General features: G+C 41.2%; 6 protein-coding genes and 1 long non-coding RNA gene across 17 annotated transcripts in view; 3 read left to right on the top strand and 4 right to left on the bottom strand.

Annotated features, from left to right (window-relative positions):
* Positions 1 to 3,689, top strand: part of KLF3 (Kruppel like factor 3) — a 32,124-nt gene extending 28,435 nt beyond the window's left edge. For both annotated transcript variants that reach the window (XM_032853456.1, XM_032853467.1), the window contains exons 5-6: positions 899 to 1,059; positions 3,085 to 3,689. In XM_032853456.1, the coding sequence (XP_032709347.1) occupies positions 899 to 1,059; positions 3,085 to 3,266 (343 nt within the window). In that variant the 3' untranslated portion in view covers positions 3,267 to 3,689. The remainder of the gene's footprint in view (positions 1 to 898; positions 1,060 to 3,084) is intronic.
* A 55,085-nt stretch (positions 3,690 to 58,774) lies between these two features.
* On the bottom strand, positions 58,775 to 69,282 carry TLR10 (toll like receptor 10). Its single transcript, XM_032853444.1, is given in 5 exon segments — positions 58,775 to 60,768; positions 60,995 to 62,205; positions 63,516 to 63,615; positions 68,645 to 68,732; positions 68,950 to 69,282. Coding segments are annotated over 2 exon segments (2,391 nt in total). The 5' UTR covers positions 62,145 to 62,205; positions 63,516 to 63,615; positions 68,645 to 68,732; positions 68,950 to 69,282; the 3' UTR covers positions 58,775 to 59,527.
* A 17,397-nt stretch (positions 69,283 to 86,679) lies between these two features.
* TLR1 (toll like receptor 1) lies at positions 86,680 to 120,514 on the bottom strand. Of its 5 annotated transcripts, none has more exons than XM_032853370.1 (4): positions 120,445 to 120,514; positions 91,752 to 91,849; positions 91,549 to 91,652; positions 86,680 to 89,312 (listed from the first exon to the last, which is right to left on the bottom strand). In XM_032853370.1, the coding sequence occupies exon 4, from the start codon at positions 89,243 to 89,245 to the stop codon at positions 86,873 to 86,875; it is 2,373 nt and encodes a 790-aa protein (XP_032709261.1). In that variant the 5' UTR covers positions 89,246 to 89,312; positions 91,549 to 91,652; positions 91,752 to 91,849; positions 120,445 to 120,514; the 3' UTR covers positions 86,680 to 86,872. The 5 variants fall into 5 exon arrangements, with proteins under 5 accessions (XP_032709261.1, XP_032709253.1, XP_032709280.1 ...); XM_032853362.1 differs by lacking the exon at positions 120,445 to 120,514 and adding an exon at positions 95,344 to 95,522; XM_032853389.1 differs by lacking the exons at positions 91,549 to 91,652; positions 120,445 to 120,514 and adding an exon at positions 95,344 to 95,522 and having other exon boundaries at positions 91,723 to 91,849.
* Positions 100,098 to 120,538, bottom strand: TLR6 (toll like receptor 6). 3 transcript variants are annotated; one of them, XR_004382156.1, is made up of 3 exons: positions 120,445 to 120,532; positions 110,467 to 110,527; positions 103,221 to 103,351 (listed from the first exon to the last, which is right to left on the bottom strand). XR_004382156.1 is itself a non-coding variant. In XM_032853345.1 (2 exons), exon 2 carries the CDS (start codon positions 102,942 to 102,944, stop codon positions 100,563 to 100,565), a length of 2,382 nt encoding a protein of 793 aa, XP_032709236.1. In that variant the 5' UTR covers positions 102,945 to 103,013; positions 120,445 to 120,538; the 3' UTR covers positions 100,098 to 100,562. The 3 variants fall into 3 exon arrangements, 2 of the variants coding, with proteins under 2 accessions (XP_032709236.1, XP_032709226.1); XM_032853345.1 differs by lacking the exons at positions 103,221 to 103,351; positions 110,467 to 110,527 and adding an exon at positions 100,098 to 103,013 and having other exon boundaries at positions 120,445 to 120,538; XM_032853335.1 differs by lacking the exons at positions 103,221 to 103,351; positions 110,467 to 110,527; positions 120,445 to 120,532 and adding exons at positions 100,098 to 103,013; positions 103,195 to 103,210.
* Positions 120,539 to 131,899: 11,361 nt separating this feature from the next.
* FAM114A1 (family with sequence similarity 114 member A1) lies at positions 131,900 to 204,732 on the top strand. 3 transcript variants are annotated; one of them, XM_032853412.1, is made up of 15 exons: positions 131,900 to 131,987; positions 141,124 to 141,177; positions 141,668 to 142,026; positions 153,653 to 153,740; positions 163,912 to 164,025; positions 164,156 to 164,256; positions 166,253 to 166,387; positions 172,015 to 172,167; positions 186,493 to 186,616; positions 192,055 to 192,146; positions 193,887 to 194,048; positions 195,460 to 195,599; positions 198,694 to 198,766; positions 202,636 to 202,689; positions 204,392 to 204,732. In XM_032853412.1, exons 3-15 carry the CDS (start codon positions 141,676 to 141,678, stop codon positions 204,515 to 204,517), a joined length of 1,713 nt encoding a protein of 570 aa, XP_032709303.1. In that variant the 5' UTR covers positions 131,900 to 131,987; positions 141,124 to 141,177; positions 141,668 to 141,675; the 3' UTR covers positions 204,518 to 204,732. The 3 variants fall into 3 exon arrangements, with proteins under 3 accessions (XP_032709303.1, XP_032709322.1, XP_032709312.1); XM_032853421.1 differs by lacking the exon at positions 131,900 to 131,987 and adding an exon at positions 132,987 to 133,400; XM_032853431.1 differs by lacking the exon at positions 141,124 to 141,177 and having other exon boundaries at positions 131,927 to 131,987.
* Positions 204,733 to 224,097: 19,365 nt separating this feature from the next.
* On the top strand, positions 224,098 to 232,547 carry LOC116865145. The gene is made up of 2 exons (XR_004382155.1): positions 224,098 to 224,669; positions 232,128 to 232,547. It is a non-coding gene; the product is annotated as an uncharacterized LOC116865145 (long non-coding RNA).
* TMEM156 (transmembrane protein 156) lies at positions 229,102 to 276,645 on the bottom strand. 2 transcript variants are annotated; one of them, XM_032853306.1, is made up of 7 exons: positions 276,417 to 276,645; positions 253,263 to 253,529; positions 251,116 to 251,376; positions 248,044 to 248,163; positions 246,095 to 246,178; positions 232,442 to 232,544; positions 229,102 to 229,670 (listed from the first exon to the last, which is right to left on the bottom strand). In XM_032853306.1, exons 1-7 carry the CDS (start codon positions 276,502 to 276,504, stop codon positions 229,658 to 229,660), a joined length of 936 nt encoding a protein of 311 aa, XP_032709197.1. In that variant the 5' UTR covers positions 276,505 to 276,645; the 3' UTR covers positions 229,102 to 229,657. The 2 variants fall into 2 exon arrangements, with proteins under 2 accessions (XP_032709197.1, XP_032709204.1); XM_032853313.1 differs by lacking the exons at positions 229,102 to 229,670; positions 232,442 to 232,544 and adding an exon at positions 238,810 to 239,141.
* Between the last annotated feature and the right edge of the window lie 11,713 nt (positions 276,646 to 288,358).

Below are 288,358 nucleotides of genomic sequence, written 5' to 3'. Positions count from 1 at the left end.
TATAGACGTTTCCCCAGATCTTTCCCCATCTGCCTCTTCTCTCCTTCTGAAAAAGAGAAAGTTTAGAGCAGTGGTGGTTGACCTGATTGGTTTTCAGAGCCCCCCAGGAAAGGTGTGCGGATGCAGGAAGGGGTGTGGGCAAGCAGGCAGAAGGCAGGAAGACGTCAGGTGCCCCTGAGAACTGGCACTGCACCAGAATCCTCCCTCACGCAGGAATGACAGCAACAGGAAAGGTCTGAGGTTTTGAAAACAGCAGTGCCTTTCTTTATTCATTTTGGAAGAGCCAGAATTTGAAACTCAGACGTGGATTGGTGATCTTTAAGAGAAAATCATTGCCAGTTTCGGAAAGGATAAAATGTAGATAACGAGCAAGATTGCCCGAGCTTTAGGAATTTGACCTGTATTCTTCCCTACACTAAATAACCATTAGGGCAAGCCATGGAAGGACGCTGGAACCCTACTCAGCTTCGCTCTCGTACCACGAGATTGTGTAAATAGGCGAATCTGTACTGAGGGAAAGCCTCTCCTAGCGCCTGCGTCTCCCTCTAGCGTAGCACCTAACCCTTCTTACTGTCATTACTTATCTACATGTCTGTCTCCCCCTAGAGTGTGAGCTCCTCGAGGGCAGGAACCCTGTTTTTATTCATCTTTGTGTCCCGGTGCCAAGCACAGTGCCTGGCTCATGGTAGGTGCTCACTCCATGTTTGTTGAATGACTATAGAAGTGCTTCTTGGGTTGATCAGCTAATTTCTTTTTGTTGTTGTTGTCGTTGGGTTTTTTTTTCGTTTTGTTTGTTTGGTTGGTTTTGCCTAGTGGTGTTAATGCCTTTGGTAGTAGACTGAAGGAAAGGAGAGAGGCTTTCCCCCGGATATTTCACACTGCACGTTGGCTTTCCTAGGAATCACCCGTCGGTCATAGTGCAACCGGGAAAGAGACCGTTACCTGTGGAATCTCCGGACACCCAGAGGAAGCGGAGGATACACAGATGTGACTACGACGGGTGCAACAAGGTGTACACTAAAAGCTCTCACTTGAAAGCGCACAGAAGAACACACACAGGTATCAGAAACGCTACGCGCCCTCCATCTTTTCCTCATGAGAGAGAGTGAAATGGAATGTTAGGAATGTTCTAGCTTTCAGAGGTGATGATAATTGTGAAAAATGCACTTTTTCGGTCAAGATGTATTTTCGTAATGAGTTAGAATGGATGCAAGGTTATCACCATGACAGGGTTGCTCCCAGTCCCGTGGAGTTGTGTGCTCTGTGTTCCAGGGAGCTGGGGGGTGGGAAGGGGGGTGGGACTGTTCTTAGCCCTGGGCCTATTTCATCAAGGATGTGGCCTTTGTAGGCACCATCCTTTAATAAATGTGGTACATCACCAGATTCACAACGGCAGCAAACAAGCAAACCAAAACCACCACAGTTCTTTATGCAGAACAAATACAGAAAAGGAAAGATATTTGGGTGACCTTTGTCTTCTAAAACTGAGGGAACTTCTGTGCTCTCGCCTGCCCTGTTTGTTCTGGGGTATTACTACTTCTGCCCAGGATCGAACACAGAGCATGCCACCAGATCTTCCAGAAGTGATTACACGGGTGAAGAAACACACAGCTGTTCTATTCCCTCTTGAACGTTTCATGAGCAGAGCCGCTTGAGGAACCCCTACAGGAATGGTGTCCACAGCCCACTTGGCAGTCAGTGTGAGAGAGCCATGCTGACAGCAGGCCTCGTCTGCTCTAACCTCAGGACCCTGGATGTGAAATTCTAGTATAACAGCCATTGTCCCCTGGGCACATTTTCCTTCACTCAGGATGTCCGTTGTTTGTTTGCTGTTTGTTTGTTGTTGAGCCTTGGGAGTCACTCCTATTAGGTATGTTCACAACAAGGAAAATCTGGGATTTGAAAGAGAAAGGGGAAGGAGAGTGGCAGTATGGAGTGAAGTTACTCAGTGATTCCCAGGGAGAGGGAAAGGCAGCTTGCAGACAGCTGAGTTCTTGGGTTTGGTCACAAGGTTCTTAAAGGGAACTTGGGGTGGGGGGTGCACCTTGCGTTTAGAGAAGCATCAGGTCTCAGATGCCAGGGAAACCAGTAAAAAAGCATTCCCAGGGCATTAATGGGACCTGAGAGGTGGATGTTAACCAACTTCAGCTTAAGATGAAAAAAGACATTGGTTATTTGAATAACAATTTAGATGTAGGAAAAACACCTCAGCGTTTACATTCTCTGAAGCAAAGCAGGTAAGACAATTCTGAAGGGCTCCTCGAAATACCAAGGCATGTCAATCCTTAAAATTTTTAGACAACAAGGGGGATAGTAAGTGGGAATTGATTTGTGAGGCCCATTTGCCCTTAGTGACTCATATTAAACATGTACGATGGCCACTAACAGCCTTTTTATTTGTAAGGGCCTTCATGCTGGCTCTCCCTGTGATTTCCCGCCAAGGGTCTTCTGTTCCTCACCTGTCCACTACCGTTATCCCGAGGGAGGGGGTCGGAGAGACCTCGCTGTTGACAGGCCGAGGAGGAACTACCGTATTTTTAGGATGTCTCAGAGCATTATACCTCAGCATAATTGCAGTTGACTCAAACAAAAGATGCTGAAATTCCTGTCGGTGTCTATCACGCTTCTTATTTTTAGGAAACTGTTAAAATAAGAAGGAAATCCCATAAACTTTGTTTGGACTTCTCATTAAGTGGAAAGCACTGTGTGTAACTAAGCATCACGGTAGCTTAAGACTTGAAGATAAATACAGATCACAAGTTGTTTCTTAAGTGACTCCTCCCTGCTATTTAGGGCAAAACCAAAATTACTTGCAAGCTCCTCCGAATGGATTTCAGTGGCTTTATGCTGTGAAAACTTTTAAAATCTTTTCTTTGTGGCGGGGAGGGGTGCAGAGTGCTAGTTAAATAGTAAGAGAATTAAGCCACTTGTTTTCTTGTTCGGTGAGGGGATGGAGGGACATACCTTGGAAATAATATTTGCCCAGAGTTGTAGCTCAAAAGATCTTTACTGTTTTTACTAATGAATAGCCTTTCACCCTCAAAAAAAAAAAAAAATAAGCTTTTCCGTTTTTCCTTTTTGCAGGAGAAAAACCCTACAAATGTACATGGGAAGGATGCACATGGAAGTTTGCTCGGTCTGATGAACTAACAAGACATTTCCGAAAACATACTGGAATCAAACCTTTCCAGTGTCCAGACTGTGACCGCAGCTTCTCCCGCTCTGACCACCTTGCCCTCCATAGGAAACGCCACATGCTAGTTTGAATGGCTCCGTCCCCTGCCTCAGCGTGGCTCCCCACTCTCCTGGCTCTCTCTCTGTCCTCCTTCCCATGATCTAACTCATTTTTTACATGTACATTTTAATTTGGATTCAGCTGGCCTGAATCTCAGAATTTATATCATTCAAACTTCCATATGGTCAGTAGTAGATGTTCTCTAATCCTCTTCCTTACCACGGGTCAGACCTAAAGAATGTGAACTCTTTTTTTCTTTTTTTTTTTTTTTTTTTTTTCCGGGGATGCTAAGCAAACCCTTCTTACAGATACGTTTAATGTAATGAGAACAAGGGAACATGTAAACTTAAAATAGCCAATTGTCGATTTCTCCATGTATTTCTCAAAAGAATGTCAAAGTAAATGTATTAGAAATACAGTATCCAGCCTTCAAGTCCTTGCCAGGGGACCTTGATACCTCTGTGCCCTGTGATCGTATTTTGTGCTTGCCAGCAAGAAGGAGGGCGGCCCCTCTCCCAGGTTAGGCAAACGTGCAGCCAAATTTCAGATAGGACTGTCCGTCCACCCTTCTTCCCTTCCGTTGCCCTTCACAAACCCTGATTGTCAACTCGGATTTACCACGTCCTCTAAATTAAGTCCTTGACTCACTTCTATGCCTGCAGCTAACAAAGTCTTTGCCACCCCCGGGGTTGAGCTGCAGTGCTGAGTAAGGCAGGTGATCTCTGTCAGTGAGCGGCCCAGCCTCGCAGGGAGTCAGAACGAAGAAGGGGCGTGGTGCAGGGAGAGGCAGCAGCATGGTCGAGGGAGGCCCCTTCCTCCTGGGCTCGGGCTCTCCCGATGAGCTTTCATCACTGGGTTAGCTGCACAGGGCATCCCCAGAGCCTCAGTCTCTCTGCTCGACTGTGCAGAAGCATCCAGCAGAGCCGAAAAACTGATGGAGTGAGTCCTACTTATCCCTGTCACCATTCCTCCGATGTCCTTAATGTGGGTCATCGAGCCTTGATTGTTGGGACACCATGAAAATATTTTGCCCAGTAATGGTAGGGAGGGAAAAAAGTCTTTTGAGGAAGAATATGGATGGCCTTTCTTTCACTCAACCTACTTGCAGCTTTTTTTTTTCTTTGCAAACAGGGAAACGTTGAGTGTATTTGTATTCCCATATCAAATTAATCATATAGCTTTTATACGGAAAGTCTGCTGTGTGGACCATAGGGTGCCAAGTGGGCTGTCACTTGTGTTTGTGACGCATACCGTAAGTCAGCGTCAGCTGATCCTCTAGTGGACGCGTTCATTTTAAGACCCGAGTGACCCGATTTGTAAATACAGCTGGTTGGGAAGCGCACATACCTTCAGTCGGGGGACAGATTTCTGAAAAATACAGAAAATCCCAGTTCAGGAATTCATATCTTGAGAGCTCCAAAATTCCCCAACATTTACTATTAAAGAGCTGGAAATCGATCACTCAAGTATCCCCTTAGAAGAAGCTGAAAATGACTCGTGTTTATGTCAAAGAGAAGTAGCACGCCATTCTTTGGGGGGAAGTTTTATGTTTTGTGGGGTGGGGGGGTTTCCTTTTTTTTTTTTTTTTTTTTTTTTTTAATTTTTTCAAAAGCTGGCTTTTGAGCACCATAGTCTGAATGCCAATAAAAATAATTCATGCATAGAAAAGTCATTGGTCCTAAATTTGAAGAAAGTGGGCAACAGTGGGTGTGTGTCACCAAACCGCCTTCATCCCTCCGATAAAGGACGGAAGAAAAGGGAGAAGAATCCTGAAGAGCCATCCCGGCCACAACTCAGGATCCAACACAACCTTAACTGGGAGGAATCCATTGTTCATCTGTTTCTAAGACATCAGTGAATGAGTGATTCTGGAGGCCCGCAAATCATGTGGGGAGCTTACTCTGATGGCTTTGTGTTAATAAAAAGTTAGTTGTAGGGACTGTGCACCTAAGAGATCCCACTTACCAGCCCTCTGAACCAGCTGAAAGGAAATACAGTTGAGAAATGCAGAGTTACTTGTTACCTTCTTGGCACTTGGTTCTGATTTTTTTTTTCTTTTTCTTTTTTTTTTTTTTGTAAGCACTGCGAAATTTGTTTAGAATATTAAAACCTCCTAATTGGGCTTTCTTTGTGTTTTTGCAACTATGGCATGAATTGAGGGATAAAAACGGCTCTTGGGAAAGTAGGCATTGTCTGTACTGTAAATGCTGTCACTTTCATACCAAAGTTTGTATTTCTAGGAGGGGTTCTTCTGCAACACACTGAAGATCAAGTTGGAATGTGAGGAACTTTTTTGTTTTCATGGAGATGACCCGCGCGCGCGCGTGTGTGTGTGTGTGTGTGTGTGCGCGCGCGTTCTAACTTAGAGAGAAGGTAGGGGGAAAAGCAAGAAAGGGTAGAATTGATCATCTTGGAATAATTAGCTTTTGAGTGTGGGTCTGGTTGATAGCTTCGTAGGTTCTCATGAAATTTGGTGTGTTTGTTACGGCATATTTAAATTTTGTCAAAAGAGCAAGCAAGACCCTGCAAAGACTTTCCATTACTGTTCAGCTTACTTAGATTATGTTAACAAGTTCATTAACAAAGATCCATTTGAAGTCTGAAAGAAAGACAAGCCCCACTGTTCCCGTTGCTGGTCTATATACTTCAGTTAACAATTGGCTCTTGACCAAATTTTCTTTTATATATATTTGTATTTTACTATGATAGTTGAGAAATTTAGTCTCTTAGACGTTTTTAGCTGTTATGGTGGAAGACCTCAAATACAAGATAGGATGCCCTTGAATGTGTGGATTTAATGATGTTCCAGGTCACCATCAATGGTTTTAATTGCAATATTTTACATTGATGAGAATGAATTGTATACATGAAGTTAGCGTGGTACAAATCTTATTAGGGAGTTTCTTTTGATTATTGTCCAAGGGTCATCTTGGGGAAATCAGAACAATTAAGGCTGAATGCATCATATTGTAGAGTTCCAAAATGGGAATCTACATCATAAATGGGCATTAACATTCTAAATCGTCCGGTAGGGAAAATGTGTTAGCAGCGTAACTAGGTCCAACCAAGGAAATGCTACATACACGGGAGTTTCAGGAGCCTTGGAACAGATTTCTAGGGGAACCATAGATGTAAATGTATATTTTATTAAAACACCCATCTGCACTATCAGTGTTGCACTAATGTGGGATTTGAAAGACTTTATTGCTGATACTGTATATCTGCACGTCATTCCTCATTAGATTGTTTTAAAGACAATCTCAAAGATCTAAGGTTTTAAAATAATTTGGTTTGCAAATACACCATCATCTTGAAGGACTCACTGTTTTACATGAAGTTGCTCAGAGTTGTCTTTATTCTCTTCTGGGTCGAGGTTAACAATTTCTAAATGATCGCAAATTCACTTAATACATTTACAAAGCCATTTTACATGCATTAAACGAGGGCTACAACAATATTACGTTTTACAGATACTAGCACTTTTTTTTTTTTGCTGTTATGTACTTAGTGTTAGAGGGTCAAAATAATCTTTCTGCTTAGCATCTCTTAAACCATACCTGCAAGTGTAGCAGGATTAGTACATTTACAGTACTTTAATACTTGTATAAACTATGCAGAAATTTTTAATAAAGTGTAATATATTTTATAAGCTAATAAGACTGAATGGGTAAAGGTTTTTAGCATGCATTAGTATACTTGCAAATACTGAAACATTTTGGTAATCTTTCTTACTAAAGATGTGAATGTTTAATGTACCTTCGCTGTTTCTACTCTGTAGTCCAATGGGAATTCAGTAATGACATTTTGTCATGTCAAACTGTGAACATAAATTTGTACTGTACAGTCCTCATATACTATATACAGTATGCAATATATGTATTATATACTTGTTAATAAAACCATCAGAATATTAAGTGTGATTGTGATTTCTATCTGTGCAGTGATCACTAGGAGCAGAGCTTGGCCATGGAACATGAAAGGGTTCTTAGAAATTGCAAAGCGAGTCACCCTTTGATAGGCAAATTCGATGGAGGGAAAGAATAAATTTAGGGGCGCCTGGGTGGCTCAGTGGGTTAAAGCCTCTGCCTTAGGCTTGGGTCATGATCTCAGGATATTGGGATTGAGCTCCACATTGGGCTCTCTGCTCAGCAGGGCTCCTGCTTACAACCCCCCCCCCCCGCCCCTGCCCCGGCCTCTCTGCCTACTTGTGATCTCTGTCAAATAAATCTTCAAAAAAAGAAGAAATCTAACTGGCATCTGCAAGAAGTAAGTTAACTTAGCCTTGAAGTCATGTCCCTGGGTTCTGGATAACAGCAGCAGGAAGTCTTCTAAGCCACAAACCATAACCTTGTAGACAACCCCCCCTCCCCCACCAAATCCACAACCTTACTTAGTGCATTCTTGGAATATTTTTTATGATACCCACCTCTTTCCCAAAAAGGATTTTTAGTGCCTTGAATTAAAAGAAATACAATGTCTAATACATATATATTTAAGTTTTTAAATAAGAGATTAGTATTCATAGCTTGGGGAGTGGGGAATCAAACAGGACAGTAACTGCATCAACTAATTCTGGATCAACTTTAAAGCCCTCAGTACACCATGTCCATGGACACTGCTATGTCCTTAGTAGCCTAGGAACAACAAATGGTTTCTGATGGGGACTTAAGAGTTCTTGTATAAAGCAAAATGTAATCACCTCTTTACCCTCCCCCTAAATGTAATTGAAAGTAATGGGGCGCCTGGGTGGCTCAGTGGGTTAAAGCCTCTGCCTTGGACTCAGGTCATGATCCCAGGGTCCTGGGATCGAGCCCCGGATCAGGCTCTCTGCTCAGCAGGGAGCCTGCTTCCCTTTCTCTCTCTCTCTCTGCCTGCCTCTCTGCCTACTTGTGATCTCTCTGTGTGTCAAATAAATAAATTAAAAAAAAAAAAGAAAGAAAGTAAGATAGTGGCTTGTTAGGTCTCACCACAGCTACCTTCAGCCTGGACTTCGATTGTAGCATAACATAAAATACCATGGCTGGCCCTTGCTACATGATACCTGCACAGCTTGGAGAGGGGAAGAAGGTATGGGAGGAGGCTGAACTCAAACCTTGAAGCACTCTCCAGGTTTCCCTGCTTTTACACTGAGATAGTTGACTGTAAACTCAAAAGATACACATGACTGTTACATCGCAGTGGAACACTGGCTTGGATTGGTCCAGGTGATTGGGTATAATCTTCCAACCATATTTTGTGTATGAGTGACATGACATTTGCTGAGTTCAAAAACAGACCCATCTTTCCAAGGAAGTACTATATGAGAGCTGGATTCTGCCCGGGTGAATGATCAGAATGGTGACAGATGCAAATTTTACAAGAAACCAAATTCTTGGAGAAATGGTTGAAGGAAGGATGTTAAGTGTGTGGGCGTGCACACACACGCGCGCGTGTGCACGTGTGGATGCACAAATCCATAATTGTCCAATATTTTAAGAGCTGTCAGGTTGAAGAAAGATTAGGAGCCTTACTGGGGGCAAGTTAAATCAATTCTAGTGTGCCTAAAAGGAAAAAAGTGGCTCTGTTCAGGAAAGGACAAGTTGAGATGGTAGTAAAAACACATAGAGAGGCAGAAGTTAAACTGTTAGAGACCAAAGTGACCTGTGTGTGCACAAAACAATTGTTCTTCAAGGGTACATTCATTTTAAGATGTGTAAACTGAACCTGTTACCTTTTCCTATTTCTGACCCAATCATAATTATGGTGGTTGGTAATTGTTCTGTATCCACAGTGACCCGTAAATGAGAGTGATACATGCTACCAATTAGAATTCTTATTAAATGTATGACTTCGGCAGATGGCAGTTCTCACTAAATGTAGACACGTTTATTGCTTTGAGTACTTCTGCTCATTACTTCCCTCGTTTTGCATTCCCTATGGGCATCCTGAGTGGTCTGGGTTAAGGATAGAAGACAGAAGCTGGATCTTCAGGTTCCTAGACCATATCTCTGACATTCTAGATCCATTATATTAGTCAGGGTTCTCCAAAGAGAAAGAGAACCAGTAGAATATTATATACACAAGAAGACATTTGCTATGAGGAAATGGCTGACATGACTACGGAGGCTGGGAAGCCCCATGATCTGCCATTTGCAAGCCAGAGACATGGAGAAACCCGTGGTGTAATTCGAATCCAAAAACTTGAAAACCAGAGAAGTCAATGGTATGGACCCTAGTTCGAGGGCAGCAGATCAATGTCCCAGTTTAAGCACACAGCAGGAAGGAAAACAAGCCAATTCTGTCTTCTTCCACCTTTTTGTTCAATTCAGGCCCTCAATAATGACCACCCACATGGGGAGGCAATCTACTTGACTGAGTCCATAGGTTCAAAAATGTTAGTGTCATCCAGAAACACCATCCCAGACACACTCAGAAATCACGTTTAGTCTGCGCACTCTGTAGCCCAGTCAAGTTGACATATAAGGAACCATTACTCTCGGGAACTCCATCAGGCTCAGAACTCAGCCTCTAAAGAACTCAAAGAAGAGGCTTTTGATGACCTTCAAGGCTTGCCCGTCTACTCCAGATCACATATCCTGCAGAAAAGTCCAAGCTTTTGTCAGTTACGTGCCTCTAAGGCTGGGCTCACGCAATCCCTCAAACAGACTAAAATCCCACCACACATTCAAACCAGCTTCTCCCACACCATCCTCAAGCCTCTCCCTTCCTGAAACTCATGCAACATTGTGTGCCAACTATACTGAAATTATTATTATTTTTTTTTTTTAAGACGACTCCATGCTGGGCGTGGGGGAATCCAACGCAGGGTTTGAACTCACAACCCTGGGATCTAGAGTCAAACACTCAACTGAGTCGCCCAGGAAACACCTTAAATTAATTTAAAAAAGAAAAAAAACAACAACAACAAAGCAAAGCAAAACAAAGCAAAAAAAAAAAAAAAAAACCAATTCCACCCTCCCTAATAGTCTCCTGTGCCCTTTTGCAGTCAATCCTTACGTAATCCCAAGCCTATTTTGCCTCCCTGTATACACTTTTGCCTTTTTCAGAATGGACTGCAGCCTTTTGAGTTTGACTTCTTTTGCTTAGCAGCATTCATTTGAGATTCGTCCGTGCTTTTACATGTATCAGTAGTTTGCTCCTCTTCATTATTTAATATGGATGTACCACAATAGCTCATACAACCTCCAGTGGAAGGATATTTGGATTATTACCAGTTTGAGGCCATTATAAATAAAAATGCTACAAATATTCACATAAAGATTTTTGTGTTAACGTAAGTTTTCACTTCTTTTGGGCAAATGCTTAAGAGTGGGATTGCTAAATTGTGTGGTAGCTAATGTTTAGTTCTTAAAAAAAAAATTATTTCTTTTAGAGAGCACAAGCAGCAGGAGGAGCAGAAAGGAGAGAGAGAGGGAGAGAAGCAGACTCCCCACTGAGCGCAGAGCCCAACTCAGGGCTCAATCTCAAGACCCTGAGATCACAACCTGAGCCAAAATCAAGAGTCCAATGCTTAACCGACTGAGCCACCTGGGCACCCCAGTGATGTTTAGTTCTCTAACAAACTGTTCAGCTCTTTTCCAGAGTCACTGTACCACTTTGCATTTCAACCAGCAACATGTACTCCACAACCTTACCAGCTCTTGGCATGGTCAAGTGTTTTGTTTTGTTTTATCCATCCTAATGGTGGAACGTATCTCATTGTTCTTTTAATTTGTATTTCCCTCGTGACTTATGATAAGCATCTTCTCATGGGCTTGCTTATTTGACAACTGCATATCTTACCTGATGGAGAGTCTATTCAAGTCTTTTACTCATTTTTTTTAAAGATTTGATTTATTTAATTGTCAGAGATTTAGAGAGAGAGAGCAAAAGAAGGGGGAGCAGCATGCAGAGAGAAAAGCAGGCTCCCCAGTGAGCAAAAAGCACGACGCGGGACTCAATCCCAAAACCCTTTCCTCATTTTTCATTAGGTTGTTTTTTCCTTATGGCTGCATTTTGAGAAGTCTCTATTTAAGTGTTATTTTGCTAGTATTTTCTCCCACTCTGTGACTTGTCTTTTCATTTTCTCAATAGTTTGTCTTTGAAAAGCAGATGTTCTTAATTTTGATGAATTTAACTTATCAATTTTTTTCTTTTATGGATCATATATTTTATGTTCTAACTAAGAAACTTTTGCCTAGCCCAAAGTCACACACACACACAAATTTTTTTTATTTTGTTGCTTTAGGTTTTACATTTGACCCACTGGGGGTTAATTTTTGTATATAATATATGAGGTATGAGTCCAGGTCCAGTATTTTAAATATGAATGTCCAATGTTCCAGCACCACTTGTTTTTTTTTTTTTTTTTTTTTTTTGAGAAGGGGGAGGTGGTAGAGGGGCAGAGGGAGAGTGAGAGAGAATCTTAAGCATGCTCTACATCCAGCATGGAACCTGACACGGGGCTTGATCTCACAACCCTGAGATCATAACCTGAGCCAAAATCAAGAGTCAGATGCTTAACCGACTGAGCCACCCAGGCTCCCCTCCAGCACCACTTTATTTTTAAAGATAGATTTATTTCTTTACTTACTTACTTATTTGAGAGGGAGAGAGAGAGAGACTACATGAGCAGGGGGAGGGGCAGAGGGAGAGGGAAAGAGAGAGGATCTCAACCAGACTCCCCACTGATCAAGGAGGCCATCTCAGGGCTTGATCTCAAGACCCCAAGATCATGACTTGAGCCTAAACCAAGTCAAGAGTCAGACACTTAACAGACTGAGATTACCCAGGTGCCCCATCCAACACCACTCTTGAGAAGACTACTCTTCTTCAAATTGACTGTGTAGTTTTGTCCAAAAAATCGTCTAGCCATATACATATAGGTCAGTTTCTGAACTTGGTGTTTCACTATTTCTGTGTGTCCTTCCTTTCACCAATACCACATGATTTTGATTATAGTAAGCTGAAACTGAGACTTCCTATCTAAATCCCTGGATATGAGCAAATACCAAACACTTCTGGAAGAACATATTCTTAACCCATGACGCAGAGAAAGACTTACTTGGATTTACAAAACCAAACTAACAAAACACATGAGGAAACGTATCCTGGATGCGGGAGTTAGCTGTCCCTGCAAATGGCACAACACAAGGGATTCACGTGGTGGAACTGTCAGGAACAAACTATAAAATAAGTACGTTTAAAGACATAATAGAATTAATGAAACCCCTAAGAAAAGGGTCTCTCATTCCGGTTAAGGTATGAATGAGTGCCTTCCCCTCTATTCCTCCCACTAATTACAGCAGAAGACTCTAAAACAGGACTATAACGAAGCAACTCTCGGTAGACTTCGAAGGGTGAAGAGAAGATGGTAGACTAGCTAGAGAAGTTAGGACTTGAGGACAACGCAGCAGCAAATTCCTCAGAGGAGTTTTCTGTTTGTTTACCTGCCATAGAGACTGGTCTGGGAGCTAGAACACCACACAACCTGGAACCACTACCAGGAAGAGACAGGAAACAACAACAACAAAAAGACCCAAGGAAAACCCACTCTCTTTCAACAAAGAACCAGGAAGAGGATGGAGCCTTTATGACCATGACTATCTGAGTGGAGGCAAATACCATAAAAGATGAAACACTCCCCCACTGCCACCATGCTGTGGAGTCTACAGGACAGAGCCCAGTCGCCATCCTTTACTAGGCACTAAGTGGCTCCCCTTTCCCCAGGTACTGATGTAGTAGCAGTGGAGACAGTGGGGAGGAGCCCTGTTCCTAGTGCTCACCCAGCACTAAGCAGCAAAGAAGTAGCAACCCTCCCCTTTCCAAGGAGAGAGTTGGGAGCCCATTATGGAGAGAAGAGAGCAGGTAAAAGAGACCCATCTCTGAGTGAGACCAGCATTTCACTGACCATAATCAACACAGCAAAAGCCTTGAGCATTAACTGCCAAGGCAGACTGGCCTCTCACCAGTGCGCAGTGGGGCAGAACCAGAAAGAAGAGCATTGCAAAGGTCCAAAAGTTAAATTAACGTTTAAACCGCAGCCCACAAAAGTGGGCCAGGATGTGTGTCCTAAATCTAGAAGTGTTGACTGCCTGCTAAAATAGAAGACTTAAAGAGAAACCAGAGTCTCAAAACGTAACACACAGAATTTCTAAAATACAATCCAAAATTACTTGGCATGGCAAGAATCAGGAAAAATCTCATCTTGCATGAGAGGGGGAAAAAAATCAACAGATATTTAAACCCAAAGAGTGTTGGGATTATCTGACAAAGATTTTAAAGGAACGATCATGAAAGTTCTCCAAAAGTAATTATGAATAGTCTCGAAACAAATGGAAAACTAGAAAAAAATCTCAGCAAAGAAACAGAGAGTATTAAAAAAAGAGAGTCAAATGAAAATTTAAAAATGAAAAATAGGGCGCCTCGGTGGCTCAGTGGGTTAAAGCCTCTGCCTTCGGTTCAGGTCATGATCTCAGGGTCCTGGGATCGAGCCCCTCATCGGGCTCTCTGCTCAGCAGAGAGTCTGCCTCCTCCTCTCTGTCTGCCTGCCTCTCTGCCTACTTGTGATCTCTGTCTGTCAAATAAATAAATAAAATCTTTTTATAAAAATGAAAAATACAACAAAATAAAAATTAAAATATTCACTGGGTGGGGCACCTGGGTGGCTTAGTCAAACGTCTGACTCTTGATCTCAGCTCAGGTGTTGATCTTAGTTAGGGTCGCGAGTTCAAGCTCTGCATTGGGCTCTACACTGGGAGTGGCAACTACTTAAAAAAAATTACTTTTCACTGAATGAGCTCAATAGCAGAGAACACAGAAGAGAGAGTCAGTAGACTTCAAGATCTATCAATACAAATTATCCGAACAACATAGAAAAAATAAATTGAAAAAAAAAATGAACACAACCTCTGGGACCTGTGAGAATTACAAAAGATTTAACATTCATATCCCTGGAGTGCTGCTGGAGAGAAGAAAGTCAGGGCTGAAGAAATATTTGAGAAAATAAGGTCTGAACCCTTCCCTCTCCCCAGTTTGTTGAAAGACAAAACAAACAAATAAACAATAAACCACCACAGCAAAAACCCATCAGATTCAAGTAGCTGACTCAATTCCAAAACAAGGTCTTGGGATAAACCCAAAGAAATCCCCCGTCCCCAAGACCCATCATGATCAAACTGCTGAAAATGAAAGACAAAGCAAACCAGTGTCAGGTTAGACAAAACATGTGTGAAACGCAATATTAAATTTTTACACGGGCCACTAGATGGGTATGAAATACTGGAAAGGTAATGGTCTTATTTTTATAAAGACATTTAATACTATTTCACGAACTTTTCCAAAAATAAAATAACATGTCTCAGCCTCTCCCTCTGCCTCATCCTGGTTTCCCCAGTCTCATGCAAGACATACTCTATATCATAGGATTCCTCATTAATCCACCTGCAAGCAAATCTCTGTCTGGGAATGTCATTCCAGGGATCCTGGCCTGGCCAACTAGCCTGGTGGCAGAAAGAAGTGGCTCCTCTTTCACGTGGTGGTGTGGTGAGACAAGCAAATGGTGAGCTTGCTGATGGATATTGTTAAATGCACTCCCATATTACAGCTTAACTTAAATAGCTTCGACTTTTTAATCTTTGATATTAAATGTATGATGTGGTCTTCGTTTGTATGAAGGTACCACAGATGTTTGGAGTGAGCCCACTCATTCTTCTTTATTTCTGTCCTATTTTCTAGGTTCTGTTATAAAGGAACACTATTGGTTTTATAAGATGATCTTGTGTCTGGCAAATAGGCTCGACTATCTTATTAGCTCTATTACTTAGCCTGCTGATCCTATTGACTCATTTTTTTAAATGAGGATAATTAAAATACCCACAGTAGTAACTATCTACTTTTCCTCTTCAATCCTCATACCTCTTAGGCTTTCCTCCTGTCTTATGGCATTGGATTATTTCTGCAACATTGTGTTAAGTGCGAGTAACCTCCTTGTCTTAGTGTGCTTTTTATGGAAATGCATCCAAAAATGTCTCCAATAAGCATGATTTCTGTTACAGGAATTTTTTTTTTTTAATCTGGGCAAAAGTTTAACAAGTGTTCTTTCTTCATCTATTTATATTCTCGTGGTTTTTCTCCTTAGATAATTAAGTGGCAAGTTACAGCAATAGATTGTGAAACCAATCTTGCATTTCTTGTATAAAGCCTGCTTGTACATGGGATATATAAATACACATACTTTAATAAAATGTAGAATTTGTGTAGCTCATGTTTTATTTAGGATTATGTATCTGCAACAATAAGTGAAACGAGCTTACAGTTGCCTGATCATAGTTGCGCTAGCTTCCTAAACCATGTGGAAATAAATGAAGACTAACTAGATTGGAACAAGCAAAGGCTACTATTTAGAGCTTAATATAGCAAGAGCATGAGCCACCATCACTTGGATTTTGACAGAGACACAAAGGCAGGCAGAAAAGTGGGAAAGTTTTATGGTGGATTTAAAAAAGAATGGCTTCACGTATGCCTTGATTGGAGGCTGTTGACATAGGAAACCTGTGGGATGACCAGGTATAAGCAGGATATTCTGTGTGATTGGTTAGGGCTACACATTTGTCTTTCTCTGGTTGGCTCTAAGTTGAACATGGGGGCAAAAAAAATAGGGGAAGCTGTCAATTATTAATCAAGTCCTAGCTATTTGGGACCAATGGTTATGGGATTTATTGTTTGGTTTCCTGGACTGTTTACTAGTGATAGTAGTCTGACTTTCTACAAATCTGACTTGCAGCTAGTAAGCTGGCTTCCTTGCCTGGTTATGATAAGTAATGGATTCGTTTCCTGGGCTGCTCATTGCATATATGGGCCAGAGTACTATTTTTACCAATGATCTGGCCATTATTTGTTTGTATATTCAATCTCTCAGTGGAGTTGAACACCCTTTCCTCCTTTTTCAATTTTCTGGAATAACTAATAAAAGAAATTCTTGAAAGCATGGTAAAATTCCTATGAATAACTGCTTGGGCCAAATCCTGGACAGGTAGGTCTTTGTTTTTAATAACTAATAAATAAGCAGGTTTTAAAATAATCATTACTCTATTTAAATTTTCTATTCTTTCTTCCACCAATTTTTCCCGTTCACATTTTTCCAGAAATGTATCTGGTTTTCCTAAGTCAAAATTTATTTGAAAACAGTTAGTCATAATAGCATTTCAAAATTCCTTTAATCTCTGTGTCTACAGCTATTTTCCTTTTTATTCTACCTTTTACATATTTCTGTCTTCTCTTTCCTTTTCTCGATCAGTCTTGCCAGAAGTCTATCATCTCAGTTTTTTTCAAACTGCTGAATATATTTTGATAGGGGCACCTGGGTGGCTCAGTCGGTTAAGCGTCGGCTTTTGGCTCAGGTCATGATCCCAGGTCTTGTGAGCCCTGCATCAGGCTGCCTGCTCAGTGGGGAGTCTGCTTCTTCCTCTGCCCCTCATCCCACTTGTTCTCTCTCTCTCTCTCTCTCTCTCAAATAAATACATAAAATCTTTTTTAAAAATAAATATGTTTTGATAATTAATCTTCTGGACTTCGTTGTGTTAGTTTTGTTAGTTTCTGATTCCATTATCCCTTTATCTTTATTATTTCCTCCCTTCGTGCTGTGTTTACATTGTTGCTATTTTTTAACTGCTTTAGAAAATTGCCTAACTCATTTGTTTTCAATATCCCTTGTTTGCTTCTTCTAAAAATTTGTTTAAAGTTACAAGTCTCTTTCTAAGTTCTGCTTTAATTGGGTCCCCTGAATTTTGGCATCCAGGCAGAGCAGCCCCATAGTGTGATGCTTTTTGCTCAGTGCACCATCAGGCCTGGAAGGGGTGAGTGGAGACCCTGCACAAAGGAAGGAATGTTGTTTCTTTGCCCAAAGGGACCTTTAGCTCACTTCTCACAGCCCCTCAGGGTTGGGGCCGCGCAAAACACGTGCCTGTTTCTGATTCAAACAGAAGAGGCCAATAGGGTAGTGGGAGTCCTGAGATGGGACCGTTGCCTGCTCATCCCTAAGTGTTTGGTTATTTGTTTTTTTATTTTTTCCTGAATGTCACTTTTTAATTCATTGATAAATTATTTATGGGGAAGATTTGAAAAAGACAAGGATTTACAATTATTTATGGAAAAAGTAGAGGATCTTAAAAATGCTTCCAAGAGAATTAGTTGAAATTCACTAGTGATCTTGGGAAGGGCTCAATGAATAATATTGTATGAATGAACTAAGGAAGAACTAAACATGCAGGATTATAAATCCCTAAAAATTCAACCCTTGTTTTATATATATATATATATATATATATATATATATATATATATATCAATCAATCCACACGTATTCCAAAGCCCTACTTTTTCCGCTACATTCTGCCACTCAGTAATTTTAATTTTCAAGAGTGGAAGAAGTATTACTGATGATGATATCCTCCTTTAAGAACTGTAGAAAATTTGGAAGGGCACTTGGGACTCGTAGGTGTAAACACAAAGAATCTGGAGATCTGTGCTTACCATTCTTTGCAGGGGCTTATGTTTTCCATGGTAGAAAGTCTCCTTTAAAGGGAAGACAAAGCGAATCTTGCTGAAGGATTCCTGGAGTCCGCTTGTAGTAAAGGCTGCTTTGGGTTCCCGTGAGACTTCGCCTTTGGGTCCACGCACCTGCACGCCCAGCAAATCCATATTATTTTTATCTTTTTTAACTGAAAAGTTATGTAGTGGAGTTTTATTCAGTTTCTAGGTATCTGTGATTTTGTTTTAGCAATACACTAGAGAAGAAAGGGGAAAACAGACCAATGAAACCAAAGAGATAAGTCGGAACCACATCCTGGCACCTACGGGCTCGTGATATGTAAGAACGGCAGCGATACCACCCATGAGTGGATAAAAAGCCACTTAGGAAATGGCTTGAAAAGAACAGAATCACTACCTTATATCATATACAAAGACAGATATCTGGTGTAAAGAAAAAAACTAAAAGCTAACTGAAGGAAATGCAGGAGACCGTCACTGTGAACTCCCAGGAAGGAAAGATTTCTTTCATCAAGACTGAAAATATTTAAACTCCCTGACAAGGTTTTGATGGATTGGTTTGTACCAAAAAAATTTTTTCCGTGAAGTTAGCAGTAGTTAATGGAATGGAAGAAGATATTTTCAATATCTTTACAAGGACTATACAAAGAACACATGTAAATCAATATGGATATCTCTCAAAATTAGTGTGGAGTGAGAAAAGTAGGAAAAGTAGGAAACAGTATCACATGCCATTCCTATAAAGTAGGTGCAAAATAAACGGCACATTTCATAGGAGTACGTGCATATTTAGGGCACCTGGGTGGCTCAGTCAGTTAAGCACCCACTCTTGATTTTGGGTCAGGTCATGATCTCAGGGTCTGAGAAGGAGTCCCATCTTGAGCTCTGCACTCAGCTGGGAGTTTGCCTGAGATTCTCTCTCCCTCTGCCCCTCCGCCTTCTAAATATGTAAGCAACTAAAATCTTTTTTATTAAGAATACATGCATATTTAAAGTCACAATTTAAAGTGTATTTCCCTGGAGGTAGGAAAATAAGGAAGGAACTAAGGATGAAGGGAAAAGAAAGGGAGGAAGAAAGAAAAACATCAGCTCAGAGCCCAAGGGCACCGTGAGTCTATACACGAGTAACTCAACTGTATGCAGAAACCAAGAAAACTAGTCGCTTGAATACTAGCTGTGTAGTTGTTAGCTGCCTTCCGCCAATACGACCTTAAAAACTCATGTAAGACTATGCACCCCAGCCTAAGTTTGTTTTTTTAATAAGCAGAAGCTTTCAACTTTACTAATCAGAACTTTCTTTTTACTAAAAGTAAAACATGAGAAAATGGCTGACCTGAAGGTTTGAAATGAAAAGAGTCATCTGGCTAATTTCCTTTAAAGGCCTCTCTTCCCTCATGAAGAATGGAGTGAAACAAACGTTTCATTTGAGCTTTTAATTAGACCAAATTTAATATGCCTGCAAGTATTTCGCCTGCCAGGCATTGCAAAAATCTCTGCTGCTGATTTTACAAGAATTTAATACAGAGGCAGACAAGTTGGCTGCGATTAAATGGGAGATTATCTTGGTAACAGAGAATGACAAAAGAAATCAAGGAGAAATGAGATCTTATTGGAAGGGGAGGTAGGACAAGAAGGGTGGGCTGGCAGGGATGGGCAGACATCCATGTGGGATGTGAGTCTCAGAAATGTACTGACGGGGTTTTGGGGGGACTCAGTTGGTTAAGACTCTAACTCTTGATTTTGACTCTGGTCGTGATCTCAGGGTTGTGAGATTGAGACTTGTGGCAGGCTCCACGATGGGTGTGAAGCCTGCTTAAGGTTCTCTCTCTCCGCATTCCCTCTGCCCAAAGCTGCCCCACCATCCACCTGCTGGTGCTCACTCTCTCTCTCCCTTTCTACCCCCCCCCAAAAGCGGTATAATTCAGTTAGCAGTAAATCCAGGTTTTGTGAGACCTGAAGCTTACCAATTTGGGGAAGGGAGGGACTCTTAAAAAAGAATATAACAAATACAAATACAAAATCAGCTATGATTATGTGAATATGTGAATATTTATTTCAAATGAGAAAAGAAATCCAAATAAACTATAACAATAGCCAATAGATTTGTTAAACATTACAAAATCTCTAAAAATATCATAGTATCTCTTAGCAAGCTGCCTGGCCATCTTTACAATACTTATTTTCTGCACTTTTTAGATGCAAGGTCTTTAATAGCCTCTTTCTATGGCAACAATTTCATAATTTTTTATTGAGAGAATAAAAAGACAAGCCATTTTTCCCTCTCGTGTGGTTGATTAAGATTAGTCTTTTAATAACTGGATGTATAAAAACACATGACTTCACACACCAATGCTCACCTTTGTAGAAATGTTAAAGGTTTGTGTCCTATAAATACAGAAATTCTGAAAAAAAAAATCTGTTTCATGTGATTCCTTCAAAAAGGAAAGACATATATATGCTTCATTTATAATTCGCCACATTGTTGAGTAGATTCCTTTTTTGATTGAAATATAATTAACATATAGCACGATATTGGTTTCAGGTATACAATATAATGATCCAACAATTCTATACATTACTCAGTGCTCATTATGATAACCGTATTCTTCATCCCTTTTATCTATTTCACTCATCGCCAACCTACCTCTCCCCTGGCTACCACCGGTACTCTGTATTAAACAGTCTGGTTTTGTTTGTCTATACCATATTAATTTCCTTATATGTGAAAAAATTCTAAAAGATTTTATTTATCTATTTGAGAGACAGCAAGCATGAACAGGGGAAGGGGCAGAGGGGGGAGGGGCACCAAGGGGAGGGAGAAGCAGACTCTCCGCTGAGCAGGGAGCCCAACAAGGGACTAATCCCAGGCCCTGATCCCAGAACCCTGAGATCCCGAGCCGAAGGCAGACGCTTAACCAACTGAGCCACCCAGTGCCCTTTATACGTGGAATTTAAGAAACAAAACAAAGAAAAAAAGAGTAGATTCTTGATAGGAAAGAACTTCTGTTTGGAGCAGGTATTGATGAGAACAAGTCCCCTGCTTATGATTTTATGCACCTTGGCAACTGGAAGCATTTTCTATGGATTTGCTTCTGACCCTCTTGTTCCTCCATGGGCACATCTGGGCCAGATGCCACAGGACGCGTTCCTATTGCGATAGCCCTTGGAAAAGCTTCAGGTGTCCATGCTAACCCCGAGCGTGATGAAAGTATTCCTGGATATTATTCCCACCCTGGCAGGAGCTGACAGTAACTAAGCATGGAAGCAATGTGAACACATGAATAACTTCTGTTAACCCCAAAGAAAATGCAATTCCTGAGATCATATCCCTTTCCTGCAGCTGCTTTGGCCCCATGGACATGAGCGGAAGTCAGACAGGAATCTTGGACAAGTGCAGTTAAAACCTGTACTCTTGCAAGTTTCACAAAAACACATGGCAGGAGAGCATGACCCTGGTGCCCTCCCAGAACTTAGAAGGACTCATGCACATGAATTCCTTGAAGCTTTATTAGCTTCCTAGTCAATCCACGTCTGACACTACTGGGCTCAAACCAGGCTGATAAACTCATCTGCTGACCACGTCAGAAAATGCACACCCTTCAGGTCTCCCACTCTAGGGACTCAGACTCTAAAGCGGAGTGGGGTGGGGCAAGGTGGGTGTGGAGGTGGGAGGGAACAGACGACAGAGGGGACCTACGGAGACTTCCTTATCTTATCTTGAATGAACGAAGAAATCATTATCTCCAGGGCTCATCCTGCAAACCTCTGACCTACACGTCAGCTTTTAAAGTCTCCCGGTGTTCCGATGGAGTGATGGCCAAGGTCAGCTTCTCCAAATGGCTAGTGCTACCCTCCCCACACAAACACACACATCCTCCTTCTCCCCGCCCACTCCCATTCCACCCCTTTTTAAATAAGGCATGCACGCACATGTACACACACACACACACACACACACCCCTACACCTGCAGCTTCCTCTAAGTTACCACCACAGGGCAAACATGAAGTCAGGGGCTGAATCTATTGATTGGAATCTTAGAGTGGCCACTTGCAAACTGGAAAGCTTTGGTCTCCTTTCTGTGTTCTAAAATGGAGGCCATGGTACTTGCGCTGTCTCCCACAAAGACTGTCCATGTGAACAATGAAATCAACACGTTCCCCCCCACCCCAAAGAGTTTGTAGAAAGCCAAAAGCCGCTTACATCCTAAGGATGATCTTTGTTCTACAAAATAAGATTTTATGTCTGCACTGCTGGAGGCAGACAGAGCTCTGACCTTGAGAGACCATTTGAATAATCAAATACCAACCAAATACTATTATAAAAATGGTAAGAGCCCTTGCCATTAAGTCTGTCTGTCTGTCTGTCTCTCTCTCTTTTTTTTTTTTTTTTTTTGGCTGCTTCTTTTCCTAAGCCCATAGGCTTCAGAGGAGATCATCCTTGTTCACGTGTCTGCCATGTCCCTGGCCATTCTGAATGCCCAGCAAGCTCTTTAACCTCTTGGGACTTCCCTTGCCTGGTCTGTAACACAGCAGCGGTTCATCAATGTGATGGGGTGGTCAGAATGCGATGAAACCATGTTTGTAAAAGTCCTTACTGCATGCAATGTAGAGTTTTGCCCCATAAGCCATAGCTACTGTCCTCACTACATTACTATTTGTGCTCTCGGAATGAATAAGGAGCCCATGCCAAGTAAAAGAGGAAAGAGACCCCGGGGCTGCTAAGGTGACAGGAAAAGGACATTCTCAACAACCGCTGTTAATGGGAGGATTGGTTACCGATTTCTTTAAAAAGTAACTTGATAGTGTTTATCAAAATTTAGTATTTTCTAGGATTGTGTTGCAAACTGATCCAAACTAATTCGGCTGGGCAACATCCATCAGGTGTGATTGGTAAAATCAGCTGACTCCAGGGGCACCTGGGTGGCTCAGTCCTTAAGCATCTGCTTTCCACTCAGGTCATGATACCGGGGTCCTGGGATGGAGCCCTGCGTTCGGTTCCCTGCTCTGTGGGAAGCCTGCTTCTCCCTCTCCCACTCCCCGTGCTTGTGTTCCCTCTCCCGCTGTCTCTCTCTCTGTCAAATAAATAAATAAAATCTTAAAAAAAAATTAGCTGACTCCAATGATGATACAGTTTTAATAACTGAACCACAGACGTGACCCCGGGGCACCGGATTAAGGCTCTTCCAAGACTAACCAGCCTCCCAGTACAGATGTTAGATACACTATGACACACATCTCTCACAGGCTTGACAGGTAAGGTGAATTGGTCTTCTGCATTCATGCAACCTTTTCCTAACACATCTTCTGGGACTACAGAGCCTGGAAAACTAAAAATACCATTTCCTGCACTGTCTTGCAGCTGAGATTGGGGATGAAAATTAGGTCCCACCAAAGGCATGTCGGACATGGTTCAAAATACTCCCTTTTATCTTTTTTTTAATGGAAAAAGGGTTTTATGTGGGGTTCAGATGGCCTGTTAATTGAAGCCAGGACCAGGCCGCCGTACCTGCTTATTTGGGACTGGTGGTGGCTTCCCACCCTGGGGGGACAGAAGGTGTCCATGATGACCAGAAACACTGGACAGAAGAGAATTTGGCTTTCTTCCCTACAGTTCCCTCCCAAGAGGAAGAGAGGCAAAACCAGAGCTGAGCCTATCCGGTATCCTTCCCAAACTCACCAGCTAAGCACGACCACCTCCTTCCTCCCTTATGAATGCCAGAAAGTGAGAGAAGAGAGGACAAAAGTGTCCCAACTTTATATGGACCGGAAACACCGAGAAGGGTAAGAAGTGTTCATCCTTACCCATTACCTGTGGTCAGAAAGTCTCGGAAAGGGGCGAAGAGGACTGCCAACAATTTACTGTCATATTGTTCATTATTTTAAATTAATGTGTAAAGGGATATTGCATTTGTGTACCACTTGTGTAGTTAAAAAAGAAGGAAACGTGTGAAAGTAAGTGCTATGAATTCCACTTCTATGTGGGATAAAATAGCCTACCGCACATCAAAGCTTCTGCCAGAAAAAAACTGGAAAATCTAGATGCACCAGGAAAAAAATATTTCAAAAGCCATCAGAGGGTTGCCTGAAGCCATGAGGATTAGGCAGTACTGGTTCTGGAGGAGGGAGAAGTGGTGGGGGGGGGAGGGGTACGCAGGCGAGCCGCTGACTGGCAACCACTCTTGGGGGGCAGTAGGGCGGGCTCCTCGTCCTGCTAATTGAAGAGGAAAAGTCACTTCCTTGGACGACCCCCTCCCTCTAAAGCAGTTCACCTCCTCTATCCTCTGTGCGGGTGTCTTGGTCTCGTGGCTCGCACTGCAGGTTGTAATCTAATGTTGATTTCATTGTGCTTTGATCTGTGTCAACCTTTAGACTATAAACCTCTTGCAGGCGGAAGAAGAGTTGGTCTTGTTCACTGTTGGATTCCTAGCTTGCCGCCAGCACACCATAAATAGCTGAATTCGATGAATTCAGGGAGTTGAGTTGGCTTGAACTGAAAGGGGAAAAGCTTTATGGCTCTTCTGGATTTCCTGGGTTCCATCACTTCTCGACCTCTCGAAAGATCAAGTGCGGATTTCCCCGAGTTCCAGAGGCACCTTTTTCCACTGGAGGCCCTCCTTTCTGGAAGCTTTGTCCGTGGGGCCCAACCCAAGCCCTTCCTGAGGTCCTGCTGGAATGCGTCTAGGGCTTGGAAGTGGGTGGGGTTGGGAGCCTTACCATCCCCCGCCACACCCACCCCCACCCCCGCCACACCCACGCCACACCCCTCAGCCCCGGGCCCCGCCTTCTCCTAACCACAGAAAGTCCTGAGGCTCCAACAGAAGAGGCCGAAGAACTTCCACTCTCGGAGCCTAGCAAGCCTCCAGTTTCGGTTTAAGTCACCGCATTTCACAACCTTTCCCAAACCCTGTGAGTTCCTCAAGTCTACCTGCTCTCAAACGCTTACCTAGAGATTCTGAAACCGGGCTTGCCCCTCCTTCCAGTTCTGGGCCCCACCTCCCCTAGTCTCACCTCCTCCAGGGGTTCCCCAAATTTCCCCCCTTTAGGGAGCCCCTGCCCTAGGAGCAAAGACGGCGGATAGAAAGCACAGTCCATGTGGGATAACTTTTTATCCTTCTTAGGTGTGTTTCTAAGTGCGGTTCCACGTCCTCAGAACTTCATTCCTGTCTTCGGTCCTTCCTTTCTCTTCCCAGGTATAAAGTACCACGACGGAAGCCAAAGCCCCCGGGCTTCTGGTCCTGATGCTCCTGCTGGGAGATCTTGTACCCTCTGTTGTGATAGAGCTCTGATGCATTCGCTTTGGGGTTCAATCCTCTCCTGTTCCTAGTGGGGGGTTTGATTGTCTTCTGAGCACCCTGAGGCGGTTAGGCTCAGGGAAACTGAGGCACGGGGCCCACATTTACAGGAGACTGAGGTACAAGCCTGATGCCCTCTTATGAAATTGCCACGAGAGGCATATCTGTATTGTGTCCTAGCCACTCACCGTCAAGTAACCAAGGACCCTAAGCCGTTGCTAGAATTCCAGCCCCAGTGCCCGATTGTCATTTCTTGTCCTCTACCGAGCTGCGTGAGACACCGGGAGTAAATCACTGCACCTCTGGATCCAGGCAGGCCTCGCATTTCAGAAGGATGCAGTGCATGAACCCCACAGGTTTATTGTGAGGATTAAATGGACCATTGGGTGTCACATGCTTAGAATGGCCCCAGGCCAAGAGGAAGCCTCCATAAGTACGAAAGGGACAAATTTACCCACGTATGGAGACCTGGAGAAAGCTTTCTCTGGCCTCAGCTACTAGTTCACACCTCTCCTGATTGGAACTTGGGCCCTCCTGGGGGCTGGATAAACATGAAGGGAGTGGACTCCAAGGCCCCCTTTCTAGGACTCGATGTTGGCCACACACTTTATTTCACATCAAGGCTATAAACACTCAGATTCATTCAACTGATTGGATTACACTTTTCTTTGTTGACATTTAGTTGCAGATTCTACTCTCAGGCACCTGGTGGCAGGGACTAGGGTTAACTTCCTGTGAAATCCTCCTGGTTTTGCCTAGTGCCCGTAGCGAATTCTGTCCATGTCTGTTTCATAAATGCGTAGATTTGATTTTGGTGTTTCAAGTCTCCTAGGCAGCCATATACAATGCACCTTGGGGGTGAGTTACCCCTGCAGAGAGCAAATCTCATCTACTGCTTTCTCCCTAGTTTCCCAGTGGTAACGTTCACCTGACCTCTCTTCCGGAATCTGGTTGTAATTTTCCAAAGCGACTACTTAGAGGAGGTCTGTGCCCGCCCCCACCTCCGCCCCGGGGTGGTGGGGAATCTTTCCTTTTCTCCAACGTTTACCAGATCTTTCTGGTCTTTCAAGGATTAATTGATAACTGATAAATGGATGGTCAATATCTCCTCCAGTTTATGTCTTTCTTTCATCTTATGTAATGGTATACAGTTTTTTTTTTAAGAGAATTTTTTTTAAATTTAAAGATGTATTTATTTATTTGAGAGAGGGAGAGAGAAAGCACGGCGGTGGGGGGGGGGGATTGCAAAGGGAGAGAGAGAATCTTAAGCAGACTGCTTGCCCAGCACAGAGCCCAATGTAGGGCTCCACCCCCACGACCCTGAGATCATGACCAGAACTGAAATCAAGAATTGGATGCTTAACCAACTGAGCCACCCAGGCACCCCATGTGACAGTCTACTTTAAGCCCCCATCTAGGGGTGGAAATTTCAAGCAAAACAGGTTAGGGGTTTTTAGTTAAGGCTCTCAAAAGAGGTAAGGACATTCAAGTAGTTGTCCAAATGGAATTGCAAGTGGAGAGAATCTGTAGACTGGACAAGATGTTTGATCACAACACAGAGGCTTTTCTGTTTATAGACTGGCCAGTGGGCTCCTTGGGGGCAAGACCAACATCTCACTGGTGTAGATGGATCCAGGACCCAGCTCGGTGCCCAGTGAGAAGAGCTCTGTTAAGTGCTTATAAATTGAAAACATTGAAATGTTTCCACCGATTAAATAAAGTCACAACAGCTTGGATCCTAGCGAGGCACTCCATCAAGGTTTTTTGGGTTGAAGTTGGTCAATGAAAAGCAGTAAGACATAGTGATTCTGGTTCCAGAGTTTGACGTGCAGAATCAGATAATCCTGGGAGCAAATCCCAGCTTTGCTTGCTTCTTTCAGGGCATCCTAAGCTTCTGCTCCGTAGAGGACTTGTTTCAGGATAGTTAAGTGTCCAGCATGAAGTCGTGCGTGTGAAATTCACATTAGCAACTGTGAATACTTACCCAACATTACCTTGGGCCAGAAACTGTTCTAGGACTATCTCACTTAATTCTCTGACAACCCAAGGAGGAAGGTGCTTTTTCTTCTTCCTCTTCCCCTTCTCCTCCTCCTCCTTCTTTTACAACTTACACACACTTTATTTCCTTGACTGAAAGCCCTCTTCCGGTACGTATAATGTTTTAAGTAATTGACCTGAGCTTTGTTCACACTGACTTCAGAGAGTTCTGTTCTGGCTTTCTGGGCTCAACACTACTCAATTACTCCTGTTGCTGGGTGGTCTGTTTTCTCTAAGGATCAAGGTGGGTATTTGCATATAAAATCTGATTGTTAATTCCTTCTCTGAAAGTTCTTTCCTGGATGCTTAGCTTTGCCTGCTTATACCTACATGGACCCGGCCCCTGAAATTCACCAAGATAAATTACCCTGCCTCAACCTCACCGGGTCTAACTCTGCCTCCCCGTTCCTGGGCTCCGGCATGGTCACGGCCATGGGGTCCGCTGGGTGCCTCCAGCCCTGCGCTCTGCAAAGGTGTTTTAACCACCCCGCTTTACAGAGGAATATGTCGAGTACTCAAGAGGCTAGTCAAGCCCCTCAAATCACGCAGCTAGTGAATGGAGGTTCCAGGTGGTTCCAGGACACACGCATAGCCCCTGGTCCTAAGAATGAGGGGAGCACTTGAAGTGCTATTCGAGGTTCATAAGGACTCAGGAAGGGTAACGCTGTTTGCGTTCTTATTGTTGTGTGCGAGGAACAGAAAAGCCCGCTGCTCCCCAACAGAGCGGGACCCACGGGGGCCTCAGCCTTTAAGACCTGGGCCCTTGGGGCTGGTGGCTGGGCTCCCTGCTCCAAGGCCAGTCCTGGGCAGCCCCACCCAGTGTTCTCGCCACACCCTGGTGCTCTTGCCACCCCACGAGTTCTGGCCACACCCTGCCCGCTCCCGGAAGGTAAACAGGGCTATGCGAGAACAGACGCATTGTTGGGCCTGCGCTCTTGGCCCCGGAGGCCAGTGCACTTTGGCTTAGAAACGCCACAAATCAATAACAGTAAAAGTCAGAATGTTGGCCCTCTTGAACTTCAACTGACCCCGACCCTGAGCCAGTTTAGTCACAAGGATAAATGCCCTGGGGACCTGATTCCAGGAGAGAAAACTTCCGGCATGGCATCTAGTCAATGACCTTGAAGGAGGGAGTTTGCTGTTTGGGGGCGGTGAGGAGGACTTTGCGTTCCTTGGGAGGGGGGCACAGGAAGCGTGCCTGTGGGGCCCGGAGCAGAAAGACTTGCCCTCGAAGAAGATTGCTGGGGTGGCAGAGTGCTAGATTCCTTCTGTGGGGAGTGCTGGCTGCAGGAATAGTTTGATCTTGACCGCAAAGATTGGCAGAGTGCTTCCTTCCCAAACACGGGGCTTGTTCTCAACATGCCTTAAAACACTGGATGTGCTCAGCGACCCTACAAGATGCATTTTATCATCTTCCTTGTGCAAAGGAGAAAGCTCCGGTGCCGAAAGGGCAAATCAAGTTCTGGGGGGGTGGAGGCGGCTACCCAGCCCCTGGGAGGCCAAACCAGAATCTGAACCCCGGGTGATCTCTAGCCCCTCCATCTCAGGCGACATGGGGTTATTTCTCTCTGTTTTCCCTCTCATTTCATTTGAATCAGATTTGTTATACCAGAAGATATTCAGAAAAGGGGTCACTTGGAAGGGTTGGGGAGGGTCCCCTGTGGGCTGCTGGGGAGCCTCAGGGCAGCTGAGAACATCTAGTGAGCTCGGTTCCTGCTCCTAGCCTGAGAGACCCCCCCCCCCCTTAAAAGTTAGCCCATCCTTCCCCCAGCCTTCGCTGCAGAGTATTACAGGGATGGAGGCGGTGCCTGAAGAGGGGGTTCAGACCCCTCCCCGAGCTCTTCTCCTCTCACCCTTAAGGTACAAATCCTGTCAAAGCCCGACTCCTGTCTCTCCCGACCAGGTTGAAGTCCAGCCTTCTCCGTCGCTCCCCGGGGTCTAGAGCCTGCGAAGCATATAACAAGGGTCACTAGAGAGCAAACACCTCAACGCCAAGTTCCAAAGGGCAGCCCAGTGCATCCAGCGTGGGCTCCGCGCCCGACCTTATAGACCAGGCCAGAAGGGCTGTCATGTCCGAGGCCACCCCGAGAGCTAGGGCTCGTTCGAATCACGTGCTTTCTGAGTGTGGTGAGAAAAAGCCCTGCCTCTCACGTCTCTGTGGTTTATCTGGAGCCGGGAGATGCTGCCGTGAGCTTTGGGGCTTAAGCTCATTGGGCTTGTGGTTATCCAAGCCCACTGCAGGTCCTCCAAGAAATGTAGGGTATTATTTCCTTGATTCTTTTCACACACTGGAGTATTCCTTTTGAATACTTCTAGAATGATAGAATGGGGGCTCTTCCTGATAAGGGTCAGGAGTTCTGGTTCTCAACAGCTGAGGCTTCGGTCCTGAAGGGGGCACCCAGAAAATGTGGACGGTGGGCGCCCCCTGCTGGAAGGGGGTGGAGGGGGACCAGAAGTTCCCCGTCCTGAGTTCAGAGTCGGCGGTCTTCTGAGGTATTTGGAATACCTCCTGCTCCCCTCAGATGCCTGGCTCTTCTCCTTCATGTCCTTCCAGGACTAAAATGCATACAAGTAGTGAAAAAGCAACATGGCTTAGGTGTGAGGAGGGTGGACCCTAGAGCTAGACTAGCTAGACTGCCTGGGTTCCAATTCTATCTCAGCCACTGCTGTGTGACTCTGGGCAGATCACTAAACCTCTCTGCGCCTTACCTTCCTCATCTGTACAATCAGGATTCTAATACTAGAACCCACCTCACAGAGCAGTTCTGAGACCTGAATGAAGTTGCTTGTGAAACTGAGACATAAATGAGATACTAGGTGTACATGACTATAACTTAATTATATATGCATTGATTATTGCTATTAGAAATGCTATCATCCTTATTCTCACGAGTATTATTAATACAACCTAAGAGAAAGCTTCTTTCCTCTCTCTGTACCCTAAGGGACACTGTCACGACCATTAAATATCCCAATAATCTGGGAGTCCCCTAACAGGGAGACAGCTCAAAGAGGGAATACGGCAGAGATAATGATGTATATAAAAAAAAAATACATCTCGGGTCCCACCCCTCAGTAAATATGCAATTCCCGACAGCTGCTAGTCATCTAAACCTTGGCATGCATCGTAGCACACATTATTCTAGACACCAAAGGAAGGGAAGAAATCGTTAACACTGCTCCAACAATAAAGCTTTCTCAAAGGAAGAAGGTGAAATCATTTGCATCAGCCAAGCACTTCCAGCCAGCCAGCCACATTTGTTGGGTTTGTGGGCTTTTTTCTTTTTTAATAGAAAAATAAGGTATAGACTACCTTTGATGATTGCTTTTGGAGAAATTTAATAAAGTTTGGTGTCTGAGGTCACAACAGTAACCCCGACTGAACAATTAGTGTTCTTGGAAATTTGGAGAATATACATATGTATATTGGAGCACATATATATGTATATGTGTAAGAAAAAATATATATATACACATATATATGCATTGTGTGTATGTAAATGTATGTAAACCGTATACTTATATTTTACATTTTTTCCCTAAGATTTTATTTATTTATCTGACAGAGATCACAAGTAGGCAGAGAGGCAGGCAGAGAGACAGGCGGTGGTGGGGGGGGAAGCAGGCTTCCTGCTGAGCAGAGAGCCCAACGCAGAGCTCAATTCCAGGACCCTGAGATCATGATCTGAGCTGAAGGCAGAGGCTTAACCCACTGAGCCACCCAGGCACCCCTGTATTTTACATTTTAAAGCATTTGCATATTTGCATATGTAACCAACACCTTAAAGACTGTTCATATGTGCATATACATACCTACAATACCTCAGAATGCCTTAAAGATACTTAATGCCCCTTTGAGTGGAATGTGCATGGTTGTGGGGAGGGAATGAGGCACGAAAGCATTTTTGATAGCTACGGGACTCTACAGGGCACTGTATTCTTTGCTTTCTTTTTCTTTTTTTTTTTTAAGATTTCTTTATTTTAGAGAGAGCGCATGAGTGGGGGCGGGGAGGGGGGAAAGGGAGAGAGAACCCCAGGCAGACTCCATGCTGAGAGTGAGCCACTGCGGGTTTGGTCTCACAACCCTGAGCCAAAACCAAGAGTCGGGAGTTCAACTCACTGAGCCAGCCAGGCGCACCCCCAGGGCACTGTATTCTTAAAAAGCTTGGGAGTTGGGCAGGGCGGGGTTTGGAAAGGGAGGTGGTGGTGATTGATGGGGATGATGTGTGTAAATGATACAGCTGGCAAGCGGAAGATGCCCCAGTTGCTTGATCTCAGGAGTAGCTAGTAATTGTGGTAGAAAGAGCTTTGCCATCCTTTTGCTTGGAACAGTTTGTGCTATGCATCACTCCTTGTGGATTCTCCTGAATTTTCTGCCCCCAGTGCCTAGACTGTGTGCTTCCTCTGGGTCTCCATGGCCCCCTGCACCAGCCGAGGCACTTACCACCCTCTTCTCTGACTTCTTGTTCAAATGGGAGCATCATGGGGATGAGGCTGTGCCTTTTCTTTTCCTTGGATCTGCCACACAGAGTTGGCATGCGATAAATATTTGTTCTGGGTTTGAGTGGGTAAGAAGACAGATGGACACGTGTGTGAATGGACAAACGAATGAATGAAGACATGGAAAAGAGAAGCAGAGGGCTGCGAGCCTGGAACGGAGAGGTATTCCTATGGGACACATTCCAGAGATGTAGAACAAGAGTCTGGGATTTAATGTGGGCTGGAATCTGCCTCCTGGTAGAAAGAGGATTCATGGCAACAGCAGTTAACCATAGCCCAGGGACATAATTTAGTGTTCTAAGTCAGAAGGCTTTTTTCTGAGACTGAGGAATCTCCTTACGGAGAATATAGTATCCAACACAGCCAGAACCAGGTGGGAAGTCATTTGGGAAGAAGTCACCCTGTGGCAGTTAAAAATATACGTACTAGGGGTGCCTGGGTGGCTCAGTTGGTTGAGCATCTGACTCGTGATTGTGGTTCAGGTCATGATCTCAGGGTCATGAGATCAAGTCCTACATCAGCTCCAAACTCAGCGGGGGCGTCTGCTTGAAGATTCTCTCCCTTAGCCCCTCCTGCCCTCTCTCTTTCACACAAATAAATAAAATAAATTGTTAAATATATACACACACACACACACACACACACACACACACACACACACACACTGTCAACACCTAGAGTCCACAACTGGACTATTTTCATATACTCTCTCTAGATCAAGTTTCACGCCCGTCCTGTGAAGGAGGCATGATTATTCTACAGGTCAGAAAACCACACATCATGGAGACTGGGGGACCCACCTGAAGTCACAACGTGGCTCTGTGGGTCCACGATTCCCCTCCAGCTGTTGGGGAATCCACGGGTGATGAAGCCAACGGTGAAGAGAAGGAAGAAATTCCGTCGTTGGTACAGCAGCCCCCACGGCTGTAAAAAGCTCTGAAATTTGTAATTGCTCCAACAATGGAAGTTTGCTTCTCGCTCAAAGAAGCCTCAGATGGGGCTCCTCTCCAGCTGGAGCCTTCCAAGGTGGCTTCCTTCCTTCTGGGTGATGTTCATTCCACCAACTTCAATATAGGACTTCAGGCTGCCCTACCCATCGGCCTCAAACTGGCAGCAGGGGAAGAAGCTTGGAGGAGGGGAGGTTTTCTGGGTCAGACTTGGGAGAACCACACATCACTTCCAGCCTCATTCCTTTGGCTAGAACTCAGTGACTTGGCCAGTGCTTCGCAGCAGTGAAACTGCAAGGCCAGCTGGGAAAGAGAGTGCAGCTCTGTGTCCAGGAAAAGAAGGAAATGAATGATCTTTGTGGAGCCGGCAGTGCCCCTGCCCCAGCCTCATCCAACAACCAGGAACGTGGGCTCCCATGACAGAGTGAAAGCACAGATCAGGTCTTCACTGGGGACAGTAGCCCCCAGGCAAGCGTGCAGGGAGCCAAACTTCTAGCTGCACCTCAAGTTACAAATGTGCCCAGAGTGCATCTAGGATGTGCCTTGATGGTTTGGTCCTCCTCTTTGGGCAACTCCTCCTCCCCAGTTTCAACCTTGCCCATCCTAGTTGCCCCGGATCCATGACTGGAGGTGGCCATGTTTTCCAGGTGGACCCAGTCCTATTTCCTGGTCCCCTCAGGATCAGGGGTTGGTTTCAGGAAGGTCATGTGATCCAAGGAGAGCCTACTGGCATCCTTCCCTCACCGAAGAAGAAAGTTCTTAATTCTCTGGTTATGAGGCAGGATGGCTGGAGTGTGGTATGGCCGAGCACCACGTCTGCTGCCTCATGGAGACAGCCAGAAGAGTGAAGGTGGCATTCAGAGAAAGGGCAGAGGGTAGGAAAGAGATTTGCCAACCTTCAAGTCCCTGGATCCTTAAGGCTCTTCCCTTCCTGCCATTTTCCTGTAGTTTGATTATATAAACCAATACATTCCCTCTTTGCTTATCTCCTTCAAACTGAGTCTCTGTCACATGCAACCCACTTGTAACACACCTAATGTGCCAGTAGATGGTCTTCAATGATTCTTACCTCTCCCCAATTTTTTTGTTTTGTTTTGTTTTTGTCCAGTTCTAGCCTTGCTCACCTGTATTCTCTTATATACACACACACTTCTACACACTGTTAATGGTTGAACTGTAACCCTTGCCCAAAAGATAGAGCGAAGTCCTAACCCCCCAGGACCTCAGAATGTGACCTCACCTGGAAAGAGGGTCCTTAACAGAGGCAATCCAGTGAAAATGAAGTCATTAGGGTGGGCCCTCATCCATGATGACTGGTCTCCTCATAAAAGGGGGAAGTTTGGACACCAAGATGTACGGGCACAGAGGGAAGACTGTGTGACGAGACAGAGACAGAGTGAGACACCATGTGAAGAAGAAGACAGGGATCAGGGTGACACGTGTGAGGCCAAAGAATACCGAAGATTGCAGCAAACTACCAGAAGTGACGAGAGAGGCAGGGAACAGATTGTCCCTCACAGCCAGCAGAAGGAAACTCGCAGACTGCAAAGCAAGAAATGTCTGTTGTTTGAGTCACCCATACTGTGTCTCTTTGTTCCAGCAGCCCCAGGAAACAAATACACACAGCTTATTGGCAGATAACTTGGTGACTTTGCCAGAATTATCTTTTTTTTTTTTTAAAAGATTTTATTTATTTATTTGACAGAGAGAGAGAGAGAGAGAGAGCACGAGCACAAGCAGGGAGAGCAACAGGCAGAGGGAGGGGGAGAAACAGGTTTCCCACAGAGCAAGAGTCCCAGTGCAGTGCTCCATCCCAGGACCCTGGGGTCGTGACCTGAGCTAAAGGCAGATGCTTAACTGACTGAGCCACCCAGGCGCCCCTGGAGTTATCTATTCCTAGGAAGAAAAGCAATGGGTATTTCTCTGTGTTACTGTAAGCTCTCTGAAAAAGTTCTTAAGGAGTTCCATTTCTCCTTTCATGTTATTTATCTATATACCACAAGTGATAACATGAATAAGGAAGAAGGTTAAGGCAATGTGGCATACAGATTCTTTGTAATTGTGTCACACGCTGTTCTTGGTTAAAAAAACAAACAACAACAACAACAACAACAAAAAAAAACCCCAAGCATTATCTCATTTAGTTCTAGGAAGGAAGAGTGAAGTCAGTTCAAACCTGAGTCTGAATCCCAGTTCTGCTGCTTATTAGTTATTTGAGCTTGGTTATGTTGCTTAACTTCCATGAGGCTTTTTTCTCAATGGAACAGTAATTTCTACATCATGGACTATATGTAAGATTAATCCAATTACATATATAAATTGACTGATCTATAGTAAACCCTTTAACAAGTGGTAAATATTAATATTCATCTCCAGAATCACTCTATATGGCAAGCATTTGTAATTCCCATGTTATGCATAAGGAAACTGAGTCCCACACAACTCATAAGTCAAAAAAAATAGATTAGACCTAGATCTGTCTGGTGGCTTCAAAGCCAAAGTCTTTCTGCTATAACCTCCTCAAAAGGAAACCCCCCCCGCAAGCAAGAATTTGTCAGTACCACGGTTACATTTTAAGTGAATTTGAGTTACACGTAACTGTGTGATACAAAACATTCACAAGGTTTCATTTTGTGCTCAAAATGAGAAATCATGCCAATCCCCCAAATTAAAAAAGAAACAAAGAATCACTCGATTTCAATCCTGCTGGGACAAGTGAGTTGTCAACGGGAACACATTGGTTTTAAAACAGAAATCCTCTCTTCCTTTTGTTAGTATCTTTTAAACAATGCTACTATTCACATGGCTTGGAACTTCAAGTGATTTTGCTGACAATTGTGAGGTTATTATAATTAAAATTTTTTTTATATCCTATGACCATGTCATCAGAGCATCTGTAATGTGGTGGCACAAAAAAACCACCGAAAGTGATGCATTTATCACAGACTTTTGATATCATAAAAAGCCTCTGAAGAAGACCTAACAGCCATTATGATGTGCTGTGCTTACAATTTAGCAGACTAATTTCTGCAAAATACCAGAGATCACGCTGAAGAGATGAAAGGCACCATTAAAAACAAGTTACACGCCAATGGGTGTAGATTTATGTGCTCTATGAACACACTCCTCCATACTTTAAATTTATTAAAATTGGAGCATTTGCTTTGAATTACATGAGTTTTGAATAATGCAAAGTCTTCAGAAATTCATCCATGGCATAAAATGAACCCACACTAAAGACAGCATCTACGTACTCCCAGGAACTCAAAGAACCAATGCATTCAGTCTCTGTATTTCTCACTGTGATGTATAAATTGAAACTTTGATGTATACATTAGTCTCTAATGACTTGGATTATCATGAGTCACCTCTGGAAATACTGAGGAAAAATCTTTTCCTGGTTTGTAAGCTAAGGCCAGGGCAGTCCAGTCCCTGGGATGCAGTCCATCCAGCATACCTAAGGGGACTCCAGTTTCATTTTCCCCATTTGTACTATGGAGTAGACTGACAAGCAGGGCTTTCAGAGAAGCAAATGGTAGATGTATAGTATAGAACTCATAATAGCTTACATTTATTAGTTGCTTTTTGTATGCCAGGAACAATATTAAGACCTTTGCAAACATTATTTCATTCTCCATGTGTGCAGACAAATGAGGAAACTGAGTCATGGAAACATTGAATGCTTTGTCCAGGTCATTAATTAGGATGTGGCAGGGGTGGTTTTTTCCATGTCTATAGCTTACTTGTAAATACATGTATGTCTGCGGTGTGATGTATGTATTCCTTTGGTTGACAACAGCTCAGGTGGTCTATTCAAAGGAACAGTAGTCAGTGAACATTCGAATCGGGACCTGGGCTCCAGAGACAGCTACGACACATGCTTCAGTTTCCATGTGTTTCAGTCCCCATCTAATGTGTTGCTGATCAGCATGGTGAATGTCAAAAATGGGTTTTCATTTGTGATCATCATGGCTGGTTAAATCATGATAGATTTCAGAAATGGGTTTGTGTGGTGCAATTAAAGGTATTGAACATATGTGGCTTGGCCAAACTATTTTCGAGACACTCCCCACGATGGCACAGATGAAATGCACAGACCCCGGACTCTTGCAGCTTTCACCCTCAAGGGTAAAGCTCAACGCTAAGCCCCAAGCGGATTCTGTGTACAGCCGTGAATTCCAAAGGTACTGGCTCACTCTCCGGCCAGCACCAGCTCTAAAGCAAAGAGAGCCCCATATCTGGGTATTTGGTGAGCCTGTTTTGAAAGACCTTATCACGCCAGGCAGCTGACTGAGCATCTGAAGGGACAGAAAGCTGGGCCTTCCTTCATTCAGCCTAACAAATAGTTTATAGCGATGCCTCAGTATTTGCTTGTCGATAAACATTTGCTTAATAAATATCTATGTGGCAGAATGATACCCTTCTAGCGAGGTAGTGAGGTAGGGAGTCACTCATGCTTGCTTCCTTCAAACCTGCTGTGACAATAGAAGGAACAAGAGTTGTGTCTGATTAAATGGACTCAGATTTGTTTCATCGAATCTGATGAAGCAGAAGCAGTGCTCTGAACCACTAGGAGAGAGTAACACCTCTGATGGTTAAAAAAAAGAGGAAAAAGAGAAAAAATGAATAGGTAAAACAATAAAAGGATAACCCAAGATTCTCAGACATAGTTGTGGATGGCTGGTCGTATCACAAGAGGTTGATCTCTCTGAAAAGACGGGTGTGACGGAAGGAAGGAAAGACTGGTCAGTTCTCCATGCTTTCTTTCCTGCAAGCCCCTCCCACACTCCCCTCTTTGGGTCAGTGTGCCAGACACAGTCACCTCCTGCTACTCTGGAACAAATGGAACCTGGCTAGCCCAGCTGAGATATTATCAGAAGGAAGTTGGACTGGGTACAGTTTACTAATATTCTATTCTGGGTTTTTTTCATGTTTGTGTAGAATTGACCTCCAGTTTTATTTTCTTATAATGTCTTTCACAGATTTTGATGTCAAGGGTGTGCTGCCCTCCTAAAACAGCTTGCAGATCATTCCACTTTTTCTGTCCTCTGGCAGTTTGTGTAAAATCTTATTTCTTAAAGCTCTGGTCAAATTCTCCACTGAAGCTATTATTTTTTTAATTTTTTAAGATTTTATTTATTTATTTGACAGAGAGAGACACAGCGAGAGAGGGAACACAAGCAGGGAGAGTGGGAAAGGGAGAAGCGGGCTTCCCACTGAGCAGGGAACCCAATGCCAGGCTGGATCCCAGGACCCAGGGATCATGACATGAGCTGAAGGCAGATGCCTAATGACTCAGCCACCCAGGTGTCCCTGAAGCCATTTTAGCCTGCTGAGTTTTATTTTGGTTTGGTTTGTTTTTTTATGGGAAGGATTAAATTACAGATGCAATTTTTTAAGAATTTAAAGAACTATTCAGATGCCTAATGTCTATTTTGCAGGTTATTTTTTCTAAGAATTTGTCCAACTTATATAAAACTCTTAAATATGTAATGGTTCATAATATGATGTATTTAGTCTCTAAGGTGAAGTCCTTTTTTTCCATTTCTGATGTTGGTAATTTAGGTCTTTCTTTCTTGTTCATGATCAGTCTCCCCAGGGTTTACTTTTGACCTTGCTGAATTTCTCTATTGCACATTGTTTCCTGTTCATTTTGATTTTTTTTTTTCTACGAACCCAACACAGGGCTTGAATTCACGACACTGAGGTCAAGACCTGAGCTGAAACTAAAAGTCAGATACATAACTGACTGAGCCACCTAGGCGTCCCAATTTTTTTTTAAGATTTTATTTATTTATTTGACAGGCAGAGATCACAAATAGGCAGAGAGGCAGGCAGAGAGAGAGAGAAAGAGGAGGAAGCAGGCTCCCTGCTGAGCAGAGAGCCCGATGCAGGGCTTGATCCCAGGACCCTGGGATCATGACCTGAGCCAAAGGCAGAGGCTTTAGCCTGCTGAGCCACCCAGGCACCCCCTCGTTTTTATTTTATCTTTGCATTTTCCTTCCATCTGTTTCTTTGAGTATAATTTTCTATTCTTTTTCTAATGCTCAAGATGATTTATTGATTTCCAGTGCTTCCCCCCCCCCCCAATCTAAACATGCAACACAAATAGGACACCATCCTATGGAAATTAAAACCCTATAAAAACAACCAACTCTACCACCCTCAGGAAATTTTAAAAGTCAACACATCTGATAGGAATTAAATTAATGCAGCTTGGTGTATTTTACCATTACATTGTTTGAATTCTATCACTCAAAAATCCTGCTAATTGTGGCAAACAGAAAATATCATTTACTATTTTGTGTCTCCCCTAACCCACGCCTTCTGCCACCAGTTCCACCAAAATGACAGCGAATGGCTTAAAAAAAAATTATTTATTTTAGTTTAGAAAGAGAGAGCATAGGGGGAGGGGTAGAAGGAAAGGGAGAGAAAGAGAATCTCAAGCAGACTCCCCACTGAACACAGAGCCTGACGTAGGGCTCGATCTCACGACCCTGAAATCATGACCTGAGCTGAAATCAAGAGTCAGATGCTTAACTGACTGAACCACCCAGGGACCCCACCTGCATAATAGATTTTAAAAGTCCCACACCAAGACACATAATTATAAGATTTTGGAATTCCAAGGATGAAGAGAAGATTGTAAACACATCCAGGGATGAAATAACAAGCCTCATTCAAAAAGATAAAAGAGACTTCTCAAGAGCTTCTCGAGAGCTGCCCCAGAAGGTAGGGAAAAAACAACATCCTCACACCTCTAAGGGAAAAATATCTTCAACTTACAATTCTATACCTTGCCCAGCTATCAATCGGGTATGAAGGTGAGGTAATTTTTTAGATATTCATAACCTAGAAGCTACTGAAGGTGCGCTCACTCAAAAGGAAAATGGAAAGCGAGAAAACAGATCTCATGGGAGGGGGGATAAAGAGGATCTATTGTAGAGGAGAACAGAGAGGAATTTTGAGGTTGATAGTAAAAAGCCCCCCAGGGGGGCTTAGAGAACTGCCAGTCATAGTACAGTGGAAGGAGAGAGAGCCCTGGGAAGGATAGCTTCCCCTCAAATGTTTATACTTATACTTTACTGAATCTAGAAACTTAGAAGAGATTTCTGGTGGAGGGATTGGGAATGATTGAAGTCATGGTCCACTGAAAGTGAAGTGTGATGTTATGATTTATAATAAATATATATTTGGTCTTTGTCCCTGTTCTGGCACAGAGCTCCTAAAACCCTTGGAAGTTCCTACGTGGTTAGAGCAATACAAGGGTCTTTTGTGATATTGACAAGGCGACTTTTGGAAAGCCCCTGTGGATGGGGGCTGGTTGCTAGGGAACTACCCACATGCTTGCAGGGTTAGAACTTTCAGTCCCACTCCCCTGACCACCAGGGAGGGGAAAGGGGCTGGAGGTTGAATCAGCCACCAAAGGCCGTGATTAAATCAGTCATGCCCAAGTCATAGAGCCTCCACCATTCCCCAAAATGACGGGGTTTGGAAAGCTTCCCGGTTGATGAACACATGGATGGTCATGAAGGGTGGCATGCTTGGGCAGGACACAGAAGTTCCTCAGCCTTTCCCCACACCTATGCAGCTGTCCCGTCTGGCTGTTCCTGAGTTATATCCTTTTATGAAGAACTGGTAATCTAGTAAGTAAAATGTTTCTCTGAGCTCAGTGAGCTGCTTTAACAAATTGCCTGAATTCAAGGAGGCAGCTCTGGGAACCTCTGATTTATAGGCCATGGGTCAGACACAGAGGGGATAATCTGGACTTGTGATTAGTGTCTGAACTGAGGGGAGTGGAGGCTGCTGTCTTGTGGGACAGAGCCCTTTACCTGTGGGATCTGACACTGTCTCCAGGTACATAGTGTCAGGATTGAATCAAATTGTAGGACACTTAGCTAGTGTCCAAGAATTTTTTTTTTTTTTTTTTTTGGTGTGGGAAAACACACACACATTGGAATTGGTATCTGAATTGTATTAAGCAAATAAACAAGTTAAAAAAAAATGATTAACTCCAGTAAGGAAGAAAATGTTATCATAATATTCTATGTGGCTCAACCATAGATACTCAAGTTTATGATAATGTAAACACTAAATATAGGTCTGAAATAATAGAAAAGGGTTTGTGGGTGGCTCAGTGGGTGAAAGCCTCTGCCTTTGGCTCAGGTCGTGGTCTCAGGATCCTGGGATCGAGCCCCGAATCGGGCTCTCTGCTCGGCAGGGAGCCTGCTTCCTCCTCTCTCTCTGCCTGCCTCTCTGCCTACTTATGATCTCTGTCTGTCAAATAAATAAATAAAATCTTTAAAAACAAACAAACTAACAAACAAACAAAAAATATACTGGCCAGGAGGGAGAAACTGTAAGTGTGTTTGTATGGATGGGGGATGGGGTATTATAACACAGCTAAATATAATGTTTGTATGGTAAGAAGACAATAGATAATAACTAAAAGCAAAAAGTTAACGTAACAATAGTGCCAGGGACTGTTAAAAATGCTTTTTATGAATTAATTCATTTTTTTAATTAAAAAAAATTTTTTTTTAAGTAGGCCCTATGCCCAGTGTGGGGCTTGAATTTATGACTTCAAGATCAAGAGTCTCATGCTCTACTGACTGAGCCAGCTAGGCATCCTGAATTGATTCCTTTTAATGCTCACACCAAACATAGGATGTTGTGAAACCCATTTTACAGCTGAGGGTATGAAAAATCGTAGTACAAGCGTATGTTTTAGAAATAATGAGACAAACTCTAGAAGAAACATCTTTAAGAAACAGAAGTGATCATCTGTGTGGAGAGGAAAGCAGGAATGGAAAGGGACAGTGGGGGACAGCTGGTTTTCAATTAAAGCTGTATAAAACCATTTGAGAGGCATCTGGCTGGCTCACTTTGTTATGCGTCTGACTCGGGCTCAGGTCATGATCTCAGGATCCAGGGATCGAGTCCCGAGTCCAGCTCTGCACTCAGCAGGGAGTCTGCATCTCCCTCTGCCCGTCTGCCACCCCCTCCCACATGGTCTCTCTCTCTCTCAAATCATTAAATAAAATCTTTAAAAATTAAAACTAAATAAAACCATGTGACGTGTTAACCTTTGTACATGTGGAACATTGATAAAACTAAAAAGCCAATTAAATGCACATCCTTAAAATATTTTTTTAAAAGATTTTATTTATTTATTTGACACAGAGAGAGATCACAAGTAGGCAGAGAGGCAGGCAGAGAGAGAGAGGGAGAAGCAGGCTCCCCGCTGAGCAGAGAGCCCAATGCGGGGCTCGATCCCAGGGCCCTGGGATCATGACCTGAACCAAGGCAGAGGCCCTAACCCACTGAGCCACCCAGGCGCCCCTCCTTAAAATATTTTTAACTAATAAACGGAAGCTACCTGTTGTAATCATTTCTATGTGAAAAACTTAGAGAAAGCAGCTCTCAGACTTCCCTCTTGTCAGCCTAGGCTTCTGACCATGCATTTCCCCGTCCTGCAGTGCCCCAGCCTGCTGAAATTGCCATCGTATCTCTGCTCCATGAAGGCTGGAAGTTTCTGGGGTGCAGAGAGACACTCACTCTCCTTCCAAGATGTTTAGCAAGTGTGTATACATACACACGTGCATATAAATTAGCTTGCCATCCAGATAATCTGGAAACTACACGGCCAGCTGCTGTACCTTCTGAAGAGATACCTATTAAGTAAACAGACATAACAATAAAAGCCAATTATATCATCTAATTTTAATTACAACACACAATTAAACATCACATTTATGTTGGCCAGTTTTAAGAATGACGATCCCACTGATATTTTTATGGAAAACAGTTACTAATTAATAACTGTTAGAGAAACAAGAATAAGGAAGGCTTAATTCATTATTCAAACTGCCCTGGAGTCCTTGTTTTCATCTCCCCCTAGCCATTCATTTACTTCTGTGCTTTCTAAGGCTCAAGTTTTTTCCCTGTCACTCAAGGCAAAAACAGAGGACTCCTTAAATGATGTTAGAAACAGATCAGCTCCCAGATAACATGCAGCCCACCAAAGAAAGGAAGGAAGGAAAGACTAAGTCCTGGGGTAAATTAACCCGTGATGTACGTGGTTGGACTTTACCTTCAAGCTCCAATGCAGTGATGTGAACAGTAAAACTCCACAACTCGTTTATTTGCGAGAAGGTTGGGGAGAGGGAAAAAGGAATCCCCAGACTCTGAAACAAATAAGACCATATTTAAATGACCTTTTTTTTTTTAAGATTTTATCTATTTATTTGACAGATTACAAGTAGGCAGAGAGGCAGGCAGAAAGAGGGGGAAGCAGGCTCCCCACTGAGCAGAGAGCCCGATGTGGGGCTCGATGTGGGGCTTGATGTGGGGCTCGATCCCAGGACCCTGGGATCATGACCTGAGCTGAAGGCAGAGGCTTTAACCCACTGAGCCACCCAGGCGCCCCTTAAATGACCTTTTTAAAAAAGAGCCTTATTTTTAATTTATCTTATTTTTAAAGTAATCTCTACACCCAACATGCAGATCAGACTTCCCACCCTGAGATCAAGAGTCACATGCTCTACTTACTGAGCCCGTCGGCTGTCCTGAGCCTTTGTTTTTTAGAGCACTTTAGGTTTACAGCAAAGTTGAATGGAAAGAAAATGTAACTAAATAGAAAGTACAGATATTTCCCATATATTTCCTGTCCGCACCCAAGCCCAGGCGACCCCAGCATCAGCACAGAGTGCTACATTTGTTACAATCTGAAAACCAACATGGATATTGTTACAATCTAGAAACTGATACTGAATCTAGAAAGCAACACTGACAACCCACAAAGCCTGTAGTTCACCTTAGTGTTCCTGCTCAGTGTTGTACATTCTGCAGGTCTGGATATATGATAACACATGTCCACTATTATAGTAAATAGAATAGTCTTGGTGCCCTAACGATTGCCTATTTTGATGGGAAATGGTGCCTATTCGTCCTCTCCCCCCTAATCTTTGGCAACCACTGATTTTTTTTTTTTTTTTTTTTTTTTTTACTGCTTCTGTAGTTACACCTTTTTCAGCGGTCATATTTACTAGAATCATACAATCCATAGGCTTTACAGACTGGCTTCTTTCACTTAATAGCATGCATTGAAGTTTCCTCCAGGTCTTTTTTCATGGCTTGATAGGATCCTGATTTTTTTTTCTCTATGAATTTTTAAAAATATCTTATTCATTTATTTGAGAGAGAGAACAGGAGAGGGGAGAGGTGGGAGGGAGATGCAGACTCCCTGCTGAGCAGGGAGCCCGATGTGGGACTCAATCCCAGGACTCTATGATCATGACCTGAGCCATAGGCAGTCACTTAACCGACTGAGCCACCCAGGTGCCCAGGATCATGATTTTTAAAAGAATCTTTTCTACTACAGTATAGTAGGTATTTATAGATATTTATGCCTTAGAACTTTAGAGAAACACAGCACATTTCCATTTATCTCCTGGGATGGTTCTGTCTCTTTTTTACCTCCTAGGAGGGGGCGGGATCTCCTGGAGCCCATGGCTGGCCATTCACTGACGTATTTAGTGTCCGTCATTGACTACGGTTCCAAATCCTAGGGCTGAATAACAACCCCAACACTTAGAGATGCGGGGCAAACACTTACGCTCCCTGATTCTGCGGGTCCAGAATTTGGACCTAACAAACCAGGGACACCCGGTCTTGTCCTACGATGACTGATGCCTCCCCTGAAGACTTGATGGTGCCTTCATTCATCTGTCTGGCAATGGCAGCCAGCTCTCCGCAGGGGGCATTGTTTGCTCCCCACAACCCAGCGGCTGGTTTCAATGGTGAACGTCTCCAAGGGAGGGGGCACCAGGCAGAAGACTTTTTTCTTTTTATAATCTAGGCTCGGAAATCAAGCATTCTGCGGGATTCTATTTGTTCGGGTGATCAAGGAGTCACCCCACCCCCAGGTGTCAGGGGAGGAGAAATAGATTCTGCCTTGCAACAGGGAGTGGAAAGTTTCCGGAAGAACATGTGACGATGGAAATATTGCTGTTGCTGTTTTTGGAAAACACCATTACCTTTGTAGGGCAAGAGCTTTGCGAGGTCCTGGGGATTCCTAGTGAAAAGCCAGGTGTTCTGATCTTAAGCCTTTAAAGAAAGGGTACATGAAGAGTGGGTAAACTGGCCTTACCACTAACAATTTTAAGTTCTTGGGTAGCGAACAGCTGGGATGCTTCGGAAAACATAGGAAGGACATCATAACCTGACTTTGGAGTTCAAGAAATGTGTCACTGGGAAATTGTTAATTGTTGCAGAATCTCGTGCAATATCTCCTCTGCTTTTGTGAAAATACAGCCGTAGATCTCTGGGATCTCACTTCCACGGAGGCCACTGGGTTCCATCTGCTAGCTCGGAACCTGCGAATTCTTACTGCCTAACCCACTTGTCACTTTCTCCTTGAGAAAGACACCTGTCGTGCCTCCAACAAGGTGGCAATAGGAGCCAAACGAGGGCAGAAGCAGTGCCTCTGACCCCTGCAATCACCGGGAATTGTTGACAGCATTAGCGTGTCACGGAGACAGGGCTGGTTAGAATTAACCACTCAACCAGCTGGTGATGCAAATAGCCTGAGGTCAAAAATGACACAAGCAGAAAGGGCTAATGACTATTTCTATTTCCCTTCCTTCTACCTGTTCCAGGTTTTCAGAGAAGACTCAGGAGAGCACTGTTTGGGTAGGGGGTGCGTGGGGGACGGGTAGGAAATCAAGGTCGTACCTTCCTTTTACAGAGAGGAACATGAGAGCTGGAGAGAATTCAGTGACTCCCTCAAGATGACCCAAGCTAAGTTTGGTTTGGTGTGGTTATTTTCACATGACACAAAGCACTAGAAAACATTCCTTGGAAATGTGTGAACAAGTGTTCCATTACTGCTGGGGTTTTGGAAGATGATCAATCAGTTTCCTAACTCACAACCTAGCATTTGGGAGGCCTCAGAGGGAGACCTGGGTGGGAATCACTACTTCTCATTGGTTACTGCCCCACAAGCGAGGACCCGCAGTCCTCCCCACTCTCCCTCCTCCGCATGCTCTCTCCACTGCCCTGAAGTAGACTCAGCTCCCTCGGGGCTGAGATAGGCCATTGAGGCTGCATGAATGATATACCCTTTTAATTTGCTTTTAATTATTGTGGCCTGGTAACCCTTCCAAAGACCCTTCACGGAGAGTAGTTTTATTTTTCCACTTATTAACCTCATTCACTAGACTGGAGAAAGAATCCCCCCTCCCTCCAGACCTCCCCTTTCATCTGACTAATTCCTTTTTTTTTTTTTTTTTCCAGCACCAGGAAAGTAATGTGTGTAAAACCAGCGCCAAGTACATTGTGGTCTCAAACCCAAGCCTGTTTGGAGCAGAAGCCCATGGGATTGTTGTATCTCCGCCTCCAAAGGATGGCCCCCTTGGCCTCACTCTGTGAAAGGCAAGGGCCTGAATGGCCCTTTGATTCGGCACAAATCCACAAATGGGGGAGGGGAGCAGGAGAGGGCCTGTCATTTGACACTGTCGGTGCACTCGGCCCTGGGCCTCCTTCCCCATTCAGGCCTCTCTGGAGCCCGCTGGTCTCTCCAAGGATGGCCTATGTGGCCAGCGCCCTCATTGCCCAAAATGCCTGGCTGTTCCCGGGGGCATACCAGTGGTCCCGAAGGTCTGGGGCATTCCATTGGCTCTGAGAGTGCTGTTCTCTGTAAAGTTCCTCCTCCTCCTACACACACACACACACACACACACACACACACACACACACACACTCAAGTCCAGCTTCACTAAGCTGTTAACCATGTATTTGCTGGTAGCTTTTTAAAGTATTCACTGCTTTTGTGGTTTTTCTAAGAGAAAAGACAAGCAAATCATTTGAATTAAGGCAACGGCTTCACAAGGTTGAGAGGCAAATACAGTGTTGTGGTTATCGACCTGGGTCGTGGAAGATGAGTTTGAATCCTGGCTTCACCATCTGTGATCTTGGACTATTTATTTGCTCTCTCTGCTCTTCTCTGGGTATCAGTTCCCTTGCATATGGATAGTTATGTTAATAATACCTCCTTCAGAGAGCCATTGTGGATTTGAATGTATTACATACATTACATATGTATGTATTATATGTATTATATGTATTACATACATACATATAAAATGCTTAGGACAATGTCTGGCACATGGTAAGCATTGTATAAATGTTATGATATGATACGTATGATAAAGGTTGCTGGCTTGGACAGCAAGCTACAAAAATTGATTATATTCTGAATACATGTGCGTGCAGCAAACAGTTAAAAAATGGAATTTTTAAAAGATCACATTGAAATCACAGGACAAAAATAAAACCTCTAGGAATAAATCTAACAAATGATGTGCATGCTACAAGAAGAAAAAATATATAATTTTGCTGAATGTAATTAGAGATCTCCAGGGGGAGGAAGATGTATTATCTTGAAAACTTTCTTTCCCCCCATATTAATCTTTAATTCAAAGAAACTCCACACAAAATATTGATCAATATTTTTAGTGTGTGTATGTGAAACTTGACAAGCAGATTCTTTTTTTTTCTTAAGATTTTATTTATTTATTTGAGAGAGAAGCAGTGAGAGAGAGCATGAGCGAGGAGAAGGTCAGAGGGAAAAGCAGACTCCCCGTGGAGCTGGGAGCCCGATGCGGGACTCAGTCCCGGGACCCCCGGATCATGACCTGAGCCGAAGGCAGTCGTCCAACCAACTGAGCCACCCAGGCGTCCCGACAAGCAGATTCTAAATAAAGATTGAAAATGGGATAATTGAGAAGTGCGGTATCAGCACAGAAGTTGATGAACAGAATAATGAAACAGAAGAGAGAATCCAGCAAGACCTTTATGGAAACCTGGTCCATGGCAAAGGGGGCATTACAGATCTCTGGGAAGAAGATGAAGTAGTCCAAAAAAAAAAAAAAAAAAAAAGGCTGCAGGGTGCCTGGGTGCCTCAGTCGGTTAAGCGGCCAACTCTTGGTTTCCGCTCAAGTCATGATCTCAGGGTCCTGGGATCCAGTCTCACATGGCTCCACGCTCAGCAAGAAATCTGCTGAAGATTCTCTCTCCCTCTCCACGCCTCCCACCCCCTCCACGTGCTTTCTCTCTCAAATAGATAAATCAACAAATCTTTAAAAAACAGGGGCACATGGATGGCTCAGTGAGCCATCTGCCTTTGGCTCCGGTTGTCATTCCAGGGTCCTAGGATCGAGCCCCGAATCGGTCTCTCTGCTCAGCAGGGAGCCTGCTTCTGCCTATCTCTCTGCCTGCCTCTCTGCCTACTTGTGATCTCTCCCTCTCTCTCTGTCAAATAAATAAATAAAATCTTTAAAGGAAATAAATCTTTAAAAAACCAAACCAAACCCAAACCAGAAAACAAACAAACAAAAAAATAAGGCTGGGCCAATTAGTCATCCATTAGCAAAAATTCAAAGTTGGGTCCCTGCATCAGCCAGACCGTGGACTAAACACTTAAATGTGAAAAACAAAATAAAGAGGACTATCCTTATGCCATTCCTGGGTCAAAGAACCAGAAATGTCTTAAACGGGAGTTAGACACCACAAGCCACAAAGGCAAAGATTAATAAAATAAACTGTGTTCAAATGAATTTAACATTATGTTACCAACTTAACATATTGTTAACATTTTATTATTTTCTGGCTAACCAAGGTAGGGTAATGGTCCTAATTTTGCACCCTCTCCTCCTAACAGAATACAAATACATGGATGCTCTTTCAATGGGGGCTTTGTGGTGCCCACCTGCGAAGGAGAACACAGATTTCCGCCCAGGTGAGTTTGTTTGACCACGTGACCTGCCTTGGCCAATGAAATGAAGGCTAGCGTAGACGCCACTCCACAGAGATTCTAAATGTTCTTGCATGGGCTACCTTGCTCTCTACCACGTATCCTAAGAAAAGCGTGCCTTGAGCTCTGTCTGTCTTCAAGTGAGACGTTGGTAGAATAGACCCACGCGGACCTCAAGTTGGAAACATCGCTGACCCAGCTCTGACCAACAGAACTGGGACTTTGGAAAATAAATTCTTGTTGGTATAAACAATTGAGATTTGGAGAGTTGTTTTTTATACAGCATATTCCAGCAATAGTTGACTAGCATATTAACTAATTCAAAAGATTTTTTTTTTCTCTCCCTAAAGGATGCTGAGGGCTTACAGAACCAATGAGGTGGAAGCTTGGAAACAGGCAGGAACCAGGATATTTCTGAAGAATAGGATTTTTAAAGTTTTTTTTTTTTAATTTAAATTCAATTAATTAACATAGAGTGTATTATTAGTTTCAGAGGCAGTGTTCAGTGATTCTTCAGTCTCATGGAACACCCAGTGCTCATTACATCACATGCCCTCCTTCATGTCCATCACCCAGTTACCCCAACCCCCACTCCCTTGGGGGATAGGATTTGAAGACCACCAGGAAATCTAAAAGAAGGCTCCGGAAGACCAGGGCACCACTGTGAGGATGAAATAGAATTCTATTCTATTTCTTTGATCCTCTGGTCAAGACTGAAATACCAGAAAGAGTGTGTAATTATCTACTATTCTAAGATCCTGGGCCACCTCTCTACCCACTAACCAGAAAATGCCAGAATCTTAGTCACTGTTTCCCAGAGTATATCCACCAGTGGGAAGAAAGGATGCCTCGAAAGGAAATAATGTATTTTTTAGGAAGAGGGAATTGATACCGGGCAGCCAGAAACAAGAAATGGCTGAGACTCATGCTGACCAAGCTACCTTCTGGTTATGCTATTCCTTCCAATAAGGGCTATTAGAACAGAATACGCACGAGCATGTGCATTTACGTGGTCAAATGAGTGATTATATTTTTTACAGTAAACTTGTGTTTGCTCTTGAGAGAAGGCTGTCTGACTTTTCCTGTCTATGGAGGTTTGAACTCTGCATTCCAAGTGATTTAACCAGGGGGCAGTGCTTCCTGGGGTTGGTCACCTTGGCCACCAGCTGGCCTTCTAGAGGTCTCCTCTGAGGCCTGACAACACAGAGGTCAAGAGGAATAGTCTAGCCAGCAGAGGAGACATGAAGTGTGTAGCAACAAGCAAGTTGGTTGGTATGAGAATTTGTTTTGAAAACCCAAGTAATCAGAATGGGCTTTATCTCACATAGCCAACTGGGCATAATTGGGGGTAATTCTGAGTTGAAGAATAACCCAAAAAAAAACTGTTTTAGGAAAATTATTCTGGCCAGCGTGTATAGTCTGGAGAACAGAACAGAGACATTGGCCATAGACCCTGCCTCCATAGTGTATATTTTCAAGCTGGAAGTATAGCCATTGGCAACTTTTCTGAAGTCAGTTTTCTTGCCTTCTACTCCCCAAAGTCTGCTATCCAAGGCCAAGGCCTCAGAGAGCATGTGAAAGCAGATGTGTTCAGGATGGTATGGTATGGCTTCAATAAGGCATGCAGGGAGGTACTTCTACATTGGGAATTCCCAGACTTCGGGCTAGGAATCCTTTGGAGAGCCTTGGAGCTGTTGCAAGAGGCCACAAGTCTACATGTACCCTAGCACCGTCTGAGGCTGGGTAGGTAACAAATCATATACTATACATCCACACGACTCTTCCTAAAATATATATAGAAGCCATTGGGTTTCATTCAATGCAAGTTCCTTTTCAAGAGTTACCAGATTCATCATAATAGTTTCTTGTTGGTACAGATTTTTCTCAACCCACGACTACTAACAAAATTATCAGATGAGGAGCTACAGAATAGAGATAATATGTATCACACCTGCCTCACTAGCATGTAGAGTTTAAGCGACTTAATGCATACAGGAGCTTCGGACCAGTGCCTGAAGCAAAGTAAATGTTCAGTAATATCAAGTATATTATAAGTGATCGTCATGCCTGAAAGGCGAGCGCCACTCATTTGGATGATCTCTAAAGCCATCTTGTGTCTCTGAGTTTTAATGGTGTTGTGAATTTTATGAAAAGTCTTGTGAAGGGTGAAGAAATGCTTTGAGACCTGTTGTCCTGCTGTTTCCACTGCAGAAAATGGGCTAAGCCTATCTGCCGTGCTATGCTTCAGCAGAAGGCATCCTTCGAAGGGAGGGCCTCCATCCCTTTAATTGACAGCGTGTTGGAGACAGGCGGAAGGCGGAGACCTCTGGGCGCCGGTACTAGGGTCACCTGTCTCTCCAGTGATGAATGAACCTACCTTCCTTAGACGCAGCTTGTCTGCAACTACAAAACTAACCACCAGGTGTCGCTGTGACCCCAAAATTTCACACAAGGGCGCGCCCTTCAGTGGGGGCAAGACTTGAACTCATTTGTGAAGTTTTCCTTTCCCAAGTTTCTCAAACCTTATTGTATATAGGAATCAGCGGGGGCGCTTGTTAAAATGCAGATTCTAATTCAGTGGATCTGGGATGGATCCTGAAATACCGCATTTCTAACGAGTTTCAGGTGAGACCGCTAACAAGCTCGCAGGTGTGATGCCGCCCACGCGCAGCAAGGTTTTGGCTTTCAAGCGATTTTTCCTGGTTTCCAACTGTTTCTTTCCGTGGTTTCTGATTTGGCACAGGAATAAGAATTGAGTCGACCCGAAGAAAAGTGGCTTCCTTCTGTGCCTTCCCAAGGTAGTGAAGAGGAAAAAGAAAGAAAAATGAGAAACAAAGGGGAAAAAAGTGAGAAACAACAAAAGAAAAACCTCTTGTAAAATCGCAATGCCCTGAGTCCCTTGCAGGTCCGCCCTCTGAAGGATGACGGATGGGACAGGTGCCCCGGGTCAAGGTGAGCTCTGGAGAAGGTTAGACTGGTTTTTCACGGTACTTCCTTCTCTGGCACAGGGCTCGTTAAGGCATTTATTGCAGAATTTACAAAACAGTAAGTGGTCAGGTGCTTCAGCAAACCCTGTAAAGCATCCCGCTCAATCCAAGGCGGGGTTTCTGATAGAGCCTATCTAATTGGGGTGCAAAGAGCCAAGCTGAGAACTGAACTAAGGGGCAGAGAGGCGTTGCTGGTAGTATCAATCTTGCATGCACAATGCAATCTGTTTTAATGTGAACTTCTGCTTTCCACACCCGCAAGGACCCTTGGGGAGCAACCAGTGAAGTGAAACTCCTGTAAACCCCGGGGCTGGGGCGTTTGACTTCCCCCGGGGACGTTGCTTTAAGGTTAGACGCACACACTGCAAAATGAGAAGTTACATTATAGCCAGGGCCTGCAGTGTTTCTTTTTCTCTTGGTCCTTTTCTCTCTTTTTCTTTTTCTTTTTCTTTTTCTTATTTCTTATTTCTTTTCTTTTTTCCCTCAGCCCCCTTCTTTCTTTCTTTCTTTCTTGGTTGGGATTTTTCCTTTTTAATAACCTTCTTATTTCTTTTTTGTTCTCTTTAGTTTGATGCCTGAAGCTAAGTTTTAAGGATGAGAGACTTAAAAATTAAAAGAGAAATTCCATCTTTTCTGTTTCTAGCTATTATCAAGCAAATTGCAAGCTCATCGAGCTTCCTGCTTATAAAGCCTCAGGAAGAAATTGACTCTAAGATTTTCTAAGGTTCTGACAATGGAGAATGTATTCATTCCCCTCCTCCAACCTCTCCTGGGCTTCCTTATGGGGCAAACCTCCCCGCCCAATTTGCTTTATAAAATATGTAACAGTGTGGGGGCTCCTGGACGGCTCAGTGGGTTAAAGCCTCTGCCTTCGGCTCAGGTCATGAGCCCAGCATCGGGCTCTCTGCTCAGCGGGGAGCCTGCTTCCTCCTCTCTCTGCCTGCCTCTCTGCCTCCTTGTGATCTCTGTCTGTCAAATAAATAAATAAAAATATTTAAAAAAATATGTAGCAGTGTGTTCTAACTGAATCCACACTGGGAATCGAAGTTGGGCTGTTGGGAGGCTGTTCACTCCCTCCCTGTTTACATATGCATATGGATGTGCATAGGTAAGAGGAGGAAAGAGTACTTGGTGGGGGCTTGCAAAGGAGAGGTGGGAAGGAATAAGGAAAATGGGAAGAATGGGGTGTTAATCATACTCCTCCCCACCGCCCCCCCCCAATGGTTTGGAGCTCCCACAAAGGTTAGGAGCGAGTGCTGCACAAACAGATTTCATGAGAGACTCAATAAAACTCTGAATTCCAGCACTGAGACTTTGGGGTGCTAAGATGTCCACACCGGAGGACTGAAAATTTTTTTTTTTTAATCTTGTATACCATATGTAATTCAACTATTTGTTTTCATTATATAAATCTCATGCTTGGCTTGGGGGAGCAATTTTTTGGAACTTTTTGCAAAGACTAAGAATAGGACATGACTTTATGGTCTCTGCACGATTGTGAACTCTGGAACAACAATAGACAAAAACTGAAAGGGAAGCAGCCAAGACCAAAATTTATTTTTTGCCCAATTGGTTAAGTACTCCCAATTTCACACTCCTAAATCTATTATTAAGTATCAAAAGATTTAGTGATTTTTTTTTTTTTACTTCTGCTTTTCAGAAAAATATCATAGAAAAGAGCCCAAATAAGTATCTGGAAATGGTTCAAAAATGAACAGAAGTTTTAATTTCCATGTTATAATAATTAGAGATAATGTTCACCAGTTCATTAGGCTAATTACACATACTCATAGTACTATTTTTATTGTAATGAATATGCAGTGTCTTTCCTCTTTCATTAGTGCCTCTTTAATCGTGAAGCTTTCTGAGATGATGTATATAGCCGTATTTTATTTTTTAAAAAGTTAATTGACTGTTATCTTATTGATTTGGTGGTTTACGATGTATATTTAGTGTATCCAACTGCATAACGTTCAGTTTTGTTTTTAGAGGTTTATTTATCTATTTTCTAACAGGGTCATTTAATATGACATTAGATTTCAAATTATCTTTAAGTAAGCTGTGAACATTAGTATGACTGTCTTGTTTTTCTCTCCAATTTTTTAAATCAAGAATAATTGACATATAAACTTACATTAGCTTCAGGTGTAGAACATGATTCGAAATTTGTATATCCTCTGAAATGATCACCACAATAAATCTAGTTAACATCCGTCATCATACGTAGTTACAAAACCTTTTTTTTCTTGGGATAAGAACTTTTAAGATCTACCCTATTAGCAACTTTCAAATATGGAATATTTTATTATTATTAATTATAGTCACCATGCTGTATGTTACATCCCTCGGACTTGTTGATTTTATGACTGGTAATTTCACCTTGTGACCCCCCTTTCACCCATTTCACCCACCACCCACCAGCCTTTGGCTACCACCAATCTGTTCTCTGTATCTATGAGTTTGGTATTTGTTTGGCTTTGGGATTTTTAGACTGCACACGTAAGTGAGATCATTCAGTCTTTCTCTGTATGACTTATTTCACTTAGCTTAATGCCCTCGATGTCCATTCATGATGTTACGAATGGCAGGAGTTCCTTCCCTTTTTATGGCCAAATAGTAGTTCATTATATATTTCTACCACACTTTCTTTTTCCATTCATCCATTAATGGACACTTCGGTCGTTCCCATATCTTGGCTATCGTGAATAATGCCACAGGGAACATGGGGGTGCAGATACCTTTTCTAGTTAGTGTTCTCACTTTCTTTGGAATTGCTGGATCATATGGTATTTCTATTTTTGATTTTTTGAGGAACTTCCGTACTGTTTTCCATCGTGGCTGCACTAATTTACATTCTCACCAACAAGGAATTCCCTTTTCAAGGGAACAAAGCTTCCCTTTTCTCAACATCCTTGCCAACCCGAGAAAGTTAAATACTTCAGGTCATTAGGTTTAGAAAATTCCCAGGGACAACTAAAAATCTAACTTCTTCCATAGAGAGAACAGAACTTAATAATGACACAACCCATCATTGGGTTGTCATCGGGTTATGTCATAACCCCTCATGACATAAAATAAGAAATGTCCCTCTTCCTTTCAATTTTTTTTAAAGATTTTATTTATTTTTTTAAGAGAGAGACAGTGAGAGTCAACATGAGCGAGGAGAAGGTCAGAGGGAGACGCAGAATCCCCATGGAGCTGGGAGCCTGATGCGGGACTCGATCCGGGGACTCCAGGATCATGACCTGAGCTGAAGGTAGTCGCTTAACCAACTGAGCCACCCAGGCGCCCCCTTTCAATTTTTTTTTTTTATAAAAACTGTAGGAGAAACTTCCAATAATCATAATAGTGTGGTACTGGCATGTGTCTTTGCCCCTGGACAGAACCTTCAGTCTTACCACTGGATTTCACCACATGACCCATTAGCACCTAAGACAAATTTCTCCTGCTGTCAATGACGTACCCAAAAACCAAAACAAGTTGAGCAGCTAAGAAATAAGAAACAAGGCAAGTTCTGGCTGCAAAAGGCAGGATAGTCTCCTTCTCAGTGGTGCCTCCAAGGGTTGGGGAAAAGATTTTTTGCAATGTAGGGCTCCTTTCTCTATAGATAATTTGATTTTTAAAAAGTTTCAAAATATATGGACCCATGAGAGGTATAGTGTCTTATTCATGAAGATGGATAGAGAAGAGTTACTTATGTATGGTTTATTGTCCAGTTGGCACATTGAAAGATTCTTTGTAGGGTCCAAGCACCATCTCTTCCTGTTCAAATCCAGGAACCATCCCTTCAGGCATTTTATTGTCCAATGTACTCTCCCTGGTTAATGTACTCTCCCAGGAGAAAATGGTAGCAGTGCTGTTATTAATCACAAGGACTTGGGTCTTCAGAGCCTGTTTACATTAAACAGGGTAGCTCTTCTTTCCTCTGAAGTTCCCCAATAGCATGTCTGTAGTGCTGGTCACATTATTAGCCATGATATGTTATCATCCAGCTACACTGCCTTCCAATGTCTCTTCCTCAAAGGTTGGTACTATGCTTCGTTGATGTGACCCTTCCCCAAAGTTTGTAGGTAAATGTGAATCAATATTCCTTTTCTGGTCCTGTTTACCACTCAGAATTGTATGGTATAAATCTAGAACAAGGTATTTTCCAGTCTTGTCTTCTCTTGGACTCTTGAGGTAGTAATCGTCACATTCTCAGAATGGGAGCTCTTTTGATGTTGACTGAACCCTTGCCTTCCACACACCAACACCAGTCAGGGGTTTAGGTGAGAGGTTCATGCGTGAAGAGGGAAGCATGGTCTTGCTCCTGTGAGATATGTACTTCCCTCTTCAGCATGGCTTAAGATAGGAAGAGCATAATGTCAGTACAGCAATGGCAGATAAGAGAGGACATTGACTGGAAGACGCATTGGTGTTTAGTCTGAAAACCATCCTTGAAGGACTACCTAACACATGGCACAGAGCTTACAGCAATGGTGGTGATCACCCTGGATGCTAGAGGTTGCAGAAAGAAGAGTAGTGCAGGGAAAAAGACACCTGCCACCATGCTTCTTATTCTAAGGTGCTATAGACAAGAGGTGGCACCAGTCAAAACACAGATGGACACCAACCCACACTGGTGGCTCAAGCCCAAGGGCTGGCGGTAGACTATCGACAGCTCTGACCCCTGAAATTACCTTGTGTTCAATGTGAGAGTCACCCCAAATCAGTGTGTTAGCACTATTCTGGCGGCCCGATCTTCAGTTATCCCACACTGCTTCAGCCAGCAGGAGTCATCTGCTTACCAGAGTGTCGAACTCAAATCGGGGCTCAACCACAGATTCTGAGAGGACCCCATAGGCATGAGTTCCAGAACTCCTCAGAATACCTGGTTGACCTCTTGTATAAGACAGAGGGTCAGAAGACATCTTTAAGGGGACAAATGAAGACCAGGATCCATGTGGGTCTGGGCCTGGGCCAGGGATATCTTGCTTAAAGAGCACTGCCAGTCTTGGCAGTACGAGACCCTAAGAAGGACTTAGAAATTCAAGGAAGCCTTTCCTAAGAGTTGGGGGCTGGGATGAGGGAAGAAATGTGAGGCAGTAGGGAGAAACTGCAGTGTCCAGGCACAAATAATTATGGACAGTATAAGCAGGATATGCAAGGAGCCCAATCCCGGGCCCTACTATTGAGAATGGAAACGAAAGGATCAAGATGATAAAATAAATACAAAAAGTAAGAGGCACCTTATCCTAGATAGGAAAGAAAAGCCTCTTCAGTCAAGGAGTTGAAAGACTAATGTTTAACCTCAGGCTTAGGTGAGTCATTTAAAATTCCCAAGCCTCAACTTCCCCACTTAAAAGTGAGAGTTATGCTTGATAAGCTCTAAACTCTCACTCAGTTTAAGTATTCCTAGTCCATGCTCTTCTTGAACGATTCATTATAATTCATAAAGGAGCTGAACCTCATGGAACATTTGCCATAAATCTCATTTAAAACTCTTCTCCCTCCAAACCAGTTGGAATTAGAGGATTATAATCCCAGGCTAGCGTACATCTCTTTACCAGGTTTATAGAATATAGAACGTTGTCAACACTGGACTCTTAGCATCCTGAAGAGATTATAATTTATCTGCAGAGAGGCCCAGTGGCTGGGAAGTTACCCTGAAGAGTCCAAGACAGACTTGAACAATGTTCATAGAGCTCTCCCTTCTTGGGGGGTGAGGGGTGGTGGAAATGGAAGAAGCTCCAGGTTGACAAAGGGCAAGGAAATGAAAAGGAACTTGCAACTTCACAAGACCTGAAATCACTTTTGAAACATGATCAGAGTCATTACACTGTGATTACAATGATCAGTGTCATTTCATGTGCAGCTCATGTAATGCTTACTTCCTCACCAATGTCATGGTTGAGGACAGTGGGACCCTTGATGAAATCCAAAATGTTTTGGGTAAAAGTATATCATCAGGTTTGCACAAGGCTAGGTGCTACCTCTCTCTCTAGTCCCAACATTAAACTTAGGTAAAATTCATTTTCCAGTGTAAGCCAGAAAAGTCAAAACCAAGCAAAGTAGGACATTTTTGATGGTATCTGAGTTTCTGAGAGAGGAATAGTAGAATGGACTGATAGGGCAGATTTAAGGGTAGTCTAGCTGCTGAAATAAGAAGTTGCTGACAGCAATGCCTGATGTGTGTGTGGGTTTTTTTTTTTTTGTTTTTGTTTTTGGTTTTTTTAGTTGTGATAGATTACATTTATTTTAAAAACTGTATTACTAAACTGAGGATTCTACCATGGAATAACTCAATCCTGGTGACTTTAGGGCTAATGTTACCTACTTTACATGTTCCCAGTTAACTAACCATTAAAGGTAAGAGTCTCACACTGAGTCATTTACTCAAAATTTACAAAATCCCCCTAAGCAACTGTCTGACTCACCCAGGAGCCATGAGTCACACTAACAACAGTGGCCCAGATGCTGAAAGCCTGGTTGGAAATGCATTCTCCCCATTCTCTGCTCTCCCTACTCTGTGATTTCCTTGGATTTCCCCTTCTACCAAACAGGTTATGAGCTCACTAGGACAGAAGAAGAGAGACACTCAGCCTCCTCCCAGTAGATTGGTCATTAGCCAAATGATAGCATGATCTGGCTTGGAGATTGACCCAATTCTGTCCCTACACTTACAGGTGGACCATCTTCATTACAATTTCTCAAATGACTACTAGCATGAGGAATTCATAAGACTACAACTATGAGGAAATAAAATAGATGTAAAGCCCAATTTTACCCTGCTTAGGAAATTAGTTTTATTAGATTGAATAAGATAAAATAGACATTCTTATAGGCCAAGAGCAACCACACACTGGCAATTTCACATGATTCAAGCTATACTCAGAAATTCTTCAATTCTGGATTCTTGTCTTCTCAGTTGACTTTCTAACCCGAAGCCAGTTGGGTCCCTGCTATGTTCCTCTAGCTTACCTAACATAAACATTCACTGACTCATTCTCTGAACCAGGGACTGAGCAAATGTTTGCTGAAAATAAGGGCAGGGCGGGGGGGGAGTCTGTCCTGGCCTTTGAGGAGCTCATAGTCTAATAAGAGAGGGAAACTTTAAAAACATATATGATCAGTGTGGTGATAGAAGTATGTCAGAAGTGTTATGGAGCATCAAGGAGCATCATACTTGGAAGTGAGGAAGTTTTCAAAAAAGAGTTGAGATTTGGATTGTACCTTGAAGGATATGTAAGATTCCCTCAATGATCAGTCATGATACCAAAGACCGAATGTTCTGGGAAAGGGCCCATAACTTGATAGGTCTCAATGATGGAGATGATGGAGATGAGGTAAGAGGGGACCGGTGTCAGATTTTAAATATGGCCGTTTTCTTCCTTTATGGTTACATAAGTCACAGAAATTTTTCTTGACCAACAGAGCCACCCAAGCATCCTGAGCCACAGGAATTTTTCTCATGAGGGGAGTCTCATTTTTAATTAGGGAAATAACATATAATTTTGCAAAATTTAGAAAAGCTTGTTTTCATTCTATGACTGGTGAGATTTGGAAGGAAGAATCAAGTGAAATGATAGGATGCATAGGCTTTAAAAATTATCTTTATTGTGTTTTCCTACCTACAAAAGAAATACAGATTCACTTAAGCAATTCCAATGTTAAAGAAATATACAACCTAGAAACAAGAAGTTTTCTGTGCTACAACCTCATAGACTCAAATCACTGTTACTATACCAATGTACTGGTGCAAATTCATTTAGACTTTTATTTCAATATATAAACTATCATATTAGTATAATTTTCCTCATACCAGCAAATATAGAACTACCTCACTCTTTTTAATGGGTATGTAATATTCTGTTGCATTAATGAACTATGATTGATTGAATCAATCTTCTATGGAAATGAGAGCTGTTTTTGATTTTTCATGATTATAAACAATGTTGGGATGAACATCTTTTTACATAAGCCTTTGCAAACTTGTGTTTCTGTAGTATACATTCTTAGAAATCCTTCCGGGAATGGACATAAAAAAAATAATCATTTTTCATTTTAATGGTATTGCTCAGTTACCAGCATAAAGGGGGTATCAACTTCTATCCTGACAATGTATGCAGGCCCCAATTTCCTTTGCATTTTTCCAGGGGAAGAGAGGATTTTATAGGCAGTCTGTTCTTAGAGAGATTGCAGAACCTCAAGACTTTTCATTTAGCTCCACAAATGTCTGCAGTTCACACATCTCTCTGGTTTCTAATAAATTAACATTAATAGCAGCTCGAAGATTTGCCCCAAGAAGTCCACATTTACACCTATCCTTAGGCCATTCCAAGTATGCTTTCTTTTCCAGAAGAGCTTTCAGCTTAGGATACCTGGTAGGAATGCAGTAGAGTGGAATGGGTTCTAGTAAGATAAACATGACGTAATCAGAGTTTTCATGGAAGAGACTGTGGTGGGCAAAGTAGAGTTCATAATGGCACCACTCACTCTGGACAAAGTTGGGAGACAAAACAAAGATGGACTTATAGCTTTTCTCAAGGCAGTTCGTGATATTTTCAGTAATACTCTTGCCAGAGTCAAAGTGTCCCTCATGGAGGCAAATCAATTTCTCTTCTTTCTCTAGATTGGGGATTCATTGATGCTTCATCCACGTAGAATCATGTTCACTGTAAGAAATAAATACATGGAACCAAACATATCTCTTGAGTTGTTCTTGGCTCGTCTTTCTAATCCTCTGCAGTGTCTGTGTCCATTGACCCAGCATCCTGAGATACCAGGGCAGATCAAAGTAGAAGCAGCAGAAGACCACAGCCATCCCCAGAACTAGCACGATAACCACAATGGTGACAATCAACAGAGCTGTGTTGCAAGATAATTCAGGAAGATGAACATCCTTTAACCGAGTCCCCTTTAGATTCAAAGGGTATTCGCAGATGTACGAATCTGACTATCCAATCATCATGCCCTCTGAATACTTTTCAAGCCGAATGAAATCTCTTAATTCACAAGTACACCGGAGTGGATTTCTTCTTGCATTCAGAGTCTTAACTTCCTGACAACTCTAAAAAAAATCCAGAGATGGGCTGAGAATTAAGTTCATTACAATGTTCAGAATTGAGAGTTTTCTGAAATGACTACACCCAGGAAGATCAGTGAGAAAATTAAATGCAAGATTCAGCTCTTGCAAAGACTTCAAATGAATAATGTCTTTAGGGAGAGTTTGAATTTTGTTATTATTCAGGTCAAGTATTTGAATACTTCTGGGCAAGCACCTGAAAACAGAATCAGCAAATCTGTTGGAGGAAAGGTTCATAGTGATCAGGGTTTCTGGCCAAAAGCAATTTTCATCATTTTCATGTTGTAACAGATTCTGGCTCAGATCTAAGTGCTTCAAGGATGTGTTGCTGGCAAAGAAACTCACTAAAGAAAGTGTCTCCAGGGGCACCTGGGTGGCTCAGTGGGTTAAGCCGCTTCCTTCGGCTCAGGTCATGATCTCAGGGTCCTGGGATTGAGCCCCGCATCGGGCTCCTTGCTCAGTGGGGAGCCTGCTTCTCTCTCTGCCTCTGCCTGACTCTCTGCCTGCTTGTGCTCTCTCTCTCTCTTTCTGTCAAATAAATAAATAAATAAAATCTTAAAAAAAAAAAAAAGAAAGAAAGTGTCTCCAATTTATTGCCCTTCAGAATGAGAGTTTTCAAATGAGGCAACTGGATAGGTTGTTTAAGCAGGTCATCTGTTAAGATATTATTAGCAAAATGTAAATACTGGAATCTTGTAGGATAAACAGGAAACAGCATGTGAGGCATTTGTGCATCTGATATAGTCAGGTTTTCTACATCCATTTTGGTAAAAAGCAAGTAGACCCTCTCCTGTGGAACGGAAAAAACTCTGAATTGTACGTGCTCCAATTTCCTAGTTCTCATTACAGTCTTTGAGTAATCAAATGAATTGTGGTCAAGATAAACCTTGCCTCCAAAAGTCAGATGTTGGATTTGGAAGCATTCTATTGATGGGTGCCAAATAAACTGGAAGAGTAGGAGGAGGTCATCCCAGAGTAAATCAAGTCTATTAAGTAATAGAAGAGAGGTCTTGGAATCCTCTAAAGTAAGATTTTGTTGAGTTTCATAACTCGCAAGTTGGCTTTTGCCATCTATATTTGTCATTTCTAGTACTTTTGAGGTCCTGATCCCATCATGCAAAAGAACCCAGGAATTTGTGTTCATTGGTAAAACAATGTGAAGCTTTGTTGTGTTTAAGATGGGCAGGCTACCTTCTTCATAATGAGAAAGACTTTTCAGTCCTAGGAAGACAGTATTTAGATGCAAATGAGAAATTTTCTGGAAATCTGATTTTTGTATTTTTGCCCCACTTAAACCTAGGATTTCCAAATGTGACATGTTGTCAGTTTCCTCACAGATAGGCAAGGTGTCAAAATCATTGAAAGAAAGATCTAAATGTCTGAGACCCGCCAGTGAATACCAAGTTACAATATTCAGTCTGTTATAAGACAAATCTAAATATCTTAACTCTCCGTTGAATTCAAAGGTCTTGACATCCAGCTCTTGGATTCTGTTATGGCGCAGAATCAAAACTTTCAGTTTAGAGACAAAACGAAAATCTGAACTCTGGAGTCGAGAAAGGAGGTTGTAGGATAAATCCAGTGTGGTTGTGGTTGGGGTCAAGTCTGCAGGAACCTTTCTTAGAGACATGTTGGAGAAATTGGTCGTTAACTCCCTTTCTTCTGGCAACTTCGAAGCCCAGCCCTGCACTGACACAGCAATACTACAAAATACGTAAATGCTTCTGATATGTTTCATTGTAACTCCAAGGATTCTATCACTGGTTCCCTCATATGAATGATGAAGATGATTTCAAATCCTGGAAAGACATATAATACTAAGTATATAATATGAAGTGGTTATGTCATTTGTTAAATTCTATAGGATTTATTTATTTATCTAAAGTAGGCTCCATGCCCAGCATAGAGCCCAACATGGGGCTTGAACTTACAACCCCGAGATCAAGACCTGAGCTGAGATCAAGAATTGGACACTTAACTTACTGAGCCACCCAGGCACCCCAGTATGGATTATTTTTAATGCCAAAAATTGACTCTATTCACCAAGAGTTTGGAATAGGGTTCCAGCCTGCATTGACTGCATTGAGTCTTTGACTTGATCTGAGAGCTTGGGTTATAGATTTCCAAGCCAGTTACTGTGCCATATCCTCATCGCTGAGGCAAGTCAGGATTCCCACAAGGGAGATAAATATATAATAGTTGGCAGAAGTGCCTTTTTCCCAGTTCAACTTAGGAATTTCATTGCCAGGTCATGCTCAACACTCTCCATTCCATGCCATTTTGATAGCCTGAGGGCTTTACGAAAATTGAAAGTAAAAGATTTTAAGACTTTTTTCTTTTAGAGAAGCTTAAGGCTCACAGCAAAATTGAGGGAAAGGGTAAGGTACAGAGATGTTCCATATCCCCCTACCTCCACGTATGCCTGGCCTCCCCCATTATCAACATGCCCCATCAGCATGGCTCGTTTGTTGCAACTGATGGATCTACATTGACGCATTGTCATCACTTGATGTCTGTAACTGACATGACAGTTCACACTCTTGGTGTTGGACATTCTGTGAGTTCGGATGAATGTATAATGACTTGCATTGATCATTATGCATTCATTCATGCCTTAAAATTCCTCTGTTCTCTGTCTATTCATCTTCCCCTTGCTCCACAACCCCTGTCAACCACCAATCTTTTGATTGTCTCCATAGTTTTGTCTTTTTCAGAATAGCATATAGCTGGAAACATACAGTATGTAGATTTTCCAGTTCAGCTTCTTTCTCTTACTAATATGCATTCAAAGTTCCTCCATGTTTTCGCATAGTTTGATAGCTCATTTCTTTTTAGCACAGAATAGTATTCCATTATCTGGGTGTGTCATAGTTCATTTATCCATTCATCTACTGAAGGACATCTTGGTGTTTTCCAAGTTTTGGCAGCTATGACTACAACAGCTATAAACATTTATGTGCAGGTTTTAAGTTCTCAATGAAGTAATTTTTTTTAATTACTGAATACTCTGGGCTCCCGAATTAATGTCAAGATATTGCTCTCCTCAACTTTTATATTTGTGGACATAGAGAGTCCTTTGAGCTAATATTTAATTTTCAACAAGACTTACCCGTGTACATGGAAGGTCCAAAACACAGAAATGAACAGAATGGTTTCTGTCCTTATGGGGCCATATGTCTTCAGGTTGGTGGCAAAAGCAATCTGGATCACTGCCAAGTAACAGCAATAATGATGAAAGAAGTTTCCATTTCTTTCTACCATGCCAAAATATATACACATGCCTGCACAGGTACATGGACACACACAAACACACACACAGCTCCTCAGAACAATGGGTTGGTGTGAAGAGCCCAGAGAGGTCTCCCTACACCATATATTCTTATGGATATATCTTTTGGTTGCCCTACTTGTCTGTAAGAGTGACCAGTCTGAGGAAAGTGAAGGTCGGTATGTATTGGACACATGCATGGATAAGCAGGAAAACTCACCAAGCTATTTACCTTGTCTTGGTATTTTCCCAGTGCCTGGTGTGGGAGAACATAAAGTTTAAGAGTTTATGTTTAATATTAGACTCTAACCACTTCCCCTCACCTCCCCTGCACCTGGTGTGGGAGAACATAAAGTTTAAGAGTTTATGAATTCAATATTAGACTCTAACCACTTCTCCCCACCTCCCCTACTGCCTCTTTTCTTGATAGAGTCCCAGGGGGTCTTTCCTACCAACGGTGTGTCTCTTCAGTCATTTCCTCCCAACAGACAGAGGAATCTTTAAAAGGCATGTCACAATCAGCCACTCCTTTATTCCAAATCCTCCACTGGCTTCTTAACTCAACCAGAAAAATATCCCAAGTCCTTGCAAGATCTGACATCTTCAGTGCCTAACTCCCAACTCTTGTCTGGTCATTCCTTACCCTTTCCAAGCATGACCCCACATTAGATCTTTGAACTTGTACTTGCCCTTCTTTTTCCAGAATACACTTGTCCCAGATGACAAGTGGCATGCTCCTTCACTCCCTTGACATCTCTGTATGACAGATAGACTTTTTTTTGACCCTCCTCTACAAAATACGACTCCCTAATCGCTCTCTCTTCTCCTTATCTTAAAGTGATTTTTCTTTCTAGTCCTTCTCACCACCTTGTTTGTAGTCTCTCTTTTCTTATCCCCTTACTATAATGTAAGCTGTGAAAGAACAGAAGTTCTATCTGTTCTATTCATTGCTATAGTCCCAGTGTCCAGAAAAGTTCCTCACAGCTTAATACACATCTTGGATAATGAATATTGTGAAAATCTTAATTCTTCAATTGTCTCTGTTCTGTGTCTATTTAAACAACTGAAGTCTGACTTTTCTCTCAAAAGTCTCAGCATCCATGAGTTTCCTCCTCTCTAAAATGCAGGTAATAGTACTTTAATAGTACTCTCCTCCACAGAATTTAGGGATAAATAAATGAAATAATAAATACTTAGACATGGTGACGGGACAAAACAGGCAGAACTCAGACAAAAGGATACCTAGAATATTACCTCATGCTCATCTGGATTTTTCTTTCTCTAGAACCTGTCCAAATTTGTCATTGTTGTTGTTAAGAAATCCTAGAAAATGTGGATATTTCCAATTTTTAAGTAATTTAAAAATGAGAACACTTTATAAAACTGTTTTGTAGAATATAGGAAAATGGACACAGCTATGCTCAACCATCTTGTGCCATGACTGTGAAGAGAAAACTTTGATTTTGATATTCCTTGTCTATTGTGTGCTCGATGGATGGGGGCACCAAAGGCCCTAGGTGGGGGGATGGGATTGAGAAGACAGTAGCCTGGAACTAGCCTGTGGTTTTCACCTTTCCACTGAGAATATTCCTCCAATCTGTCCCAGGTAGTCTTTTCTTGGTCATCTCCTTTTTTATGTAACCCTTAATATAACATCCAATCATCAATGTAAGAACAAATATGAACATAATAAGACAGCCTCTATGATATAACTTTATGTTCATGATAATCTTCTAGATTTTAAAAATACAGCAAAATAAAATTGTTACCAGTACCATAATAGTACATTTATATCTATTCAACAGATAGCTAATAGCTATCTACAGATAGCTTCCCCATGTTGACTCTATCATGTAAATGAGGCAATGGCCCACTGATGTCTTTTTAGGTAACAACGACTAACATTCACTGAGCTAAGTAATACTAACTTCATTTAGCTTGATCCTTGCAACAACTGCCTTACAGGGTCAGTGCTATCACTGTTCACCTTCTACAGATATGGAAGGTGGTGCTTAGAGAGGTCCTGTAAGTGCCTCAGAGTCTCAAAGTTAATATACCAGCACCTGGTATCCTAGTGACTCTGCTACCTTGTGTCTCTAGGTGAGTCAAGGTAAATTAGTTTTCAAAGATGTTATAGTACCTTATCACAATGAAGTTATATCTCACTAAGTCATACTGATTCTTTCAAGTGTCCCAGTATACAGTCCAAGGAACCTAACGAGTAAGTCTGCCAATGACCACCCACTTTAGGTTTTATATCAATTCCTTACAAGGACTGACATGGATGGAGCCATTGTGTTGAGTCCTATCTTGTTGAAGTCACTGTATTTTGTTACAGCAGCCAGGCTGTGTCCTAACTATGTACTGCCACACTTAAAATAAAACCCATACTCCTGACACTGGTTTACAACACCCTCCCTGAGCTGCACTTGCTTCTCTCTAGGATCTCACTTCATACCACACCCGCTCTGACCTTAGCGTCCTGAGCTAGCTTGTCCCCCTGCTTGGGATGCTGTTTCCCCAGTCCTTCCTTGGCTGGATTGTCTTGTCCTTTAGATCCTGCCTTACAGACTATTTCCTCTAAGAGACCTGACTTGACCACCTAATCTAAAGTGCCCAATTTGTGGGGATGCCTGGGTGGCTCAGTCAGTTAGGCATCTGCCTTTGGCTCAGGTCATGATCTCAGGGTCCTGAGATTGAGCCCTGTGTTGGGCTCCCTGCTCAGCCCTGTGCTGGGCTCCCCGCTCAGCAGCAAAGAGGCCAACTTGTATTAGTTCATATCACCTTATTTTATGTCTCTTCAAAACATACTGCTATCTGAAACCTTGGTTCATTTATGTATTGACTGTCTCTTCTACCTCTTACACCCATAAGAAAGGAGCTGACGACCTTGTTGACTTCCGTATCCCTGCCACATAGAATAGTGCACATAACACATGCTCAGTAAATGCTTTTTAAATGTATAGATGAATGAATGATTTCAATTTTGTATCTCTTAGCACAAGGTGGTATATAATATGCTCTCAAAAATGTGTGTCAAATGAACGAATTTGTGTTGTGAGTTTCTGATATGGTGCAGTTCGCAATGGTCAGAGAATGAGTTTAGTGTTAAGGATTGATAGATTTGTGTTCAAGTCCTACTTAGCAACTTACTGGCTGTGTTAAATTAGACCATTTATTTAACTGCTGAAGGGTTCCCTTTTTTCATCTGTAAATGTATTTTGTGCAGAGTCCTTAAAAAAGATAATGTATACATATCACTGTCATCACATGTAGCTTTTCACAAATGGTGGCAGTCATCTAGGCCCAGAGTAGGGCGATTTCTGGCACCAGTTTTAAAGGGTGTCAAGAAACTCAATAATCAAGATAAATAACTTTTTAATGAAACATTTTAAAAAATTAATTTTAACCTAAAAATCCACGATGAATAAAATGTGAAAATTTTTCATAAAGATGGCATCATTAATCCTGATTTTTCCTTTTGTCTCAGGATCCAATGTGGCTTGGCAGGACCCCGGCAGTCATTAAGCTGACAAAAGTGTATTTGACATTATCATTTCACAGAGTACTTCAAATGTAGCTCTCAGGGGGTATAGCTCAGTGGCAGAGCATTTGACTGCAAACGTAGCTTCTGGGTTCGGCGGCTATGGCCCCTGAAAAATGCAGCAGAATCCAACCCAGTTGCTACCTCTGGAACCCCGTGAAATGAGGTGTCATAGCTTTCATATCTTACTGACTTCTTCATATTTTACTGACCTGCTCAATACCACAACCTCATTTGTAACTTATTCTAAAGAAGGGAGAGGAACCAACTCTTTTTGAACTTCTCTAAATATAATAAAATAAAAAGGTCCTATTTCTTAGTTAGTACCTGTGCTTATGGCGTTTCATTTCAACATTTTAAAAAGTAGGACGTAATTTTTTTTTTATGAAAGATGCATTAAATACGTATTCTATATTGTCATATCCCTACTACTGTTCTGCTCTGCTGAGAGCAGGTGAAAAACAGAAAATGACTTTCTTTGTTAGCTTATAATTTAAAAGTCCAAATCAAAAGACACTATGAAATGACTGTTGATGGTTTACCAAAGAACAACCAATCGCCTCTTTTTCTAGCGAAGCAAAAAAGTGGAGAAGGGGTTAAAACCTCACAGCATGGTAAATGATCTTTGCAACAGAAGAAAGAGCGAGAACGACACTTTTTGAAAGCTTCCCACATGGCCGGCTTTGAGCTAAATAAATGCTTTCATATGCTATCTTGTTCAATCCCTTCAACAACTCAACAGAGTGGCGACCATTTTTATCCCCTACTTCACAAACAGAGGAGCTAAAACTCAGAGGTTAAGTAAGTCATCCAAGCTAACCCAGGGATAGAGTATGGATTTGAACCCAGACCTTTCTAGTCCCTTCCCAGAACCCAAACGGAAGACATTACAAAACCTGAAATGAAGCCATTTGGGACGTGATCACCCACCTTGATTCCATCATCAGAGTTAGCTGTCATGGTGGCTTCTTCCACCCTTCCCACCCCTCTCTGTGAGTGGCAAGCAGTGGCTACTGAACACTCAGCTAGGTGTCATAAAGTGCAAGACACTTTGCCTACATGCATTCCTAAGTTACGAATTCACAAGAAGTTAAACACAACTTAGAAAGTACACAGAACCCTAATTCATAACTCAGCACAGGTGGTCTGTGAGAAAGCTCTCCTAGGACTCAAATGCCCAGGTGCTATTAATCGTTCTGTACCCTACAGCAGCCACCTGGCCATCTTTGGCCACTCCGGACTTCTGCAGGCAACCGAACAAGGTCTACATTGTACAAAATCCATCAGGTGTGCCCCTCCTTTCCGACTATAGCACACATGCAGAACTTTAAAACTAGTAAAGGAGCAACAACGATGCTTTCAATAGCCAAACAGTAGATGTTATTTACATGCATGAAAGGAAAAATAAAAGCTGGAGAAACCTCACCACCATGATGGGGGAGCCTCCATTCTGGGTAGAAGGACTGACCAGGTTTAATCAGCAACCAGTGAAAGGAAACTCCAACGTCGAGTGCCTGCAAGACAGTTTCTTAGATCGGAGCCCCAAGGTCACTCGTTAATCATTCATCGTGAGATTAATATAGGCACAATAATAAATACTAAAAATCTGAGTAATAAGACTACTTTCCTCCCAGGTACAGGAGTTCTAATGATCCCTTCTTTAGAAAAGACCCATTGAACCATTCTTCTTTTGTCACAGGTGTTAGAGCGAACAGGGCTGGTAGTTCTTACCGCTGGGGCTTGCCGCAGGTCTGGAGGGACTATAGGCGGGAATGGTTCATCCACTGGGCTAGACTGCCTGCAGGGGCACCGGAATCAAGCTTTTCGGTTGAAGCTGAAGCTCCTTTGCCCCCTACTGCACGCTAGGGGCATTACACGTCACATAAACTCATTACACTCTTCAAGCACTTTGTAAAAAATGGCAGTAAAATATTCATTCATGATACCTACCATTTTTAAGTGTAGTGCCACGAAGCCCATTCACGTGGTTGTGCAACCGTCACACTATCCATCTGCAGATCTTTTCATCTTCCCAAACGGAAGCTCTCGACCCCTTAAACTACTCCCCACCCGCCAACCCCCACCTCTCCACCCCCCATCTCCCCTCCTCTTAGCTCCTGGCCTCCACTCTCTGTCTCTCTAAGTTTGACTACTGAAGGCACCGCATAGGAGTGGAATCGTGGAATGTTTGTTTGCCTTTTCGTGACGGGCTTTGTTCATTTAGTGCACAGTGTTTTTGAGGTCCTTCCATGTTGTAGTGTATATCAGAATTTCCTTCTTTTTTTCCTCTTTTCTCCAAATAACTGAGTCACCTCCAAACTCACTGGCAACGCTTGAAGCTATGCTCATCTTCTCAGATCTCCCACCTCAGGTGTGGCCTGGTGTAACTGTCACAGTCTTCAAAGGGTTCCCAATTGAACTTACTGTTGACTCTTCGTCTAACATTTTAAGCAATTCTTGGGGCTCCTGGGTGGCACAGGCAGTTAAGCGTCTAACTCTTGATTTCAGCTCAGGTCATGATCTCAGGGTGGAGAGATTGATTCCCACTCCAGGCTCCATGCTCAGCAGGGAGTCTGCTTAAGATTCTCTCTCTCCTCCCTCCGCCCTACCCCTGCTCCTGTGTGCTCAAATATTTGCTGCTCATTTCTCTCAAATAAATGAATAAATCTTTAAAAAAAGAAAAGAAAAAAGGAAGACACTTCTCTAGAGGTTCTTGGGACTATATTCCCTCGTAGGGGTGACACGGTTTAGATCCTTCCAGTCTGTTCTCTGAAATCTCATTTCCTTTAGTGAGAATTATTTGGGGCCCAGTCACCCCTTTCTGGTCTAGTAATAACCAAAACAAACAAAACGGTTTCTAATACCTTCCACAAGAGCAGTTAGATCCACGCATATGTCATTTTGCCTTTCATATTGGAATAGTCTGACCCCCCCTATGGAGGGAGGTCAGACTATTTTCAAACTAAAACTTGTTTCTCAGGGCACCTGGGTGGCTCCGTCAGTTAAAAGTCTAACTCTTGATTTTGGCTCAGGTCCCAATCTCAGACTGTGGAGACTGCTTAAAAAAATCAAATCAAACCAAATCAAACCAAACACTGATTCTCAGGGAACTCCTTCTCTCTATATGGCGGTGGTGATAAGGCCCAGTGCCATACCCTCCATCACCAGCCTGGTTCCTTTATTTATCTTTTTTTCTCTAATGCTCTCTTTCTGACTTCAAGATCAAAGTTCTGTTAAAGAAAAATGTATTCACAACTCTTGCCAAAGAATGGTAAGGGAGGAGTCACTTGGTGGCTCAGTTATGATCTCAGGGTTGTGAGATCGAGTCCCGCATTGGTGTCGGGCTCCCTCCCCTCACTCGTGCATGTGCTTGCACACACACACACACACACACACACAAACAGCCCCCCTCTCTCTGCCAAATAAATAAATAAAAATAAAATCTTTTAATAAAAGGGGGGGGGCTCCTGAGTGGCTCAGCTCTTAAGTGTCTGCCTTCGGCTGAGGTCACGATCCCGAGGCCCTGGGGGATCGAGTCCCACATCGGGCTCCCTGCTCAGCGGGTAGCCTGCTTCTCCCTCTCCCAATCCCCCTGCCTGTGTTCTCTCTCTCTCACTATATCTCTCCCTGTCAAATAAATAAATAAAATCTTTAAAAATATATATTAAAAAGAATGGCAAGATAGGACTTTATTCTTTCATGTTGTAGTATGTGTTAGAATTTCCTTTTTTCAGGCTGAATAGTAATTTATTGTGTGTAGACACCATATTTTGTTTATCCATTCATCCATCCATGGATATGCAGGTTGAGTTCGCCTTTTGGCTCTTGTGAATAATGCTGTTATGAACATGGGTGTACAAATGCCCGTTCGATTCCCTGCTTTCAGTTCTTTGGGGTTTATACCTGAAGTGGAATTGCTGGATCATATGGCAATTTTATGTTTAATTTTTTTGCAGAACTGCCATATTATTTCCCGAAGCCTTTTAGAGCACTTTGATGGTGCCTTCCATCAAGGTTCAGATCAGTTAGTCTACCTATCAAACCGGTGGGATGGCTAAGGGGTGACCAGAAGGCTAGGAATGGTGACTCCATAATTTCACTAATCTGACTAGAAAAGAGTGGGAAGGGGTTAGCTAGAGGCCCTATTTTGAAGTAACATGATAAAACGAACATGGCACTATTTATATAGATTATAGGAGAACACATCAACTTTTTCAAAGCAATGGGTTTTGAGCTTTATTTATGCTTAAATTTCAGGTGACACTGTTGGATGTCACTCATGAAGATAAAAACTTCCTGGGGCGCCTGGGCGGCTCAGCGGATTAAAGCCTCTGTCTTCGGCTCAGGTCGTGATCTCAGGGTCCTGGGATGGAGCCTCGCATCGGGCTTTCTGCTCAGCGGGGAGCCTGCTTTCTCCTCTCTCTCTGCCTGCCTCTCTGCCTACTTGTGATCTCTGTCAAATAAATAAATAAAATCTTTTAAAACAAAACAACAAAAAAAAACCCTTCCAAATGGATTGTCCACAGGAGGAACGGCCAATTCAGAAATGAATGATTATAATGGGTTCATTTAAATGTGAAAATGGGGAGGGGTACTTTCTTAAAACAAGCATTTTTTTAAACAATAATATTGGTATTTTTCATAAAAATATAATACATGTATTTCTACACATAATTTAGAGGGGGAGGTGATGCCTGGGTGGCTCAGTCATTCAGTGTCTGCAGTGAGATCCAGCCCCACGTTGGGCTTTCTGCTCAGCAGGGAGTGTGCTTCTCCCTCAGTTTCTGCAGCTCTCTCATGCTCTGTCTCAAATAAATAAAGAAAATCTTTAAAAAATTTAGAGGGGGAAATCCCACAATAAGTAACAGTAGAAGGAAAAACACCAACCGAAATGAACAGTCTACGTAAGGCACACCTAAACATATGCAAACATGTCCATATACCATAGAAATAGGTCCCTAACGCACATCCATCAGAAGCCTGGGGGAGGGTCCTTCCAGCTTATTGGATGAACTAAGCTCTAAAATCCCTTTCATCTCAGAAATTCTCAAGCCACTATGATCAGCACACCCACAGTCTATATTGTCCTCTCAAGAAAAAAAAAAAATGACGGGTTTTTTGGTTTTTTGATGTAGTCTTCCTTTTCCCAGAGCCCAAACTGTCTAAACACTTCACTCTGTCAGTGAATGGAAAAGTTTTCTTTACTATTTTAAAATATGCTCACCAAAACCAAGTCGAGCCCAGTTAAAGGGTAGTATTCTGTGTCTCCACCATCATTATCAAAACACCTTGGAGCGCCTGGGTGGCTCAGTCGTTAAGTGTCTGCCTTCAGCTCAGGTCATGATCCCAGAGCCCTGGGATCAAGCCCTCCATCAGTCTCTCTGCTCAGTGGGAAGCCTGCTTCTCCCTCTCCCACTCCCCTGTTTGTGTTCCCTTTCTCACTGTCTCTCTCTGTCAAATAAACAAATAAAAGCTTAAAAAAAAAAAAAAAAAAGCACCTTGCCTTTACCTCCTAAAGTAAGGACCGGAAGTATTATAGGAAGTGTTACATACAAGATATTGGCTAATCCTTACCAGAATCTCCATCAAATTTATATATAATTCCCATTTGACGAATGATGAAACTAGTTCAGGGAGAATAAGAAACTTGCCCAAGGTCATCCATCCAGTAAGAGATGGAGTCAGGATTCAAAACTGAGCCTGTCTGGCTCCAAAGCCCCGTGTTTTCCCTATTCCAGGTGCCCAGAAGTTCATGTACTACTCTCTCTGCCTTCACCTGGAATTTCTAAATATTTAAATCCTTAAATATTTAAATATCTAAATATTTAAATCCTTTGCAATTAGCAATAGGAATAGTAAGCTCAGAACCATAAACTGATCATTTGGGGATGTGACTTTTTTTTTTTATTATTCTTTTCAAAAATCTTTTTCCTTTTTCTGTCCCTTCCCCCCCCCCCCCCGCCCTTACTCTGAGGTTCAGCGATGTCTGCCGTCATAACTACCCCCCCCCACATGCAAACACACACACACACTCTCTCTCGCATACTTTCCCCCTCTTATAACTTCCTCTGATTTCGGAATTCTGCTTGCCCTATTTCTTCCTTCATATATAAACTGCAATGAATAGAGAATCTGTATTACCTCAGGTGGACAGAGATTTAGTTTAAAGACACTCCGAGAAGTAAGGAAGCATAGCAGCACACTGCCGGGCCTCACAGAGAACCAGCAAAATGGCCGCCTCAGTGTTCCTGGTGGTCGGGCCATCTTACTGTCTTCTCCAAAGCGGGTAAAAGCTGTTCTCCTCTCTAGTAATGAGTCAGATTCTCTTTGACCCTTCCTCTTTCTTAATCTCCTTCTCTTTCTACTGCCAGCTTCTGCTTACAGCTGCCCTTGCTTCTATTTCTTCCTACAGCCTTTTTCTCAGTGTCATAGCTTAGGGCTGGGACAGAGATGTCCTGAGGGTACTTTCTGAAGATAAGAAATCTGATTGGCTCCTTGTATCCAAGGTGCTCCAAATGGCATCTCTATTGGGCAGAGGACCCATGGACCATCTGATAGTCTACTAGCCCGTTTTATGTCTTGCCTTTGATAGGGCCCAGGTCTGGGGAGGAAAGTCACATAACTCAAGGCTCCCTACTGGTGGAACTAAGGGACTGGGGCTGCTTTCCCTTAAAACTGCTACAGGCTAGCTCATAACCTAGTAGGAAGCACGTGTTCATTGAGTAATAAAGCTCCTCTAGTTTAATTATAAATATCAGTAAGAGAAAATAGTGGCACCATTTATTTTTTCTAAAAAATTATATTTCTGAAAAATAAAAGGTAACAATATTCCCACATGGTTAGGAAATTCCAATTCTGTATCATTCACTTACTAAACTCGAGTGCTCACTTTGGCAGCACATACACTAAAATTGACTATACTTGACAAGTCTAAGGAGGGGAGGAAAATTGTAGTTTGAACAGATAAATTGAATGGCCCTAAATACTTAATGGAAACCCAAAGAAAGACTTTGCAGAGATTTTGGTAAATACTTCATTTTCAAGGACTAGAGCAGCACAGTCCAACAGAGTGTAGAAATAATGCAAGTCACACAGGTAACTTCAAGTTATCTAGTAACTATATTTAAAGAGACAAAAAGAAACAGGTTAAATTAGTTTTAATAATATATTGAATCATATCAAAATACTAACATATATTTAATATAAAAACTACTAAGATATTTCTTTTTTTTTTTCTCGTACAGTGTCTTAGAAATTTGGTATGTATTTTACACTTAGAGCATACTTCGACACAGACTTGCCACATTTCACACACTTGATAGCCACATATGGCCCGTGGCTGCCATATTGAACAAGTAGAGCTAAAGCCTTAATTAATGACCATCCTACAATTAGCCAACAAACTGGAACTCCTATTCATCCACAGAATTTTCCCCAGCAATGCCAAATATTGGTATTTCTCATTTCCTCACCTGTCCTGACTTTAGTTCTTATTCCCTTTCTCAAATGATCCTGTGCACTCTGCAAATGACCATTGTTGTATAAACATCTATGAAACTGTGTCCTCAGAAATTACCCACAAAGCCTTTAGGGATAAGAAAGAATATATATATTTTATATATATATATATATACAGATTAATATATAGATATATAACATATATAATATATTATATAGATATATAATATATATATTACATATATATATTGAGAAGTGCAATGCCATCTTGGTTTCTGGTTGTTTGTATGTGCTTTTCTCTTTCTCTCTGGAAACTTTGAGGATCGTTGTCTGACTATATATATATATATATATATATATATATACTTTTCTTCAGAAAGTACCCTAAGGATGAGTCTCCATCCTGCCCATAAGCTATGACACTGAGAAAAGGCTTCAGAAGAAATAGAAGCAAAGGCAGCAATAAAGAAAAGTTGACAGTAGAAAGAGAAGGAAATTGAGAAAGAGGAAGATATTCATATATTAGAAGTGGAATGGGGGAGAGAAGAGTGAAGATAAGCAAATACTAAATAAAGATTAAAGAAGAAAAGAGAGAAAATGGAAGGTTTTCAAAAGTCAGAAAGGACAGCAGATTAAAGGAAAAAGCAAAAACATAGTGGAAAGAAGAGGGGACAAAAAACAGAAAATCAGGATGGAAGGCAAGGGACAGGATAGGAATGGAGACCCCCCCCCAAAAAAAGGGAGAAAATAGAATTTATAGGCTTAGCAAGAAAGTTACAAAGGGAAAACAGTAGAGAAGGAAAGGAGGAAGGTCTGGATTTCTCATTCAGGTACTAGTTATTATTATAGCTTTATTAGTAACTTGCTTTATGTTTTAGGCCAAATAGAGAAATGCTGTCACATAACAGACATCCTGTAAGACAAGTTAGCATGAGGAATCTCCCTAGATTTCCTTGCTGGCAACCAAATATGTGCAATGTTTAGACTGAATCTGAAAAAATTACTCACCAAATCACGCTTACTAAGGTATCTTCTAATATATCCAGTGGTGTGCTAGAGATGGGTTATTCCAGCTCATAAGATCCAATTTTTAATTTTTTAAGAATTATGTGAACTGATTGTTAAAAGGAACAATGATTTAAAATTCAATTGCAGAGGCTTGCAATTAAATAAACGATATTAAAAACAAAAGTAATAGGTAAGCAAAACTCATCATTTCCTAATTAGTTTACTAGATATTTATGGTTTCTTATGTTCCTGAAGCTACTGGAGTCTTTTGTATCTGTATGGCAGAAACAGTATAGAGAATGCATAACATTGTCTTTCTTGGTTTTTACATCTTTTTTTTTAAGATTTTATTTATTTATTTGACAGAGATCACAAGTAGGCAGAGAGGCAGGCAGAGAGAGAGAGAGAGAGAGGAGGAAGCAGGCTCCCCGCCGAGTAGAGAGCCCGATGTGGGACTCGATCCCAGGACCCTGGAATCATGACCTGAGCTGAAGGCAGAGGCTTTAACCCACTGAGCCACCCAGGCGCCCAGTTTTTACATCTTTAGTGGAACATATCTTCCCGTAATTTCCTAAGAGAGTCTTTGAGGTTTAATTTAGAGTAAGAACTTAAATGTCCTGCTTCGTAACTGATTGATTGTTCCAAATAATTTGCCTCACAAAATTTTATTTTATAGTTTCTGGTATTGAGAAGTGCAATGCCATCTTGGTATCTGATTATTTGTATGTGCTTTTCTCTTTCTCTCTGGAAACTTTGAGGATCGTTGTCTGACATTATTCTAAAATTGTTCTAAAATTCCAAGAGGAGGTGCCTTCTACCATTTATTTTGCTGGGCATGGTTAAGAGATTCATGTCTTGCAGTGGAATTTCTTTGCTTTATTACTTTGACAATGTCTTACCCTCCTTTTTCTCTGTCTGGAATACTTATTAGATGCAGGTGGACCTCCCAGATTTAGGCTCTTATTTCTTATTTCTTCCCTTACATTGGCAACTAGCCCTTTTGTTCTAAGTCCTTAAAACTTCCCTTAGAATATTTTCCAATGCTTTGATCTCTTTGGAGGATGGGGCTATCATAGTTGAGTTCCAAGAAGTATCTTCAAGATGTCTTGGAAGAGAGGTTAACATCCTTGTAGATCACATCACCAACATGCAACACTCCTTTCCCCGGCCCTCAAAGACAGAGTACCTGGGACCTAGTTGATTAATTTGATAATGGATTTTTTATTAAGAGTGGTCATCCACTTTTGTGGGTGTTAATCTGTGTAATTCAAGAAGTGACTGCATCCAGTAAGGGGATGAAGTCCATCAGAGAGCTCTGGAGCAGTGAAGGAAGGAAGGATGAGCTGGTCCGAAGTGTTGGGGAGCCACTGGAAGAAATAGTCCAGAAAAAGAGAACATGAGAGGTAGCCAGAAACTCATCGTGCCTCTGAAATTCTCAGGAGAGACTGCTCTCCTGTAACCATGCAGACTGGGGACTTGAACGGTTTTATTTGAAAATAAAAGGAAAAACTAGAAACTTCGATGATATTTGGGTTGCATTAGTGAGGCTGAAGTTGTTCATGTGTTTGTTCTCTAACTGGATCCTGGTTTTGTTGTTGCTGTTTTAGATTTTGTTTTATTTATTCATGAGAGACAGAGAAGGCAGGGGGAGAGGGAGAAGCAGGCTCCCCACAGAGCAGGGAGCCCAATGCAGGGCTCGAACCCAGGATCCTGGGATCACGATCCAAGTGAAGGCCAACGCTTAACCAACTGAGCCACACAGGCGCCCCTAACCGAATCTACTTTTGAACTGTTTCTCTCATTGCCAATATACCAATTGTGATTCAGTACTTTTCTGTTTTATTCTACAACTTCTTTATATAAAAGAAAAAAGTCGGTTTTATCTGTGATATTTACTACCAGTTTACTTCTCGATTTGTCATTTCTCCATTGGCCATGTTTAGCCATTTGTGTTTATCTGGTTATTCATTTGTTTGTTTGTTTTAACAGGGAGCTATTTCTAATTTTTGTATGGTCAAATTCTGTCTCTTTTCTGATTTTATTTAATCTTAGATAAAGCGTAGGGCTATCCAGATAGCACATGAGTAACAGCTCAGCTCCAGTGCCACGTGGGGTGGCGTTAAGATAATGAAGATACCAATAATAACAATAAAAATGGCATCATCATAACTAACATTTATAGAGTTTCTGTTCTGTGCCAGGCACTGTTCTATGCACACTACGTGTTTAATTCCTTTAATGCTCGTAACAATAGTCTGAGACAAGTATGATGATACTCATTTATATTTGTGCTAATAAAGCAGGGAGAAAATGCATAACCACTTAGGGCCTCTAAAATGAGGAGGAAGAGGCAGAAATCAGGCTGGGGTCGTCTGTCTCTGGAGTACTCGTCCTACTCACTGTGTACTGCCAGCTGTAGAGGGAATAGTGAGACCCTGGCCTTCCACACATCATACCACTCATTTCTTATAACAATCATAGGAGGGAAGCACCATTATAATGCTCATTTTACAGATGTGAAAGAGGAGGCTGTAACAGGTTAAGGAATTCATCCAAGGGCACAGAGCTACAGAGAAATGGAGCCAGGACTGAATTCTAGAATGTTTGTGTAGAGAAACCAGCTTTATAACCTCTGTTCTCTACTACTTCTATCTTTGATGAAGACTTAGTTGTTTTGTGGGGGATTTTTTAGTTTATATTTAACTTTTCTTATTTTTTATTGTTTTCAAGTTTTAATTTAAGTTCCAGTTAGTTAACATATAGTGTAATATTAGTTTCAGGCATACAATAGAGTGATTCAACGCTTCCATACAACACCCAGTGCTCATCACAGCAGGTGCTCTCCTTGATCCCATCACCTATTTAATCTATTCCCACACACCCCCTTGTAACCATCAGTTCATTCTCTATAATTAAGAGTCTGTTTCTTGGCTTGTCTCTCTCTCCACCCCCCACAACCCTGTTCATTTGTTTTCTTTCTCAAATTCATGGAACAGTGAAATCATATTATATTTATATTTCTCTGACTGACTTATTTCATTTAGCATAATGCTCCCTAGCTCTATCCATATTGTTGTAAATGGCAAGATTTCGCTCATTTTTATGACTGAGTAATAGTCCACTGTATGTGTGTGTGTGTGTGTGTGTGTGTATGTATATATATATATATATATATATATATGTATATATATATATATATATATATAACTTCTTCTTTATCCATTCATCAGTGGATGGACAGTACGGCTCTTTCCATAACTTGGTTCTTGCAGATATGCTGCTATAAACATCAGGGTGCATTTATCCCTTTGAATTAGTATTTTTGTATTTGGGTAAATAGCCAGTAGTGCAATTATTGGATCGTAGAGTAGTTCTACTTTTTGAGGAACCTCCATATTGTTTTCTGGAATGGCTGCACCAATTTGCATTCCTACCAGCAGTGCAAGAAGGTTCCCCTTTCTCCCCATTGTTGCATTTCTGTGGTGTTGGTTGTTATTTCTCTCCTCTCATTTGTGATTTTACTTATTTGGGTCCCTTTTCTTCTCTTTTTGATGAGTCTGGCTAAAGGTTTATCAGTTTTATTGATTTTTTCCCAAAGAACCAGCTCTTAGTTTCATAGATCTGTTCAATTGTTTTTTTCAGTTTCCATATAATTTATTTCTTCTCTAGTTTTTAGGCTTCATTTATTGTTCTTTTCCTAGATGCTTTAAGTGTAAGATTAGGTTGTTTATTTTACATTTTTCTTGCTTCTTGAGGTAGGCTTGTATTGCTATATAATTCTCTTGTAGGACTGCTTTTGCTGCATCCTAAAGGTTTTAGACCATTGTGTTTTCATCTTAATTTATTTCCATCTATTTTTAAATTTCTTCTTTGGTTTCCTGTTTGACCCATTCATTGTTTTGTAGCACGTTGTTTAACCTCCATGTATTCATGGACTTTCCAGATTTTTTATTTTGGTTGACTTCTAGTTTCATAGCACTATGGTCAGAAAAGATGCATAGTATGACTTCGATCCTCTTGTATTTGTTGAGACCTGTTTTAGGAGCTAATATGTGATCTGTTCTGGAGAATGTTCCATGTGCACTTGAAAGAATGTGTATTCTGCTGTTTTAGGGTGGAATGTTCTGCATATATCTATTAGGTCCATTTGGTCCAGTGTATCATTCAATATCATTGTTTCCTTGTTGATGTTCTGTTTAGATGATCTGTCTATTGATATAAGTGGGGTGCTAAAATTCTCTACAATTATTCTGTTATTATCAGCTAGTTCTTTTATGTTTGTTATTGTTTTATATATTTGAGTACTCCCATGTTGGGTGCATAAATACCTACAATGGCTATATTTTCTTATTGGATTGTCCCCTTTATGATTATATAATACCCTTTTTTGTCTCTTACTACAGTCTTTGTTTTAAAGTCTAATTTGTCCAATTTAAGTATTACTACTCTGGCTTTCTTTTGACATCCATTTGAGTGATAAATATTTCTCCACCCCCTCACTTTCAATCTGTAGGTGCCCTTCGGTCTAAAATGAGTCTCGTTTAGGCAGCATAGAAATGAGTCTTATTTTGTTTTGTTTTTTATCCATTCTGACACTGTATGTCTTTTGATTGGAGCATTTAGTCCATTAACATTCAAAATAATTACTGATAGATATGTATTTATTGCCATTTTATTGCTTGTTTTGTGCTTGTTTCTGGAGATTTTCTCTGATCCTTTCTTGTTTTTGTAGTGACAAAGACTGTTAGTCTCTCCTTTGCACTCAGATTCCCCTATTTCTTGCAGGGCTGGTTTGGTGGTCACAAACTCCTTTAGTTTTAGTTTGGGAACTCTTTATCTCTCCTTCCACTCTGAATGAGAGCTTTGCTGGATAGAGTATTCTTGGCTGCAGGTTTTTCCCATTCAGCACATTGAATATATCATGGCTCTCCCTTCTAGCTTGCCAAGTTCCTGTTGAGAAATCCCCAGCTAGCCTTGTAGGTTTTCCCTTATAAGTTATGGACTTCTTTTGTCTTGCTGCTTTTAAAATTTTTATCACTGTTTTTTGCAAATTTAATTATAATACGTCTTGGTGTTGGCCTGCTTTTATTGATTTTGATGGGGGTTCTCTGTGCCTCCTAAATCTGGATGACTGTTTCCTTCCCCAGAGTAGGGAAGTTTTCAGCTATTATTTACTCAAATATATTTTCTTCTCTCTTTTCTATTTTTCTTCTGGGACTCCTGTAATATGAATATTATTACATTTGATGGAGTCACTGAGTTCCCTAAGTCTGATCTCATGTTGTACAATTCTTTCTCTCTTTTGTTTGGCTTCATTATTGTCCATTATTTTGTCTTCTAGGTCACTAATTCATTCCTCTGGTTCCTCCAGCTTTCTGTTTATTTCATCAAGTCTGTTTCCAATCTCTCTTATTTCACTCTTCACCTCTGATTGATTCCTTTTAAATTCTTTTACCTTAGTGGTAATGGTCTCACTGATGTCTTCTATTCTTTTTTCAAGCCCATTGAGTATCCTTATGATTATTGTCTTAAATTCTCCATCAGGCATGTTACTTATATGTTTCACTTGAATCTATGGCCATGGCCTTGTTTTTACTTAGGAAAAATTCCTCTGTCTTGGCATTTTGTCTAAATCTCTGCCTTCTTCTTTGTGTTTTAAAAGACAGTTATGTCTCCTGCTTCTGAATGTAATGGCCTTATGAAGAAGAGGTCATATAGTGCCCAGGGCCTGGTGCTTCAGTGAGTGTTTCTGGTGTACACTGTGTGTGCTCTACTGTTGTATTTTGGCTGTTCTATCCTGCCAAGGCTCTCCCTGCCTACTGTGGGTAGTGTTTGGTCCTTGGCCTGAATGTGGCAACTTTTAACTACATGAGACCTGTACAGAACCCTCTGGTCAGGAGATGTGATGTGGGCAAGGTTTTGTGCTGTTTTTCCAGGAAAGGGCCCACTGTATTGGGACTGAGAAGGGCAGTCCCACCAGAGCATAGAGGGGGTGGGGCTTGTGATAAGCAAGTTAGGCAGCCAGTGTCCTCTCTGAGCTGCTTCCATCAGGTGGCCCTGTGTTTATGCTGGGGAGTAGCAGGGGAAAATGATGCCAGTAAGCTCCTTTGTTCCTGGAGAGGTGTATTATAAATAAAGACTTAGTTTTGATATTTCCTTTTGTTGGCTGTAAATTTTTCAAGTATAGGAAAGTATCAAAGTATGGGCACCTGGGTGGCTCAGTTGGTTAAGCGACTGCCTTCAGCTCAGGTCATGATCCTGGAGTCCTGGGACCAAGTCCCACATTGGGCTCCCTGCTCAGCAGGGAGTCTGCTTCTCCCTCTGACCCTCTCCCCTCTCATGCTCTCTCTGTCTCTCTCAAGTAAATAAATAAAATCTTAAAAAAAAAAGAAAAGTATCAAAGTAAAAGCAAGCACCAACCACAAGCAAGCCATGATAATGTTTTTGTATATTTTCAATGAGACCTTTTACTCCACATATTTCTACCATATGAAACCATCCTACACATATACTTTTGTATCCTATGTTTTTCATTTATATTTTAATGTAAGCATTCCCTTATGTTATACATTATTTTTTTAGATTGTGGTAAAAACATGTGGTAAAACATATGTGGTAAAAACACATAACAAAATGTATCATCTTAACACAATACATCATTTTTTTAAAAAAGAATTTATTTATTTGACAGAGATCACAAGTAGGCAGAGAGGCAGGCAGAGAGAGATGGAGAAGCAGGCTCCCTGCTGAGCAGAAAGCCCGATGCAGGGCTTGATCCCAGGACACTGGGATCATGACCTGAGCCAAAAGCAGAGGCTTTAACCCACTGAGCCACCCAGACACCTCCACAATACACTATTTTTAATGATTATAAAATGTTATTAAACAAACACAGCACATTTCTCCATTGTTGGAAATTTGGAATGTTTCAAATTTTTCACTGTTAACAATGACTCTGCAATTAACACACTTGTAAGAAATATTTGTCCAGGGGCACCCTGGGAGCCTGCTTCCCCCCACCTCTCTCTCCTGCCTCTCTGCCTGCTTGTGATCTCTGTCAAATAAATAAATAAAATCTTAAAAAAAAAAAGAGAGAGAGAGATTTGTCCACGTTCAACTTATTTTCTTAGGCTAGATTTCTAAAGTAGAATTACAGGTCAAAGAACATGGTTATTTTATTTTATTTTATTTTCAAAGATTTTATTTATTTATTTGACAGAGAGAGACATGGAGAGAGAGGAAACACAAGCAGGAGGAACGAGAGAGGGAAAAGCAGGCTTCCCGCTGAGCAGGGAGCCTGATGGGCCCTAATCCCAGGACTCTGGGATCTTGACCTGAGCCCAAGGCAGCTGCTTAAAGACTGAGCCACCCAGGTACCCAGAACATGGTTATTTTAAAGCCCTTTTTATATATATCCCAATTACTTTGCCCTCCTATTATCACTATATAAAATGCCCATTCCACTGTAGTCTTATTAATATAACAGACTGATAAAAATGGGACTATTTTTTAAAAAATGGGACTTTTTAAATATCAGTTTAGTGAAGGTCTCTGGAGTGAAGTGTGAGACAAGATAACTGGTTTTGCAACACTTTGCTGACCAACAAATGGGGTTGGAGAGTATGAGAGGAGTTAAACATTAGAAGAGGATTTGGAGTAGCGCCTGTGTGGCTCAGTGGGTAAAGCCTCTGCCCTCGGCTCAGGTCATGGTCTCAGGGTCCTGGGATCAAACCCCACATCGGGCTGTCTGCTCAGCGGGAAGCCTGCTTCCCCCTTTCTCTCTGCCTACCTGTGAACTCTCTCTATCAAACAAATACATAAAAATCTTTAAAATAATAATTTAAAAAAAGAAGAGGATTTAGACAGTTTTTGGTATATTATGAGTTCCACTTACCCTACAGAATGAATGGACAGATGTGCTCCCACATCTGTCATCTATAGATGGCCATCTATAAGCCAAGGAGACGAGGCCTAGAACAGCTCTTTCCTTCCCACCCCTCAAAAGGCACTAACCCTGCTCACACCGTAATATTGGATTTCAAGCTTCCAGAACTGTAATACAAAACAGCTAATACATTTCTGTTGGTTAGGCCACTCAAGTTGTAGTACTTTTTTTTTTTTTTTACATTAGCCTTAGCAAACTAGTACACAACTAGTGCTGAGCATTGAAGCTTGATTATGAAATCTTGAAGTTCAGTACAGGAAGTGCAATCACCCTGGAGAAAACAGGAAAATCCAGTCCTAACAACTATTGCAACTTCCATTACAGAACAAGAGCTTTAAAAAAAAAAAAAAAAAAAAAGATTTTATTTATTTATTTTGAGCATGAGTAGGGGGAGGGGCAGAGGGAGAGAAAAAAGAATCTCAAACAGATTCCGCCCTAAGCCTGATGAAGGACCCTGAGATCATGACTTGAGCTGAAATCAAGAGTCAGGTGCTCAACTGACCGAGATACTCAGGTACCCCAGAACATGTACTTTTATATATAGTTTTAGCATATGTTTCGTGGTTTTAAGTTCCCTTCCAGTATAATGTATCATAAAAGTTTTTTTTTAAAGATTTTATTTATTTATTTGACAGACAGAGACTACAAGCAGGCAGAGAGGCAGGCAGAGAGAGAGGAGGAAGCAGGCTCCCCACTGAGCAGAGAGCCCGATGTGGGGCTTGATCCCAGGACCCTGGGATCATGGCCCAAGCCAAAGGCAGAGGCTTTAACCCACTGAGCCACCTAGGCGCCCCTGTGTCATAAAAGTTTAAATGATGATTTTTCCATATCCCTAAATTCTAACTCCATAGTTTAACTTTTCAAGATCTTTGACAATACGATCTTAATCTAACTTTTCATGCTTTTATCTCACTGTCATTTTTCATAAACTACATGGCTCAGTCAAATTGGGACTCCAATCCCAAAATAGTCCTGGATATTCTTGTCTTTGTTCTCTTCATCTCTCTATTTATAATGGTCTTTCCATTCCCCAACATCACACATTGAAAAATCCAAAGTTAAAATCTTCCTTCACTGTCCAGTAGAAAAACCATCACTTCTAAGACTTTTTTTTTTTCATTCACTCTAAATGGTTCTGAACTTCCATTGCATATTTTTGTTTCACTGATTTTTATTTCAGTTATCTGGATTCATGTAATATCCTCTGATTGACTTTAAGTTTCTTAGGGCAAGAAGCAACTAGTACATGTGTTAGTTGAGTTTCTTCTTCCAAAAGTGGGGACTGAGACAAGAGCTTTGTGTACAGGTCATTTGTTTGGAGAAGTAATCTCATGGGTCAAGAATAAGGGGACTGGGAAAAATGAAACAATGAAGAAGTGAAAAGGAAATCTCAGAGTGAGTAAAGCTCAGTCCTACTGGGGACTCATTGAGGAATGGTGTAGAACGTAACTCATTTGTTAACCTAAGAAAAGAAAGCAATATATATCTGATGGCTCCCTTTCCTTAAGTGGTCAGGGATCTCCCTAGGAAATATCTCTGGCACTTCTAGCTTTAGGCATATACCAGAATGCTTGAACAGGCTTCTATGAACATTACATATAGGGGTATTAATGAAGTCACAGGGCATAAAATGCGAGATACATGGTGCAGCTATGACAAGATGCTGTCTGCTTACACCTTCCCAGAGCTGACAGCTAGACTAAAAGGATAGAACATGAGAATGATTGATGAGTCTTAAAAACTTCTGATAAAATGATGCTAGGAAAAAATATCTGGTATAGCTCATTCCTTGCACTGTTCCAATCCACTCATGTCCTGCTCATGCCCTGCTCATGTTTAACAGTTCCCAAAGACAAGAATGCCATGCATAGAAATAGTACACATGGACTATATTCTTCCATCTGATCAAAAGAGCAGTTTCTTGTGCATGTTAAGTCAGGCAACTAGAATCTCAGCAAGAGATCCAGCCACAGAAAACCAGACTCAGAATTTCCATCTGGCCTGAGATGTAATTCAAGAACTCTTGGTTTGGGTTCCCCCAGGTCCAGACCCTGAGACAACTATTCAACCACAAGTAGTTTATTTCAAAGGTGATCCCAGTAAACACCCTTAGAGGAATGAGGATATGAGAAAAGGATAGAAAGGAAACCAATAAAAAATATGTTTATCAAGCTATTTCCACGATGGAAAATTGGAATTCCATTCTACTTGGGAACTCAGGGAGAGTATAAAGCGTACCCCAGATTTATCCCCAAAATGAGTGAAAAATTTGGGGCATTTATCCAACAATTCTCTTCCTGATATTCATTGAGAGCTCCTTCCAAGAAAAAACCCCAGCACTTCTTGGGACACCTGGTGGAGCGGGTTGTTGAGAGTTTCAGCTCAGGTTGTAATCTCAGGGTTGTGAGATAGAGCCCCATGTTGGGCTCCATGCTCAGCATACAGTCTGCTTGAATTTCTCTCCCCCTCTCCCTCTGTCCTTCCCGCTTGTGTTCTTGCTCTCTCAAATAAATAGATCTTAAAAAAAAAAATCTCCAGCACTTTTATTTATTTTTTATTATTTTATTTTTATTATTTATTTATTTGTTTGTTTATTTGACAGACAGAGATCACAAGTAGTCAGAGAGGCAGGCAGAGAGAGGAAGGGAAGCAGGCTCCCCGCCGAGGAGAGAGCCCGATGTGGGTCTTGATCCCAGGACCCTGGGATCATGACCTGAGCCGAAAGCAGAGGCTTTAACCCACTGAGCCACCCAGGCGCCCCTCTCCAGCACTTTTAAATTACCCTTCATGTAAGCCAAGTAGGTTCTCATGGCCAGAAGAAAATCCAGGCCAAGAATCTGCAGCATTAGCAATAAGTGGTCTTCACCATGCAAGGACAAATGCTGAGTAGAAGCAAGAAGGGCACCAATAGCTACAGAAATCTGCTGTAGAAACTAAAATTATTTAAATAGGTACTTGTCTTGATTACATGAGAAACTGAATGAATTCAGTCATACAAAAAAAAGATAAATTCCTCGTGTTAGAAATTAACAACTTAAATCAAAATTATATCATTGCATTAATTTTTAATACCATATATAAATGGTGAACTGGAGACTCTGAAAGTACACATTTTTATCTACATTATATATTCAAAATTGCATTTAGATTACTGTTGATGCAAAATAAGTCACTGTTGGAACTTCAAAAGCAGCAACATTTTTCCTGAAGAAACAAGGGAATAGTTTTAGATCTATGTGTGATCTATTTTATTGCTTGCTCCATCAATTTAATATTAATAGATGCTCTTAGGTTAGCCCAAAAAAGTCCATGTTTGCTCTTCTCCTTGGGCCATTCCAAGTAAGTCCTTTGTGCCATGAGATTTTTGAGCTTGTGATAGTTGCTAGGGATGGAATACTGTGGAATAGGTTCTAGCAAGATCAAGATTAAGTTATCAAAACCTTCATGAAAGAGATTATGGTGGGCAAAGTAGAGTTCATAATGGCACCACTCACTCTGGACAAAGTTAGGTGACAAAACAAAGATGGACTTGTAACTTTTCTCAATGCAGTTTATGATATTTTCCACGATGCTCTTGCCAGGAACAAAGTTTCTCTCATGGAGACAAATCCTTATATCTTCTTTTTCTAGGTTTGGTAGTAATTCACTCTTCACCCAGGCTGAATCATGTTCACTATATGAAATAAAAGCATGGAACTGGAGGGTTCTTTGGAGTTCTTCTAAAGGTATGTTCCTTGCCCTGTGCCGGGTCTGGGTCCACTGACACACCATCCTGAGATACCAGGGCAGATCAAAGTAGATACAGAGGGCGGTCACAGTAGCAGTCAACACCAGCATAGTGACCCCAATGGTAATAAGCAGCAGAGTTGTGTTGCAGGATAACTGAGACACATGAAAGTCCTTCAGCAGGGTTCCCTTGTAGTTTTCTGGATAGTCACACCTGTAAGAATCAGGCCAACCTTCTACTACTTCACGGGATACTTGGCCTAGACTTTGGACAAATTCTCTGAGCTCACATGTGCATTGGAATGGATTGTTCCCTGCTCTTATGGACCTAATCTTCTGGCAGCTCTGGAAGAAATCAGCTGATGGGTTGGAAATTGAATTAGAGTCAATGATCAGTACAGAAAGGCTGCTAAAAGTACCACAGTCTGGAAGGTGGGCTAAAGAATTGGAAGCAACATTGAGTTCTTGCAAAGCTTCTAGTTTCATGATTGGTTTAGGAATGCTCCTTATTCTGTTATTGTGAAGATCAAGTGTCCTGACCTTGGGAGGTAAACATCTGAAAACAGATTCAGTAAGTATATTTGATGACATATTTAAATTCAATAAACTTCCAGTCCAAGTGCAATTTCCTTCATTTTCATCATAACTTAGAGAATTGTGGCTAATATCCAATTGTTGTAGAGACTTCATCTTCTTGGTCATATTAACTATACTTACAAGTTCTTTTAATTGATTCATTTGTAAATTAAGTGTCTTCAGTTTAACCAAGTTTCCACAATCTTTAAAAACCATGTCTGTTAAGAGATTATTAGAAAAATCCAAATACAGAAATGGGCTAATTTGGGATGGGCAAACCATGTGTACCATGTGTGTATCAGACACTGTGAGATTTTGGATGTTCATATTTGAAAGGATTTCATAGATATAACTTTGTGGCAAAGAGAACGCATCACTGACAACATGGTGTATAGATAAGGCCTTCAGTGAAGTGTTAGAATAATCAAAAGATCTTAAGTCAGGTTTACCCTGTAGTTTTACATTTGAAATTGAGAAATACTCTATGCTTGTATGCCAAACCAGCTGGAGGATCATAATGAAAAAATTCCAAGTTGTTTCAATGTTGTTTAAAGTAAGATTTGATAACCTTGAATTCTTTTGAAGTTTTGACAGAATATCCTGGAAATAAGAACATCCATTATCATCTAGCACACATTTGATATTAGATAGTTCCAGACTTACTGCTGTGCTGACTGATACATCCAAAGTAAAACTGAATTCCTTTCTTCTGGGGAAAACAATGTGTAGACTTTCTGTGTTAAGGTTGTGAAGGCTCTCAGGGTCTTCTTTTTCCCCATAAGTGTCTCCTAAGACCAGTAAAACCTTATTTATATGCAAAGGAGCAATTAGTAGCACACTAGATTTTTGTAACCGTGTGGCACTTAATCCCAGAAATTCTAGTTGAGACATGTTGACAAATTCTTTGCATATGGGCAAATGATCAAATGCATTAAACGAGAGGTCTAAATGCTTGAGGTTCACGGTAGGATGGCAAGAAATCTTCCCCAACTCATTGTGGGACAAATCCAAGTATTCCAGTTCCTGGTTGAATTTGAAAACACTGATATCAAGATATTGAATTCTATTATGAGAAACTACCAAAATCCTCAGCTTTGATAGTGATAGGATGTCAGAAGTGTGAAGCTCAGATATATAATTTTGTGATATATCTAAGATTGTTGTTTCCAAGGATAGGTCTTTGGGAACATGAAAGAGACCAGTTTTTGATCTGTTAACTAGAAATTCACTTTCATCAGACAGTTGGGTTCTGGTCTCAAATATTAACATGAAGATTATGGCAAAATGGAAGATGCTAGAATTAGTTCTCATCATTTTGTAAGACCAGACATTCCTAAGTGTAGTTGCTATTCCTCAGACCATCTCCATACAGGTACAGATCCTTAAAAAACAAAACAAAGCAAAACACTTTAAATGACTGTATGAAACTAGGCATCGCTGACATTAAACATTTTTTCCTAGACTCATGAAATGAAGCCTGTTCCTTGGACTCCAAGTTCCTTGGAGTCACATAACTGAAAGGAGGGATATATACCTATTGATAAACAACTATACCACCTCTAATCAAATAACCTTTAATATGGAATGTGTAATGGGTAGAATAGTGGCTTCACCCAAAAGATAATTCCGCCTTTTAACTGTCCTACCCATCACAAACTGTGACTATTACCTAATCTGGGAAGAGGGTCTTTGTAGAAATAATGAGGTTAAGGATCTTTAGATGAGGAGATCATCCTGAGTTATCCAGGTGACCTTTAAATCCAGTGACAAGTGTTGTTGTTTTTTTTAAAGATTTTATTTATTTATTTGACAGAGAGAGACCATAAGAAGGCAGAGAGGTGGGCAGAGAGAGAGGAAGGGAAGCAGGCTCCCTGCTGAGAAGAGAGCCCGATGTGTGGCTTGATCCCAGGACCCTGGGATCATGACATGAGCCGGAGGCAGTGGCTTTAACCCACTGAGCCACCTAGGCGCCCCCAGTGACAAGTGTTCTTACAAGAGAAAGACAGAGGGATATTTGATGGAGACAACAGAGACACAGAGAAGGCCATCTGAAGAAGGAGGCAGAGATTGGAGCAGATGCAGTGCAAACCAAGGAATACTGATAGCTACTGGAAGCTGGAAGAGGCTTTACGGAGAGTTTAGTGTTACCAACACCTTGATTTTAGACTTCTGGTCTCCAGAACCATGAGAGAATACATTTCTGTTGTATTTTAGCCACCAAGTTTATGGTAACTTGTTACAGCAGCCACAGGAAACTAATACAGATGGTTTTACATATTTATAGAAAGTCCACTGAGCCCAACCCTCCCAAGATCATATAGAACTCAAACTAGGATTCACAGCCAGTGTATTTTCTACCTTTGACATGTACCACCTCATGGCTCTCTTAAGAGTTCCTTTCCCATGAGGTTGAATTCAAACTCTTCTTGCATTACTTTTTATTACTTACATGTGATTTCACACCTAACTTTGGTCTTATTCAAAAGGTAATTAGATCATGATAAATGGCCTCTCAGAAATCCCATTCATTCATCCATTTATTTATTCAACCACTTTATATTGATAATCTACTGGCCTTGTTTTAGGAACTAGAGATAAAGCCGTGAACAAAATAAAGCCCTAATTCTCAGGGAACTTATTATCTAGTGGCAAGATGGAAAAATAGATGACTACAGGTAATTTCATGTAGTATTAAATATTATATAGAAAATTTAAGCAGAGGGGCACCTGGGTGGCTCCATCGGTTGAACACCCAACTCTTGGTTTTGGCTCAGGTTGTGGGATTCAGCCCCACATTGGTCTCTGTGCTTAGCATGGAACCTGCTTAAGAGTCTTTCCCTCTCCTCTCTGTTTGCTCTCCCCTCACTCCACCTTGCACATGTTCTCTGCAAAAAAAAAAAAATAAAAAAAAAATAAGAAGAAGAAGAAGAAGAAGAAGAAGAAAAATTAAACAGAGTAAATGAATCAAGAATAATGGTTGGCATGTAACAGTGGTTGGTGGATTTTTTAGACTGATCGGTCAGAGTTCTAGGACTTTCTGAGAAAATGCCATTGTGGTGTAAACCAGAATGGAGTGAATGAGTCATCTATGAGAAGATCTTTGGGGAAAGCATTTCTGACAGAGAGAAAGGCCAGTGCAAGTGTCCTGAGGCGCAGCTGAGGCTGGCTTATCTGAGGCAAGGTAAGGTGATCAATGTTAGTATGGAGTGAGTAAAGATGAGAGGAAGTAGAGGCAAGATTGTTCAAGGTGCAGATCATTGCAAGGAGTTGGGATTCTTGTCTGAGAGTCAGGAGGGAATGGGGAGCACTGAAACATTTCAATGATAGGAGTAGTTTCCTCCTCTTCAGAAAAATTTTGTTCATCCATTCATCAAATAGGTATCTATTCTCTATGAAGTGCTAGACATCATTCTAGGTTATGCTTATTGCACTAGTTATCAACCCACTATAGGCCAGACACTATTTTGTTATCAAGATTCTAATGACATGGGAGACCAGGGGGAGTTGTGTTGGGATGAACCCTAGAGTGTGATCCACATCCCCCTATCCCACCCCCTATTCCACCCTCCCCTTTCAGCTGGGGCTACATAGCTACACGGGTCTTTCAGGGAACTTACTCAATCTCTTGGAGCTGCATTAGACAGGCAAGCCATCAATATTGGCAAAGAGTCAAATTCCTCTTCACATATCCCCTCACATCTCTCCATGGGCACAAAAGGACCTAAATAATTAAAGTCCCAGAAACAGCCCTAAGTTGTAAAAATTCCTCCAAGGTACACATGCAAACTTATCTAGTATTTGGAGCACTGTTTGGACTTACACTTTTACAGAGGTATCCAATGATGCCTTGGTTATCTTGATTTCTTTGAATATATGAGGGGGCCCAGTAGACCCCTTTCATCACCATTCATGTAAACTCTGTGCAAGGAAAGGAACCCAGCCATTAAAATGCATGTTAAAGAAAGGTGGTATCCAAAAGACACTTGAAAAGATTCTTGACATCACTAATCATCAATGAAATGCAAATCAAAACCACAATGAAATATCACTTTGCACATGTCAGAATGGCTAATAGCAAAAAGATAAGAAATAAGAAGTGTTGGCGAGGATGTGGAGAAAAGAGAATCTTTGTGCGCTGTTGGTGGGAAAGTACATTGTGCAGCTATTGCGGAAAATAGTACGGAGTTTCCCCAAAAGATAGAAATACCACATGATCCAAAAGCACCTGGGTGCCTAGTTGGTTAAGTGTCTGCCTTTGGCTCAGGTCACAGTCTCAGGGTCCTGGGATCGAGTCCCCACAATGGGCTCCATGTTCAGCAGGGAGTCTGCTTTTCCCTCTGCCCCTTTCCCTGCTCACTCTGTCTCTCTCTCTTTTCCTCTTCCTTTCTCAAATAAATAAATAAAATCTTTAAAAAAATAAAAAGAAATACCATATGATGCAGTAATCCACTATTGGGTATTTGCCCAAAGAAAATGAAAACGCTATTCTGAAAAGAAATACAGCCCTTTTTAAATTGCAGCATTATTTACAATAGCCAAGATATGGAGGCAACCCAAGTGTCCATTGACAGATGAATGGATAAAGACACACACACACACACAATAACACACACACATACACAATAATACACACACACACACACAAATAGAATATTACTTGGCCATTAAAAAGAATGAGATTTTGCCATTTACAACAACATGGATGGACCGAAAGGATATTATGCTAAGTAAAATAAGTCAAACAGATACCATATGATTCCACTTATATGGGAATCTAAAAACAATACAAAGAAAAGAAAACAGAAAGAGAATCATAAACACAGAGAACAAACTGGTGGTTGCCAAAGGGAACGGGGTTGGAGGATGGGCAAAACAGCTGAAGAGGAATAAGAGACACCAACTTCCAGTTATAAAATAAATAAGTCACTGGGATGAAACATACAGTATTAGAACTATAGTCAATAATGTTTTAATAACATTTTATGGTGACAGATGGAAATTGTGCTTATGCTGGGCACAGCTTATTGTATAGAATTGCTGAATCACTAAGTTGTATACCTGAAATTAATATAACATTGTATGTCAAGTATAAAAAAAGAATGTCTACATTTTAAAAAAAAAGTAAAGGTGGCATTTTTATGGCATTGATTATATTTGGCTGAAAGATCCAGAAATTTCCCAATTTATTCTCTCCATCTTCCTGAAAGAGCTACTCATACAAGTGAAAATACTTATGTGAGAATCAGAATAATACCCAATTACTGTCTGGGCCAGTGTCTAATCTCTCAAAACAGAACCAGCTAGTAAAAGCTAAGTTGAAGTAAAAGTGGCTTGGGTTTAAGGTTTCAGTGGGATTTCTTGACTTATGCCTTAGCTTGAATCCAAATCTGGGGATCTTTCTAACTTCTGGCCAACTCCAGGATTGAAAGTAAGCTGTGGTCAGGATAATCAGGCATGGTTCAGGAGATGACAAGAGAGACAAGGAGCACAGACAGGGCCCCATGCACAGACGCGAGTACTTAGCACACAGCGAACCCACCAGAAACAAGATGAAAAAGTTGTCCTTGTTTAATTAAAAACAGCAACTTCCACAAGGGATTTAAATTTATCGTCTATCTTGAGCATTTAAAGAAAGCATGGCTTCAGGGGAGCCTGGGTGGCTCAGTCCATCAAGTGTCTGCTTTCAGCTCAAGTCATAATCTCAGGGTCAGGGGATGGAGCCCCACATTGGACTGCCTGCTCAGCGGGGAGCCTGCTTCTCCCTCTGCCCGCCCCCTGCTTGTGCTCTTTCACTGTTTAAATCTTGAAAAAGAAAATGAGCAACAACTTGGGACATATGGCTCTTACTGAGATCTTGATCTTAAATAAACCAACTAGATATTTTAAGGAGTTAATCTCTGCTAAGTTTTTAAGGAATATAAGTGAAATGAGCAACTATAGTTTGCTTTGAAATATTTGCAATGGGGTTGGAGAGGGCTTTGGATGGGGTTCTAAGCGAAACAAATTACCTATAAATTGATACTTGTTGAAACTAAACAACAGGGATTCATAGTGCCTACTTATATAAAGTTTTGAAATTTTTCATAACATAGAAAATGAAAAACTACAATTTGCTTGGGTTCATATAACAGCTTTTTAACCAGTCAGCTGGTCTCCTTCTCCCTCTGTGCCCTCTCTCTGTGTCAAATAAGTAATCATCAATTTAAAGTACTCAGTTTATGAAACCACTTTTATTTCTGTGATTAAGAAGTCAAAGTATTGTACACTTGAGGAACTGACTTTTGGGTACTTTAAATTTCATATACCAAACTTGCTAAATCAGCAAAGATCTTTTTTTTTTTTTTAATCAAAGTCCTGATGGCCAGCCCTGAATCTCCAAACTATTTTACTGCCAACTAAAATGATTACTTGCCAACTTGATTCATAAAAGAAAGTTTTAATTCAAAAGTATAAAAGTATCTCTAGGTGTGTTTATGTCAATTTTAATGATTAAGATAGATTTGGCATCACTGTCTACGATACAATACATCAATACATTTGAGTTATCTTTAGTGACTTTGGCATAATCAAATCGGGACTTTGACTTGACTTCTGGATAAAATCCATACAATCAACCCGGCCTATGCAGTTCAGTACCACAAATAGTGACTGCGAGTCTCCACCACACAAGGCCAACAAGCTCTGAGGTTGAAAGGATAGAACCAGTTCAAGAGCGTTTTGGCTTTATTTCCTATGTGGTTTTGAAAACTTTTGCTTTGTATTGTGAAGATGTACTTACTTTCAATTCTTTTGATCAAATGGGGGGTAGCCTGGGAAACATTTTCTAAATCTACAGTCGCACCTGACTAGTAGTGCCCAGAAGAGTTTCAGTGGCTTGAGAAAACAGAAAAAAGTGTCTAGTGGGAACAGCCCAGAGAGAAAAATTAAAATCAGCCTACCCATACAAACAAAAAGCGTTGTTTGGTATCACTGTCTCCAGGAGTAATTTATCTATACCCTCCATCTTCCTCATTGGTCTCACTGTAAAGAGAGGAATGGGACCAGTACCACCTGCGACCAACAGCTAGCTGCTCTGTAAGAAAACCGTGAGATGTTTGAGATCCAAATTTCCATCTCCCAGTTCAAATACAGTTCCTGAGCGCAAGCCACGCATGAGAAGAGGTGTCATCCAAAGAAAAACAAATACACACCAAACACACGCACACACACATAAACCCTTTCTCTGAGTTCGGATGAGAAACTGATAAATGCTAATTCAAAACACAGTAAGCACGCCTCAGAAATAATATATTTAGAAAAACACCCCAAACCCACACGATCTCCTACTTGTAGAGACGTTTGACATTCTTGTGTCCAATAACTAGTTAAACCATTATTTTCTTTTATAGAATTAAAAATAAAATGTCACTTACCAACACAACCTGCCTGTCTGTCGCATTGGCAGTCAGTAAGAAATTTAAGTACTTCCTCAAACATTCATTTCACTAGGAACTACATTTAAATGCTGGGGGGCAGAGAGAAAAGCTCTTTTATGCCATCTACTGAATCCCACTGAAGTTACACAGTAAGTATAAACTCATTGTCTTCTACTCACATGTAGCATAGGGTCTGGTGCGTTGACTGATAGACCCGTATTTAAATAGAATTTTTGTGGCTCTCTATTTCACCCTAGTCAGCTCACTCCGGTCTTGCCTCCCGATCAGTCCACTATTAAAAGTGACTGAGAGAGAAAAGAGGAAGGGTTCAAGATGAAAGTTCCACTCAGACTCGTGGAGAGGGAAGATCATGTGCTGACACAGAATGGATGCCAATCGTGTCTTTTTCTTTGAGAAATTGGTTTTCAGAGAAAATCTGTTTGCTCCAGTTTTTTGCCATTGATATTTTCAAACTTTCTTCAAAAAGTGATTTTTCAAAACTCCATTATGAAGTTTAATGGGTGGCTCAGTGGGTTAAAGCCTCTGCCTTCGGCTCAGGTCATGATCCCAGGGTCCTGGGATCGAGCCCCACATCGGGCTCTCTGCTCAGTAGGGAGCCTGCTTCCCTCTCGCTCTGCCTATCTCTGTATGTGAAATAAATAAAAAAAAAAATTTTTTTAAACCCTCCATTATGAAAAACTGTGCTATCTATCAGTCTCTTTTGTCCGGGAAGGTCTAAGACACCTCCTTTGGGTTATTTACCTGCACGCTGAGGGAACCATTCTGACAGCTCCACTCTTTTAAAATAGCAACAATAACAACAGACGGGACAACAAAGCTCAGAAATGCCCACTGTCTGCCCCAGAACTTGTCCCCAGCCGAGGACTCCATGATGTGCCATCGTAGACTGGATACAACTTCTTGCTATAATCAGCTTTTTCTTCCACAGTGAGCAAGGCCAACTTCCCTCTCTCTGTCACTCTCTCTGTGTTTCTCTCTACCCCCCACAACTTAATAGGGGAAATGTGTCTATAAATATATTTCTGAAACTGAAAGAATGAATCTCCTTCTCCTCCATGTCAACCGTTTCTTCTCTCAGACCCCTAACAGGAGATGAGAGTCCTCTTTGACTAAGAATTCAGCTTCTGGCTCTCAAAGATATTTGACTTTGTGAACCGGGTCTAGAGATGGGGCACTTGAGCATTCTAGAGTCCTGTAACTCCTCCCCACCATTCTCAGGTGCCCACCTGCTTCTTTCTTTCCTCCATGTTGTCATGGGATGAACACACTTGCAATCGTGTCTACTTGGAAAAGTACATGGATCCACATGTCCTTAAAAAACCTTTAATATTCTCAAAAGCAGTTGAAGTAGTCCTAGCCATCCTGCCATTACCTCACCCTCACAGGAAACAGAGCCAACTGGCCATTCGGAGCTCTTGAGTGACTTTGTGGAGTAGATACTACTACCTATCCTAGACCTCCAGATTATATTTGACTTATATTTAAGAAAGAAAGAAACTTGTATCTTATTTAAGACCCTGTGTTTGAGGTCTCCTCATTCTGTACCTTAGCCAACACAATTATAGAAAAGGACATCTGCCTTCCTACCTCTCACCCCTTGTCCCTACATCAGGTCTGAAGAGGGAGCAGCAGGAAGTACATACCTCAGACCATGTACACCTCCCGTACATGCGCCAAGATTGAGCTATAAGCTCTGCCTATGATATGGAGAAAGGAGATGAGCTTCAGATGGGGATGAAGATTAAAATTTTAAAACTAGATTGCAATATTAATACCTCAAAAGGACTAGAGAGCTTTGAAATCTGCTCATCACTAGGAGGTTAGAGGGAAGAATTTCAGAATCCAGTTGGCTGAATGGGGAAAAGTAAAAACTACATATTTACACGTGACTCTCTTGAGACTTCTCATAAACTAATGTTAAGTAAAAACTTCTAAGACCCTAAGGCTGGGGTGCCTGGGTGGCTCAGGCAATTAAGCATCTGGCTCTTGGTTTTGGCTCAGGTCATGATCTCAGGGTGGTGGGATTGAACCCCACATGGGGCTCTGCACTCAGCATGGAGTCTGCTTGGGATTCCCTCTTTTCCTCTGTCTCAGCCTCTCCCTCTGTTCTCTCTCTCTCTCTCTCTCAAAATAAATAAATACGTCTTTAAAAAAAAAAAGTTCCTGTGATTTTGGACTTCTGGCCTCTGAAACTGTGACAGAATCAAAATTTCAGGTGTTTTGAGCTACCCAGTCTGCACTATTTGGTTATGGCAGTCCTAGGAGACAAACACATCCAGGAAGGCTGCCAGGTGGATGTTTTCTTTGCTCACAGCTCCCTTTCAATTCCAACTTTGTGTCCACTGTTCCCTCCTCTTGAAGGGCCACCCCAGCCAAAGGCTCAGGGCCTTTTTGCTGCCCCAGCCTGGCCCCAAACCTTTCAAGCCAGCAGCACTCCCTAATCATCTTTAGCATTTCCCATTCCTCCTAACCTGTCACCTTACTGAAGTACTTAATTTTTATTCTCATCACAGTGCTAACAACAAAGAGCATATTAAGACAAACTTCTCAAATTGCAGCAGTGGATTTGGAGCAGGTAAATGCACTGAACAAATATGAAGGAAGGGGACATTCTGTTTGCATGGGGTTTTAAGATAAAAATGAGGATTTCAAAGCCATTTTATGCTTATGGCCATTCAGAGCTATTCATTCACCCAGTTAAGTTCTACTAAAGGTCTTCAATGGACCACACTGTTCTTAACATCAGGGATGAGCAGAAAAGAAGGGGCAGATGGTTCTTTTTCTTCTGGAGCTTATATTTTAGTAGACAGAAACAGAAAACAAGTAAACAGGATAACTTAGAGGGTTATGTGTGCTGTAAAGGAAACCAAAGGGAAGCAATGTGCCAGAGTGACTGGGAGGAATGCTTCCTTAGGTTGGGAATTCCAGAAGGTCTCTCTGAGGAGATGACATTTAAGCTGAGACACGAATGGCAAGAACAAGCTAGGCATGTTCTGAAGTAAGAATAATCTCAACCAAGAGAGTAACAAGTGCCAGGGGACAGAGGGGACAGAAGTGGGACTCAATGTGGCGCATTGGGGAAGAGCCAGAGGCAGCTGTAGCTGGAGGGCGGTAGGCAAGGGGAGACAGGAGAGATGCACAGGTGGTTCAGAGTGGAAGGCAGACCATGATGACAGGTCCTGAGGGGCTTGGCTTTTGTTTTAACCATAAGGGGAGGTCATTAGAAGGTTTTAAGCAGGGGAGTAGCTTGATACAACTTACACTTTAAAAACAATCCCTCTGATTGCTGTTTGGAGAATATGTGAGGAAAGAAGAAAAACAAAGAGGCCCGTTAGGAGGCCAGAGGTTCTAGATGGATCCTCCAGATCATATCTTCTCCCCAATACAAAAGTAGAAGGGACAAAGGAATCCAGACTCATTTTTCTTAGAGATCTGACCCAGAGTGGCAGTTTCCAGCTATATCCCACAACCACAATTCAGTCACATGTCCACATCAAGCTGCAAGGGAGGATGGGAAATGTACTCTCTAGCTGGGTTGTCAGGTGCTCCAAAAAACTCACACATTAATTAAATAATGGGTGAAGGGATATTGGTGACGACTAAGTCTTCCTCACAAGATTTTTTAATTTATTGGCGTAGTCATCTGTTACAGACCAAATTGTGTCCCCTCCAAGACTGACATGTTGAAGCCCTCACGCCCCAGTACCTTAGAATGCAACTCTGTTTGGAGACAGGGATTTTGCAGAGGTAATTAAGGTTACATGAGGTCATAAGGGTGCGACCCCAATCCCATATGACTGGTGTCCTTATTAGAAGAGGAAGAGACACCGGGGATGTGTACACACAGAGGAAAGGCCATCTGAGGACACAGCAAGAAGGCAGCCATTTGCTAAAACTCTAAGACAACCAGAAATATCCTATTTGATAACCAGTTATAAATAAATGTGGCTCTGAGTTTCCTTTGTAAACAAATAAATCCATGGCTTTGCCCTCAACAGCCTGGGACTGAAGGCTATACAGTTGGCCCTTGAAAAATGTGGGGGTTAGGAGTGCTGACCCCCTGTGTAGTCAAAATTCTGTGTATGACACTTAACACCCCCAAAACTTAATTAGTAAAAAATTTGTGTATAACTTTTAACACTCTGAAAACGTAATTATTAACGGCCTCCTGTCGACCAGAAGCCTGACCAATAACATCAGTCAACACATATTTTATATGTTATATGTATCATATATTGTATTGTCACAACAAAATAAACTGGATAAAAAAGGAAAACATTAAGGAAATCACAAGGAAGAGAAAATATATTTATAGTACCACACTGTAAAAAGTCCATGTACGAGTGGATCCATGCATTTCAAACCCATGTTGTTCAGGGGTCAACTGTATTTCCCTTTATATACATAAATTATTAAGTCATGAGTTAACTGGTTAACTACATATATGTATGACAGGGTCAAAAATTTAATAATATACTCAGATGTGAACAAAAATACTTTATTTTCCATAACTGGTCTAATTTTTTCCCAAGCTCCAAAGTTGAACAGGATGACAAAGTTCACTCAGAGGACAGTGAAGCTCCAGAAGATTCTCCAAGGACCAGGGTGCCTGGGTGGCTCAGTTGGTAAAGTGTCTGACTCTTGATGTTGGCTTGGGTCATGGTCTCAGAGTTGTGGGATCGGACACCACATTGCGGTCTGTGCTGGGTGTGGACCCTGCTTGGTTTTCTTTATCTCCCTCTCCTTCTGCCCCCACTCTGCTTATGCACTCTCTCTCTCTAGAAATAAATGAAGAAAATAAAGAAAAAAAGATACTCCAAGGGCCACTGTGTACACTTCTGAGGTTGACCCTTTCCTTACTGCCATGAAATCCCATAAATTCCTGTTCACACAGAATCCATTTGTGGCTGAAAGGAGAAGGGAGAGCAAGGGTCCTTCAATGAGCATTTACTCAAGAGTATTTCCATTTGAAACAGAATGGTTGAACCAGAGGACTGAGGTACCTATAATAGGCAAGTTTGAGCAATACCTCGGCCTCCAGCCTTGCTCCCTAGCTTAGTTCAAACAGTTTTCATTAAGTCTTCCCCAAATGTGTAGAGCTAGTAAAGGCACCACCTATACAGCAACCCAAAGCCATCATGTTCATCAGAATCCAAGTTAATGATGGTTTTTTTAAATAGAAGCCCCTGACTTTTTCAAGTTTCTGCATCATTTTCAGCAATTAGTGTTAACTTCATATTAAAAGCAGCTCTAATATTAGCCCAGAAAAGACCATGTTTGCTCTTCTCCTTGGGCCATTCCAAGTAAGTCCTCTGTGTCATGAGAGCCCTCAGCTTGTGATACTTGCTGGGAATGCAGTTATGTGGAATGGGTTCCAGCAAGATCAGGATTAAGTTATTAGATCCTTCATGAAAGAGATTATGGTGGGCAAAGTAGAGTTCATAATGGCACCACTCACTCTGGACAAAGTTAGGTGACAAAACAAAGATGGACTTGTAACTTTTCTCAATGCAGTTTATGATATTTTCCACGATGCTCTTGCCAGGAACAAAGTTTCTCTCATGGAGACAAATCCTTATATCTTCTTTTTCTAGGCAAGGTACCAGTTCATTCTTTACCCAGGCTGAATCATGTTCACTATATGAAATAAAAGCATGGAACTGGAGGGTTCTTTGGAGTTCTTCTAAAGGTATGTTCCTTGCCCTGTGCCGGGTCTGGGTCCACTGACACACCATCCTGAGATACCAGGGCAGATCAAAGTAGATACAGAGGGCGGTCACAGTAGCAGTCAACACCAGCATAGTGACCCCAATGGTAATAAGCAGCAGAGTTGTGTTGCAGGATAACTGAGACACGTGAAAGTCCTTCAGCAGGGTTCCCTTGTAGTTTTCTGGATAGTCACACCTGTAAGAATCAGACCAACCTTCTACTACTTCACGGGATACTTGGCCTAGACTTTGGACAAATTCTCTGAGCTCACATGTGCATTGGAATGGATTGTTCCCTGCTCTTATGGACCTAATCTTCTGGCAGCTCTGGAAGAAATCAGCTGATGGGTTGGAAATTGAATTAGAGTCAATGATCAGTACAGAAAGGCTGCTAAAAGTACCACAGTCTGGAAGGTGGGCTAAAGAATTGGAAGCAACATTGAGTTCTTGCAAAGCTTCTAGTTTCATGATTGGTTTAGGAATGCTCCTTATTCTGTTATCGTGAAGATCAACTACCTTGACCTTGGGAGGTAAACATCTGAAAACAGATTCAGTAAGTATATTTGAAGACAAATTTAACACGACTATACTCCCAACCCAAGTGCAGTCTCCATCATGGCTATCATATTCCAAAGAATTCCCACTAACATCCAATATTTCCAAAGATGTCATATGCTTAGTCATGAGACTTACTTTGTAAAGGTCTTCTAATTTATTCTTTCGTAAGATAAGTGTTTCCAATCTAACAAGTTGGGAACAATTTTGAAAAATACTATCTGTGAAAAGATTCTGGGTAAAGTTCAAAAACTTAAATGTGTTTGATGGCGGAGGACAAAGCATGTGTATAAAACGTGTATCTGATATGGTTAACATCATAATATTCATCTCAGAAAAAATTGTGTATAACACAGTCTGTGAATAAAGGAAAACCTCATTTTTAACATGCTCTATTTTCAATGCCTTCAGTGTTGTTTTAGAATAATGAATATCTTCTTTTTGAATTTTGTCAAATATTGTTAAATTATAAATATTGAGATATTCTACAGGTTTGGGCCAAAGAGATCGAAAAATTTCAACTAGACATTTCCAAGTTGTTTTCATATGTCTTAGAGTAACGTTCAGTAATGTTGGACCTCTAGTGAGTCCCGATGAAAACTTAGTGAATAGTTCACAATTATCATCATTCAATTCAATATTAGTCAGTTGTAAGCATACTAAACTATTAACTAATATGTTCACTTGGACAGAGAAGAGCTGATTTGGATGAAAAACAAGGTCAAGTGTTTTTGTATTCAAAATTGGAAGACTTTCTGTTTCATTTGCATAATATCTTTCTAAATCCAGAAGGATATAATTTAGACGCAGATGAGCAATTGGTAGCAGATCTAATTGTCGTAACTTTGTAGCACTTAATCCTAAGAAATGTAGTTGTGTCAGGTTGCCAAATTCCTTACAGATGGGCAGGACATCAAAGTCATTGAATGAGAGGTCTAAATGCTTGAGACTTGTGACAAGATGGCAGGATATATTCTGTAACTGATTGTGAGATAAATCCAAATATTCCAAATCCTGGTTGAACTTGAAAATTCTAAAATCAAGGCACCAGATTCTATTATGAGAAAGTCTCAAAACTTTAAGCCCTGAGAGATAGCTCATGTCAGAGACATGAAGCTCAGATATGTGGTTCTGAGACATATCTAAGATTTTCGTTTTTGGTGGCAGGTTTTTTGGGACATGAGTAAGTTTCATATTTGACATGTCCACGGCAAATTCACTCTCTTCAGAAAACTGGATTATGTTTCCAACTATTAAGGTCACAAGGCATACAAAGTGAAAGCTTCCTGTGATTGAATCTTTGTCTTTGGTCATGATGTTGAAATGGCTATTCCCCAAAGGGTTGTTGCTGTTCTTCAGAGCATCTTGATATGTGTCCAAATTCTAGAAATATAATACACATGAAGATGTATAAATATTGATGATTGCTCTCCAACCTCCACTTGCAAAACACAAAATCTCAATGATCTTTTCATTCACTGTAAGAGTCATTTCTGTCCACATAGTTAAGTGTGATATTTTCCCAGTTACGTATCTTGTTGGTACCAGGGGAGGCAATACAGACCTTATTACCCAAGAAATAAGGTCTGGGCACTCTCTTAGGGGTCCACTCAGGGGCTTGGCTTTGTTTCACCCTCTTCAGAACTTTCTCAGGGCTGGAGCAGGCTGCTCGGTAATGTTTATTGAAAATCTTTAAAGGTAAACATACTAGCCATAGGTACCTAGAACAAGCAATAACAAATGTGACAAATAGCACACACACGAAAAAGCCAGGGAAGGAAGAGAGATACAGGGGGGAAAAGTCTTTGTAACACCCCATGTTTACCACAAAATGTAGAGAGATACACATATGTCCAGGGCCATATGGAAGCTCAAAAGAGATAAGAAAATCCTCAACTTTCATCTCTGACTGACCTTTGACTCTGTGAAGACAGAAGGGAAAGACTAAGGCAGAGTTGTAAATAGCCAGGATAAGCATTGAGGAAATGCATCAACACAGAGCCAATCTACAAAAATCAGAAGTTTTCTTTTATTTTTTCCCTAGGTGTTTAAGAAAATCTCCATCAAAGCACTAACTAGTCATAAGCTAATGGAGCAGAGAAGTCAATGGCCACACATAACAAAGAATACAGTCCTTACACAATAGTTTAGAGCAGTCACTAAGCAAACAACCAACAACACCCCGTAACACGTAGCAACAACAGACCGTGGGAGAGAGAATCGGAGTTACCACCTTGTTATATTTCCAGAGTTACCACATTATAATATTCAAAATGCCTACTTTAAACAATAGAAGGCATGCAAATAAATTAGAAAGTATTATCCATTTATAGGAGAAAAAAAGAACAAAATTAGAGAAGTGACACTACCCAACTTCAAGACTTCTTATAAACCTACAGTAAACAAGACAGTATGGTATCAGTGAAAGAATGGACAGAGAGATCAATGGACCAGAATAAAGAAGTTAGAAATAGGCCCACACAAATATAGCCATCTGGTCTTTGACAAAGAAGCAGAGGCAATTCCGTAAAGAAAAGACAGTCTTTCCAACAAATGGTACTGAACTATATATAAGACATCCACATGCAACAAAAAAAGGTGGGGGGAAGCTCTAACACAGAACTTACACTTTTCACAAAAATTAACCCCAAATGTATCATAAACCTAAATATAAACTATAAAACTAGAAAGCTTCTAGGGGATAATATAAGAAAAAATCTAGCTGACTTTGGGTTTGGAGATGACTTTTTAGATACAACATCAAAAGCAAAATCCATGAAAGAAAACATTGTTAAAGTTGGACTTCACTAAAATTAAAATTTTCTACTTTGCAAAAGACAATGAAAAGACAGGCCCCTGGTGGGGAGAAAATATTTACACAACACATATCTGATGAAGGACTTGTGTTCAAAATATATAATGAACTCTTAAATTCAGCAATAAGAAAATAACAATTTAAAAATGGACAAAAGTTCTGAACAGTGACCTCACAAAATAGCAAATTAGAGTATGATATGATACTCAATATCATATGTCATTGGAGAAATGCAAACTAAAATACTGAGATACCATTACATACACATGAGAGTGGCCAAAATCCTGAAACACCAAATATTAGTGAGGCTCTGGAGCAACAGGGACTTTCATTCATTGTTGGTGGGACTTCAAAAATGGTATAGACACTTTGGAAGACAGTCTGCCAGCTTCTTACAAAAATAAATATACTCTGACCATATGATCCATCAATCACACTCCTAGGTATGTACCCAAATTAATTGAAAATCTAGTCCATAGAAAAAGTGTGCATGTAGATGTTTATAGCAGCTTTATTCACAACTACCAAAAACTAAAAGCAACAGTATGTCCTTCAGTTGGTAGAAAGGTAAACTGTGGTACATCCATACAATGGAATATTATTCAGTGCTGAAAAGAAACGAGTGGTCAAGCCACAAAAAGTCATGGAGGAACCAAATGTATATTTCTAAGTAAAAGAAACAAATCTGAAATGGCTACAATTCCAACTCTGTGGTATTCATAAAAAGGCAGAACTAAAGAGAAAATAAAAAGATCATAGAGGATTTTTAGGATGGAGAAGCTGTTCCATATGATGTAATAGTGGATACAGGACCTTCTGCATTTGTCAAAGTCCATGGAACTATTCAACACAAAGACTGAATCCAAATGTAAATTATGGACCTTAGTTAGCAATAGTATATCAATTATATAATGTACCACACTAATGCAAAATGTAATAGGAAAAGCTATACACAGTGGAGAAGGGGTATATGGAAACTCCTGGACTATTTGCTCAACTTTTCTGCAAAACTAAAACTTCTCTAAAAAAAAAAAATAGAGTCCATTAATTTTAAAAGAGGAGAAGTATATAGAAATGTAACAAATTCCTGCATATTAATTTTGTATCCTGCAATTTTACTGAATTCGTTTAACAATTCTATTAGCTTTTCGGTGGACTCTTTAGGATTTTCTCCATATAGTATCAAGTCATCTGCAAATAGTGAAAATTGTACTTCTTCCTTACCAATTTGGATGCCTTTTATTTCTTTTTCTTGTCTGATTGTTGCGGCTAGGACTTCCCGTACCATGTTGAATACGAGTGGTGAGAATGGACATCCTTGTCTTGTTCTTGATCTTGGAGGCAAAGCTCTCAGTTTTTCACTGTTGAGTATGATGTTAGCTGTGATTTTTTCAAATAAGGCCTTTATGATGTTGTGGTTTGTTCTCTCTAAACCTATTTTATTGAGGGTTTTCTTTAATGAATGAATGTTGTACTTTGTCAGATGTTTTTTCTGCATCATTTGGGTTGATCATATGGTTTTTATCCTTTATCTTAGTGTGATGTATCATGTTGATTGATTTGCAAATGTTGAACCACACTTGAATCCCAGAAATATATCCCACGACATTGTGTTGAATCATTTTTGTAATAATTTAGTTTGTTAATATTTTGTTGAGAATTTTTGTATCTATTTTTCTTTGATACTAGCTAGAGTTCTCTTTTTCTGTTGTGCCTTTATCTGGTTTTGGTAGCAGGGTAATTCTGGTCTCATAGAATGAATTTTTGAGCTTTCCTTCCTCTTCTATTTTTGGAATAGTTTGAGAAGAATAAGTGTTAACTCATCTTTAAATGTTTGATAGGTTTCACCTGTGAAGCTTTCTGGTCCTGGACTTTCGTTTGCAAGTTACTGACTCTGTTTCATTGCTGGTAATCAGTCTGTACAGATCTTCCACTTCCTTGGTTAACTTTTTTCCTGGTATTTTATTATTTTTGGTACAATCATAAATGGGATTTTTTTCTCTTAATTTCAAACTGAACAACAGAAAAAATGGATAAAATCCATTTGTAAACTTCCAAAACTGAATCTGAGAAATTGAAAATTTGAACAGACTGATTACTAGCAATAAAATTAGATCCATATTAAAAAAAAACTCCCAGAAAGCAAAAGTCCAGGAATAGATGGGTTCATAGAAAAATTCTACCAAACTTTAAAGAAGAATTAATATCTGGTCTTCTCAAACTATTCAAAAAAATAGAAGATGAAGAAAAGCTTCCAAATTCATTCTATGAGGCCAGCATTACCCTGAAACTAAAACCAGATAAACACACTACCAAAAAAAAAAAAAGAAGAAGAAGAACTATAAGCCAGTATCTCTGATGAACACAGATGCAAAAATCTTCATTAAAATAAAGGCAAAATGAATCTAATAATAGATTTTTAAAAATCACTCACCACTCTCAAGTGGGATTTATTCCAGGGATGTAAGTGTGGTTCAGTATATGCAAAGCAATTAATGTAATATATCATATCAAGAGAAAGGATAAAATTGCATGATCATTTCAATAATGCAGAAAAAGCATTTGAGAAAGTGTAACATCCATTCATGACAAAAATCTCAAAAACCCTCAAATCAAAGTAGGTTTACATTATATAATTGATAATGAAAAGAGATTTATTTTGTGAATGGAACAACAAAAGACCCTGAATAGCCAAAGCAATCTTGAGAAAGAACAAAGCAGAGGTATCACTGTCTCAGATTTCAAGATATATTACAAAGCTATAGTAAAAAAACAAACAAACAAACAAACAAAAAACTGGACTTGCACAAAAATAAACACATAGATGAATAGAACAGAATAGAGAGCCCAGAGCTAAGCCCACATTTATATGGTCCATTCATCTACAATAAAGGAGTCAATACTATACAATGGGGAAAAACAATCTCTTCAAAAAATGGTGTTGGGAAAACTGGGCTACTTCTTATACCACACACAAAAATAAAATCAAAATGGATTTTAAAAAATTTTTAAAAAGGGGAACCTGGGTGGCTCAGTGGGTTAAAGCCTCTGCCTTCGGCTCAGGTCATGATCTCAGGGTCCTGGGATTGAGCCCCGCATCGGACTTCCTGCTCAGCAGGGAGCCTGTTTCCACCCACCCCCCCCCCCCCCCCCCCGGCCAGCCTGCCTCTCTGCCTGCTTGTGATCTCTGTTAGAAAAAAAAAAAATAAAATCTTAAAAAAAAAATAGAAAAAAAAGGAGAAAAAGAAATTAATAGAAATGGTTTCTGAAGAAGCACAGGCATTGACTTAGTAAACAAAGGTTTTAAATCAACTGTCTTAAAAGTTAACAATATGACTATGGTCTCTTCATTGGCTTAGAGGATACTTTATTCTCTTTTATTTTTTTTAAAGATTTTATTTGTTTATTTGAGAGAGTGAGAGAGAGCATGAGAGGGGAGAATATAAGAGGGAGAAGCAGACTCCCCATGGAGCTGGGAGCCCAATGTGGGACTTGATCCCAGGACTCCGGGATCATGACCTGAGCCAAAGGCAGTTGCCTAACCAACTGAGACACCCAGACACCCACTTCACTCTCTTTTAAAAGGCAGTCCTTTATCCCTCCAAAATGTGGTATCACTCAGTTTGATAATCTAAAATTGTACAAAAAATTGTTCCAGAAACTGTAAGACATTCTTAAGAGTCGACACCAGTATTCAGTGTGGCACTAAACTCAGCCATCTGCTGCAACGAGTGACTTTTCATGCGTAAAGGGTTAACCAACCCAATTAACTCTTTCTCCAGTGACTAATCTTACCAATGAGTAATTTTCTAGCTCTTTTCTGAAAACCTGACACGTGTAGAATGTCCCCTGTGTTACCAGAAAACATTACTTTTTGGTAATGGTAAATAAATGGTAAATAGCATCCATGTTAAAAGGACTGTGTATGAACTATATAAAACAAAGTAAGAAGATGGTGCTGTATTTCCTCTCCTACATCTTTCCACGAAAAGTGGACCAAATGTGACTTATTAGGGCTTCTGAATGATTAGATGAGTGTGAGATAAGCTGCTGGTGGTCGTTGTGAAGCCATGCATGCAGTTAGTCAGATTTTCAGATCCTTAACCAAGGCATGGCCAAGGCAACATGAGATAACCATTTATCTTATGGGGGGGGCACCTAGGTGGCTCAGTTGGTTAAGCGTCCAGCTCTTCATTTTGGCTCAGGTCATGATCTCAGGATCCTGGAATCGAGGCCCACATTGGGCTCCATGCTCAGCAGGGAGTCTGCTTGAGGATTCTCTCTCCTTCTTCCTCTGCCTCTCCTGCTCATGCTCACATGCTCTCTTGCTCAAATAAAAGCAAATAAGTCTTTTTAAAAAAGGAATGGGGAGGAAGGTGGCTGACAGGTTGGAAGGTCCATCCACCTGTGGCTTGATGTCTGAATCTCTGTGGTATATGAAGGACAAATCCTTCTGTGAGGGTAGCAATTGGAATAAAGCCAAGTTTGGGCACAAACAAGGAAGAACCCCCACCTTCCTCCCCCTCCATGAACTGGACCTCAGAAAAACCAGTTGTAGTGATGATACCTCTGTTCATGGAACCATATGAGAAGATACGATTAAGGTACACCAAACTGGACATTTATGACAGGCTGAGGGGTAGAAGCAGGCACAGCAGCCCACGGACACCATGTTTGTGACTGAGACAAAGCTGCGGAACTATAATTGTGCAAAAGATCATGCAAGAATCTATTCCCAGAGACCAAAGACCTAACCCTAACTCATGGGTCTATACCATTCCAGCTTTGATCTGCATGGAAAAGCATTTATGAGCCCCTGCAGGGAGCAAGAGCTAGCAGGACAGGGAGGGTTCCACAGCTGCCTAATTCCCACTGTACCCTCCTAAAAGCAGCAGTTGCAGCTGTGATGGCCAGAGGGCAGAATCCTGCACCAGAGTGCCCACAATCACACCTGCCTGGAACCACCTACAGGTAGACGTTAGAGGTACTCTTACAGATCGGGAAGAGGCAGATGAGATAATGCATATACTCCACCCTTTGTGGTCATAGGAAATTTCTTTAGTCACAGGATCTCATTATTTGACACAATTCCCATAAAAATGGTATGTGTTTTTCAATTCACACTAGACCAAAAGCAACAAATTGAGAGAGACAGGAATTGGCATTTGATAATCTGAAAACATCAAGTCCCTACAGCTGACATGCTGATAAAACAGGAAAAGAAAGTGAAATATTAAAAAGTATATGTCAATCTAAAGCTGCTGTATGTATGGGGTAACAGTTTCCCCAGAACCCAGAAAGTCTCACTGTACTACAACAGATTCTAGGCACTGATGTTCATGTCACTGTTGCCAAGTGATTGAGAAAAGATTACCTATCTGAAGGGTGGAGGCAGGGACACGAACCCACACATGACATACTTGAGACTAGAACAAAGGGTTGGATGTGAGTTTTACTCTACCCTATTCAAGAGCTGATCTGCACAGGTAAACATCTAGAAGCTCTCAGGAGACAAGAGCAGACAGCATTTCTTAATATTGTTAATATTAATATTGTTCCTTGCATAGCAGGAACAATTGAAAGCAGATGTTGACTACTTGTTCAGTTTTATTAACAAAAGGATCCACAGTTCATCACCTGAAGGTATACTGGAAATAGTAAAACAGTTAAGAGATAAGTAGGGTTTCCATTAACCATTCTTTGGGAGAGAAAAACTCTTCTGGGATGGCATATGCCATTACAAAATGGCATATGGTTGGTTAAAAGTCCCTAGGGATACCCGAGTGGTTTAGTCAGTTGAGCATCCAACTCTTGGTTTCGACTCAGACTCAGGTCATGATCTCAGGGTCATGAGATCAAGCCCTGCCTCAGCTCTGCACTCAGCATGGAGTCTGCTTGAGATTCTTTCCCCCTCCTACTCTTACCCACTCTGATCCTCCCCCCAGCCCCCACCGCTCACACACACACACACACACTCACACACTCTCTCTAAAATAAATACATACATACATACATACATACAATTTTTAAAAGTCCCTCAGTGCTCCTCTTCTAGAGCCTCTCCCAGTTGCCACCAAAACACCTAATAAAACACAGAAACTTTTAAAAACCCACCTTGCCACCAAAAACAAAGAAGGATAGAAAATTAATGGTAGGATCCAAAAGCATCTACACCCATGAAATGGTGTCAGGAGCCTTATTAGGGAAAACCTGTCATACTCAAGCTTTGTCTCATGAAAATAGACTCCTTGACAAATGATGGGAAGGAATTTTGTCCCTCCCTCTGTTTGCCTATCTCTGTTTGCAGATGTATGATCTTATAAAACCTGTCATACTCAAGCTTTGTCTCAGGAAAATAGACTCCTTGACAAATGATGGGAAGGAATTTTGTCCCTCCCTCTGTTTGCATATCTCTGTTTGCAGATGTATGATGTTATATGTGGAGAGTCTGAATGACTTCATGAAAAAAAAACTGTTAGAATTATTAAATTCGCTAAGGTTGCCAATTCAAAACCAACATACAAAATGTTGCATATCTATGTATTAACAACAAACTATCTGAAAAAGAAATGAAAAATATCCCATTTACAAATTAATCAAAAAGACTAAAATATCTGGGAATAATTTTAACCAAGGAAATGAAAGACCTGTATACTGAAAACTAGAAGACATTGATGAAAGAAGCTGAAAATTTGTCTACAAACAAATAGAAAGATATCCTGTATTCATGGATCAGAAGAATTATACTGTTAAAAAGTTCACACTACCCAAAGCCATCTATAGATTCAGTGCAATCTTTATTAAAATTCCAATGGCATTTTTCACAGAAGTGGAAAAGAGAATTCTGAAATTCATATGTAATTACAAAAGACTCTAACTTGCAAAGCAATCCTAAGGCAGAACAAAGTTAGAGGCATCACACTTCCTGATTTCAAACTATACTACAAAGCTGTAGTAATCAAAACAGTATGTGTTGGCTTAAAAACAGACATGTAGACCAGTGGAACAGAATTGAGAGCCCTGAAGTAAATCCATGTATATACAGTCAACTAATATTTGACAAGGGAATCAAAAATACTTGATAAGGAAAATGTAGTCTCTTCAGTGAATAGAATTGGGAAAACAGGATATGTGCATGTAAAAGAACTGGATCCCTATCTTACCCCACTTTCAAAAAAGCTTACTCCAAATGGATTAAAAACTCAACCAAAAGACCTGAAATCATTAAGTTCCTAGAAGAATATATAAGGGAAAACTCCCTGACATTGGTCTTGGCAATATTTTTTTGGATCTGACACCAAAAACATAGGCAACAAAACCAAAAATAAACAAATGAAACTACATCAAACTAAAAAACATCTGTACAACACAAAAAACAAGCAGCAAAATGAAAATTCAACCTATAAAATTGGAGAAAATATTTATAAATCATGTTATCTGATAAGGGATTAATATCCAAAGTATATGAGGAAGTAAGACAACCCAATAGGAAATATTAAAATTAATATTAATATTAATAAATTTTTAAAAAGAATTTGGTTAAAAAATGGACAGAAGCCCTGAATAGACATTTTTCCAAAGAACACATACAGATAGCCTATAGTACATCAGAAGATGCTCAAGATCCCTGATCATCAGGGAAATGCAAATCAAAACCACAATGAGCTATCACCTCACACTCATTAGAATGGTTATCAAAAAAACCCAGAAAATAACCTGTGTTGACAAGAATGTAGAGAAAAAGGAATCCTTGCACACCACTGAAGGTAAACTGGTGTAGCCATTGTGGCTAACAGTAGTTTCCTCAAAAAATTAAAAAGAGAATTAACATATGATCCAGCAATCCCACTCTGGGCATATATCCAAGGGCAATGAAATCACTGTCTCAAAAAATAATGGATCACCATATTCATTGCAGCATTATTCACAATAGCCAAGACATGAAAACAACATAAGTGTCCAATGACAGATGAATAGGTAAAGAAAATGTGAGGTACATATAAAATGGAATGTTATTTAGCCATAAAAAGAAGGAAAGCCTGCCTTTTGTGACAACATGGATAGAACTTGAGGACATTATGCTAAGTGAACTAAAGTCAGATTGAAAAAAATAAATACTGTATGATCTCATTTATATGAGAATCTAAAAAAGCCAAACTGATAGAAACAGAGAGTAGAAAGGGGGTTGTCAAGGTCTTGGAGACAGGGGAAGTGAGGAGATGTTGGTCAAAGGGTACAAGCTTCCAAATATAAGATGAATGAGTTCTGGGGATCTACTGTGCAGCATGTTAACAGTACTGTTTTATATTCTTGAGAGTTGCTAAGAGAGCAGATTCTCACAACTGAAAATAAAAGGTATTTATGTGAGGTGATGGATGTGTTAATTAATCTTACTGTGGTAACCATTTTGCAATAAATATATATATTATATATATATATAATATATATATATTGCAATAGGTATATATAAATATAGATACATAGAGATATATATGTATCAATTATCATATTATAGGTCTTAAATTTATACAAATCAATTATATCTCAATAAATCTGGGGGGAGAAAAAGAACTGAATAAGAGGTAGGGAGGCACTTGAAGGTGGGTGCATATCGCATTCTGAGATGTGTAAGCCATACAACAATACTTGTAAAAGGGCAAAGATAAGAGAGCTGGGGGGCTGTATTCATCAGGAATTACGGTTTGTGTATGTAATACTCCATTAGGTAAAAGGATTAGAGAGTCTACTACTTCATACTGGTTAAAACAAATAGGTCACAATGAAAATACAACAGATAAAGACACGCAATGAATAACTGCATCAAAATTTACAAAGCAGAAATGCTCAAAACACAAGGAGATAGTGATAGTGAAGACGTGTAGTGCATTTCTCTAGGTCACAATTAGATCAAGCACATAAGGTAAGCATATGGGGATTTGAATAAAATAAATAATAAAGGATTTAACAGAGTCTTTGAACCCATGAAAAAAGAATACTAAGTCCCCAGGTTTCATGAAGCATTTGCTAATATTGATTATTAAGTCAAATAAATTTTTGCAGAAATTTGTAAAGTCATTTTTCAGACTACAAAATAAACTTTTTAAGCCATCTTTTTAAACATTCTAAACATTTTCTGGATCAAGAAAATCACATTTTCAATTACAAACTTTAAAAATTATGAGATCCCAATTACCAGGTCCTAGGGTAGCTCTATTTTTAATTTTTTGAGGACTCTCCACACTGTTTTTCAAAGTGATTCATTCACAACAGCCAAACTATGGAAAGAGCCAAGATGCCCTTCAACAGATGAATGGATAAAGAAGATGTGGTCCATATATACAATGGAATATTACTCAGCCATCAGAAAGGATGAATACCCAATGTTTGCCTCAACAACTGGAGATTATGCTGGGTGAAATAAGTCAAGCAGAGAAAGTCAATTATCATATGGTTTCACTTACTTGTGGAACATAAGGAGTAACAAGGAGTATATTAGGAGAAGGAAAGGAAAAGTGAAGGGGGGAAAATCAGAGTGGGAGATGAACCATGAAAGACTATGGACCCCGAGAGATAAACTGAGGGTTTTAGAGGGGAGAGGGTTGGGGCGATGTGTAAGCCTAGTGATGAGTATTAAGGAGGGCACATATTGCATGGAGCACTGGGTGTTATATGTAAACAATGAATCTTAGAACACTACATCAAATACTAATGATGTATTATATGGTGATTAACATAGCACAATAAAAAAATAAAATAAAAATTATGAGAAACAACAATGTGGTGTGCACAGATTCTAGCCTCCTCTTCTTGCTCTAAATCCCCTAAATGATGGAGGAAATAATAACGTGCACATGCACGCATGCACACACACACACACACACACATGGTCAGAAAGAGAAGTCTTTCAGGGAACTGAAAGCAAGAGAAGTCTCTGAAAATCACAAGCAGATGGGACTATGATAGGGCACTAGCTTTTCAAAGATGTCCATCTCCTAATCCCAGAACTTGTAAATATGCCATTACATGGAAAAAGGGAATTCAAGTTGAAGATGAAATTAAACTTATTAATTCACTATTCTTAAAATAAGAGGGTTATCCTGGATTATTCAAGTAGAATCAATGCAATTACAAGGGTCCTTAAAAACAGAAGGAGGCAGAAGAGGTCAGAGTGATGTGATGTAAGAAGGGTTTGAGTTGCCATGAGGAAGGGTCCATGAGCCAAGAAATGCAGGTAGAATTCAGAAACTCAAGAAGGCAAGTAAGTGGATTCTACCCTAGAGCCTCCAGAAGGAATGCAGCCTTGTCAACACCTTTACATAAGCCCAACAAGACCTATGTTGTAGTACTAACTTATGTAAGATAGTAGATTTTTTTTTTTGAAGCCACTGAATTGTGGTAATTTGCTGCAACAGCAATATGAAATTAATACACACTAGTTTGGTCCACCCTTCTGACAAACAGACTATGAAAGCAGATCAACAAGCAGTTTGACATGGAGTGTCAACCACAATTTGGGTTGCACAATCAAAAAGCATGACACTTACAAAATAAACACCATGATAAAAAGGAACCAAACGCAAGATATAAGAGAAGCTAACACCCATGGAAACAGACAGGGGCACCTGGGTGGCTCAGTGGGTTAAAGCCTCTGCCTTTGCCTCAGGTCATGATCCCAGAGTCCTGGGATCGAGCCCCACATAGGGCTCTCTGCTCAGCAGGGAGCCTGCTTCCTCCTCTCTCTCTGCCTGCTTCTCTGCCTACCTGTGATCTCCATCTGTCAAAAAAAAAAAAAAGAAAAGAAAAGAAAAAGAAAAGAAACAGACATAAAAGAGCAGAATAGCCATTGATAATAGATAGACATCCTCAGTGAGAGAGAAGAATTCTTAAAAGGAATGGAGTTTTAATTTCATGGAAATTAAAAACTTAAAAATTGAAATGGAAAACTCACTGTATGAGTTGAATTACAGAGTGACAATGCTGATGTGAGAGGATTTGTGAGATGGAAGACCAGGAAGAGAAATTTTCCCAAAACACAGCACAAGAGGCCAAAGTGATGATATATAAAAGAAATACTAAAAGACTTGGAAGACAGATCCACCATCTGAATTACCAGAGGACAGACTAATCTCTGAAAAATAAACTGAGTCCCCCCACCCCACAATAAAAGGACAATAAGGGGGATGCAGGAAGGAATACTCTGCAAAGAAGGTAGGAAAATTTAGTGCTAAATTCCAATTAGTATTGATGATAAAAATTTTAATAACAATGTGGAACTAAAATTGCCAACAATTACAAGGGAGTTAGTAGACAGTGGGAGAGAGGGAGAGAGTGAACTAAAAGCATGCTATGATCCTTGCCTGATTAAGGAGAATCTATAGATAGATCCAGTAAATTCAAGATGTCGCTAGAAAAATACAAGTCTAAGTATGTATATTAAAAATTAGGAGTAATTACTAGAAAAACAAATAAAAGGGACAAATTCCAATCATTTGGTGGTGGGGAGAAGCTCAGAATGAAGAAATCCTAATCCATTTGGCTCCTTACTGAAGGAATAATATGCAATGATTAATTAGGGTATTTCTAATACTACAAGAATGACTTATTATTACTAGCAAATCTATGATAATAATACATCAATAGATAAAAGGAGAAAAAGAGATGAGCATCTCCACAGATGTTAAAAATTCACTCGTTAAATTCAGCATTCATTTCTGCCTAAAAATACAACTTTAATTAAAGTAGATATTGAAAAGATACTTTGAAAATTTGATGAAAAATATATTACCTAACTTAAACATCCCACTCCCAAGGCATTTCTGTCAAATTCAAAGTCAAAAATGCTCACTGTTATTTAACAGTGGTCTAGATGTTCCAGCCATTATAATTAAGGTGGGGAGAGAGAAGGAATGAGAGACAGAAATATTAGAATACAGAAAATAAATCGATCACTGTTTTCAGATATATGAATGTTAGCATGGAAAATCCAAGAGAAGTAATGGAAAAACTGTTAAAACCAGTAAAAGGGAATGAAAAAGTGGCCAGTACAAAATAAATTATTTTTTGAAAAGGAAATCTAATTTTCCAAAAATAGTGGGTTGTCAAGTAAATTATGGTTATCTCCATATAATTAAATATTACCATTGGCCTTTAAAAATGATGAAAAGTTAATTTCATGGGAAATTGCACACCATCTATATGTAAGTGACAAAAGTTTATTTTTAAAATGGACAGCAAAAAGTATGTACAGATACATGTGGGTAAATTAAGATACATATCAAGATACTAAGTAATGATCTCTACATGGTGGGATTATAAGGGAGTTTTATTTTCCTCTTAGCTTATTTTCAACATTCAAAATTAAGAAGAGCACATTGTTGGGGTGCATGGATGGCTCAGTTGGTTAAGAGTCTGAATCCTGGTTTTAAATCAAGTCATGATCTTGTGAGATCGAGCCTCCCATCAGGCTCTACACTGGAGGTGAAGCCTGCATAGGATTCACTCTCTATCCCTCTGCCCCTCCCCACTGCTTGCACTCACTCTCTCTCCAAAAAAAAAAAAAATTAATTAAAAAACTAATTAAAAATTATAATAATTTTTAAAATAGTTTAAAAATTAACTAATTAAAAATAACTAATTAATTAAAATCTAAAATTTAAAAATATGTAAAAAAGAAGAGCACATTATTTGCTCAGAAAATATATCAAAGAATTAAAAAGCAATAGTTAATAATAGGAATTACACCCAATCTCACAAAAGATAAAAACGCTCCCTATGTTTACTGCAGCATTATTTACGAAAGCCAGGATATAGACGCAGCTAAAGTGTCCATCCATAGATGAATGGATAAAGAAGATATTTATACAGTATTTATACACCTCAACATAATTACACTTGTTATTTGCAATAACGTGGAGGGACCTGTAATGCTAAGTGAAGGAAGTCAGAGAGAGAAAGACAAGTACCATGATCTCACTTATACGTAGGATCTAAAAGACAAAACAAACAAACAACAAAAAGTAGAAAACAGACCCAGAGAATAAACAGGCCCTTGCCAGAGGGGAGAGGGGTGGGAAGAATGGGCAAAATGGGGGAAGTGGAGTTGGAGGTACGGGCCTCCAGTTACGGAATGAATATGTCAAGGTGATAAAAGCTACATCGTAGGGAATATAATCGATGTCATTGTCATAGTATCCTATGGTGACAGACGGTAACCACACTTGTGATGAGCATTGCATAACATTTAAACTTGTTGAATCACAAAGTTGCAAACTGATACTAATGTATTAAAACTAATGTAACTTTGCCTGTCCACCATACTTGATTTTTTTAAAAATGCATATTAGAGAAACCATAAGAGACTCTTAATCTCACAAAACAAACTGAGGGATGGGGGGAAGGGAGGGAGTGGGGAGAGGGTGGTGGGGTTATGGACGTTGGGGAGGGTATGTGCTATGGTGAGTGCTGTGAAATGTGTAACCCTGGCGATTCACAGACCTGTACCCTTGGGGCTAATAATACATTATATGTTTATAAAAAATTAAAAAATTATTTTTAAAAATGCATATTAAACAAGCCAGGACATAACATTTAGATGAATCACGTTCTGAATCTCAGTTTAGACAGACCCAGTAAAGAAGTTATTTGAATAAAAGAGGGAGAAGGGATTTTAAGATGGACCCAGCATTAGATTCTATTAAAAAAATAATAAATGTTCATTTTTGATAAATGCTTTGGCCATGTAGGAAAATGTACATCTTCTGGAGATACAGAATGAAGGGTTTACAGAGGGAATGTTAGGACTTCTATAATTTAAGATATTTAAGCACAAAAAGATAAAGTGATCAAATGGGACTTTTTATTTCTTAAAGATTAAAAAAATTATGATTATTTTTACCTACCAAACTGGGAGAATTAAAAACTATAATGGCCAGTATTGGCAGGTGTGACTAAAATAAAAGCTTTTGTTTATTACCAGCAGAAATGAAAAACTAGTACAAACTTTCTGAAGGACAATTTGTTCTCAAACATAAATTCCTTAAGAACATGTTCATCCTTATTTTAGCAATTACACTTCTCAGAATTTTTTCCTAAAGGAATTATCAGAAATACACATAAAAATATTACTCTGAAAATGCTTGTGACATATGAAAAATTGAAAAAAATGATATTGTGTAGTGTAGAAAACAGTTTAATTAGTTATTGTATACCTATAACATGGAATATCAAGCAGCCTCAAATATTATACTTTTGAAGTAATAGAAAATGTTATGTACATATAATTTATACTTATATTAAATATAAATTATAAATAACATAATGAATAAAAGAATACAAAATCGTGTATGTAGTAGGACTCGAATTTTGTAAAATATGATTAAACCCTGACAAAATATACAAAGCCTTAGGCAAAAGAGAATAGAAAGAAATATATCAAATGCAAACAGTGATTATTTCTGGATCTCTGAATCATAGATATTTCATTCTCTTTCTCATACTTTTGCATATAGTTGCAAAATTTCTAATTTTGAACATTTTCTTGACTCAAAAGATTTGTCTTAAAATATAGCTAATGTAAACATATTTTATATATATATATTTTAAAGATTTTATTTATTTATTTGACAGAGAGAGAGAGATCACAAGTAGACAGAGAGGCAGTCAGAGAGAGAAAGGGGGGAAGCAGGCTCCCTGCTGAGCAGAGAGCCTGATTCGGGGCTTGATCCCAGGACCCTGAGATCATGACCTAAGCCAAAGGCAGAGGCTTAACCCACTGAGCCATCCAGGCACCCCAACATATTTTCTATTTAGAGAAACATGCTTGCATTATTTGGAATTTTGATACATACAGAAAATTTCTTCCACACGGTAGTGGATCATTGACACTAGTTGGTGAGATACCCCTCCACCAGGTCTGTGTTCAGGGGACTGAAACTCAGCCACCATGTAAGAAAGTGGACTAGCTGAGAACATCCTACCCGCCTCCCCCCACCCTCCCACACACAAATATTGCTCCAAGGGTATTTATATCCTCAAGCAGCTCCTACTGTATACACTTAACAAGACAGCCAGGAGCTTTTCTATTTAAGCAAAATAAAGGAGAGGGAAAAGAGGAAGAAGACGGTCAGAGAGTACATAATTTGTTTTAAAAGGAGGTAAAGAGATCAAAGGTAAAAGTTTTTTTTTTTTTCTTTAATGAATCCAATAAGAAGAGGGAGAAAAAAAGACAGATGGAAGCTCTGTTTCGAGGGGGGAGAAACAAAAAAAACTCTGGTGGATAGGTTCTATGAACATTAAAACTACGAAAAAGACACGATGAACAAAACATTGAGATAAATGCGAGTCCGTGGTTAAGTCAAGTAAGAAAGAAAGCACGACATCGCTTTATTTGCCAAGGTTTAGGTTAGAGACCTGGAAGAAAGCAGCACTAGACCCATCCCTGCCACTTCCTCCGTTTAATAAATGTTTATTTAATGGCTGTGCCAGGTGTCAGAAGCTGGGGATAGAGATAGGAAGAGCGTTGGCCTAATCCCTGCTTTCCAAAGTGCTTCCCCATGAGTGACAGATACGAAGGAACCACTACAGCCCCAGTAATGAGGGGGAGCAAAGGCTCAGGTCTACTAGAAAAACGCGTAACTCGGGCTGGGTGCCGCGCAAGGAGCAGAAACTGCGGTAAACGTCCGGAAGCAAGCAACGAGAGGGAGCGGTGAGAAATGCAGACAGAAATCGACGAAATGACATCAGTTAGTGTCTTCCCTGAACTATGGCGGCAAGTTCCAGTGCTTTTTACCTCTCTTCAAGACAGCCGTGAAGACACCCCACTTTTCACCGTTCTTGGAAATGAAAAGGACGGCCGCGACTTTTTTCAAAGGACACTGAAACTCCTCTGGCCAACATTCCAAAGAAGGGTTACCCCTCTCCTGTGCCATCGTTGGCATTTTCTCGCATACTTGAGGTCCTTCTGCCATATTTTGGGCAATCCACGAAAGCCTGCTCACTTACCGCGGTGTTCCTTTCCCAGGAGAAGAGGAAAGTCCTTTCCAAAACGCAGGGGAAAGCGAGCGCCTGACCGAAGGCAGGTCCTCGGTTTAAGCCAAGCGGTGCCACAGAAACGATTTTGTGCCATCTGCTGAGCCTTCCTGGAATTACACCGACGTAGGAATTTCCTTTCCAAAGATCACGTGAAAAGTCTGTGGGTCAGCCCTATTTTCTGGGCTAAGGAACTCCAACCGCAATCCAGTCTTTAAATTCGTGCGAACAGACGGTTTAGGACGATTTCAGTGGGAAGGAAAAGGTTCCTTCTAAGGGAAGATTTATCTCTGAGAGTATGCAGCCGCTGTGTTGGGAACAGTCACCAGAGTGGAGCTACTGAATGTGGGGTGTTTCCAGGGATCAGCCCAGTTAACATTTCCAAAATAACTGCAACCACCGTTCTCAAGCTATTTTGGAGCATTGCTTCAGCTGGATGAGGTACTTTAAAGTAAAAGAAGCTTAGATCCATTAGTGTGTTGATAAAAAATCAATTTTCACAGAAAGTGTAGTAGTTGATATATATGTATATAGCCACACCTGGGGGAAAGTTTCATCCTGTTTCCCCACACTCTGACCAACATTTGGTATTATTAGATGCATTAATTTTTTTTTTACTATTAATCACATATCTTCGGCTTTCATTGTGTTCTACGCACTGTGTTATTGGCTTTTTATGCCATTGTCACATTTGATGGTAATAACAATCCTCGGGGTCGATATGATTGTGCCCATTTTGTAGATGAGGAAACTAAGCCTTAAAGGCTGCAGAATTCACCCAAAGCACGCAGCTAGGAAGGACCACTAGATGCATTAATTCTTAATTCTAGGATAATAAATGACACTGAGGTACTGCAGGACTAAATAAAAATCAATTTTCTAAAGGCCATTTGGAATGATTTTAGAATAATCAACAAAGGTTGCTACAAAAAGAAGTACCAGACACTTCAAGCAGCAAGGATATCCGATTCCCAAGGCTTGCCACCTAATCAAAAAGAACTGAGCAGGGGCGCCTGGGTGGCTCAGTGGCTTAAGCCTCTGTCTTCAGCTCCAGCCATGGTCTCAGGGTCCTGGGATCAAGGCCGGCATCTGGCTCTCTGCTCAGCAGGGAGCCTGCTTCCCCCCACCCCTGCCCCCACCTCTCTATCTACTTGTGATTTCTGTCAAATAAATAAATAAAATCTTAAAAAAAAAAAAAGAACTGAATGTATGAGTTAAATAATTATTCTATAATCCATCCCGCTGTCCGGCATTACCTCATCTTACGAAAAACAAGTTAAGACCCTATGATTTGACCCATAACAAAGTGAGACATTTGGGTAAGAATCACTTCTGCTTTTGGGAGGAAGGGAAAGGCTAGCTTCTTACCGTTCGTTCTTACTCATCAACCATAATGGGAAGTCTTCTCAGGCCTGGGGAGAAACCGCAAAGAGAGGCTGGGTCTCTGATGGGTCCCCAAAAGAAAGAATTAGGGAGCCACAAGATATCTGGGGCACTGGGAAACTAGCTTCTTGAAACAGGAGAGGAGAGAGGGGCCAGCTGGGGGTTTAAGGAAATTTCAAACAACACTGGACTGAAGTCTTTAAGAAAACACACACCCATGTTTACATACACGACACACGTGCACACACGTAAACCCATCACTGTAGATCTCCTACACCGCTCCATGATTTAACAAACGCTCGTAAGGACAACTCACGATGCCGGTTTTTGGAAACAAGGAGACTATTCCTGTTGAGGCTGTTAGAATTCAGAGAAATGTCCTTAAGGAGATGATAAACGCACAGAAGTCAGCTTGTACAGTACACAGGGTCGCAGTGGAACAGACTGGGCTGAACTCACAAAACTAAGGACATGTTGGAAAACTCGCTTAACTTCACAGAGTCTCCATTCATTTATCCCAAATGGGAATATTTGGGATTTTCGGGGGGGAGGGGGTAGATAATGAATATAAAATGGCTGGAATTGTGCTTGACACAGAAGTTATTTTAGTAAGGAGGTTTGGAATTCTATACAAGCCGTACATTTGTACATGTTGAAATGGAAAGACTTCAGGATGTACTACTAAGTGTAGAAAAGCAAGAGTGGAAGAGTACGGAGAACGTGATATCGTTTACATAAAATCTGGTCTGTCGGATGTTTACTTAGGTTATCTTCTGGCCAGGCACTGTTCTGAGTGCTTTACAAATATTAACTCCCTTTACCCTCATAAAGGTGCTGGGAGATAAATCCTATCTCTATCCCCACTTACACTGGGGGAGACGCCATAGGGTGACTGTCCCAGGTTGTGCACACCAAGGCGGGGGTCTGAACCCAGGTGAAATCCCGCCCCAGCGACTGTGTGCTTCTGCATCACACCAGGTGCCCCGGAAGATACCACGTGTCCTTAGACGACACACAGAGGAGAGACAGAGAGAAAGACAGTAGATGGTCTGAGGCTGGAGCTTTGCAGCCACAAGCCAAGGAATGCCTAGGACCGTCGGAAGTCAACAGCATTGCATCACCTTGATTTTGGACTTCCGGTCGGCGGAACGGGGACAGAGTGAACCTCTCTGTTGTTCTAAGGCACGCAGTTTGTGGGGATTTGTTATGACAACCACAGGAAACTGTTACCGGGCTCTACATACATATGCTGGTATATGCATAAAAAAATTTTTTTTCTGGTATATGCATAAAAATCTGAAGAAACTGTTACCTTTGAGCAGACGCGGCAAAGGAGAAAGATTTTTATTCACCATCTTGTGCTCTTTTGTCCTTTCTTGAATTTTTTTTACTAGGTACATGCATTAGCTTTATTTTAAAAAATAAAACAGTGGCAGGGCACCTGGGTGGCTCAGTCAGTTAAGGGTCTGACTCTTGATTTCGGCTCCAGTCATGACCTCAGAGTAGTGGGATCAAACCCTGAGTCGGGGTCTATGTTCAGCACAGAGCCTGCTTGTCCCTCTCCCTCTGCTTCTCCCCCTGCTGTCAATCTCTCAAGTAAATAAATAATAAAATCTCTTAAAAAAAAAAACAGTGTCATTTTGAGATAGGTAAAATAACAATCTAAGAGTGACAAATATACTGTCCCAATACACACAGAGCAAAACATTATTTTTTTAAATTTTTTTATTTTTGAAGATTTTTATTTATTTATTTGACAGGTAGAAATCACAAGTAGGCAGAGAGGCAGGCAGAGAGAGAGAGGAGGAAGCAGGCTCCCCACCAAGCAGTGAGCCCGATGCGGGGCTCGATCCCACAACCCTGAGACCATGACCTGAGCCGAAGGCAGAGGCTTTAACCCACTCAGCCACCCAGGTGCCCCGCAAAACATTATTTTGATGATTTTTACTTTTCAAAAAACTGCCTTTCTCTTTCCCTGAAAAATCAATCAATAAATACTTGTGTCTACCAACAGCTTCAAAACAAGCTATATGAAAATTATATCGTAAAATATACAAACCACTAGAAATAAAATTGGTAACTTAAATATTGCTATCAAAATCCAAATCTGTTGAATAAAAAAAAAAGACAAACTATATTCAGGGGCAAAGATATTTGCAACACATATAACCACAAAAGGATTAAAATCTAAAACATATAACAAGTTCTTACAAGCCAGTAGGAAAATGACTAACAAACCCAGTGGTGGTTGTGGGGGGGGAAATGTGTGGAGGATATAAACAGACAACAGGGAAGTAAATAGATCAAACATATAAGGAATGCATCCTCATTAGAATATGAGAAAATACAAATTAAGACAATCAGGAGACACCATCATATACACCTGGGATGGACAAACATGAAAACAGCTTATAATACCAAATGTTGGTCAGAATGGGAGGAAACAGGAATTTTCACACATGTTCAGAGATTCTGATTTAAATGGTCTGGAATGGTACCAGATATCCGTATTATTTTAAAAGCTCTGAATTTAATTAAATTTAAATTTAAATTTAAATAAAAGCTCTTCAAGTAGTCTAGATCCAAAGGACCAGGGCACTCTGAGATCTAGACACCATTCTGAACGCATCGCCCTCTAGTGGTCCAAATTGTTCTCAACTGCACCCCTCACACCTCAAGGACTGGAGGAGACGTAGGAGTCCTGACCCTCACTGCTCCTTCCAGATCACTGTTCCTCCCCCCAGCCTTTGAAACCTACCCCTCCTGGGTGCAGCATCCTCAGAGGCTCATCACTCCCTCGTTCACTGAGCATTTCAGCACCGCTCACCGCCCCAGTGCAACACCGCCCCACCATAATTCTAGAGATTTCACTAGCTACGTAGATTATTTCATTCCCCAGCTTCTTAGTTCTTGCATATTCTCTCCTCTAACAGATCTTATTCTGCAACCTACCTCAGCCATGCATTCCTTCATGATACCCCAGATATCATTACCAATGGCTCTACCCTCTTTATAATCTCAATCACCAGCATCCCACTCTCCAGCTACCACCTCCAACTCTTTCCCTTTGCTGCCAATGATTTCTCAGCCCCACTGCGCTGGACTGAAAGGTCATGATCCATCCTTTTAATCATCCCTCTGCATTCACCCTCAACTCCCTTCCTCCTGTCTCCTCTAGACCCAGGTTAAGTCCAACTCATCCCTGGACTGGTAATATTGAGCCTGCGCCGCTGGTTGCAACTGGAGAAAACACACATCCAGGCTGACTTGTTTTACCTGAAATTCATGACTGAGTCCCAACCTCCAGAGGGCACAGCAATCCTACCACCCTTTCTACTCCCCTTCCCTAGTCCATTCGCTCTATCTTATACCTCCTTCCCTCTCACACTTCCAACATGTCTCTCCTTCCTGTCTCTCAGCTGATAATGCTTCATTTTTCATGCAGAAACTAAATGGAACCAGAAGAGCATTTCCCCACCCACCCCGCAAAACTCTACAAGCCTACTTGCCCCTGTCTGCCTGCACGTCCCTCTGCTCTCCTGAATGAACTCTGCCAAGAGCCAGCTCCTCCCCATTGAGCACTGAATTCCATTCCTGCTTGTCTACTCAGGAAAATCACTCACTCCAGCTATGATCGATCTTTCCTCTAGTATATCATCATTGTTTGCACTAATGTTTGGTTCTAATTAGCATATAATGCTACAAGAACTCCCAATCTCTTCATCTTTGTTCCTCTTTACACCAGAACTCCTTGAAAAAGTCACACTACTTACTGTCTCTAAATAATCTCCATCCATTCTCTCAAACCCACGCCAGTCAGGTTTCTTTCTCCACCACTCCAGAGAAATCATTTTTTTTTTGAAAGATTTTATTTATTTATTTGACAGAGAGAGAGAGATCACAAGTAGGTAGGGGGGGGGGGAAACAAGCTCCCTGCCGAGCAAAGAGCCCGATGCGGGGCTCGATCCCAGGACCCTGAGATCATGACCTGAGCCGAAGGCAGAGGCTTAACCCACTGAGCCACCCAGTTGCCTCCAGAGATATCATTCTTTTTTTTTCTTTAAAGATTTTATTTATTTATTTGACAGACAGAGATCACAAGTAGGCAGAGAGGCAGGCAGAGAGAGAGGAGGAAGCATGCTCCCTGCTGAGCAGAGAGCCCGATGCGGGGCTCAATCCCAGGACTCTGGGATCATGACCTGAGCTGAAGGCAGAGGCTTTAACCCACTGAGCCACCCAGGTACCCCAAGAAATCATTCTTAAGGTCGCCCATGACCTCCACGTTGCCAAATCCAAGGGTCAATTCTCAGTGCTCATCAGCACCCTCCGCAGTATTTAACACAGTTAAAAAATCTTGAAAAGTTTTCTTACTTGGCTTCTGGGACACCATACTCACTTCTTCCACTCTCACTCCTATGTACCTCCCTCCTAACCTCGTGCTAAATCACTACATTCCTTCCCAGTCTCTTTGTGGGTCCTCCTTATCTCTCTGACTTGGCACAACGAAGGCTCAGTCTTGACCATCTTCTCTTCTGCAACTCCAAGCATTCTCATGCTTGTTCATGTCTTCAAAACTATCGATTTGCTGATAATTCCCCAGTTACTATCACCAGCCCAGACTTCTCCCCTGAAATCCAGATTCTTACATCCAACCACCTGCTAAACATTTGCTGAACTTTTCTTGCTGAAAATCAAATGCTTGAGTCCTCACTACCTCAAACCCCAAACCTGTGCCTTTTGCCTCCTTCCTGATATCAATAAGTGATACTTCTATTCTTTTTCTTTTTTTTTTAAAGATTTTATTTATTTATTTGACAGAGAGAGAGATCACAAGTAGGCAGAGAAGCAGGCAGAGAGAGGAGGAAGCAGGCTCTCTGCTGAGCAGAGACCCCGATGCGGGGCTCCATCCCAGGACCCTGGGATCATGACCTGAGCCAAAGGCAGAGGCTTTAACCCACGGAGTCACCCAGGCGCTCCACTTCTATTCTTTTTCTTAAAAAGATTTATTTATTTATTTTGAGAGAGAGAGAGAGAGAGACAGCACAAGTGGGAGGGGCAGAGGAAGAAGGAGAATCTCAAGCAGATTCCACGATCAGCGTGGAACCCAAAGTGGAGCTTGGTCCCATGACCCTGAGATCACAACCTGAGCCTAAACCAAGAGTTGGACACTTGACTGACTGGTGCACCCAGGTGCCCCGTGATGCTTCTATTCTTGCGATCATTCTGGTTCAAAATCCTTGAACAAATGTATGACTTCTTTCTTTTCCTCAAACTCCACATCCAATCCTTGAGCAAATGTTATTGGATGTTTCTTTGAAATATCTCTCTATGAGCAAACCAACTCTGATGCTTTCCACCACTCCCATGGTGGCCAAACCCGTAGTCATCTATCCCATGGATAACAACAATGGCCTCCTAACTGGTGTCGACCTCTGCCCTTCCTTCCACCCACCCACCTTCATCCTCTCCCAGCCCAGTAAGAATCAGACACTAGAATCATGGCACACTCCTACTCAAAATCTATAAGGATTCTCATTCAAAGCATAGGCCAAGATCCCAACTGTGGTTTGCAAGGCACTGCCTAGTCTGCCTCCCCCTTTAGACTCCACTACCTCTGTGGCCTCATTCCTTCTAGTCTGGCCCACTCTCCCTCCTCTCCAGCCACAATGGCCACTTTCCCATTTTGTGAGTGCACCAGGTTGTTCCCCCACTGCTCTTTCTGTCCTCTCTGCCTGAAATGGTTCTCTCATATCACCTTTGTTCACTCCCTTACTTCTTTGAAGACTATACTGAAATACCGCTTCATTGCCATGGCCTTCCCAGACCACTGTTGCTCCCACCCATCATTCTGTAGACCTATGGAGGCTATATCCTGCTTTATGCCACTCCCTGATATCTAGTGAGGGTCTCTCCCTTTTAACCAAATGGAAGTTCCTTGAGAGTGGGACTTGGCTTTCCTTCTTAATGCATTCCCAGCCCCTAAAGCAGATCTAGGTACATAGACTACTCACAAAAGTTTTGTTTAATTGGGGGGCCTTGCTGGCTCTGTCGGAAGAGCAGCTGACTCTTAATCTCAGCGTCATGAGCATGGGGCCCACATTGGGTATAGAGATTACTTATATAAGGAAATAAATAAAACCTTTAAAAAAATTTTTGTATTTAATGAATGGTTGTGATGGAGGCAGGCTGGGGCCAGGGACCCGGGGGGGGTGGGTCCCACAAGGCCAGCCAAGAGGGTCCTGGGCTATGTGCAGGGATGAAATCAAATGTGAGCCAGGAGGGAGTGAGAGCAGAGTATATTAAGGATAGGGAAGGAGTGCAGATACGGATAGAGCATCTGGGAGCCTCAGAACAGACAAGGAAAGAGAGTCTCTTTTTGGTTCGGGGTCTGGAGTTTTTACTGAGGATTGTGGTCTGGTGTATGTGTCTGCTCAGGCATCCAAGAACTGGTCGGGAAAAGGACAAGGTCCAGATGTCCTCCCTAAGTCACTTATCCCTCGGGGAGCTAGAGAGTCTTGACATTGAGATGACTAGAGCCAGTGGTCTGGGATTCGATTTGTCTGGTCATTCTCACCCAGTCCTTTCTTAGATGTTATCTGTGGTGCTGAAGACTGAAGAAATCATTAACTCCTTGTCCCTTACCGGGAGAACATGCCTTATTTGTACCATGAGGCACATGTATGGTGGGTGTGCAGGTCCCAGCAAGAACAGAAGTGGGAAAAGGAGCAGAAAGCCCATTTCAGTGGAGTGTCCAGCTTCCCTGTCTCAGCTGACGCACACAGGAGGACACACAACTTCAGATGTCTAGTTAAGGTGACCCGGCTATTCCATTTCTAGCTTGAGATATCAGAAAGCATCCAAAGATCTGACCACCGCAGCACTTTGTGCAATAGTGAAACCTGAAATGCATCACATGTCCATCAATTGGGGAGTAGAAAAAATTGATGGACATTCGTGGATATTCATACAGTGGGCTCCTATGAGACATGGAAATCAGTGCACTAGATCTACATATATGAACATGAGTGATTCTCAAAAATATAAGGTTGAGTAAACAAATGTATAGGATGTTATTTATACAATTTTAAAACACTGAAAAAAGAATTCCATTTAATATCTACGTGATGTGGGAAACAAAGGCAGAAGAAAAGTTACTAAATTTCCTTACTGTTTACAGCCTGTTGACAAGTCTTTGAAACAGGCAGAGTGGCATTGCTCTAGGGACTCAGCTGCCTCGATGTTAATACTTTGCCAAGAGCAAATGGCAATTTTAGCCCGGCCCTCCAGGATCCTGTAAGTCTACTTTAATATATAAAAATTCCTTTTGGAAACCTCCTTTATCTCTACCCCCCAAGATACATGTTGGCAATCATCCCCCAAGCACATGGCCCACTGATATACATCTGAAGGGTCTCATGACTCAGGCTTTATTACACGGTAATAAATGACCTTTCCTCAACAAGAGCTAGCCCTCTCAAGGTCCTGGAAACCGTGCTTCCAAAATTCCTTAAAGGCTTACGCTATCCCGAACCCCTTCCCAACTTGAAAGTATAAAATGGGTCACTCCTTGTGACCTCAGTGCAGCCCTTTCTGCCCATGGGTCCTGTCCCCATGCTTTACTATTTTTTTTAAGGCTTTATTTATTTGACACAGAGAGAGATTACAAGTAGGCAGAGAGAGAAAGGGGGAAGCAGGCTCCCCGCTGAGCAGAGAGCCCAACGCAGGGCTTCATCCCAGGACCCTGAGATCATGACCTGAGCCGAAGGCAGAAGCTTAACCCACTGAGCCACCCAGGTGCCCGACTGTCCCTATGCTTTAATAAAACCACCTTTTGCACCAAAGACATTCCAAAATTCTTTCTTGGCCATTGGCTTTGAACCCTAACATCTCTCCTACATCATATGGATAAAGGTATGCACTGTAAAGTATAAAAATATGGGTGGGCAGGATATACAGTAACCTTGGGACAGTGGTTACCTTCATGGAAGGCGGAAAATGCAATGGAAAGGATTCCCAACATATCTTTAACATTTTTTTTCTTTTAAAAGAGGATTTTAAAATAAATATGACAAAAAGAAAATTTGTTCAATCTACCTATTGTCATAATAGTCTTTACATTTTTTCTTACACAAATAAGTATTTGTCATATTATTCTCTGCTTTTATATGTTTTTTTTTAAGATTTTATTTATTTATTTGACAGAGATCACAAGTAGGCAGAGAGAGAGAGAGAGAGAGAAAGAGGAGGAAGCAGTCTCCCTGCTGAGTAGAGAGCCCGATGCGGGGCTCGATCCCGGAACCCTGATATATGTGGTTTTGTTTTTGTTTTTTTAATTTTTTTTAAGGATCTTATTTATTTATTTGACAGAGAGAGATCACAAGTGGACAAAGAGGCAAGCAAAGAGAGAGGAGGAAGCAGGCTCCCTGCTGATCAGAGAGCCCAGTGCCGGGCTCGATCCCAGGACCCTGGGATCATGACCTGAGCCGAAGGCAGAGGCTTTAACCCACTGAGCCACCCAGGTGCCCCTTGTTTTATATATATATATATATATATATATATGTGTGTGTGTGTGTGTGTTTTAAAGACTGGAATTTTTTAAATGAATAAGCAATTTTTAGTTGCAAAAAATAAGTTTTTGTAATAAAACCTGGTGGGCTTGGAAGCAGCAGCTGCTGCCTAAAAAGGCATAATTTGCAGCCAGCAATGAACTTCCCTCTTTGCTAGAGTTGCTTGCTTGATAGTCTTTTATTGGAAAGGTGTGGTTTAGGGTCAAAGGAGAAAAGGAAATCTGCCCTTAAGAGGAAATGTGTGATTGTGCTCTTACCATTCAGCTCAGCCTGGAAGGCAGGTGGGGCAAAGGTACTTGAAGTCAGTAGGCAGGCACAGAAGTCACCTGCACGGTGTTTGTGTCCCTGGTACGCCAAAACACACCTGTCATACCTTTTGAACAAAATTTGCTAACACTCAAAATTGCAGAACTTGGAAAGAATCAGTCTTTAAAATTGTATTTTCCCTAACTTATGATATATATAGATATAGATATATAGATATAGATCATATATAGATATATAACAAAATATTTACACAATACATACTCTTGTAAACTTCCCCGGCCTCAACTTAAAATTTGGCTATGGCCTGCCTTCTTTGCATGTCAACAAATTGAATGGATAGTTAAGAATTTTTAATGGCCACAGCATATGCGACTGTTCGAAGCTGCTATAATTTACTTAACCAATCTTTTATTGTGGGACAGAGTATTATGTTCAGGTTTTTCCAGGCATAAACAACAATAAATATCCTCGCACATACATATTCGCACATTTGACTCTGAAGACGCATTTGCAAAATGTGGGATTCCTGGACCAAAGCTAATGCTTTTCAATTTTGATCCCCATTTCCAAATTGGCCTTCTAGAAAGCGTTTTGTTTAGTTGGTTGTTTTTTTTTTTTTTTTAAGATTTTATTTATTTATTTGACAGTCAGAGATTACAAGTAGACAGAGAAGCAGGCAGAGAGAGAGAGAGAGAGGAGGAAGCAGGCTCCCTGCCGAGCAAAGAGCCCGATGCGGGGCTCGATCCCAGGAGGCTGGGATTGTGACCTGAGCCGAAGGCAGAGGCCCCAACCCACTGAGCCACCCAGGCGCCCCAGTTGGTTGGTTTTAAATCAGATTGCACTCCCTCCGGTAGGGTAAGGGAAAGCTGTTTAACGCACAATCGAGGCATCATAAACTCTTGCTGAACTTGAGCGATCGCCTCCTTGGGAAACTGCCTGCGAGGTTTTCCGGGCGCCTTTAAAGGCAGGAAACGGTCGCGGGGAAACCCGAGGACCGCCCAGGTGGGGGTAGCGCCCTCCGGCTCTCCCCGCGGGCACAGAGCTGGAAAAGCCAAGTTTCCCAGGAGGATCCCCGTCCGGCCCCAGGGGGTGCAGGGCTGAGCCGGCCGCGCTCCCGCTCCGGGGCGGGCCGCACGCGGGGGCGGGGCTCCTCCTGGGCCGGCGGCGGGGCGGGGCAGCTCGGCCGGCCGCCCCGTGTCCCCCTCCCGGCCCGCCCTCCGGCCGCGTCCCCGCCGGCCCTGCCGACGTGGCGGGGCGGGACCCGGCGGGCGCTCCCGCGCGCACTCGGCCGCCTGAGCGGTAAGAGCCCCGGGCACCCTCTCCGCATCCCCTTCCCCCGGCGGGCGGGGGAGTGCGGGGACCGCCGCAGCGGGGTGGTGGGGAGACCCTGCCGTCGCTGCTCTTCCTGGCCCCCGAATCGTGCCCCTTGCGTTAATGGGAAGCCATCGGCAGGGACTTGGCACCGGGCGGGGGACCCGGGAGGACCGGACTTTGGGGTGAAGGTCCGGGGAGGCGCGGGCGGCGCGGCCGAGGGCCCTGCGTGGGTGCGGGCGTGTGAGTGTGTGTGTGTGAGTGTGTGTCGCTCTGGGTCCACGCTCATGCACACACCCACACGCCCGCGCTCGGGGTCTGCCCCCTCGGCCGGCGTGAACCTCCGCGGAGCCTGACCCGTGCTCTCCAACTATCCGGTCCCGACACCGAGCAAAGCTGAGAAAGTTTCCCCAGGGTCCCGGGTCCGAGTCAGAGGCAGGCTGCAGGGCTCCCGCCACCGGGGGTCACAGCGGGAGCAGGTCCCCATAAGGCAAAGGCTTCCATCGTGGGGTATGCTTGCTTTTGGCCTCGGAAAGCCGAGCTCTGGCCTTGGAAAACCGAGCTCTGGCCTTGACCTCCCACCCAACTTCATCATCTCTCCTGCAGCCGCGCTTGCATTTCCATCCCAGCCAACACCCTAAGCTGGTACCCCCGGCCGAGCCTAACCCAGGCTCCCCAGGCCCCACCCGCTCGCCCACTCTCTCCTCTTCCACGCTGGAATCTGGTGACTATTTCCAGCCATCTCCGTCCAGGCGCCTGAACTTGACTGCTCTTTCCCGGAGTAAGACGTTATCTCTGTCTGGGCTTAGGGCTGTATATCTGTGTCCTGCTCATCCCATCAGTTCCCATCCTAAACTTCAGGGGTACAAACAGGTGGCTTCTCAAATCAGTGTCTCTTGAACCCCAACCCGAGGTAACCGAGGAGTCAGCCTCTCTCCTCAGAGGCCTCTTTTCTTTTCTTTTCTCCTAGTGCCCCTTTCCAACCTCACCCATATTCATGCCCTGCTCCCTCCTTTCCTCCATCAGAGCCTGAGCTCAGGAAAGACTCTGATAAGCCCTTACATTGTAAGCTTTAAGCAAAGGAATGAAACTTCCAGTGTAGTATTTGAAACACAAGGGAGTCAGTGCAGAAGGAGTTTGAGGGTGAGAGGGGGCCTTCTAGAATACCAAGGATTCAGCCCATACAAGAAGCCATTTATTTGTAAGTCTGGCTTATGTCAAATATTCTCTCTCTTGAATCAATATCAAACAATATATTTCAGTTATGTAAACATCTGAGGGTCAGAACCCAAGCTCAGTGCTCGTTGGTCACAGTGCTGGAGGAGGAGGAAATGACACACAGACAGATCCGCCTTACAAATGCCATAGAAGTCCGTGCAGAGTGTCACACAGAGCATGGAGGTTCGGGAAGCAATTAATTCTTGGGAAAAGAGTGGGGGAAATTAGGGAAAATTTTAGAGTAAAAAGTAACAGTAGACATGGAGAGACGAGTAGAAGGTTGCCAGGCAGCTGAAGGCAGGGCAGCCCAGACAGGGGAACCAGACAGGCAAAGGCGAGGTAGGGAGTGGTTACAAGCTGTGAGCATTAATGGAAAGTCTGGTGAGGCCAGAGTGGAAGGTGTCCTAAGAGCTGGAGGAGGTGGATAAAGAGATCAGGGCCATAGATGTCATGCAAAGGTGTTTAAACCTAATTTTTTTTCCTTAAAGATTTTATCTATTTTTTCAGAGAGAGAGAGCGCACAAGCAAGGGGAGTGGCAGGGAGAGGGAGAAGCAGGCTCCCTGCTGAGCGAGGAGCCTCATGTGGGACTCCATCCCAGGACCCCGGGATCATGACCTGAGCTGAAGGCAGACGCTTAACCAACTGAGCCACCCAGGCTCCCCAAACCTAATGGTTTTTAAACAGGGGAGCAAATAGGTCCTATCTGGGTTTCAGAAAAATACACAGGAGGAAACAGCCTGGGGCTTCATAAGGGGGGATCTCTCACCCAGAATTTTTGTTCCTAGTCCTCACTGACAAGTCCTTTTTAAAATTGGGGGCAGTGATTTTCCCTAGGGTACTGTGTTACCAAATTCTTATTTTGCCAAAAGAGGCTATTTAAAAAGAAATCATTCTACGGCACTACTATTTCATAAAGTGAACGATTTTAATACCAAGAAAAGCATAAAGGCTAACCTTGTAAGATGAAGGCAGTCCTTTAATAAATTTAGACTGATGAAAAACTTGCGATCTTGTCCTCATTTTTCTCTATCATCATGGACTGGTCCCAGTCCTGCAGTCTTTGGGGTTTGGAAACCCAGTATCCAGAGCATTTTGTCCCCTCTTACTCCACAGAGGAGGAAGGGAGGAAGCCCAACAGTAATAAGTTGTGCACACACACAGAGATGGTGGAACCAGAACATTCTCTCTCTTCCTCAGAGAACTCCCCTACCCCCGACCCCCCATGCCACCTGCCCCCCATTCTTTCATACTGCCTCCTGGTGGGGCCACACATTCATCCCAGTTATCTAGACATCATTCCTGGTGCAGGGCATTTGCACATACGCTTATCTCACCATGCCTGAGTATTCCTAGCAAAGCCACTTTCAAGGTTCTCCTCTGCATAAGGTCAGTCTCATTCCGGTTCAAGGTTCTCCTTTGCAGGAGGTCAGTCTCATTCCAGCACATCTTTCCCTTATTTGGTGTGCTGTTTTGTATCCTCTCTTAACCGTGGCATGTTTGCTTGAAGCAGTTTCCTGGATCTTCATTGACCAGGGATAACGTGAAAACAGATTATTCATTTTCTGAAGGACAGTAGCCATGTCTTCCGTTTTGAACTTATTTTTGGAGCCCATGGTGTTCCTCCTCCAATACCTCGCATAGTTCTGGGAGCATTTTAGGTGATGAATGAATTTACTCATGAAAAACCAACTTATTCCCAGCCCACAAAGGCTCCTTTATATGCTACTCTTCCTCTCCTTGAAGTTTCCCAAAGAAGCCTCCTTGTTTCTGTGGGTTGAGTTTCGCTAGCATCAAGACAGGCTGCGGTGATGAGTGTTCCAAACCCTAAATCGGGAGAGATTTATGTCTTACCGCTTCTGGGGCACCCAGGCTAAGATAGGGACTGTCCCAGGAAATAGCGTGTGTCACAGCTGTAGTCTGAGTGCATTCGGATGGTCACTGTGTCTGAACAGCTGTCTTTAGGATACAACAGTTTCTAATGGCCTCGGATACAAGGGCACAGTCTTCAAAATGGATTACATCTCTCCTGTCCTAACACGCAGAGGAGATGAAGGTCGAACAGAGCTAACGAAGAAGATTTGGGGGTTTGGTTTTGGTTTAGAGAAAACGGAGACCTGCAACTGGTCAAAGTAAACGGAGATTAAAGATACATACAATTAGCAGTTAAAGTAGGGTGAACAGTGTGGTGGTCATTTTTATTATCCCAACTGATGTCAAAATACAGTCTTCGAAATGTATAAGTTGACGGTCAATATTTTTAACAGTATGGGTTCAACATCTTATTTGGGGTATTTCTGAAGGGATGGCTTCCTGTTGATGGTTGAAGGCAGGGCGGTCACAGGGGAAAGAGGTTTTGCTCAGCCATTTTTCTACAGCTGTTTCTACAGCTGAGGTGAACAGACCTAAGTCACATGGACCCTCAGCTTGTTCTTAGAAGCTTGATGAAGCTTGATGAAATCTCCATCCTTTGGGACCTCTGGCATGGACTGCTCTAGAGGCAGGACTCGGCTAACCCAGTCAGGCTTTGGGGTGCTCTCACAATCAAGGCAGAACTAGAAAATGTCTATCTCAAAGAGCGCTAAGCTGCTGAACCCAGAATAATCTTGTGCCCTGGGAACAGAAGGGCAGGTCGCACCTGTGGGTGATTGCTTGCCAGTCCACCTATCTGAAGCATTTCCCATTTCCCTGGTGAAAAATGGTTTCTAATCTCCCTTGTGCTAATTAGCACAGCCTGGGGTAGTCACTAAAGAAGGTGTTAGTGAAGCCCTAGCTAGAGGGAACACCCAGTAACAGATTTTTTTTAATAAAGATTTTATTTATTCATGAGAGACAGAGAGAGAGGCAGAGGGAGAAGTAGGCTCCCCAAGGTACAGGGAGCCCCATGTGGGACTCGATCCCAGGACCTTGGGATCATGACCGGGGCCAAAGGCAGATGTTTAACTGACTGAGCCACCCAGGTGCCCCCAGTGACAGATTTTGAATGCTAACTCAAGACCTCTGGAGAGTATATTCCTGAACAGGGCACCCCTGATGTTAACCAACCATGCCCCGCCCTCCTTACCCCCCACCCCCCCTCATCCCCTTCACCCCCACCTGTAAGTTACACCTACGCTGTGCGTATGTCACACAATAGAGTCGCACAATAGATCCTGAAGTATTTTAGAGCCCATTAGGAACAGCATGGAGACACATTTAGGGCAAAGCGTCCAAAATGTTTTTTCTTTGCCCAGGAATGTTTATTGTAGCTAGGTTTATTCTCACATCCCTGCTTCTAGAAAAGTGAAATAGTTCGGAGTGCCTTAGTCGTCCAGATGAATAATAAGGATTTTCAAATTACAAAGAAATGAAACTATCAGACAGTGCCTCTGACCAGCTGCTGGTGGATACAAGGTGGGAACAAAAGTGATGTGAAGCATCATTTATTCATGCACCCATTCTCCTTATGTCCCCAGGAACCAGATGAGGATAGGATAAAACGGAAAAAGGTTTAGGTCGTGGCACCGGAGCAATGTCCTAGACCACGGGTCAGCAAACATTTTTGTCAAGGGCCGGATCGTAAATATTTTAGGCTTTGCAACTTTGTGGGCTATAAGGTCTTTTTTTATTTTTCCTCCAAGATTTTATTTATTTGGCAGAGAGAGAGAGAGAGAGAGAGAGGGTGTTCAAAACACAAGCAGGGGAGCTGCAGGCAGTGGGAGAGAGGGAGAAGCAGGCTTTCCGCTGAGCAGGGAGCCCAATGTGGGTCTCGATGCCAGGACCCTGGGATCATGACCTGAGCCGAAGGCAGCCTCTTAACCGACTGAGCCCCCCCAGGCGTCTGGCCAGAAGTTCTTTTCAGCTATGCAATTCTACCATTGTAGTGTTAGGGAAGCCATAGTTGGTGTATCAACAGATGAATGTGTCTCTGTCCCAATAGAATCTTATTTACCATACCAGGGCAAGATGTGGCCAGCAGGCTGCCATTTGCCAACTGTCTTAGCCCAGTCCTGACTCAGATTTTCAAGAAGATTCTGTAAGTTTCTAAAAGGACCGCAGCTTCTCAAGTACCCTCACTCAGTTCCGCCTTCCTTCCACGAGCCACGGCAACTCCCTTGTCTGTACGGTGGCCTTGTTTCCTTCTCTCCTGTTTCAGCTAGGCATTGACCATACTCATTGCAGATCACCTCCCGCCTTGACTATCCTCAACTTTATATAGCAGCTAAAGCAAAGTATGCATTTTTTTACTTTCCCACCCGTAGACTTATTTGCGGGAGTGTTATTACTGAATTCAAGCACTTTTGTTTGAAAGGAGACATTCTAAACTTAGTTCATTGGGTGACGAAGGACAAAGGAAAGAGAATATAGAATGTTTGGAACCATTTGCTGTAAGGTAGCTCTTGAGAAGTAAATGGGGTAAAGGCATTTTCTGCTTGCTTTCATTTCAGATTACATTTTTAAGAACTTTAACTCCAATATAATTAACATACGGTGTTCTGTTAATTTCAGGTGTACAATATGGTAATTCTGTGATTCTGTACAACACCTGGTGATCATCACAAGTGCCCTCCTTAATCCCCATCACCTGTTTCCCCCATCTCCCCTCTGATGACCATCAGTTTGTTCTCTATAGTCAAGAGTCTGTTTCTTGGTTTGTCTCTCTCTCTCTTTTTTTCTTTGTCTGTTTTCTTTCCTAAATTCTACCTACAAGTGAAATCATATGGTGTTGTCTTTCTCTGACTTATTTCACTTAGCATTATACTCTAGCTCCTTCCATGTCATTGCAAATGCCAAGATTTCAAGATTTCATTCTTTTTTTCTGGCTGCATTATATATATATATATAATATATTATATTATTAGATATGTATATCTATATGTGTGAGAGATATATATCTATCTCACATCTTTTTCCATTCATCTACTGAGGGACACGCGCGCTGCTTCCAGAGTTTGGCTCTTGTAAATGATGCTGCCATAAACACAGAGGTACACCTACAATCCAGTAATCATACCATTGGGTGTTTGCTCAAGAAATACAAAAACACTAATCCAAATTACATTTTAATTTTAAGTCTCCAAAAATATTAATATAACAATACACATATGTGTTGAGCTTCCCACTATGTTCAAGAAACCACGTTAAGTGCTACATCAGATACGAAAACAAGACAAGGAAGACCCTTGTCTTCATAGTATTTACAATGTACTAGAATAGGAAAACCCTCAAGCAACTCTAACCAAGGTGAGCTAGACACAAAGCATCTGGCAGAAGAAAAATGGTATCCAGTTGGGCAGAACGAACAATGGAGGTGGTGGTTTTTTTCAATGGGTCTTCAGTGTGTGAAACACAACATATTGAACCAACAGCTGTGGGAATGTCACAGTCTCGGTCCAGGTTTCGGAAGGGAACAGTGGGAGGAAGCCTGGTGGGATTGGAGTGCAGAGGTGTTTGGATGCCAGCTAAAGCTGGTGGCCTCATCTCAATGGTGCAAAGGCCTTGAGAATATGGGAATGGGATGGGGAAGGGTGGGGAAGTGAAAGGGAGAGCAACAGGAGAAGGTGAACCCAGTGTTGAAATCATCAACATGAACCATAATGAGAGCCTGAGCTAGAGGGGTGGCCGTGGGGCGAGAGGTAAAAGACAAGACATGAATTCTGAATCAAGGGCCTCTAGGATTTGGCCACTGGTTAAATGTAAGAGAAGACGCTGGTGGCACTGCAGAAACAGTTCTGATATGGTTCAACTTCAAGGTTAGATGGGTTCAAATCTCAAACCTGCCATTTACTGAGCCTCCGTTGTCTCATCTATAAAATGGAGATCCTAATATCTGACTCAGGAGACAATATATGCGAGGAGCTTGCCTTAATAGGCACTCAATAAATGATAGCTTTCGACAGCCCTGAGGTTTTAAGCCTGGGTTATTGGGGAAGTCCAGGCACCGTTAAGTTAAGAGGAAGAACAAGTATTAGCAGTAAGACAACAGGTTTTCATTTGGATGGGATCAAGTGTCCAGCTGGCCATGGGAACTATTTATCCAGAAGTAGAATTTTTAAAATAACAGTGTTATTAACATGTAACATTATAGGTTGTACGTATTGTTTATACTCTTAATATATTGAGATATAATTCACATATGACTGAACTCACTCTTTGATAGTGTATAGTTTCAGTGGTCTATGGAATATTCATACAGTTGTGCAGCCATCACTATCTAATTCTAGAACATTTTCTTCCCACACCATAGAAATCTGTGCCCATTAGAAGTCCTTCCTCATTCCCCTTCCTTCAGTTTCTGGAAACCACTACTTCATATTCCATCCCAATGGAATGAAGTAGATATTGAAACTCACAACAGGAGAGTGGTGTGTGAAACCTTGAGAAAGGAACGGGAACACGAGCAAAGACACTAGCCAGACAACCTTGGGGACAGCTCTGTGAGGGACCAGAGTTACACATGTGTGTGATTCGAAGCCTATACTCCATGTGGCCAGTATGCTAAGTGGCTTCTCACATACCGTGGCTTTAGTGGCAACTTGAGGTTTGACCAGTTGGTAAACACTGAGGTCAACAAAAATATCCACTGATTGGACTGAGACGTGGCATCCGGTGTAGTGAGAACACTGTGTTTTCATGTTAGCCTGAGAAAATTGTCATCTCAAATTAGCCTTCTAGATCTGTGCTATCCAGTAAGGTAGCTGCTAGCTACACATGCCTATGTAAAATGTAAACTTAAATCATTTAACATTAAATAAAATTTAAAATGTAGTTGCTGGGGCAGCCGGGTGGCTTAGTTGGTTAAGCCTCTGGCCATGGATCTCAGCTCAGGTCTTGATTTGAGGGTCGTGAGTTCAAGCCCCGCATTGGGCTCCATGCTGGGTGTAGAACCCATTTTTAAAAAGTTGAGGGGCGCCTGGGTGGCTCAGTGGGTTGAGCCTCTGCCTTTGGCTCAGGTCACGATCTCAGGGTCCTGGGATAGAGTCCTGAATCGGGCTCTCTGCTCAGCAGGGAGTCTGCTTCCCTCTCTCTCTCTCTCTGCCGGCCTCTCTGCCTACTTGTGATCTCTCTGTGTCAAGTAAATAAAATCTTTAAAAAAAAAAATTGGGTTAGGGGGTACCTGGTTGGCTCAGTGAGGTAAGTACCCATCTCTTAATTTTGGCTCAAGTCATGATCTCAAGGGCAGGGTATCAAGGTCATGGTATCAAGCCCCACATCAGGCTCCAGGCTCAGCAGGGAGGCTGTTTGAGATTCTCTCCCTCTCCCTCTGCTCTTAGGCCCACTCTCTCTTTCTCAAATAAATAAATCTTGAAAAAAAAAAAAAAAGGTGCTCAGTTGCACCAGCCACATGTCCCATGTTCAGTGGGCATATGTGGATATTAACTACAACATTGGACAGTGCAGACATAGAACATTGTCATCATTGCAAAAATTTCTGTTGAATGGTGCTGTCCTACAAGATATAATAACTTGCAAGCTTCAAAAAGAGTTTTCAGCTTTGTAGGTACTTTCGTAAGAGTGACCTGCCCTTCTTTCCCTCCCAACTCCTGTGTAAACTGTTGTCCAAATAAAGCTCAGACATTCACCAGCTGGTGTCCAGCAAAACACACTTATGTGTTCGTAGGTCTTTTTCTTGATGTGAATCTCTGACAATGTTGTAAAGCTAAAGGTCAAGTTGTTTTTGATAAGCTCTTGGGTCTTTTCTGTGCTTATTCTCATTATTGCTACAATTATAATTAATAAAGTGATATTAAGTAATTTCACAGATACAGATAATGCTCTTAGTTTCCATAGACATATCCCCCCATACCACATAAGAGATCCATGAAAGTTTAGAGATAGCACTTTAGGGTCGTATTAGTTTCCTACAGCTGCTGTAACAAATTACAACAAACTAGTGGCTTATAACAACACAGATTTCTTCTCTTACAGTTCTGGAGGTCAGCCATCCAAAACCAGCTTCACCAAGCTAAAGTCAAGGCGTTGGTAGGTCTGGTTCCTTCTGGCATCTCTGAGGGGAGAATGGTTTCTCTGACTTTTGCAGCTTCTGGTGGCTACAAATCCCCATATCCCCTGGCTTATGGCCCTTCCTTTGTCTTCATTACTCCAAGCTCTGCTCCTGCCCTCTCGTCACCTTCTCCTCTCTGTAGTCAAATCTCCTTCTGTCTTTCTTTAAGGACACTCATAATTTCATTTAGGACCCACCCACATAACCCAGGATAATTGCCCCATCCCAGAATCCTTAATTCAACCATATATGCAAAATTCTTTTTGCTGCATAAGGGTAACATTCCCAGATTCCAAGGATTAGGATAAAGATATCTTTGGGGACCGTAGTTCAGCCTACCCCAAGGGTACATAAAGTTTCTGATTGGTAGAAGAAATCCTTCTACTACCAGATGTGATTATTTGGGGTTTTGGATTCAAGTTTAACAATTCAGATTAAAGCAGAAAATGTTTGTAATCATGTTGACAGGTATTAAAATGTCTGACGACACCAATGACACCTCAGCCACTGGAGACAAAGCAGAAATTGCCAAGATGCCTGAAGAGAATGAATTTTCACCCAAAGACACAGAAGCGCCCTGTGATTCAGCTGTGATTTCAAACGAGCCGACAGCAGCTGATTCCAGAGGCGATGGGCATGAAAATGCCACTGTCGAGGGTGCAGAGACCACTGACTCTGGGCACCCTGAGTGGCCTCAACACAGCAGTGTCATGGAGCCCCCCCTCAATGGAGAAGTGACTGACGACACGCTTGTTGAATGCACTGACCCTGTCAGCCTTGAGGCAGAGCTTGGATCAGAAATACCCCTGAAAGAACAGATTAATCCGGTAGGTGGGGTCTTTTCTATTCAGTTCACCCCAAGTTCTTCCTGATACCTGCCGTGGGCACAGATCGGGGTATTTTCTATGCTTACGGAGATCGGGGGATTTCAGAATATACTGTGACATCCTGTCTGGTCTTCAAAAGGGTGTCGTGTGGTGAGAAAAGACAGATAGGAGAATAATTGGGCAGTATAATATTTGCATTTTGATAATTGTGGTGATAATAGTAACAGCCACCAAAGACTGGCCACATGCCCTGTAGCCAAGTGCTCCACTGGCCCCTTAGGTAATTCACTCCATGCAACAGTTCTCTGAGGCTCTTTTTTTTTCTTTTTTTAAGATTTTATTTATTTATTTGACAGTGAGAGAGGGAACATAAGCAGGGGGAGTGGCAGAGGGAGAAGCAGGTTTCCCCCTGAGCAGCGAGCCCAATGGGGGACTTGATCCCAGGACCCTGGGATTATGCCCTGAGCCTAAGGCAGACGCTTAATGACTGAGCCACCCAATGACTGAGGTTCTAAGCTGGATATTATTAACCTTCATCTATAGACAAGACAATCCGACTCAGAGGTAGGAAGCAACCTGGGGAGATGTTAAGCTACTTGGTAACAAATGGAAGATGTTGAAATGCTGAACCTAAGGACCCTGAGTTATTAATGAGCCTGATTCCATCCTAAACACGTCAATTTTAAACCATCAGATCACTATCTTATCATTACCCAACACCTTCCAGAAGACCAGAGGCAGAAAGTGTTCATGGCCCCTTCCTTTCCATGCCTGCGCCCATCTTTCTGGGGGATGAAATAGACCAGTGTCTCCCAGCTGGTACCTCTTACAGCATCAGGGTGACCTTTGAGCTGGGTTTTCTTGTCATCTTCATCTTCAGTCACCGGGCTGGCAGGGATGGAGAGGCATTCAGCATGGAAGAAGGAAGCGGGCCACTCCCTTCCGAGTCTGCCTTTCAGAGCGAAGGTAGGAGACAGGGAATCGGGGTTTTTTCCTCAGTCAGTCCCCAGCCCTGCTCCTCTGAAGTGTCCCACTGTGGGTTACCTCCATGAAGGGACTCTACTGCCTGCAGTCAAGGGAGGACACCAAACAGGGAACCAGGGGGCCTGGCTTTCCCCCTCATACCTAACATTAACACTATTAATTTGGGCAAGACATCTAATTTCTCCGTACCTCCGTTTTTCCCTCGATAAAATGAAGAATTTTCACATGAACAGCACAAGGTAGTCTTCTGACTAGTGTTTTGTGATTCTTTTATTCAAAATAAGGCTCCTTGTGCCTCAGTTTCCTCAAGGGGTTTGACTTTTTTTTTTAAGATTTTATTTATTTATTTGACAGAGATCACAAGTAGGCAGAGAGGCAGGCAGAGGGGGAAGCAGGCTCCCCGCTGAGCAGAGAGCCCGATGCAGGGCTCGATCCCAGGACCCTGAGATCATGACCTGAGCCGAAGGCAGAGGCTTTAACCCACTGAGCCACCCAGGTGCCAAAGGGGGTTGACTTCTAGAACCGTTTCCAGAGGAGATGGACTCCCTCAGAGAGGCGGGTGTTTCCCGTGACCAGAGATACTTAAACTAAAGCAAACTTGTGGAGGGATGTCAGGGAAGGGAATCTGAGGACCAGCTGAGAGCTTGAACGAGGTCCGGGAAACATACAGGCACAATTTCATCTTTGAGTTCCAAGGGTTCAGACCCTTCAAAGCCACCCACGGACCCCCTAAGGGATTAAGTACTCCTAGACCAGAGGTTCTCAACTCCAGCTGAACATTTCAACCCCTGGGAAAGCTTTAGAAAATACTGACACTCTAGTAGTCGGTTCCCCAGAGAAACAGAACCAACAGGATATATATTTAAAAATCCTATAGCTACATTCACCCATGTACCTGCCTCTGGAACCTGTTTTTCCTGCACGCTTTCTATTGTGGGAAGCATTGGTTCTCAATTCTTATCCTAAGTGCCACTGTCAATAAATATCTTTGTTCATTCAGAAAACCATATCTTGGCCACAGCCTTGTGACCCGAGATGACTTAAGCTCCCCTAATTCAAAATATATATGCTCCTGGTGGATAGATTATACATTCCGATTCCAGACTTCTAATAATGAAAATGAGACTGCTAAAAAAGAGAGCACAAGAAAAAGTCAGTATGCTCCTACCTATCTTCCTTCATTTTTTGAGGAAACTGAATGAGTCCTGGTCTTTTAAGATTTTATTTATTTATTTGAGAGAGAGACAGAGAGAATGAGAGCGAGCAAGCATGAGAAGGGGAAGGTCCAAGGGAGAAGCAGACCCCCCTGCTGAGCAGAGAGCCTGGTGTGGGACTCGATCTCGGGACTCCAGGATCATGACCTGCCTTTGAAAGCTGTTTATAGACCTCCTTACTGCTACAGGGCTAGAGCCAGTGAGCAAATAGTGCCCTCCTCTCCCTGCGTGACACTGATAGTTCTCAAGGACTTGGAAAGGAGTATTTCTTCATTGTGAGGCATCCCAAAACCATCTGGATGGAAGTGTAAATGTTGGCCATGGGGTTGGGACTGTGGCTCTGGGTATCTGCGTGTGGCCATTGGGACTGTGGCTCTGGGTGTCTGCGTGTGGCCATCGGGACTGTGGCTCTGGGTATCTGCATGTGGCCTTGCACCAGGAGCACAGATGAAACCCAGTTGTGGGAGGAATGTCTGTCAGTATGTTTGCTCTAAGAAGGCAGAAAGCTGATGTGGCTGGTGGGAGGGCCTTGCCGGAAGAGGATATCTCTTCCACCCAGGTCATATTTAAACCCTTGAAAGTAGGTACAAATTTAGTCTCTTTTTAAGGATTACCCAGAGAAGAGGGTTCTACTGTCTCTCTTGGTAATTTATCCTTTTAAGTCTATACAAGAAGTCAGTGTTGTGTCTTGTCTCCAAGCATTGTTCAGTTGCTCTAGTTTATTGCCTTGTTGGACACTTAGGAAAAATCCTTTTGAAGTGATGAAAACGAATTTTCTCTTGATGTAGAAGAGAGTTAATTCTAAAGAAAACCTTGAATCAAAAGTTCATTTACAAGTTGACTGTGGATTTTGAACACCAGGCCCCTGAAGAATGACAGGGCCAATAGGAAGACAGCCAGGCTCAGAAGCCTACTTGATTCCAGGTATATCTGAGCCTAAAAAAATCCCATTATCCCTTTAAATAAGCTCCTAGAGGAAAATGTCTGCTTTGTTAAAACAAACAAACAAAGCACAAAACAAAACAAAACAAAGATCCAAAAAAACCAAAAACAACAACAACAAAAATACAAACAGAAAGCTGGCAGAATAGCCTTTGAGAAAATTTAACCAGTGTCTTCTAGGACACACTAGATTTTGTGCTTAGTTATATATATATATATATATATATATATATATACGTATATATATATGTATATATATGTATATATATACGTATATATATATATATTTTTTTTTAAAGATTTTATTTATTTATTTGACAGACAGAGATCACAAGTAGGCAGAGAGGCAGGGAGAGAGAGAGAGGAAGAAGCAGGCTCCCCACTGAGCAGAGAGCCCAATGCGGAGGTAGATCCCAGGACCCTGAGATCATGACCCGAGCCAAAAGCAGAGGCTTTAACCTACTGAGCCACTCACTCAGGCGTCCTACTTTTTTTTCTTTAAGTGACTTGTATCTGCATCGTCACTTTGGGTCTGGGTCCCCTCGAAACCCACCTTATAAGCTTCACCTTTGCCTGAGTCAGCCCAGCAGCTATAACCTGACCAGTAGGGCTGTGACTAGGAGGGGACCAGAGAAGAAGACGCCAGTGGTTTTTGCACTCAGAGGGGTGAACTCTGTCTTTGGTGCTCCTTCTTTTTCTTGCCAGTTATGATGTACAGACTAGAAGCTATTGGATTGAGACTTCCTGCAGGATCTACTCTACAACACCCATGAGAGATGGTCCCCAGACTCATTTGAACATTGGAGGTTAGACTCTCAAGGGTCTCTGCCAGCCCTAAGACAACATATGTTGTGCGCAGGAACCTGATTGGCTCCACTGTCTTCGGGATGCCTATGGTCTAGTTGGAGAAGGGAGTGTTGTATGAGAGTAACGAGAGCATGTCCTATGGTACTAGATAGGGCAGACACGAGGGAAGCCTTAGATGGGCCACTTAAATCAGTCTTCAGGAGTCAGGAACATCTTCAGCCTCAATTTAAAGATGTTTGTCTCAAGTGTTAGTAAGGAGTGACACTGATTTCCAGAGATTTTTCTGGGACCTTCTTAGAGACTGCCCTATCACCCCCTACAAGATCCCATCTAAATCAAATTTCCCTAAGTTCTTAACACCAAGAAATGTTACCCAGAGTGGAAAAAAGTCATCTCTATTGTTAAAAACCAATACATAAGGTCGATTATGAAAGTAAAGAATTCCAATGTTATCACTAAAGGTACTCACAGAGAGAAACACAGACGACCACTCGTTAGTTCTCTCCCTAGAAGAGGAAAAATGGAATGTGTAAGAGCCATCAGATTGCTGTCCAGGGAGATAAAGAAGAGCAAACATAGACCAAGACACACAGATATCAGATTTTTCCCTCTTAAATGAACAAGTCGATTTACTCCTGTTCTTTTTGGGTATTTTCCCCTTTAAGCCTACTCTCCGTGACGGCACTCAATGTTCGACTTTGGCGGATGTTGGGGCAGTTTGGCCACAGAAGGCAGTAATTCCTAAATCTGGTGGTATAGTGGACTAACCTAGGGAGATTGTTAAAAATTCAGATTCCTGGGGCGCCTGGGTGGCTCAGTGGGTTAAGCTTCTCCCTTCAGCCCAGGTCATGATCTCAGGGTCCTGGGATGGAGCCCCACATCGAGCTCTCTGCTCATCAGGGAGCCTGCTTCCCCTCTCTCTCTGCCTGCTGCTCTGCCTACTTGTGATCTCTCTCCCTCTGTCAAATAAATAAATAAAATCTTTAATTAAAAAAATTCAGATTGCTAGGCTCTACACTGAGATTTTTATTCAAGAGATCACAGTGGGAGCTAAGACTGTGTGTTTTTAATAAGTTCCCCTAGGTGATACCCTTCTAGTCAGTCTATAGACTAATGTTTGGGAACTACTAACACCGCGATTACAGAAAGAGCTAGTTGGGACATCGGGTGAGATTGAGAAGATGGTGAGTTCAGTATTGAATGTACCATGGGACATCCAAGGGACTTTAGGGCAGTTGGTTAATTATAGCCTGGAGCCCAGAAGAGAGATTTGGAGGCCATTAATACCTGGACATTAAGAAATGGGAGTGGGTGAGATTGCTTCCAGTGTTACATGTTAATAGAGAAGCACAGAAGCCAAAGCCTTGGCCCTGGAAGGTTCTCATCCCTAAGCCAACTTGGCTCTTAGATTCTTTATGATAGCTTATGGTAGCCAGAAGTTGAGATGGAAAGGGCTACCTCATCTCTTCATGATCTTAGCACATTCTATAAAGGAAATCAGATCACAAATCACATCGTACCACACTGACTTTTGAAATCGAACATTAATTACTCAGAAAATTAAAAATAGTTCACCACAACTGTTTCTCACGTAGGCTGGAGAATATCCCATCATTCTGTCCTTTTCGGTGCTTTGACCACCACCCTGAATGAGTTTCACTCAAGACAAACACCTAAAATTCCAGAGACAGGGTTTTCTTCCTTTAGAGCTGGCGTCAGAGAAACTAGAACTCCCCAGATTTCAGAGCTGGTTGGAGAACTCCATCTTACACAAGGCAAAAACCTTTCTTATGCCATGTTCATGAAAAGATAAAAAGAGATTCTAAAATAAATGTAGCCATCTGTAAGTCTTGAATACCTTTAATTTCATCATGTAGACCCCCTTTCATGTATTCAGAATGCTAGTTAATAGTTCACGGTGTCCACCAGACAAAATCCACTTCTACAATTCAGTAGACTAATTAGCAAAGCATCAGGTGTTAATAAAGTGACAGATCATAGAAATGCTCATGCTGTATGCCTCTGGAGTATGGCCTTCCTGATTAGGATGACAGCTGACCACCCTGAACTACGCATATTCTCTCGGAATGCTGGAAGCACTTGGATTGCCACTTAATTAAGTACCCCCCATAATGTCACCACACGCATTTAGGAACTTTCTAAAGTAAACTGAAATCATCAAAATAAAAAATGGGCCAAGAAAGTCAGAGTCTGAAGTTAGGGCATGGAAGCCATGAGAAGAGAGTAGTTTAAGACTGGAGATGTGGTTAAGCTACAGATGCTAGTAAAAGGTCACAAGATGAATGACTAAAGGTAGCCATTGTGACCCTGATGAGAATGGTTTCATGCACTCGTGGTGGCCATGGGAGAGTCCTGTGGCAGGGGAAGGAATGAAGGGGGGCAGGTACAGAGAGTAGGCACGTCTTGTAAGAGGGAAGAAGTGGGAGGGAGAGCAGACACCAGATAGGCTTGAAGGAAACATTTTGTCATTGATGATTTTCATTTGTTGGTTTTAAGATGGAGGAATCATGTCCATGATTGAGTGTTGAAAGTAGCAGGTGGCGAAAGGTTGAAAAGCCAGGAGAGGAGGGAAGACCAACCCATCCAGGCCCAGTGGAGTTCAGGGGGAGGTGATCGTTATAACTAAGAGGAAGACATCACTTCCGCAATGCTAGAAGGGAAGGAGGTGATTGTGAATGGGGGTGCAGTTAAGTTAGCTTTGGGTTTAGATGGGTTTTTGGTGTAGGCCAGTATGTATTTGTGCATAAAAAGGACTACTCATGGGGCGCCTAGGTGGCTCAGTTGGTTGAGCATCCGACTTTTGATTTCGGCTCAGGTTGTGATCACAGGGTCCTGGGATTGTGCCCTACATCAGGCTCTGCACTCAGTGGGGAGTCTGCTGGAGATTCTCTTCCTCTCTTCCTTTCCCCATCTCTCTCTCTCTCTCTCTCTCAAGTAAATAAATCTTTTTTAAAAATTAAAAAATAAAAGGGAGTTCTCCTCTCTTTCAGTTTGGCTTAAACAATCGTGTTCAATGTGTTAAGGTTATAAATTCAAAATTGCAATGCTTCCTAGGCTTTATATTTATCTCACAAATCTTACTCTATTTGGAAGTCTAGCAAAATCCAGCAGGCACTCTCAAGGGACTTTTGATGAATGATTGGCCCTTTTTACCAACTTAAGTGTGTTCAAATACTTTAAAACTGTGTCTATATGAATGTAACATATTCTGTTTTCTTTTTTGAGCACCTCATTTATCTACTCAAACAAAACCTTGCTGAGAGCATAGGAAGTATTATAAGCCTATTAACTTAAATTATAGAGTGGACCTAAAGACCTGTTAGATGTCATAATACCACACATAAACTTAGGAAGTTTTCAACTTAAAATCAGAAGTTTAATCATTCCAGGCACCTGGGTGGCTCAGTTGGTTAAGCATCTCCCTTTGGCTCAGGTCATGATCCTGGGGTCCTGGGGTCCTGGGATTCAGCCCCACGTGAGGCTCCCTGCTCCATCGGAGGGCCTGCTTCTCCTTCTCCCTCTGCCTGCCATTCCCCCTGCTTATGCATGCTCTCTCTCTCCTTGTCAAATAAATAAATAAAACCTTAAAAAAAAAAGTCTAATCATTCATTCACTTTAAATTGTTTTTTTTTAAGTTTCACTCTAATTTCTTAAACAATAGTGCAGAAAAGACCAAATATGTATAAATATATTAATAGTATGATGTTGATGCTTTAAACCTTTCTATATTTAATTTTAAATATTCCCAGAGTGGAATGATGCATACCCACCAAGAAAGAAAATTGCTTGGAAATAACTTAGGCCATTTTCAAGCAAATATTTTGACAGAACTGCAGGCATCCAGAGAGATTTCCATCTCCCTGAATGTCACACTGAGCCCCCTTTTAGAGCAGCTGTGTCATGAGTGACAAAACCTAAAAAGGGTTTGTTCTTACAGATGTGAACTAGGGACAGTACCTGATTCTTGGTCTACTCAAGGATATAGGACAACCAGGTTGATCTTTGATCTTTCATGACAAGTACTTATGTTTCCATCTAAATGTTAAAGGCCTTCAAGATCAAAGGAATTCTAACATTCATACCTTTTTTTTCTATCTAATGATACATGTATATCTGATTGCCTGAATAAATCAATGTATTTTCCATTTAATGATAAAGACCTTTAAATGGGACACTAGGTACGTACATATCTTTTCTATTTAAAGGACTTTGAACTTGATGGAATCCTGCATTCTTCATATTCTTGGGACCACACAACAGTTGCTGATGTTTAAATGATCTTTAGTTGAGTTTTGGATATCCCTCGTGATCAAGCCAAGTCTGATTTACTCTTGTGAAATGAGGTCATTCTTCTGAGAGTTTATGAGGAGAGGCAGGAAGTTAAGAGAGTTCCCATCTGGTGGCCTCGGTTTTCTCTGCAAATTCGTATGGGAAGCTGTCTATTAAAGGAGGTGGGGGTCACATGGGATGAGGAAAAGGCTTTAAAATGACCATATTTGAAAATGAAAGATCTGAGTAGATCCATGCTACCTACTTTATCGACTCCTAAGTGTGTAACATTAGAGCCATTTGAAGCAGAGGTAATACTCAAGATGAGAATTCATGTTGAAGCATTAGTTTATATGGTTTTTATATCAAATGTGCACTTTTAGTCATTTGAGTACTTGCCTTAGATAACGAATATTTTCATAGCTGATCACGAGGTCACAGCTCAATGTCAAAGGAGCTTTATTAATAAAGCAATTGAAGTAGTCATTTATACTGCAAAAAGTTCCAGACTCATTTAACATTTATTTTCATTTGCTAGTCAATTACCAGCTGTCAGAGCGTATTAAGTGTTATAAATTTGAGTTGGAAGCTGTCACCCCTAAGTGTATTAACTCTCCCTAATCACATAGGTAGTTATTTGTCCTGTGAAAGAATGATATTAATCACCGACTTACATCTGTCTTCCTGATGGTATAAAATTGCCACTGGCTTCCATTGCAGATGTGAAGTAAATCAATGTAGACACCAAAAATGAAAGCAGACAGTCATGAATCCTGAGTATTTCCATTCATGTTAACAAGCTCCTCATTGTTTCCAGACTGAAATAAATGTCAGCCAACTTTCAAAGCTTTTTGCTTCTTAGTGTTAAAAATATAACGGTTTATTATTATTATTGTTCTTGTTATTTTTGTTAAAGATTTTATTTTTTTATTTGATAGAGAGAGATCTCAAGTAGCGGGGAGAGGCAGGCAGAGAGAGAGAGAGAGAGAGGAGGAAGCAGGCTCCCCGCTGAGCAGAGAGCCTGATGTGGGGCTCGATCCCAGGACCCCAGGACCATGACCTGAGCCGAAGGCAGAGGCTTTAACCCACTGAGCCACCCAGGTGCCCTGTTCTTGTTATTATTATGGAGGAGTATTTATTATGTGCCAGACACTATGCTCAAAGTTTTATATGAATTTTTTCTTTAAATATTCATAATAAACCTGTGAGGTTATTGGTTCTTATACTTACGGTTCTTATACTACTGTATCTCATTTTGTAATGAGTAAATGATGTCTCAGAAGACTTGAATAACTTGCCCAAATGGCAGAGCCTGGAGTCCAACCCAAGCAATTTAATTCCATACCCTTTTCTCTTGACCAGTAGTCTACACTGATGGATGGTGTTTGCTGTTTACTAGGTGAATCAGCTAAGAATGCCTTTGGGTACAAATAACTAAAATTCAACACAGAGTAGCTGATCAAATAGCAACTTATTTTTTTTCTCACTTAACAGAAAGAATGAAGACAGTCAACTACTCACATTGGTTTAGTAGCTCAGCAATCCCAGGACCAGGGACTCTGTGGTTCCCTGGCCTTTCCCTCATGTCCGCAAAGATGGCTGCTTCAGCAGATGCTGTTACAAGTATATTCACATTCAGGGCAGAAAGAAAGGATGTGGGAAGAGTTGGCGCCAGCCATAAGTGTGTAGTTTATCGTGAAGGCGAAAGCCTTCCCATTTGTATCCTGTTGGCCCAAATATTTAACATGACCACCCTGATCTCCAAAGGTATAAGGCAGGAGGGAGAAGGGAAGGGGGCTGACTGATGGGCCAGTCTCGGGTCAGAAGTTATAGAAGCTACAATATCTGTAGGAATATTTCACTGAACTAACTTACTTACTTTCTTTCTTTCTTTCTTTCTTTCTTTTTTTGGAGGAAAGAACTGTGATTTCTCCAGCACCTAAAGTATTAGTCCTAATGTATTCTTGCCTCATTTTCTAGAATGTGTTCCTAGATAAGAAGGGAAAGCTGTAGTTCCACTACCCAAGTCAGCGCTCTTCAGGTGCAAGTAACAGAAACTAAGACATACTTAAGAAAATGGATGAATTTTAGTCAGTCACTCAACAAATGAATGTATTAAGCACTTATTATATGCCATGTTCTCTTCTAGGCTCTGGGGATACACATCAGTGAACAAAACATTTAAAAAAAAGGAACAGACAGATAGACTCACTGACGATGCAGGAATCTCATGGAACTTGAAGATGTGATAGGGTCTTGAGGAGGGACAGAAACCAGGGGCTGAGAAGCTGTCAGGAATTCAACAGCTTCTCCAAGCATATCTCCTTCATTCTGCTCATGCTGATTTCTCTTAATCCTTAGTCAGCAAGACAGATGGAATATGGTCACCCTACATTGCCTGAGTTTTCATCTTCTATTCAGCCAACCAACTCAAGCTAAACCAGTCTCTCAATCTTAATCCAAGTACTTAAGCAGAAGAATTTGAACCCACAGAGCCCAGGGACAGTGAAAGACACCTTGAAAGGCATCCATCTCGGGGCACCTGGGTGGCTCAGTTGGTTGAACATCCGACTCTTGATTTTGGCTCAAGTCATGATCTCAGGGTCATGCAGGCTGTTTAAGACTCTCTATCCCTCTGCTTCTTCCCCCCAACCGCCCCCCTTGTCTCTCTCTTCCCCTCTCAAAATAAATAAGTCTTAAGAAAAAGAAAGAAAGAAAGAAAGAAAGAAAGAAAGAAAGAAAGAAAGAAAGAAAGAAAGAGAAAGAAAGAAAAGGAAGGAAGGAAGGAAGGAAGGAAGGAAGGAAGGAAGGAAGGAAGGAAGGAAAGAAGGAAGGTAGGTGTCTACCTCAAAAGGCTACGTATTGTCTGTGACCCATCTCCAGGCTTATCGGTGCTTTTCTAGACACTTCACCTGTCATCCATCAGAGCTCCCTCCTATCACCCCAGAATTGGAGAATTACCTCTACCTGGAAGAGAACATTTGTTTAGCTACATTAAAGTTGCCAGAGCTTTGAACTTTTCCCAATCACTTTGTTCCCTAATAAGTTAAATGATTTCCCCCTACAGCCCTTGTCCCTATCTTCCAGATAAGGGGATATTTGGGTCTTTCTTAACATCAAACCTCCCTCTCACTTCAAGCCAACACAGCTACTGATCAGTTTTGTTCCGAAGTATACATTGAAATGTGGGTAGTATTCTTTTATGCATTCTTTTATGGCCCTTATGAACTTTAAGCCAGGGAGATATGGTTACTGGTGATTCTTTTTTTCTTAAATCTCTTTTTTGTTTCAAAACAAGGGTTTTGTGTTTTGTTTGTTTTGTTTTGTTTTGTTTTCCCATTCTTGAGTATACTGAATTGCTAGCCCTCTGCTAATCTGTTTTTCTGTAGGCTGTGGATTCACCTTCCCGTGGAGGAGGATGGGCAGGCTGGGGCTCCTGGGGCAAATCTCTGCTCTCATCAGCATCTGCTACAGTAGGTAAGAATTATATGTTGCATTCGAATGGATAAAGTTCAGAAGCCTGATGATAGCATTTGACATTTTGATCATACCACGTACTGGTAGAGGTTACCATCAGCCCGCAAGATAATAAGAGCAAATCATTTTTACTCTCTGTTCTAAGTGCTTCATGTATATTAATACATTTATTCCTCAAAATAACCCTAGAAAGAAGTATTTTTATTTTCTCCATTTAGAGATAAAGAAGGTGAATCACAGAGAGGCTAAGACCTTGTCCAAAGTCAGAAGTAGCTGGGTTGAGATTTGAACCAAGTGGTACAGATTTAAGCACTATATTATATTGCATCTTAAGATATACGATTTGGGGTCTTATATTCTCAAAGTTTTGTCCTTGTCCTCCCACCTGAATGTTTTAAAATATACAACTAACCTACTCCCTGGAAGGATTTGAGGTATTTCAATAAAATATGCAGGTATGAAGGATGTAGAATATATATCCCAAGGCTGGTAGAGTAATTGAGCATTGACCTTGACTCTGAGCATCTTGGCTGCCAGTAGGTTATCAATTTTCATGGAATGATAAACCAAAACTTAGTTTATCTGGATAAATTTCTTTTCCGGGTGTTATATTTTTGAAGACATTTCTTGTATTGCCTCTGTATATACAAGGAGAAGATACAGTGGACCATGTCTTCATCGGTACGTGTTTGTCAAAAAATTCATCATGTGACCATTTCTCATGGTCTTTCTTTGTGAAAACTGAAGGTGTAACATCAGCGTGTCTAAGCTGAGTTAGCAAAGGCATTTCATCTTGACAGTGGAGAGCGAGGAACAGGACAGGGGAAGCCTCGGGTAACACAGCTCTGAGATCATTGAAGTCAGGTGTTCTCAAGGTGTAGTCCATGGCTGTTACCTCCTAAAAGCAGGAGGGATAGGAAGGCTGAAGATCCTTTGTCCCACTCCAGTGGACCATGGTCATGGTCTAAGGGCCAAATATCTAATCAGATAGAGAGCCTGTAAGAACAGGTCGACTGCATTCCTCTATTCCGTGTCTGGAACATCAGGGAGCTCTGGCAAGAAGAAGATGGCGGTCGAATAAATGTTGGCCTTTGGGGAGATCCTGCAGAGCAGATTTTTTCTGTTGCTGATTGAAGGGGCCGGTTGTGCTGCGGATACTACGTGGACAGATAGAAAAAACAGCCAAGTTATAGGAGAGTGTTCCCTGCCGAGTGACCTACCAGGCTGAAATCAGGTGTCAGCCGGCCGCGTTCTTGTGTGATATCCAAGGTCGTATCCCGAGGTTATTCCAATTGTTGGCAAAATCCAATTCCTTGAGGTTGTAGGCTTGGCACCCCCATTTTCTTGCTGGTTATTGGCCAGGGCCGCCCGCCGCTCCTCTAGGCTGCCTGCTTCCAAGCCGACAGGATCATTTCTCCCCCCTGCTTCAGATCTCTCCCTTCAGGAAGGGTCTCGTCCTTTTTAAAGTTTCGCCTGATAAATAAGCCCCACTCCCAGGATGATCTCCTTTAACAAATTCAAATTCAACGGATTAAGGACCTTAATTATAACTGAAAGATCACTTCACCTTTGCCATATAATGTCCCCTAATCTTGGGAGTGAAATTCCATCAATTTCACGATCCTGCTTACGCTCAAGGAGAGGAGATTACCCCTGCTGTGTGCACTAGGGGGAGCTCTCTCAAAACCACCTGCCACGCTTCCCTCTTCTGTTTGAAGTCCTCCTCACTTACCCTACCAAATCCAGAAACTTAATTCTTTTTATGGCTGTAGCGACGAGCTGGACTTTTTAGAAGCATTTAAATCTTGGCACTTTTTTTTCCTTATCTGCCTCCACAGTGTCCAAAGGGCACACGAGAGAACTCAAAGAAATTTTGAAATGTCAACGCCTGTTCTAAGAATCCTGTCAAATTGGAGCTATGGGTAGAAAAGTAGAGCTGAAACTTGTCCCTCATCACTGGTCATCAGAACCCCAATGAATGCAAAAGCAATAACCCCAACTGCCATCCCAAAGTTGCTCCTGAGGCATTATTTTTGGAGATTTCTGGTCAAGACATGCGTGACTTTCTGTAGCAATAGTAGCTAAAGTAATAGCAATACATACTTTAAAACTGGGTAAGGATCTCTGTGTGGACATGAGAGAGAACTAAAGCTTGTAGTGTAAAGGGGCGGGGGGAGGAGGCTGAAGTTACGGGTTCCAAGGCTGGAAAGCTTGGTGGTGGATGGGAGAGATAACAGGGATCACAAGCGTCCCACAAAGGAGAGGTGCCACAGCCAGGCTCACAGCCTGAAACAGATGGGTGAAATAGGGTTTACAAAGTTACAGGAGCCATCCTGGGTTGATGTCCGTACCAAGCTGCTATCTAGGGATGGAAAGAAGCAAGCCAGTGAGGGCTCTGTTATGTATAGCCAGGACACCTGCCCAAGACTTTGTAGCACTAATAGGTTCTTATCACAGGGCAAAGAAACGTATTGGAAAACAGAGCGCTCCTAGCATTAGGCGAGCTCTTGAAGGTTTATAAATTGCCTGTGGAAAGTAAAGAAAGGAAATAACTGCGTATTCCATTGCAATTGATTCCCGCTCAGAAACCTCATGTTACTACCCCCAGGGTAATTCCAGCCACAGACAGGAGCGCAAAACACTGAGTCAGTAACAGAACACAGGGCTGTCAATTGAGCACTGGAAATAGAAGCCAGTCCTTCTTACATGTGTTGAAAGACTGCAGTCAGAGTAGTTTGAGCTGTGCGGAGTTAGCAGGGGAGCACTTGGAGACTCGAAACGTTTGGAAGGTGGTTCTCTCTTGGAAAGAGCACTGGAGCAGGAGTCCTACAGAAGTGAGCCCTGGTCTTCACTGCTCCTAATGTGGGATCACGAGGGTGGTCACTAACTAGCAACACCAAGCCCTTAACCTCTCTCAGACTCAGATTCCTTATTTGGAAAAGTGTGGGAAGGGGAAGTTGAGACCTTAGAAGATTCTTTCCAATTTCCGTAACATGATGATTCCTAGTCTGTGGCTATATATAGAAGGAGAAAGATATTTATAACCCCTGTGCTAAATGGGAAAAGACAAAAAAACTGATACTTTTTGCTACTCTGTATTTTTGTATTTTTGTCTTTTTGCCTTGCTACTTTGACCCCGAGGTTAAGGGCAAAGGAGAAAAAGTGACCTCCCCATTGCTTATGTGAAATCAGAGTTCTCAGACGACAGCTCTTTTTGGAGAGACTGTAACTTTTGCATTAGCTTCACCCACAGCTACACTGTCCTCACCTTCCAAGAAAATCTGATCACCTGCCGCCCCTGCCTTTGGGCAAGTTCCTAAAATGAACATTAATATGGTTATTTAAGATCCAGGCAGAAACCAGACTAGGAAAGGGAAGTATAAAAAAATAATTATTTTGATGATCATTTCAAAGTGATGCTGTGAGAACCAGATGTAGATGTGATTTCCCACCAGCATCTTAGAGACCTGACTTTTCCGAGGCTCTGTTTCTAAGCTAAATGAGAGATCAGCCGACAATCAAGATGAAAGTCGACAAAGCTGAAACATACGCAGATATACCTACATAGAGATTCTATAGCAGCACAGAGCAATTTATTTCTAGATATTACAAAAGCCCTAAAGGTTTAGTTTTTTTTTTTTTTTAATTCTAGTTTTGACAGTTTTATATGTCTAACCACCCTATACAGGACTACCTGATTGGGGGAAAGGTGTATCTGATGTGTATATTTACTTTTCAAAATTACCATTGTTCCCCTTTCCCTCCTCTCCCAAGTCACACGGTTTTCCCCTTCTGCACATTTTAATGAAACCCTTCTACCAGCCCTGTCAGAAATAATGACAGCATTTATTCCCGAGACTGGCAAACTTGTCAAAATCCTACTACAGTGAGAACTCTTAAATGGGTAAATCACCGTCAATATCACATTGATTCGTTTTTGAAGGTGGCATCGCTGTGATGGGAAAGTTCTCAAGGATCTTCAGTATAAACGATTTTAGGATTATGGGTCTGTGCGTGAAGTTTGTTCACGATCATTTGCCATCTGTGAATAAGACCCAGGGGTTCGTGAATCTCTGTTGGATGGCCAGGCATAAACTATCCATTCAGAGACACTTGTCACTTTTGAACCCAAAAAGAAGTGAGTATCTGATTACAGAGTGGACACCAACCCTCATTATGGAAAGGGAAGATTTTTCCAGAAGGAAGGTTGAATGGCTCCTCTTTTCACCGCACTGGTGTTTGCTATGGTTGAGTGAAGCAACATCATCTGTGTGTTTTTCTCAACAACTATTTCTCACAACTTTTTAAAAAAAAAATTATTTATTTATTTGATAGAGATCAAAAATAGGCAGAGAGGCAGGCGGGGGTGGGGGCGGGAAGCAGGCTCCCCGCTGAGCAGAGAGCTCGATGCGGAGCTTGATCTCAGGACCCTGAGATCATGACCTGAGCTGAAGGCAGAGGCTTAATCCACTGAGCCACCCAGGCACCCCCTCACAACTTTTTATACTATCTTCAATTCCTTGATAGAAGTCTGAGATGCAGCAAATATTTCCAAACTATTGTATGCCCCCAGAACTCACCCAGCGTGTAAATTGATGCAACTTTCAGAAGAACAGTTAGCACTATGAAATTTGAAATGCATGTAGCTTCTAGCCCAGGAGTTCTATTGATCCTTTGCACACAGTCATTGATATATATAATTATGTTCAATGTTGAATTCACTCAGTAAATACTTACTGTGCCAGACACTATCCTTGGCATTGGAGATGGGGCAGTGAGCCAGTGACACAAAGACCCTTGCCCTAGTAGGGCTTCCGTCCGTGTGGAAGGAGACAGACAATAGACAACACAAATAGTAAATAGGAAAATGATGAAGAAGGCGAGAAGGTGGATCATGATGACTCTTTAAAGTCGTTAATGTGCAAGGCGGCACACACAGCCCTCACCACCACCTGTGCTGAGACCTCCACTATATGCTGCGAAGAGGAAGAGGCCAGGTCCAGAATGCTTATATGTAGGTATGTGCTTTTTAAAAACATTTTTATGAAAGGAATCACAAGAAACGAATAAGATGGGGCCACCCGGGGTGGCTCAGTCGTTAAGCGGCTGCCTTTGGCTCAGGTCATGATCCCAGGGTCCTGGGTTCAAGCTCTGCATCGGGCTCTCTGCTCAGCGGGAAGCCTCCTTCTCTCTCTCCCACTCCCCCTGTTTGTTCCCTCTCTCACTGTGTCTCTCTCTGTCAAATAAATAAATAAAATCTTAAAATAAGAAACAAATAAGAGCTGTTATCTTTAGAGGGGGATGGGGTTAATGAGGAGGAAGACAGAGTCACTTAGAGTCTTTTAAGAGCACCAAGCAGTTTTCCCTTTGAAGTCCCTCTATTATCACAGCTAATGATGGAATGAAATGTGGACACGTGCCTCATTAAATATGTAGTTCACATACAACTGTGTAGGAGTTGAATTCATTTGAACTACAGTTGGCCAGTTGACCTAATATCACATTTTTAATATATTTAAGTAACTATTGATTAATTTCTTGTTCCAATTTGCAGCTTTTCCTTTTTGTCTCTTAGATGCAATTTTTTTTTTTTTCAGATCTTAGGTATTTCCATAGGGGGCACCTGGGTGGTTCAGTCAGTTGAATGTCCGACTCTTATTCTCAGCTCAGGTCTTGATGTCAGGGTTGTGAGTTCAAGCCCTGCCTTGGACTCCACACTGGGCGTGGAGCCTACTGAAAAAAAAATTAATTAAGAAAAATTCCATAGGCCCTTATAAGTTCATAGACTCTATTAATAGCCGATTATGTTAGTAAGTCAGTGGAAGCAGTCTAAGTAGAAAGAGGCTGGTCCACCTTCTCTTGGCCATGTTCCTAAACTCTTTGAATTTGGTAATATTATCAATGTTTTTATTTTAAAAAATCAACCAGAAGGGTACCTGGGTGGCCTAGTTCTTTAAGCGTCGGACTCTTGATTTTGGCTCAGGTCATGATCTCAGGGTCATGGGATCGAGCCCCGCCTCAGTCTCCATGCTTAGCCTGCACTTTGGGATTCTCTCCCTCCCCCTCTCCCTCTGCCCCCGCCCCTTGTATTCTCGCTGTCTCTGTCTCTCCGTGTCTCTAAATAAATGGATAAAATATTTTAAAAAAATAAAATTAAATAAATAAAAATAAAAATCAGCCTGCTGTATCAGGAAAGTGAGGGTATAAGATTTTTTAGTTTCTTTTTTGTGTATTTATTTTTAAAAGAAAAATAAAGTGGATAAGAAGGAAACGCTATATTAAAAGTTAAAGTATTTGCAATGATGTAGATGGAACTAGAGTATTATGCTAAGTGAAATAAGTCAATCAGAGGAAGGCAATTACATGATCTCACTCATATGTGGAATTTAAGAAACAAAACAGGACCATAGGGAAGAGAAGGAAAAATAAAACAAGACAAAATCAGAGAGGGAGGCAAACCATAGAAGACTCTTAATCATAGGAAACAAACAGGTTTGCTCCAGGGGGGTAGGGGGTGGGTGAATGGGATGGATGATGGACTTGGGGGAGAGCACATGATGTAATGAGTACTGGGTATTAGTAAGACTGATGAATCACTGACCTCTGCCTCTGAAACCAATAATATATTATATGTTAATTAATTGAATTTAAATTTTAAAAATAAAATAAATAAAACCAAAATTTAAAAATAAATAAAAATTAACACAGAGAGGGAGCCCTCTGTGTGAACTAGCTGGTGCCCTACTTACAGGAGCCTTACTGTCGGGAACCAGTAAAAAGTACTCCCAGTGCTAGCCAGTCATCTTGGGTGATGTGGAGAACTGCTGCTGCTTCCCTAAGTTACCACCTGGCCGGAGAGACCCTCCCACCACCGGCAAATGATGTTTTAATTTGTTTGGATCTTGGTGGAACTCACTCGGTAGTTTTTGATCTTGGTGGAACTCACAAGATAATGGCTTGATGATAAGACAGTGCTTTTTGAGAACAAAAATTTAAACAGGATGTATAAGATAACAGCACTGCACAACATGGAAATGATCCTAAAAACATCACATGAAGCCAACCCAAGACCTGGATAAAAGGGACAGGATCAGAGGAAGGTTCCATACCAGAGGTGACCTTCACCTTGCTGTCTGGTCAAGGTAAGGTAAGTCAAGTAATTTTAGCCTAAGCCAGTATTTTAAAAATAACAAAGCTCCTGATCAAGGGTCTGATTTCTAAGAAGTTATAGAAATGGGACTGAAATGACATTGAATTAATTGTAAATGGCATATAAAACTTTCTAAATATAACATAGTGACTAAATGTGTAAGTTCTAGAATTAAGACTTGGTTCAAATCCTGCCTCTGCCCCTTTTTGGCTTTGGAAACTTGGGCAAATGAGTTCCTGTTACCAGATTTCTGTTTTCACAAAAATAATATCCCTTGCCTCATGATGGGAAGACAAAATGAGATAATTTACTAGACTAAAAATATTTAGTCCAGTGCCTGGGATATAGTAAGTACTCTAATAAATGTTGGCCAGGACCAAGGGTTTCAGGTACTTCTCTTTAGTGACCTTGTAGAACCCTGGGAGATAAATGTTACAATCCTCTCTTCAGAGAAGAAACAACCGTAGAGACTCAGAGAGGTTAAGTAACTCATGAAGATCACACAGCTAATAAGTGATGGAACCCAAATTCCTCCACAAGCCTCCTGATTCCTAGATTTAGGATGTTTCTCAGTAGAGTATAGGTGAGAAATTAAACACCAGCCAGTCATTTAACATGTGCTTTAAAATTGTATAGTTTCGCAGCATTGTACAACGTTCTTCTCTTCTTTGCACGATTCACCAGTTTCTGCTGCAATAAACCAAGGTGTAGAGGATATCCTACATTTTGAGCCCTGGAATTTGGAGGAGTTTCATTCTTTGACGCTACTTAGGGCTCGTGATGATGTATGAAGAATCCATGAATTATACACTGGAGTGTTATTCGTATTTGGGTTTTTTTCTGTTATTGGTAAAACCTAATCAATATCTCTGAGAATGACTCACAGTCAAAAGGCAACAATGACTCCTTATTATAACTTCCTTATTCTGGGCACTAGATGTCACACTAAGTAAAGTTTTAGAAGTTATTCTTCAAAGTAGGGTGTGGCATCATCCAAACCGTGTCTGTGAAGAACCATAGCTTTCCATTTCGAGTAGAACGCAGGAAAGATGTACTTCCACTAACAAAAGAATTCAGGAGAGAGAACTGGCCATCAAAAAATAAGCTAGGGCAAACGTAAATGTGCGCAATGTTTTATAAATCAGTTATACCTCAGTCAAGTGTGTGTGTGTGTGTGTGTGTGTGAGAGAGAGAGAGAGAGAGAGAGAGAGACTGGAGTAGCAGCATTGTATCATGTATACTAAACAGACACATCCCATTTATATGAACACAAACGTGGTGTTTCCTTCCAGAAACAAAGTAACTTTTCTAGAGGCAGTTAATGCAGACATACCCCTAATCAATCGGATTCTGAGATGGTGAGAATCTGGTTTTCCCTAGGTAAAGAATCAGACATGGCCCTCCCGCGAAAGGGGCAAAGAAGGTGAAGGAGTTAGTGACAGGGTCTTCACTGAACCCTGTAGGGCTTTCACAAAGAAGGTGTAGCCCATGCCTCCCGGCCTTCTCCAATTCATTTTCTTTATTTTAGCCCTCAGAGAATTATGACTGTGATTTGGATGTACATTATTTCCTTTGGAATATATATATTTTTAAGATACGTTAAGGAATATGGACTCGGTATAACTTAGTTCAGTGATATTCTATAACTTCAAGGTGCTACCAAAACTCCAGTAAGTTTTCACTGAAATGCTTGGAATTTACCAGAAGCTAGAGAGAATGAATTTCAGCCTTAGTTTTAGCAGTTATAAAGCATGTGTGTTTTTTTTTTTTTAGTAACCCGATCATAAGTTTGAACTGTATCTAATGAACTACACATGAATATAGACATATTTCTGCATGAAATTAATGTGGTAAACATTGTAAATAATGTTTTGTAAGTTTCCCTGTTTTCTAGGTAGCATACAATGACAGGTGATTTCCACTGGATCTAATTAGTCCTCTCTCTGGTAAATATCAGTGCCCTGATTATGTTAAGATCACTCTGATAAATGAAGTTACAACAAATACTGTTATTTGGGTTTGGGATTTATCCATGTCTTTTTCTTATTCAGGAGATGAACAATTGGTGATTTTGACAGTGCTTTCTAAGAGCAGCTGCTTCTCTTTGGTTCCCAAATCCTGCCATGATTTGGGACTTTTCCCCCACACACAACAACTAATATTGTTGGGTTTTAACAACCTGGTGTTGCCTGGGTTCCTAGTGCAATCTTTCCCTTTCTCCCTGCACGCAAAGGGGAAGGCGAGTGCTGGCACAATGGCAAGCCAGGCTGTTTCTCCTTCAAGAAACCAAAAAGCCACTTAGGACTCTGAGTAGACTATTAATTTTTGTGTTCAGTTCATGAACTTGAGAAAAGCTGCAGCTCATCATGGGGGCCTCTGAGGAGAAAAGAAAAATTTTGCTCCAGAATAAAATGTAAACAAGACTATTTCTATGCTAGGCCAAGGGTTGTTTGTGTGTGTGTGTGTGTGTGTGTGTGTGTGTCTGTGGTGGGATGAGGAGGTCAGCCCTGTGTGTGGAATATGTGCCCTGCTGGGCTGTGGAGAATATGGATAGACAGGCCCTGCTTGGATGGGTAAAGCCAGTGTCCTTCCCCCTGACTGGCTGCTGTTCGAGCCTGCGTCCTGGACCTTACTGCTTAGGACAACTGTCAGAGCCACTGGGTGCCCCCCCTGGTTTTCTCACCAATTTGCCTTCTAATTTTGACCTGTCAGCACCAGACCTTGCACTCTCTGCCCCGAAAGAATGACAAAACCTTTGAGGGAGCGTTTCCATTCAACAGATATGAATTGAGTGTCTGTGACGGGCTAGGCCTGCAAGGAGTCCAAAAATGAATGGTGCGTGCCTGTTCTGAAGAGTTTAGAAAAGAGTAAAGAGGATCCGTCCACACTGCTAACCGCCGCAGTCTCTTATAACTGTGGTACACACCCACAGCTTACCACAGTGCTGGAGCATGAGCTATGGAATTGGCAGACCAGGCGTTTTCTGTGGTGTTCCTGAACCATATTTTTATTTCCTGACAGGTCATGGATTGACAGCAGTCAAGGAAAAGGCAGGGGCTACCCTGCGGATTCATAGTGTAAATTCCAGCTCTCCGGAAGGGGCCCAAGCTGGTGCTGAAAATGGAGTCCCTCAGAGTGAGTGATGAACTTATTTCCGGGGCTTCTTGGACTTGGGCCATAGTGCACTCTGTGCACAGATGGAAGCTTTCTAAGTTCAGATCAGGCAGAATCAACTCTTAGAGGGTGTTTTTCTCCTTCCTGGCAGGTGTGGCCACAGATCAGAGCCCTGCAGAAAGCCCAACCACTTCTCCTGCATCCGGGTCTCGGGGCATGCTGTCAACCATCACCCATGTAGTTCAAAACACAGTGAGTCGTTAGCTCCTTCTCTGTTTCCCCTGTTAGCTCCTTCTCTGTTTCCCCTGTGTCTCCCTTTGATGTCTGTAGTTACCAGTGACCTAAATACATCAGAGAAAAGATGGCCCCCCTCGTAACTTTGGATTATGGTTTTGTTACACTTTCTCCTGCAGAGTAAGCATAACCTTGGCACCAAAATAATAAGGGCAAAAGATACATATTTTATGTTTAAAAGAAAAGATCTGCTTAGAAGGAATATTTTCAGTCTGATGTAACAGTGTCCTTTCCGACAGCTGCAAGGACAGCCTCTGGCTGGGGGAGGAGATGGGGGCCCTTTCATAGAGCTGAGACAGCTGTTTTTTGGTTTTATTTTATTTTATTTTATTTATTTATTTATTTTGAGACAGCTGTTTTTGCTAGATGGTCTGTGTTTCCTAACCTTCAATTTGAAAATGATAAAGCCATTCAAATTAAAAAAAAAAAAATTCTGGTAGGGAATTGGGAACAATATCCCGAGATGTTTCTGAAGTATTTCCAGATAACGAAGATAACATTCTTGACCTTGAGTTCCTCATCTCCCTGAGTCCATGCAGGGGGTTTGTCTTCTGAGTTTTTACTCAGCAGCCTCATTTTCGGTCTGGGTTCACTTCTACCTTCTGAGACTTTCTTTTCCAAAGCCCCAGACTTTCCCACTAGATCCGCCCTTCATCGAAGTCCCTATGTCCTTCCTTCTCCCATGTGATGCTTTACCAAAGTAATCCCTCATAGGATGTCAAAAGAAAAGAAACTACAGGAGGCAAAAATATACATTGCCTATATCCCCTAGTTCTTCCACAATATGCAAGTGTTCAAATCTGTTTTAAAGTGACGATTGCTTGGCTCCCAGAGCTGAAAACAAAGTCTAAATGTCCAAGATGGAAATGAGGACTAAAGGATACTCAGCGAAGTCTAATATTGCTAATGAAGCAGTAATTAAGAAGATTAGAAAATGCATGTAGGCAAAATATAAGAATAAAATGTAATGCGTATAAATTCATGTAAATTCATAAATACATGCACGCATACTGTCATTGCAGTCGTGGAGTTGGGATGTTTGTACAGAAGTTGCAAAGAAATGTAAGCAGTCCTGTTTATGTGGACACTTCATGGTAGTGAAGCTTGGTTGTTTTAATCTTTGTTTTTTAAGGAAAACAATGGCTGACGAGAGAATTTGCAAAAGGCTAACTGTAAGATAGAATAGTTTCTAAAGCCAGTAGTCTATGGAAATCAACCTGTCTTATTTCATGAATATACTAATTATAGATGGTTATTAGTAGTTTCTGAAATTATCCAAGGGCCATCTGACATAGCCTGAGGGTCCTACACTCCAAGGCCCTAGATGAAAAAATTCACTAAATTAACGAGAATATTTGACATTTTAACAGACTGCTCCACATAATTCTGTTACTTGGGTTAACATTCTTTCAAACAAAACTAGTATTGCGATCACCTGTTAATTTTATATCTTAGATACATATCTATCCATACACTCAGAGCCCACAAAATTCATCTCAGGTATGCCCTGGTTTTTCCTAAGCACCCTTTCTATTTTTTTTTTTAAGATTTTATTTATTTATTTGACAGAGAGAGAGAGAGACAGTGAGAGAGGGAATACAAGCAAGGGGGAGTGGGAGAGAAGCAGGCTCCCCACCTAGCAGGGAGCCCGATGCAGGGCTCCATCCCAGGACCCTGGGATCATGACCCGAGCCGAAGGCAGAGGCTTAATGACTGAGCCACCCAGGCACCCATAAGCACCCTTTTCAATAATATTGTCTGTCCTACACATTATATGACATACGCCCTTCTAAGAAAAAGAAAATAGAATGAAGTGGATAGTAAACCCCTAATGGGAAACAATTGTGACTTTATATTGATTTTAATATTTGAAGATGGTGCCACTTAGGAGTTACTGACCACTGTGGAAAAGCAAAATGCAAAAAGAAATCTCATGCCGTTATCTCATCGGCAGGGTAAAAGTGTCTTAACGGGCGGTCTTGATGCTTTGGAATTCATCGGTAAGAAAACCATGAATGTCCTCGCGGAGAGTGACCCAGGCTTTAAACGGACCAAGACGCTCATGGAGAGAACCGTTTCCTTATCGCAGGTGGGATTATATACGTTTGCCGTGTCTTCTTTCAGTCTGTAAAGTAAATACATATTTTTATGAGTGTTTACACTTTTTAATGAGTGTTTTCAAGCATGTGACTTAAATTCAAATGACGTTAAGATAGTGGAGGCTGAAAATTGAGTTTCTAAGACCCCTCTTTCCCCAGCCGCTTGGTTTCTCCCGGGAGACAAACACTGTTAACAGCTTCATATGGATTCTGTCAGAATGATCATATAGCCATGCATACGGGCGAACATATGTTCGTGAGCTAGAGATACAGATATGCAGATATGTAGACACATACATACTTTTTCAGACAAATGGCAGCCTACTAACCACATTCTTTTGTACCTTGCTTTACTCACTTAATAATTTATTTTTTTTAATATTTTATTTATTTATCTGTCAGAGAGAGAGAGAGAGACCATGCACAAGCAGGCAGAGTCAGAGAGAGAAGCAGGCTCCCTACCGAGGAGCCCGATGTGGGACTCGATCCCAGGACCCTGGGATCATGACCTGGGCTGAAGGCAGTGGCTTAACCAACTGAGCCACCCAGGCGTCCCACTCACTTAATAATTTCTTGAAGAAATTTCTTGAAGAAATGGTCACATTTAGCCCACCCAGGCTACTGTAACAGAGTGCTAGAGACTGGGGTCTTAGAGCAACGAACACTGATTTCTCATAGTGCTGGAGTCTATGAAGCCCAAAGTCAAGGTGCTGGCAGATTCGGTGTCTGGTAGCGGTCCGTTCCCGCCTCATAGACAGCTGTCTTCTTGCTGTATCCTCACGTAGTGGAAGAGGGAAGGAGTTCTGTGGGCTGTCTCTTGTATGATCACTAATCCCACTCATGAGAGCTCCGTCCTCGACCCAATCCCCTCCCAAAGGCCCCACCTCCAAATACTATCACACCAGGGACTAGGGGGACACAAGCATTCACATTGTAGCATTATTGTATGTATTCCAGATTTCCCACGTTCTACCCCTGTGACCTTGAACAGGTTACTTAACCCCTCTGTGCCCTGGTTTACTTACTTGTACTGGGTAGAACATCAGTACCTGCTGATGGCTTTGATGTAAGGATTCAATGAATTAGCATAGTACCCGGGTCAGGAATGCCTGTTACTATTGTTGTCATTATTATGTGTCCATATAATAGGTAGAAATGATATTTCATTGGAATTTTAATTTATAGTCCTCTTAGTATATGCAAGGATGGGCTTCTCTTCTCACACTTCTAGTTTTAATGTTTCCCGATACACCCCTCCCCCCTCCCCCCCCACCCGGCCTTGAGAAACGTGAAGAATTGACTCCTTGGGCTCCCTGGCTGGCTCCATTGGTGGAGCATGTGACTCTTGATCTCAGGGTTGTGACTTCAAGCCCCACATCAAGCGTAGAGCTTACTTAAAAAAAATTTTTTTTAATCTGTGTTTTGCTTACTTAGAGTAGTTACATAAATTAAAAATACCCTTTACCTTATTTTCCAAATATAAAACAATAATGCTGAACTTGCTCTTTTGGTTGGCACCTGCCCAGTTCATGCTCTGTGGGGCCAGCAGGCCGCTTGTCCCTGTCCTCCCCAGCAGTCAGATACACCAGGTCTGTCTTTGCCTTCCCAAAATCAGGAGCAGCTGATTCTGCCCCAGGTTTTATAAATTTCACAGGCAGGACAAACATAGCTTCTCAGCAGCTCAGGAGTAGAAAGCCACCGAGGACCTATCACTGACATCGTGTTAGTGGCAGTTCCCGAAAAGCTTTTGTTTTAAGCTATTTCCTCTCATCTCTTCCAGAGTAACCCTCCTATAACCACTCTGATATTATAGCTCAGGTCGGGACTTGGCAGGATCCCCTAAACCACCACCCTACTGATCTTTAAAAAGAAAATAGAGAGGCACTTGGGTGGTTCAGTCAGTGAAGCATCTTCCATCAGCTCAGGTCATGATCCCGGGGTCCTGAGATCGAGTCCCATGTCCAGCTTCCTGCTCAGCCGGGATCCTGCTTCTCCCTCTGCCTCTGTTCCTCCCCCCTGCTTTGTGCTGTGTCTCTCTCTCAAAGAAATAAATAAAATCTGTTTAAACAAAAAAGTTTAAGAAGAAAAAGAAACTAGATTTATATTAATCAGGTAATTAATACTAGATGTTGCAAAACAGAAGCAACACAGAAAAACCAACCCCCAAGGATCAGTGTGGCTAAGAACAGAAGAAAGTCTATCTTTTGCTCCTACGGTGTGAACATTTCTGTCCAGGGACTCTCTAGGTAGTTCTTTTCTGAGCTCCTATCCCATGACTCCACCATCCTAAAATGCTTCACCTCTAGCCTCCTAGAGAGGGGAAGGTGAAATGGGGAGGACTAGGTGGGACAATTTAGGACTTTACCCTCATTCCTTTGGCCAAAACTTGACACATAGTCTACCTAATTCAGTTCAGCGGGCTCAGAAATATAGTTTAGTCACATGTCTGGGAGGAAAAGGATATTTGATGAGCAGGTAGGAATATTTTTGCTACAAGATTTCATATGTCTATAAAATTTCTATATACATGTGTATACAACTATGTATTATGTATTACATATATGTGCATACAAGCATACATATATATATCTATAAGAATATATGTAGATATATAAATTTGATTCTAGTTAAGAAACTGATAATGTGGGGAGAGTGTGACCTAACGCACCTCTAATTCACACAGATCACCGCAACACTACCTACTCCAACCTACTGCCACACAGTAATTTTTCATTCATTCATTCATTCCTTTATTCATTCCAGAGATGCATTTTGAATGTCCACTATGTGCCAGGCACTGTTCCAAGCACTTGAGCTATACCAGTAGCCAAAATGGATAAAAATCCCTGTCCTTAAGGAGTTTTTGTTCCAATGAGGAGAGACAGACAAACCATCGACATCATCTAGTATTTTAAAAGATGATTGAGTGCTGTGGGGAAAAAAAAAAGGCAGGAAGAAGGTAGTCAGGAATGTGGAAGTGAGAGGCAGGTTAGGTATTAAATTGGATTGTTAGGGGGGTGGCCTCATGGAGATGATGACATTTGAGCAAATATTGAAGTAGATGAGGGTCTTGACCATGCTGAAATCTGAGTGAAGCACATTGCATGCAGCAAGGGCAGCTTGTGCAAAGGTCCTGGGGCAGGAGTGTCTAGCGTGGATGAAGAAGAAGGAAGCTACATGGTGGGAAGGAAGTGAGCCAGAAGGAGAACTGTTACAGATGAGGATAGAATACTAATGGGGAACAGGTCATGGCAGATCCTAGAGGGCATTTGCAGGGACCTCGGGTTGAACCGTTAGTGAAATGGTGAAACCATTACAGCATTACTAAAAGGGGAGTGACAAGATCTGCCTGTAACAGGAGCACTTTAGTTACTGTGTTGAAAACAGACTGGGTATGGGGAGGCCTGAGGGCAGGGAGACCAGGTGGAGTGGGTACCAGCGCAGGCTTTCCCAGGAACAGGGGCCAAGATGGCCTTAAAATGTGGGGCTTTTATTAGGGGGAAATGCTGAGCAAGAAAGTGGAGGTGGGGGGCAAGAAGGCTGGCGGGGCCATCAGACCAAGATGCAAGGCTGACCCCAGGGATGGGGAATGGGAGAGAAGATGGGGCAGAAGCATCCTAGGCTGCTGTACCCTATGAGGAAAGCTGGGCAGAGCCCTTGGACAGTCCTTCAGCTGATGTCCCCGGACAGGTCTCCCCATTGTCCCTGCTGCACTGGTGATGATCACGGGAGGCATGGACTGCAAAGTACAGCATCCAGGGCGGGGCCCTTGGTCACTGATTCTGCAGCTCTCACAGCCTCCTCAGGGGGCAAGTGCTGTTACCTAAGCAGGGGGACGTGGTGGCTCAATGTGGAGCCCTGGAACGGGGGTGGGGGGGTGAATGCTGATTCCAGGGATGTTCTGAAGGTCGACCCAGACTTCCCAATGGAGGAAACTTGGGGTGTGAGATAAGGAGGCAGCAAGAGCGACCCCACGGTTGTTGGCATGAACAACTCAAAGGATGAAGCTGCCATCCGTTGACATAGGGAAGCCTGTTGGATTTTTCCTAATCCACACTCAGTAACTACAGAAGCCCACAATGTTCCTGACTTCTCCCATGTTCTGTCCCAGTGACACAGGGTAGTTTCCGGACCCACAGACACAAGTCTCCAGAGCTGCCCTTCCGTCCAGAAGACTCCCTCGCCACAACCACTCCCTGCTCTTTCACACCATCTCCTTTTCCTTTCCACATGGAAAATAGACCAACATCCTGTGGAAACCCAGCTCTTCTTTACACAACTTTAATTTCATTCCATCTTTTGAGGGAACTCAAATCATTCCAGAGCGACCTTCCCCCTTCGTTTTCATCCCTTGCCCTGTGTTCCAAAGCACAGATTTAGAGATGGAAGTTGCTGTGGGGAAAGGAAGCAATTTTGGTGTCACTTTGTTGTTTTGTTTTACCACCGCCAAGCCAGGAAGATCAGTGGGACTAGTGGGGTTTTATTTTAAGTGTTAAAAATCCCCAGTGATCATTTGATGGAGTTGTTTTGAAAACCTTAAAATTCAGAGCTTGTACATATGTAGTCTTAAAGACAGACAGAGAGGAGAATTCTGTCGGAAGCCCAGTGAATTTTTGGCTAACGACCTCAGAAAACCTGAAAGGAGAAGGAGCTTGACAGTTTTATTGACACGCAGTAAAAACAACAATCTGTTCTTCCGTGATCTTCCCCTTGTGAATTTGTGGCCGCCGCTGTGTTTACGGTGCTCCCCGTAGATACTAAAGAACCCTATAAACATAATGCCCAGTAAACTTAATGAGGACTCAAATAAAAGATGCTTCGAATCATAGAAAGCAAGTGCAGGAAATTGGGAGTGACTGAGGGACTCGTGTTTATTTTGTTCTCTTTATGTAATCAACAAAAAAATAACTGGAGAAAAATGATGAACGTGGAGAGGAACTCCACTCTCTGTCAGACTTCTCAAGAACTGATAAGCTAATATCCTTTTTTGTATTCAGGAAATATATTATCTGATGAGGAATACATTATGAGTTTACATTTTATTAATTTTTGTCATCAAAGATGGTTAATAACCACACACATCAAGTTTTTAAAATAATGTCACACCAATCAAAACAGACAGGCTTGTGGCTGCTTTGAGTTCTGCCTGGTACAGAAGTTGCAATAAACCTTATCACAACAGATTGGACTTTTCCAGTGTACATCAATTTGATCACTGTAGAAAATTTGGATATTCCAGAAAACAAGAAAATTAATCACACACATGGAAAACACTTCAGCAAAAACCGCTGTTCATTCAGCTTCTGTTTTGCTTCTTTCCAATCCTGGACCCAAGCATAGAATTTTTGCTTTGTTTGGGCGTGTACATAATGAACATGTAAGATTCGAAGTGGAATAGTCTGGAAATATTCCACTTTCCAGAATATTCTAGTATATTCTGGAACATTCCACTTTCCAGAATGGGAAACCTGTCAGTCGAATCAATGAAAGAATCATTTTGTTAGAAATTCCCAAGTGACGCAAAGACAGAGCCAGCCCTCATCTCTCCCTACGTCGTACACAGGAAATGAGGCTTTCGAGCCCACATCCAGGACACAAACCTTGTGTGTTTCTGCAGATGTTAAGGGAAGCCAAGGAGAAAGAGAAGGAGAGACTGGCCCAGCAGCTGACAGCCGAGAGGACTGCCCACTATGGGATGCTGTTTGATGAGTATCAAGGTTTGTCACACCTGGAAGCTCTGGAAATTCTATCCAACGAAAGTGAAAGCAAGGTATGTGTGCCTGGTCGCTTAAAATACCACGGTCACTAATGTGTTTTCTCACACATGGAAGAAACTGGGAAATCGAAAATACCTCATTTTTGGGGCTTCGTTAGTATTATGCTGAGGTCATAAAAGTCCTACAGCCTGTTGAGCAACCCCCTCACCCCCCGTCATGTGCCATCTTATTTCCTGTCCTGTGCTAAGCTGTTACCCCACCCCAACCCCAAGAGGACCAGCAAATTAGGAATCCTCACTGCCCCCGGCTCATGGTACAGAAGGCTGCTCAGAAACTTGGCTGTCAGGCTCCTGGCCCCATGCTTCCCTTTGGTGACGTAGTCCTTGGACCAGGGATGCCCTATCAGGCCGGGTCACCATTCCCACCCTGGGAAAACAAAGCAGCTGAGGTTTCTTCCAGAGATTTCATATGGTTTTAGGGGCTCTGTAGTGGTTTATTCACTCATTTGTTAAAATGCCTGGGCCACCAAGGGCAGGATCGTCTTCCTGGGAGTGAAAGCTCTCTTTGAGAATGTTCCTGAACAGAAACTTGGGATATACCTAACGGCCCTGTGCATTTGCATTCCCCCACTGGGATCTCAAGAAACAAAATAGAAATAGCAGACATCAGCAGGGTTTGGAGATTTTTTTTTTTTTTTAAAGGAATCTATATGGGCAGGAGGGTTATTTAGCAAATACTCATATGGCCCTTATATAGTCCCTCTTCTAAGCAGTTTAAAACTATTAAGTCATTGAATGGTACATACAGCTCTTTTATGTGAAGGTCAGGCTGGGAGTCTTTCTGGTGGAGCCCACAGGGCAGCACCCTGGCAACTCCTGCAAGAGGCTCTGGGTCATCTCAGTGACACTGGCCGGCGAGAAGCAGGGTTGGAAGTGACCTTTAGAACGGAGAAGTGATTCTTGACTCTCTCTCACCCATGTCCTCTAAGTTAGGACTCGGAAGGGGCTGAGACATTCCTGATGCCCACCTAGGTGGGAAAAAATGACCTCTGCCAAGAACCAAACAGGTTGGAAGTCCCCCTCCTCCAGATGATCAAGTTACATGGTACTATCTGGGCTTATTTTCTCTTGTTTTTATCCATGAGCCATCAGTGAGAGCCTTCCGGTGAAACTGTGAGAGGTTGATTTTTTAAAAAAACAAAATCATGCCTCATATACAGATACAAAATGAACATGAATTAAAGAATCGGTTTAGCTCCCTTATTGCATGAAGGAACCAAGCAGATATTACAATGGGTTCAAGGAGGAAAGCCCACGCACACATCCGTATGAAGAAATGAATGAAATGAATGTGCAAATGGGCATAAACCTGGTTTTTCCCAGGAGGGGAGGTTGGCCCTCTGCTAGACAGAATCTCTTCACCTGTCTAGAGACCAGAATTATTTCACACTGCTCTCAGTGAACTACAACCTAAACAGTTGTGAAATTGCTCCCACAGACTCAGATAATCTGATAATGTGTGCTCTAGAAAATGCAGTTTTCCAAATTGTTCCTATAAAAGCTGGGTTTCGAGTCAACCATTATGTGGTCAAATACCACTCAGTAGCTGTATGATTTTGGACCCATCTCACTTCAGTCTCCTTATCTGTGAAAGGGAAGTAATAATGAAACCTACCTCATAGGAGTATTAAGAGAATTAAATGAGATAATCCGTGGAAGTGAGTTCAGCTTATTTAATACATAATAAGTACTCAATCAATGTTTACTGCCTTTTATACATTCTTGCATAGACATCTGTATCGATGATATTTTATTTTACATGTATCCTTATGTTATCTGTACATGTGTGTGTTATTATTAAAAACATGACAGCAATGCTTGATCCCTTGAGGTTATCATGGTCTAGAGACATCCCACTCTGGCAGTTTCATTGCAGGTCTCAGCTGTGAAAGAGTCCCAGGTCCCCAGAAAAGAGCCCCAAAGGGCTGATGTTGCTAAGAAGGGGATTTGGTCCCTAGAGGGATACATTTCCCTCTGTTTGCCCACTGCTCCAACGAGCTCTGCTTTCTTTCCCTCAGCCTAGAGATTTTTATAGTAGTATTCATGGTAAGGAATGCAGAATGCTTTCTTGGATTAGTAACAATAGTTACTGCGTGCTGTAATAAACAAATCCTAAAAACGTACGAGTCAAAATCAGTCGGGGGCGCCTGGGTGGCTCAGTGGGTTAAAGCCTCTGCCTTCGGCTCAGGTCATGATGCCAGGGTCCTGGGATCGAGCCCCGCATCGGGCTCCTCTGCTCAGCAGGGAGCCTGCTCTCTCTCTGCCTGCCTCTCAGCCTGCTTGTCATCTCTGTCTGTCAAATAAATAAATAAAATCTTAAAAAAAAAAAAAATCAGTCGGAGCTGTCCTTCCTCCTGTGACAGTCCCAGATGGGTGTGGCTGGTCATCGGGTGGCTTTCCTGTTCAGGGATTCAGGGGCCAGATTCTGTCCATTTTATGGCTCCCCTAGACCCATCCTGATTTTCACAGTCCTCTAGCAAGAATACAAATGGAGACCCCTACTGGGATTGTCAGATTTAGCAAAAACAAAAACAAATAAACAAAAAACCATAGGATGACAAGTGAAACTTCAACTTTTGATAAACAAAGGATACTTTTTAGTGTAAATATGTCCTCTGCAATATTTGAGACACACCCTCATACTAAGAAAATATTGTTTATCTAGAATTCACATTTAACTAGACCTCCTATATGCATCAAATACTTAGAAGTGAAAGGACTTTTGGGGCACCTGGGTGGCTCAGTCGGTTAAGTGTCTGCCTTCAGCTCAGGTCATGATCCCAGGGTTCTCCCTCTGTCCGCTCCCCCTGCTTGTGTTCACATGCTCTCTCTCTGTCAAATAAATAAAATCTCAAAAAAAAAAAAATTAAAGGACTTTTGAAACAAACTATTGAAGAAAATATATTGTCATCCTACTTTTATAACGACTTTGAAAACCAGGTTCCCATTCAGAATTCTCAAATCCCTCACATTTCCCCACCATCCTCCTGCCTGCTCTCGTCCCTTTATTTCCAGCTGTCTCTCCCTTCAAGGAGCTTTCTGTGCACATGCAAGGATGACCTGGTTCAAGCTATACCTGCAGCCCTTCAGACAGCTAACGTTTGGATGGTCCCACCACAAGCAGCACAGCCTGGGAAGAGATCCCTACAGGCTGGTGAAGGGAAATGTTAGTAACTTTAGTACCTAGAGAGTGGTCTGGAAGGAGGAACATGGGCTCTGTTTGGGCACATCCCTTTGGCCTTGTGGACTCCTTTGGGTCTGAGTCTAAAGTATTGGCTGTCATCATCCTCTAGGGCCTCCTTGTCGTCTTTATCCTTCCAGCATAGGGAGAGAGAGTATAGCGGGTACACTCCCATTTTAAAAAATTATTTATTTATTTTTAGAGCGAAAGGGAGAGTATGAGCAGGAGGGGCAGAGGGAGAGGCAGAGAGACCCTCAAGCAGGCTCCCCACCCACAGAGCCCCTTGTGGGGCTCGATCTCACAACCCTGAGATCATGACCTAGGTGGAAACCAAGAAACAGATGCTCAACCAACGTACCACCCAGGTGCCCCCACTCCCATTTTGTAAGACCATTGACCCAGAAATGATACACATCACCTCTGTTGACATTTCATTGGCTAAAACTTTGACACATTGCATGGAAATATCGGGAATTACTATCATTACTATTCTGTTAGATTGATTCTAGGATAGCAACAGGTATGGCAGTGTAGTGTACTATAAATCTTAAGAAAAAACCTGGTAATTTTTATTGCTGTTATACTTAATAGTTAACAACAACAACAACAAAACAGTAAACAAGAATATTCAAAATGGCACCCCATACTCCCTTTCAGGGAAAAGATTGACAAGGCAGATTGTCTACCCTTGTGTTCCCAACAACACTTAGTGCATTGCCAAGCATAACAGTCAGCATTCTATGAATATATATTGAGGAGTGCATGATTATTACTGGATTGAAGTAAAGATTTATTGCTTGTTCCCTTGAAGTAATGAAATGAACTAGGAGGAAGCAAAAGAGATACTGTGGTAGAAAGATGCTGACAAGAGAGTCCTTTGCTAAAAAGAACCCTTCCCAAAGGATACCCAAAGCATTGAAGCCCAGTACCTTCCCTCCTAGAGGATGGAGACATGGGGAAACCATGATGTCCTACATGTGTATACACATTTTCACTAGTGTTGTGCTCAAGCACATGTATTCAATAATTACCTTTTAATTTTACTCTTAGAAGACTGCTATGTAGAAAATATATGTAAAGTGTAGGAATCTGCTGTGGTCTCTGTAGGACCCTGAGGCCTAATCATGAGCGTATGAGTGGAAAAGAAGGCTCTGAAAAGGTCAGAGCAGAAAGGCGTGGTGGCAACCATCCAGCGGGGTCCATTTGCTTCCACCTGCCGAACTGTCCAGCTAATGGGTTTTGTGTTGATGACTTCCTGCCGAGCATCTCCCTGAGCCTCCTTGCCAATTGCATTATGCCCTGGTGATATGCCTTACGATTTTTAGGAAATTGGTGTCCTGGCTCCGTGATGCCCTCTCTGACTCTCTCACTTATCCGGGTGTGTAAATCTACTACCATAACGAGTATTAAAACACATTCCAAAGGGCATTGCGGCTCCTCGCCTGTCTCTCCCTCCAGAGCAAGTGTGTGACCTGTAGAATGAAAACAGAAAAACCTTACTACTTCATAATCCTGCTTTTTTTTTTTCCAGAAAAGAAATGATTCGCTCATTTATTTAACAATATTGATCAAGTAGTTTCCATTATGTCACATTCTACTTCCGGCCTATATTTTATTATTCTGTTATTTATTTTTCTTTTTTAAGTTCAGTTAGCCAACATACAGTACATTATCAGTTTCAGATGCAGTGTTCAATAATTCATCATATATCACCCAGTGCTCATCACATCACGTGCCCTCTTTAATGCCCATCCCCCAATTACCCCATCCCCGCACCCACCTCCCCCCTACTTCATTTTTTATATGGTTCTCCATGCACTTTGGCCATTTTGGAAATTCAGATCAGTCTTCAGATTTGCGGCCAATGACTGGCCATGTACACAAATAATTTTTAAGTATTTATAGATGTCAGTTTCAAAAGAGGAGCCCTGCAATGTCTATAATAGCCAAACTATGGAAAGTGCCTAGATGTCCATCAACAGATGAATGGATAAAGAAGATGTGGTATATATATATATATATATAATGGAATACTATGCCTCCATCAAAAGAAATGAAATCTTGCCATTTGCAATGACATGGTTGGAACTAGAGGGTATTATGCTGAGCGAAATAAATCAATCATAGACAAATATCATATGATCTTTCTGACATGAGGAATTTGAGAGGCGGGGCAGGGGGATATGGGGATAGGGAAGGAAAAAATGAAACAAGATGGGATCAGGAGAGAAACAAACCATAAGAGACTCTTAATCTCACAAAACAAACTGAGGGTTGCTGAGGGGAAGGGGTGTGTGAAGAGGGTGGTGGGGTTATGGACATTGGGGAGGGTATGTGCTATGGTGAGTGCTGTGAAGTGTGTAAGCCTGATGACTCACAGACCTGTACCCCCCGGGCAAATAATACATTATATGTTAATAAAAATAATTTTTTGTTGATTTGAAATCAAATTCAATGTGATATGATACATTATCACAATGAAGACAATGAGCAGGCAGGATATCAGTTCAAGCATCATCCTCTGTGATCTCTCCCCGCCCACACTCTTGCCTCCCCCAGGGGTACTGAAGTTCCCTCCCTGGTACCTTGCTGCCACTCTGCTCACATCTGTCATGGCTGTTAGCAATTAACCTGGGCCTCCCTCCTCTAGACTGCAAGATCCCAGAGGAGAAAGTTGTGTCTTGTGTGTTTTTGCAACCCCAGTTCAATAACCCACATCTAGCAAGGATATATATATATATAGAGAGAGAGAGAGAGATGTAGATGTATATCTGTATATATGAAACAGTTCTTTATGTGTTTATGTGTATATATTATATATACATATATTAATATTCTTACATATTATATGTTAATCTACATAATATATATATAATTGCTTGACCTTCATTTCAAGCATTTTTTAAGTTTTTCTTTTTTAGTAATCTCTACACCAAATGTGGGGCTCGAACTTGCGACTCCAAGATCAAGAGTCTCATGCTCTTCTGCCTGAGCTGGCCAGGCGCCCCTACAAGTACTTTTTTTTTAATTAACATATAATGTTTTATTTGCCCTGGGGGCACAGGTCTGTGAATCATCAGGCTTACACATTTCACAGCACTCACCATACACATACCCTCCCCAATGTCCATAACCCAGCCACCCCATCCCTCTCTTCCCACCCCACAGCAACCCTCAGTTTGTTTCATGAGATTAAAAGTCTATTATGGTTTGTCTCCCTCCCAATCCTACCTTGTTTCATTTTTCCCTCCCTACCCACCATGATCCCCTGCCCTGCTTCTCAAATGCCTCATATCAGAGAGATCATATGACAGTTGTCCTTCTTTGATTAACTTATTTCGCTCAGCATAGTACCCTCTAGTTCCATTCACGTCATTGCAAATAATATTTGGGGGGTTTTGATGGCTGCATAGTATTCTATGGTATGTATATACCACATCTTCATTTCTTTTTTTTTTTTTTTTATCAGCGGGGAGCCTGCTTCCCTTCCTCTCTCTGCCTGCCTCTCTGCCTACTTGTGATTTCTGTCTGTCAAAAAAAAAAAAAAAAAAGATTTCTATTTATTTATTTGCCAGGCAGAGAGGCAGGCAGAGAAAGCAGGGTGGGGGGAAACAGACTCCCTGCTGAGCAGAGAGCCTGATGTGGGACTCGATCCCAGGACTCTGAGATCATGACCCGAGCTGAAAGCAGAGGCTTAACGCACTAAGCCACCTAGGCACCCCTATACCACATCTTCTTTATCCATTCATCTGTTGGTGGACATCTAGGTTCTTTCCATAGTTTGGCTATCGTTGACATTGCTGCTGTAAACATTTAGGTGCATGTGCCCCTTCAGATCCCTACATTTATATGTTTAGGGTAAGTACCCAGTAGTGTGATTGATGGGTCAAAGTGTAGCTCTATTTACAACTTTTTTGAAGGAACCTCCATACATGTTTTCCCATGTGGCTGCACCATTCCCACCAACAGTGTAGGAGGGTTGCCCTTTCTCCACATCCTCGCCAACATCTGTTGTTTCCTGACTTGTTAATTTTAGCCATTTTGAGAGGTGTGAGGTAGTATCTCACTGTGGTTTTGATTTGTATTGCTCTGGTGCCGAGTGATGTGGAGCACTTTTTCATGTATCTGTTGACCGTCTGGATGTCTTCTTTGCAGAAATATCTCTTCTTGTCTTCTGCCCATTTCTTGATTGGATTATTTGTTCTTTGGGTGTTGAGTTTGATAAGTTCTTTATAGATTTTGGATACTAGCCCTTTATCTGATACGTCATTTGTGAATATTTTCTCCCATTCTCTCAGTTGTCTTTTGGTTTTGTTGACTGTTTCCTTCACTGTGCAAAAGCTTTTGATCTTGATGAAGTCCCGATAGTACATTTTTGCCCTTGCTTCCCTTGCTTTTGGTGATGTTTCTAGGAAGAAGTTGCTGTGGCTGAGGTCGAAGAGGTTGCTGCCTGTGTTCTCAAGGATTTTAATGGATTCCTTTCTCACATTGAGGTCTTTCATCCATTTTGAGTCTATATTTGCGTGTGGTGTAAGGAAATGGTCCAGTTTCATTCTTCCACAAGTGGCTGTCTAATTTTCCCAACACCATTTGTTAAAGAGACCGTCTTTTTTCCATTGGACATTCTTTCTTGCTTTGTCAAAGATTAGTTGACCATAGAGTTGAGGGTCCGTTTCTGGGCTCTATTCTGTTCCATTGATCTGTGTCTGTTTTTGTGCCAGTGCCATACTGTCATGATGATTATAGCTTTGTAATAGAGCTTGAAGTCTGGAATTGTGATGCCACCAACTTTGGTTTTCTTTCTCAACATTCCTCTGGCTATTCAGGGTCTTTTCTGGTTCCCTATAAATTTTAAGATTACTTGTTACATTTCTTCAGAAAAAAATTGATGTTATTTTGATAGGGATTGCATTAAATGTGTAGATTGCTCTAAATAGCATAGACATTTTCACAATATTTGTTCTTCCAATCCATGAGCATGGAATGTTTTTACACTTCTTTGTGTCTTCCTCAATTTCTTTCATGAGTACTTTATAGTTTTCTGAATACAGATTCTTTGCCTCTTTGGTTAGGTTTATTCCTAGGTATCTTATGGTTTTGGGGGCAATTATAAATGGGATTAACTCCTTAATTTCTCTTTCTTCTGTCTTAATGTTGGTGTGTACAAGTGCAACTGATTTCTGTGCATTGATTTTTATATCCTGACACTTTACTGAATTCCTGTATGAGTTATAGCAGTTTTGGAGTGGAGTCTTTTGGGTTTTCCACATAAAGTATCATATCATTTGCAAAGAGTAAGAGTTTGACTTCTTTGCCAATTCAGATGCCTTTTATTTCTTTTTGTTGTCTGATTGCTGAGGCTAGGACTTCTAGTACTATGTTGAATAGCAGTGGTGGTAATAGACATCCCTGCCGTGTTCCTGACCTTAGGGGAAAAGCTCTCAGTTTTTCCCACTGAGAATGGTATTCACTGTGGGTTTTTCATAGATGGTTTTGATGATATTGAGATATATACCTTCTATCCCTATACTGTGAAGAGTTTTGATCAAGAAAGGATGCTGTATTTTGTCAAATGCTTTTTCAGCATCTATTGAGAGTGTCATATAGTTCTTCTTCTTTCTTTTATTAATCTATCATATCACATTGATTGATTTGCAGATGTTGAACCAACCTTTCAGCCCAGGAATAAATTCCACATGGTCATGGTGAATAATCCTTTTAATGTACTGTTGGATCCTATTGGCTAGTATTTTGGTGAGAATTTTTGCATCAGTGTTCATCAAGGATGTTGGTCTATAATTCCCCTTTTTGATGGGGTCTTTGTCTGGTTTGGGGATCAAGGTAATACTGGCCTCATAAAATGAGTTTGGAAGTTTTCCTTCCATTTCTATTTTTTGGAACAGTTTCAGGAGAATAAGTATTAATTCTTTAAGTGTTTGGTAGAATTCCCCTGGGAAGCTGTCTGGAGCTGGGCTGTTGTTTGCTGGGAGATTTTTGATTACTGCTTCAATCTTCTTACTGGTTATGGATCTCTTCAGGTTTTCTATTTCTTCCTGGTTCAGTTTTGGTAATTTAAATTCTCTAGGAATGCATCCATTTCTTCCAGATTGTCAAATTTGCTGGCATATAGTTGCTCATAATATGTTCCTATAACTGTATTTCTTTGGTGTTGGTTGTGATCCCTCCTCTTTCCTTCATGATTTTATTAATTTGGGTCCCTCTCTTTTCTTTTTGATAAGTCTAGCCAGGGGTTTATCAGTCTTATTAATTCTTTCAAAGAACCAGCTCCTAGTTTCATTGATTTTTCTATTGTTTTTTTTATTTGTATTTCATTGATTTCTGCTCTGAGCATTATTATTTCTCTTCTCCTGCTGCGTTTAGGCTTTCTTTGCTATTCTTTCTCCAGCTCCTTTAGGTGTAGGGTTAGGTTGTATATTTGAGACCTTCCTTGTTTCTTGAGAAAGGCTTATATTGCTATATACTTTCCTCTCGGGACTGACTTTGCTGTGTCCCCAAAACTCTGAACAATTGTGTTTTCCTTTTCATTTGTTTCCATGTTTTCAATTCTTTTTTAATTTCCTGGTTGACCCATTCATTCTTTAGTAGGATACTCTTTAGCCTCCATGTATTTGAGTTCTTTTTTTTTTTTTAAGATTTTATTTATTCATTTGTCAGACAGAGATCACAAGTAGGTGGAGAGGCAGGCAGAGAGAGAGGAGGAAGCAGGCTCCCTGCTGAGCAGAGAGCCTGATGCGGGGCTCAATCCCAGGACCCTGGGATGATGACCTGAGCCGAAGGCAGAGGCTTTAACCCACTGAGCCACCCAGGTACCCCTGTATTTGAGTTCTTTCCAACTTTCCTCTTGTGATTGAGTTCTAGTTTCAAAGCTTTATGGTCCGAAAATATGCAGGGAATGATACCCAGTTAGGTACCAGTTGAGACCTGATTTGTGAACCAGGATTGATCTATTCTGGAGAATGTTCCATGTGCACTAGAGAAGAAAGTGTATTCTGTTGTTTTGGGATGGAATGTTCTAAATATATCTGTGATGTCCATCTGGTCCAGTGTGTCATTTAAAGCCTTTATTTCCTTGTTGATCTTTTGCTTAGATGAACTGTCCATTTCAGTGATGGGGGTGTTAAAGTCCCCTACTATTATTGTATTATTGCTGATGTGTTTCTTTGATTTTGTTATTAATCGGTTTATATAATTGGCTGCTCCCATGTTAGGAGCATAGATATTTAAAATTGTTAGATCTTCTTGTTGGACAGACCCTTTAAGTATGATATAGTGTCCTTCCTCATCTCTTACTGTAGTCCTTTGCTTAAAATCTAATTGATCTGATATAAGGATTGCCACCCCAGCTTTCTTCTGATGTCCATTAGCATGGTAAATTGTTTTCCACCCCCTCACTTTAAATATGGAGGTGTCTTTGGGTCTAAAATGAGTTTCTTGTGGACAGCATATTGATGGGTCTTGTTTTTTTATCCATTCTGATACCCTGTGTCTTTTAATTGGGGCATTTAGCCCATTTACATTCAGGGGAACTATTGAAAGATATTAATTTAGTGCCATTGTAGTATCTGTAAGGTGATTCTTACTGTATATTGTCTCTATTCCTTTCTGGCCTGTTACTTTTAGGCTCTCTCTTTGTCTAGAGGACCCTTCCAATATTTCTTGTAAGGATCGTTTGGTGTTCGCAAATTCTTTTAGTTTTGTTTGTCCTGGAAGATTTTTATCTCTCCTTCTATTTTCTTTCTTTTTTTTTTTTTTTATTTAGTTGACAGACAGAGATCATAAGTAGGCAGAGAGGCAGGCAGAGAGAGAGGAGGAAGTAGGCTTCCTGCTGAGCAGAGAGCCCAATGCAGGGCTCGATCCCAGGACCCTGAGATCACGACCTGAGCCGAAGGCAGAGGCTTTAACCCACTGAGCCACCCAGGTGCCCCATCTCCTTCTATTTTCAATGACAGCCTAGCTGGATATAGTATTCTTGGCTGTATATTTTTCTTGGTTAGTGCTCTGAATATATCAAGCCAGTCCCTTCCGGCCTGCCAGGTCTCTGTGGTTTGGTTTGCTGCCAATCTAATATTTCTACCATTGTATGTTACAGACCTCTTGTCCCAAGCTGCTTTCAGGATTTTTTCTTTGTCACTAAGACTTGTAACTTTTACCATTTGATGACGGGGTATTAACCTATTTTTATTGATTTCAAGGGGAGTTCTCTGTGTCTCCTGGATTTTGATGCTTGTTCCCTTTGTCAAATTAGGGAAATTCTCTGCTATAATTTGCTTCAATATACCTTCAGCCCTTCTCTCTCTTTCTTCTTCTTCTTCTGGGATCCCACTTATTCCAGTATTGTTTCATCTTATGGTATCACTTATCTCTTGAATTCTCCCCTTGTGGTCCAGTAGTTGTCTCTCTTTTGCCCAGCTTCTTTATTCTTTGGTCTTCTATATCACTAATTCTCTCTTCTGCCTCATTTATCCTAGCAGTAAGAGCCTCCATTTTTTATTGCACCTCTTTAATAGATTTTTTATTTCAACTTGGTTAGATTTTAGTTCTTTTATTTCTCCAGAAAGGGATTTTATTTCTCCAAAAAAGATTCTCTAGTATCTTCCATGCTTTTTTCAAGCCCAGCTAGCACCTTGATAATCATCATTCTGAACTCTTGTTCTGACATATTACTAATGTCTGTATTGATTAGGTCCCTAGCCATTGGTACTGCCTCTTGTTCTTTTTTCTGTGGTGAGTTTTTCCACCTTGTCATTTTATCCAGATAAGAATAGATGAATGAGAGAACAAAATACTAAAAGGGTAGCAATGCCCCAGAAAAATATACACTAAACAAATCACAAGAGACCTGAAACCGGGGAGAGAAGAAAGGGGGGGGAAAGAAAGGAAAAAAAAATATATATATATATATGTGTGTGTATATATATGTATACATATATATGTGTATATATATACATACATATATATGTGTGTGTGTGTGTATATATATATATATATATATATAATATTAGACTGGTGAATAGAACAGAGCCACACACTTGATTTTGGGTGTATTTTGGTCTGTTAAAAGAAACTACCTCCCAAAATTTTAAAGAAAGAGAAACTTATATATATATATAAAATAAGGGTAAAAATGATGAACGGATGGAATATGACTGTAAAGATGAAAATTTAAAAAGAGTCTAAAAAAGGAATTGGTAAGATAAGAAGTTGGTTGAGAAAAGAATTTTTAAAAAAGAGGATAGAATGTGATCAGGCTGGAGACTAGAATGAAGCCATGTGCTAGATTTAGGGTATATTTTGATCAATTAGAAGAAAATGTATCCCAAAATTTTAAAGAAAAAAAAAACTATATGTATACAAAAAATAAACCTAAATATAATGAAGGGATAAAATATGACTATAATAATGAAAATTTTAAAAGATTTTTAAAAAGGTATTGATAAGATAAAATAGTTAAAAAACATTAAAATATGAAAGAGGAAAAAATTTTTAAAATAGAATAAGAAAAAAATAAAATTTAAAAAATTTAACTTTGAAAGACTAAAGGATCATGGGGAAAAAGCCATGAATTGTATGTGTTGCTTTCCCCTAGCTCTGGGATTCTGCAGTTCTCATTGATGGGCGAACTTGGTCTTGCCTAGATGTTCTTACTGATCTCCTGAGGAAGGGGCCTGTTGCAGTGATTCTCAAATGTCTTTGCCTGAGGCAGAATTGTACCACCCTTGCCAGGGGCCAGGCTAAGCAGTCTGCTCAGTTTTGCTCTCGGGAGCTTTTGTTCCCTGAACATTTTCCATAGAGCTCTGGAGGACGGGAATGAAAATGGCGGCTTCCCAATCTCCCTGGGAGGAGCCAAGAGCTCAGGGCCCCACTCCTCAGTGAGCCCTCAGAGAAAAGCAGTCAGTCCCTCCCTTCTCCTTGGTCTCTGGCCACACTGCAAGCTCACCCAACCTGTGACTGAGCGTTTCTATCTCTGGTGCATGACCCTGTTTGGAGTCTCCAAACCCAGCAGATTCCTGCTGCATGCTCCTGTGCCGCTCCCCCAAGAGGAGGAAGGAGGGGTTCTCCCCGGCTCTGCCACTTGTGGGATCCCTGCTTGAGGAGCAGTGGCCTGACTGTGCCTTGGATCATGGTTTAAGGTAACCCTGATCTGAGAGCCCCCCTCATGGGACTCTGTCTCTACAGCCAGATTCCCCCCTCAGATACCTGGGAGCTCTGCCACACTCAGGTACCCCCAGTCTTTCTGTGACCCCGAGGGTCCTGAGACCACACTGTCCCTGCAAGTGTTCCACCCCCCGCTTAGCCACTGGAGCTACATCCCTCAGTGGAACAAACTTCCGAAAGTTCTGATTTTGTGCTCCATTGCTCCACCGCTTGCAGGGAGCCAGCCCCTCCCCCCGCAGTCTGTCTTCCCAAATGAAGCTTCACATTCACTTCTCCACACGTCCTGCCTTCCAGACAGTGGTTGATTTTCTGTTCCTAGAATTGCTGCTCTTCTTCTCTTCTATCTCCTGTTGAGTTTGTAGGTGTTCAGAATGGTTTGATAACTATCTAGCTGAACTCCTGGGACCTGATGATGTTTAGGTCTCCTACTCCTCCGCCATCTTGTTCCTCCCTCTACAAGTACTTTTAAGTACATTATTTCACTGAATCCTCAAAATAACCTTCCAAGGTAGATGGTATTCCATCCTCATTTTACAGATAAGGAAGGAAAGTTTAAATAAATTACCTGAGGGCACATAATTCATCAGTGAGGGCTCATATTTGAATTCAGAGTTGACAGCACAGGTGTTTTTACCCACGAGGCTAGAAGGGCTACAGCCAAATTTATTTAGCTTCTTCTGTTTGCACCTGTGTAACATTCATATTTGCTGTTTCATTTACCCTCACAAAGGATCCCAATGAAGTGTGGTTCTCATGTTAAAATTTTAAAAACTGAGGCCCCGGGGGCGTATGTCACTCACCCAAAGGCACCCAGTTAATAGGCAGTAAATCCAGCATTCCACCCAGCCTTGCCCCCACACCACCAAATCCCCTCAGTCCCAGCAGAACTGGCAACAGCCCCTCGTAAACATGATTAACGGGAAAACAAGATGACAGTTACGCTGACCCATTTCTTTTTTCAGGTTCAGTCATTTTTAGCATCCCTCAGTGGAGAGAAGCTGGAACTCTTAAAAAACGACCTGATTTCCATTAAAGACATCTTTGCAGCCAAAGAATTAGAGAATGAAGAGAGTCAAGAAGAACAAGGTAAAGGAAAATCATCAGTTAAACTGCCAAACAGGCGGTTCATAAAGACAACCCTTTGAACAGGGGGTGCTTTCATTCAAGAGCTCCTCCTCCTCGCTTCCAAAGTGCTCTGTGCACCTGCTCCATGACCGGAGCTGGCCACGGGGCTCTGTGGTCCCCTCGTTCTCCAGGTGAGCACTCCTGTGGGAGGTGTCTTCATCGCCCTGGTGGGAGCACAGCTCCTGGCACCCGGCAGGTGCGTATGAAACATGGGTACACAGAGCAGTGGAGAACGGGGCACACTGAGTATGGCCCTGTGATTGAAGTTTATGCCCTGATATCTAATTGTTTATCTGCATGCGGTGGGCAGGTCTCTCCATGGATTTCTTTGCATACTTTTCTTATTATTTTTAATGCCTATACTTAGGAATTAAGGTGTATTTGTAAGTGGCCTGCCCTCTGTCTCCAGCCACCCAGTGACAGGACCCCCAAGGAGACCAGGACCTGTTTCATGCCAAACAAGTCTTCCTTGAGAGGGGGGAAACCCGACTCCCTCTGCCTCCCCCACCCCCCAACATTGGTGCCCTGGCTCTCAAATAAACAAATAAAAATCTTAAAGAAAAAAATATCAAAGGTAATTTAAAAAAAAGAATTGCTTTAAGTTGCCCGTTTAGGAGCAGAATATAGCAAAACATTTGCCGTTGTACATGGAGAGTGATTTCTTACTGATGTCATCACCTAGCCATGCAAGCACGGTTGTTGGGGTTATGCTGACACACAAGGCAACCACGGGACACACAAGGCTGGCTTCTCCCAACTCCAAGGTCCATTTGAAACATGTGCACCACTCACTGGCCGCATGGCCTGCAACAAGTTATGTAACTTTTCTGAAACTCATTATCTGCACCTGTGAAATGGAGAAACGGATACATATTCCCAAGGGATATTGTGAGGCTCCAATTAGATAATGTATGTAAAGATGTATTTTACAGAGTTTGGCCCACAGAACAGCTCAAAAATGTTCACCAGTGTTGTTCTTTAAAGTGCTAAAACAATGCTGGGAAAACAGTAAAGGTAGGCTAAACTGTAGCTTTTCTTTATGATCATGCTTTCATCACCCAAATGCAGAGTAGTGACTGCACATGTTCATCCCCACCAAATAGCTGGAAGTGTTTTCTCCCCAAGTGTGTTGCACACCTTTATTTATTTTTTTAAAGATTTTATTTATTTATTTATTTATTTGTCAGAGAGAGAGAGAGAGACAACACAAATAGGCAGAGTGGCAGTCAGAGAAGCAGGCTCCCTGATGAGCAAGGAGCCGGATGCGGGACTCAATCCCGGGAGCCTGGGATCATGACCTGAGCTGAAGGAAGCAGCCTAACCAACTGAGCCACCCAGGCGTCCCTGCACACCTTTAATCAAAGCTCAAACACAAGGACTGAGGGCTTCAGTCTCGATGCTCAGGGCAAAATTATTCTAAGCATTTGCAAACTGTTATTGAAATACTATCTCCCACTTTAGTCTCCCGTACTGACCTTATGTGCCTTCCATCTAATGAGATTTATGCTCATGGCATCAAAATAGAAGGCTCAATTATACTGAAGAATAGAAAGAGGCTATTGGAGAGTAATGTTTTTGAGCATTTGTGTGTTTCTGCAAGAGTTCCAAAGCAGGACAGCCTTGCCTTTGTTTTAATAATGTGAAACTAAGACACAGGCTGTCAGAGTTCATACAGGTAATATTATGGGCCCAAGATGAACCAAGAGAGATGCCTGTTTTCCAGAGTAACGATCACCCAAAAAGATCCAGGTTATTTCTCTTTGGTTGCATGATGCCAGAGGTAGACCTGGATCCTATAGGGTGTGTCATTCAGAAAGGATAAGAAAAAGATTCCAGATTTCTCCTAACCTCAAAGTGATAGTGTTGCAGGTGCAAGTTAAAGCAGTACGCATCCCCAGCTAGCACAATTTCTTAGAGAGGAACCTTGATTCGATACTACTAGATGGAAAATGTTACTATATGCAGTGTGTTCCAGTCTTAATATGAGCTTCAGTAAATTGGGATTTTTTTCCCCTATAACCCCCCCCACAAAAAAAAAAAAAAAAAAAAAAAATATATATATATATATATATATATATATATATGATGAAGTCCTGAACACAATGCTTAGGAAATGGTTGATTTATCTCTCCATAAGTGAACCCTATTATCTCCCATAATATATCCATTTTCCCATAGGACATCTCCAGATTATCAAAACACTATTAATTTTAATTAACTTAATTTAATAAATAAATGTCAAACACATAAAGGATTACCAGGAGAAAAGAATAGCAGGGGTGTCATTAAATCAGTCCAATTATGATGGAGCATGACAGCTCCATCCAGGGGGAGGCATTATCTGAATGCCATAGAGAGGATTTCACCAGTGGGGGTGAGTGGAGAAGCCAGGAGGAAAACTCTGGGAGAAACCAAAGCATTCCATGCACTTTTTTTTTTTTTCCCCTTGTAAGCATTTACATTCCTAAAAGCCTCTTAACACCTAAATAATTCATTTGCAAGTCTTGGAAAAATGTATCCAACTGTCATTTTTAGATAAACTCAACCTTGGGCTCCTCTGTTTGATAGTGTTAGCTAATGATTTGCCTGTTTGTCTTTCCAGCAGCGTGTAATTTTATCACACTGCCATGGGTCTCTAATTTGGTTTACCACTATCGTGAAGAGGTTTTTAAAAGGCTATTTTCTATTTTTATTGCCTTGGTGAAGATCTGGACCATATGTACGAACCAAGTGCTGTAGTAATAGGTGTTCTTTGTGGCAACGTTATTTATCATCTGTTTTTACCCACTTCCATTTTTCTATGTAATTTTTTTCCCCTAAAATACGTGCTAAAAGTTATGTGTCCTTTTCTGTTTTCTAGAACAAAAAGCATTTAAAAGCTGGAGTGACACAAACTACTTGCATCCGAGTTTAGTGTTGATGATTCCCAGATATTTTTAATCTCCCTGTGTTTATATCTTTGTCGCCCATAACAATATAGTTAGATAAAACTTTAGTGTTTACAAAACACTTTCACATTTGCTGTATTATTTGATCTCTTACAGCAATGCTACAGCTGAGATGGGTGGGTTTTATTTTATTTTGCATTTTAAAGATTTTATTTATTTGAGAGAGCACAAGCAGGGGGGAAGGACAGAGGGAGAGGGAGAAGCAGGCTCCCCACTGAGCAGGGAGCCTGACGAGGGGCTCAATCCCAGGACCCTGAGATCACCACCCATGAGGGAGGCAGAGGCTTAACCAACTGAACCACTGAGGCGCCCCAATAGGTGGGTTTTATTATCCTAAATTTATAGGAAGACATGGAAGCTAAGAAGAACCATGACTAGCCCCAGGCCACAGATTCTCTGAATGCAGGAACTGGGGTAAAAACCCACACCTGCCACAATTAAGCCCGGGGCTCTTTCTGCCCTGCAGTATTACCTCCTACAGAATGAGAAAGACCAGGTAATTTGGAGCAAGACCTTAGTCAATGCCACCCAGGTGTGTCCCTGCCCCCTCTTACTTTGCCTTCCTAGAGAGGATGAGACCAAGACCTCTGCCCAGCAGAGAGAGGATCTCAGCTTTGTCTCTCTCTCTCTGACTCTCTAGCCCTCCATCTCTCCTTTTGTGCAAGTAGTTAATGTCTTCTCGTTCTTGAAGACTAGGTTCATGTATCACCTCCTCCAGGAAGCCTTCTTAACAACCCCTCTGAGGGTAAGATTCGGTGCACTCAGCACACTTACCTCTTTGGGTTATAATGACTGGCTAGTGTCAGCTTCATCCTGAACAAAGACACCCATCTCTCTCTCTCTCTCTGTCTCCATCCCCCACAAGGTACACACCTCCCCGCCCCTGCTGCGGCCACCCTGGCCTCCTTGCTGCCCCTGAGCAAGCCGGGCACACTCCCTCCCGGACTTCGAGTTGGCTGGACAGCTCTGCCCGCTCCCCATCTGGTGTTGCTCACCCCTCCCTTCGGGTCATTACTCAAATGGCATCTTGTCAGTTACCCTCTCGTTTCCCGACCGACCCCCAGCCGTCCCTGTTCCTCTGCCTCGGTTTATACTTCTCCATAAAACTTACCATCTGACATATGTGTTTTATTTCTCTATTCTGTTTATTAATCTGTCTCTCCCCCGAGAATATGCGGATTCTAGATGATGTGATGAAGCCCAGTGTTGTGAACAAAGACCTGCAGGTTACCCCTGGCTGTCTTCACAAGCTGCTAATTAGCCATTTTGTCTGTAAAATAGAAAAGAGCACATACACCCAAGCTAGATACGGGTTTTCTCACATGGCTTAGTTGTCCCTGAAGCTACTGCCTTCACCCACTGACATAAGCCAGAGTATTTTCAGATGATGTAATCAGGGCTGATGAAGGATGCTTTTATCTCCCCCCCACACACACAAACTGGTGGTGAACCCACTGTGCAATCAATTCTTCAGCACTTGGGCACTTTAAAAATGACTTAAACCCTCAGATACAAATGAGAAAAAGAAATAGAATTGTAATTTTTAAAAATCTCTCTCTATTGCCCACCAGTGATATCCATTTATTTTTATCTGAGGCTGTAGTATGCAGACCATGATCTGTGTGCTCTCTATATTATTCTATATGAACAATTTATCAACAAACTATTTAATAAATACTTATTTAATAAATACTTAGAATAAATAATGTTTGTTAAATATATACCAAGTATTTATTAAACATTTATGTTCCAGGCACTGTTACACACTCCGAATCCAGGAATGAGCAGAAGCAAATATCATGTCTGTCCTTAGGCAGCTTCCATCTGGAGGGAAGCATAGTAAGAAGTAGTATAGGGCCAACAGGTATCCCCAGAAACCTCGGGACATTTCTCCAGAGATGCAGTGTCATTACTTCTGACAGCATATGGTTTGTGGAGATGAGTTCAGCTAGCTAAGCACTGTGGCTCTGTGGCCGTAAAAGGGTGGTGTGGGTATTACTAGGGTTGCAGTGCTAAGCACAGCAATTCTCCAGGTCATAAATATATGGTTGTCCGGGTCTTCTAGACCTGAGCTACATCATTCATTTGTTCGTTCAGTCATTCGTTCAGCAGATAGCTACTGATTATGTACAGCTGCAAGCAAGACCGATCACTCCCTCCCTGTCCTCATGTGGCCTTCAGGCCAGCCTGAGGGTCCCCCCTCAGCTAGAGCTTCAAACAACACGAGCCTCGGGCAGCCCCTCGCATGGCGGCAGCGGCTGGCTGCCTGACTGTCGTCCTTCTAAGCGGGTGCTCCTAAGCTGCCCTCTGGCAGGCGGGGAGTGGGGGGGGGTGACTGTTGAGCCCCCCACTTTGACTCTGACTGCAGGCTGTAAGGTCAGGGGAACTGCCACATATTGAAGGATGAAAAAAAAAATCACGCTTCCGACTTCTGTCATTTTCTGTTTCCAGCCTCAGAGGAAAAGGGAGAAGAATTTGCTAGCACGCTTACAGAACTTCTCTTTGAATTACACGTCGCGGCCACGCCTGATAAGCTCAATAAGGTCAGCACTGTCTACATCAGAGTTTTTATTGTTGTTGCTCTTTTTAGGGTATTGGTTCTAAAAATTCAAGTGATCCACCTGAAATGGACAAACCCCAAGCCCCAAATGGCACACGAGGGGAGGAGAGTATGATGTCGGTGATTAAGATCCCCAGGGGCCACACAGTGAATTGTGATGGGAGGGAACATGCAACAGGTCACTAGTAATTACCCTGTGACCTTGAACAAGTCACTTCTCCTCAAGGTAGACTTGTATATCGGAGCTATGGGTATCTTCCGCAAAGGGGAAGAGGGGTGCAGGCTCACCAAAGGGCTTTTGCAAATTCCATCTTCCTTACCCCCGCGGGGGTGACGAGTCAGAATGAGGCAGAGAGAAGCCCATCAACCAGGTCAGCCACGCGTTTCCTCCCCAATACCCCACCCCTAATGCCGGTGCCACGCGGTGTCCTAGAACGATCCAGCCTTGTCACTCTGGCTGCTTCTAATTGTATGTTTTGTGAGTTAGTATAAGGTCTTGCGGTAGAGTTTCTTAATGAGGGCATTCATTATTAATTACTTAGAACTGCGTTCTTTTTCCTGTTCACTCTCTCTCTTTTTCCCTTCTCTTTAGCAAGCGGTAGGGAACACAGGTAACACTTATCAAGGCAGGTGAGGAAAGGGCAGGATGAGACAATGAGGGGGAGACATGAGTAATTTCTTTATCTCGGATAGAGGTCACCGATTCTGACAGGTCAGTGACTTGAACACAGCAGGGAAATTGCCTCATTCATCTCCGCGCAGCACCTGCCCCTGCTTGGGGAGAGAGAGAGAGAGAGACAGAATGTGTGTGTGTGTGTGTGTGTGTGTGTGTGTGTGTGCGCGCGCGCGCGCGCGCACGTGCGTGGATCCCGTGGTGCCTCCGAGGTGCCACTGGCTTGTTGACAAAAAGCAGGTGAGCTTGAAGAGGAGAAGCAAGTTTAACATAAACCCAGACATAGCTTGCACTTAAGCAAACAGCTTTAGGCTGTAATGATAAAAGGGGGATGAGCTGCCCTTTCTGGATGCAGGGAGTAACAGGGAAGGGAGGTCGCTCTGCTTGGTCACGTGAGCCGTAATGCCTTCGGCCACAGGTTGCTCTGCCTGTATTCGTGAAACAAAATTAGTGACAGAGCAGCCCCTGGTCTTCACAACGGCACCTCTCCTTCCCCTGAGTGACTGGGCAAGAGCTGAGCCATTCTTCATCCTCCCCGTGTCATACATTATTAGGTTCATGAAACATTAAGGGCTTCATGAGACATATCAAATGAGGAAATTTGCTTCAGCAATGACCCTGGCTAAATCTCTCGCCTGTGTGTATATATATATATATATATATATATATATAGAGAGAGAGAGAGAGAGAGAGAGAACGGTTATTCTTTTATAGTTGGTCATGAAAAGTGAAAAATATACTATCACTCTTTCAAGGTCACTGTCATTTTTATTCTTAATCCGTGTATCCTTTTACAGTGATCTCTGAAAAGGGTCCACAGTGTTCTCTCCATCCTTCCTTTCTGTTCTGGCCCCTTTCCTTACTTGAGAGTCACCAGAAAGCACCAACAAGGTGTTTTTAGGGAGACTAAGGATTTGCCTGCATCAACTTTTTGAAGGTTGTAGAATCACCCCAGAAGGTGGAGGGCAACATTAGTCTTGGGATTGGAATGTCTTAGTCTCCAGATTTGCATAACGAATAATTTGCTTTGGCTTGGTGGGGGCTTCACAGGCCATGAAGAAAGCTCATGACTGGGTAGAAGAAGATGAGGCCACGGTGTCCATAAATATGGCGGAACAGTCAGAGGAGAACACTGGAGAGGAAGAGACGGAAGAGAAACCAGAAAATCCTGAAGAAGACAAAAAGGAAGAAAGGAGAACTAAGACAGTTGAGGTACATTTATTGGAGCTTGGCCACCTGAAGAGCAGTAATATGCCTTTAATTTTATTAGCAGCCGAATTTCGAGTGAGGAGAAACCACTTCATTTTCATTTGCGCCCTGTTTCAACAGTATAGAAATATGAGGATTAATGTGATAAACACTAAAATTTCTCAATGCCAGGGCAGTTCGTGACTTAGCATAGATGTTGTTGTTTTCCTCCAGAGCTTTATGAGCTTTAATTTAAAGGAAAAAAATCTTCAAGAATATCATTGATTTATCATTAGGATAAAATTCCATCTGATATGCAAATTTGTAACTATAAAATGTCTTTATGCCCCATAAACTAATGAGGCAATTGAAGCTTTTTTCCCCCAAAAAATTTAATGGCCACAGTTTTTATTCTGTAGTTTAATAAATTAATGTGTGCATAATTTATAGCCTGCCTGTGTTCAAAAATGTGTAGTGACTTCATTTTTACATTGAATTTTCATTTTAGAGAAAATAAGTTTTTTTTTTTCCTTAAGATTTTATTTATTTATTTGTGAGGGAGAGAGAGTGAGTGGGAGGGAGAGGGAGAGAGACTCTGAAGCAGACTCCACGCTGAGTGCAGAGTCCAATGGGGGGCTTGATCCCACAACTGCGAAAGCGTGACCTGATCCAAAACCGAGAGTTGGGTACTTAACCGACCAAGGCTCCCAGGCACCCCCGGAAAGTAACTTTGTAAATTCAGTCACTGTAAAGAGAAATGGCCATTGAGGTTTCTTTATTTAGTCGCCCTTCCACAAGCATTTTTGAGCCCCTGCCTGGTGTGTGCCCAGAGTCTCTCTGAGAACTAGGGACATGGTTGTAAGGGTTGCCACATACCTGGGGGCCTGGCAATACTTCTTTTTTAGCACAGCATTTCTCCTTAGAAGAGTATCAGATATGCCCACTAACCTTTGGTTAAACTTTTCAGACCTTTTTTTTTTAAAGAATTATATATATATTTTTAACATTATAGGGTAGTTGTTGTTAAGTAAACTCTACCCCCAATGTGGGACTTGAACTCACGACTCTGTGATCAAGAGTCCCCTGCGCTATGGACTGAGCCACCCAGGCGCCCCCTATCACAGGATTTTGTTTTTGATTTTTTTTTTTATCTTTTTTTTTAATCTTTTTTTTTTTTGTAAAGATTTTATTTATTTATTTGACAGACAGAGACACCATGAGAGAGGGAACACAAGCAGGGGGAGAGGGAGAGGGAAGCAGGCTTCCCGTGCAGCAAGAAGCCCCACGTGGGACTCTATCCCAGGACCCTGGAATCATGACCTGAGCCGAAGGCATACGCTTAACAACTAAGCCACCCATGTGCCCACATCACAGGGTTTTTTAAAAAAGCTTCTGCTCCGTGGTTAATTGTCTTACTTGCATTTATCTGTTTCAGGAAGTGTATATGCTGTGCATCGAAAGTCTGGCAGAAGTAACAGCACGCTGTATCGAGCAGCTTCATAAAGTAGCAGAATTAATTCTTCATGGGCAAGAAGAGGAAAAACCAGCTCAGGACCAAGCAAGAGTTCTGATAAAGTAAATGTTACTTTTAATTCTTAGTTTCCGGTGTTATATATGTGTGCCATTCACACGCATGCCCCCTAGGCTGCTAAAGTTTTAAATTATAAGTCAACTAATTCCGTTGTTCTGTGGTCATCTTAAGAAATAGACTCTCTTAGGATTCACAGGATTCTTAGCTGAATCATGTTAGCAAGAATAATAATTAGGAATTATTTATGAAGAGGCTTAAGGAAAGACACACTAAAGCATTCAAGGGTAAGTGTTTATTTTCACAGATTGAAGTCTTAGAAGTACAGACTTTTAGGGGTAATTGCATTTTTTTTTTTTAAAGATTTTATTTATTTATTCGACAGAGAGATATCACAAGTAGACAGAGAGGCAGGCAGAGAGAGAGAGAGAGAGAGAGAGAGAGAGAGAAGCAGGCTCCCTGCTGAGCAGAGAGCCCGATGCGGGACTCGATCCCAGGACCCTGAGATCATGACCTGAGCCGAAGGCAGCGGCTTAACCCACTGAGCCACCCAGGCGCCCGGGTAATTGCATTTTTAACACACCACAAGAATAGAGAAAGAACATCTTTTAGTGTGACTTCTCAGCCAGCTTTGCAAAGATATTCAAACACACCCCTGCTGTTCCTAGGGACTGACACCAGCTCTGAATGCTGGCAAAGATGGTTGGTGATGTAAGCCAGTTCCCTGTGGATGGCATGTGTGTGCGTATGTGCCGTCATATGTTAGATTCTTCAACAAATAGGAGCCACTATGATTAGTTGATCTAGTGAAATAAAAATGTGTATCGATGTGGCTTTACATACATGAAAATAGTCGGTACGGAGCCTCTATGAAAACAGTTGGTATGGAGCTAAAAAACAAGCCATTAACTTTACGCTCATGGCTTTATGCATGATATAGAAAATTAGCACGAATCCAAACACCTTCTCGTTACTACACAGACACAGGAATTAAAATAGAGCCTTCTAAAAATATATGGATACACACACACACACACACACACACGCATCGCAACACCCCCATTCACTTTGCTAGCTGACTCGTCTTTGCTTATGACTGCATTTGGCATCGTCGATTGGGGAGCAGATGTTTCAACAAAGAACTTTCCAGAAGGGGCGCCTGGGTGGCTCAGTGGGTTAAAGCCTCTGCCTTCGGCTCAGGTCATGGTCCCAGGGTCCTGGGATCGAGCCCCATGTTGGGCTCTCTGCTCAGCAGGGAGCCTGCTTCCTCCTCTCTCTCTGCCTGCCTCTCTGCCTCCTTGTGATCTCTGTCAAATAAATAGATAAACTCTTAAAAAAAAAAAAAAGAACCTTCCAGAAAGTCAGTATTAGCAACTCTGTGCTGCTGGTAGATTGCTCCTCACTTGTAAGTTTGTGTCACTGAGTCTAGATGTTCTTACCTAAACATATGAAAATCAAAGATATTAGAAGAGCTACGAAATCCTGCACTTAATAGACTTAGAAAAAATATGTACTTAGTGTATAGAAGGAAGAGGAAAGGGAAAATTAGGAGAAGTTTCAAATAGAGAGGAAAACCTCTAAGTGCTCTTTATATGTGTGTGGTACTTGTTTGTAAAGGGAGAGTGTTCAGAAGTCCCCATGTTTGTATAGTTGGACCTTACTCTTAGCACCTCTGATTTCCAGTCCAGATTATCCCAACCCTGCCAAGCTGCGCCAAGCAAAAGCTAACAAGACCTCACATTTGTCTATATGAGAAGTGCCTTTCCACCCATCTGCCCAAGAACATAGACAAAATGGCTCTGGGCTATCCCTGGACCTTACTCCTGACCCTTTCTGCAGATAAGTTTTGGATGGATAGATGATGGATGGATGGATGGATGGATGGATGGATGGATGGGATGGTGGACAGATAGAGCTCAACAAACCAAAAAACATGACTTAGAACCCCTATTTATCAAAACAAAGCTTAGCTCTACCGATTTCACTATATCTTTTAAAATATAAGATTCTTGACTTGGAGTTACTGTTTTTCTAACAGCATTTTAACCACTATTCATAAAAGTCATATATACAAATTATAAAAGAAAACAAATATTCACATCGTTACGTTAACTGGGTTGTTTTCAGTTTTTGTCATCAAAGCAATATTTGCTAAATATTGCACCTGTCTTGCATTATTTTCTTGGGGAAAATCCTTACAAGTCAAATGGCTAGAATGAACTTGGGAGTTTTGATATAAGTCTTAAGAACAGATTTTATAGAAACTTTATTATAAGGCATCTAATAAAAAATGTAATCAAGAAATCAAGAGACATCTGAATTTGAATCCCAGCTCTATCCCAGCATGTCCTAAGCAAGTTATTTAACCTTCTTAGGGTGCCTGGCTGACTCAGTCCTTAGAGCATGCAACTGGATCTCAGGGTCATGAGTTCAAGCCCCATGTTGGGCACAGGACCTATTTAAAAAAAAAAAAAAAAAGTTGCTTAGCTTTCTTAAGCGCCAGTTTTATCATCTATAAAATGGGGATATTAATGTAATCCATAAGGTCGCTATGAGGATTAAATATGATTACTCATATTAAAGTACTTAATGGGGCACCTGGGTGGCTCAGTCAGTTAAGCATCTGCCTTCGGCTCAGGTCATGATCCCAGGGTCCTGGGATTGAGCCCTGTGTCAGCTCCCTGCTCAGTGGAGAGCCTCCTTCTCCCACTCCCTCTGTCAAATAAATCAATAAAAGCTTAAAAAAAAAAAAAAAGTACTTGACATAGTACCTCAGTGAATGCTCATTATTATTTCAAAATGACCAGAAAGCGAGAGAAAATTCACTTGGCAAGAGGCTTACACTGCTAAACATATGGTGCTCAAGCCTCAAATTTTCCTGCACGTGCTTTTGATTCTAAAAAGAGGTAGGGTGAATTAGGCAATTATTCCTTAACTACACATGCCGAGGAAACCAGGATTCGATTCAAGGGTGATCGTGAGTCATGGAAGATTGTTGGGGAACACATTTCCACAAAACACCTTCAAATTTGTGTGTGTTCTTTTAAATGGAATATGGTATCAATACCAGCCATTGTCTTGAGGGTTAAATTATTTTATCTGATGGAAAGTCCCCCAAAACCACTTTTTTTTTCCTTTCAGATTAACTACTGCGATGTGTAAAGAAGTGGCCTCCTTATCAAAGAAGTTTATGAATTTTTTAACCACTGTTGGGGTAAGTGTCTAATACTGATTCTTTCTCCCACCCTTTATGGAAGCTGGGTCTGTGAGGAAGTGTGAGGAGACGTGCAGGAGGCCTTCTCTGAGAGCTCCGTATACAGACACTACACCATGATGTCTCCCGAAACCAGGCCAGGAGCACCTTCTGTCAGGACAGGTAGTCTAGGGCTCTGACCTGACTGGGTTCTAGTCCTGACCCTGCCATCTCCAACTTACAAGATATTAGGTGGGTTTTGAAACATCTGTGGGCCTAATTTTCTTTATTTGTTTAAAAAGAAGTCAGGGGTGCCTGTGTGGTTCAATCAGTTAAGCGTCTACCTTTGGCTTAAGTCATGATCCTGGGGTCCTAGGATCAAGTCCCGAGTCGGGCTCCTGGCTCAGCAGAGAGTCTGCTTCTCTGTCTCCCTCTGCTCCTCCGCCCGGCTGGTACTCTCTCTCAAATAAATAAACAAATGGAAGCCAAATGAAAGTTCCTTTCATTAATTAATACCTGTGATCCAATTCAAAAATCTCTACTAGAATAATTTTGAATATTCGCATTCACTGTTGTCCTCAGAACCTGGCGTATGGACGCCACCCAAGGTGAGAGGTTTCTTTATTATTTCACTTGAAGTGGAACCAAAATAAAAGACTTACCAATGCAAGTAGTGTCTCTGTTCCACAGGGAACGACTTTGAAAAGGCTCCTTGTAACCCGTGACATCCGCAATGACCCTCTCTCCCAGGAAGGGCCCATTCTGATGTCCTGGAGGGCAGGACTGCACTGTATCTCTCTGGGAGGACTCAGTTCAGCCTTTAAGAGGAAGGAACAGAAACGAGCTCTACATAATCGACCAGGAAAGGGACTTTATTAAAGGCAGTGGAGGAAAGTGACCCTCTGGGGGGACTCAGTGGCAGAATACATATTCCCTCTCCAAAGTCTCACCATTCACGTGACTCAGTTGTAGTATTTCCCAGACCTCGTGTCTTTCCATTCATATATGGGGTTCCCGGCTGAGAAGGCTGCAGGACTCAGTAGTGTGGGTCACAGGTCCTCTTGGTATCGCCTGTAGTGACTGGGGACGGGATGTTATCATGCAGACCTAGCTGGCTGTTGAGGTTCACTTCCCCACTCCACCCCCGCCAAGGCCAAGGGCAGTCCTCAAAAGAAGTAGAAATGACTATACACCTGTCAGCAGGGAAGCGACTCAATTAATTAGGGCTGAATCATCTACTACCTATTCACTCTGTCGTCAAGGAATCTGGTTGGCTTCTCCTATTTCGCAAAACCTGAGCTTTCGTTCTTGTAGAATTTGGGGGCTTCCGCAGTGAGAGCTTCACTGTATGTAGGCAGAGTGATGGGCAGGAGAGAGAAGTTCATGGATATGATAGGCGTGATCAAACGCATTCATGTGCTCAGTGTTGTCTGAGTAACTGGCCCCTGTGGGCTGTGGGGTGAGACTGCCAAGTTTAACAGAAATGTGTGAGGTCTTAATCAGGACGAGACGGCCTCAACCACCCGGCTTCCCAAGGCTCTCTGTACCCTCTGCTTGCTCTTCCCCCAGTTCTGGAGGTGGGAATCTGGAGCCCGAAGGGATGACTGATGCCCCCAGCCCTCTCAACTGATCTCTCACATCCCAGGTGGCCGCCCATCGGACAGGTGGCCAACTGTTGGTTTCTCTTTGGCCATCTAGCGGTGTTGTGTGTGTGTGTGTGTGTGTGTGTTTGTGAGAGAGAGAGAGATATGGTTTCTCTGACTTGTGGACATCCTTTTATTTACAGTCATGGGTAGTGTTCAGATGTTGCTTCCCATTTCTTTTGACCTGTTGTCTTCCAGTACAGTACACATCACCCAAAGAACTTGTTAAAACGCAAGTTCTGAGCCCATTGGCCGGGGATGAGGACTGAGATTCTGCATAGTACATTCTGAGTAGTGAGGCTCTAGCAACTGGGTGTGCACTTGCGCTTACACCCATGTACACACGTATATTGTACATGTGTACTGGTGTTTCTGCACACAAAATCCAGAAGACACAGGTTACCGCTTTGGAGAAAGAAAAGGCTAGAGCTAAACAGAGTTTACTGAAATGTCATCCCGTCACTGCAACACCCCCAATCTTGTGCTGGGATGAATCATGGATATCAGGTTTCTGTTCTCTGAAACAGCCATTATTCATAACTTGAAGTTAATGAGTCGCTCTCCAGACTCCATTTAAATGGCTTGCACATCTCATTGATTCTGAAAACCAATGTCATTTTATTGCCCTCATTTTGATTATATTTTAAAGGTTTATTGATAATCAAATAAACATGAAAGCAGATACCATAATGGATTTTCTGGTTAGTTACTGAAATGACTGGGTTTTTAACAAGTGTTTCCCCAAGACTCCATTGTGGTTTCCCCAGTAAGGTATTACTTTGCCCTCAGTAGAGCAGTGTTGATGGAAATTTGCTGCTCTGAAAAGATATATTTAATCTATATACTTTTGTTTACCATAAAGTCTCCTGGGTACAGTAAGGAAAACCAGCCTATTAAACTTGCCCTCTCTCTTTCCAGTCTCTTGAATTATTTATTGTCTAAGAGTAGAGTGAACGCTTAGAGAAGACTGTTGATTGATAGACTAATAGTGAAAATAATAATAATGATAGTAGCTCTAGCTCTCACTTTTTGGACACCTACTTAACATCAGGCTTTACATATACTCATGGTTTGCAAATTGGAATCTGCAGATCTGTCTGGAAGTGATATTGAAGAATGGTTAATTTCAGGGCGCCTGGGTGGCTCATTCAGTTAGGCGGCAGACTCTTGATTTCAGGTCAGATCATGATCTCAGGTCCTGGGATGCACCCCCATGTAGGGCTCTGCACTCAACTGGGAGTCAGCTTGAGGGTTTTCTGTATTCTGCTCCCTCTGCCCCTCCCTGCTGCTGGTGCACAAGAGAGAGCATGATTTCTCCCTTTCCCTCTCTCTCTAAAATAAATAAATAAATCTTTTTATTTTAAAAAAAGAAGAATTAAGGGGCACCTGGGTGCCTCAGTCATTAAGTGGCTGCCTTTGGCTCAGGTCATGATCCCAGGGTCTTGGGATCAAGACCCACACCGGGCTCCCTACTCAGGGGGAAGCCTGCTCCCCCCTCTCCCACTCCCCCTTCTTGTGTTCCCTCTCTCATTGTGTCTCTCTCTGTCAAGTAAATAAATAAATAAAATCTTTAAAAAGAAAAAAAAAAGGAATTAAGAAAAAGATCATTTTAAAAAAGAATATGTTATTTTTGCTGCTAATCTGGAAAATATACCCTATAACAAAATACCCATCTTTGCATTTAAAACAAGAAAGAAAATAAGGCTACGGACTGGGGCTGGGACTAGATGGGTCAGTAAGGTACTTAACTCACCTGCAAAATTTTAAAAATTACCCCGCCCCACACAAAGAAACAACATCAGTCATCCAGATAGATATTCTGATGTAAAATTTAAGAAATGAAAATGAATGCAAAAAGATCATGATAAACAAAACAGCAACATTTACAGTAGAGACTGTGCTTGTAGGACTCAGCCTCACTCACCCTCTATAATCCCAGATGGGCTACAAGCTTTCGATAGTTAAAAACATCTGTGTTTAAATTTCTAGCTGTGTGACCTTAAACAAGTTCCTCAACCTTCCTGATTCCTAGTTTCTCATTTCTAAATTACGGTTATCACGGTACCTCCCTACCTACTAGGATTCCTGTCAAAATTAAATGAGAAGCCTGGCCTATAATAAGCAGCCTGCGTCTCCTCGCCTTCCTCTTTAAGAGATCCCTCGACAAAGCCAGCATACGACATTTCACATGGCAAGCCTTATAGTAGGAGCACCTAATCTGTCAATTTCTTTCTTTTGATTCCACAGAGCGACAAGAAGGCCGAGGTCCTTAACCCCATGATCAATAGCGTCTTGTTAGAGGTAAGTGGCCCCCAGAGAGAAAGTGCTTCTGAATCAAAGCAAATGTTACAGCTACTTTTTTTTTGTCCTTTTCCCAGGCAGTGAGTGTTATTGCAATTCTAAATCTTACCATCAACAGCCTTTTTTTGAGTACATGTGTGTAGCCCAACCAGCTGTTAAGCCATGGGGTGAAACAACAATCCCTAATTTTCAAGAATTCCTGATTATAAAGAGAAAACGCTAAGCTTGCATGTTATTTCTGTTCCTGTTTCCTCCGGCAGAAGCACATTTCTACTACCAAGTTTCACACCAGATTTAACACTCTGATTAGTGGCTGCAACGAGGGCTTCTTGCTTGATGATTTCTGTAAAAATGGGCGCTTCTCCTCATGCGTGAGAACCTGTGGTGTAGCTGGGTCTAAGCTTCAGAGTAGCCGGGTCAGCGTCTGCCTGTTGAGTGACCGGAGGCTCTGTCCTCAGAGACCACTCGCTCACTCCATGGCCTGCCAGCTCACCAGGACTGAGTAACACTGCTATGAAGCTGTCCGTAGACCACTGGGGTCTTGCCAGAAGTAGTGACATAAGAGAGAAGAAAATAGGCCTGGGAGGTGTCATTCTTGCAGTGTTCCACCTGTGCTGGTGGAGGAAAACCTTCCATGACAGGCCTCACTCTAAGGAACTGGCCCATCTGTAGCCCCAGGGCACCCAGCTGAAACCATGGGTGTTAAGGGGTGAAGTTTGAACGTGAGCAAGGCATATCCAGCAGTTTTTTTGTATACGCTGAAGTTGCCTGTTAGTTGCAGCGTTTGGAAATTACCAAATGTAAGTCAGGGAAGGCTCCCTCTATCCTTATAGTGACATCTGTGGGAATTGGCCTTAATGTTAAGGAAAACTACCAAGATACAAATATAACAAAGCAGTGGCATCAAGTGTCACCATTTGGGACACTGCCATGTGGTGGGGGGTGAGGTCAACTAGCAGGGACAAGGAGCCGGAGGGGAAGGCTCTGGGGGACCCAGCTAAGAGGAAGGCCAGGCAGTCAGAGGCAGACTGTGGAACAAGAATATATCTCCCCCGGCCACCCAGAAGGCATCAGCCAATTAATTTACTATGTCAGTCGTGAAGAATACGTGGTCAAGTGTTGATTCATTTCCCCGGCGGGAGTTTTCTTATGACTTAGTGACCTGAAACATTAATTGGCCTCTCTGTCCACTGCTGTACATTAGGGTACCACCGAACACGAATGGCAACACCAAATAGCCAAGCCAAGTAGAAAAGACTGACATGAGCGGGAGGACAGCCTTCAGGGACTGGCCATGAATAATTGCGCCATAATATCTCCAGCTCCCTTTATGCATCCCACGCTCTAGCCCACACTAGGGCTTCCTGCACCCTATGCTTTTGTGTTATTTCAGGACAGTGGGCTTGGACTGGGAGAAGGATGGGCAAGACCAGACATACTGGGTCATGAATGCACACATATTCATGTACCCTCCAAATCGATGGAAATGATTTGCCTCGCGTGGAGTAAATTCTCTCTGTTAGAGAGCTGAATGCATTCCATCCAAAGGAGCAGGTTTACATTTGCTTTAAGCACCAGCATTAAGGGGAGCATATTATAAGAGATTCTGAGGTTTGAAGAGAGGGACCGTTATCAGGAGGGAGGAATTGTCAGGACTGAACCCTGAAGGCAGCGCTTCAAGCACGTGTCTCCCTCCTCTCAGGGCTGCAACAGCACCACGTACATCCAGGACGCCCTCCAGCTGCTGCTGCCTGTGCTGCAGGTCTCACACCTCCAGACGGCTGGCTCAGAAGCACAGCCAGGACCTGGCCAGACTCCATCCAGTTAAAGAGGGTGGGCAGGCCACATGGCTTCAAGATGTACCAGATGTTTTCTCCACATCTGGCCCCAGACGCCCCTTGGAGGACTCCACGAGCAATTTTGCACGGACAGTATGGAGAATGCAAGTTGAAAGAAAGCATCCTGTCTCTTACTGTATATGGTGGTTTTACAAATAATTGTGTTTTCTTTACGTTAATTTAAATTTACATGGCTTTATATTGATACCTGCCCTTCATTTGAAGTTCATTCACCAGTATTCATTTCTGTTTTCCTGGCCAAGCATGTTATATTGAGAAATTCACAGGCAGATCCTAGACTTCTTTTTTTTAATCCTTTAATTTCCCACCTTTAACTTCCCGTTCTTTATGTATTACTTTAAATCAGTTCTTATACTGAACTTAGTTTTGTTATATAAATATCATAGGTAAAGATAACACTATTTACAGATATTACCTATTATGGTAAAAGAGAAAAAGTATCTCTTTATAGTAACTCATTCTGAAAACAAGCTTTCATTGAGCTCTACTGTGTGCTCACAATAGGAACATGATCTCAACCCAGTAAAGACAGACATTCGGAGCAATCTGTACACCCAGCGTGGGGCTCAAACTCACAACCCTGAGATCAAGAGTTACATGCTCTACCAACTGAGCCAGCTAGATGCCCTCAGAAGATACTCTAAAAGAAGGTTTATAATAATTCTTAAAATGCTTAAAAATACTAACAGATTTTCTAAACCTTAAAAAATTTGAAGAGTGAGGTAATTTTTTTAATGTTCTGCCCTTCAATGTATTATTGTATTTTTCCATACTCCTTGTACTTTTTGACACCAAACTTGATGTATGGGATGAAAATATTTGGGGGCACCTGGGTGGCTCAGTGGGTTAAGCTTCTGCCTTCGGCTCAGGTCATGATCTCAGGGTCCTGGGATCTAGTCCCACATTGGGCTCTCTGCTCAGCAGGGAGCCTGCTTCCCCTCTCTTTGTGCCTGCCTCTCTGCCTACTTGTGATCTCTTTCTGTCAGATAAATAAATAAAATCTTAAAAAAAAAAAAGAAAGAAAGAAAATATATATGAAAAGGGGGTGCTAGAGCATATTCAGTTTAAACTTGACTCATTATGACTAAGTACCTGATGGGGTAATTACAAAGCTTGGAAACATTCAAATAGAAAATTAGAGGGATCTCAACACAGCAGACCCCCAAACTGTATCTTTCAATCTGAAGCAAGATAGTCTGTAAATACACAGACCACACTCAGCAATGGTCAATACCATCATGGTTTCTAAAGGGCAGAAAATACTGATATGCGGGTTGACTGACTGGTGTACTGATCCATGAGACCCTGCAGCCAAGAGAGACATTGTCAGTGGGTGCTTCTCCTGAGCTCGCCAAGTTCATTCCTTCCTTCCAGGTGGGGGTTCATATATGGCTCCCATTTCAGATCCCGTCAGCATCCCTACAGTCCTCATCACAAGATGGCGCCCCCCATGGCTCTTTCCAAGCAAAGGAGGCTTGCACTTTCACAAGGGTAAAAATCTTTCGTTGATATTTGCTTTTATCCCCCTCATGGAGTAGACTGCCTTTGTCCCATACAGGCAAAGTGGGACTATTTTAATATTATCCTATGTCTTGTTAGTCTTTGATTCATTTGCATCCTGTATTTCATTTGTGTATCTCCTAAAACAGCCAAAGAGAAAACATAAGAACAATGATTTACAATCCAGAAAGGAACTCTCTGAGGAATCCATTAAAGTTGCTTTTTGTTGTTGTTGTTCCTTCCTGCTTCTCGATTGCCTGAAATGTTTCTGACATTAAGTCTAAGGAACAATTAACTGATGAAAATGTTACATTTACCTCTTCGTAAATTCTGGACATACTATGTCTAGAGCAGAGGAAAGGACTTAGATTTACAATTTCTTCACATCAGATTTTTTAGCGTCAGATGGATTTATAGATATCGACTGGAAATGTAATAGGAATGAGTAGTTTCAAAGGAGCTGGATTCCCAGAAATAGACTTTAAGCCCAACGGCACCCATTTAGTTTATAGCAACATTTTTAATCCTAAAATGAAATAGGAATCCCTAGAAGAATAAGAGATAATTATCCTTTAAAAATGTAGTTGACATCAGGGAGGAGTCAAGATGGCGGAGAAGTAGCAGCTGAGACTACTTCAGGTTGCGGGAGATCAGCTAGATAGCTTATCTAAAGATTGCAAACACCTACAAATCCAACGGGAGATCGAAGAGAAGAAGAACAGCAATTCTAGAAACAGAAAATCAACCCCTTGCTGAAAGGTAGGACTGGCGGAGAAGTGAATCCAAAGGGACGGGAAGATCGACCCCGGGGGGAGGGGCCGGCTCCCGGCAAGCGGCGGAGCAACGGAGCACAAAATCAGGACTTTTAAAAGTCTGTTCCACTGAGGGACATCGCTCCAGAGGCTTAACTGGGGTGAAGCCCACGCGGGGCCAGTGTGGCCTCAGGTCCCGCAGGGTCACAGAAGGATCAGGGTGTCTGAGTGTCGCAGAGCTTGCAGGTATTAGAACGGGGAAGCCGGCTACAGAGACGGAGCCGAGGAGTGAGCTCTAAGCTCGGGCTTACCTTGAACCGGTCGCAGGCTCGGTGAGCTCGGAGCGCGGCCGGAGGCCAGGCAGACGGGAGTAACTGGACGCTGTTCCCTGAGGGCGCACTGAAGAGTGGGACCCCGAGCTCTCGGCTCCTCCAGGCCGGAGACTGGGAGGCCGCCATCTTCATTCCTGTCCTCCGGACTCTACGGAAAGCGCTCAGGGAACAAAAGCTCCCGAAAGCGAACCCGAGCGGATTACTCAGCCCGGCCCCTGGTAAGGGCGGTGCGACTCCGCCTGGGGCAAAGACACTTGAGAATCACTACAACAGGCCCCTCCCCCAGAAGATCAACAAGAAACCCAGCCAGGACCAAGTTCACTTACGGGGAGTGCAGTTTCAATACCAAGGAGAATAGCGGAATTCCAGAGGAGGAGAAAGCAAAGCACGGAACTCATGGCTTTCTCCCCATGATTCTTAAGCCTTGCAGTTAATTTAATTTTTTTTCTTTTTCAATTTTTTTTCTCTTCTTCTGCTAAATTTTTTTAAACTTTTACCCTTTTCTTTTTTAACGTTTTTTAACTAGTTTATCTAATATATATATATTTTTTCCTTTTTATATTTTTTTCATTATTGGTTTTCTTTTTTTATTTGTTTCTTTTATCTTTTTTCTTTTTTTTTTTTCTTTCTGAACCTCTTTTTATCCCGTTCCCCCCCACCATTACGATTTGGGATCTCTTCTGATTTGGCTAAAGCATATTTTCCTGGGGTTGTTGCCACCCTTTTAGTATTTTACTTACTCCTTCATATACTCTTATCTGGACAAAATGACAAGGCGGAAAAATTCACCTCAAAAAAAAGAACAAGAGGCAGTACCAAAGGCTAAGGACCTAATCAATACAGACATTGGTAATATGTCAGATTTAGAGTTCAGAATGACGATTCTCAAGGTTCTAGCTGGGCTCGAAAAAGGCATGGAAGATATTAGAGAAACCCTCTCGGGAGATATAAAAGCCCTTTCTGGAGAAATAAAAGAACTAAAATCTAATCAAGTTGAAATAAAAAAAGCTATTAATGAGGTGCAATCAAAAATGGAGGCTCTCACTGCTAGGATAAATGAGGCAGAAGAAAGAATTAGCGATATAGAAGACCAAATGACAGAGAATAAGGAAGCTGAACAAAAGAGGGACAAACAACTACTGGACCACGAGGGCAGAATTCGAGAGATAAGTGACACCATAAGACGAAACAACATTAGAATAATTGGGATTCCAGAAGAAGAAGAAAGAGAGAGGGGAGCAGAAGGTATATTGGAGAGAATTATTGGAGAGAATTTCCCCAATATGGCAAAGGGAACAAGCATCAAAATCCAGGAGGTTCAGAGAACCCCACTCAAAATCAATAAGAATAGGTCCACACCCCGTCACCTAATAGTCAAATTTACAAGTCTTAGTGACAAAGAGAAAATCCTGAAAGCAGCCCGGGAGAAGAAGTCTGTAACATACAATGGTAAAAATATTAGATTGGCAGCAGACTTATCCACAGAGACCTGGCAGGCCAGAAAGAGCTGGCATGATATATTCAGAGTACTAAACAAGAAAAACATGCAGCCAAGAATACTATATCCAGCTAGGCTATCATTGAAAATAGAAGGAGAGATTAAAAGCTTCCAGGACAAACAAAAACTGAAAGAATTTGCAAACACCAAGCCAGCTCTACAGGAAATATTGAAAGGGGTCCTCTAAGCAAAGAGAGAGCCTAAAAGTAGTAGATCAGAAAGGAACAGAAACAATATACAATAGCAGTCACCTTACAGGCAATATAATGGCACTAAATTCATATCTCTCAATAGTTACCCTGAATGTTAATGGGCTAAATGCCCCAATCAAAAGACACAGGGTATACGAATGGATAAAAAAACAAAACCCATCTATATGTTGCCTACAAGAAACTCATTTTAAACCCGAAGACACTTTCAGATTTAAAGTGAGGGGGTGGAAAAGAATTTACCATGCTAATGGACATCAGAAGAAAGCAGGAGTGGCAATCCTTATATCAGATCACTTAGATTTTAAACCAAAGACTATAATAAGAGATGAAGATGGACACTATATCATACTCAAAGGATCTGTCCAACAAGAAGATCTAACAATTGTAAATATCTATGCCCCTAACGTGGGAGCAGCCAACTATATAAACCAATTAATAACAAAATCAAAGAAACACATCGACAATCATACAATAATAGTAGGGGACTTTAACACTCCCCTCACTGAAATGGACAGATCATCCAAGCAAAAGATCAACAAGGAAATAAAGGCCTTAAATGACACACTGGACCAGATGGACATCACAGATATATTCAGAACATTTCATCCCAAAGCAACAGAATACACATTCTTCTCTAGTGCACATGGAACATTCTCCAGAATAGATCACATCCTTGGTTCTAAATCAGGTCTTAACTGTTATCAAAAAATTGGGATCATTCCCTGCATATTTTCAGACCACAATGCTCTGAAGCTAGAACTCAATCGCAAGAGGAAATTTGGAAAGAACCCAAATATATGGCGACTAAACAGCATCCTTCTAAAGAATGAATGGGTCAACCAGGAAATTAAAGAAGAATTGAAAAAATTCATGGAAACAAATGATAATGAAAACACAACAGTTCAAAATCTGTGGGACACAACAAAGGCAGTCCTGAGAGGAAAATATATAGCGGTACAAGCCTTTCTCAAGAAACAAGAAAGGTCTCAGGTACACAACCTAACCCTACACCTAAAGGAGCTGGAGAAAGAACAAGAAAGAAACCCTAAGCCCAGCAGGAGAAGAGAAATCATAAAGATCAGAGCAGAAATCAATGAAATAGAAACCAAAAAAACAATAGAACAAATCAACGAAACTAGGAGCTGGTTCTTTGAAAGAATTAATAAGATTGATAAGCCCCTGGCCAGACTTATCAAAAAGAAAAGAGAAAGGACCCAAATCAATAAAATCATGAATGAAAGAGGAGAGATCACAACTAACACCAAAGAAATACAGACAATTATAAGAACATATTATGAGCAACTCTATGCCAACAAATTTGACAATCTGGAAGAAATGGATGCATTCCTAGAGACATATAAACTACCACAACTGAACCAGGAAGAAATAGAAAGCCTGAACAGACCCATAACCAGTAAGGAGATTGAAACAGTCATCAAAAATCTCCAAACAAACAAGAGCCCAGGGCCAGACGGCTTCCCGGGGGAATTCTACCAAACATTTAAAGAAGAACTAATTCCTATTCTCCTGAGACTGTTCCAAAAAATAGAAATGGAAGGAAAACTTCCAAACTCATTTTATGAGGCCAGCATCACCTTGATCCCCAAACCAGACAAGGATCCCATCAAAAAAAGAGAACTACAGACCAATATCCTTGATGAACACAGATGCAAAAATTCTCACCAAAATACTAGCCAATGGGATTCAACAGTACATTAAAAGGATTATTCACCACGACCAAGTGGGATTTATTCCAGGGCTGCAAGGTTGGTTCAACATCTGCAAATCAATCAATGTGATACAACACATTAATAAAAGAAAGAACAGGAACCATATGATACTCTCAATAGATGCTGAGAAAGCATTTGACAAAGTACAGCATCCCTTCCTGATCAAAACTCTTCAAAGTGTAGGGATAGAGGGCACATACCTCAATATTATCAAAGCCATCTATGAAAAACCCATCGCAAATATCATTCTCAATGGAGAAAAACTGAAAGCTTTTCCTCTAAGGTCAGGAACACGGCAGGGATGTCTGTTATCACCACTGCTATTCAACATAGTACTAGAAGTCCTAGCCTCAGCAATCAGACAACAAAAAGAAATTAAAGGCATCCAAATCGGCAAAGAAGAAGTCAAACTATCACTCTTCGCAGATGATATGATACTATATGTGGAAAACCCAAAAGACTGCACTCCAAAACTGCTAGAACTTGTACAGGAATTCAGTAAAGTGTCAGGATATAAAATCAATGCACAGAAATCAGTCGCATTTCTCTACACCAACAAGACAGAAGAAAGAGAAATTAAGGAGTCCATCCCATTTACAATTGCACCCAAAACTATAAGATACCTAGGAATAAACCTAACCAAAGAGACTAAGAATCTATACACAGAAAACTATAAAGTACTCATGAAAGAAATTGAGGAAGACACAAAGAAATGGAAAAATGTCCCATGCTCCTGGATTGGAAGAATAAATATTGTGAAAATGTCTATGCTACCTAAAGCAATCTACACATTTAATGCAATTCCTATCAAAGTACCATCCATTTTTTTCAAAGAAATGGAACAAATAATCCTAAAATTTATATGGAACCAGAAAAGACCGCGAATAGCCAAAGGAATATTGAAAAAGAAAGCCAGAGTTGGTGGCATCACAATTCCGGACTTCAAGCTCTATTACAAAGCTGTCATCATCAAGACAGCATGGTACTGGCACAAAAACAGACACGTAGATCAATGGAACAGAATAGAGAGCCCAGAAATAGACCCTCAACTCTATGGTCAACTCATCTTCGACAAAGCAGGAAAGAATGTCCAATGGAAAAAAGACAGCCTCTTCAATAAATGGTGTTGGGAAAATTGGACAGCCACATGCAGAAAAATGAAATTGGATCATCTCCTTACACCACACACGAAAATAGACTCAAAATGGATGAAGGACCTCAATGTGAGAAAGGAATCCATCAAAATCCTTGAGGAGAACACAGGCAGCAACCTCTTCGACCTCAGCCGCAGCAACATCTTCCTAGGAACATCGCCAAAGGCAAGGGAAGCAAGGGCAAAAATGAACTATTGGGGTTTTATCAAGATCAAAAGCTTTTGCACAGCAAAGGAAACAGTTCACAAAACCAAAAGACAACTGACAGAATGGGAGAAGATATTTGCAAACGACATATCAGATAAAGGGCTAGTGTCCAAAATCTATAAAGAACTTAGCAAACTCAACACCCAAAGAACAAAAAATCCAATCAAGAAATGGGCAGAAGACATGAACAGACATTTCTGCAAAGAAGACATCCAGATGGCCAACAGACACATGAAAAAGTGCTCCATATCACTCGGCATCAGGGAAATACAAATCAAAACCACAATGAGATACCACCTCACACCAGTCAGAATGGCTAAAATTAACAAGTCCGGAAATGACAGATGCTGGCGAGGATGCGGAGAAAGGGGAACCCTCCTACACTGTTGGTGGGAATGCAAGCTGGTGCAACCACTCTGGAAAACAGCATGGAGGTTCCTCAAAATGTTGAAAATAGAACTACCCTATGACCCAGCAATTGCACTGCTGGGTATTTACCCTAAAGATACAAACGTAGTGATCTGAAGGGGCACGTGCACCCGAATGTTTATAGCAGCAATGTCTACAATAGCCAAACTATGGAAAGAACCTAGATGTCCATCAACAGACGAATGGATAAAGAAGATGTGGTATTTATATATAATGGAATACTATGCAGCCATCAAAAGAAATGAAATCTTGCCATTTGCGACAACGTGGATGGAACTAGAGGGTATCATGCTTAGCGAAATAAGTCAATCAGAGAAAGACAACTATCATATGATCTCCCTGATATGAGGGAGAGGAGATGCAACATGGGGGGTTAATGTGGTAGGAGAAGAGTAAATGAAACAAGTTGGGATTGGGAGGGAGACAAACCATAAGTGACTCTTAATCTCACAAAACAAACTGAGGGTTGCTGGGCAGAGGGGGGTTGGGAGAAGGGGGGGTTATGGACATTGGGTAGGGTATGTGCTATGGTGAGTGCTGTGAAGTTTGTAAACGTGGAGATTCACAGACCTGTACCCCTGGGGGGGAAAAAAAAAATATATATATATATGTTTATAAAAAATAAAATTATTAAAAAAAATGTAGTTGACATTATTTACATTGCATTTACATATGTTTTAATGATAGACTATGAAAGATGGCCAGGTAGAAACGTTGGCTGAGAGATGATTCCTGGGGCCTCACTCAGTGGCCTGTGGATTACATTATTTAAGAGAGAATAATCACTTAAAATACATCCACCCTCCAGGATTGCTCTCTTTCAAAGCCGGTTTTCATGTTCCCTTTTAAATAATTGCTTCTTTGCTTTGCTTTAAAACCTAGCAGAGCCCACGATCCCGATATGGGCAAATGTCAATCATTTACTGAATGAATGATTTAGCAGGCTTACTTTGGAAGTTTTGTATTCCTTCAATAATCCTTTACATAAATTGGGTTCATTCTACTCTATGCAATTACCCTGAACAAGTGTACCAGCTTTTTTTCTTACATCAAGTGCAAAATAAGTTCTAGTCTAAATAATGGATACGGTCCTGTGTCTGTGCCTTATTAAATAAAAAAACATCAAAAACGTATTTCCAATTCAAAGCAAAATGCGTCCCAGAAAAATTGCTTTGGGGCATTGATACATACAGCTCTAAAGGGTAAAATGGAGTCCCAAATCTTAAAGCAGAGGCCTACGCTTAAATAGTCTATCCCACTGAGAACAGAAATCTGTCTTCTCTCCGGGTCTCACACTGGGCTGCACGTCAAGGTCATGATTAAACGAGTAGCGGGACCAGGTGATAGGAGCCTTGGCAACACCAGCTAAGGAACCATGGACCCCAGCAGCAGAGCTCAAAGGGGATGAAGAAGCATCAGCTTTGGGTGGGCTGAAGAAAAGGGCTAAGATTAGGGTAGAAGATGGAATGCAGAAATGAGAGCGTTTTCTGTGCTTTGCAGAAGTCAGCTGACCCAGGAGCTCACCCATGGGGAAGTCAGCCTTCACATGCTGGCCAAGCTGCACTTAAGTTGGAAACCAAAGTGGGCAGATTTCAATCAAAGCCATCCCAGAGGTCTTGGAATTATGTCTTAGGGAAGTAATTTAGCAAAAATGTAAAATAAATATACTTCTCTTCTTTCCTAAAATATATATATATAATATATATAGAGAGAGATGATAGATGGATAGATAGATGATAGACAGACAGATGGATAGACAGATAGATGATAAAGTATGCTGAACAGATGGATTGGATCATAATACATGATTTCAATCCACATTTCATTTTACAAGAGCGATTTTTCTTTAGCATCAAGCTAATTTTTGTAATGTGAAAAGTGCCCTTTGATCTTCCTCTTAAGCATGACCTACATTCTGATAACTCAGATCCAGGCTTCAATTTGGTTTCTTAAATGACTGTGTTTGTGAAGGCACATCAGAAGAGATCATACTGAAAATCTGTTTCACAACTGCCATTTTGCCTTGTTTTTCTGGTTGATTAGAATTCAAAAAGCCATAGGAGTGGATCCAGACCAGCCACCCTTCATTCACGTGAAAAGAAAAAAAAAAAAAAATCACGTGGTTCACCATTTGTTTTGTTCTTCTAGATATCTCATAACTCATTCAGGTTTGTGCTCATTTTCTGTATGTACACCCATCATTGATCCCGTGGAGCCATATCTGCTATTAAACAAATCTGAGGAAAAGACATCATTCCGTTCCTTTTGTGTTTGCTTAGATCTGAAAATAATGAGTTATCCCACCCTTTGAGCATCTTACCTTTAGCAATGACTAAATCATTACAACCCAATGGTAAGAAGCGCGTCGATGGTGTTTCTGATGTTTCTGGCATCTGGGGTCATCATCAGCGGGGGCTGGAAGATGATTACGGTTAGAATTTTGCGTTGGGATTTAAACCCCATTTCCCTGTGCGTGGATCAGAGAATATTTTCCTCTGCATGAGTTGTCAGCCAAAAAGCAATGGGATTATGTCTGCCTGTGGTCACTGCTGACTCACTTGACAGGCCTGTCTCTTCTATTAGTCTCAGGGGAATGCTATACCTCGAAAGAATGATATGTACATTTTTTATATGCCTTCCCTGAGAGCAGAATTTAGGGTGATTTGGAGATGATCTGTCTCCCTGCCCTGGGTTTCACCACTGGGCTCCTGGGGCTGCCTTTTGGAGGAAAAAACCGGCAGAGACGCCAAGGCCAGATGGATGGAACCTTGGCAAAAAGCAAAGCTAAGCCTCTGCTTTTGAGTCCTTGCCATCTTATCCTTTTTCTCTCTCAGGATTTTTTTTTTTTTTTTTTTTTTGGAGAGCTAGTAAGTGCCTCTCTTCCAGGATCAGACTTTACAGTCCTGCTTCTCCTTTCCATAGCTTTTCTTCTGTTCCCCTTTCTTTCCGATCATACTACCCTTTCCTTGATACCTCAGAAAACAATCCATCCAGAAGATTTCAATAATAATAATTAGTATGTATTTACTGTGTACCAGACACTGTGCTGAGTGTTTTATAAGCTTTGTCCCAGTTCATGTCCATAATTACGCTATTAGGTAGATATTATTATAATCTCCACCACACAAATGAGAACCCTGGGACCCAGAGAAATTATATAATTCATCCAACATTACACAACTAGTGAAACGAGCCAGGATTCAAACCCAGGGCAGTCTGGCCTGACCAGCCAGCGTATTTTAAAGTACAAAAAAGAGACATCATGTGTTATTCTTAGACATCTGAACACTTGTATGTTTAGCTCTCTTTACGCCGTGAGGTGGATTTGTAGCTGAAAGATTTGGTTGTCAGCTTTGGTTGTTTCCACGCAACTGAGAACAAACTGGGACTAGAGAGACACGGAATGAAGCCACGCAAGGTCACCCCTGGATTACACTCACCCCAGGCTAGCCACATCTCGTCTTCACAGACATTTACATCAAGCAGCTTCCTGGCGCTCAACCCAGCCTCCAGTCTCACAGGTGCCTTTGATCACGCCTAAAATGGCTCCATTTCCTCCTCCTGCCCCGCCCCCTGGTGCCAGGGAAACCCATTTGTAAATCACCACCCTTCCTGAAAATCCTTAACCCTCTAGTACCTGCCTGGAGCACAGGGATCTTTTAAAATATTTTCCGTGTCTTGAAGATTACCAACTTACTCTAGAAAGCCATTTAGTTGAATATTCAGTGCCGGGCATTGTGAGTTACCAATAAATGTCTTCAAGATGAACTAAATAATGCCTTCTTGTCTCAGACCTCGGTGCTGTTCCCTATGAAACCCCAATAGTGATGACGGTGGTGGTGGTGGCATTCTTATTTATTGAGAAATCATTATGTTCCAAACACTGTACCCTCATGACCTCATTTAATCCCCAATGTCAATCTTACAAGATAGCTACTGTTATCATACCCATTTTACAGGTGAAAAAACGAAGCTCACAGAGATTAAGTAATCTCTATGTTTATCCAACAAATAACTGGAAGACCTAGGATTTATGTCCAGGCAGTATATAAAATACCAGACAGAGCCCACAGACAAGCAGATTCCTGGTCATAAAAAGGACATTTTCCCTTGAGTTGAGTCCTCCCCCAGTTAATATGTGGGCTCTCCTCTTCCTATCCTGCAGCTTCAGGCAGAGATAAATTGTTCCACAAATCTCCCTGTCAGAAGCCTAACCACATTTTTCCTGCTGATGCTTCTGATCCCAAGAGAAGGGGGGCAACATATAATCCCATTCTCCCTCACGTTGAATGACCCATTTCTTACTGAAAACAATGATTGCCTTTTTTGACACTTCTGCAGGAAAGCTCTAGTCTGCTATCTTTGCAAAAAAAAAAAAAAATCCCATGGCTAGGAAATGTGATAAAGGACAAGAAACCGGATGATGAACTGCCCAGCAGAAAGACTTCGGCCATTTCTGTCAGAAAGAATTATTTGATCCTAGAGGGCATCTCCGTCAGGGATGTGTGGGATACTTTTGTTTCTGGAAGACTCACAGCTCCCTCCCTCACTTATTCCAGGTCTTTATTCAAAAGCCACCTTCTCGATGAGGTCTCTCCATGTCAAGCCACAACTTATCCAGTATTTCATATTCCCTCTTCCTGCTGTTTTTTTCTCCTTAGGATGTATCGCTAGCTAACATCCTGTGTATCTTACTTATCTATTATCTGTCTCTTGCACTAGGATGTAAATCTCACAAGTCAGAGATTTTTTTTGTCTGTTACCATATGTTCAGCAACCAATGCTGTTGCTTGGCACATAGTAGGTGCTCAGTAATTATTTGTTGAATGAAAAAATACATCAAAGTATTAAGTGTACAGTCTGTGAATACTGAATGAGAGGATGGAAACAGCCATATTATAGGGCAATTAATGAGAAAATGTCTGGTTGAGTTATATTATGAAATGCTAACTATAGAAGTAATTGTGTCCATTTTAATGGTATTTGATGTTGTAAGACAAACAGATATGATTTGGAGGCTGAGAAATATAGAAACATTTTTTTTCCATTAGAATGAATGGAATTACATTTTTTACTTAGAAAAATTGATGAGAGTTTTTTTTCAAGACTCTTCATCAAGCAGGGGTAGATTGTGGTGAAAAATTAAAACCACCTAAGTAAGTACTATAGGTATACCAATACTGTGGAATAGTATGCAACAGCTAAAAAGAATAAAAGGAATGTGTCTTAGTCATTTTGGGTTGCTGTAACAATAGCATAGACTGGGTGGCTGAAAGAACAAACATTTTTTTCTGCAGTTCTGGAGGCTTGGAAGTCCAAGGTCAAGGTCCTGGCAGATCCAGTGTCTGGTGAGAGCTGGTAACAAGTTTGCAGATGACTGTCTTCTCACTGCTCTCTTGCATCTCTTCTTATAAGCACATTAATCCCACTCATGAAGGTTCCCCTCTTATGACCCAGTTACCTCCCAAAGGCCCTATCTCCAGATATCATCACACCAGGGGTTAGGCTGAATTCTGGGGGGCGCAAACATTCAGTCCACAGCAGGATTGAACAGATCTCTGTACTAACAGATCTCCAAGATGTATTATTGAGTGAAAAAAAGAAATTCACAGTAATGTGGTATTTGTAGAATATTTATCTAAAATAACACAGGCATACACACTCAAGATACACTACACACACACACACACACACACACACACACACACACACTACACCCCTAGAAGAAGATCTAGAAAGATACACATATAACTGCCAAAAATGCTATGACCAGGGGTGGAAAGTATTGTGATAAGGTAGAGGATTTGACATAGTTATCAAAGGGAACTCCAGTGTTATTTGTAATAATTAAACATTTTAATAATGAAATTGTATTAATAGATGACTTATGTAACAAAATTTTTAAAAATCAAAACAAGAAGCAAGGTGCCTGGTGTTGGTTAAGTGTTCGACTCTTACTTTTTGGGTCAGATCATGATCTCAGGGTTGTGAGATCGAGCCCTGCATCGGGCTTTAAGCTGAGCATGGAGCCTGCTTGAGATTCTCTCTCCCCGTCTCCCTCTGCCCCTCCCCACCTCAAGAAAATCAAAACAAAAAGCAAAAGAAAAATCCTTCTGATCAAGGAGATAAGGGGATAGGGACCTACCAGTGACTTAAAGTGTAAAAGACACAAATTATTTTTAAATAGAAGCATCAGAAGGGTGAGTGAGGGCCTCTTCATAATATGGATTTCTTCAGCATCAATATTCCTGTAGGGTTCTAAGACAAGTCTGGTGACTATACAAATCTCTTTTCACTTTCCTCAGAGAAGCCCAAGCCAAGTATTCCAAATGCATAGTTTGTAAAGACTGTGATGATGTAAACAGAAAAATTTGTCATTTCCATCTCATTGGAGATGGACTCTAACTTTCTTAGCCAGATAGTCTCTGTAATCTTCCTACTGAACCCAAATGGCTCTGAGATACATAATGGCAACAGAAGCAATTTCAGAAACTTCTGGAGGGAAACACCACATAAATAAATGAGTCTGTGGTTCAGAGTTATTAGCTTGATGCCCAAATGCATATCATATTTGCGAGAAGCAGTTTACAATCTGCTCTTCTTGACAAATGTAGCACAAGGGGATTTAAATCCCTGCATTTGCAATTTCTGTCTCTCCTCCAAATTTATGGCAAAACTGTAGACACGAATAATGTGTCAGGGTTGAATGAATTGAGGTCTCTGCTCTCCTCCTACAGCTCCATTTCACTCAAAGGAGAGTAATAAACGGAAAGCAGAGGAAACTCTCAGTGGATAACGAATCTGAGTCCTAATGACCTTCCTGACTACAAAATGGATTTGTAATTTATTTGGCATTGCCCAAACTATATGGTGCCAGTAATGAGGTGGGAAAACATTTTGGCCACTTTGGGCCACAACTGTACATTTTAAGCATTTCCTCAACAATTCTTGAAGGCTCAGAACTACCTTTCCCTAGAAGGTAAAAATTATCCATCAGTGGTAATGAAAGACTTGCTTCCACCCTGCCCTGGACATTCATTGCCTTCATGGGGTTGTGGTTGATTATTAAGGAGTCTTGATGGTCCTGCAGCCCCTGGGACCATAGTATGACCATTTATGTAAGATATGGGTGTTACGAGCCAATGCTTGGTATCCCACATCTCTCTTTCCTTTAAAATCACTTGGTCTTTAGTGAGGAATGTGAAGACTCACATTTACTCAAGCAACGTCATGTGCAAAATAGCATGTTTGCTTGCTGAGTGGAACTGAGTCTGTCACCTGGCTGGTCATCTCCATCTGCATTTGCTGCGAAAGCAGCAGTTGGTCAGTCATTGCTAGGTCATGGATATCTAAAGAGAATAATATACATCACATGGGCTGAAATTAGTTAGCTTAATAAAGTCCTCCATGTTTTGCATCCAAATGTTGTCCTTTTGCATCTTTGAGGCAGTCATTCTTTTTCTTAACCAGAGCTAAAACTGAAACAAATCATGAGATAAAGAGAATGTCTATTGGTTTTCAGGGTATAGGTGTATAGGAATGGTACAGGGTATAGGAATGAAGGGCATAAGTATACCCTTCATTCATTCAATCATCCATCCATTCATCTATCTATCCAGTAGGTCCACAACATTTATTGTTAAAATAAAATTAGGTTCAATTTGAAATTCACTCTGCCTTCTCCCATCCCAAATTAGGTAAATCAGTTTGAGCCAAGAAATCCAGTAGGTATATCCTTGGTTTCTGTAAACATTCACCTGTATGCTAATGCCACCCAAATTTCTACCTGGAACCCTGACATCACTCCTAAATTCTAACCAGAGTTGCCTTCCTGCCAGACATCTGTACATCAGTATTTGAATATACCACTAAATGTAATCTGAACACATCCAAATTGAATCCATCATCTTTCCTTCTCCTCCTACATTCTCTGTTGGATGCACAGTGTTACCTCTGCCAGCAGCCTAGCTGTCACCCTAGGCTGCTGCTTTTCTTTACCATCAATATCGGATCAGTTGCCAAGTGCTATCGCTTACTTCTTTGTATATCTTTCTCCATTTCATTGCCTCAGTCTTGTTTCACTTTCTCCTTATCCTTTCTATGGACTAGTGTGATAGATATTGAAGGGTAACAGAACATGGTGCCCCCGTATATGACTGTAGGAGCTCAGGATGTGCCACACCAAAATATGCTCCTTTGGTACGTTGATCATTTTGAGCTGTAGGCCCTTGAAAAAGAGCAAATGCAGGGAAAGGTGTTCTCTGCGCTCTCTTATCTGCCTAAAGACAGAGCCCCAAAAAGGAACTCACTTGTCATAAATCCCTTCCCCTGGAATTTGATCAACCAGAGAAGATTGATTCTTATTACTGACGAGACTAGAAGTGACAGACAGACTTCGTCACAACCTATCATACCTCCCATCTGTTCTTTTAAGGGCCCACTAATCTTTCCTAAAAATCATTTACTTTCCCCTAAGAGGCCTATATCACCTTCTCCTTTCCCTACTAAGATGGCATATAAGCCTGAATTCGAAGCCACCTCTTCGAGTTACTCATTTTCCCCTGGGTATCTCTAATGTTACATGAGGTTACAAGTTAATAAACTTCCTTTTGTTTTTCTCTTGTTACTCTGACTTTTATTACAAAAGTCTCAGCTAAGAACTCAGAAGGGTAGAGGGGAAATTATTTCTCCTCCTCCATAACACCAACCTGATGTCAGGACAGGTCCCAGCCCCATCCAAGGAGGTGGTGTCAGCATGGAATCTCTGAGAGTGCAAGTCTGGTTATTGCCCTGATTAAAACCTTCACTGGCTGGCCTCAGCATTCTGGAAAACATCCAAACAAAAACCTTTACAGTCTGATCCTCCATTTTCCAGCACTTTCATCAGTTCCTCACCAACTCAAGGGTCAAACTCACAGAGATTCTTGTGGGCTGCTCCTGGCACCATACCCTCTCTTACCTCTATGTAGTGGCAATTGAACATAGCAACTATAGCAACTGCCACTGTGCATTGACTGGAGCCCATGAAGGACCCTCATGGGTTGAAGTATTGAACAGTACTGATGACATCATAGAACAACGCATTCCAAAATCAGTATAACACCATTAGCACAAAAGAAAGTGTCCTTTAACGGAATTGCTTTTTGCCTGAATTTTTAAAATTTGGCTGTAGTATAACCCCAAAAGTGGGATCAAATTCCATAAATCCTCCAGTGTCTCAGTCTTTTCTTACTGCAATGACTCAAAAACTGGAATTTAGGGATAACTGAGAAGGGAAAAAAAAATCCTGCAAAGCATGTTCAACCATTAATAAGCGCCCCCCCCAAAGACACCCAGTTTTTTTCAGCTGCAGGAACTTTCCAAACCTTGTACACTGGAACTCTCTAAAAGGGGATTTAAGGTGCAGCTTTTCTCCAGGTTGGACAGGCAAGCCTCGTTCGGGAGCACCAGTTAATAGCACCCTGCAGTGGTGCTCCTCTGATTGCAATCTGTCCTCCCTCTATTCCAATATCCTTTGCTGTAATAAATCATTCTTTCAGTTGTGCAGTAGCATTTACCTACCTGCTTAATCTTTAATTGGTTAAGCAGTTACAAGCTCAAATTATATAGTGTGGAAAATATCACAATAGATCACAGTATTGTCAATTTCCCCTGCAGAACTCTGACATTCCAAAGCTTAACAAAGCCCATCTCTGTCACACATTAATTAGTGCAATGTCCTTGAAATAGAGAATAGCATAGTTATTACTATTTGCAAAGAAAGCATACTTCTATCTCCTGCATGTCAGCCCATTTGTGTGTGTGTGTGTGTGTGTGTGTGTGTGTGTGTGTCTGTCTGTCTGTCTGTCTGTATATTTGAAGGACACGTAGATCTTAAAGTAGGGCCCCCTTTTCTGTACATCATTACCCAAGTGCCTTTATATGTGTTCCTTCCACCCTGGCCAACTTATCCTTTAAGACTCAGATTGTGTCCCCTTCTCCAGGAAGTCTTCCCTCACTTCTGTCTTCCTTCTTCATTTAGGTGCCCCTTGTCTGAGTTCCCATAGTACTCTCTTCATTAAGTCCACAAACACTAATTGGCTAATTTCCAATTCAGGCATCTAGTTTGGTACTGGATTTTCAAAGATGGATGAAACCAGTTCCTCAAGGAGTTAAACCCCAGCCCCGTCCTTTCCAGGCTGCATTCTAACTGTTTAGGTTACCTGTCTCGGCTGTGGGACTGTGTCTGGAATAAGGTAGCTGTTATATTAACAAATGGATGAATAACTAAAAGACCTCCACATCAGCAATATGTTAATAATCAAAAGGGAGCCTGTCCAAAGCTTTAATGGGTAATGTACTCCAATTAAATTTCATTGAAAAAACTGCTAATAAAAATTAAGACTAGGTGCTGAGATAGTAGGGGAGGTTCCATACCACTCAAATATTGTGGTGGTATTAATTAAACAGGAATTTAGGGCACTGGTAGCCAAGCTGGGTCCCAGGGCTCGTACAACTGGTTTCCAAGAGAAGCAGAATAGTGCCCCTCTCCTTCTTGTCTGACCTCCCTATTACCCCTCGACCACTAGCCATTCCATTCAAATGAGCACATTGTATAGAATATGGCCTATGATTTCTGTCTCTGATGGAATTTCTGGCACTAAATCATGCGATTGAAAAAGATCCTTTTTGCTCACATTAATCTAATTGTTCTGTAAAAAAAGCAATAATTACTGAATAATGGAGAACTTTTCTTCTAGCATTAGTCTGTTATTTAGATAGCTAGAATAAAATAGAAAGTTTATAAAATTTTCTACTGAATTATTTTTCTATTGAAATTTTTTCTACTGAATCTTTCACTCTGAATAAAGAATAAAATAAGAAAAAAATCTCACTATGATGTAATTATTAAGCCCTGTTGGTTTGTTTTGACATAATGAAACTTTGTTATGGTACACTGTTTAAAAATAAAATCTTTATTGTCTGTTTGCCAAAATTGGGAGGGGAATAGAGATGATTTCCAGTCTCTCTATAGCAAATTTCAAGTCAAAAAATGTGTTTTGGAAATCAGTAAGCAGAAAGGGATGGTCCAGGTACTTGATTCACTGCCTTTCTTTATCAATATTTGGGTGTTTTTGCATTGTCTTTACTATCTCTCTCCATAGGGATCATGAGATGAGTGAAAAGATTTTAACTCTTTTAAGTAATTGATGAAAGTTATTTGTTAAGTCTGTTTGATGAAGAGCTGAAAGCTTCTTTCTGTGCAACTCTTCTCACAGCCACCAAATAATTCAGTTCTGTGGAAGTACTTCGGTACATGGGTAGACACAGGAGAAGCATTTGCACCATAGCGGTTCTTATGGTAGAGTATTGTTTGTAGTGTACCCTCCAAGCATTGTTGAAACACAGAGATTCATGATACAGAAGCCCTGTTAGAAGTGTTTATGAAAGTCATTTGTCTGTTTTGGACCCCTTTTTTCCTAAGGAAAAGAAACTACTCTTCTCTACATAAAGAGATGATTAAGGTGCAACAGACTACAGGGTTAAGAGCATTTAGCTTGAAACCTAGACTACCCATGTTCAAATCTCAACTCTGCCACTTATTTTTACAAAATTTTTTTAAAAGATTTATTTATTTATTTAAGAGAGAGAGAGAATGAGTGGGAGGGAGAAGGAGAGAGAATCTCAAGCAGATTCTGTGTTGAGTGTAGAGCCTGAGGCAGGGTCCAATCCCAGGACCCTAAGATCACCACCTGAGCCTAAACCAGGTCAGAGACTTAATCCACCACAGGCTCCCCTCAACTCTGCTACTTAATAGCTTCGTGACCTTGAGTAAGTTACTTAACCTCTCTTTGCTTTAATTTTTTTCACTTGTAAATGAGGGTGATTGACTATAGTCCTTACCTCCTGATCCAAGACTGGTCTTTAGGGATCATTGGGAAGGAAAAGAATTTTCATGAGAGCTTTGTTTCACCATTAGTAAACCATGGACATGGAAAACGTTTTAGTTTGTTACTATGCGTTGGATCTCTCCAAAAGGGGACTAGAAGGTACAGCTGTGAGTGTTATGAGACAAAACCAATTAACTAATCCCTGCCAGGTACTTACAATAGTGGCTGGCACGTAATTAGTGCTACAGTCTCTCCCCCTTATCCAGGGTTCCACTTTCCTTGGGATCAGTTACCGGTGGTCTGGAGACAGGATCCTCCTGAAGAATCGGCAGAAGGTCAAAAGTAACCTAACACTACATCACAAGGCCTAAGTCGTTCACGTCACTTCATCTCATCAAGGAGGCATTTTGTCATCTCACACCACCACGAGAAGAAAGGTAAGGACAGTATGGTAAGTTATTTCAAAAGAGACCATCTTCTCATAACTTTTATTATAGTTGTATTATAATATAATAATATAATAAATGTATAATATAATAAATATGTAATAACATGATATATAATAATATACTATAATTACTTTTATAGTCATATTATTATCATGTAAATATCCTCAATGATTAGTTATTGTTGTTAATCTCTTGCTGTGCCTAGTTTAGATATTAAATTTGAGGTATATTTGTGTAGGAAAGAACATAGTCTACAAAGGATTTGGTACTATCCACAGTTTCAGGCAGCCACTGAGGGTCTTGGAACATATCCCCCACAGATAAGGGGAGACTACGTATTATTATTAATCTCCTCCCCAACTCCTACCCCAACAGTTGGCCCTTTTGGCGGTGTTTGTATGAGCTATGACTGCCCTAAATCAACCGAAAAAGATAGGGCAGATATATATCTTTTAGTGTACGTAAAGGAAAGTTCTCCCCGAATGCACACAGCTAGAAGTCAGACTTGGAAGTGGTAAGTAATCACTTTGAGAACCTCAGCCCATACACTTGCATAGAGCAAACCACTTCCTTTCCCAATATTATTTTCATGTAAGGGGGAAATAAACATTTAAAGACAGCTGGGAAGAATCAAGGCTCCATATAAGGATATAAACTAATGCCTGTTGTTCCCAGATGCCAAATCCCAGAAAGGACTATCTCTGAAATGAGTTTTTAAACTATAGAAAGCAAGTCGTCATTTGGGGGAGGGAGGAATGAAGATTTTTTAGGCCACATTTTCTATTAAGCATTGCACAGAGAGAGGGGGAAAAGATAGAGAAGGAGACTGTGGTTTGTACCAAAAAGGAATTAAAATAAAAAGCAGACTCCAGGATCCTGGGCAAAGGAGACCTTGTCTTAATCCCAGTTCTGTCACAGACAGTCTGTGAAACAAAATTGGCTGAAAAATTCCACCTCTGGGGCTTCGGTTTCCTCAGCTGTAAAATGAGGGCATTACCCAGATGATCTCTAAGATTTCCTACAGCTCAGACATCCTGACTTTACGAAATAAAATAGATGTTAGAAGTTATATTCAGTAAGCAACAGAAACCAAGTCTGGAAAGTTAAGCAGGAAGAGGATCTTCTTACAAAGATATTATTGGTAGCTCACAGAATCAAAAGGAAGATTGGAGAGCCAGGCTCAGAACCAAGGCATTTTGATGGGAGTTCGGGGTATACTGGGCATCTAAAAGCAGGAATGACTCAACTCTGCTGATGGAACAAATAAGCCCAAGGTATTTTTCCACCCGTATATCACTGCACATACAAATCAAAGCCCTGACATAGAGGGTCAAATTGGTTTAGCTCTGGCCACAGGTCACCCCTTGGCTGATTGGCAAGAAACTCTGATTTACAGTCCCATCAAGACATCATTCCATGGGTGAGAGGTAATTCGCTAAGAGGAAATTGGCATAAGGTAATGAAAGAAAAATGATGTCTACTGTGTGGCTCTTCACTACGGATGTTGTGCCTGCTTTTGTAATGTCACACACTGATGCCACTTTTCCGTGTGAGAACAGATGGGCTATTTTTACAGTCCATCTGAAAATAAACATAACTTTACAGGGAGATTATGACACCATGACAACTTAGTGTGCACCCATCCCGAAACTTTGGGCAATAGCACATACTTGAAGAATAGCCTTAGCAGGCTCCAAGAGACTGTTCTGAGGGAGAAACCAAGCCTGGGTTTTATTTTCAGCCAGTTTCTCTCTGTACGTCTCCGTGGAATTGAGGAGACACCTGCCGTCTTTCCTCTTCTTCCGTATTGTAATATGGAAGTAACAGCCAATATTGCAGAGCCCTGTTTTGATTCTGATAGTCAGTTCCTCTCCCCTCCTTAAGAACCAGCAATTACTGACCCTTCTAAATTTGTCACAATGGTCCCATTCCCTTTATCATTGGTTGGTTTAAGATGGCATCCGTGATCCAATTCCAGATGCTCTGACGTGAGGAGAAATCTGGGGAGTCTTCTTATAAAGGTTACTTTACTCTTAAAAAGGACATTATGGGCTAAGGATATGATGATTGCTGAACACGCTGTGACACCATTTTCCATGTCTTCTTGAAACCGCAAGAGGGAACACCTGAGGACAAAAGCCAGTAAGGTGATGATGGCAGAGAGGAAGGTGGGGGGGAAACTTGGGTGCATGTTGGTGGGAGTTCTTGAATTCACCAATTCTGCAAGCATTCTCTTCAGAATTCCCATTAGGTAAGACAATAAATCTTATCATTTAAGGCATTTAACTTGGGCCTCTTATTATTTACAGATGTAAGGATCTCAACTGATAACATGCAAAATTATTGTCTTCCAGTCAGCAGCCATGTTTAATCCATATTCCCCTCTGGGAACAGCCTTAACTCTCAGGAAGGAAAATAACACATGCAGAGAATTTTGTGAAGTATATTTTTATCAAAATGTTCTGATTTCCCCTTTCCCATGCATGTGTACTTCATTTTGTCCTTCAAATCACAGAAACATCTAGACTACTTTGTCTTTACTAAAGTACGTGATTTCCAGTTCACAGAGGGGTTTTTAATGCATCTTTGGTTATCATACCTGTAGGTTAATTGATAATATATCTTATTTAGATTTTAAAAATTTAAGACCTTCCTTCCACTCATTATCCTAAGATCACCACCCATCAGGACAACACCAATAGTTAGGGATGGTTGTGAAAGATGTAGACAAAGAAGAGAGGCAAAATCAAAAAGAAACAGAGAAGGAAGCAATCAAAGTCAAATTATGAGAATAAATTGTCAGATAATTGAGTCCAAGCCTTTATTCTACCATGTTTTACATGAAGGGAAAGAAATATAGTTGGGAGAGCAAAAGAGAGGACAGACAGACAGAAGCCATCTACTGACAGAAGGAGAAAGGAAAATGCAATTCATATGACATATGTCTTTTGTAAAATTTGGCTTTATTAAAGAGTGGGTACAAAGTGTATTTTATACACTTCAACCTAGGACTGAATCCATATTACTCCTGAGACCATAGGCAAATCGGTGAGCTTCTTAGACCTCAGTTCTTAGGGACAACAACATCTGTCTCCAGGAGTCATTGTAAGGAAGTGAGACTATGCAGGGCACATGCCTGATGTATGGGGGTTCAGTACATTGTTTCTTATCCAACAAATATGTATTAAGAAGCTTCTGTGAACCAAGAATCATACCAGCTGCCAGAAATATTATGGTGAGTGAAATCAGTCTAGAAAGGGCAACAGAATTAATTAATAACCATGAAAATAAGTGTAAATAATAGATATGAAAAGGACTATGGGGGCTGAGAAAGTGTATACTTGGGAAGTTTGACCTCTTCTGAAAGATCAAGAAAAACCATCTTCAATGCTGCTTACACCCACTTTCTTGAAAAGCCTACTCTGCTTACCCCCAACCGGATATGATTCGCTGGACTGTCACTTCTCAGAAAGAAGCATGGAGCACGTAAATGACATTTGTCTTCCCCTATTGTGTCTAGCATTATAACTAGTAGTATGCAAGCTCAGTCTCCCCTATCAGATTATACACTCTTTGTAGGCAGACAGCAGGTCATCTACATGTTCGAACACTTCATACTATCTATTAAAGTCTATTATTTCAACAAATAAGCGAAATTAGCTTCCAGAAAGCTGCCACAATTTAACAGAATTTGAGGCTTAATTTATGCCTTTTGTAAGCCAAGTTCCCATTGATTTTCAAGTCATTTGTCTGAACATAATAGGCAATGTGCAAGGAAACAATAATTTGGCCTCTCAGAAACAGTATAACATCCATCCCTCAAGGAGTGTGATACTCCTAAACTCCTGCTGGATAATCCCAGAGCTGAGCCTGACTCACCTGTTAATCAAGTTTACAGAGGCAATAAAAAATGAGACTACCAGAAGTCCATTTGCCAAATCTTCAATCCCTGAACATTATGATTAGGATCTCACTTTGTGATCTAACAGAAAGAAAGAAAAGAAGAAAGAAGGAAGAAACAAAGGAAGGGAGGAAGGAAAGGAAAGGAGGGAGGGAGAAGGGGGGAGGGAAGAAAGAAAAGAAAAAGAGTAGCAGGGAAAACCTCTGTGTGCTGAATCATTCGTTCCTGTTAGGTTGCTTAATATTAAATCTGACCCTGCAGTTAAACCATAGAAATCTGCTCAGACAAGCAATTGTAATCATATAATGATGCCAGGAGATTAAATTCCACCGATACTTTGGAAAGATATTTTTATGTTTTTCAATGTTAAGAGATGCCCTCTTGTCTATATGTGTTTTATTGTAATTAATAGCTATAATTTTTCTTGACATCAGTGATAGCTATGGAAAATATGAACACCAAGAAGAATCAGAAGAAACATTTTGCTATTAGATTTAAATATCCAAGCTTCACTTAGTATTTCATTTAAATTCATTTTATTTTGGTATCTTTGAAGTTTTTTAAAACATCCTCAGTGCCAAAAGGAAGCAGAATTTATAAATCCGAACAAATATATCAATGAACAACCCAGGCCCTCTTAAGTAATTTGCCAAAAAGAAACAATCCATCTGTATAAGAAAACCCATCAAGGCAGAATGTGCAATGTGGGCAAATGAGAGAAAAGATGTTCATCCTTGATCCTGGGTTTGGTTCCTTTCAAAATCAAAATCTTGGGGTCACTGTCAGCTGTATAATTAACAGATAAGCAAGGACAGTGAGCATGCCCGTGTTGTTTCCACGGGTTTTATCAGCTTGTTTTCCATGACTCATGATGGCTTCCTGGAAAAATTCTTGTTTCTTTGATCTCTTGGGTCAAATGACTGCTTTCAAGCCAGTTTCCATCAACCAGTCAGCATTGTTACTGTTTCCTACTGTGAATCCTCAGCTGGACCCATATATTTACTAGTTCACTCATTCCCAAAATGAAATTATGAGTATTCTTCAAAAGGGTTCAGTCCAAGTGGTCCAGAGGAATTCAGAAGGATATTCTGAAGATTGAAGGGGAAAAAAAGACAAATATTATTACCACAAAAATGTTAAGTGTTACCTGAAAAGAATTAGTGGAGAATAATTTTAAAATCATTTATCAAAATTGTGTCTTACAAGAATCACCAAAAAACTTCCCAATATCCCTTTTTTTTAAAGATTGTATTTATTTGAGAGAGAGGGAGAGAGAGAGCATGCATGTTGGGGGGATGGGCAGACAGAGAAGCCGGGTCCCCACTCACAAGGCAGCCTGATGCAGGCTGGATTCCGGGACCCAGGGCTGGATCCCAGAACCCTGGGATCATGACCTGAGCCAAAGGCAGATGCTTAAACAACTGAGCCACCCAGGCACTCCCCACTATCACTGATTAAGAGCTCTTTCCAGTCCTGTGTTAGGCAATGGAGCCTCCGTTATAAACCTAGGAACACTCTGGTTAGTGGTAACAAACTTCTCAGCCTAGGGCTCAGGAGACCTAGAGTCTTCTTGAGCTTGTCACTACAGTATGTTTGGGTTAATTTCCTCTTCTATAAAATGAAAATGTAGGTGTTCGTGAAAATTTCCTTCATTCAACATATACTCACTGAACACCTACTAAATGCCAGACAGCATTTCCTCTGAATGAAGGGGTCTCTCCATTATGCTCCCTGAGTCCTCTGTGCACACGTCTATCATGTTATTGGAACTCTATTGAAATTAGGATTCCTCAATCTGATTTCCCCACTGACTGCATTTTATTTTGTCAATGAGTAGCAGACTTCTGGACATACAGTAGGTGCTCAAAAAGCATCAGGTGAATGAACAAAGGAGATTGCTTCATATGCATGGTCAAGCACCCCAGAATGAGGACCAGTATGAGAGGTTATCAAGCATAATACTTCATTAAAACAGTTCTATGATGACATTCGTCTACCTGGCAATTTCTGAGCCAATAGAGGACTCTGATTCCACTAAGACCCAAACACTAAGACCTGCTTCTCTCTAGTTTGACATATTGAGCTCCCTATGCTTGACCCCTCTGGTTGCTTCTCTAGATTGTACTCAATTTTTTTTTAAAGATTTTTATTTATTTATTTGACAGATCACAAGTAGGCAGAGAGGCAGGCAGAGAGAGAGAGGAGGAAGCAGGCTCCCCACTGAGCAGAAAGCCCGATGCGGGGCTCGATCCCAGGACCCTGGGATCATGACCTGAGCCAAAGGCAGAGGCTTTAACCCACTGAGCCACCCAGGTGCCCCTGTACTCTATTTTTTTTTCCGCCCTCTCTGGTACCCTGAGAGACCAATCCATATGAACTGCCTCAATCCAGCTACAGTATCCCCCAGCTTTGCTTAGGTGTAACCAATGGTGAGTACTAGCACATCAGGGGAAAGGGAACAGCCAAAGTGAAGTACTCTTTTCGGGGCACTCACAGGCTGTTGTGTCACTTGACTAAAAGTCACAGTCCCTATCAGGTAGCCTCCCCACATATTCCATCAGTGTGTGTGAGTGTGTGTGCGCCTGCTTCTGTCTTTGTCTCTCTGGGTTCCTTGCCCCTGTAGTCTTAGGGAGAGTAGCAGAGCCCCCCTATTACTAATTTTAGGGTGCTGTACTCTCCTTTTGGATTTTTTCACATCCTGACTTAATAGACCTTTTTTAAAACTCACCTCAAATGATTCCCTTTGAGTATACTATTAGTTTCCTGCTAGATTCTTGACTGATAACTACCCGGGTATCATGAAGAGTAAATAGTGGTGTACACACACACACACACACACACACACACACACACACACTGGAATATTACTCAGCCATAAAAAAGAATGAAATCTTGCCATTCACAAGAAAGCTCATGGAGCTAGAGAGTATTACATTAAGCAAAATAAGTCAAAGACTTATTTTGCCTTCCAGAGAAAGACAAATAGCATATGATTTCACTCATATGCAAACTTAAGAAACAGAACAAGCCAATGGGGGGGGCGGGTGGAGAAAAACCAAGAAACAGACTCTTAACTATAGAAAACAAGCATGGTTATAAGAGGGGAGGTGGATGGGGAGTTGGGAGAAATCAGTAATGGGGATTAAGGAGGGCACTTGTTGTGATGAGTCCCAGGTATTTTACTTAAGTTTTGAATCACTAAATTCTACACCTGAAACTGAAAAAAAATAAAGACAAGTAAATGATCTAGCCTATTGCCACAAAGCACAATAAAAGGATATTGATAAATGCTAGCATCTTCCCTCTTCCCTGCTATAATTTTGATGCCCCATACCATAGCTATCTATAGTGCCTTAACGTAATAGCTACTTAATAAATATGTGTTTAATGAATAAAAAATATTTCTAAGACACTTCTGACCACATGAAAATCAATACACATTAATTAGATCATCAGATGTTACATTCAGGGAAGTTCTTAATTTCAGTACTTGAGAGTCAGTAGTTGTGCTTATAAATTCACATTCTCTCTTCTCTCCTGTTGAGAGTGAAACAATGATTGGCCTGCTGGCATTATGTACAGCCCAAGCCTAGGAAGCAGCCAAGGGATGAGCTGACATCTCAGGAGCACCTGCTGTTTAACAGACCAATAGCTTTGTTTATTGGTCCTTCCTGGACCTTGGAAGAAATCATGAGTTTATTTCATGCCATCTAATTCATACAAACTGCTTTTGCAGCTCATCACTTTTTGTCTCCGGCACCCAGATAGAAATGAAGGTTGGGATGAACTGTACCTCCTTGGACCTTTCAATGTATAATGAACAAAGGCCAATCATCAGTAAAGCTGAATCATCACTCACCGTGTATACCGATCTTGCGGCTGCACCGTGGAAGAAACTTCTAGTTCCGGTATTGGAGGAAGCCCTTTCTTGACCTGAGTCAAGGGCAGCCTCTGCTTGGTCTCTGTTTGTTAAGAAGGAGAGCTGTTTAGTTGATAGCAATGCAAAAACAGATACAACATTTTCCAGTGTACTATGAGAACCATGCCCTCCATCTAGCAAGGATATTGGCAATTTCCATCACTCACTAAATTTCCTGCTTACAACTGGGACACCATTAACCCATTTCTCTTGACTCTGTTTCTTTCATTTCTCCTCTCCTCCCCATTTCCCAAGCATAAGACCGAGACCCAAGGCATGGATAAGGAGGAGCAAAGTAGAGAAAAACATTTTTTACATACAATGTCAAGCAGAAAGAAAAGAACTTTTGTAGGGAAAATGGACTGCAAACATTTCCTTCTTTGCATTTTGTTAAAATAGGTCCCTAAGAACTTTTATTAATACCATCGTTGATTTCAGGGACAATTTTACCAAGAAGCCAAGTCCCAAATCAGATGAATTCTAATCTTTCCTACTTTTCTAGGACTATGTGACTTCAAATCCTTCTAATATTATCTGCAGCTGACTTCAAGGTAGGAGATAAAATTTCAGGCCCATGGCATATGGTATCTTTTTCATTCCGCTGAGATCTAGGGCCTTGCTTTTCTAGTTTTTATATTGAAACTTGAGTTTTACAAAATACATGTGGTTTTTGCTTCGCAGATGTCTCTACTTTTTATACAAAGCCCTGGACATGAATGGAAATGAGGTGACCTATAATTTTAAGAGAAGTTTGAGCAGCTGCTTCTTACGAAGACAAATCAAAAGGGAAGATTTAAGTGTAATTAAGAATATGATGCTTATCAAAGAATTTTTTAAATTTTTTAGAATTTCTACAAGCATAAAAAAAAGAATATCATCCTTCTTATTCATGAAGGTGACTAAACACTGGTATAGATTACCAAGGTAGAAATACTGTCAAACCATCTCTCAGAGTTATATTCTTTAAATTAGAAAAAAATTTAATAAGAAAGGTTTATTTTTTGGACTTAATTTTCTGAATAAGGAATACATTCACAAGATTAAAATTTTATAAACTATGAAGGGATATTCAGCAAAATGTCTCCCTCTTACCCCATTTCCTACAGACAACTGCTTTCTACACACATCACATAATTCTTTCCCTTCTCTCCTTCTTTTGCTACAGGCAACCAAGGTTTTTAGATTTTTGTGGATAGATATATAGATGATAGATAGACAGATAGAGATAGATAGATGATAGATTTATATACTTATATGTACATATGTTATTTTCGTTTTTCTTTACACAATTGGTACCATACTATACATATGTATATATATTTAATGATCTAGGAGAACTTTCCCCATAAATGCTCCCTCATTCTTTTTTAAAATTTCCTGGTGTTCCATAGTATGGATGTATCATCCTGTCTTCAAACACCCTCCTATTAGATTGTGTCTAATCCCATATTGCAAACACATTAGCAATAAACATTGCACACATGTCATTTCTCTCCTATGTAAGTAATCCATAGGAGAAATTCCTAGAAATAGGATTGCTGCCTCAAAGGGCTTATGCATTTGTAACTTTGATAGTTATTGCTAAATTACATATCATAGAAATTGTACCACTTCAGCCTCCCAGTTTACCTTAGCAAAGTGCAAGAATGTGGAGGGCTATCGCCCCCTGCTACGGAGTATGATGTTAAACTTCTGGATTTTTACCAGTCTGGTAGATGAAAACAGCATTTCAGTGTAGCTTTACTTTGCATTTCCACCTGCATGTGAGCTCAGTGAGAACAGAGGTCTCTCTTTGTCTCATTGCTGTGTCTCCTATACCCAGAAGGCCAATACTATTGGCACATAGTGGACATCAAAAGAAAAATTCTCTCTTTTGAGAGAATTTATCATGAATGAAACTGAGCAAGCTTTCTTATGTCAAAGAGCCATTTGTATTTCCATTTCTATGAACAGTCCATTTATATCCTTTATCCGTTTGTCTACTGGGTTATGGTCTTCTCTCCATCAATTATGAGAACTTCTTTATTTACTAGGAAAGCCTGCTTATCATATGTGATGAATTGTAAACAACATTTCCCTAATGGTTTTTACTGTGTACATTCTTTTTCACATAGTCAAATTTATCAGCCTTTTGACTGAGTTTTGTGTCATGGGTAGAAAGCCCTACAGTTATAAGTTAATTCTACAGTTGTTTCTTCTATTACTTCTATGGTCTCATGTTTATGTTAAAATTACAGATCCATCTGAAATTTACCCTAGTATTAGTGGGAACTCTGGATTAAGGAAATCTTCTTTCCTACATGGTTACTCATTTGTCACAATACCATTCATTCAGTAATCCTTCTCTTTCCTGCTGATTAGACATGACACACTCGTCATTTACTCAAGTCCTAAACTTTCTAATTTTTTATTAGATATATATTTTTTATTTATTATATTTTTTAAAGATTTTATTTATTTATTTGACAGAGAGAGAGATCACAAGTAGGCAGACAGGCAGGCAGAGACGGGGTTGGGGAGGAGCAGGCTCTCTGCTGAGCAGAGAGCCTGATGCGGGGCTTAATTCCAGGACCCTGAGATCATGACCTGAGCCGAAGGCAGAGGCTTAACCCACTGAGCCACCCAGGTGCCCCTAGATATATATTTTTTAAAGATTTATTTATTTATTTATTTATTTATTTATTTGGGAGCACAAGCAGGAGGGACAGAGGGAGAGAGAATCTTTTTTTTTTTTATGTTCAGTTAGCGACTGTATAGCCCATCATTAGTTTTTTATGTAGTGTTCAGTGATTCATTAGAAGGAGACTCCACGCTGAGCAGGGGAGCTAGACGCAGGGCTCGGTCCAGGGCTCAGTCCCACAAGGTCCCTCAAGGTCCCCTTGAGATCGTGACCTGAGCCAAAATCCAGAGTTGGACACTTAACTGACAGCACCACTGAGGCACCTTTCACTAGATATTTTTATCTACTTAAGTACCTATACCATGGGGGAACAGATACTTCTCTTTATTTTTCTATGTCAGTTTGTTTCCTGGCTATTACTGACAACTAATTTTTCATCGGGGTATGAAAATGACTTTGTTTATGATTTAGGAAGAACCAGTAACTTTTTATATTCATCTTTCCATTCCAGAGCCTGATACACCATTTTGCTGTTGTTCAAGTCATTTTTATGTCTCTTGGGAGCATTTTTCTGAAGTTTCCTTCAGAAAGAGCTTGTACAGTTCTTTATATTAATTTTATTCTGAGTTATTTTATCTTGCTATGGTTGTTTTGAATGCAGCCATATCTTCTAACTGGTTGTTATTTAAAGGTATGAATGATATTGATTTTTTTTGTCTTAATTTCATATCTTGTCCCTTACTGAATTTTATTTTTAAAGAATTTTTTTAGAGGATTTTCTTAAATTTTCCAGGTGCACAAAAAGTGATCATTTGGCCTTTCCAGTGTGTTAACGAGGCATCCCTGTCTCTTACCTAATTGTGTTGACCAGTACTGCTAGGACAATGATAGATAAAGTGGCAGCTGTAAACGTCCTTGAAAGTTCCTGGCTTTACAGACATGCTTTTAGCATTTTCCTGGTAAGTATGATTCTGGGTCTTTGTTTGAGACAGATGTATTTTATCATGTGAAGGCAGTACCTAGTTATCTGATTTTTATTGGGGGTTTTAGGAAGGATGGGCCTTATAGTTTGTCAAATGTATTTTTAGGATATGTAGAGATAACTAAAGAAATTTTCCCTTTGATCTATTAATATGAGTGACATTAATAAATATGGTGTTCCTATATTCTTGGAACTGTTCTTATATTCTTGGAATAATCTTCTCTTGATCATAGTAGGAGTTGTATGTGTCTGTATATATACATACATTTTTTAAACTCTGCTACTACTGGATTTTTTTGCTAATATTTGTTCACAATTTTTGCATAGATATGAACGAGATTGCTCAGTGATTTCACTTTAGACACAATCTTTCTTAGTTTTAAATGTTATTAACGTTTCTTTTACAATAGAATTAGAAAACATCCTATTTTCCTTCTTTTCTATGGTCAATGACAGTTTAAATACCACTAGAAATAGCAGTTTTTTGGAGATTGGTAAAAATGCCCCTATGAAATGTTCTTTCTGTAACATTTTGAGGGTTAACTGACAAATTTTCTATTTCTTCTATGATAATTGTTTTGTTTAGATTTTCTATTTCTTCTGGTATCGGGTTTTGGAAAATTTTCCAGAAAATTCTCAATCTTAATTATATATATTAAAAAGTAGCAACTACTCTTTAAGGGGCAGGAAGAGCTGACTTTTGGGAACTATTTCCACAAACACTGATGACCCTTCCATTCCTACGGAAATGCTAAAATAATCACCAAAGCTAGAATTTCTTCTTACAGAAGATTTAGCCTTCTAAGCTTTCCTGACTGGCTAGGCAATGATGAAAAAATGACACCAATCTCTACCTAGACAAAAGCTCTTGTCTCCTTGCTTTCCTCCTCACAGACCCATTGCACTGGATCCCCTCAACGTTTTTTTATTTTTACCTTATTGTCAGTAAGTACAAATCACATCTATGAGGTTAGTTCTGTCATCCCTACTCGTCTCACACTGAAAGTTCCTAGGAACCTGTGATTTTTATTCTTCTAAATCTCTGCTTCTCGGAGGGTGGGTGTAGTAGGCAGAACTCTCAGATAGCTCCCCATTCCCCCCAAGCTTCTCACACCCTGGTGGAATGTTCCCTGTAGTCCCCAACCCTTGAGCATGGACAGGACCATGAATGGGATTTCCTTCCTGTGATTGGGTTACATTATATGGCAAAGATGAGATTTTCGCAGGTGTATTTAACATTCCAAATCAGTTGATGTTGAGTCGTGGAAAAGAGACCATTCAGGGTATGCCTGACCTAATGAGGTAAAAGCTTTTACAAAAAAGACTGGGCCCTCCCAGATGTTAGAGAGGATCTCCTGTGGGGCTTCAAAGAACCAAACTGCCAAGTTACAAACTGTATCTGGAAAAGCCAGGTAGCCGGAGTCCACAGGTGGCCTCCGGGGCCTGCGGCAACTTCTGGCGGACAGCGGGCAAGCCAGGGCCCTTGGCATACAACCTCAAAGCAATTAGTTCTGCTGACAACCTAGAAGAGCTTAGGAGTAAAGCCTCCAAATGAGAACACAGGCCAGCTCGCATCTTGACTTTAGTCTTGTGAGACCCTGAGATGCGGCAAAGCTGTGCCGTTTTCTGACTCATAGAAACTGAAATAACAAAGGTGTGTTATTTTAAGCCATGAAATTTGTGGTACTTTGTCACACAATAATAGAAAACAATTAAAGCCATCAATGGACCCTTGGACTGCACAACATAAGAAGCTGAATTTAAAGTGTAGGTTCTAGAACCCTGTCCCAAATCTACTGAATTATAATCTCCCTTGAAAATGGCCCAGGAGCCTAAAATTCTATAGACATCCCAGTCCATTCTCATGCACATTAAGCCTTCAGAATGAACTAGCCACGCAAATAATTGCTTAGACAATTTTTGACAAAGTGTCTTATCATGTCCAGAATTTGAGATCTGGAGACAGTTCTTTTTAAAGCTAAAATATCAAAAGAACCAATTCACGAAATTAAATAATTACCGAAGAAAATTAGCAGTGCTCTTCTGGTCGGAAAGCTAAACTGCTCATCATTTGCTAATTCATTTGGTTTGCTGACGTTGTCTAATATGGTATAACCATAATTTACTACAGAAAGCTGTTATCTGTCAAAATGATGGCTAGTCCAAAATAACTCTCTAGTGGTACATTATATTCTGCTTCTCCTAGTATCCAAGGACATGTAACTTATATGCTAATAGGAAAACTTCTGAAAAATTGATAAAAAGGCAAAAAGATGGGATATATGTCATTTTAATGCCTTCTTCAGAATTGCTTAGATGGGTGGGATATCTTTCTAGTTCTACACTGGGAAATAGAATTTGTTTCAAATAATATTAATTCACCAGCATTAGCTAAGGCAGCAGAAGCAGTCAGGAATGTTTTAAAACTTCACAGAAGTCTATTCATGAATTTGTCAAAGGTCGGAAAGAAACATTTCTTTGACTTTCTTTCAGGAACCTCAGAAGAGACTAAAAAATTAAAAAGAACCTCAGGATGAGTTTTGACCTGGCTGAATCTGATGAACAAAATAAATTTCCAGCAGTAGAAACTTTGATTAAAAATAAAACCCCATGACTTATGTCCTTGAATAAACTCCCATCACAATGCCCATGACATGGTCCAGATTGCCCTCTGATATTTCTTTTTCTTTTCTCCTTCTTCTTCTGCTTCTTCTTCTTCTTCTTCTTCTTCTTGTATCTCTACCACTGTTCAAAAGTGTTTTATATCTATGACATTTGGCAGCTAACCTCAATTCATCCTTCCAAAGTAATTCTTGATTCCCACGGAGTCACGGAAACTTGAAGGTGTTTTCTTCCCTTTGTTCCTGATGATTTTCATGTCAAAGAGGCATCTCCCACAGTGAAGATACATCTAAAACCTCCTCATTCTGGCCAGGATCTCTTGGTTGCTTGGAGATTTTGCCCCATCAATTTTTTATATTTGTATTTCCCAAACTACTTGCTCAGCTCTACTTGGTTATGGAATTGGAAAGTCAAAACTGCTAGAAATGAAAACAGAAGAGGGAGTGGTAAACAGGGCTAGATATCCATACTACATGTAATCCTCTGTGACTTCTCTTTCCCCCATGGTGAATTTACCCAATTTTGCTGTAATCGCTTCTTTGTCCGCCTCCCTGTGTACAAAGACTGTATTTCATGCACACTATATTCCCCAGAACCAACCTCAGAGCGTGACACATAAGTAAAAATACGTGTTGAATGACTGAAAGAACGTCATCTAATTTCTTCTGCCTCATTTTTCTCAACAAAAGTGTGTGGGTATAAGCAGTACAAGGTCAACTCTGGGGTGCCACCTAGGAATTTGGGGATAAGACAAAGAAGATTGCCTCAGCGGGTTGGTCTATACAACCAACTCATAATCACAACAGAAACATGCAAAGTTATCCTCAGAAATCATTCCTAGGTCAAAGCCTATTAAGTGTGGAAAGTGCTGTGTGAAGTGAGCCAATGAGGCTACCCCTAAAATGGGGAAGAAGGCCTTCCAAGCTGTGTTGGCCTTTAAGACCTTTAAGACCTTTAAGTCTTTAAGACCTACCCAACAGGCCTTAGCAGTGATTGACTTCCCACAGGGTTTTGTCGAAGCAGAAAGGGCACGTGTGTTAGCTATCGGAAGTGTTTTGGTCCATATTTTCTCTCAACTGTATTGCCTTCCGCTCTTATAAACCTGTCTTGTGAGCTGGATCACACAATGGATCTTTTTTTGGTGGGCCACCATTGTTGGAGCTTGAGCCCTCAGGACTGAAGGAAGGACGCGAGTGGGGTCTAGTCACCAACGGGCCGCCCCGGTGTTGCCTTGTGGGTGGAGTGGCCAGGCCACCTCCCCTAGCAGGGCCCTGGCCTCTCTTTAAAGATCTTTAGAAGTTTTAGGTCTTTAAAGGTTCAGCAGCGACACCTAAACTTCCTCATGACCTCAGCAAAGCTCTTCAGCAAAGCTCTGGGGCTGCCTCAAAGCTACAAGAAAGAAACTAAAGGTAAGGGTAAACTGAGGTAATTAAGGGGTATTTTGATGTACTTTGAAAAGTAGAAAGCCCTATCAAGTGCAAAACAGAGCATTTTTCCAAGCTCCTTTTTAACCCCGCTTGAGGAGTCTTCTTGAAATTGGGGAGGACCCAAGTATGCACTCAGCAGGGCTGGGCTATGGCTGGCTGGCCTCTGAAATGGGGACCTCGGCCCTTCCTTCCTCTCCCTGTACTTGGGGAGGTTGAGCCACAACTCCGCGGGGATAATGGTGATAATGTCTACACTGTTGCCCACAAAGTACTTGCTTTCCTTACGAGAGCGACTCCAGAAATGAAGAGATTCACGTTAATCTTCACAGATTACTGCAGTCAAGATGGATAAGGACGTTTTTAGATTGTTTGGTAATTCTTACTCAGTTCTCTAATTTGGCTCCCAAAAACCCTCCAGTCTTCTTTCTTCTTACTACCCTAGGAATGCAGAACTTCCACACTGCTAGGCATCGTTCCGACCTTTGCATGGCACAAAAACCTGGGCCCTTTTGTGCAAGCCCAAGATAGCTAGTTGCTTTTCAGGGCTAATAGAACCAATTATGGTAGCTTAAAATAGATTGCCATTATCCAAGGAGCCAACTTTCTACTACGTTGGGAGCGCCATCCGTTATTGTTAACAGTGATCCTAAAACACTCAGCTGTTCCCAATCTGGCCAGTGTGAAAATTAAATGAGGATAGGAAAGCACATGACTGCAAAATTACCTAGAATTAACAGCTAAGGAGAACCGACAGCCGCCAATATTCTGAGCCATTGTTGCAGCTCTTAGCACATTCACGCTGCGGGGATCCTCAGCACTCCAAGGAATGAAGCTGATGAAGGGTTTAAAAGTTATAAGGGAAAAAGGGTTTTGAAGGGTCTTTGTAAGACAGCAGCGGCCATTCTTTCCACATAGTCAATGTCAAGTTGTATTTACTTCACAAATATTTATTAGATACCTGTTCTGTGCCCTCAAAGGCACGAGGCTATGCGCTGGGGAGGCAGTGATCAATATTACCACGTAGAGGCCCTGATCTCAAGGAGCTAAGTGGCTCATGGGAGCCACGTCCACCAAATAATAACACACATTGTGGTGCATAAACAATGGGTTTCGGAGCATGGAAAAAAAATTAAATATAAAAAAGTTAAAAAATAAAAAAAATAACAACACACGTATATAATAAAACAGTAGTGACAACCAGCACAGAGAGAGGTGTGTGGTCTTACGAGGATATGTGAGAAGGGGACTTGACCTAGTCTAGGAAGTCCAATAGGATTTCCCTGAGGAAGGGTCAGTCGAGCTAAAATCAGAAGTGAGGTTTGGGGTGAACTAAACAAAGGCAGGGTGGGAGGAGGGGAGGTCGGCTGGGAGGGACAAGGCAGGCAGGCTGGTCCAGGCAGGGAGAAGATGTCAATCTCTACGTGTTTTATCATCAAGTTTTCCTGACCTAGCACAAAAAGTTAGCTCATAAAGACATTCAATGGATGAGTTAGAATAAATCGTCCTATTCTGCCTATAGATTCTTCCAACTTAAGAAATTTTTCCTGCACCAAGAGTCACCCTCTGCATTCTGTTCTGTAATCAAGCAGATGGCGCCAACCTTTACTGTTTTATGAACCCAAATCCGTACTCTAAGAGTCATAAATATTATAGTTAAGCAAGTAAAAATCAAATTTCCATGTTACTTTGCTTGGTTATGGGACATCTGGCATGAGTAATTTATCTTCGCTTCTGTTGGAAATCGAAACCAGCTTAGTCTTTATTATGCTGGCCATAAACACTTTGCAAATTACGATTTTTACTTTGCCATTAGTTATATTTTGGGGTAAGACAAATTACTGGGTCATCTACTTCCTTTTGGCATTTAGTAATTCTCTTTCACAATAAAAATCCATTTCTCTTGTTTCACGGTCCCTAAGAACCCACCCACATTAACTACAAAAAAACCATTTCACTACTGCTAAATGTTACTCTGAGGGTGACTCACACTGTCACACAGCAGCTCCTACAACCTTCCAGAGCATTGAGAAAATGTTTCATCTCGGTTTTAGTGTTAACTGTAAAAGAACAAGGTGAGTTTTGATCTGTGGCTTGAACCACCACAAGTAAACTCCCCGGTTCACCACAGCCCGTAAGCCGTGTGCCAGAAAGCCCGCTGGACAGAACTAAGTTTGAACCCCCGCTCTACCAGGAACTGGCTGTGGGTCAGTCACTGAAAGTCTCTTAGCATCAGAAAAAAAAGCGAGATTCTTGTGAAAAGAAATAAAATGTCCGTGAAAGCTGCTTAATGAATGCGTATAATTTAATTAGGTTTCCGTTCTCCAAAGGCAATGGGGTGGAGTAGAATCTCCTTAACTAGGACACCAGTTCCATGAAAGCAGAGACCGTGCTGGTCCGGGCCACTGTCTCAACATCAATGCCTAGCATGATGCCCGGCCCTGAGTTGGAGTTCAACTGATTTTGGTTGAGTCGTTGAAGGTTGAAGAATTTCAAGTTTTCAAGATTTTTCATTTTCTTTTTTTTTATAATTTTTTTTTAAGATTTTATTCATTTATTTGACAGAGAAAGGTCACATGTAGGCAGAGAGGCAGGCGCGGTGGGGCGGGGGGCAGGCTCTCCACTGAGCAGAGAGCCTGATGCGGAGCTCGATCTCAGGACCCTGGGATCATGACCTGAGCCGAAGGCAGAGACTTAACCCACTGAGCCACCCAGGCGCCCCAAGATTTTTCATTTTCGTGTTCATTTTCCAACCTCTGAATGCTTAACATTCCTGGTGTTTCTAGTTACCTACTGGTTTTTCCAATAGGCTTCCTTTTGGCCAAACCAGCCAAGTTGATTTCTGTGGTTTGCATCCAGTGATCAGGGTCCTGGTCCACTGCTCCTGCCCCTGACTTTGGTGTCCCGATATGAACCAACCCTTTAAACACTGTTTCCAGAGATATATTTCAAATGGACGTTCGCACAGTTCTCCAAATCTCTTCTTCAGGATGGTCAACGTGTTCCACGATTCTTTGGCGTCCTTGGCAATTCTCTAGAGTTGCATAGTCTTTAATGAAGTCAGATTACATTCCCATTCATCACTCTCTGGCTCTTTCCCAAACCCCAAAGTAACTTTCTTGCTCATCTGCTCTTCTTGACTCTACCCTCATTTCCTCTTAGGCTTTGTGAGATTTAATAAGCTTTTATTGGGCACAAACTACGAGCCAGGTATAATGGCAAGGACAAGGATCCAAAGCTGAGTGAGAGAGTCATCACCTGCGTGAAGATAACAGTCGATGGAATAAAACGTAAAGTCGATTCACGCCAAGACAGTCAACAGAAGCCATCACGCCTCTCAGAGCAAGGAAGGAGATACTGGAGACCTATTATGGCTTTGGGATTTGACGCTTTGTGACACAGCATTCTGCAGCCAAGAGATGCCTTCCTCTGCCCGTGTTCACTGTGCTCCAGGACATGGGGCCAGGGGCTTGCCAAGCTCGCTTTATTTCTCTGTCGTCCTTTTGAGGTTGTGAGTCTATCTACCTCCATGTGTACGTGTATACCAACACTTCCTTTTTTTTTTTTTAAGATTTTATTTATTTGACAGACAGAGATCACAAGTAGGCGAAGAGGCAGGGGGAAGCAGGCTCCCTGCCAAGCAGAGAGCCCGACTCAGGGCTCAATCCCAGGACCCAGGATCCCAGCCCGACTCGGGGCTCGATCCTAGGGATCATGACCCGAGCAAAGGCAGAGGCTTTAACCCACTGAGCCACCCAGGTGCCCTGCCAACACTTCCTTTGTCATACATGAACAACCGGAAAGACCTTCTGGAACGTATAGCTTGAGACAACAGCGAGCTGCCCCGCCGAACGTGACCGTGGTCACTTGCTCCCTCGAACTGTTTTTTTGTACTTGTGTCCCTGCTCCACAGAGAACAACACTGGCATGTTTTTCCCCCCTACATTCTCACCGCTGCCTAGAATCCATCATGACAAAGAGAGGTCTTAAAAACGGCCCTCGAGGGAGACATTATTTCCTTCCCATTTCTCTCTCAGAAAGAGCAAGTTATAATACGAGGGTGGGGGGAATTGCATTTAGGTTAAAGGATCGTAAATAACAAGAAAGAGTCTGCTTCTTCCCACCCCACCGCACCCCCAAAGATGCTAAGCCTTGGAAGGACTCTTGATTTTTTTAAAAAAGGGTCACCACCCCTTGGCTTGCTCTAAACATTAATATTATATACCTGGTAATAAAGCTAGAGGATTTTTAGTGAGAGCTATTAAAGGGAGCGGGTGGCCGAGAACGTTTCCTCTGGTGAATGAAAATCAGAGGCTCAGAAATACAACTCGTGAGGTTAGTCTTGTGGTTAGCAAGTACTTTAAATTTGTGATCCCCCTGAGTCTATGAATTGACAGAGGGACTATCGACTTTTTCTCAGACAAAGCTGCAGTGCTCACAATTATGACTTGAAAAGAGCAAGGACCAGGAGTCCTGGGGCCATGGAAAAAGCTCAGCAGAACTAAGTTAAACCATTCCCGGTGCATGAATGTCAGGCCCTGGTCCTGCCTAAGAGGGGAGAAGAGGAGAAATGCCATTTCCTCCCTCCAAAGATTAATTTTGGCCTTGGAAACAACCTTCTGATTTTAATGTCATTAGTCAAACAAAACCGTCACTGACCGCACAAAGCTTCCATCAAGGCCTCCCCCCCCCCCCATCTAGCTGGTATCATATAGCTACTGTTTATCAGTAGCCTTAGCTACTGTTTATCAGTAGCCAGAGGGGAACACTGCTAACACAGAGAACAGAAAGTCTGATTTTTTTTTTTTTTAATTGAGTTCTGGGATACCTGGGTGGCTCAGTTGGTTAAGACACTGCCTTCGGCGCAGGTCATGATCCTGGAGTTCTGGGATCGAGTCCCACATCAGGCTCCCGGCTCCGCGGGGAGTCTGCTTCTCCCTCTGACCTTCTCCCCTCTCATGCCCTCACTCTCTCTCTCTCTCTAATAAATAAATAAAATATTTTTAAAAAATTGAGTTCTTTAGGGGCACTCAATCCAATTTTTCCTCAAGCTAGGAGTCTGTGTCCCTGCTCTTTTAAATAGATAAGAAAAGCCTAGGGAACAGAGTTCCCAGTGAAATGGTGTGGATATCTGCATGTGGTGGGCGCCTCAGGCTTGGTTCACACTGTCCTTGCATTTTTGAGAACCTTTTAGACCCCAGTCCTGAGGCCTCCTTATCTGACCTCTCCCCAAGTCTGAAAGAGCCTGCTCACCGGCTGGACAAAAGATGCTGCAGAAATGTCACTCTTCATGCCACGGTTTGCACTCAGTCGAGGAGATGACATGTCCCTGATGAAGAAGAGCACTTTGCCCGTGTCCCAGTCTCCCTCTCTTCGTTTTTAATATGATCTGGCAGCTCGAATTCAGAAGGAGGCTTTGCAATTAGGAGATCGAATCACAGCGTCTGTGTTAACAGCTCCCTTAGCTGCTCTAATTAGGGTTCCCTCCTTCCATTTCTGTTTCTCGGGAGAGGACAGGGGACTTTTTAATTGGGGCTATTAGAAGTTCTCTTTACACAATGACACCCTCTGCTAAGCGAAAGTTCCAGCAAAAGCCATGCCCACTCTGCAATTACTTCATATGGTTCTGAGGAATAATGGTATCTTGTCTCATTTAAAAATAAATCTAAGTCTTCTTCCTTATTGCTTTCTCTCCTCTGCCTACTCACATGAATTTCTTCTTGCCAATTAGGCAAACTTTCCATTATTTAAGGAGCTGGTTTTGATCATAACTGTCCCCAATAATAAGACATATTAAACTAGATTTCATTTGCCCACAGCTCCTTTCTCCCAGATACAAGGCTAATTTAAATGAGCTCAGATCATTCGATCTTGGGTCTATAGTGAGATGGTGAAGGGCTGGGAGTCCCAAAGCCGTCCTCTGTTGGCACGTTGCAAAAACTCACCTGAAATAACCCGCACGTTCAAGGTCCGCAGTTTCTCGGAATCCTGTCCTCTTAGGAGAGCAGAAGTAGGTTTGTATTTATGACCTATTCCAAGAAAAGAAATTAAATATTTAAATGATAAACAAACATATTCTTAATATGTATTCCCCCTGTTGATTCAAAGGATTACCGAGGAAAATGGGTCATTCATGACAGCTCCTGGAGTAACAAGACTTTAAAGGCTTTCCTCGTTAAATTATTTTCCATGAGCAAACACAGAAATCTTTCTAAAACAAGTGGTTTCTCCACTACCCTAAATACCATCATGTCGTCTCTAGCGAAAAGCACCAGCTCTTATGTATAGAATATTATATTACTTACCTTATTATATAGAGATGTACAGAATATTTAATGCATATTTAATATTTAATAATATTTAATGTCCTAAATGGTGTGACATGTTTCATTACTTTATACACTTGGATTTGGAAGGTAAGCTTTCAAAATCCACCAAGCCTGTCATTTGATTGAATGTTCATAAAATGTTCTGCTTTCTGCTACTGTTGCTTTCTAGATGCTTTCTCTAACTGGCTTCTGTCTCTATTTCCTAGTATGCAATTATATAGAAAAATGGATTAAGAAACTCAAAATGTGCACTATTTGCAAATAACATGTTTATGTAAAAATAATATAATTTTAAAATTAGAAAGACCTTGGTCTTGACTCTGACCTTTTTTTTTTTTAAAGATTGTATTTGTTTATTTGCCAGACAGGGATCACAAGTAGGCAGAGAGGCAGGTGGGGAGGGTGGAGCGGGGGGAGCAGGCTCCTCACAGGGAGCCCAATGTGGGGCTCGATCCCAGGACCCTGGGATCATGACCTGAGCCAAAGGCAGAGGCTTTAACCCACTGAGCCACCCGGACGCCCTGACTCTGACCTTTTGTTAGCCATATAACTTTGGAAAAACCGCTTAATCTCTCTAAGGTTCAGGGTTATTTTTTTATCTATAAGTAAAAATAATCATACACACCCTGTTTAAGTACTTGGATAATCTAGTTAAAAAAGAAAAAAAAAACTTGTGAAAATGCTCTGCAAATGGTTATTCTACAAATATACAATATTGATGATGTTATTATATATTAGCCTTATATACGAAGGTATCAATGGCAACACTTGATATGAAACTGCTCTCAGAAATACCAGCAACAGGGGCACTTGGGTGGTTTAGTTGCTTAAATGTCTGACTCTTGATTTTGGCTCAGGTTATGATCTCAGGGTCATGAGATGGAGCTCCACGTGGGGCTCTGTGCTGGGTATGGAGCCTGCTTGAGATTCTCTCTCCTTCTCCTTCCTCCCTTCCTCCCCTCCCCCTCAGGCCTGATTTTCAGCCAGTATATGCGTGGGTTACACACGAGAAGGGTTGGTATGTTAATGGGTACATGCTACGAGGGCCATAAGTCAATGTCCATCCTGATAGGTGGATGCCGGTGTCATAGTTGTTAAATATTCTTAATATCATCCTCATTGCCTGATTTCCAATTACACATTATAGCTCTGCTTGGCCAGAAATCTATTAACACCCTTACACCTATTAAAGATCGACTCCCACTCCCACGCATCACTTAGAGCCACTCTGCTCAAGATCTCCAACTCTGAAATTCTTGATCACCTGTTCTTCTCCCCTCTTCTGCCTTCCCTTCCACTAAGCCTCTACTCAACCTCCAGCCCCCGTCAGCTCCTGCCCCCACCTCCCCTCCTACACTCCTGTCTAGTAGTCAAAGATGCATGAACCTCCTTGAATGCTAACACTGTGTCTTACTCATGCCTATATTCCCCAGCTTACCTAGAACTGCCACTGACACATAGTAGTGCTCAATAAATGGCAAATTTAACTTTTAAAAGAATGTACATCTATAGAGAAGACCTGAACTGGATTGCCGCAAACAATGGATTTATTCCTCAATACTTACTCTGCCATTTCCACATTCTTCTGTGGCTTTCAAGTATTTTGTGGAGGGTGAGGATGAGAAAAAATATGAAAACAACTAGAACTAAAACATACCAAGTGATCTTCATGGAACAAGTGAAATCTGCAAAGAAAAAAATACTGTAAGAATACAATAAAGTGATGCAACAGAGAGAAGCCATGGGGTGAGGTGGTTGTGTTCTACGATATTCTCTGGCCTTAACTTAAAAAGCTGCTTATATAACCATCCCTATTATAGGGTCATTTATCCTCCTGACTTCCTCCCTGATAAGTTAAGTGAGTGTATTAAATGAGGAAATTTGACCAGGGAGCTTCCAGGGATCCCTTTGATTCCAAGATTCTAGGATTGATTTCGCTTCCGGGTTAGGCTGGTGTTGGTTTCCTCGTGGTTGCTATCCCTAAGCCAAGACTTCAACAAGCCAAGTCCCAGAATCAGGGCCATTTGTAATTAATAACTGTGGCCCTGGGCCACACAGTCAAAAATTATATCCTCAAATTGACAAAAGAGATAGTGAGTGTAAGGAAGATGGAGAGGAAAGAAAACGACAAAGAGGAAGGGCTGGACTGAGGCATGTAAGGGGCCAAGGCGCATGAATAATCAGAACCCCGTTCTGCACGGACTCACTGCAAGGATCAGATCGGGGCACACCTTAACTCAACACACAGTTAGTTACCCTAGGTAAAAACTAGTTAATTCAAATGACAGTGGGCACATGGAAGGGGAGGTCCCATCCAGCAATATTTTAGCACTGTCTCCTTTGGTCCCATAAAGATAGAGTGGCCAGCAGACCTAGGAATCAATGACATAACAGAAGGTGACCTCATCATGTCCAAGACATAACTATCTACTGTCTTCTCCGGCCACCCTGTGTACCCTCTTCCTTGCACACAAAACACAACACTTTCTCAAAGTCAGGAGGATATGTAACTTGTTTATACCCTTGAATGATTGCCCTTGTGAGGTTCACGATCTGAGTCCCTCCTTTCACAGGACCCACCCCCATGCGCAGACGTACATTATATAGCCATCCAACATTTATTTAGAAAAGAGGCAGAAGGCAGAAAAGGTAAAGTTTGTCTGGGATGGCAGCACTCAGCCTTTCACAAATCATCTCGTGCTATTCAGCTGCAAACTTCTTTTCCTTGCTCAGCAAATTAGAAGTATGCAGTCAGTTAACTGGAATGGAAGACTTAGAGTGCCAGCAAGAACCACGATGGTCCCAATGACCAAGGTGTCATTGGGCACTGATCAAGCTATGAAAAAAGCCCCATGCATTCACCAACTCAGTATAGCAATTGCAGAATGTGCACAACTGGGGTCAGGCCAGCCAGAACACCCACCCAAGCACCAGGGCAAATGCAGATGAGGGTGTGTCCCCACATCCTATGCTGCCCCCCTCTCCTCCCCACCCATCCTGGCAGTCATCTTGGAGAGGAGGAAGGGACAACAGACAGGAATCTGAAAGAACAATCTGAAGAGACAATTTAAATGATTGTTTCAGAGTAAATTTACCAGATTGGACTAAATTTATTTTCACACCCAGGTGGAGAGGGCTTTTAAAAGAGATCAAATTAGTCTCTGCCCAGCAGAGTAAAATATAAACAAATTTTAAATCTACACATGGCAAATGGATAGACATTTTCTAGAATACAGGACTACGTATTTGCGTACTACTGTTATCTTTCTGAATTATGGACCTAAGGAAGTTCTTAATAACTACTATTTCACTTTGACTGGCATGTATGGATTTTTTTTCATGAACACAAAAATACTCCCTGGAAATCATAATTATGGAAATGCTTCTTTTTCCTTTATGTTTTAGAAAACATAAAAAGCAATTAGGTGGATATGTGGAAATAAATATGATTTTAATATTTATAATCCAGACCACTTTATCTTTCAGACTTCATCACTGTCGTCTTCTTTATGCCATCCTTCCAAAGCCTACATTCCCACCTCACTCCTGAGCCTGAGGGAATTGACCTCTCTGTTCAGATCTTCTCAGATCCTCTCCCATGCCTGATTCACATACACACACCCTGAAATAACCCCTAACTACGGAGGCCATTAAGGGGCACTGAAGGCTGACTCATGAGAGAAATTCTTTTGAAGCCTTCTATTTGTAAATGTGAAAATGCATACATATTCTATAGTTGTGTTTGCTTGAAAATATAGTATTTTTTAAATAATTGCCTCTAAAAAAATTAAAGCTTTTTTAAAAAGTCATTCTGAGGCAAGAGGAAAGGCTTCGCTATGTCTGGAAGATCACAAAGCCCAGCAACTAATTCTACCATCGCACCTGTTTGACTGGATACACTTGCTCCATTGTTTTACATTCATCTATTTTTGCATTCCTAATTCTAGCACATTGCTTGGCATACAGTAGGGTGTATCATAAAATACTCTTCCAAAATAGATTTTATGGGTAAAGTGGGGGCACACGGCTTAGTAGAAAGGATCAATTGTGGTAATTTGGAAAATGGTGCCGAGGAAGCTATTAAGCTCTAGAAGTAAGATAGGTGTGATTTTCATCTTTTGGACACCTACCTTTCCCTCAGAGCTATCTGGTAGACCCAAAGTGCCGCATCTGCACCCTATCTCCATGGCTTTATACCAAATACCCCATTTCATTCAGTCCTGGTTCTCAACTCTAGGAGAAGATATATGTCAATTCAAAGTATGATTTTAATAGCCCCTCGCAATGTACGTGGCTATTTATATTTTAAAATAAATTTCACCCTTTAATACACCGGTGTGGTAGTGATGTTTCAAGCACAGCAAATAGGCATGTCCAAAGTTACTCTGAGGTCTTGCTAGTGCCCCCTCAAATCACAACCCACAGATGCCTTCTCTGCTTCTGAGTACAGCCAGACCTCAGGAAAAGCAAATTTTGGAAGAAAAAATAAACAGATAAAAGCACTAGCCTTCTTTCTAGTCATATTGTTGCATGAACAAAATTATTCAACTATTTAACTTTCAAAGAAGTTAACATGTTAGCCTTTATTTAACTTTGTATCCAATTCTCTTTTCCCTCTACCTTCCTTTAATACTTACTTTTGACATCCATTTCTAGGTGCAGAGAAATGTGTGTACAATTATTCAGGAATTCCATAGTCCTACAAGTATGGTTCATAGACTTTTCCCTGAGCGGATCTTCCTCAATGATTGCTGGCCTTCTCGTGCGGGTCTTTAGATTACAAGTCATGTTATACTTATCCAAGGGATCAACTGTAGGAGCTACAGAGAAGTTAAAATGTTGACAAGGTGAACGAACATCATTTGCCTTCACTTCCGTTGATCCTTTCATGATAAGAACTAGAAAGAGATTAAGAAAATGTTATTTGCAAAATAGTAATACATAGTAAAAAAAACCACACACCCATCAAAACTAAATACCATCCTTCCTCTACAAGAAAAAAGTAGAAATAAGAAGTTCCCTGCACTAAAAATAATGATTAAAGTGCTTACTTTTTTTTTTTTTTTAAGATTGTGAAAACCAGATGATAGTAGGGTTGAAATAGAATTGGAGCGTTTCAAAGAAAATATAGACATTTCCGGGATGACTTTTGGGACAGATTATAATGCTCCAAGCCAAAAAATTCCCCATTATGCCCATTATGAATCCCTGGCCAACCAGAGAAGATGGAGAAGGAGGAGGAAGGTGCCATTGTTTTAAGCCACTAAGTTTCAAGGTAATGTGTTTCACAGGCATAACAATGGGCATAATTTATCAGTGCACTGTCCTACATTTCAAGGAGACAGAAAAGTAGTATCTGTGAGTTACCAAGCCTTAATAGGTTTTTCTAGTTCTACTTCTCTGTCACCATAAAGGTATTTACCCAACTTGCTTTCTGGTGAACTTGACCCAGACCCTGCAATAGGTAGTGTTACTTAAGTAAGAACCCAGAAAAAGATCGATCTTTTAAACTTCTTTCAAAGTCAATGCCAAGAAATCTCATTCCCATTCTGAAAGAATGGAGAAAGATGCCAGTATGGGGTGATACAGGAAGCAATCTCAGCGAATAGGTATAAATAATAAATCTGATGCTTGGGCCTGAGGCCACTGGTATATTTTCTGACTACAAATGAGCTATTTAATTTTTCAGTGATGCAAGTTGATTTGATTCAATTAAATGATATATATTGATCTCAAAATAGATGTAAGATTCAGTTAGATATTACACATAATATGTAGTTAATCCTTCATTTGTTTATTCATTAAAAAATATTTATTGAACACTTAATGTCAGGCATTAGGCTAAGACCTGAAATATAGTGAACACAGACAAGTCTCCAACATTGAGCAGACAGACATGTAAAAAGACAATTCATACACAGTGGATAGATGTTAGGCAGGACAAGGTACAAATGTGTCAAGGATTCAATGACTTCTTAGAAAATCCAAGTTTGATTTTACTTTTTTAATTTTTAAAAATCCAATACCTTTGGAAAGAACCTGCTAAGTACTATTTTAGTGATCAAAGGTACATAAATTATGGTGGCATTTTGATGTATTTTATTTTTAATTATTTTTTTATTTTATTTTTTCAATGTTCCAAAATTCATTGTTTATGCACCACACCCAGTGCTCCATGCAATACATGCGCTCCTTAATACCCATCACCAGGCTCCCCTATCTCCTCACCCTCCTCCCTCCAAAACCCTGAGTTTGTTTCTCAGAGTCCGCAATCTCTCATGGTTCATCTTCCCCTCTGATTTACCCCACTTCACTTTTCCTTTCCTTCTCCTAATGTCCTCCATGTTATTCCTTATGCTCCACAAGTAAGTGAAACCATATGCTAATTGACTCGTCCGCTTGACTTATTTCACTCAGCATAATCTCCTCCAGTCTTGTCCATATTGATACAAAAGTTGGGTATTCATCCTTTCTGATGGCTGCGTAATACTCCATTGTATATATGGACCACATCTTCTTTATCCATTCATCTGTTGAAGGACACCTTGTCTCTTTCCACAGTTCAGCAATTGTGATGTATTTTAAAAGTAGATATTTTGTTTTTGATAAAGTAAACCAAGAACAAGTAATAACCCAAAGCACTACAGATCACAAGCCACATATCAAAAGCCACATTTGTTGAGTGTTCTGATACCATTGGCTTTTAAATGGGAATATATTATTCCTTTTTTAACAGACTAAGATAATTTATTCTTGATAAACTTTATTACCATTTTATAGTTACCTTTTGATGTTTGTTCCTGAAAAATAAAATCCATGCTTTTTTTGGACTCACAAGCCAAACATGAGCACATTTTAAATTCACTTGTGAAGCCTTGGCAAATCCTGGTGAAGTTTTGAAAGTTGGAATGATTTAGAAAGAGTCCCATAATAGTCTGCGTTTCTCTTACTGGTTTCAGAAAAGTCACAAAAGAAAAATTCAAAGAGCGGAGTGAATAGTTGAAACTAGGTTGTAAACATACTTCCAGACATGAGAGCTCCAATACATTTCCTGTAAAGGAAAAAGATATTGACTATGAAATTCTCAGGTTTTATCATTCAAATAAATACACAGTAAGTTCCCAGTTTTTCTTAGATGGATACAGTATATTTCAGCTTGTCAGTGACAAGACTTTTTTATACGAATCAACATTTACTTTATTTAAATATTTCTTTCAAAGATTTGTACACATTCCCTGATAATTTTCATAGAAGAGAACTAGAGACATTCTTGGAAACCCTTAACATTTTAACCATTATCTCCTGGAAAAGCTCTAGAGGCCAGAAGTTCAACACCAATTTTACTGGTCTGAAACCTACATGTTTGCATGACCACCAACCCTTTGAAGGCTCCAGGGAAGCCTCTGTTCCTTGACCCTCTTCCAACTTTTGGTGGCTGTTGGCATTCCTTGGCTTGTGGCTACCTCACTCCAGTCTCTTTCTGGTTAATGTTACCTTCTCTCCTGTGTCTCTGACGTCTACTCTTCTGTCTGTGTCATTGCCCTCTGCCTCTCTCTTATAAGCCTCTTAGACAGGACACCTGCAAGTGGATTTAGGTTCCACCTGGGTAATGCAGAAGTCTTTCCCCATCTCAGGATCCTGAAGTTAATCACACCTGTAGAGACCTTTTTTCCTTGTAAGATAACATGTACAATTTCCAGGCTTTAGCCCAGGATATCTTTGGGCAGTCATTATTCAACTTATCTGGTTCTCCAAAGATGAAATTGAACAGGGTAACATCATAATTTTTATTTTTGTCTGAAGACAAACATCAGACATGGAAATGAGGATACAAAAGGAAGAACACCACCTTCAAAATAAAAGACAAGGACTCCAGTGCTATACCTGTCCTTAGGCAAGACACTTGGATAATTAACTTAATCTCCATTAAGTCTCATTTTCTCATCAGCAAAATAGAGGCAGTAACTCTAGATCCTGCTAACTTCATAGTAGCATCAAGTGGTATCGTACATATGAGAACACTTCTGAAATTTGTACAAGTGTATATTATTTAAAATTCAAACCTATAGGGACATGTGAGTGGCTCAGTCAGTTAAGCGACTGACTCTTGGTTTTGGCTCAGGTCACGATTTCACAGGTCATGGGATCAAGCCCCACTTTGGGCTCCACACTCAGCACAGAGTCTGCTTGAAGAGTCTCTCCCTCTGCCCCTCCCACCACTCATGCACATGCTCTCCCTCTCTCAAATAAATAAATAAATCTTCTTTAAAACATTCAAAGCATATTCCAAAATGAAAATTAAAAATTCAAACTTCATTTAGGGTAGGATTATCTGTGGTTCAATTCACATGAGTAATTAAAACTCACTGTATAAAAAATGGAGAATCTCTATTTAGCAGTAATGATCATTTAAGGAATAGGTAACCTCTTTCAGGTATCCCTAGTCTAACAGTCATCTGCTAGTATGAAAAAATAACTCACATGCTCAACTGTACCTTTATGTGGCTTTCTTTACCATTTCTTGTGTAATCATATAGGGCAAAATAATTGTTTTTAATTTTTCTAAATAATGTGGAACACAACAAAAGAATCATTTTAGTTCTTACAATGATTACTCTTATTCATAGAACTTAGTTCAATCTTAAGAGAAAAAACAGGCAATTGATTGATATTAAAGAATTTTTTGTTTGCAGAATTTGTACTTTAATAGTAATACCATAAGTGTCTCATTGCTGATGATTATATTTTTATTATTTAAGAAAATTAGAGGCCTGGGGCACGTGGGTGGCTCAGTGGGTTGAAGCCTCTGTCTTCGGTTCGGGACATGATCCCAGGATCCTGGGATCAAGCCCCACATCAGGCTCTCTGCTCAGCAGGGTGCCTGCTTCCTCCTCTCTCTCTCTCTGCCTGTCTCTCTGCCTACTTGTGATCTCTGTCTGTCAAATAAATAAAATCTTAAAAAAAAAAAAAAAGAAAATTAGAGGCTTATTACCAACCTCTACCTTTGAAGTTGTTTCTGCAATAATTCACTTGTGATTTCCAGCTATAAACATTTCATACTTGAGTTGCTATAAAGGTTTTTCAGGGGAGAAAATGGTATTTTATTCAAATCTATATTTTATGTCTTAATATATTTATAAGCAAAGTTGGGACCAAATTGTAATTAACTTTTAAAACAACTATGCTCAGTAAGAAGGTCCCAGGAAGGAGATAGAAATGTACCATCTGATGGAACTCTATAATCTTTGGGTTTTTTATACTACCAAAACATACAAAAACACTTCCTGCCATGTTTCTATTTTACTCACTGGCATTTTTCATCTTACAAAATTTTCTATTTCTTGACCTTATAGTCCTATGATACAACCAAGATAGGGAAATAGAAAAATTTTTGCTATATATATTACAGTCCTCTTATCCAATAAGTGACCAGCCAGGCTTTCTAGAATTAATGATACATCCTTTATATTTGACTGCGAGGTCATTTTATGAAGGTTTTTAAACTTTGGTTTTAAATAATTCAGTCAGAAAGGAAATAAATAGAAGATATCCTTCTCTCGTATAATCTGAAGAAATAGTGAATTCTATTCAATCATTTTTGTTATCAGGTGGGCTATATTCTCGTCTCCATAAACAAGGATATATGAGTTTAATTACTGCCATTTTTATTGCTAGGAGTCAGACACCTAAATTCTTACTCCCATAGATAGAAATGCATTCCAGAATTATTCCAGTACTATGACTGCAATCTCTCAGCATAAGTATATAGAACACTAAATAGAATCAGGAAAATATATTACAGTACAGGACAAATGCTCAAGTCAATCTTTTTTTTTTTTTTTTTCAGAAAACCAGAGAATAAGGCTAAAGAAACAACTATCTTTATTTTCTTTTTTAATTTTTGTTATAAAACTTTATCATCAATAAGTGTTTGTAAAAGGTTGGTGCCAGTTAAAGAATAATAAAGATAGGGATGGCTGGGTGGCTCAGTTGGTTGAGGGCCTGCCTTTGGCTGGGGTCACAGTGGGGAGTCTGCTTCTCTCTCTCTCTCTCTCTCTCTCTCTCTCACTTTCTCCCTCTTGCTCTCTCTCTCAAGTAAATAAGTAAACTTTTAAAAAATAATAATAATAAACACCATGTATCTATCATACATCTTTAGAATATCAATATTACCAATATTTTTGAAACACCCTATCCCTCCCTATTCCTACATAATCCTTTCCCAGAGATTAACCACTAGCATGAATTTTGTGTTTATCACTCCTTTGTTTTATCTTAGAGTCTTGGCAAAATGTATATTTTCCTAAATAACATTGTTTCATTTAGCACATTTTAGACATGTGTGTATATATGTACATGTATATAGAGATATACTTTATGTATTCATCTGTAAGTTGCTATTTTTAATATGTTTTAGTTGTGTTGCTACATATAGCTATGGTTAATTTTATTATCTCTGATATTCTTTTGAATGACTATACTACAATTTATTCATTCTTCTGACAGTAAACATTTGGGTTGTTTCTATTTTTGCTACTTTGCAACATGAATAATGCTGCTATGAACTATAGCCCTCATCCATTGTTGGTAGGAACAAAAAACAGAGCAACCACTTTGGAAAACAGATTTACATCTCTCATATGTTAACTATATGCTTAGTATATGACCCAATAATTCTACTAAGAATTTAAGAAGAAAAATCAAAATACCTGTACATGAATTTTTACAGCAGTTTTTTTATTTGTAATAGCCAAGAACTGGAAACAATCCAAAAGCCCAACAACTAGTGGATATTAAAGCAATTCCTGGGGAGCCTGGGTGGCTCAGTAGGTTAAGCATCTGCCTTCGACTAAGGTCATGATCCTGGGGTCTGAGGATGGAGCCCTACCTTGGGCTCCCTGCTCAGTGGGGAGCCTGCTTCTCCCTCTCCCTCTGGCCCTCACCCTGTTCATACTCTCTTGTATGTGTTCTCTCTCTCTCTCAAATAAATAATTTTTTTTAATATTTTATTTATTTATTTGACAGAGAGAGATCACAAGTAGGCAGAGTCAGGCAGAGAGAAAGGAGGAAGCAGGCTCCCCGTGGAGCAGAGAGCCCGATGCGGGGCTTGATCCCAGGACCCTGGGTCATGACCTGAGCTGAAGGCAGGGGCCTCAACCCACTGAGCCACCCAGGCGCCCCAAATAAATAATTTTTTTAAAAAATTAAAGCAATTCCTGACATATCTATATAATAGCATGCTACTCAGAAAGAAAATACTGATCCAAACAACAACATGTACAAAATGAATCTCAAGTGCGTTAAGAAAGGAAAGGAAACCAGATACAAGCGATTACATAGTTTGTTATTCCGTCTATATGAAATCCTAGGATATATTGACAGTGGGAGAAGCATTCTTCTGCAGAGGAGAAAGAGGGACCTTTGCAAGGGGAAGGGGGGGGTGTTGGAAGATTGTATATCTTGATTTTTGTACTAATTACATTGGTGTAAACATTTGTCAAACCTTGAACTAAACACTTAAAATGAGAGTATTTTATTATATGTAATTTTTATCTCAAAAAATTTCATTTTTGAATAATGCTACTATGAATATTCATGAATGTATCTGCTGGCACAAAAATACAGAAGTTTCTCTGGTATACACACTGAGTAAAATTGCTAGGTATTCAGAATGTGCATCTTTGATTTTTCTAGAAAAATGTCAAATCATTATCTGAAGTGACTATACCAATTAATACTCTAATGTGTGATGTATGGAAGTTCCCACTGACATACAGCTTGGCCAAGGCTTTTCAAGTTTTGCCAGTTTAGTAAGCATTAAACAGAATCTTATCATGGTTTAAAGGTGTATTTTCTTCTTTTTTTTCTACTTTTCCATTTTTTCTGTTAGGTTGTCTTTTTTTAAGATTGTATTTTTTTGAAAGTGAGAGAGGGAGAAGCGGACTCCCCACTGAGCAGAGAGCCAGATGCAGGGCTTGATCCCAGAGCCCCGAGATCATGACCCAAACCAAGGGCAGACGTCTAACCAACTGAGCCACCAAGGAGCCCTGTTCGTCTTTTTCTTATTACTGTTTAGGAATTCTTTAAGTTTTCTGTTTCAAATTTTAAGAAGTTGTGACCATATTGTGACCTCTGTCTGTCAAATAAATAAAATTTAAAAAAATAAAAAATAAAAAATAAAAAAATAAACTGGAAAATATTTTCATTTCTTTTTTTTTTTTAAGGATTTCATTTATTTATTTTAGAGAGACAGAGATAGTGGCAGAGGTAACAAGAGAGAGCATAAGCAGGGAGAAAAGAGAGCTAAGCAGGGAGCCTGACAAAGAACTTGACCTCCAGACCGAGAGATAATGACCTGAGCCAAAGGCAGACACTTAAACAACTGAGCCACCCAGGTGTCCCAATACTCCCATGTTTCTGTCTTCTAAAAGGGTTTATTATAAAATTGCATTTATCTATTTAGTCTATTTCTTGAAAGTTTGGCAGAACATGCATCTAAAATTATTGAAGCCTCGTGTTTCTTTCAGGGCATATAAACCATGGGCTCAATTTCTTTAATTGTTGTACAACTCTTCAGTTTTCCATTTTTTCCTAAGTAGGTTTGGGTAAGTTATATTTTCCTATAAATATGTCCTTAATGTTTTAGATTTATTGACTTAAAGTTAATTCATAATAATCTCTATTACATTTTAAATTTCTACGATATCCTCTTCCAGTCTTAACATTACTTACTTGTGCCTGCTCATTTTTTGATTATTCAATTTTAATAGACAGAATAATGGTCTCCTAAAAATCTCCACATCCTAGTTTCCAAAACCTGTGAATATGTTACATTACACGCCAAAGAGAAATTAAGGCAGGAGATGGAATGAAGGTAGCCAATGTACTTATCTTAAAATAGGGAAATTATCAGGATGTCTGGAGAGCTCAGTTTGTTAAGTGTCCCACTCTTGATTTCGGCTCAGGTCCTGATCTCAGGGTCCTGGGGTTGGGCCCCCTGTCAGGTTCCACGCTCACTGGGGAGTCTGCTTAAGGATTTTCTCTCCTTCTCCCTCCATCCCTCCCTCCTCTCTCTAAAATAAATAAATAAATCTTTTTAAATTTTTTTAATAGGGAAATTATCTTAGATTGTCCAAGGGCCTAATATAATCACAAATGCAGAAGAGGGAGGCAAAAGAATGTGTGTCAGGTAACACAATGTACAAAGACTCAACAGGCCATCGCTGGCTTTGAAGTTGGAAGGAAGACACAAACTGGGGCATGCAGGCAGATTCCAGAAGCTGGAAACGACAACAAAATGGATTCTCACCTACAGCTCCTGAAAGGAATGCTATTTTTATACAGCATTTTAGTTCTCTCTTGTTTTTTCACTGGCACACAAATTAGTAGTTATTTTTACCGTATGCAGTTAATATTTTCAAGATTCATTTAGATAAACCCACATGCTTTTAATTATTGAGGGTCTTTTCCCTGCTATTTCTTGCATCTCTGGCCTCCCTTCTAGGATCACAGTTTTTCTCCTGAAGATAAATCTCTATAAATTCCTTCACTGAAGATTTGCTGGTTGTAATCCCACTGTTCCTGCTCATGTGAAGATGTACACCTCACTATTTCCAGCTTGACATTAATTTTACCTCAGTACTTTGCAGACATTATTCCACTGGCCTCTGAATTTCATTGTTGTTTACAAGAAATGAGCTTCCAGGCTAATTCTTGTTCCTTTGAAGACAATCAGTCATTATCTCTAGTTATTCTTAAGAGCTCTTTAGTTTTCATGTTCTATGGAATTTCATATTTATTCTGTTTGGGACTTGTTGGGTTTCCTGAATCTGAAGATTTATGTGTTGCATCACTTTTGTAGAATTCTCAGTCACATTCTCTTCAAACATTGCCTTTTGCCCATTCTGTCTCTTCTTTCCTTTGGTAGCTTCAGTTAGAGATCTCTCCCTTTGTTCTCTATGTCTCTTAACCTCTGTTTCATATTTTCTCCTTCTCTGACTTTCTGTGCTGTGTTCTCATTAATTTATTCAGATCTATATTCCCATTCATTAACTCACTTTCAATTGTGTCTGATCTGTTTATTCTATTCCTTGTGTTTCTACTTTATGTTATTATATTTTCATAATTAGAATTTTGAGTTGATTCTTTTTCAAATTTACCTGATTACATATTTTTTTAAAGATTTTATTTATGTATTTGACAGAGAGAGTGAGAGAGCACGAGTTGGGGGTGGGACGTGGCAAGCAGAGGGAAAGGGAGAAGTAGGCTCCCAGCTGTGCAGGAGGCCCAGTGTGGGACTCAACCCCAGGACCCTGGGAACATGACCTGAGTTGAAGACAGACACTTAACCAAATGAGCCACCCAGGCATCCCTGCCTGATTATATTTTTTAAATTTAGGTTAATTTAATTTTAAATTCCAGTATAGTTAAACACAGTGTCATATTGGTTTCCAGTGCACAATATAATGATCTGTAAACCTGCCTGATTATTTTTAATAGTCTTATTTCTTACTCATATATTTTGATACTATTTTTATTGAAACAAACTAAATACTTACTTTATATTTTATATCTCATAACCCTTATCTGAATTCTTTAAAGATCTGATTCTGCTTTTTTGTCTCTGTTGATTCTCATCTGTTAAGTCTTTGTGTTTTATGATTTCTGGTAGTAGCTCATGTTCTTTAGAATTTTGTTCAGGAAATTATTTGAGTTCTGGTTTGAAGACATTTTCCCCCAGAGAGGATTGGTGCTTACCTCTGCTTGGTGTCTAATAACACATTATCTCAAAACCACTTTAAATTAGATTTCTTGGTATGGTTTTTTTAAAAATAAGGAAACCTTTATATACTGTTGGCATGTAAAGTTGTCCATCCACTGTGGAAAACAATGTGGAGGATCCTCAAAAAATTAAAAATAGACTATATCATTCAGCAATTCCACTTTATGGAAGATACCCAAAGGAAATGAAAACAGGAACTCACAGAGATATCTGCACTCCCATGTTTGTCACAGTATTATACACAATAGCCGAGGTATGGAAACAACACAAGTGCACATCAATGGGTGAATGAATAAAGAAGATGTATTACATATACACAATGAACTATTACTCACTTATGAGAAAGCAGAATATCCTAGAATATCCTGCTATTTGTAACAACATGGATGCACTTGAACACATTATACTAAGCAAGATAAGATAGAGAAAGATAATTACTGTATGATATAATTTATATGTGAAATCTAAAAATGTCAAATGGAAGAGAGGGAAAATGAGAGCAGAGTAGGGGGACTCTAGGCTCATCTCATCCCATGAACACAACTAGATAAGTATCAGATCATCCTATGACCCCAGAAATCAACCTGAAGACTGACAGAACAAACTCCATGACTAAAGGGAGAGAAGAAGCAGAGACATGGCTTAGGGGAGAAATGGATCATGGATGCTGTGGAGGGGAGGAAGCCGTGGTCATAGAGAAGAGCAAGAGAGAGAGGAGCACACAGGGGAATGTTCAAGGAGAATGATTCGCTAAAGTGATGGGCTTGGAAAATGAGAGGGGCTAATTTCATGAGTTCTTGCAACCAGGAGGGCTTAAAGCCTAGAGTTTGAAATGCCAGGAGGCTTGACTGAGCTAGACCCTGGAGGACATTGCCCTGCTCCTGGAAGGAAGCCAGGCAAACATTCTTGGAGCGGCATGGAGGGAGCAAATGGCATGGAAACAGCAGTCTGAAGAGTGCCTGGGGCACCGAGTGGGGAGATTATTTGCTCTTCTCAGAGCATGTCCCTGAGAGGCAATCTTCATGAAGACTCCTCTCGGGGAACAAAGGAGCTGGCTGGTGCCATTTCCCTTCCCAGCCCCTCAGCATAGACACAGAGCCACCAGCAGGAGGCAACACATTACTGACACTAGCTGCCTAACTTGCTTACACCAAGTCCCATACACCTGCTCTCTGGCCAGACTGCCCTTCTCAGTCAAGCTTGCCTCAGTCCCAGCTCAGTGAGCCCTTCACTGGGAAGACCAGCACAAACTCCTACTCACACCACATCTCCTGACCTGCGAGTTCTGCCGGGTCTCAGTTCCGGTGGAAGTGATATCAGGTCTCGTTTCACAAGCAGATCAGAACACTGGTTAAAATTCACCACATTCAGGCCAAGGGCAAAACACTGCCCATAGCAGGTAAAGAGAGCCTCTAAAGATCACTCGCCTGAAGAATAGAGCAACCAAAACACAACAGCAGGGTGTATGCAGTGCACATCAGAGACACTCCCTGAAGGACCAGGCCCTGGACACTATATAACCTCTTATTCATATAGCCATTATCTCCAGGAGCAGGAAACATACTGGTTTTTAAAACACAGAAGAACGCAGAGACTTGGACAAAATGCCTAGATGGAGGAATTTATCCCAAATGAAAGAACAAGATAAGGCCACAGCAAGAGAACTAAGTGAAACAGATATGAATAACATGGCTGATGGAGAATTTAAAGCAACAATCATAAGAATACTCATTGAGCTTGAGAAAAAAAATAGAAGGGGCACCTGGGTGGCTCAGAGGGTTAAGCCTCTGCCCTCAGCACAGGTCATGATCTCAGGGTTCTGGGATTGAACCCCACATTGGGCTCTCTGCTTAGCGGGGAGCCTGCTTCCTCCTCTCTCTGCCTGCCTCTCTGCCTACTTGTTATCTCTGTTAAATAAATAAAATCTTGAAAAAAAAAAAAAAAGATTTATTTTAGAGGCGCCTGGGTGGCTCAGTGGGTTAAGCCTCTGCCTTCGGCTCAGGTCATGTTCCAGGGTCCTGGGATCAAGCCCCACATTGGGCTCTCTGCTCAGCAGGGAGCCTGCTTCTCCCTCTCTCTCCGCCTGCCTCTCTGCCTACTTGTGATCTCTCTCTGTCAAATAAATAAATAAAATCTTTTTTTAAAAAATGGAAGACATCAGTGAGACCCTTACCACAGAGATGAAAGAATTAAGAAAGAATCAATCAGAGATGAAGAATGCAATAAACAAGATTAGAAACAGGCTTGATGCAATGAGCAGCAGGCTGGAGGAAGCAGAGGAATGAATTAGTGACCTAGAAAACAAAATTATGGAAAATAATGAAGTTGAACAAAAGAGAAAAAGACAACTTATGCAACAGAGAATAGACTTAAGAGAACTCAATGACTCCATCAAACATAATAAAATTCATATTACATGAGTTGCGAGAGAAAAAGAGAGAGAAAGAGGGACAGAAAATTTATTGGAGGAAATAATAGCTGAAAACTTCCCTAATCTAGGGAAGAAAACAGACATCCAGATCCAAGGGCACAGAGAACTCCCATCAGAATCAACAAAAGAGGGGAGCCTAGGGGGCTCAGTAGACTAACCATTGCCTTTGGCTCAGGCTATAATCTCAGGGTCCTGGAATCGAGCCCCATGAGTCTGCTTTTCCCTCTTTTGCTGACCCCCTCCCCACCCCAACTCATGCATGCACTCTCTCTCTCTCTCTCAAATAAATAAATAAAATTTTTAAAACTAACAAGAGCAGGCCAACACCAAGACATATTATAATTAAATTTGCAAAATATAGTAATAAAGAAACAATCTTAAAAGCAGCAAGACAGGGCACCTGGGTGGCTCAGTGGGTTAAGCCTCTGCCTTCTGCTCAAGTCATGATCTCAGGGTCCTGGGGTTGAGGCCCACATCGGGCTCTCTGCTCAGGAGGGAGTCTGCTTTCCCCTCTCTCTCTGCCTGCCTCTCTGCCTACTTGTGATCTCTCTCTCTGTCAAATAAATAATAAAATCTTTAAAAAAAAAAAAAGGGGGGGGCAGCAAGACAGAAGGAGTCCTTAATTTACAAGAGAAGATCCATACGGCTAGCTAGAGATTTCTCAACATAAACCTGGCAAGCCAGAAGGGAGTGGCACATACTCAAAGTGCTGAATAGAAAAAACCTGAAGCCAAGAACACTCTAGCCAGCAAAGCTATCGTTCAAAATAAAAAGGAGAGATAGGTTCCCAGATAGAAAAAGCTAAGGGAGTTTGTGCCCACTAAACCAGCCCTGCAAGAGACATTAAAGAGGACTCTTGGAGTGCAAAGGAGATGAAAAGTGACAAGAAAGGATCAGAGAAAATCTCCAGTATCAACAACAAAACAAGTAATAAAATGGCAATAAATACATATCTATCAATAATTACTTTGAATGTAAATGGACTAAATGCTCCAATCAAAAGACAGGCTGTCAGAATGAATAAACAAACAAAAAGACCCATCTATATGCTGCCCATAAGAGATTCATTTTATTTATTTATTTTGTTTATTTATTTAAGAAAGGGAGAGTGAGAAAGAAAAGCAGACTCCCCACTGAACAGGGAGCCCTATGCAGGGCTCGATCTCAGGACCTGGGACCATGACCTGAGCTGAAGGCAGATGCTTAACAACTGAACCACCCACGAGACTTATTTTAGACCTTAGGACACCTACAGATTGAAAGTGAGGGGGATGGAGAAACATTTGTCATGCAAATAGACGTCAAACACTCCAGTCAAAAGACATACGGTGTCAGAATGGACTAAAAAAAAAACCAAGACCCATCTATATGGTGCCTACAAGAGACTCATTTTAGACCGGAAGACACCTGCAGATGGCAAGTAAGGGAGATGGAGAAACATTTCTTATGCAAATGGATGTCAAAAGAAAGCTGGAGTAGCAATACTTATATTGGACAAACTAGACTTTAAAACAAAGGCTTGTAACAAGAGTAAAGAAGAGCACTATATTGTAATGAAGGGGACTATCCAACAAAAAGATCTAACAATAGTGAATATGCATTCAACATGGGAGTGTCCAAATATATAAAACAGTTAATAACAAACTTAAAGGAACAATCAGTAATAATACAGTAATGGTAGTGAATTTTAACGTCCCACTTACATCAATGGACGGATTATCTAAACGGAAAATGGACAAAGAAACAATGGCTTTAAATGACACACTGGGCCAGATGGATTGAACAGATATATTCAGAGAATTCCATCCCAAAAACAAGAGTGTACATTCTTTTCAAGTGCACATGGAACATTCTCCAGAATAGATCACATAGTGGGTCACCAAACAGACATCAACAAATACAAAAGGATTGAAATCATACCAGGCCTCTTTTCTCATCACAATGCTATGAAACTAGAAGTCAACCAAAAGAAAAAACTTGGAAAGACCACGAATACATGGAGGTTAAGCAAAATGCTACTTAACAATGAATGGGCCAACCAGGAAATCAAAGAAGAAATCTATTAGTGAGCACTGGGTGTTGTATGTAAATGATGAATCCCTGAATTCTACTCCAGCAACTAATATTGCCCTGTGTTAATTAACCAAAATTTAAATTAAAAAAAGAAAACAAAGAATAAATTTTCAAAAGACACAAAAACAAATAAAAATGAAAATAAATGGTCCCAAACCTTTGGGATACAGCACAAGCAGTCCTAAGAGGGAAGTATATAGCAATACGGGCCTACTTTAGGAATCAAGAAAAATCTCGAATAAACTACTTAACCTTACACCTAAAGAAGCTACAAAAAGAACAACAAACAAAGGCCAGGTGGAGGGAAATGGTAAAGATTAGGACAGAGATAAATGATCTAGAAACTAAAAAAACAATGGAACAGATTATTGTTCTGTTCTTATCCAAGCCAGACTTATCAAAAAGAAAGGAGAAAGGACCCAAATAAAACGTCACAGATGATGGGTGCCTGGGTGGTTCAGTTGTTAAGCATCTGCCTTTGGCTCAGGTCATGATCCCAGGGTCCTGGGATTGAGACCTGCATCGGGCTCCTTGCTCAGCAGGGAGCCTGCTTCTCCCTCTCCCAATCCCCCTGTTTGTGTTCCTTCTCTTGCTGTGTCTCTCTCTGTCAAATAAATATATAAAGCCTTTTAAAAATAAAATCACAAATGAGAGAGGAGAAATAACAACCAACACCACAGAAATACAAACAATTATAAGCGAATATTATGAAAAACTATATGCCAACAAATCGGACAACCTAGAAGGAATTAATAAATTCCAGGAAACACATAAATTACCAAAACTGAAACAGGAGGAAATAGAAAAACTTGAACTGATTGATAACGAGTAAAGAAGTTGAATCAATAATCAAAAAAATTCCAACAAATAAAAGTCCAGGGCCAGCTGGCTTCACAGGTGAATTCTACCAAACATTTAAGGAAAAGTTAATACCCATTCTTCTCCAACTATTCCAGAAAATAAAAAAGGAAGGAAAGCTTCTAAATTCATTCTACAAGGCCAGCATTACCCTGATACTCTAACCAGATTAAGACTCCTCTAAAAAAGACCACTATAAGCCAATATCCCTGATGAATGTGGATGCAAAAATTCTCAATAAAACACTAGCAAACGACATTCAATAGTACATTTTTAAAAATCACCACGATCAAGTGGGATTATTCCTGGGTTGCGAGGGTGGTTCAATATTCTCAAATTAATCGATGTGATATATGTCAATAATAAGAGAAAGGATAAGAACCATATGATCATTTCAGTAGATGCAGAAAAAGCATCTGACAAAGTACAATACCTATTCATGATAAAAACCCTCCACAAAGTAGGTTTGGAGGGAACATACCTCAATATAATAAAGGCATATACAAAAGAACCCACAGCTAACATCATCCCTTATGGAGAAAACCTGAGAGGCTTTCAGGAACCTGAGAAAGATGTCCACTCTCACCACTTTTATTCAACATACTGCTGAAAGTCCTAGCCTCAGCAATCAGACAACAAAAAGAAATAAAAGGCACTCACATTAGTAAAGAAAAAATAAAATTTCCACTATTTGCAGAGGACACAATACTATGTACAAAAAACCTGAAAGACTCCAAAAAAACTGCTGGAACAGTTCAGCAAATTGAGTTGAAATAAAATATCAGCCCAATAAAATTGAGTTGAAATAAAATAAAGTTGCAGGATATACACCAATTAAGCAGCAGAAAGAGAAATTAAGGAATCAACCCCACTTACAATTGCACCAGAAACAGTAAGATACCTAGGGATAAACAAACCCAAGAGGTGTAAGAGCTGTACTCTGAAAACTGATGAAAGTAATTGAAGATGACACAAAGAAATGACACACAAGACATTTCATGCTCATAAATTAGAAGAACAAATATTGCTAAAATGTCTGTCCTATCCAAAGTAATCTACATATGTAATGCAGTCCCTATTTAAATACCAACAGCATTTTTCACAGAATTAGAACAAACAATCCTAAAATTTGTAGACCCCAAAATAAAGACCCCAAATAACCAAAGCAACCTTGAAAAAGGAAAACAAAGCTGGGGGCATCACAATTCCAGACTTCAAGTCATATTACAAAACAAGTTGTAGTGATCAAACAGTATGATACTGGCACAAAAACAGACCCATAGATCCATGGAACAGAATAGAAAACCCAGAAATGAACCCACAACTATACGGTCAGTTTATCTTTGACACAACAGGAAGGAATATCCAATGGGAAAAAGGCTCTTCAACAAGTGGTGTTGGGAAAACTGGATGGCAACATGCTAAAAGTGAAGATGGACCACTTTTTTATACCATACACAAATGGATTAAAGACCTATGTGTGGGGCATGAGACCATAAAAGTCCTAGAGGCGGTAACCTCTTTGACATCAATCATAGCAGTTTCTTTCTAGATGTGTCTCCTGAGGCAAGGGAAACAAGAGCAAAAAGAAATTGTTGGGACTTCATCCAAATAAAAAGCTTCTGCCAAGTGAAGAAAACATTTAATGAAATTAAAACTCAACACTCCAAAAATGAATAATCCAATAAAAAAAGTAGGCAGAAGGGGCGCCTGGGTGGCTCAGTGGGTTAAGCAGCTGCCTTTGGCTCAGGTCATGATCCCAGCCTCCTGGGATCGAGTCTTACATTGGGCTCCTTGCTCAGCAGGGAGCCTGCTTCTCCCTCTGCCTCTGCCTGCCACTCTATCTGCCTGTGCTCACTCTCCCTGTCAAATAAATAAACAAAATCTTTAAAAAAAAAAAAAAAAGACTGCCTTTGGCTCAAGCCATGATCTCAGGGTCTTGGGATTGAGCCCCAAGTCGAGCTCTCTGCTCAGCGGGGAACCTGCTTCTCCTTCTCCCTCTGACTGCCTCTCTGCCTGCTTGTGATCTCTCTCTCTCTCTCTCTCTCTCTCTTTCTCTCCCTCTCTCTATCTCCGTGTCAAATAAATAAATAAAATCTTTTTTAAAAAAAGTAAAAAGTCATATGTCAAATTTATCCAAGAAAACAAAAACAAAAATTAATTCTTGGATTGGGCTTGTCACATGTCATAGGCCATAAACATTAATAGCCAAGTTACGGCCCAGTTCAAGTCCACAAACTCTCAAGGGCAATTTTTTCCTGGCTCTTTCCAGGGCCCGGATGGAGACAGACAAACTTCCTCACAGCCAGGCAAGTTTTTTCCCCAGATTACTCATTACTTCTTCACAGAACATGTCACATTTTGTGTCCCAGCCTTAAGCTTCGGCTTCTGTCCCCCAGTGTGTGACCCATGAAACAGAGACTCTGGGCCACTAGGAATTGGTAGATGTTCCTCGGGTCACCAACCTGTTCACTCTTGTTTACCAATCTGGATTCATAATTTCTAATCATTTTCCACCTTTGAGAAGTTTTCTTACTTTCTTAGTACTTCAACTATGTATTTTGTTGTTGTTGTCTTTAATGTTTTATCTCACATTTGTAGATGTTTCGTGCCAAAAGTGTTTTTCAAGATATGACAGCAAGAACAGAAGTTTCAACTCTCTGTTAACCTTCAAAAATAAGGGAGAATTTACAATAAAACCTTCATTGTTTGACAAGCACTAGGTGTTCCAGAAACTATGGTATGTCAAGTCATATTTTCCCAATATCTAGGCTATTTCTCTGTTAATGAGTTGTCAAGGAACTTTGGGAAGAAGCATGGATTATTTCAGACATTACATATTCTAAGTGTTACTGCTTAAGTATATGAAATGTAAACTGAAGAAAAGAAAATGAGAAATTTTTACCACTAGAAACAACTACTTTGGCAATGCATTTGGTGGTGTCTTATAAAACTAAGCTATTCTACTACATGACAGTTACCAGATAGAAATGAAACCATATTTTCACACAAAGAGTTGTACAAGAATGTTCATAGCAGCATATTTATAATGACCAAAATCTGGAAACAACCCAGTGGCCAAAGGGACAAATGTGACATATTTGTATAAGGGACCATTTAGTGATAAATAGAAAGGAGCTACTGATATACTTCATAACATGGGTGAATCCCCAAAACATTATGCTAAAAAGCTAGACCAAAAATAGACACTGTATGATGAATCCATCCATATAAAAAATAAGAAGGGATAAAACAAAACTATGGTGACATAGGTCACAAAGTTGCCTTAGGGAGAGGAGGAGATTGACAGAAAAGAGCAAAGGGAATCTTCTGGGAGTAGGAAAATCAGTATTTTATATGGTGCTGTAATTACAGAGGTGTGGACAATTGTCAAAATTTATAAAATTGAACACTTAAGATCTTTGTATTTTATTGTAACTTGTGCCTTTAAAAAAAATTGCCAAACTAAACATAACACAGCCAATGGTTTCTGTGTATCTTTTATCATTATTGGATATTTTGTATCATAATTCAGCAATAAAAATAGATTAGCTGCCAAGAGAGAAAAAAGCCTATGGCTTAGGTGCCTAATTTACAGAGATATTGTTAACATACATTGTTTTCCTTTGGTCAAAGTCTCCTCTTTAGCAACTACCATAGACTCACAAAGTATCAATCTCAATAGCAAAAACAAATAATTTTATTTCTATTTGGGGTTCAGTAATTGAAGGGAAAGGGTAAAAGTATATCATGTTGCAAATGAATGATATATCCATGATGTTAACCAGATAAGGAATAGGGGAGTCTGGACAGGATATGGATTTATTCACAGAACATGTGGCAAAGACCATTTTTTTTTTAAGATTTTGTTTATTTACTTTGGGGGGGGGAACTAGAGAGAGTGAGAGAGAGAGAGAGCACGAGTAGGGGAGCGGCAGAGAGATAAGCAGTCTCCCCACTGAGCAAGGATCTAGAGGCAGGGCTCAATCCCAGGACCCTAAAAATTCTCGGTGTGCAGTAGAAGTTTGTTTCAAAAATATAAGGTGGGGATGACAATGCCTGGTCAGCCTAAATCAGAAGACGGTTATAAGGGTCAGCTAAGAAGTGCTTCCTTTCAGAGTGTTTCCTTTTTGTTTCCTGTAGAATATGACTCAGAAAATTCCCTCAATCAACAAATACTCAGTGAGTGCCTCCTAATGTGACAACTTCTGTTTTAAGCGCTTAAAACATGACCAACATAAACAAAAACCTCATTTTCATCGTGCTTACATTCTACTTGGAGAAATTGGACAACAAAAAGTACACACAATAAATAAGCAAGTTATATAGGGTATAAGTACTATGGAAAAAAGAAGTATATATGGAAAAAGAGAAGTATAGAGGGGTAAGATATATTACCACATTACTGTTTTAAAGAAAGTTGTTTTTTCTATAAAAACAGAAAAGATATACAGAGAGAGCATTTATCTACCAATGCAGTGAGACAAGCTGGTAGAAAGCATCTCAAGCTAGGGTGGGTATAGAACCTAATAGAGAAGAGAAGAAAACCAGTTCAGCCAAAACAGTGGAAAATAGTATCCTCAGCAGTATCTTTTTTTTTTTTTTTTTTTTTTTGCCAGCACCTAATGTATGAACTATACATGTAAACAGGCTGTGTTGATTAGTAGCCATTTTCATGTTACAAAGATTCAGAAAATCCCATAAAAAATAAAATGTTACAACGAAGTAAATCTATCCATCTAGTTTTATTCCTTTTCTGAATATTTTCTGGAAAGTCTCTCTTGAGAATGATGCTTCACCATGAAGAGGTTGACATATTTAATGTGTCAAAATGAGTGATAAGTCAAAGCACTTGGTATAGTACCTCATATATGTGTAAGTGTTCATTATGTTTTAAAAAAAATTTTTAGGAGCACCTGGGTGGCCCAGTCGGTTAAGCACCTGACTCTTGATTTTGGCTCAGGTCAGGATCTCGGGGTCATGATATCGAGCCCTGCAGCAGGCTCCACATTCGGCACGGAGTCTACTTAAGATTCTTTCTCTCTCTGCCTGTATGTGTGCGTGCTCTCTCTCTCCCCACCGCCAAATAAATAAATAAATAAATAAATCTCTTTAAAAAAATTTAATACCTGGGGTACCTGGGTGGCTCAGTGGGTTAAGCCTCTGCCTTCAGCTCAGGTCATGGTCTCGGGATCCTGGGATCGAGGCCCGAATCGGGTTTTCTGCTATGCAGGGAGCCTGCTTCCCCCCTCTCTCTACCTGCATCTCTGCCTACTTGTGATCTCTGTCTGTCAAATGAATAAATAAAATCTTAAAAAAAAAAATTTAATACCCATTAGTCTCTTTCTCAGACCTTATTGGGGATTACTGATTGACTTGCTTTTTCTTTTTTTTTTTCTTTTCTCAATTGGAATCATTTTTAGTATTTAAATATAAAAAGTGAGCACTTAACTTTTTTCTTTTTAAGACAGACACACAGGTCTCTCATAGCCAAAATGAGCAGCGGGAATAAGCTCCTCTTCTGTCCTCCACAGTCCCCATCCTATGGTTGAAACCGCTGCCCGGCCCTCCCTCCTTTCTGGCATAGAAATTCACAGCGGCTGCTTTACACCCCAGCTGCAACGCATTACTATTTCATATTGTGGGCATGTCCCTTCTCCCCATCAGGTTTAGATAGATAATATGCCAAAGTTAAAAAAAAAAAATCCAAATAATTAGTTCCAACACTACTGAATTTTCAAACTTGTCCCACTAAGCCCAGTCATAGAGCAGTTGCCGTCTAGATCTTTCCAGGAAGTGAAGGGAGAGCCCCTGTGTTCCTCCTGAGAGCCCTGGGTTAGACCCTAGAAGTATCTGCTGCTGTCGCAGTTCTTGCTGCTGTTGCCCTTGTACAAGGCTTCTCAGTCTCAAAGACAGAAGAACCAGGAGGTGAAGGAAGTGGTCCCATTCCACATGGCTGCCCTGGAAAACCTGCACATTTTCTGAGCCACAAAGAGGGAGAGATCCAAAGTGGCTCCAGCTGTGGATGGGACCCTCTCTGGGAACATCTCTGTCAGCCCCCACAGTCTCTCGGACAGGGTCTCGTCTAGTTCCTAGTCCTCCTCCTCCAGCTCCTCCTCAGTCTTCTCAGAATGGCCTTTTGGAAGCCATAAATACTAACCCAGGGACAGGGGCACCCCAGGGCCACCAGCAGAGGCGGCCATCACTGATGGACTTTCTAATGAGCCAGTCAATAAGAGGGAAATAACGTGCCATTTTTAAGAAGGAAGATAACCCTTTCAGGCAAATGGATTGCAGCGATCCTTGATAAAACTGTTCTTTATCATACAGACGTAAGTTAAGGTGTACAGAGCTTAGTATACTTCAGGGTTTATCCTATAGTCCATAAGTCAAGTTCCTTTATCCATTGTTTTCTTGAAGTTCACTGCCCCTCATACTACCATTTCCCTCAGAAAGTGTGCAATGCAAGGGGGAAATGAAAGCTGGTAAACACAGTTTATGTTAGTTTGGGTCTTAAATGTAAGTGAGGAAGTCGAACAGCTAGATAAAATTAGGTTTCAGGTGTGTTTATGGCTGCTACCCCTGTCTCGCATTGCCACGGACAGTCAGTAAGACACTTGTATAACTCACTACAGTTTCTGGTTTCAAGATTGTCTGAGATATTGAGATGAGTACGTTTTATCTGAAAATTAGTAATAATCGCTTCTCTTAGAAAGTGCTTCTGCAAGCAGGTTAAGGAGGAATATTAGCTGATGCCTAGAATTCTGACAGTGATTCCTCTTTGCAACAAAAAAGGGAAGAAACATCCTCCCCAGACAGGCCTGGAAGCAACTTTATGTCCCCATCACACCTCTTCTACATTGCTGTTTTAGTAATGATTTTAATTATTTACCAGCCAGGCATCCCCTTGACTGAAAACTTGAAGGAAGAATTGCCTTTCGTTTTTTGTAGCCCCGGGTTCCTGGCTATTCATTCCCATTTCAGTACACCTGCCGAAGCGAGCACAGGTAAACGTTACTTGTAAGTATAAATAAATAAATAAATAATCCGTGAGAGCCCCCTTTTTTAAAAAAAATTATTTATTTATTTGACACACAGAGAGAGACAGCAAGAGAGGGAACGTAAGCAGGCGAAGTGGGAGAGAGAGAAGCAGGCTTCCCTCTGAGCAGGGAGCCCGATGTGGGGCTCGATCCCAGGACCCTAGGATCATGACCTGAGCCAAAGGCAGATGCTTAACCACTGAGCCACCCAGGCACCCCCAGATTTCTATCTGTTAACCAGATCTTGCTCTCTTAACACTGCAAGTCCAAGAAAAGTTTGGTGAGGTCTTTTGTTTGGGGTCAATCCAGGCTCCCTTAATTGCAAGGAGCTCTGAATCAAAATATATCCATTCCTTTTTCTAGCTCCATTATCTACATGCAACATAAGTATATCAATTCATGACACCAACTATTGGCTCTCAGTATAAGCTGCCTTTCAAGTAAACTGAAAGTATTAAAATAGTTTCTCTTGCCGGTACATGTGCTCAATGCAAACTCATTAAAAGTCCAAAACACTGCTGAAGAAGTTCCTCTTCCTCAGTAAAGTTAGACTAGAGATATTATACTGTGTAATTATGATAATTGAATATTCTGAGTAATGATTATTCAGAGACTCGGATACATTCTTGATGAAAAAGGATCAAACACGGTTCTCTATTTTTAACTTGGGCCTTCAGAGGGTTTATTATTTTGAAATCAAATCTATTAAACTTCGTGAATACATTATTCCTCATTAAGATTCCTTCTGAATTCATTTGATGTCTGAACGACGTGGTATCAGTGAATAATTTATAAGTAAAAATCATTTTACAATATTTATCTTATAAATTGAAGTGAATAGAATATAAGAAAAAATGGGGAAAAAACCCCACAAGTAACTGATGGGGGGAGTAAAACTATACAGGAGAGTCTCAAGGTTAATTTTAGCACTTCCTGAACACTCGTAGCTTATCATCTAAATAAATTACAAGGTATTTTATGAAATATGTTAGTTGACAAGTCGTCAAGTTTCATGAGGCAACTGTAATTGTGATAAAAAAATTACTGAAAAAAGAGAAGCAATTATGTGACCTTAGTCAAGTCTATATTAGACTATACAAAATGAGGCTATATGAACTTGTTCCCGGTGACCCACAAGCCATTAAAAAATATAAAGTAGTATTATTGCACTATTGCATGTGTAAAATATTTTGCCCAGTAATCAACCTTTCCTTAATGGTAGCTCTGTGCAAAATTCCTCCTACCACAAAATGACATTGGGATTAAGATGATGGTTTTTTTCAAACATTTTTGTTTGTTGGCCCCAGGGAGGGTTCCTTTGAAACAAAATTCCCAAATAAATCCATCCCCCTCAAAGAGTCCAAGAAAATACCTATGCTGTTCTAGGGCCAGGAAAAGACAAATGGCTATTTTTAGTCTGAGGAGACAATATAGGGAGTATTGAGAGCTGATGTAATCATCTTGAAAGTAAGAAGATGAAATCATTGATGGCTGATTACCGTCAAGGCATCTGCTCAAAAAAGAAAAACTTTTAACATGCTCTGGCGTTCACCAGTTCTCATAAAACACTAACCAATAGTTAGCAGTTTAAGAAATCTTTTTTAGGCTGATTACTTAGTTTTCATTAGCTGAACCTAGTTTTTTGGAGGTCAAGGTCGATCTTTATGGCCTACGTTAGATTAACTATTAAATGAGCTTACTCCCCACCACAAAAAGCTTAAAAATCGAAATATGTTATCTCCATTCCAATTCTAACTCTTCTCTTTCTATTTTCACTATGTGGAATCAAGAATTAAAACTACATGTTACGGTTGTTTCACCTAAGCAACATAACTCCAGAAAACCAAGAAAAATGTGAAAAATTCAATTTTTCACAAAATTGCACTTGGTGTTTATTTTAAAAATATTGTTATCTGGCCACTTAGCGTCACGTATATGCAACAATAATCATCACAGCCAGCCATCAAATGGAAGCTTTTTGCTGATCTTGAACAAATTCATATACCTTTGATGATAGAAGACAGCAATTTCTTTTTTTCTCCTGATTAAATGCTAGGGAACATATTTACCACCGAAACAGTCACATTAATATATTTCCAAATCTCTTACTGACCTATATAAACAGCTGAAATTTACATTTATTTATTTCCTTATCCTAGGTTTCAACAAACATACACAAGCCCCTGAATTATCCACAGAGTTTATTTTGTTCCTTTTTACTCTAGTAACAAATCCACAAACACGCACACCTTTTGAAATTTGCACCCATCTCATTTTAATTCTATTTTGAATACTCTTATTTTTCAAAAGACAGCAGTGAGTTACTTGTGTGAAATGGCTGTGATGGATGGAAATCAAGCATTTTTAACATAATAAATATCACTTGCTTTATAAAAATCATTCCAGAAGCTAAAAGCATACTTAGAACTGTTTTGCAGGAAATAACTTCAAAGAGCAAAATCATGTGAGAAGATTAATGTAAACTTGATGTTTAAAATCTAGACTCCAGATATTAAAGACATCTCTTCATTTTTCATCTCATAATCATGTGCCACAATAATTTAGTGCTGGGAATAAGGTTACTGTGCTCTGTAAGAGTCAATTAACATTACAATCTCATTTGCGTAACTTTTTAGACGTAGACCTTCAGCCCATGCAGTATGTATCTAAAAAAAGACCTTTCCGATGACCATTAGCTATCATGATTTTTAAAAAATTAGAAAAAGAAAAAATAAATTATAATGATATACTCACCTTTCGGTGTCTTAAAATATTCGGGCAAAAGTAAAATGAACGCAATCACTATTGCCAAAAGTAATTTAAAGAGGGCTGTTTTTGTCATGTCTCTTCACATGACACGGTGTGTTCCTGTCCAGGACATGGGTGGCATGTCTCTTCCTGCTTTGGGTTTCATCTCTGCAGTACTTTAAGTTTATGCAATTTACTTCATACTCACTTCCTTTTGGGTAAGACTTGAAAAAAAAAAAAAGAGGGTTTGAACAGAGACGTCTTCATTTTGAGTCACTTTCTAATATGAAAACTACTAAGAAGTAAGACACTTTCAAACTATCTTCTAAACAAGAAATATTAAAAAAAAAAAAAATCTCAAGAAGCAAAGGGGTCTTGTCCTCATCCAGAATTGAAGCTATTTTCCTACGTTTACCAGTCTGTAGGAGTAAATATAAACCCACAATATACACGCCAAAAACAAACGATGAAGGTCAGTCATGTCCAGTTACTCATTTACTTGTTAAATGATTGTTGGCCCCTTTTAAATGCCAGGCTGAACTGGATTCTGGTGTTCAGGAAAAGAGTGTGTCCATTAGACTGTAAACAGTACAAATATAAAGATAAATGTAAGGATAAACCAAAATTTCAATTCTACTTTACTACCTTGTATAAAGCCGTGGAATGGGACTCATTATTATTATGCCTATAAACAGCGTGATCATTGTTCCCGAACCCACACTGTCCATTCCCGTTTCAAAAAATGATCTTTCATTATGATAATCCCAGTGAAGTAAACGACTTCGTCTTAGAATATAAATGAAGAGTAGGGGAAGTTCAGGGTGAAGAAAGAATATGTGCAAACAAATACTTTTATTCCATTGTTTTTGTTTTCTAGTTTTAAAAAAAAAAGGTAGGGAATATCTCCAATCATTTTCTACCTGGTCATTCCCTCTGGTACCTCCATCACCCCATCTGTTTGTTTCCATTCATCCTATCTGTTCCTACTGACCCAACCCTGGGCTTTATGAAACGATGGATGACTGGGGAGTAGGAGGCAGGGAACAAAAGTGCCGCTGTGCCTATGTTGTGAGTACAAATTAACTGTCTCGCCTTCGGATTGGGTGTGGGGATTTGATTGACAGATGGGAATTGTGGGTTAAGAGACCTTAGAAACTGAATCTAAGAACAGTCAAAATGGAACTAGAACTTCAAACATTAGGCTTATTTTATGAACAGCATCAAGGATCATTCCAAGGAAGGGAGGAATTGATGAGAGTCATTGCCTGCACAGGTATTGGACTGAGACATGTCATGTCATATGTCCAGCAGGGTCTTCAGTAAAGATGCTGGTGGAAAGGGGTAAGAGACCCTGTCTTTTAATTCTTTCCTATCTTGTTGGTGTCACTAAGTGACAGTGGACTTCCTACTCCCCCCTTGACCCTGTTTTGATTCCCTGATTTTTATTTACAAATACAAACATTCCAATCATAATTTTACTAATGGAGAAGAAATTGATCAAGAAAAGATTAGCTTGATGTTCCACCACTCATTTAGTTTAATTCCTTGATCAATTTTCTTTAAAAGGGCAGCTAGGGATGTCCGGGTGGCTCAGTGGGTTAAGCCTCTGCCTTTGGCTCAGGTCATAATCTCAGGGTCCTGGGATCGAGCCCTGCATAAGGCTCTCTGCTCAGCATGGAGCCTGCCTCTGCTCCTCTTTCTGCCTGCTTGTGATCTCTCTCTCTGTGTCAAATAAATAAATAAAATATTTTAAAAAAAAACAAAAATAAAAAGGTAGCTAAACCACTTTTTAATTTTTCCGCTTTAATTTGATTTCACTGAAATTAGTTTTGTGAGTATCTGTCCTTTTTTATGAACAACAATGCTTTGGTTCATTGATTAATTCTCTTGTTCATCTCAGATTTTATGGGTTTGTGAGTTTTCTTTGTGGTAGTGTTCTTGCAGACCTCCTTCTTCCTTCCTCACCCCTCCCCCATAACATGGCGTCAGACAGGTGGTTTTATTCTTGAGCACCTGGAAGACAAACTTCCCTAGTAAGCTCCGTGGGCTTCTCTGGAGCTGTGCAAATGGTGGATGTCAAGAGACCAACCAGGGCAGTGCCTCACTGCTCTGAGGATGTGGGGGAGTCAGGATCTCATATCTGGCCTATAATCCACTTGCTGGACACCAGTGTGTCATGTCTGATCGAGCAAATTATGAGAAATATGATACACCCTGAGATATTTCAGGAATATTCTCCCCTTCCATCGGTGTTCTCCTTCCTTTTGTTCTTCTTTTAATTGTACCATCCCCTTTCAATCAACTGAACATGAAAACTCTGCAGAATAACTTATTTCTAAAGACTTCAGTAGATTTTTAATGGTCCTTAGATAATTCATTTAATGGTACTCCAATTGTGTCCTTTAAAAATATTTGTTTATGTAGCACTACAATGTGAATATTCATTTATATAAATCTTTGTGTGAGTCTGATTTATGGCATAGAATTACAAAGACAAACAGTACAAAGGTTTTTGGAGTTCTTAATTCATATAAACAACTATCTCCCAGAAGAAGTGAGTCAATATAGACTCAACCAAGAGTGTATGAGAATGCCCATGTCACAAATGTCAACATTGGCCATTTTATTCTCTCAACTTTTGTCCATTTGAAAAGGAAGGGAAAGCACTTGTTTTAATACTCATTTCTCTGATTGCTGGCAAGTCTAAACATTTTTCATATTTGCTGGCAATTTGAATTTCTTATAAATTGGCTGTTCATGTCTCTTACTGGAATATTTGTATCCTTGTTGTTGCTTTATAGGCCTTTTTCTCTACTGGGAATATGTATCCCTTGCCACATATGTTGCAAACAATTCCCTCAGGTTGTCATATTCCATTTCTTTTTGTATAGGGTGGGTTTTTTTCTCCTTAACTATTTGTGACAGAATATAAAATATGGTAGATTATGGACTTAAAAGGTTTATGTTAAGAAACACAATTCTTCCTCATTGTATTTGTAATATTAAATATAAATATAATATTTACAATAATATAATTATAATATCAAACACAATTCTTCCTCATTGTAGTCATAATAATTTATATCTCACCAAGGAGTTTACTTTTTTTTAAAATTAAGATTTTATTTATCTATTTGACAGAGAGAGAGAGCCAGAGAGAGAGGGAACAGAAGTGGGGGAGTGGGAGAGGGAGAAGCAGGCTTCCTGCTGATCAGGGAGGCAGATGCAGGGCTCTATCCCTGGGATCATGGTCTGAGCCGAAGGCAGACACTTAACAGATTGAAACCGCCCAGGTGCCCCCAAGCAGTTTACTCTTAAATACAAAATTTACTTGCAGCCTGATTTTGGCTGCCTGCAATGCATAATAACAAACTAAGAAGCCTGGTCATCTTTTTAACAATGGAAACATCTGACCTTCTAATAAATTGTTAGAGAGTTAATACTAATGGTAAAGGACCACAGCTCCATAGTTTTGTTTTATAATTTCCAAAGCTTCTTCATAGATATTAGATTATAAAGGGAGAATCTAAGAACATGAGTACAAATCTGCTATTACCCGTGCATTGTGGACTTCTCTCTCCTACCTCAATGAAGAAGTAAGAAATTAATACAACTAAAACACAAAAGGGTGTTATTACATTAGTGTTTAACTTCCCTAAGTCTTATACTTCATATCATAGACTCAGGCTCTCAAAGTACTTTAATGTGATCATACCTCTAATGAAGGCGAAAACCCTAATAATAATTGTACCTTGTGTGCTAGATACAGTTTTTTAACAATTTATTTATTTATTTGAGAGAGAGAGAGCAAGGGAGGGAGGAAATGAATCTCACAATCCTGAGATCACGACCTGAGCAGAAACCAAGAGTCAGACACTTAACCAACTGTGTCACCGGGGCGCCCCTACACCCAAATTTTTAAAATGACAGAATTCTTTATTTCCAGGAGCTTCTTTCTTTACCCAAGGAAGCAAGAACAACATACTTTAAAAAAATAATAAATAACAGCCTTAAAAAGGATAATTCAGATTAACTTCTATGTAGTCATCTACTATTATGTGAAATACATATTTATATGTACTTTATGTAAGCAATACATTTTTTATTTCTTTTCTCATTGAAATTACCCTTAATCCTTTCACAATATTGTGTAGAGAGATCTTTTGGAGTCAACAAAAACAATAGCCATGATCAATGACGTTTATTGGACATTTATTATATGTTCCTGCACAGTACTGAATGTCGTATATGGATTCTTTTATGCACTCCCCCAGCAAATCCCTGAGGGAGTTACTACTGTTATTCTGATTGTACAAGCAAAGACTATTAGGTATTGAAAAGTCAAGAAAGTGGACACCTGGGTGGCTCAGTTGGTTAAGCATCTGCTTTTGGCTCGGGTCATGATCCTGGAGTCTTTGGATCGAGTCCCACATTGGGCTCCCTGCATATTAAAAAAAAAAAGAAGAAGAAAAGAAAGAAAGAAAAGAAAAGTCAAGAAAGTGCTCTAAATCACATTGTTAGCACAAAGTAAAGCTCTGGCTTCAAACCCAGAAAGTATCCCTGCAGACTTAATGCTTTCAACCCCTGTGCTATCCCCCCACCCTCAGACTGTGTGAGAACACTTGTCAGGAATTGTCACTTACAAAACAATAATGATAATAACAAAAACAAACACAGCCCTTACCATGTGCCCCGATTTCTCACGGGGAGCACTACCGATATTCTGGGCTGGATAAGTCTGTTTGTAGGGGGGCTGTCCTGTTCTTTGTTGGGCACTTACCAGCAGATGCCAGTAGCAACTCCCTAGCCCAGTTTTGACAACAACAACAACAAAATATCTCCAGACCTTACCAAGTGTTTCCATGGGGACCAATTAGCTTCCACCTGAGAACCATGGCGCCTAACGCTACACTTCCATCAAGTCGTTTCATCCCCCTGACAACCCTATGAAATCATTATTTCCGTTTTACTCACTTCAGATGAGCTCTATTCCAGGTAATCTCATCACCCAGAAAGTGCATTTAAAAGACAATTCATAATCGGGATCAGCCAAATGACTTCCGGTTGTGTTGCTTGCGGATAAACTACTTTGGCAACACAGGGACGCTGGGATTAACACATTTTGTGGGAGGAGATAATCTCTTATTAATGAGGTCGGCCTCCGTCTGGAGAGGGTTTTGGGAAGTTCCAACGTCCTCGTGCATTTTGCGGTTCATTTTACAAATATTTACCGAACGTCTCCACGATGTCAGGCAGCGTCCTGAGCCCTGGAGATGAAGCAGCAAATGAAGACAAGGTCTTTGAACTCACATTCTGGTGGGAGTGTACATCCCAGTGACAGACAATAATCAAATAATGACAACAGTTTATTTTCAGATAATGTTAACTGTTCTGGGGAAACAAAAAAAAAGGCAAAATATAATGTGCCGACAGAGAGTCCGGCAGGGCATATACTGCTTTAAATAAGAATGTGAAAGGTCTTTTACGATCCATTTATATAACACGAGGGAAAAGGCCAAACCACAGGGACAGAAAATACACCAGTGGTTGCCACAAGAGGCTGCAGGTGGAGAGAAATTTGACTACGAAGGTGCCTGAGAGAATTTCTAGGTGATGGAAATGTTCTATATATGGATTAGAGCTTGACGCGGGTGGTTTACAACTGTATGCATTAGTCAAAGCTCTAGAACTGTACGGTCCCAGGTGTGGATTTTGCTGTATGTAAATTATAACCCAATAAATACTTTCTCTCTCTTTCTCTCTTGATGGGAGTAAAGATGGACTGCCCCAAAATATGCCACTTTGGTATATTGATTATTTTCAATTAAAATTACTTAAGGGCAGGAAGGACACTCTGACCCTCCTTTGCCCCACCAAAGGCACGAAATAAATTCCCCACATGAAGGATACAATCTTTGCACCTAGAGTGGTAGAAGGCATCGTTATTGCCAGAGATGGGGAACACAGGGCCAAGAAGGCTGTAATAAACAAACCTTGTTATTTATTTATTAATTTGCTACCCCATACCCAAACTCCTTGTCCAATCTTCACAAATAATTGTTTCTTTGTCTAAAAGATATCAAAGCTGCCAGCTTTGGTTTCTTCTCTGAGCCTCATACTTCTATGAACTCCAGTATGTATGAAATTTAATTTGTTTGTCTCCCGTTCATCTGTCTTGTGTCAATTTAAATATTAGGCCAGCCAAAGATCCAGAAGGGAGGAAAGGAATTGTTTTCCTCCCCTCCAGTCCACACAGGTTTTTTTTTTTCTGTTTTAGAATCAGAGATCATTGAGGAGCCAGGGCCAGAGCTGGAAATTCAGACAAAGCCTTGGTTCAGTCCGGAGAACACCCCAGGCCTGTCTCTGCTTGCTTTCAGTGGCTACATTGAGGTTGTTGAGGGTATGAGGGTACCCAGGGCATGAGGGTACCCATGAGGTCACCCCTTCAGCAGCCAGGTTGGCCAGGCCACCCTAGGAAGTGTAGCCAGAACCTCAGAGAAGCAGAAAAGGGGCTCAGCATTGCTCAGACTACGGGCTACGGTTTATGGTGCTGCCTTCTCTTTGTTCTCCTTCCCTCTGGCGAGCATCTGGTTTGAGCTGCCACCACTGGGTTCAGAGCCTACCTAAGGCCTCCACAGGCAGGCCTCCCCAGAGATGTCCGGCCTTCAGCACCCGACCCATTCATGGTTGCTTTGCCTCCACTGTCCCCACCACCAGTCACCCGTGCCCAGAAAAACAGAGTCTGTGTTCACTAACAAAACCCACCACACGGAGATACCAGTCTATGTGAGACAGAACCTGGTGGGGCCACTTTCCTTCAAAGGAATATGAGGCAGGTTTGTGTGCCCAGCCAGTATATCCAGAAAGGGGAAGCAAGAAGGGAAAACCAGGGACATCTGGGTGGCTCAGTCACTTAAGCCACTTACTCTTGGTTTTGGCTCAGGTTATGATCTCAGGGTCCTGATCTCAGGTCCTGAGAGGGAGCTCCATGGCAGGCACTGCTTGAGGCTCTCTCCCTCTCCCTCTGCAGCAGTCCCCCCATATGTGCTCTCTCTCTCTCTCGATTAAATAAATAAATCTTAAAAAAAAAAAAAAGAAGAAGGAGGAGGAGGAGGAGGAGGAAGAGAAGAAGAAGATGAGAATGAAACCAGCCTGGAATGGATTCCTAGAACTGAGCAGGAAGAGGAGGGAGAGGAGAAGGGGGAATGGGAGGGCAGGTAGAAGAGAGGGGCAAGAGGGAAGGAGAAGAAAATGAGGATGAAACCAGCCTGGAATTGATCCCTAGAACTGCTGCAGTATTTCAGTCTTTGGGAACAAAGTTTCTGGCCAGTCCTTTGACATTGAATGCACTCCTTGTTAATTACAAGTATAAAGAGACAGAAAAGCGCAAATCGAAACATTCTTCACAACGCTAAAATACAACAATCTTTGATTCTCCAGGAAATAGAGTAAAATCAATTGTTCAGAGTCTGAAAGTATCAGGTCCAATAGGTCCAGTCGGAGGGAAAAAGAGCTGATTGTAACAAGAGGGCATTTCAATGTCAAATTATGAATGCATGTCATTTTCTTCCCCTCCATCCACCAAGAAAATCAAGAAATAGGGGCACCTGGGTGGCTCAGTGGGTTAAAGCCTCTGCCTTCGGCTCCGGTCATGATCCCAGGGTTCTGGGATCGAGCCCCGCATCGGGCTCTCTGCTCAGCAGGGAGCCTGCTTCCTCCTCTCTCTCTCTCCCTGCCTTTCTGCCTACTTGTGATCTCTGCCTGTCAAATAAATAAATAAAATTAAAAAAAAAAAAAAGAAAATCAAGAGATAGTATTACTTAGATTCAGAAGGGCCCTCTTGTTACAGCCAGTTCTTTTTATCTCGGGCTGGACTTATTAGACCTAATACTCATAGAGCAATTACTATGACTCTGTTTTGTGAAGAAGAGTCAAGGTTGTTTTATTGTAGCATCATGAAGAATATCTCGATTATGTTCTCTTTTTTTAATGGGGACTCTGTATGCAATGTTATTTCTTGATTTTCTTAGGAGAGTAGAATGAAATGCTTATTTTCTCCCCTCTTTGTGCTGCTTGGGCCGCGGAGTGTCTTCTGATGTGCGTAGCGCATCCCACCATCTTTTCACCCACTCTTTCCAGTCTCGGGTCAGCTGCTTGTTACTCAGCCAGGATCTCTCCCCGAGAATTCTGTGCTAAGTATAGTCACTGAATATAGAATGTAAGTGTGAACACAGAGGCATGTGTGCTTTTAAAAAGATGAACAAAATGGAGGAGGAAGGGGAAGCATAATGACTGATAAGGACTTTTCGGTTTACTTATCTGTCTGATTCATCTTGGTTTGTTCTTGCCCCTGTAACAAGCAACACAGTATCTCCTATGCTGTGGGCCTCTCCATCGCAGCTGGTGAGTATTGCTGAATATATATTCCATAAGTATGCCATCAGCACAGTGACAAACCTTGTCTAGTGGTTATGAACTTGTGCTCCAAGAACATTACAATGGAAGCCAGATTGAGTGCTTCCTGTCTGTTGGTGAATCAGGAAGTCCTATATCAAATATGAAGATACACCCTGGAACAGGTTTTTTAACTCATAAGAAATCGACATCCATTTGTAGCCTTGCAACTGTTATTTTTTTTAAGTAAAAGCAATAAAACTGTTATTTTCTAAAAGTAAAGTACATTGAAATGCTGAAATAATATTTTTAATGCAAAAAAATAAATATAAGTACTTTGTGTTCATTCCTTTTCCTTTGAAGTTTATGGAATCCTAAATTAAGGACCTTCTAAATTTTCATGAAACTGGTAGTCTAATGCTGTAAATTAGAGGAAAGTTCCTGCTTGTGTATGTTATAGTGATCAGAGGAAAAAATGGCCATCTCTAATAAATTGTTACTTTTCAAGGCTTCATAGGCAAGGAGTATTTTTTTCGTTCATTCATTCATTCATTCATCCACCCATCCATTTATCCATTCACTAGTAAGGAAGAAAAACAAGTTAGCCAATGTTCACAGTCCATCAAGAAACTGCTACCCAACCCACCAAGCGGCATTAACATCTCTTGTCTTTGGCTGGAGATGGTCTTTAAGGTAGTGGCTTGGGCGATGTGGGGTAGTTACTCAGTTTTCCTGGGTATTTCCCATGCATACAGGAGGTATACATATTAGTTTGTTATTCTCCTACTAATCTTTTATTAAAGGGAGTGTCTCAGCCAAGAACCTTAGAAGGGTAGAGGGAAAATTATTTTCCTCCCCTGCAGTATTATGTGAATACAGAGGAGGAACACATTCAACCTGGCGAGATGAGGATAAAGATTGCTAGAGGTGGTGACCCTTAAGCTGAGTCTTGAAGGACCTAAACAAGTAGGGATTGGAAAGGTAGGACAGTCCAGATGGAAGGAACATATTTAAAAATAATAATTGTGAAAGAAACAACACATACCGGACACAGCCATGGGCACAGGCCTGGGGAGACAGAAAAGAGTTAGATTATGAGGGATCTTACAACCATGCTAAGACGTTTGACCTTTACCTTGAAGACAATGAAGAGTCACCAAGGTGTGTTAAGCGGGGTCCTGGTGAATGAATAGAACCAGGTTTGTGATTTTTACAAAGGTCGAGGGGACTGGCAGGAAGTGTTCAAAGTTGTTTTACAAAAACCTTTTTTCCAGTCAGAGAATGTGGCCTGATTAATTGTAGGAGGGCTACTTACGTATGGGTGGATGGAAATATGTGCATGAAAGAATGCACATTCCTTCCCCTTGTGCCCAGCACCAGAGCCATTCTGGGGAATGATGGGCGTGGCCTGACAGTAGGCTGGTATGACCTTTGCCACCTGAGGAAGGAGCTCATATATAATGTCAGCCCCCAAGTCTTGTGAATGGACTGGGACCATGCTGTATCCCTGGGAACCACAGGTAGGAATTGAACAGTACAAATGAGGCTTTTAGCCTTGGCTCTGACTGAGACAGGCTTGATGGCCCCCACCGGAAAGATAGAAAAGTTACCTAACATGTGGAGAAAGAAAGGGAGCCAAGAGGGGAGGAAACTGGGGAGAATGCCTGCAAATTTGTACCTGCCCTTTGAGGACAGATATTTGTTCCTAGAAGAATGGAAACTGGCAAAAGAGCCACTTAACAATTGAAGGGAATTATGTATGGTGCTTCACTTTCCCTAACAATTTCATTTTCCTTCTCCTTTAAATTCTAGGATAGTTCATGGTAAACATTCTAGATTGGCTTGTTTATGGTAAAGGAAGCTGAGGAGGCTTTTCTTTTTTTCCCCTTTTTCTTTCTTTCATCCTTTCTCTGTGCCCCCATCCCACTCCACACCACCCTCCCCATCATTTTTGTGGTTTAAACTACACTAAAAGGGGAATGAATTACCCTGGGAACCAAGAGAAACCAGAGTGAAAATCTGAGGTGAACTTCAAGGGGATAAAGTTTGAGTTGGGTTTACTTGGCCACTTGTCTCTGTCAACACGGAAATTCTTCTTCCGGGGGTATGATCTGCCCCTGCCTTTTAAAGCTCCATATTTTCATAGGAGGCTGTTTCATGCCACAAAATGGACAGCAGCAGTACTTTTAAAGGGATCGGGAGGGAGACAAACTGAAAGAGACTCTTAATCTCACAAAACAAACTGAGGGTTGTGGTGGGGGGTGGGGAGTAGGGAGAGGGTGGTTGGGTGGTGGACACTGGGGAGGGTATGAGCTATGGTGAGTGCTGTGAAGCGTGTAAGCCTAACGATTCACAGACCTGTACCCCTGGGCTAATAATACATTATATGTTAATAAAAAAAATTAAAAAAAAAAAAAAGAAATCCTAAATCCTCTAAAAGACATCCCATCCCTGGGATCCAGATTTTGAACACAGACACTGTATTTAATGATACTTAAACCTCTAATCCCCCTCTCACACCCACACTAACTGGTAATCAGGGCAGAATATATAAAGACACTCCATTTCTTTATTAAAGGTGTCTACACATTATGGTTAAATTCTGTTTGCTATCTATCAGAACTGCTGTTTAACCAGATTAAAACATTGTTAACTTCAACAACATGATTATCAATTAAAATTATTAGAGTACTGACCAAGGAACATTAATACCATCTATCAAGTTATCAGTAATCAAATTTAAGTCCAATTATTCCACTTCTGATCCCTGCTACATTGTTTCATCTCAGGGAAAAACATTAAGCCTTTGACAGGATTTACTGAACCATCATTACTCTCTGATTCCATGGATCCATTTATGGGCCAAGTTGTAAAATGTCAGCATGAATTCTTAGCTGTGAACGCTTTTTCAAATTCTGTTCCTTGGTATAATGCCAGAATAGGAGATTTAAAAAACAGCTATTTCAAATACTAATTTTAAGTAGGGTGAAACGGCTTTATTTTCAACCTTATTAATACATCTAAGGCCTATGACTCAGTTATAAGGTAAATTGCATGAAAGCCCTTTGGCCATTACAAAAAGGAACACACACTATCTTTCCTATGTGAAGCTGTTCATTCATTCATAAATATTTTTTGAGTATCTACTACGTGACAGACGTGAGAAGTAATAGACACGAGATGTGCCACTGAACCAAGGAGACAGGATTCTGTTCTTATGGAGTTCACATTCTAGAGGGAATAGAGACAGATATATCTATATCTATATCTATATCTATATCTATATCTATATCTAGATAGATAGATATAGATATATATATGTGTGTGTGTGTGTGTGTGTATGTAAGGTGGTGCTATCTGCTGGGAAATGAGTAGCCAGAGAGTGGGGGTTAAGGAACAGTTTGCAGGTTTACATAGGACAGTCAGGAAAGGTGACATGAAGGAAAAGAGAGGCAGTCACGTGATTAGCTGATAGCCTTCCAGACAGAGGAGCAGCAAAAGCTTCACTGGTAAGTGCTTGGAATGTTGGCAGGAGTCAGTGTGGGAAACAGCCT

Source organism: Lontra canadensis, unplaced genomic scaffold (assembly GCF_010015895.1).
Source record: "Lontra canadensis isolate GAN:19392208 unplaced genomic scaffold, GSC_riverotter_1.0 scaffold1, whole genome shotgun sequence".
NCBI lineage: Eukaryota > Metazoa > Chordata > Mammalia > Carnivora > Mustelidae > Lontra > Lontra canadensis.
This window is presented reverse-complemented; position numbering and strand designations above follow the sequence as displayed.

Bases quoted from the DNA above. Each gene is read 5' to 3' on its own strand.
- FAM114A1 (XM_032853412.1), top strand. From the start codon at position 141,676: ATGTCTGACGACACCAATGACACCTCAGCCACTGGAGACAAAGCAGAA. The intron at 142,027-153,652 runs GTAGGTGGGGTC...GTTTTTCTGTAG, and splicing joins TGAAAGAACAGATTAATCCG to GCTGTGGATTCACCTTCCCG. The intron at 192,147-193,886 runs GTCAGCACTGTC...GGGGCTTCACAG, and splicing joins CGCCTGATAAGCTCAATAAG to GCCATGAAGAAAGCTCATGA.
- TLR1 (XM_032853370.1), bottom strand. From the start codon at position 89,245: ATGATGAGAACTAATTCTAGCATCTTCCATTTTGCCATAATCTTCATG.
- TLR6 (XM_032853345.1), bottom strand. From the start codon at position 102,944: ATGACCAAAGACAAAGATTCAATCACAGGAAGCTTTCACTTTGTATGC.
- TMEM156 (XM_032853306.1), bottom strand. From the start codon at position 276,504: ATGACAAAAACAGCCCTCTTTAAATTACTTTTGGCAATAGTGATTGCG. The intron at 253,530-276,416 runs GTGAGTATATCA...TTTCCTTTACAG, and splicing joins ATATTTTAAGACACCGAAAG to GAAATGTATTGGAGCTCTCA. The intron at 246,179-248,043 runs GTAAGTATTGAG...TTCTTGGAATAG, and splicing joins AAGAATGTGGAAATGGCAGA to GTCATAAATACAAACCTACT.